This window comes from Elgaria multicarinata, chromosome 9 (genome assembly GCF_023053635.1).
Source record: "Elgaria multicarinata webbii isolate HBS135686 ecotype San Diego chromosome 9, rElgMul1.1.pri, whole genome shotgun sequence".
NCBI lineage: Eukaryota > Metazoa > Chordata > Lepidosauria > Squamata > Anguidae > Elgaria > Elgaria multicarinata.
This window is the reverse complement of record NC_086179.1, coordinates 28,277,252-28,533,789: the sequence shown is the minus strand read 5'-3', so window position 1 is coordinate 28,533,789 and position 256,538 is coordinate 28,277,252. Positions and strand designations below refer to the sequence as shown.

Below are 256,538 nucleotides of genomic sequence, written 5' to 3'. Positions count from 1 at the left end.
CGTAGTATACACTGTTAAAAAACATCCTAAAAGCATGTCAGTGGAGCAGTGAGTCCAGTCTGAGTTTGTCAGAACCAGTTAGAACTCTAAAGGAGCAATCCAATGTCAGTCAGGTGGTGAATCCCCCTTGGGTTTCAGCCAGAACCAGTTAGAACTCTAAAGGAGCTATCCGATGTCAGTGGGGTGGTGAATCCACTCTGAATTTCAGTGAGAACTCTAAAGGAACTATCTGATGCCAGTGGGGCAGTCAGACCTCTACAGGATCCAGCTCCTTTAGAGTTCTGACTGAAATCCCAAGTCTCACTGACATCAGAATCACCAGTCTCGGGTGAGGAGTATCCAACCCCAAACAAAAGGCAGCACAGCAAAAGGACCTCTTTCTCAAGACTTATATCCTGGGGAGGGAAGTATTGGACCTAACTCATAACATGCTGCCAAATGCCTGAGAGGATGAGGTGTTGATGGACTGCAACTCTCATAATCCCCGACCTGATGGGAGGTAGCATCCAACATCTTCTGAGGGGTGGTATACAGGACCGCAGGCTTCTTCAAGCTCGTTAGCTTTTCCGCCAATCAAAGCACCACTCTCTCATCACTAAACCCGCCGCTCCGCTCCATGCGTGTTTCCTAGAGGAGAGGGAAGCAGGACATTTTTGCATATGCAGGTTAGCACCATAGATATAGCAAATTGTAGAGTCACACATCTCGGCAGTCTGTATTAGCACTTCCAGTCGAAATTTGAACTAGCACTTTCCTCTCCCAATGTGAAATACAGAGTGATTTCGCCATCGCGATGTTGCAGTCTAGAACGATGCCGCTCTACGCAACAGGCAATGTCGACTTTCAAATTCTGTCAGAAGAAGTTGAACTATGTATCACTCTGTAATTTTTTATATATCTATAATACTTTCGCGTTCTTGGAGTTGGCGTGGGCAAGACGTCCTAGTCCTCTGACACGTGTTCTTGAGAGCTGCGCATGCGTTCTCATCTTCTGCCATCTCTATTGGTTCCTTGTCTGGCCAAAGAGAATCTTTTTCGCTTGTCCTTGAGTCGATCTGTCTTTTCCAGTATAGAACCAGCATTTAGTACTGCGTTATCGGAAGCTGATGCAAGTAAGTGGGCAGCAGCAGCTGTGGCTGACGTTAGCAACCGGTCTAGCTTTGTGGAAGAAAAGTGTGCTTGCTTTTTATGTAGGGAGGAAGCATTTTGATTCCCTTCTGGAGTTCTGTAAAGGACACACGTGTCTATTGGGCAAGATATGTGTTTATCATATTGGATTAGTTCAATTCACATTGTCTTGTATGATCTCGGTGTGGGGGAATCTCAGCCTCATTTGTTTAGGAACAGGTGAGAAGTAAGTTCGGGAATTCAGTGTTTCTCAAGCCAACGGAGGCTGGTGACTCAGATTTCCACTCTGGGTTTCAGTCAGAATCAGCCAGAACTCTAAAGGAGCTATATAGGGTGTTGGATCTATTTGGGAGGATAGGGGTACCTTGGATAGCTCCTTTAGAGTTTTGTTTGGCTCTGAGTGAAACCCAGAATGGATTTACAGCCCCACCAAAAATGGAGCCACCAGACTCCACCGCCTCAAGCTCAGGGGCAAGCAACCTGGTGTCTTCTAGGTGTTTTGGACTGCTCCTTCCTGGGCCATGCTGGCTGGAGTTTATGAGAGTTGTAATCCAAAACATCTGGAGGCCACTAGGTTGCCTACCCCTGCTCAAGCTTCTACTCCTGCTCCAAAGGTATTTTCCCACCTGATCCTAACCATGCATACTCAGAAATATCTCCCAGTAATTTCAAGTTCTAAGCAAGGAGGTATAAGATGAAAAAATAGGTTTCCTGGATTGTGGTCTTACATTTCTTGGTTCTCTGCATGCTAGTCTGCTGCAGCATAAACAAGGAGTTGGGTAGCATCTTAAAGACAAACACAATTTTTGTGGCAGGAGCTTTCCTGGGCTAGCTTACTCCGTCAGATTGGAGAGTCTACTGATTCAGCATCTAAGTTTTTCTACCATCAAAAGATTCCATATCTCAGCATCTCCACCTCTGTGGTGCGGATTCCCTCTGTGACTTTGAGCAAGTTGTTCTGGCTTGGTCTACCTTCTTTAAAACTTTCCATGACTAATGCAGTAAGGATTATAATAAAACACTTTAAGATTATTCTTTGTTCTTTTTAAATTTCTTAGACACCCTTCTTGATAAAAAATAATAATTCAAGGCAACTCACAATAGAATTGAAACATACAAAATTTAAAATAGCTACAATAAATTATCCATTAAAATAACCTTTTAATGCATATTAGGTGTGCTTGCCAAAATCCATCATTGCCTTGCCTTCACTTTCACTCCCTATTCTATGTGTGTGGTTTAGGCAGCCAGAATACCAGATCTCTGCATTTCCTCCTACGGTGCTCTTCTATTTCCTTTCCAATCTGGAAGGTCAGATTCCCTGCTATGGAAAAACATTTCTTAACTAAGAGGTCCATGTCTTTCTCTCTGATTTTTCTTCCAGCTGCTGGCTCGTGTTGGCCATGCCTGCAGGAGTACCTTGGCCTCGCTACCTGAAAATGCTGAGTGCGAGTATGTTGGCCATGTTTGCTGGTGCAGAAACTGTCCACAGATATTACAGGCCTGATCTTGTAAGTGCCCCCACACTTGCTTTTTTGACATATTTTATTTATTTATTACATTTTTATACTGCCCAATAGCCGAAGCTCTCTGGGCTGTTCACAAAAATTAAAACCATAATAAAACAACCAATAGTCTAAAAACACAAATACAAAATACAGTATAAAAAGCACAACCAGGATAAAACCACGCAGCAGAAATTGATATAAGATTAAAATACAGAATTAGAACAGTAAAATTTACATTTAGGTTAAAATTAAGTGTTAAAATACTGAGAGAATAAAAAGGTCTTCAGCTGGCGACGAAAGGAGTACAGTATAGGCGGCAGGCGGACCTCTCTGGGGAGCTCATTCCACAGCCGGGGTGCCACAGCGGAGAAAGCCCTCCTCCTAGTAGCCACCTGCCTCACTTCCTTTGGCATTTATTTTCTACACCACCTTCCACTTCAGACATACAATGCAGTAATGTTTCAACTGCTTCAGCCCCTTTTGACACATGGCATAGCTCTGGGGTAGCATATCTTCCATTCCTTCCAGGACTGCACACCTTTTCCCTGCGCAAGGGCAGAAAGGGAGGAGCCATGTTCAGCTCTCTGCCTCGGATGAGCTGTTGAGCAATGGCAGGTTAAATTATCTGTTGCCTGAATGTCTGGCTCATTCCTTACTCCTTTCTCCCTGGGAAGCTAGAACTTTTTGTTATCCAAAGACAGAGAATGAAGACATATAGTTTTACTCAGCATATGGAGAAAGTCCTACAAAACTGAAAGGGATTTACTTCCAGCTTTTTAATGGTGTGTGTAGGTACATGGTACCTCAAAAATCCTATTATTAAGGGATGACAGTAGATAGTTTACATGAAAACGTCAGTTCAATAAATTCTTGTTTTGGCCCTTAATTACATATTTCACATTAGGAGAGGTAGCTAGCCTAGGTATGTTCCTCTACCTGGAAGAATTTTCAGTAAGTACATAGAATTGTATGTCAAGATGATGGATTTGTGTCTGTGTTTTTTGTAGTCAATACCTGAAGTTCCTCCCAAGCCCGGAGAACTCAGAACAGAACTCTTGGGCCTCAAAGAAAGAAATCAGCAAGTTGAGCCTTCACAACAATGACCATGCAAGGAATCTTGTTGCATCCCTCTATAAACTGTTCTTTAATATTTATAATTCAACCTGTACAACTGGATGTTTTCTGGATACAAGGGATATTAAATTCCTAGCTGTTGTATGCCTGTTTTCTGAAGAGTCCAAATAGTGCCACTTCTACAGCCTGCTCTTTTTGCCCATCACAAAGGCAACCTCCTGCTCAGCTCTGTCATATTTGCCTCTACACACACCTGCTGCGATGGTTCTCAGGATGTGGCATGAGACAGCAGCCCATGCCTACTTCCACTCTATTTCCTTAAAAAAGTTACTTGCAGGCTGTCATGATGTGCGCAGGGCTGGTAGAGATCAGAGTGACTTTTGCTGTTAACTCCTGGTTGGGCTGGATGCCTCCTCATACAGTTAGGGTGCCAGCCCTGCTGGCTGAATGCTAGAGGGTTTTTTTTTTGTCTGAACATGCATAGGATTGCACTCTCAGTACATTAATTTCAATCTTTAAAAGTTGCAATTTTTTCCACATTTTTCCTGTAGATAAACTTTTGTAAGAGGAGCCAATTGAACATACTTCTGGATGCCCAGAAGTGCTTTGTTACAGCAAACTGCAGTTTTCTGCAGAGGAGGGATCTGTTATCATTCCTTCCTTAGCAACCTTACAGATGAACAAAATACATTTTATCTATGGCTGACCTTGCAGATGGTTCTGAATTAATAGCGGATGTGAAATGTAGCAGTTTGAGTTGTCATGTGAAAACACTCAACATTTCTGCTCTAATGCTCAGTTGTTGTGCTAATTACTAGTGAGTACATGAGAATTGTACTTATTTTATCCAAATATACTGTCAAATGAACATTACCTGATATCGTTTTAGACATATAGTATAGAATCTGCCTAGCCTATAGTTTCACTTTATTTTAACCTAGGAAGAACTCAGCAGTCCATCAGAGCTAAAATCCAGAAGTTCCCACCTTTGCCCATAAAGAGCTACTAAGATTTTGCACCCATTTATGGAAAAGTATCTGGAATAAGGCTTTAAGCCCCAAGAACTGCTTAGAACGTCTACTTGCATCTCATGGCAATTAGTCACACATTTTTTTATATTGGGTTATACTCTATTGTCCTTCTGCAGTTTTAATTCCCAATCTGCTCCAGAGGGTTGGGGTAGTGGAAAGGAATCTCTTCTGTTAGTGGGAGTCCACATGTATAATGGCTGTAACCCACTGTCCCAAACATCAGCTAGCAGAGTCCTGTTAAATGAAGGCCCTTCATTAACCCCTTAATTTTTGTGAACCGCCCAGAGAGCTTCGGCTATTGGGCGGTATAAAAATGTAATAAATAAATAAGGCAACAGGATGTTAGATCTGCATCTATTTTCACGCAGGAGACGAAGTGCAGTAATGGTACCCCCTTAATTTAACCTTCTGCATAAAGCTTATTAGAAAGAATACAGAATCCGGCAATGAAATTTTAATGTTTGCTCCTGGAATATAGAACTGCAGAAACTCTTGCTATTAACATTTCAAGTAGTCAAGTTTCATTTATTTGTAAGCCAAATAGCAAGGTGTCCACCATGTAAGTGATCCTTTCACACAAAAGCATTGCACAAGCAGCAATAGTAGAGATGTGAAGTCTTTTCCAAAGACTTTTTTGTCCGTCCATCCATCCATCCCCCCTCCAAATTGAAACAACGGATTCCGGGATGTTTTATTTTAGCATGATGAATAAAATGTTTAAGACAAGGTGTTACTTCTCCAAATGATTTCTAAAAATTACGTACAGTATTAGATTATTACAATTACTGTGCACCAAGGACAAGCAAGTCCTAGGTTGCAAACTGAGACTACAAACTCTCAAATGCAAGAGCAAGATGCATTTCTGCCTCTAGGGGGCATTGCCACTGAAGCAGAGACTGAAACTAATAGGGATAGCTATAGCTCAGAAAATGAGTCTGATTAAATTTCATGCATATTCATTGAATCTTTGTCCCCCCTTCTTTCTTCAGTTCTTTTTATGGGAATGGCTGCTTTATGTCTTGACACTGGAGGTCTAGCAGAGACATAATTTTCTTTATGTTGGTGGTTTCTTCTGTTTTTTGCCTGCTTCTCATAAACTGGCAGAACCAAAGATTTCTTACAGTTCAGGAGCTTGTAGCGAAATTTGTTACAATTTTTTTTTAAAAAAAATTAAAGTAAATTAAATTTGTAATAATTGTTTGAATACACTGTACTTTTAATGAACCAAATGTTATAATTTTATGCCAAACTAACTTGGACATAATACCATTTTATGTTCCTAAAGTAACAGTGACTTTCAATCTAAAAAGTGGTAATATTGCATTATTACAATTTTTCTGAAACTTTCCGTTTCCCCCCCCCATGGCTTCAAAATTTCCGGAAATTTTACATCTCTAAGCAGGAGTGCCAAACAAGGAAGTGAAACTAAATGTAAAGATACTGCTGGTTTTAGAGGAAGCATGAGAATTGGTATAGGACTTGCCCACAATGGCAGTGTGCAAATGCCAGTTATTGCACAAGCATCTGCAGGACAGCACCACTTAATTTTTCTTCCCTCCCCCGTCTTTTAATATTTGATCTGTGCCCTTTCTTGAAGATATGCAGGATGGCAGATACTTTTCACCCGTCCCGAAATCCCAACCTTCCAACAAGCTTAAGTGGTTTAGGCTGAGGGAAAGAAACTGCTCTACAATTTGCCACGGAAACATGGTTGCATGCAGATTTGAATCCAGGTCTTTCCAGTTCTCCATTTTCAATTCAGAATCTTTAGATTAGTGGAACGTGCTACCAGCAAGGCAAGGTAGACAAGCTATTATACATGCACTTTTCTCCCTGAAATACAGGGCAATGTGTTTAGATATTTGCAGCTAGGGCTGGTATGTGAGAAGAATCGTATGGCTCAGGTTGCTACTTATTCTTCTGAACTCTCAATTCAGCTTAATTTACCACAGTAGTTCAGCTACTGCTTTTTGTTAACTATGCCAACAGCACCCATGATATGAAGGGAAATTGCCATTAGGTCAGTGTTAAACTTAGTTCTGCTTCTACTAAATCCAAAAATGTGTCTTGGGGGATTTGTATACACAGGGGAAAAAAAGTAAGCCATTCAATGATCTATTAGGGGGTAGGGCAGACTAAGGCCTGCTGTGAAAGCCCTGCCTATATCAGTTCCCCCGCACAAGGCATGTGAGCAGAGCCATCCCCACTTGCCCAATTTCACAGCAGATTGCCCACCCCAGTATTACATAAATTAGAAACAAAGAATAATACTCATTCTTAGCAAGCATATTCCCACTCTCAGGCACATTTAAAAATATATATCCTACTTTTAGAGTTGTAGTGGCTAATGCAAGATATTGCAACTGTAAGCAACAATGCAAATATTTCACAGCTTTCCATTCCTGAATACTTTTTTTTCTTTTGAGGAGGACCCGAGATTTTAGCCAGCTAGGAACTTTAAATACAAACATGACTCAGCCAAACAGAGACTGATATGGGTAGAAGAGTGGGCTATAAATTAAGGCCAGCAGCTTTACAGCTCTTTTAAAGTAATTCCTATCCTAAGACTTTTCCCATATGGCTTCCGTGCAGAAGATACTGCACTAGCAGACTGACTTTGATTAATTCCAAGCAAGTAAGTACTTCAGTGCCCCAAACAGCAATTGGTGTGAACATTTTAATTTTGTACACATGACAAGATTTTACACCAAGTAGTCAGTTAAATAGTACAAATTTACATTGTGAGGAATGTTTAAAAAATGCAACTTAAAAAAATCCTCTTCAGCCCATAACCCTAAGCCTCCCTCCCCAACATTTTACAGTGAAAAAAAACACAAATTGAGTTCACATTCCTGCTTCATCCCAGACACAGGATACTATTTGTGAGTGCATTTTACAATTCATCTTTTACATCTGTGGACTCCTGCAAGAGACAAAGGAAGAATTACTTAAAATGTTTCAAGACATTTCACTTGCTGTTTACAAAGGAATGCTGGGCAGAACTCCCAGTAAAATGTAATTTCTATGCTTGCTACTTAACTGACCCAGAATAGATGGATATTGTATGTAATCTGTTTTTATGCTTTTAAATTTTGTATATTTGTTTTTAATGTTCCATGTTCTAATCTTTGTAAACTGCCCAGAGAGCTTCAGCTGTGGGGTGGGGTGGGCTGGGTTATACAAATGTAATAAATAGGGAGGCACACTATGCCATGTTTAGATTTCTCTTCTCACTTGCTGGAGCAGTGTAATGGGTAGAACTTAAACTAGCCAAATACAAGCATATTAGAATTCCATCTTTATTGGTATTAAGATTGTGTTCAAAAGAAACAAAAATACTTATGTGCCACTGTAGAACCTACGTCTTGCTTTAACAGTTCTCCAAATCAATGAAAATGCTGAATCAATGATTGTAAAATCCCAGTTCTATTCAGGTTTCCCAAGTAATTTATATAAGGGGCAAGCCTCTACAACAAAGCCTTCCACAACCTGGTACTATTCAGATGCTTTGGACTTCAACTCCCATCAGCTCTTGCTAGCATAGGTAATGGTCAGGAGTGCTGTGAACTGTAGTCCAAAACATCTAAAGGACATCAGCGCCGGGGAAGCTTTTGCCAACAATTTCAGATCATATGAGAAATCTAGTAGATAACTTGAAGTCCCCAATATGCCTTCAGCCCACATACTGGAAGTACACAAGAGACCTTAGTTCATTTCAATCGAGGCCAATTGAGTTTAGCTAGGTTTAAATCCTGGTTTTCCAAGTCACCTGAGCTGTGGCAAAACATGGTGACTGACAGAGTTGGTGCTATAAGAGACAACATGATAAGCAACTTTCCCCCTCATTCTACCTAACTGTACTAACCTTTTTCTCTGTTTCACTATCTTCAGCATCTTCATCAGCTTCAACTTCCTCCTCTTGTTCTACCTCTTCAGCAGCTTCTTCTGGTTCTTCAGGCTCTTCTTCCACCTTTCAGAAACCATTTTTTTTTTACTGAATGGAAGACTTCCACACCAATATACTTTATTATCACATAATAGTAACCTTTCATCAATATGAGGTGCAATAATTTGAGACATTTTGGATAATGCAGGATTAGTCAGTAAGACTTCATTCTGAGGAACCTGTATCGAATTTAAGCACTGGCTCCAATGGCCAAATTTTTAGGGCACTAGGCAACTAGGATTTTTCAAAGGCCATTTATTTTCCCGCTCATTAGGTTTTACTAGATTGGGTCTTTGTTAAAGCAACTATGCCATAAAAGCACTGTAGGTTAATTGTTTTCCAGGAAAAGGAACAGTTAGGAATAGCAAGTATAGGCAATATTTAACTGGACTAGAAAAATATTTCTGGTTCAGAGGTGCCAAACAGCTTAGAATTTCTAACAGGTAACAGCTTAGAACATCTTCAGCTTTACTTTTAAGTAAGAATGCTAGTTATAGCACTTGAGGACTGTGTATATAGCATTTCATTAGATTTAGCATTTGACAAAATTAACTTATGTTCCAATGATCCTTGAACTTTCCTGCAGCCAAGTTCCTGTAATGTATCAAGTACCGTAAATGCTTTGAGATGGGGACCTAATTAAGTCATGAACACAAACACCAGTTTAAGAGACGATACCACCATCATACACTTGCCTGACATTTTGACTAACCTTTTCCTCTGGGTCAATATTCAGACTTAGACGAAGCATTCTTTGTATCCTTTGTTCATATTCCTTTGTATCTGCAAGCAGATATCCTGATCTAAGGGTAGCAGTCTCAAGTAAAACCACAGCAAGATCTGCAACTGTTTGATCATCTTCATTTTCCTGATTAAAGGAAGACACAGGAGTTAATAGAACAAAAAAACAGTTATCAATTTCCTAGGTTCCTACTGGACAGGTAATACAAGTAGTCCAACAAGTTCTAGCAATGAGTTATCCCAGCATTCGGCATTGTGGAAGAACCAAGTTCCTTTAACACAGTTTAACAGGTTTTTTTGCTTGAAGAATGCAAGAGTAGGACTCAACTCCAGCAGACTTCAAATACCTTGGAATTTTCTTACCTGTACACGTCTGAGCATGTCTTTTATGAGAGGATGTCTGGGGTTGATTTCAAATGTCTTCTTTTGGCTTGCATAATAACTAAAAGGGAAAATTGAGTATTTAAGGGCAACTAAATATATTTTATTATTATGTTACACTATTTTGGGATGAGACTTCCAAATTCTAGAAACTTGCTAAACAGTAATATTAATTTTGCAGTACTAAATCAAGGAAGGACAAATCAAGGAAGCATTTCTTTATTTTGATACCAAGTACTTAATGGAACAATTTCTACTTCCAATTTTGGGATTCTTCCTAACAGGTAAATAATTACTTCAAGTTTGACCTTCTAGTAGATCTACTAGAAGTTAAGGAAAGTGCAAGACAACTTTATGTTTGTATGATTCAGACTTAATGCTTAGCTAGGTAAGTCTGCCTAGAAGTTCTAGAGTAGAAGTAGGCTGAAGATAGGTTTAGATCTACTGGTAGAACCCTAAGTGTTATGCAGTAGATCAGCCAGCATTTTTACCCCCAATTATTTAAAAACAGCAGCACCAAAATGACCCCCCATTCTAAATTATATTGTTGAAATTAAGAAAGGTTGGGGTATTCCTAGGCTCAGAATTTTTGAATTTTGAATGTATGACTTTTGCACCAGACTCCAGTTGGTGGATCCTCAGGCCCTAGTAAAAAAATAGGCCCAACAACCCTGAAGCTTGCCCACATTGTTCTAGTGATAGGAAGTATTTCTCTTGAAGACTACTGGCATGTATAGAATTAATTAGCTATTAGTGGATATTGTCTAGAAGGCACTTGTAAAGAATTGATGTCTTACTTTGTAGAGATGTCTTTGCCAGTCTGGTAAGCCTGAGCCTTCATGATTCTTTCCATGTTGCCAGACCATCCATACTGACTAGCCACAAGAGCACATGGGGACTGAGTTAACCGCTGTGATAACACTGCTTTTTCGATCTAAAAGAGAAAAATGCTATTGTGAAGTTAAACCATAGCAACGAACATTTCTGTAAGAACACTAAAATCCTCAATAAGTGCATACCTTATCCTTTAGAGCTTTATCTTTCATCCAAGTTAGAAGGGGTTCATATTCTTTTTCTAAAGCTTCACGGGCCTCCTTCGATTTTTCACTTTCATCAAACTTCACTCCTTCCTTAGCAACATTCTGGAACCTTTTGTTATCAAACTCTGGGAGAGCCTGGATGCAATATTCATCTACAGGCTCTGTCAAATAGATTACTTCGTAGCCTTTTTTCAGAAGTCGTTCTACAAATGGCGAAGATTCAGCCTACAAAGCAAGTTCAAACATGAGTACAACACAGTATTACAGGATTTCAAATCACACATTTATTCAGCATCAACAAATCGCTAGTCTTAGTTATATAAACAGTTTTGTTAGTATTTCCGTGTAACAGATACTGACAACAATAGAAAGATTCACTAATGGATCACTACGAGTTACATTTTACCTCCTTTCTGGTTGAGCCAGCCATGAAATAGATTTTGTCCTGTTTCTCCTTCATTCTTTCTACATATTGGTCTAGACTAGTAAGGTTGGTCTCATGGTGAGAAGTCTGGAAACGAAGCAGTTTAGCTAGACGAGTACGATTTGAATGATCCTCAATTACTCCAAGCTTGATGTTTGTGCCAAATTCTTTCCAGAATGTGTCATTGTATTGTTCTTCAGCGATCTTTTTAATCATATCAAGTGTTTTGCGTACAAGTTTCTTTCTGATAACCTAAAAATGCATGGAGATAAACGTAAGCAAGGACAAACGCAAGAAAGGACAATGGCATTTAACAACTTTCAGAATATCAGGAGTTTTGAGAAAAAATTTTAAAAGTTAACAAGAGTGTAAGTTACGATACGTCATAATGGTATATTCCCATGCATGCTCTCACAAACATCTGCAAGAGACCTTAAGTATCTACATTCTTTCCTTCATCCCCAATCACACACTGCCAGAACTGGGAAGAACTTGGTAGCTGGACTATGGTGAGGAAGATTCCTACCCTGTTCTTTTTGCTAAGACACATCTGTCTATGGGCTGATAATAGCTTCACCCCTCAGATAGAGCAAGCAAACTCTGACCTTGCCTTTAGACAAAAAGGAATGGTTTCAGATTCCATCTAATTTTTAGGTATTATCTGTTCTACAACCCATGCTATACAGCCATATTAAGATAATCCCAAAAAGACCTAGTTAAAATTGAGCCTGAACAATAAACAATATACCTTTAGCAGTTTGTGCTGCTGGAGTGTCTCACGAGATACATTTAGAGGAAGATCATCTGAATCTACCTACAGTTAAAAGAAAAACATTTAGAGATGCTTATTTTTTAAAAGTGGGATTTAAACTGGCCACTACAAAATATCCCTGAAGATACTTACAACACCCTTCACAAAGTTCAGGTATTTGGGCATCATGTCATGGAAGTCATCTGTGATGAATACTCTCCGGACATATAGCTGCAAGACAACAAAATTGTTCATATTGTTTCTGTAACTCTCCTGACTTAAAGAAAAGAAAAAGAGTTTGTATCTTATTTTTACCTTTATAAAGTCACTCTTTTTGGATCCATATTCATCAAATAAGCCACGTGGAGCAGTGGTTGGGACAAACAAGATGGACTTGAATGTCACCTCTCCCTCAGCAGTAAAATGAATGTAAGTCATAGGATCATCAGACTCCTGCAGAAAGATTGGCAATCAGTTTTCACTTCCGCAAAGGAAGAAGCTGGCTTCAAATGCATGGCATTGGTGCTTCTCTCACTCCAACCAGGATCCAATGTCTTAAAGGTGCACCACATACTAGCACCCAGCATGTAGACTATCAGAGAAGTATCAAGATTAAAGCATACCATATTTAATCTATTTATCTACCGAGAAGATTAGCTTGCAAGTTTCATCTGTTCACATCTCCTTCCCAACCCTGTTACTACTATGGACTTGACTGCACTGTATCTATTCTTGTCCCATGATGAAAGAGCATGCACACCTTAGAAAAGGATTTGTAGAAAGCTTTGTATTCTTCTTCTTCCACTTCTTTAGATGGTCTCTGCCAAATTGGCTTGATGTCATTCATAAGCTCCCAATCCCAGACAGTTTTCTCAACCTGAAAAATATTTCCAGAATCATTTCCAGAATTCCTGGCAAGTACTTTTGTATTTAATACATTCAAGCAACTAACTGGTAGAAGCTCCTACGTTTACCAATGAAACACTACATCTTTAGCTACCATGTCTCATAACTGCATACTAGTTCATTACATTTATAGCCCCTTATTCCATGATGGAACTCAAGTCAGGAGGCATAGAATTCCTAGGTGGTTGGTTGCCTATCTAGAAACTGACCACAGCCAGACCCGCTTAGCTTCAAAGTTGATACATTATGCACCTTCCAAATCAACTTATCATGCAGAGGAATCTCTTTTCTGCTATAACCGTAATCAAGCAAATTCAATGCGACAATACAAGCAAGCATGAATGTGGAGATCATGACAACAGGAAAATAATAGACATGTATTGTTCTGCTTGTAGAGACACATGCCACTGTCACAACTTAGTAAATGGTACATTTTGGCTATGTAAGAACTAGTGCTCAGCAAACTGATATCACTCTTCATATAAGATGACCTATGCATCTAGAGATATACAATCTGATATACACTATTTTCATCTGCATAGATTACTGATTCACCCAAGTCTAATTGGCAGCTGTTTTGAAGTTAAACTGTAACTATTCAAGCCACTTTAAAATGTGAAGAAATCTTGCCATTTTAGTTTTTGGCTTTTTCTCTTCGTCTTCTTCTTCCACTGCAGCTTCCTCATCTGTCTCATCTTTGTCTTTTACTTCTTCATCCTCAATAGGTTCTTGTACAGTTTCAGTCTGCAGATAACAATCCCAGTTGAATACACATATTTTGTCAGAAGAATCCAGTTAAATATATACTTATTTCCACGAAGTTATAAAAACATTAATGGGACTGGAGCTAATCTGAACTTGTCATGCTGCATTTAAACAAGTATGGCTGTAAACGTTGTACAGATATCCATTACAAGCTTCACATGTTAATTCATGCTGTTCACAATTACAGGCAAGTGAAGTGTGTTACTACTAAACCCTAGTTTCTAATCAGGAAAGCACAATATTGAAAGTTAACAGCACTTCATCTTCAGAATTGCTTAGGGTTAGTAAATATCTTATAGACACTGCTGTATAAAAGTGATCCAAGAAAGGTCTCTGAGGACTTGACTTTGTCTTCTGGGTAGGGGACTGAAAAGATCATATCCATTAAGCACATTTCAAGTCTTAGCTTAGAAAGAGACTCACCAAGTAAGATGAACTCCTACAAGTTGCTTTTGCAATCTCATTTGTTTAAACAGACTGCTGTTTTTCAAGTCAAACGTCCACAGGTAGTTTGTCCTTGTACTCCACCACAGCACATTCTCATTAAAAAGCACATAAACCTTTACTTCTACAAACTGACTTCAACGCTAATATAATCTAGATTAGATATTTTACAAGTTATCAATATTAGGAATGTTTACCTTGCTACTCCATACATATATAGGGAAGTTTATGAACTGTGAGTATTTCTTGACCAAGTTTTTAATTGTATCCAGCTCAAGATAGTCTGAAGCTTCTTCCTTCAAAACAAGGCTGAGAAATAGAATAAGCCATTTATCACTGCATTGGTTCATAGCAACAATTTTTTATATTAAATACCCTTTTCAGTTGAAAATCAGGACGGTTTTTTCTATATCTGCCTAGATTTTTTAATTAAGCTATCCAAATTGAAGTATCAATAAAAATACTATAATGCAAGTTTTTACTATGCAAGACACAATTGGTAAATGTTATTATCATGTTGGCAGCCCAACCTGGATACTTCAAGCAAACACAACCCTAGCACTTCAAGTACTGTTATATTCCTTTTATCAAGTGTTTTTCTTGTTATCAGTACCACTTAACTCTTTAATGATAATTTGAGAAAGCAATTACGCATTAGTGGTTGCTAATGAGAACTTCTTAAGAGTAGAGAGCAATACAGCACAGCATCCGGTGCTTCCCTTTACATCTCACCCAAAAATGAATATGCAAGATTGATTATACTGTCACAAAGAATGTAATTTTAAGTCAAGTGTACTATTGATACTTCATGTGACCATGATGTGATTTTTTTTGTAGGATTGCTCTCTTTCTCTCTCTCTCTCTCTATATATTTGATAATATGTTCTAAAGACTAGTAAAAATAAAGTTACAGAATAGAATACACTTAATGGATAACTTTGCTGTTTACTTAAAATATTAATCAAGTTATTCTTGAAGAAACATAGTATTTACACTTTTAAAAAAATCATAGATTTCAATCTATTTTTATGCACCCTCAAATTACAACTATACACTATTTCACTGCACTAAGGATGCTTTCTAAGTAAATCATGCACTTTTCTATTTTCCAGCAACAGACATCTTCAGCAAATACTAATGGTGTCCCATACTTAACAAGTGCTTAACCCTACTCACACCCCAGAGAGTGAAAACAGTGCTGGCTGAGGGATCAAAACATAGCTATATCTGAAGACCTTCTGCTGCCCAAACGGAACAGCTGTGACATTGTAATCCTGAAGACAAGTAGTAGATCCAGCCAGAAGTATCACAGCAGTGGAGGGACTTTTAACACTAATCCTAGGCACCTGGAAGTACTACACCCCTTGGTTAGGGATATTTGTGCTTTACTTTCAGGCTTCATCTTTAGAATCTGCTGACAAGGTCTAAAACAATGCACAGTACTCAGCAGAAGCCAAACGTATCTGCCTTCATTAATGAGTAATGTACTTAGAATATTTGCAATACTCACGTTATAGTAGACCCTCGTCCTAAGGTGTCTCCTCGAGGATCATCAATTACAGAGAACTCATTTGAGTTAGATTCCCAGATGTGTTGAGTGTCATTGTTGTGCTTTGATGTGACAATAACCCTGTCTGCTACAAGGAAAGCAGAGTAGAACCCAACACCAAACTGACCAATCAACTCAGAAGTTGACTGGTTCTCTTCACTCATTTCAGTTATCTTGTTTAGAAATTCACTTGTACCAGACTTAGCAATGGTACCCAAGTTTTTGATCAGCTCTTCTTTGGTCATGCCAATGCCAGTGTCTGTAACATGAAGCATATTCTTCTCTTTATCACACTGCAAAAGACAAAAAAAAAAAAAAAAAAAACCAGAACTCATTCAGTGTTTTATCTATTCAAGCCATCATTGCAAATACAACAATTTAAACACGACTTTGTAAAAATTTCTAATGCAAAGCAGTAACCATTCACCATTCTATTTCATATAGTCAGTATCTTCCTTCACATGCAGTAAGAAAACAGCAAGTCACCTAATTTATGGATATATACCCTACCTCTTAAAAAGACTTCACTAAGTGGTTTGCAAAATTTGGTAATAAAATTTGGTAATAATAAAAATACGTATGTACAAGAAAACCTGTCCTCCAAGACTGCAGCAAGAGGAACAGAAGGGGCATCTTACCTTAATTTTTATTGTGAGTTCCTCATTACGAGAAAGAGCGTTTTCATCAGTTAGTGATATCAATCGTATTTTATCTAGAGCATCAGATGCATTTGAAATCAATTCCCTCAGGAAGATCTAGAGTAAAATTTTAAAGACAGTCAGGCACATATATGCATAAAGAAATATTTGTGCCTGTATCGACCTGCGATTAAAATATAGCTTACCTCTTTATTTTTGTAAAGAGAGTTGATAATAAGTTTCATCATTCTGTTAACTTCAGCCTGGAATGCAAATTTTTCTGACTTCTCTCTAATTTGTTTTATCTGGGATGCATTTAAGCCATCCAACTGAATCGACTCCTCTTCCCTGTAGACAGAAAATACCAGATACCACTCAATAAACCAAGTTTTCCAGGTGGTGATTATGTACTGAGTTAATTTTTGAGCACTAGAAAATTAAGCTTTCGTTCCTTGCTACAACTGGATGACCCCTGTCTAAAATCCAAACCTTCAGAGGCAATGAGATTTCCGAACTTTCTAGAATTTGCCTTTTACTGTGCTGGAATGCCAGGCCCTATGAGAATGTAAAATTTCATGCCTCAAATTTTTAGCTAGGCGTAAGATGTCCCCACCTTTCAAATTTAACTAGTAATCTGAGTGCCTTGGACAATATATGTGCCAGATTTCAGCTTTTTGGGTGACCAGGAAGTACCATAACCACTTGGAAGTACACTTGAACTCCCTTGTTTACAGGGAGAGAAGTACAAGTGACATGTTTTCAGATTTTTCTGACCTTGGATTACAAATTTTAGGGATCTACCTCATAGGGAGTTATTATAGCAATTTTAATACCTCCAATATTGTGTGATGTCAGAACATCTTGATGCACAAAATTCTAGGAAGTTAGAGGATTTATCAAGACAATTCAGTGTTACAGAGAACAGAGCTCTTAGATAACATGTCACATTCTATAAATAGCATGTTACAAAGCTTTATCAGCAATTCATAAACAAAAGGGGTCACAGAGAAAATTCTTATCTCATCTATCAGCAGGGAGGCTCAAGAATCAACGAGCTAATCCCTCCTAGCATCTTGCTGCTAGGTAAATGAGATTTATTACTATGTAAGTTATAAGGCGATCTGATTGCTTGCCTCATATTATCACTTGTTCTCCGATCATAAAACCAGGCTCCCCATTCACAACCTTCCCTCATTGTGGCTGTGCTGAATACTGCAAAATAAGCACTTGACAGAACCTCCAACCATGCTCCCCATTATCAGTTTGAATTTTAGCTACACTCCATTTTCTAAAGTAAGAATTCCAAGGAGTGTTTCTGATTACTGTTTGATTCTCGTCCTCACGGAATCTCCAGCTTTAGGAGCCCCAATACAGCTATACAAAGTAAACCTTTGCTTCTCAAGCTCCATGCAATTGTAGGTATCATTGCAAGCAAGTTATTCAGTATAAAAAAAGTATGCAATGCCTTGTAGAAATCAGACCTCTTTAGGAAAACTAAACAATCTTATTAGCCTAGGGCTTCATTATAACAATAGCATATCTAACAAAGCATTCATGTTACAATTAGATCATGTCCTAGAACACTTTGTACAAGTGACTTTATTGTGTTTGATAAGTTTCTACTTGGGTAGGGTTTTTCCAACCCTGTGGGGAAAATGGAAAACATTCTACAGAACAAACTGACTATCATTATAGTCTGACTATAAGCCACAAGTATGGAACCTAATTAATTGTTATTTTAAAACAAGATATTATGGAGGAATATCTCATTTAAGCCAATTTGGAAAGCATGTGTGTAGAGTGTACATTTTTATCAGCTTTATATTTCCAAAACAAACCTCTGAACAACTTCATCATCTGTTCGAGATCCTTCCCTGCTTTTTCCCATGTCATCTTCCACAGTGCCATCCACATCGAGCTCATCAGCCTGGGCTGAGGCTGCAAAAAGGGTAATTTTTGGACAGTTTAGTATCAGAGCAAGGCAGATGATCCCTGTACTCATGCATGCAAGATAGAGGAGCAGGACAACACTTTATGATCATGGAATTTTTCAAAGTAGGAACTGGGCCCCCCTGAGCATTCCACTCCTTCTATCAGATAGACTTACACTACTTTAGTCAGGGGTGGGGAACCTAGTTGGTGTTCGCTGGGCCACCTTAGTGGTGTCTCTCCCAATTAAGCCTGATATATTCTATATAGAAAGAAAATACGATTTGCATAAATGCAAAGTTTATGAAGCAATATTTTAAGCCACACCCCATCGTGGTGAGAAATTGGCTAAAAGAGCCAACTGAATGGCACAAAACTGTGGGATGGCTAGAAAGTTCTCTCAGGTTCCAAGCACATGGTAAAAAGAGACTATAGCACAAGTACACAGTAAATGGGTGCTCCCAAGAGGAGATGATGAAGTCATCCACTTGCTCAGCACTCCTAGCTTTGCACTGTCAAGAAGGGGAGCACTGTGACCAACGTGCACTCCAAAGGGCTAATACACACAGCTGGCCCAGTTCAATGTCCAAAGCCAACACTGTCCATTAGCCGCTTCTGCTTAAATGGACTCACACCTGCCCTGATGAATCTCGCAGTTTTCTTGAAGCATTCGAATGAAATACTTACACATACCCTAAATCCAGAGGACTTCCCCCCCCCCCCGTCACACGCTCAAAAACAGGCCCTTTATTTCGAAGCTCCCTCCCAGAGCCATCCATTCGTCTGAACCAAATACCCTGGTGACAAAGCCCACCTTTTCTTCCCTAAATCTCAGACGTGCAGCCCGCACGCCTTCTGGACGAACATTTACTCACAAGTAAGCCCCACCGTGCCCAAAGGGGCAAACTCTCGAGTTCAGCGAGCATAGGGTTGAAGGTTGAGGGCACCCCTTAAAAATATGATGCTAACCAGGTTTTACTCTGAGGTAAGCATATATCACCGTTTTATAAAGTCCGTGACTACCACCCAATACCGCCCCCGGAACACATTTTAATCCGCACACGCATTTGAAAAGAGTAGGGGGGTGCCTAAATTCTTCTACCCCACCCCCACCCCCGAGAAAAAGGAGAATTTTAAAGGGCATTGAGAAGTTGGCCTGAGGTAATAATTGGCAAGGACGCTCAATTAAAAGGGCTTCCCCCCTCAACCGCCGCCCGCGGAATGTTCCAGAAACCCCTCCCCCACCGACACTCACCGGTCAGGAAGAGAAGGCAGAAGAGGCCGAGTCCCCACAACGGCTTCATCTCGGGGGTGCCAGGAGCGGACTGAGGTAAGAACAACTCTGGACAGCACCTACCTCCCACGCGCGCCAAAGGGCAGGGACCTGGAACCGTCAGGAAAAAAGGAGGATTTTAAAAAACTACCCTCCCCAACTCTCTGCACGCGCCTTAAGGACTAAAGCCACTAACCAAAACCACCCGCCCCCCAAAGCTTATCACTAGCAAACGCCTTGGGGTGGGGGGAAAAAAACCTCCCGGCCGCGCCAATCGGAGCGCACCACGCCAAACACGGGGCCAATCGGAAGACTAGAAGGGAGGGGCGGAGCTCTCGTCCCACCAATCGTCGCCTTCCAGGTGAGATTTCCCGGCGCCAGAGCGTGGCTGGGCTCGATTGGCTGTTGCTATGCTAACTGACCAATCAGTGTCAAAGGCGGGAGTAATAGGCCTTGGTTTGCGTCCCTCCTCCCCACAGCATTTATTCAATTATTTATTGAAGTTGAATGTGTCGCTGAGGGCCTCTGAGAACGAAACCTGAAACTGTTTTTTTTATTTGAAAAAATGTGCATATACACGTTTAACATCTCCACGAGTACTTCCGGGGCAAAAGGACACGTCTCTATGACAACCTTCACTCCCGGTTTTGTGCCTAATAACATGCGGAGAAAGTAGATCAGAGGGAACATCTGTCTTCCACACAAGTTTTCCCTTTCTGTTGAGCCAGAAATACATTTGCCGACCTGCGGCGTCCACATTTTGAAGAATTCCTTTTAAATAAAGTCTGTAAAACCGTTCCCAGCTTGCAATGCTTCATAGGCTCGCAAGCGCAGGTGCTCGCCCTGCATTGGTGTCCTCCATGCTGACGTCCATACTGCTCTGCATGCTGGGAAGCGCCTTCTTACGTTGCATGATGGGAGTTGTAGTCCCATCATGAAGAATCATCGGCTATACTGCTTAAGCTATTCAAACAGTGCTTTCAAGGAGGCAGTTCTGTGCCACCATAACGGGTGGGATCTCGACTTTAAAAAACACGCATATACCAACCTTTGATCACGCTGCGTAGCAAACCAATTAAAAGATTTCCCCGTGTTTCAAAAACAGCAACCAATACCCTGCCGGTGGATGCTAATTGGGAAAACACATCAAAATCCCCGTTGATTGTGTTTTCAGAGCATCAACACAGATTTAGAGCATTAGCAGCTTCCGCGGTACTAGATGAAAAGGAGAAATAGAGCACCATATCATCCGCATATTTGTGGCAACACACTCCAAAAACTCAGACAATTTCTCCATGTGGTTCCATGTATGTGTTATGAGGAAGAAAATCAAACCCTGAGAACAGCATACAACAATGGCTCAAGGGATCAAACAAGAGACCCCAACGTCAACTTCTGAAACCAATCCCTAAGGAAGGACCAGCACCATCATAAAACAGTACCTCCCAAGCCCATCCCAGGCAGGTGGTCCTGAAGGATACCATTGTTAAGTCTATGCGTATCCCATTGATAATGCCTGACACAACATTATAGTAACTTCTCTACTGGGCAGAAATGTTGCTTGCTTTGTTCTGTACTGATTTACAAAGAGACAGCAGAAGCTCCCTAGAGACTTGACATCGGACGTCTGTACACAACAACTATGGACAGTGAGAGGTCCAGGAGAACCAATAGGGGGCATACTCCTGGCTTAGATAATCTAAAACAGGTAGGCAGAAGGTAGATCTCCAGATGTTTTGGACCAAGAAGCTGGCCAATGGGCAGGAATGCTGGGAACTGTAGTCCAAAAGATCTAGAGATCTACTTTCTGCTCAGCCCAATCTATTAGGGCAATCAAATCTGTCTCGATCCCAAACCCAGGCCTGAAGCCAGATTGAAATGAGACTAGATAAGGATATAGAAAATATATATTTATTCTTTAACTTTGTAGCTTATCACAGCATATATGGCAACCTTTCTTTCATTCCTGAGGTATAAAGTTGACTTGTACTGTCAGACTATGGCTCTATCTACTCCAATATAGTCTACCTTGACTGACAGCAGTCAATATTTTAGGTAGAGATCTTTCCTACTCTTCTGAAAAAAGATCCTTTTAACTACAGGTGCCAAGAAATGAACCTGGGATCATGTGCATGTCAAGTATATACTCTACCATAGAACTATGTATTGTTTAAAATCAATTGCAGAGCACTAATCACACATGCGCAAAGTTAAAGCTGCAGGAGCTATACTAGAGTAACCAGATACAAAAGAGGGCAGGGCTCCTGCAGCTTTAACTATTGTGATGAAGAGGGAATTTCACCAGGTGCTGAATGCATACAAATGACACCTGCTGAAATTCCCTTTTCAATGCAGCTGTTAAAGATATAGGAGCCCTGTCCTTCTTTTCATATTGTTGCCCTAGGTTTGAGGTCATCCTTCACAAGAACTTCCAAAAGGAACTACTTGTTTGTTTTCTCACAGGCCTGGTGAGCAACAGCCCCAAATCTACCTATACATTTCAGGACCTGAGCATTTACCTGCTGTGGTATGTGGGCAAGGTTCTTGCAGCAACTTGCGAAACAGGCCATATCTATTCCTGAATTCCAAGGGTCATATAGTGAGCATAAAGATGAATTAGGATTTTAATTGAGGTGCAAGTATAGAATTCCATTCTTGAGATCAGGTCTATGTCTTGATATGAGAAATGCCCATATTTAATATGAAAATGTACATATGGCTATTCCATCCATATTTGCTTTCTCATTATAAAAGTCTAGCTTACTAAGCCTCAGAGCCTTACCCTGATGTCTATTTTTTAGCCTCATTAGATATTGCTTAAAGGTAGGAAATTTCTTTATTTCATTGCAAAAGGTTTAGTCTGAGGAGTTCTGATAAAGTGCGGTGGGGGATGAAATACAAACAGCTAGATCCTGAATCACTTGTATCCAATGTTGTATCTAATGTTTGTCCTTCTTAGAGTAGACTCATTGAATGAATGAGACTTAATTTAGACTAATGTTGGATATAACCCAATATCCACAAGCCGGCATTTAGTTATCATGGAAATGCTGGCATTCAGTCTAGTAAGTACTTGTTCCTTCATGTAGATTGGATTATTTACCATTCCATTTCATGCCCTATAGCATGTATCAAGTACTGATAAGACTACTAAAACCCTTTGATATGCTGCAAAGAAAGAAGCTTAACAAAGCTTTCAAACTGTTTTGCAACACAATTAACCTGCAAGTGTTCCATGGATTATAGAACATTAGTGTCCTTTTGTTCTCAGAAACCACAGTAGAACATTTACTGATGAGAGTATCCATGTTTTCCAGCTTTGTATACATGGATAGCTTGCCATCCAGTGAAATAGATACCTACATTGTGTCTTTCATGACTTCATGTTGACCTTTTTCTGGTATGTATCTTTTTCTATTATTTTTATCCCTTGGGCATTTGTAAAAGGATAGTGTGAATTGAAGGTCGTCTCTTTTACACTACTTTGACTATAAAAGTGCTGGGACAGCAGAAGCAACACAACCTTTTATAAATTTAACTCCTTTCAGCGAGTATTGAATCATGTCCATGTTTTCCTACTTCCAAGATAATTTAAAATCAAATGTATCTTAGGGCTAAAAGTGGATCACAGGTCTGAAAAAGTTGAAGATTGCGGATTCATGCAAATGGACTATGTGCATCTGTGAATAATTCACTATTTGGATTATAACAGCAGCAACAAAACTGAAATTCTCAGAATACTAGGGGACAGCTGCAGTCCTAGCTGGGGGTAAGTTTCATTAAACTCAATTGAACTTTCTTCTGAGTAGATATGGATAGGATTGCCCTGCAGGTACCATATTCTTTGCCAAAGGAGAATCATTGTTACATGAAATCACGGAAGAACAAAACTATATCTACCAAATGTGTAACAAAGACAGTCCTGTAACAACTTCTCCACAGACATAACATGAAGACCTATATGGAGGCCAATTTAGAGGTAGCATTGTGTATTTTTTTCCCCATGCTGTGGTTACTTGAGGGGAAGCTAACGTCATTTGACAGGGAGATCCAATTTATGTAGAACAGTCAGCTCAGAGCAGGTGAGGTTGTGTTAGGTAGGTAATGTCCAGTCAAGGTAAGTGCATCAGGTACAGTAAGCGAAGTAAAAGGGCAGCTTTTACCCTTGAGTAAAGGGCAGCTGCAACAGATAGCTCATAGTGAGCTTTGCAGGATCTCTCCTATTAGAAAGATAGGAGAATGTTGTCTCAGCATCAAGTAGAGCCGCAATCTGTAGTGTGGTTAGCTTCACCTACTCTGGAGGAGCTCCCTGGACTGTTAAAGGGTCCTCGCTTCATTATGTTGTCTCAGACTTCTTTGATGCAGGAGAGATGGAGGTTCTGCTGGGCATTGGTCCTCTGATTCAGAGCAGGTCTTCAGGCCAAGGGGCCCCTGAATATGGGATTGCCTGTTCTTTCCCTGGAAGAGCAGTCTGATCCTTGCCTTCATCAGAGTCTTCTCCTGTACCTGAGAAGGCCTAGCGTTGGGAGATCTGACAATATTAAGAAAAGCCAATAGCTGCTTTTTCCGTAGGAACACAGAAATATTCCACTTTACTAGCTCTGAAGTGTTCATTAGATTGCAGTGCACGTTAGTCAAATACAAGTTTGCTTTTCCTGAGAAAAATAAGGATTTTTAAAAAAAATTTTTTTACTGAGTGTTCTATTAAATTGCAAAATAGGCACAATTGTTATAACAGTCCTTAATATGAAAGATTTCTTTACAATTTGTTTTCACTTGCTTTAATAACACACCTCCAAAAGAAGGGCATAAATAATTGTATTTTAATATTTCAGCTTTCTTACAAAAGATACCCAAGGCTGCTAACAAGAATAGAAATAATAACAACAAGGCATACTATAAAATAGGGTGACCATATGAAAAGGAGGACAGGGCTCCTGTATCTTTAACAGTTGCATAGAAAAGGGAATTTCAGCAGGTGTCATTTGTATATATGGAGAACCTGGTGAAATTCCCTCTTCATCACAACAGTTAAAGCTGCAGGAGCTATACTAGAGTGACCAGATTTAAAAGAGGGCAGGGCACCTGCAGTTTTAACTGGTGTGATGAAGAGGAAATTTCACCAGGTTCTCCGTATATACAAATGACAGCTGCTGAAATTCCCTTTTCTATGCAACTGTTAAAGTTACAGGAGCCCTGTCCTCCTTTTCATATGGTCAGCCTACTATAAAAGAATCAACAACTGGAAAAAGAAGCCACAATAGCAGAAACATCAGCAGTAATTTTAAAGTGTGATTTACTTCTCAGTAAACATGCATAGGATTGTGCTGCCACTCTCTGGTAATAATTAGCTATCACAGAAGGTTGATGCAAACAGAAATATTTCCAGATGCCATCAGCTGAATTGCTTTGATTGTAAGGAAGACCATGGCAGGTACCTGCTTCAGATACAATGATAAGACAAAATTAGGAGTCTTCAGACACAGTATACAATGGTACTCCTACATATAGTAGATCAAAATAAATGGTCCGAGTCTCTTCACAGGAGTCTCTTCACAGATAATGATAATACTCCTAAATCATCACCAAATGTGGTGGGCACATTTGGAATTCTGAGAGTGTCAAGGCTGCTCTCACAAAATGGCTGCTATGAGGGGTTGCCCATTCATAAAATGGCTGCCCTGGTGGTCATGGCCAGTCAAAAAAACACTCCTTATTCAGAAGGCATATGGTAAAAGTAAACGAAAAGTAACCTTTTCAAGAAGGTAAGTATGAAGCAGAGATGGGGCCTCAATGCCAAACAAAAATACTATTTTGAACCAAAATAAGGATGGTGCTGCAGGGTGCCACATTGCTCTATAGTATGCCATTGCCAATATCCTAAGAAATAAAATAAAAATGAGGAGAAGCTTGATGGGTGCTAAAAGAGGTGTCTGCGGCCATATTGGGCACCTGGTTGGAGAGGAAGTTTTTCCAGATGTCCAGCCGGAATCTGGCTTCCTGTAACTTGAGCCCATTATTCTGTGTCTTGCACTCTGAGATGATCAAGAAGAGATCCTGGCCCTCCTCTGTGTGACAACCTTTTAAGTATTTGAAGAGTGCTATCATGTCCCTCCTCAGTCTTCTAAAGGCTAAACATTCCCAGTTCCTTCTGTCTCTTTTCATAGGGCTTTGTTTCCCAAAAATATTTTCATGCTATAGATCATGTACTGTGGGATTGATTGTATTAAGTAGTAGCGAATGGAGTCAGGTTTGCACAGCCTTTATATTGATATAGCGAAGGCTGCAAGCAAATCTGTGCAGCTGTCAGAGTTGGACACATTGTGCCCGCGCTGTCTGAGTGAAGCCATGTGTCCCTAAGCATCAGCATGGTTCCTGCCAAGGTGCACTCCCATAGCCCCCTTAGGGAGAGGTCTTCCCACTCTATTACCCTGAGAGGTGTATGCCGCACAGCAGGGGCCAGCCATATAATTCTGTCCCTCAGCCTACTAATCTCCTCTGGCTTCAAACCAGCATAGATGCCAAAGCTATGTGCTGGTCCAGATCTACACCAAGCAGGATCTAACACTTTGAAACCAGTTTGAAAACGGTATATGGAATGTGCAAGGCCGGTGCCAGACTATTTCGCGCCCTAGGCAGGTGAGCTGCTTTCACCCACCCACCCACCTGGGCGCAGGACGCCATCTCGCTCACCCAGCCAAAGCGAAGCCAAGATGCTTGGGTGGGGTGGGTGGGTGTGGTTTCACTTCGGCTGAGTGAGCGCCCAGCAGAAACAAAGCTAGGACGCTGGGGCAGGTGTGGCTTCACTTCGGCTGGATGGGTACCCAGCCGAAGCGAAGCCAGGACGCTGGGGCAGGCAGGCAGCTTTGGAACGGCGCGCCCGGAAGCCGCCCTCTCAGAGCTGTTGTGGGAGAGCCGCTTCCAGGTGTGGCGTTCGGCGCCCCCCTTACCTTGGCGCTCTAGGTGGCTGCCTGAGTGGCCTCTATGGTAGCACCAGCTCTGGGAATGTGTCATGGTCCCCAACAGTTGTCAATGCACTTCAATACTGTTATAAAGCAGAAGTGTATTATTTATTTTATTTAAAACATTTGTATCCTGCCCTATATCATTAAGATCTCAGGGCGGCGTACAGATAAAAGCATACAGTATTAAACAATAAAACAAAATCATCTGATTCAATATCTGGCTTATCAGTAACCCAAAACCGACGTCTTAAATTGAGAGGTGACTTGCTTCTCAACGACAGGCAGGGGAATGTGTTGGCCACTTGAAAGAGCTGGGCATTACAGTGCCAAGATCAGATGGTGGTGTTGCTTGGTCAAGGGAGAAAATGGGGCTGAGTTATTGCAGATCTTCTATGGGTTTTTGAACGACTACTGCAGGCCAAGAAAATGGGATAGAATTGTTATAGATCCTGGAGCTGTGATTCCTTCCTTGTCCAGTAGGCGGCAGCACTAGAACCTAGTTACCTCTGACTATCTGCTATGCGTTTAAACTAGGGATGTACAAGAATTTAGTTTCTTACTATAGTCAATTGGGGGTAAGTATGTGGTTTGAAAAATATGCATAGTAATGTGTACTTTTCCCATTCGAATAAGCTAAAAAAAACAGGTCAAAAATAAAACAGGAGTGAGTTGAAATGAGCTTCAAAGTGAGCTTGCAAATATCTGGCTCTCCCATCCTTAGATTAAAACTGCAGCAGCCTCCATTTAGAAGCACCCCTTCTGTCAAAAATTAGGTTTTAAGCTCTCCAGGGCAGGTAGCTGTCTTTTTGCTTATGTTATTCTGCACAAAAGAATATAATGCTTTGTGTGAATAAGATAATAACAAGCGGGGCCTGAAGCAAAATGTTCTACTATGGAGTCTTCAGTGTTCCAGCCAGCCATGCCCTCCTCCAGGATACTCCATTCCCTCCCCCCTCCTTTTTCCATAGCTCATCTGTGAACACTCAGTCAGCTTTCTGCAGCCACTGTGCATACAAAGGCCTAATCTACCCTAAGCAGGATATTGCCCTATGAAAGCGGCATGTGTCATTGGGCCCCAACAGTTGTCAGTGCACTTCAGTACCACTATAAAGCAATAGTGTGGCTCCTGCCTTTTATATACCACGTTCATACCACTTTTATAGTGCAATATCCTGCTTAGGAAGATAGATGCTTTTGAACTGTGGTGTTGGAGGAAAATTCTGAGAGTGCCTTGGACTGCAAGAAGATCAAACCAGTCCATACTCCAGGAAATAAAGCCAGACTGCTCACTTGAGGGAATGGTATTAAAGGCAAAACTGAAGTACTTTGGCCACATAATGAGAAGACAGGATACCCTGGAGAAGAGGCTTATGCTGGGGAAAGTGGAAGGCAAAAGGAAGAGGGGCCGACCAAGGGCAAGATGGATGGATGATATTCTGGAGGTGACAGACTTGACCTTGGGGGAGCTAGGGGTGGCGACAGCCGACAGAAAGCTCTGGCGTGGGCTGGTCCATGAAGTCACGAAGAGTCGGAAACGACTGAATGAATAAACAACAACATCGTGCTTAGTGTAGATTAGGCCTCAGTTCGATTGGGCTGTTTCTAAGGGTTTTTTTAAACTCATCTTTTGCAAATCCTCAGGCCTGATGATACTTCCCCTTGTATGCGGATTGTGTATTTTGGCTGCCTAAGGCTCCACACTGAGAAAATGAGTTTGCTACTAGTTTATAGGATATCCTGGTCCTTGCATGGTCCCACTGTGCTGTCCCTCGTCCTGCTGCAGCATCAGATGGTTCCCAATTACGTGGTGCTGGTGCAGGGGCAATTAGGCATTAATCTTCCCCAATCTGCATCTGAGGAATGGGTCTGAGCAGTTATTTTTACATAGGCATTTGCGTATCTTTCCTCTTGCTTGGTTTTTTTAAGCTATGTTGATCACACCATGAACAGGCTGTTCTAAACGCTTGTATCTTTGTTAGAACTTGCACAATGTCCCAGAGCCATTTACTTTGTGCAACGGAAGAACAATGGGCAATTTAGACTGGTTGCCAGTGAAGTTAAAAGAGAACTAGAGCCAACTTTAAAAGAAAAAGGAAGGGAGACATTTTCTGCAATAATTTTGAGGATTCATGACTCTAGAAAATGATCACTGTAACATCTGATTAGATATCTTTCTTTTGTTATTGTTGGATTTGTTTATTTCAGTATTTAAAATATGGTTGGTTATTATCTCCCCCACCCCCCCATGCATTTGTTTCCTTGACAAGTGGGAGAGAAGTGGCCTAGGGGAGGATCTGCAGAAGATATGAAGTGGTGTGAGAAGGGTTAAACCCAGTTTGCTGCTTTCCCACTGCACATGTCTCTTTCCTGTTTTGCACATTGGCAGCAAATATTGTGTTTTGATGCCAAATCTCTAGCTTCACACTTTTGTCAGTTACACTGAACTTGCCCCCCACCCCACCCCTATCTTACCTTTTACGGGGAGAAAAGCAGCTTGATAGGAGTGATTTCAGGAGGAAAACTGCTGGTATGATAAGGGTGAAGCAGCTCTTCCTCAGTATCTATTAGCCCACTCTTGATAAGATTCTCAGAGAAAAGCTGCATTTTAAAGACGGTAACAGGATACGCAAAGCAATAATGTTGTGAGTATGTAAGTATATCAGGGATGGGGAACATGTGGCCCTCGAGATGCTGTTGGACTATAATTCCCATGGTCCTTCACCCTTGGCTATACCAAGAAAATAAGAAGAGACATGCTGGATGAGACAAAGCGTCCATCTAGTCCAGCATGCTGTTTGCAACCAGCTGTCAACAGGAATCCCACAAGCAAGGCATGAGTGCAACAGCACCCTCCTGCCATGTTCCCCAGGAACTGGTGTACATAGGCACACTGCCTCTGATACTGGAGAAAGCATATAGCCATCAGGCAAGGGCTGATAGCAGTTGCAGTCCAAAACATCTGGAGAGCCACACATCTCTGATACTAGGAATAAAAGCCCTACTGAGAGTGAGATAATTAACAGGAGTTTGTAGAATTGGGGCCAGATATCATATTGGGATTGTTATGTTCCTTTGATGTGAGTAGGTAGTCTTAAGGCCTGCAAATCTGTTGGCATGATACTTTGTGTTCCTAGAATGGCTCCACAGGAGGTCTTTTTGTAGTGAAAGTGAGCGATTGCCTCACATTACGGCCCTTTACTCTTTTCCACTGAGTTGTTATAAAAGAAACTGGGCAAATATATACTGAAGACTGTAACGGATTAACCAACTACTAAGCCCCATTGAACACAGTGGGGCTTACATCTGAGTAACACACATAACAATGCTTCTGCATGTCTAGTTGTAAAAACGTTGCAAGGGTAGATACACAGTTTGTCTCGGGGCTGTCTTCCCTGTGCTGGGTTGGTGCCACTTCCCTCCTCAACCCCACACTTTCCCTCTCTTGGCTGTCTGCACATGGGGAAAGCCGCACAGTAGCTGTGGATCTGGGCACCGTGGGTTAGATGACACAGCTTCTGAGCCTGGTGGAAGGTTACCTGATGCTGCCCTGAGAGAGGGAAAGCACAGGGTTGAAGAGGGAGGCAGTGCCAACCCGGTGCTGTGAAGACAGTCCCGGGGCGGCGTCAGGTAATCCCAACACCCTGGAGCGACTTACACGGCAGAAGCACCATGTTGACATCACTCCTTTTGTAAATCCCCAAATTTTCAAATCAGAGCATCGTGGGGAAACCCCACGGTGGCTGTGAAGCTGGGTCTGCATCATCTATCCGACAGGGCGCAGATCCACAGCCACCGTGGCGCTTTCCCTGTGTGTAGACACCCCCCAATTTCTGCTTATTTGCAATAGAAGAATTTTGATACTGCTGTAACAGTGTCTATGGGAATGTGAACTGTCTCAGTTACATATTGGCTCAAGTAGCAGGGGCACCAGTAAAATGCCATGCTATTTCAAAGGTGTGTCCCAGCATTCATTGCTCTGCAAAGGGTATGTCTCTCCTATAATGCAGCGCAGCTTCTTGGAGCAGCAAAATGCTTCCATTTCATCTCGCACATTTATTTATTACATATTTATACCACCCAACAGCCAAGGCTTTTTTCAACAGTTTGCAATTAAAACCACAATATACAATATATGTATATATCAAGATTTAAAATGTTAAAACTTTTTAAATGTCATATAAAACCAGAATAAGTTATAGTCCAAGGAACGCTTGCCTAAAAAGATAGGAGGCGTTTGAAGGATGGTACATCTTCCATCTCCCGAACCAATAAATAAGACGACGATGGTGAAGAAGAAGCGCTGGGGAGGGAAGAGGAAAACGGGCAGAGGCAGGTATCACTTCTGACGTCTCCTCGAGCGTGCGCCCTCCCCTGAGGAAGGGGGCGGAGTTTACGCGTAGACACGCGCCGCCGCCGCCTCTGCGTCCTGCCCCCTAGTTCCCCTCCAAGAGGCAGACAAGCAGCAGGGAGGCGTGGCCTGAGGAAGTGACTTCAGCCGGCGACGGCGGCTGTTGGACAAGCAGAAGAGCCCGGGCCGGCGAGGAGGTGCTGCTGCTGCTGCCAGGGCGGGCGCGCTCGCTCGCTTGCTTTTCCTCCTTCCTTCCTTCAATCTTCCTTGCAGGGATTTCTGGGGAGTCGCCAAAAGCTGCTGCTGCACCACCAGTCATGGCAGCCACGGCGGCGTCTGCCGCGAGGGTCTTGCTCGGGGCAGCGGGGAACGCTGTGGCGGCTCCTGTTTCTTCTTCTTCTGCCGCCGCCGCCTCAGCTCGGCTTTGCGCCTGCTGCTGCAGCGGCGGCGGCGGCTTAAAGGCAAATCCCTACTGCACGCTGGCCCCGCGGCAGCAACAGCAGCCCTCTGCTCCGCCTCCCGACATGAAGAACTACCTGTGGAAGCGCTATAACGAGGCCAAAAAAGTGACGAAAGGTGAGGGGTTTGTTTTTTAAGGAGGGGGCGGGCGGGATCTTCCCGGCAGCAGGGCGCCTTTCCCTCCCCCCCACCTTCTGCACCGTTAGGGTGGCCTCAGCTGTGGAGCTGGAGGGAGATCGCGCCTTCGCCTGCTCCCCTTAGACTACATGCGACAAGTTTTTCTTTCTTCTCTTCCCCCCCCCCCCTTTTTTTCTCTCTTTCATTCGGATCCTTGTGTGGCAGCTCTGCAATCAGGGTGACTCCGCCGCCGCTCTCTTAAAAGTGCTGGGTGTGTGTTCTGGGATGATACCTTTTTCCAGCTTCTAAATGTGGGACAGGAACTCTCCGTGGCCAAGGTCACAGGGTCACGGTCACGGTAGCGGGTTGAACCCAGAGCCAGCGTGGTCTAAGGCAGAGAGCGAGCCAGACTTCAGCCCTGCAGGATGTGTGGTGCATTTACCCGAATCCCGAGATCCACCAACCTGGTGCCAAAAAAAGAAAAAAGAAAAGAAAAGGAGCGGGGGGAGACATAGAATTAAAGGATTTTGAACCCAGACATTTTCTTTGAGTACCATAATTGAAGGGAGCTTACAGCCTTTCCGCACACAAATCCACTCCTGCTTAGCCCAAGCTTTCTTCATTTTGGCAGTATGATTTAGGGCAAGAGACAATCATTTTGTTCCTGGTATTAGATAATTGAGAGTCAGGAATCCTTGCTGATCTACTGAAAATCACCTACACTCTGTGTTCAAATTGCTGCATGGCTATGAAGCTCATGTAGATGACTTTGGCACTCAGCCTAAGCCTACACAGGGCTGCTGTGTGAAGAATCAATTGATGGGATAACCCCTGTATGCTGCCTTGAGCTCCCCCTAGGAGGCAAAATGTGTGAAACTGGCAAAAAGACTGGCCTGCCCAGGCGGTAGCTGCCATGTGGTGCAGGTGTTGGCTGTCAGTCTGTGGTGTGGTTTAAAATGGGAGAATGTGGTGGTGTACCAAAAGCCAATTCCTGTGCTTGGAGCTAGCACATTTTCTTAGGTTTTATCCCATGCCATAGTTGTGTGAATAGGCTGCCAGGACACCTGGGCATAGACCAAAGGCCAAAACAGATATGATGTGGAAGATACGTAATGAGATCGCTTAACTTCTCGCCAGTCTTTGTATTTCTTTCAGAGTAGGACTAATAGTAGCTCTTTGTGAGTGTGGTGGCAATTTAGATCAGGAAATGTGTGTGTGGCGGGAAGTGGGGGAAAAACTATTAAACTGGGGGAGAAACTATTAAACATCTTTCTCTCGTAATTCTCCTGTTCCAGTAAAAATCAGAGGTCTAGTGGCTACTTTAAAATGGTCTTTATTAAAACAAACAAACAACTCAGCAACAAAATTGGGATATGGATCCATTGCATCTGTTTTGGTCCTCAGGTATCTTTTCTGTTGTTTAGCAGGCAACGTAACATTTTTGTAGTAAGCATTAAGCATGACTGCAAGCAAATCCAGATGAACAGAAGAGGGATTCTGCTAAAAAGGGGCAAAACTATTCAAGTTGGAGGCAACATGAGTGAGAGGTATTGGAGAAAGTGATGACAGATGACTTTATTTACTTCATGTAGAAATAGAGAAAGTTGTAAGACTTTTGCAGAGCTTTTTTTAAATTAAAAAATACAAGAGAGACTGTTTTAGATGCAAACAACCTGGCAACATGGGGTGACTTTATGTATTGCTGTTCCTGGAATGCACCTGAAAAAGATGAGGCCTGAATGAGTTACATTATATAGGTATACTTGTCAGGGTGATGGGATTGATTGTTGCTCCTGTTGAGGGTACTCTTGGTGGCAAACCTGGGCTTGCTGATGTAACGTGTAAAATAGCCCTTGGAGGGTGATCACTGAAATGTGAAAGTAATCATAGTATATTCCTTAAGAATAAATTATTAACTGGCTTATTGTATGAATATGCAGTAATTATTCTGTGTTTTCTAGTCAGAATTGAGGAGCCTACAGAATGTTGGAGAATAGCTTGGGTGTGAAGGTCCTTCCTACACTCCTGGTTTGGTACACTAGTGCCATATCAGAAGTCTAGAAAGCACTCTCAAAAAGAAGGCATTGTGTCTGTTCAGACAACAATGCCATGGTTTGGCCACTAACCCTTTTGAAGCAAATGAGCATGTTGAAACTGTGGTTATGTAGCTATCGTGGTAAAGAATGGTTCACACGATGCTTTAAGCCATGGTTCACACGACACGCTAAGCCATAATGTTTAGCTCAAAATACTTAAACCACCGTGGCATAGCATGTCATCTGAATAGGGTCATTATGTTGTGAGATGATGCTTATCAAAAAGAAAGGGCTTCCAAGCAATATTACCCACAGTGGCCCCAAGTTTGTCATCCTCTGTGATGAGAAATGTTATGGTCAACGTGTGTGAAATACCGTGTGGCTTATGCGTTCTGAGCAGTTGGAGCCCAGACACATACACCTCTATAGAAAAAGTGAACAGAAAGACATGAGAGGCCTCCACTCACCTCTTAAGGCAGGAATGGTCAACTGTTCTGACCTGGGGGACGGATTGCCTCCTGGGACACCCTTGGGGGGCTGGATTCTCTCTCTTCTGAGCACTCCTCCCTGGCACCATTAGAGTCCCTTTCTAAAAGGCATGGAGAAGATCTCTCTATTCCTCTCTGCACAGAGAAAATTTCTTTGTGTCTCTCTCCGCTGAAAAAAGGCACTAGAGAAAGGTAGCCTTTCTTCATTGAGCGTGTAGTAATAAATGGGAAGCTGGTCTCTTACCTCTATCAGTTGGCATTGAATGCTGGCTGGTAGAGGAGGGGGAGAATGGAATGAAGTATCCAGAAAAAGTGCATGCCTGGCTTGAACCTTCAACAGAGCATTCTATACTGCAACATTTTGTTGGAGACCCCTACTGGTGCATAGTTGAGTACTAGGTTAAGGCCCTAAAGAAATTGACAAGTGCTCATAATGTGCAGAACTGTATACAATGGTGGCGGCACACATTCACTAGTTAGTCATTGCAATTTTACGGTTAACAAAGCAATCAATATTTAAATCATAAGTGATAACTTTAAAAGGAAGAACTGTAGTGAGTGCTTGTTTGATGTTGAAATAGTAATTGGGAGACATAGGTTATTGACATGGGCCGCTCAGGTTAGTTTCCATTGTGGTTGGGAAGCTAAGTCACATAGATGCTGCCAGGATTGGAAGTTCTGCCAGGATTGGAAGTTGTGGCTAGAGGAAGCCAAGGTAATCTAAGACTCCTAGCATGAAGGTGATGTTTCTAGCAATCTTGGCTCTTCTAGAAAGTTTGGGGGTGTACTAGGAAATGGAGACCATTAGGTTCTTATTCATGCTTCTTGATTGCTTCTGAGAAGCTGTTTTGCTACCAGCTCTCAGTTTAATTGTAAACACAAGACCCTCGGTAGTAAATGAATGTTAATCATTAGTAATTCTTGTTTCCATTAAGTGATTTATGTATTGGCTGTCTGTCCACTTCAGTGAATTGTTGGCAGCATTGGAGAACGTGCTTCTTTCTGGAATTCAGTTGCCGGAGCTATGAGGAAATGTTCTTTATTTTTCTTTTTAAAAATGGGATGGAAGAGACATGGCATTGTTCAATCACGTTAATATTGAGCCTCCCCAAGTGAATCACTGAGGATGGGTTTGTAGTGATAGCTAAGTCTAGTTGAACACAAGGGAATATATTCACAGGTGATACTTCCTGCCTTTTTGTCACCCTACGTCTAACAAAGGGCTTGCCCACCAGACCCTGAAGTTTGCCCAGTGACACTTTTTTTCCTTTCACAAGATGCTCCCTTTTAGTCTAGTTGCAGTTTATCCCTGTTGGTGAATTTCACAAAGTTCTGGAGTTTGTTACTGTCTTGAACTTATTGTTGGCAATTACCTTGTCTTATCTAGAGCAGTCAAAGGAAACTGGCAAGGCTGTTGGTGTGTTTTGTTTCGTTTCATTTTACCTTTTGCCTTTTAAGGAAGAAATGCCAGTATTTTCTAATCTAAATAAAGGCTTGGGACACAGGGCGTTGCTGGAGGCTAGGTGGCCATATGAGAGAGTCGTACTGTAATGGAGAAACCAGCCTCTAAAGATCTGTGTGTAAATTATAATTTATCTACTGTATATTTATCCAGATTTTCAGCAATGATTGTCTCCCAAAGTGGCTCACATCAATAAGAGAGAGACAGATCCTTTAATCAGGCTTACAACCTAAAATGACAAGGTGGTGAATTATAAGAATGCACTTCTCCCTTGGTTTGATATTATTCCTGGGAAGTAGAGGGTGCAGCCTGCCAGTGTCCTAGGTCGCCTGGCTGACGGCAGAAGCCAGATTATCATTCTCTTTTGCTCTCTAGTCCTAGTGCATAATAACACAGTTGCCCCACTAGGTTCCTGTGACATGCAGTTCCATCTTATAATAAATTATATTGTTAGAGCTGGAAAAATTGCAGAAAAGGGCAACTAAAATGCTCAAGGGGCTGGAACATCTCTCCTATGAGGGAAAGTTACAACAGCTGGGGTTGTTTAGCTTGGAAAAAAGGAGTCTAAGGGGGTACCTGATAGAGGCGTACAAAATTTTGCAAAATTATGTGGAAAATGTGAATAGGGAGACATTTTTCTTCTTCTCTGATAATACTAGAACCGGGGTCATCCCATGAAACTGATTGGTGGGAGATTCAGGACAAATAAAAGGAGGTACTTCTTCACACAGTGCAAAGTTAAACTACGGAATTCACTACAAGATGTAGTGGTGGCTTGGAAAAAAGGAGGCTAAGGGGAGACATGATAGAGGTGTACAAAATTATGCATGGTGTGGAGAATGTGGATAGGGAGACATTATTCTCCCAATCCCATAATACTAGAACTCGGGGTCATCCCATGAAGCTGAGAGATTCAGGACAGATAAAAGGAAGTACTTTTTCACAAAGTACATAGTTAAGCTATGGAATTCACTATCACAAGATATAGTGATGGCCACCAATTTGGATGGCTTTAAAAGGGGTTAGATACATTCTTGGAGGAGAAGGCTATCAATGGCTACTAGTCCTGATGGCTGTGTGCCACCTCCAGTATCAGAAGCAGTAAGCCTATATACACCAGTTGATGGGGAACATGGGTGGGAGGGTGTTGTTGCACCATGTCCTGCTTTGTTGGTCCTCGGTCATCACCTGGTTGACTACTGTGTAAACAGAGTGCTGGACTAGATGGACCAGCATGGGTCTTTTTATGTTCTTATGTAGTTGTGTTGGCCATGAGAAGAATGATAACATCCATATTAGGGGAATGCCTTTTATTAAGCCAACTTAAAGGTAACAAAAATAGTGTGTAAGGGTTTGAGTTCTCCAGAACTCTTCATCAAACAAAGCAGAAGAGTAAGGGGAAGGAGAAGGAAGAAAAACAGTGACAGATGTTGAAGCAATGAAGTCTGCATTTGGTCAGTTGAAAGATGGAATGTGGACGGAGGTTGTAGTAGACATTCAAATTAGCCTCTTCCAGGTGCTGTAATCGTTTCAGGTTGCAAGTGTAGAAGAAATGCCTGTACTAACTAGGGTGGTGTGGAAAGTTTTGGGGAAGAAAATATTGTTGTTTAATGCTGGGAAAATTCAGTTTGCTGAAACAGACGTGCTGGGACAAAGATATCCAACAACTGTGAGTTCCTTGTACAATAAAGCCTTCCAACTCTACTATTCTGTGATTCTATAGCTAGATGCCTTGCAGAAAAGATCTATGATATTCATTGCTACAGAATGTTGTGATCAGCAAAATGTGTGGAGGAGAGTCTGATGAGGCCTAGCCATTTTGTGATATTTTCCAGGGCCTTATTTTAAATATGTCTGCAGTAGTTATATATTCATTACGCTTTTCTATTATTCCCGCCAGTGCTAAAGGGGGGAGGGGAGAATTGATCAAGAAATACTGCTTTTATGACCTTGTAGATGCTAAATATTTGCCCAAATATAAAGTTTGTTTAGGTGTATAATTCTAACAACAGCTTTAAATCTGTTGCTTTATCATTCTAGTTTGGATTCAAAGGTTTCCTTCCTCTGAAGAAAGTGTTCCTTGAATAGAAGGAGGGAACCTTTGGACCCAATCCATTATAATTTATTTGTTAACCTTTCATGATGATAAGTTGGGATATATATTACATATTACTTTTGAGGTCACAGCTGCTTCCAAACTACTGGCATACATGTTTCTATATCATGAAGGTGAAAGCTTCAATGCAGGCCTGTCTCTAGTGGTGTTACTCAATTTGAATATCTTTTGATAAGGATTATTTCATCTTCAGGCAAACTGTTGAATTCTGTTTTTATAATCAGCTTTGATGTTCTGATCTATTCTGTACAATAGTACATTTAAACTAGTTAAAACTATCAGGCACTTAAAATAGTGAAAGAATATTGGGAATCCATTTTCCAAAGTAACGGCACTTTAATTTGTTTTCAGATGTGAGTCATTCTAAATAATTGGCTTTGAGAGAGAGAGAGAGAGAGAGAATATAAAGTCAGGAAAAACCCAATCAAGATCTGAAATTGTGTATATGTGAGACATCTCCAGAAGAAAACCAAAATAGATAATTAAGTTTTTACTTTCTTCCATATAGCTTATTTTGCTCAGTGCCTGTGTTCATGCTCTGGAGATCTATCTTCAAGAGTTCAGCTAACCTTGAGAATATCTCATTGGAGGTTTCTTCTAGCTGATAAACTAGCCTGGGGTACTAGAATAAGAGAACTGAAGATGTATCCAATAATTATATCTTTGCATAACAATTGAAACATTAAATCAGTTGTGAAGCTAAAGGCCATTTTACAGCTGCAGTTTGGCAGGGTTTAAAAACAAATTGTATAAAATAAAGATTGATAGTGATTTACAACTCTTTCATCTTTCAGCTACATGGCCTACACAAAACTATACTGCCACTACAGACATAATCCTGAAATTGCCTGCCCTAAAAAGGTTGTTTTGTATTACCCCTGTATTTTTGCCATACACAGGGTTGGTGTCCTCTCTGGAATTGGATCATGTTAAGTATCTTGAGACTAACTCTGTGCTGAAGTATAGCCCCTCTTGGGATTTTATTTAATTAACATTCTGTACTGGGGTTGAGAAGAACCCGTACTTCGGAAACTTGTATTTCAGAAATTTTGGAGGAAGGTCAGGATGGTGTTAAGATGGCTGAGAGAGACACATGTGTGTGGTCATATGGAATGATGATGAGAGATGAAGGGCTCACCAAGAATAGTCTGGAACTTGACTTCTATGAAAGTACTTGGCCTTGATGTATGTGAAATAAGAAGAGTGCCGCTAAGCATATACAGAGTGCATTCTGTCACAAACTTTTGTTCCATGACTAGTTTTATTGGAAGGCTGCTTGGAACTGGAGATGGAAAGGGGCTCTGGGCCCCCTGTCCTCTAACTCAAAGTGAACTACCAGCCAGTCTCATGTTAACTTCCTCCACCGACTTCTTTTTGCTGATGGTATGGAACTGGAGAAGTGATCCCATATCTCCATTTTCAACCCAATAGCAAGAGATGGTACCTTATGGGGGCCACCAATTACTGACCAGTTCCGTCAGATTACAGATTGGTAGTTTACAATAATGCTTGAGCAGGCTAGGGGTTTTCGGGTGTATTTCGATGTTTAGCTAAAAGCTTATTCTAGTTGTTTGGTTCAGTTGACACATAAAGCAGACTTCAGATTGTCTCTCAAAAAAGAGAATATTCTGTGTTCCACATCTTCCTGGAAGCTGGGGGAGAGAGAGAGAGAAATTTCAGATATTTTATAAACAAGCCATGGTCACTTGTTATGAGCTGCAGTGTGGGTGCCATTTACCTAATCACCTATGTTAGTATGACTTGTGTCATCTGAACCTAGGCGGCATGGCTTGTTGGAAAGGGAAACAACCCACAAATAACTCATGGGTTGTTGTTGGGTTATTTGATGGTTGTTTCCTCTTTCAATAAACCATACTGCCCAAGTTTGGATGACACAACAGACTGTGCCTTGCAGATGGTTAGGCAAATGGCTCCCAGCATGTGATGCAGCATAAGCAACCTATTCTGGCTTATTTAGCCCATGATGATCGTGCAAACCAGCCCATTATGTATGAATTGGGATTTGGAAATTTTATCACACAAACTGTGTAATCAGGATTTTATACAATGTTCATGTTAGCTGTTCTTCGGTGGTTACAATTTTAAGAATATGTCAAGCCTTCTAATGGCTCTGTGCTCCATTTGCAGCCAGAAGTATACATCTTGTTCTTACTTTGTCTAAGTGAGACAGATGCATAGCATTCCTGTTCTAAGTTATGGTTCTTTCAAAACACTGCCTCTCTGGTATGCATTTTTTGTTTTGGCAGATTACCTTATGCAGCTTCAGGTTTTGGGTGCTATTTTAAAATATATTCTTCCTTCTACCTAATTAGGTAAGGATTTTCGAGCAATGGCTTTGTTTGACCTACACTATTGCAAGACTCAGTTAAGAAACTATTTACTTTGGAAGAAAAGATATGAGAGGTAGTATAGTGTCAAGCTGAGCTATGTATCTGAAAGTTTGTTTATTAAAAACATTTGTGTGCTGCCCCGTAACAACATTTTCTGGATGGCTTGTAAGTTAAAAATTATTTAAATGCAAAATAAGAGTTTTTATCTTATTTAATATATTTCTATACCACCTTTTTGCCAAGTTGGTTTGTACTTTTTAAATACTAAAACAAACAAACTTTACCAAAATCACCCCTAACAGACTGCAAAGGTTCCCCATCTGGCTCACAGGGGCTTGGACCCTGGGCCCTGTCCACTGGTCTAGAGGCTATCAGGGACATGGGGAGAGGATAGGGTAGAGGAATTCCATTGTTACTTCTGACCTGTGACCCATCTTTGCTCCACGGAGGCTTTCCCCGGATGGGAAACTTGTTCACAGTGAAACCAAGTCCCTGACCAAAGCACCTGGCTGGTGAATGGATAATGTCAGGTGGATGGCTCCATGCTCTGATGTCTTCTGGCCTGTGGAAGTCTCAATGGAGGTCATCCACTCCCCATGGATACAGTTCAGTATTCCTTCTGAGTACTGGCCCTTAGATAGGCCAAACAGCACCATCAGCGCAGAGAAGGTAGGTATCAGCAAGGTTGGAGGAACCCCAAGGTTTGCAGAAGTACAACAATTTTTTTTGAAAAACTCTTAACGGGGAAACTTCCAGAACAGTTCTGTGTATGAGAACTGAGAATGCTCAACGGCCACTGAATGTCCAGGGTAGGGAATTAAATGGAATATCCTGGAAAAAGGCATTGCTGACTGAAACTTTGAACATGAGCTCTCTACACTGCAAAATCCTTACTTCTGCAGGTCTTGCTTTGAGGTAGTGATGGTGACTGTTCTAACTTTAAGGTAGAAGAATCTTTTGAATTTAGCCTATTGACTGTTTTACTGGTCATCTTTAGCCTTTGTAAGAGACTGAAGCAAAGTGTTTCTTGTTGTATTTATTATCTTAAAAACCATTATGGATTTCTTTTCTAAACATAAAATCCAAACACTTTTTAGTATTTATATAACAACCAAGCTATTGTATACCTATGTACTAGCTTTACGGTTTACTTTAAATGTTGGTTTAGTTTCTCCTTGCTGTATGCTGTAAACAGAGTAAGTTATTCTTCCAATTAAGTTTATTCAGAAATAGTTATGGGTCAGAAGCAGAGACAGGAAAGAAAAGAAGTAAACATTTTAATTCCTTAAGTTAGAAGGAACAGAAAACAACAAGTGATGGCTATATCATGAACGGAATATTTCATTAAGGGTAAAAAATATCTTAACAGCTAAGTAAAAGTTAATTATAGGTTACTTTTGTTATTCAGCTTGTATTTTGATTGATATCCCAGTTTAAAGCCACAGTACAATATAAAACCATGCATTTAATAAATGCAAGAAAAAATCAAAAGCAGAGACCATAGATGAGCAACACTTACAAAATCATATACTCACTTAGCTCAGAGTAAGTCCCATTAAACTCAGTGGAGTTTACTTCAGATTGGACATGTATAAGAATGTACTGTAATCAGGCAACCCCTGCTGGGATAGAAATGTATTCACCACCTAGCAAAATACATTCTGAAATGTGACCATCCACACTTCATGAGGCAAGGAATTCCATAATATTGATGCAAAACTGAGATTTAAAACTGGGTTTCTGGTTGAAGTCCATCCCTGAATATTCTTTTTTTAAAAATGTCTACTGTTTTTAACTTTTGTAAACCACCCAGAGACGTTCAGCTATGGGGCGGTATATAAATTTAATAAATAAATAAATTCTATTGACTACATCCTCTCTTCCTTTTGTAAGTTCAAAGTTTGTAATATTTCAACAAGGTACTGAATCTTATTTTAGCAATGTATAACGGCATAAAACTCGCTCCGTTTTCTGTCAGTGCATTCCATTAACTTTTGTAAACCGCCCAGAGAGCTTTGGCTATGGGGCGGTATATAAATGTAATAAAATAAATAAATAAATAAATTTTAGAGTGCACTGTCTGTATGTTGGAATGATCGACATTTATTATTATTCCTGTAACCTCTGGAATCTCCCCCCCCCTCTTTTGGTGTGTGTCTTTTCCACAGACTTGGTCCCTTCAATCATGAGTAACTTGCTGAATCCAGATGCTATCTTTTCCAACAATGAAATGAGTCTCTCAGACATAGAAATCTATGGCTTTGATTATGACTACACGTTGGTCTTCTATTCCAAGCATTTGCACACATTGATCTTTAATGCTGCCCGGGATCTTTTGATCAATGAACATCGGGTAAGCTGTGGGTTTTGTATTTGTTTTAAATGTACAGGGAATTCTAAGATGCTTAGAGCTAGTTCTAATTACATTTTTTCTCTAGGGAAGAATATCCCTGGAGGAAAGGCATATGAAAAAAAACCTATATTGCAGCAGCTGCAACAATTATCTACCAGGCTCCGCAAGATAATTGTTGCAGGAACCTACTAATTGTCCTTCATGTGTGTTCTTCAGTTGGTAGTAGAGTTGTGCAAGGGTTGTTTAACCCTCGAATAACCCACAGTGGCTGGGTTCGGACAATATATCGCAACTGCATTGGGGGTTGCACATTCATAATGGTGGCCTCATGTGCCATGGCCCATTGTGGGTTAAATAACCCACAGTAAGCTCAACGTGTTGTGTGAATCAGCCCACAGTTTTGATGTCTATACTAGTACCAGGTAACCTTAAGGTTTGATTGTCTGATGCCTTTATTTCATGGTACTGCTTATTGGTATGGATTGACTGAAATCAAGAATCCCATCTCTAAAATTCATTCATTTCTTGGGCAAGCATTCACATGAACTGGTTGCTATAACAACTAAAATGGTATTGGTTTACAGCTAAATGGGATTTCTATGCAACCTAGGAGCATAATCCAAAACCTTTGATCATGGAGCTCACCTGCCTTTTTGTATAATTAGACATAAATATAGATTTAGATCTTTTAGATCTTTGCTTGGTTCTCTGTGTCTCTGCATACAATCATCTACTTGGAAGGCTAAGGCTGCAATTGTATGTCCACTTATTTGAACGCAAGTCCCATTGAACCAAGTGGGATTTGCTTCTGAGTAACATGCATAGGACTGGGCTGAAGTTTTCATAAGCAAGGGTTAATAGTTACAGGGCAAAATAGTGTTTCTCAATGAGATGGAACATACATATCCATGATATTAAAAAATCATAATTTGGAAACTGAACACACTGCAGTGCTCTGCTAGTTGGAGGTCATAAAATGGGAGTACAAGAAGCATCTCTTAGTAGATTTTGCAATAGATAGGATCCTAGATATGGGCTCTGGTAATAATCCTGATGTGATATAAAATAAAACCTTTGGGATTCTAGCATCTCTGGCAGTTTGGTAGTACCTGGGTCCAGTAGGAACCTGACATTAATAAATGTAGTACAGTGATGTATATCACTTTCCGCAGAAATCAAACTTGTTTCTATATGGTTCTCTTTTACAAGAAAAAGAGTACTTGTTCAGTCAGTAGTTTAGATTCTTCATGGTCTCTAATTATGTTCTTGTTCTAGTCTTGGACCTCTGCAGAATTATTGAAAATCCTGTCTCGTTACTCTTATTGAAATAGAAGGCTGCAGAAGATAAAAGAGAAAGTCAGCCTTTAATATAATGTGTTTGATAAAATACTTTTGATTCAGTCTTGTGAGATTGTGCCTTCTTTAGCATGATTGTATTAAATTCAGATTTCCTTTTAAATTGAATGATTCCTAGCCAGAAAAACTAACTGTAGAACTGTTTAATCCATAAAAATGATTTCTACTCATTGTGCTTCTTGACCAGTAGTTGAGTAATATTGCTCCAGTGACGGTCAAAATTCAGCTAGTTGACACTAGAACGAAAAGTCTTGCTTGATAAAGGCAGATATTCTTTTTGAAGGTATCTTTCTAGCTAAAATGCTGTTGAGGCCAAAAGACCTCTACAGCACTGGTAGAAATACAGATATTAACCCCCTCTGTGCTGCTTCATCTGGAATATTTCTTTCCACTATCTGAATTGAGTTCCCAATGCTGTATATTCCAATGCTACATTTCTGTCCAAATGTCAAGGGCTATATATACACATGTCTATAAATACCTCTACAGTAGTAAATAAATATCTCTGCAGAAGTAAATTGGAAATTAGATCTTTACACATAATTGAATGTATTCTCCAAAATATTGGTGCTAATGTTTCGTTTAGGAGTGGAACAAAACTAGTCCTATTTCTGTATCCTGTTTATTGAACTTGGGGTTTCTGTGTGGACTCCTTTTTGGGGTACAGACCATAGCAAATTACAAAAGCAAGTAGCTGTGGTTTTGTCCTTTGCCTCCCCTGGTTAACAAAGGCTGATCTGCAGTGTAATGGAATGTTCATAATTCTAAATTTTTGAGGGTAAACTGTCTTGAAGGAAACTAGTATAGAGAATTTCTTGTATCTACTTGTATTCTACTTTCTGGGACTACCATAGTAATATGCTTAGAGGTTATGATGTACTTTTCCAGATAAAATAGTAAACAAGTGAGGAATTCGTCTGTTGCCATTCTTTGAATATCCACTTTCATTGGAGTATGATGCATGGGTCTTAGCTACATATGAGTACTGCCATAAGCTTTTGTTGTAACCTTTGCAAAAATGGCATTCATGCATGGCCTTAGAAGACTTTCTCCACTCCCATAGAGCCATAGTGGATAAATAACATCAACTAAGAGGAATAGCTGGTCTTCTTATCTGGACAAGCTCTTAAGATATATTTCATATGACTTGAGTTGTCTGTTAAAACATTTTTTAAAAAATCTTATTCTGCCAGTATCCTGCAGAAATCCGGAAGTATGACTATGATCCAAATTTTGCAATAAGAGGTCTACATTATGATGTACATCGGGTAAGTATACATGATTTCATTTGAAAGTCATTGTGTGTAATATGTTGTCAGCCTTTCCTAATGCTTGATCAGATCTGTCAGTATTTGTGAGTAGTTTAAAATAAGTGCAAGTTACCTTAAAGTAGTTATGTTGCCTGATTTGGAAAAGAACATCTATTATTTATTTGGAGTAGTTATAATTGCCTAATAACCAAAGTTCTCAAGGTGGTTTACGATATATTTTAAATATAACAAAATAGATGAGAGTTACCTGGGGCAGCGGGACTGGGGCGGGGGGAGAGTTCCCCCAAATGTTCTAGTTGCTATTTTGTTTCTGAATCTCTGGGCTCTGACAGATCTCAGAGGAAAAGTACTTCAGCAAACAAGCATAAATAAAAATAGTAAGCTTTGAAATTCACTGTCACAAAATGTGGTGAGAGCCACCAATTTATGTGGCTTTGATTGTCACATTGACAGATAAGTCATGCAACTCTGCTGATCTTGTGGTTTGCCTCCAAATTCAGACAAGATTGTTTACCAACTGTGATTTTAATCTCATTGCATACAACTTAATATGTAAATTGCCAACACTAGGCACGTATTTTCTTAACAAATTACTTTTGAGTTTGCAAAGCTGTTAGAAAGCTATTCTCAGATAAGCAACAGAACTACGAGACACATCAGTAGTAGTAGCAGCCTGGGTAAAGAAACCCCACCCTATAAGGAACTAACATGTGGCTGCTTTAATAACAATTTTCACGCTGAGTTCTCCTCCCAAGACCTGCTGTGGCCCTGAGATTCAGAACCAGAGTAGCTGTCTGCTTGTGAACAACTTTGCACTGTGCCTCTTGTGTCTGCTACTAGCAGCCAAAGCTGTGAGAGATCAGCAGCAGTCTGGGTGAGGAAACCTTGCCCTGTGAAGGACTAACATCAGGCTGCTACCACTGCCATTTTTTGTCTGTCTCAAATCAGCTACCAATCAATTACTGTTGAAAGCAGAGTTCCCCCCCCCTCTCCCCTGTCTTTCTGCACACTGTGCATCGTTTTATAAACCTTCATAAATTCCATTTCAGTGTTGGGGACCCTTCAGAATGGGACTGGAGGGGGAGTTTGAGAGGGCACCTGGTGAAGGTGCCTGAACACAAAGGCAGGGCACGTGTTAATTCAGCCAAAAGTAACCAGAAGCTTTCAGGGTTCCAGTATTGCTAATGATCTGTGGCCTGTATATTGCCTACTGTGGAGTGTTGATCCGATTAGGCTGCTCTTCTAATAAAGCTTTATTTATTTATTTAAACATTTGTATCACGCCCTATATCACTGGGATCTCAGGGTGGCATGCAGATAAAATCATACTTCTGTTTGGAATCTTTAGCTGGAGATACTAATTAAAGGGGGTTGCCTGAAATTTCATCAAAACTGTTTTGTGTGGATTATAAGTTTCACCTGAAACCTTTTCTTGGTTTTAAGGCATTATTGATGAAGATAGATGCTTTTCATTATATTCAGTTAGGAACCGTATACAGGTGAGTCTTAATTTGCTTAGTTTGCACTAAATTGTTGTGTGTGTGTGTGTTTTAAGTGTGGGCTCTGAATGTTCAGAATCCACAGTGGTAGCAATATAACACAGTGGAATGAGCCCCTGGCTGTGTTAAGATGGCATACATCCCCTTTCTTCCCTTTACGTGAGCAACAAAACAAACCAGGAAGCTGCTATTAACCATAGTTTCCCATTACATCCATATTGGAATTGGAAACTATGGTTAATGGCTTCCAAACAAGCTAAGATATAGAAGCAAACTTTAAACCATGGTTTAAAACCTGGCTGGTACAAAGGGAGGAGCAAAGGAGCTATGTGTGAGTATATGAAGTTCATGCTTATACTGGCTAATTAACTCTCATTTATAGCTTATTAACTGTGTAGCATAGTTCTCTGCTGGAATGTCTACCTAAGTGAAAGAATAGTGCTTTTATTGTCTGGACTAGTCAGATCTGTTCGCTAGCTTGTGTGGTCGGAGGAGAGTTGGCTGGCCATGTGGTACTGACTAATGTTCTTGCTTCCAGCTGCTAAATTGCACTAGAAGACTGCTAAAAATACTTCAGTGTTGGTAACTGATCTTTATAAAAAGCTACACAGGCAGTAGCTTTTAAATCTATTTCAATGTGGTACTTACCATTTTAAAAGCCCCCATCCCATTTATGGTTGATTAAATGTAGTGGCGAATACCATGTTAATTCTGCAAGCAATCTTGATAGCATTTCACTCTGTTCAAGTCAGGTCTTTAATTACATCTGTCTGGAAAAATAAATCTTCTCCTAAAATTGCATTCCTCCTTTTTTACCAGGATAGGAAAGTTGGTCGCCCTTTTGATGGTCAGTTCCCAAAATCCTAAATACTCTTTGGTGCACATTACTTTACTGAATAAAAATAAGTGGATCTTATACATTAGATATATTTTTATAATTAAAACAGCTAATGCCCAGAATCTACAGTATTTTAACTGTTTCCTAGCACATCAAGGCTGCAATCCTGTACCCACTTACCTGACTAGGCATGCCTTTGGAATGCAGTGCATGTAGGCTTCTAGTGGCGATTCCTCCACTCTGCGAGGTCTTCAATGTAGGAAAGCAATAAAACAGATTCCCAAGATACCTTATTGGGAACTTGAACCCAATTCTGCTTTGCACCCTGCAAATCAAGATTATAATTGAATTTGACCTTTCTGTATTCTGCTCAATCCTTCAGTTGGGAGTAGATGCACGTTATAGGTTCACGTGCCTCCAACTTAACTACCTGGTTCTAACTCACAGTTTATTTAACCCAGGGGCTGTTGACTTCTGGGTTGTTGTGATGCGAGAATCCACCTCAGCTAGTAAACCATGATTTGTTAACTATGAACAACCCAGAAAGAGTACCCATGGTTTGTTGTTGAACTGTGAACTCTGGGTTGTTTAAACCATGGGTTGTTGTTATGTGTGAATCCAGAACTGTGGATTGCTTGTGGATTGTTTTGCCAAGCTACATAGGTGGTGGACAAGAGTAGTTAAAAATCCCAGCCACTCTGCATGCCGTGAGTACAGTGCTGCAAAGGCATTTGGGATACAGAGAGGGAGTGTGTAACGAAGGATGGAAACAAACAATGCAGGGATTGAGAAGACAAACCATGGTTTGTTCGATTATCTGCCAGGCAAACACTGAATAGGACAACAAACTATGGGTTACATAAACTATAGATTAATATTATGTGTGAAACAGGTCACTGCATACCACTGCTAAGCAGAAGAAAGGTCAATATGAACTCTTTTTTGTATCATTATTATTATTATTATTATTATTATTATTTATTTATATAGCACCATCAATGTACATGGTGCTGTACAGATTATACAGATTATCCAAAAGGTTGCCTAGGAAAGGAAGGAAAGACAAAGCAAACCCTGTTATATAGTTAACTTATGGCATGTGTCTTTTGTGTCTGCTTTCTGCTGTTGGTACTGCTTGTACTGTGGCAGCCTCTAATCCCGATGATACAGTGTTAGTAAATCTGTACTGTACTTTAAAGTCATTGAGGCTGAACTTCATGAAAGTTGAAAAGGAATTGGCTGTTATGCGGCCATAACTATTTGCTCATCTGTGCTTCATGAAATAATATTTAAAAGGGTGGGAGACTTGCTCTCTATTGAAGATCTGAATGCTTTTAATTACTCAGTTTTGCCCCCAAGCAGACGCTAATTTATTTTGAGGATAGGAATGAGAGCATTAAGATCCACAGTCTGTTCCTTATGTGTTGGTATGATAGAACTTGGCTTGCTTTGCTGACTTAAGACTTTCAGTCTGTCTCAGTTGGCAGTCCACAGTGTTCCTTGCAGAATGTGTGATGTCAAATCATGGCTAAAGTATTCTGAATAGTTAAGGCTGGTCTTTTGCTTGTGTAAGACTAGAGAATCTAGGGTTTTTGTATGTAAAATCTCCATATTGCTATGTGAAGAACTGCTTCTCTTTGGCACTGAAGCTGCTTTTGCTTTTGCCAGAGGACTCAGTGTTGTTCCAGATGAAGAAGTCATTGCCATGTATGATGGGTCCCATGTCCCCTTGGAACAAATGAGCGACTTCTACGGGAAGGTAAGTGTATGAGCCACGCTATGTGTATATGAACTAACATTCAGACAAGACAACTTGATTGGATTTATGTTCTTTTCTTGCTCTATGGTAGCTTATAGTGACCCTGAATTGTATCCAATATTGTATCCTACTTAAGTAGACCATTGAAATGAATGGGACTTAAGTTAGAGTAACATTGGATACGATCAGCTGTCTTGGTAGTTCAGTTATATGAATGGTAGTCCCATTAAAAGAACAGGTTGTTTAATGGCTCATAAATAGCTCACTGAAGTCATGGAAAAATGAACGTTTATGGAAAAGATGGCTGCCTCTTTCCAATGGCATTGGTGCTCATTTGTTGGTTTCAATAATAATAATAATAATAATAATAATAATAATAATGTAGAAGAAGAAGAAGAAACAGTCTTACAAAAGTCTATTAGATCAGAAAGAAACGTGCATAAGGTTTATCTATTCTGAAATGTATCATTTATGGTATACAGTAGGGGTGTGCACGGACCCCCCACTCCGCTTCACTTTAAGATCTGCCATTTTCGGATCGGCCCGCTCCGCCCCGCTCCCACTCCGCCTGTGCCCACTCCGCTCTGCTCGGAGCTCCGGATCCGGATTGGAGCTCCGGTCCCCCCCATTGGGGGGGTTACCGGGCCCTGCCGCCATCGCCGCCCATGCGGCGACGGCGGCAGAGCCCGGTAAGAAGGACGGGGGCCTTACCTGCCTCCGTCCGTGGTCCGTCGCCGTCTTCAGTTGAGCCCGTGGTTCCACCAGGAAGTCTGGGCCGTGCGGCCCAGACTTCCTGCTGGAACCACGGGCTCAATTGGAGACACTGACGGACCGCGGACGGAGGCAGGTAAGGGAGAGGAGGGCGGGGGGGGGGGTTACCGGGCCCTGCCGCCCATGCGGCGACGGCGGCAGAGCCCGGTAAGGGACCAAGGGGTAGGGGGGCCTTACCTGCCTCCGTCCGTGGTCCGTCACCGTCTTCAATTGAGCCCGTGGTTCCACCAGGAAGTCTGGGCCGCAAGTGCGGCCCAGACTTCCTGCTGGAACCACGGGCTCAATTGGAGACGCTGGCTCAATTGAAGACGGTGACGGACCACGGACGGAGGCAGGTAAGGCCCCCCTCCCCCTTGGTCCCTTACCGGGCTCTGCCGCCGTCGCCGCATGGGCAGCAGGGCCCGGTAACGCCCCCCGCCCTCCTCTCCCTTACCTGCCTCCGTCCGCGGTCCGTCGCCGTCTTCAATTGAGCCCGCGGTTCCACCAGGAAGTCTGGGCCGCAAGTGCGGCCCAGACTTCCTGCTGGAACCACGGGCTCAATTGGAGACGCTGACGGACCGTGGACGGAGACAGGTAAGGGAGAGGAGGGCGGGGGGCGTTACCGGGCCCTGCTGCTGTCGCCGCATGGGCGACAGCGACAGTGGCAGGGCCCGGTAAACCCCACTTACCTTTCCGGCGGAGCTCCGGATCGAGGCGAAGGATCCGCCTTCACCTCGATCCTCTTCGCCACGCTCCGCCACCCCCCCAATCCTCTTCGCCTCTGCCTTAAGGGCAGGCGAAGCCCCCCGCTCTGCTACTGCTTCTCCGGTCTGATTAGAAGCGGAGCACATCCCTAGTATACAGACACATGGTAAGAACCACAACCTACTTTAACAAATTAGCAGTTCCATTTACCAGTGGAAAATGAAAGAATAGAAAATTAAGTGAAGTACCGAAGATTTGGGATAGCACATTTCTTTTATAATTTATTGTTATTAAGTTTGTTATTAATTAATAAATATGTACTTATTTATTGCCCATTATTTACCAGACCAGGGCTAGGCAACCTGTAGCCTACATAGCTTTTCTCCTCCAGTCTTTTCTGGCTGTGTCTGTAGAATGTAGTTCTGTGAAGGATAAACCAAGTTAATGAGGCGAAAACTAAAAATAATGGAGATACATATTCTGATTGACCATGAGTTTTAAGGCATCTGAAATCCTTTTTGTATTGAACTTCCCTTCTTATGGATATTTACACTCCACGCACATAAAAGGTTTTTGTCTGCCTGTATCTTCCAAATGATGAACAAGTTACTGTGTGTTTTTCTATACATGAAAAGGACCTTTAATTGTAAACTTTCTAGGCATGTCGTCACCAAGCTGACACTGGGCCTGTTCAGACAACATGCTAAGCCATGGTTAGGCTGCTAACTTTTTTGCAGCAAATGGTTAGTAAGCGTGTTTAAACTGAGGTTATGTAGCTGTGACACAGCATGCTAAGTCATGGCTTAGCATGTTGTCTGACCGGGGTAATTGTTTATGGGAAAAGAACGAGCTTACTGTTACTGAACAGATTTTATTTATTTATTTATTTATTACATTTCTATACCGCCCAATAGCCGGAGCTCTCTGGGCGGTTCACAAAGATTTTCTGTTTGTTTGGAGTCACATAAGCTGTAACCACAAGAGTTACTTGAATGTACATTTTTTGCATGTTATAAAGCATTCTCTAATAATTTATTTGCTTATTAACAATATTTCAATGCCCCTTTTCAGGATAAAAAGCCCTCCTGAGGTGGCTCACATACAAAATTTAAACATCCAATGCAATTAAAAATCAACTCATTGTGAAATAAAAACTGCAATCTAAAATGCTTTCCAGACCAGCACACTTATCCACTGAAGCAATGGTGTGGAACCTGTGGTGTTCCGGATGTTATTGTCTCCCCAACACCCAGCATTCCTAATTATTGGCTATGCTGGCTGGTGTTTGGCAGGATTTGGAGTCCAACAACATCTGAAAAGCCACAAGTTCCCCATCCTTGGATTATAACAATTTAAAACAGAGGCATTAGCATTGGAAACTATTAAAAATCCATACCAGCATCTTTAACTAATATGAAACAAAAGCGTTCTGAAAGCCTGTCTGAAAGGCAGCAAAGAAGAAGCTACCTGTATATCCCTTGGAAGTTGTAGAAACATGGGGCCACCACCAGAAAGGCCTACCAATCTGATTCAGTCTCAAGTGGCTAACTTCAAATAAGAGTCATTCTGTTTTCTATATATTTATAATGCAAGTAATAAAAAGTAAAGCTTTACAAAACTTTTCTGATGGCATATCTTTGAATTACATGTGGTTGTTTGCAGAGTTCACAAGGTAACACTATGAAGCAGTTCATGGATATCTTCTCCTTGCCTGAGATGACACTCCTCTCTTGCGTAAATGAATATTTCCTGAAAAACAACATAGACTATGAGCCGGTTCATCTCTACAAAGATGTGAAGGTATTGAGCTGTCCTGCTATAATAGCAGTCCATGTATCTTTTGCACTTCTCTTGTAGAATATGAAGCTATTTTTTCTTACTTTCTGGATGCATATTCCAACATGCTGATTTCCTTTGTTGCTACCTACGATATTCTTACAGTTCTGAAACAGAAAATACATTGCAACAAGGATTGTAACACACGCTATGCTAAAATATTATGGCCTAGATAACAACTTATAGCTCTTACCAAGTTGTGGCTACGAAAAGGATTTTCTTTTAGTTTGGGTGTGAAGGAAAATGGGATATACTTTTTTCCAGGTAGAAAAATATACGTTACTAAAAACATGTGCGTCTTGGCAAACCATGTATCTAGCTTTTATATCTATAAAGATGGGCTCAAAAGTGTGTGAATACATAGTTAAGACCTTAGAGGGGAGGTTGTAAGTGGGATTTCTATTGATCACTGTGAGGGTTGTGGTGCCCTGCATAGCTCCTTGATTGCTCTCTGATTAGCAGAAGTGAAATCATTCAAAGAAAGCAACTCTATATATGTTCTTACCTTACAGTAGTGTATACTGCAGAATTTCAGCTACTCTGGATCATCTTAGAACAAAAGTACACTTAACAAAAAGAAATGAAAGATTTGGGATATACAACCCAAATAATGGCCTTTGAGTCAGGCTTCTCAGCAGTATTAAACAAAATTTCTCCATTTGTTGACATGAGTCTCACTTTTTTCCCATGTGGATGTTTGAGCAAATTTACTTTGCAGTATATTGCTTTTTAACTTTCATCTCGTGTTGTCTTGCTCTGAGTGTAGAAATGTTTTCCAACCTGAGCAAAGCAGAGCCAGAGTGGTGTAGTGGCTAAGGTTTTGGACTGGGAGTCGGGAGATCTGGGTTCTAGTCCCCACTCGGACATGGAAACCCATTGGGTGACTTTGGGCCAGTCACAGACTCTCAGCCCAACCTATCTCACAGGGTTGTTGTTGTGAGGATAAAATGGAGAGGAGGAGGAGGAGAATGTATGCCGCTTTGGGGTTCGTTGGAAGAAAAAAAGGCAGGATATAAATGCAAAAATAAATAAATATGGAACTTTAAAAAAAAATCAGATGCACAAATCCTGCAGAAAAATGCATGGGATCTTTTTCCTATTTGAAGAAGCCATTGAGTGGAATCTTATTTTCTTGATCCCCTCCCCAATCTCTAGCAGTTTTGTTTACTTGTGCCTTGTATTGCAGTGCTGCCTGCCATCCATTCTAGGCAGTCTAGTAGCCTGCCATAATACTCCTAGAAATCATGGCATAGGTTGGGTGTGGAAGGTGTCCCTCTTGCTAATACTTGAGTTTTGATCCAATGAATTTCAACATGGAGAGAATTTTCAACTATAACTTTTGCATTAATATCCCTGACAGGACTCAATCAGAGATGTCCACATCAAAGGAATAATGTATCGTGCAATTGAAGCGGATATTGGTAAGCATTATTGAAGTTTTGTGAAGAGAGCTCATTTTCCATGTTTAATGTTTTACAATTGTTAGTTCTAGCTGGTGGTGTCTCTGTGTTATTGCAACATGATTGCTGAAATGGTGTAGTGAAAAATCCTCCCCGTGCACTTTGATCATTCCTTTGTCAATCAAAGGTCACAACAATAGCTCTATCTGAACCTGAATTGCAACAGGTGTGTTGGGGAGGAAACTTCAGTGTGGTAGATGGTTTCATATGCTGAGGAATTAGTCTTTTTAAAACATTGGGCATGGCTAGACAGGGCGAAATCCTGGGGATTGTCCTGGATTGTCCCTCACATGATGCATAGGGCATCCCATGAGCAGGGAGGGACGATCCCTCCCTTGGCCCTGGATATCGCCCTACCCTTTCATTCAGATTTTTTCCCGTGGTCTCGGGATGATCCCGAAACCATGGGATGTGTGGCCCACCATTGCGGTTTTGTCCCGGCTCCTCGTGAGTAACTGCGGGGAACCGGGCACGCGGCACGGAGCCCCTCCGGGGGTGGGGTGGGCAGAGTGCAAGGTTTTTTTTTTTAAAAAAAAACCTTACAATTTTGATCGAGCGCTCGTGCTCTCATTTTCCTTTAAAAAAAATAATCCAAAATGGCGGCTGCGACGTCCTCTTCCTCATAAAATTGCAAGATCATCCCCCTCAACCCCCCCTTGTCTAGCCATGCCCAATGTGGCTTCTAAGTGCTCGTTTAGATGTTCGTTTAGATAATTACAAAGTGAGAAGTTGTACAGCTCCCTCATGAGGAGGAGTGCAAGTCCCAGATGGACCCCTGACTTCTGTATCTTCCCTCTGAGGGAGATATGTGAGTTGCCACTTCGGATGTTGCATTAGAGATATAGAGGTATAGTGCACATTGCTCTTGCACTCCCTTTTGCTACTTTGGTAACATCTGAAACTGTCCTCAGCTAGTCCATCCATCACAGTTTATAATGGCTAAGGGAAATAGGCTGGTGTAAGTGGCCAAGCCTTAAATTTGTATTGGCTGAATCTCTGCTAATGGCTCTGTTTTCTGCACCTTCCTAACATAGATAATTCATAGGTCCATTGGTGTTTGAACTGCCATGTTTTCCTCAAAGTTAGGGCTTACTCAGTCTTCAGCAGTGGTCTCGTTGCCTAATATGCCTTGGTGTGATGGTATATCCTACCAATGAGATTTGAGAAAGCACTTAGCCAACAATATATAATGCTTTTTGCCACTAGCATGCAGTAATTCACATTCGAACAGGAATGGGTTCTTCAGAAAGACTTTCGGGGCTGAATTTGGAGAACCTTTTCCTCCACAAATCTATTATGAGTATTGCGGACTGTCTATACACACTCAAAGCCCCGCAGTGGTTGCGAATCTGTGCTGCGTCAGTTATATGACACAGTTGGAGATTCGCAGCCACTGTGGCGCTTTGCCATGAAGCTGCGCAGTAAAAATGTTGGAGACTTAACCCGACTTTTTCTGTGGGAGCGAGGTCACCCTGGCTCTTCTGTTGTCTGACCTTGCACTGTGGGTAATCCTAGGGGTGGTCCTGGCAGACGGTGACTGACAATTGGTTGCTGGAAGCCAGGAAGAAGGTGGGAGGGGGCAGCTCCAGTACCCGGATGCCCGCCAGAAACCCTGCACTCCCTCCTTGGCGTGGGGATTACCCAACGCCACCCCAGGTAAGCGAAACTGCGGGGTTTAGGAGGAACATGGTGCCAACTTGGCGCTGTGAAGACAGCGCCTTGGATTTGGTGAGCTAGATTACCTGAAGTCTTCTGATTGTGGATTCACTGGCTACATATTCTTTTAGCAAACCAGTTCTTGCTGTCTGTCCAGAGCATGCTGGCTACAGGCTCTGTTGCATCCAGAGTTGCAACTCATTTCTATAAGAGTGCCTTCGCTTGGCAGTTGAAGGTAGTTGTATAAATCCACACTGAGTTCCGATTTTATGATAAAATTCCCTTTCCTGCCATTAAGATAAAAATGTCACCAACCAGAGGTCTGGTGAATCACCTTGAAGTTAGCTTGCAAGTGTATTATGTTTATTAATAATGAAGATTCTTCAGATGCTTTAGAATTTTAATGTCTTGGAACGTAAGATGTTTTTTAGAATGTTTAGACAATTCAGAAATGCCACGAACCATAAAAAGGCTTCAAAATGCCAGGGTGTCTACAGAGAGTCTGGATTTGCATTCTGTTGTAGTTATAAGCTTTTCATTTCCAAGAACAACTCCTCTTAATGTTTTCCAAGCTTACTTTTAGGCAGAGCTGAAGTTCCGAGTCAGGGCTTTGTACTGGATCCGGTTTTCTATGCTAAATCAAAGCCTTGGGACTTTGAGTGCCTTCCGAAAGCACTCGTGTGTAGAACATCTTTCAGGAATGATTAATTACAGTGCATACACTAGTCTATCACCCTCTATCTGGGATCGTGGATGGTGTTTTCACACAGGCTTAAGCCCCAGTTTCTCTCTCAACAATGGGTGTCTGCTTTTAGGAACGGAATTGAAAATTCAGAGGATTAGGATCAAATAAAATGTGATGCCTTCTGCATGCAGGGATGGCACCTTCCACAAAAAAATAATCTTATCTTCCTGCTCTGGCCCATGTGCCTGCTGCGTCTGCATCTGGGCTATATAGTGCTGGCATCCAACTGATATCTATCTATCTATCTCAGTTGGATTCCAGCAGAATGTAGGCTAGATGGGCCAATGCATGAGCTAAAGTCTTTAGTGTTAACGGCAGCAATGTGGCCACTGCATATAAGGCTTTACTTGACTAAACTGGCCCTTAGTAACATTTGGATAAGTATTTAGCTGGCTATTCTTTTCATTGTGAATCTTTCTATGCAGTTTTAAGGCTACTTTAAATCTACTGATCATATTGTAATTAGGATGACATGACTCTGACTGGATTCACACAACATGCTAACTCAGAATAGTTTATTTTCTAGAACAACCAATGATGGACTTGTGTTTTGTCTGAGGGATTTCCTCCCCCTCTTCCCATGGTGGGTTATTTCCCCAAATGAGCCACCTGAGAACCTGCAGTTTGCAGTAAGGGTTATTTTACCTATGTTGGGTTAGTGTGTTGTCTGTCACTACAGCATGGGTTACAGAGATCGCCTACAGAGCTCTTCAGGAAGAGTGGCCAAATATGTTGTTGCTGTTGCTCTGCTCCTCTCGAGCAATATCTCTTCTTGCCACAAAGGAAGCTGAGATACCTGCCTGGGTAGACAGGAGGACACAGGAGGAGGAGGAGGAGTGGTGAAATAAACTACTCTGTGTAGCTTGTTTGCCCGATCGTCTGACGGGAACACAGTAAATTGACGTGATTGCATGTCAACCTACCCACCTTGCCACCCACCATGGGTTAGTGTGATGTGTGAACCCAGCCTCTGACGTAGAACTACAAAAACCTGAAAGCATATTCCTTTGCTGTATTCAGTAATACAGTCGAGAGTGTTTGTAACTAGCTTTTCCTCCTCTCCTTTCAGAGAAATATATTTGCTATGCTGAGCAGACGCGTGCTGTGCTAGCAAAGTTGGCAAATCATGGCAAGAAGATGTTCCTCATTACGAACAGTCCTAGCAGCTTTGTGTAGGTGGCTTGGTTTGTACATACAAAAAACAACAACACCCCAGTGTCAAGTTGTCAGTTTAAAAATAAAGCAGATTAGTTATTAAAAGTTGGTCTGCTTTTTGCAGGGATAGAGGTATGAAGTTTATTGTTGGAAAAGACTGGAGGGATCTCTTTGATGTGGTCATTGTCCAGGCTGACAAGCCAAACTTTTTCAATGATAAGAGAAGGTGAGTACCTTACCCTATTTATTATTTATTATTTTTTGTTATTATGTTTATATCCCATCTTTCTTCTTACAAGGAACCCAAGGTAGCTTAAACAATCCTCCTCCTCTCCATTTTATCCTCACAATAGCAGTGTGAGGTAGGTTAAGCTGTGAATCAGTGACCGGCCCAAAATTACCCAGTGAGCTTCATGGCTTAGCTTCCAAATCTCCTGAATCCCAGTCCAATGCTCTAACCACTACATTACACTGGCTCTCTAACCATTATCCATGCACAGGTTCATATGGGTAACAAACAGCAGAATAGGTGTCTCAAATTGCCAAGGCAATGGGCATGAGTACTGGTCAGGAGTACTTGAAACTTGTGGATTTAGGTATGGTCTACAGTCTACCTTGACTGCCTCTCCAGCACTGTGTTGCTGCCTAACCCTCAAAATGGTAAATTAAAGACAAAACTAGGCAAAGACATGGGAGGGGGAGGAGGCATAATCCTTCCTACTGTGTAGGAGAGGCAATCTTTGAAAACAACCAGTCAAAGTAGACTGTATACCTATATCCATTAAATCAGATCTACTTTAACCTTCTCTTTTGCAGCATTGATTTAAAAAACAAACAGGTTTGTGGGAGGGGAACTCTACAGAAAAGAGTTTCATTCTGTCCTCATCTCATAAATATTCTGGTGGCACCTGCTTCCACTTGGTGGTGGCATTGGGTCTTTTGCATGATTGATCTTTGCTCTGTTTCTTCCTTCCTTTTTTTAGACCTTTCCGCAAAGTGAATGAAAGAGGGGTTTTACTTTGGGACAAAATTCATGAACTGCGGAAAGGACATATCTACAAACAGGTATCTTTCAGTTTTTAAAATTTTAAAAACATATCTCATCTTCCTGTTTCAAGCAAGAGCTACAAGGCAGCTAACAATCATGGTAAAACAGCAACAATTAAAACAGGAAATCAAAGAACCTTAGCACATCAGCATTCAAAACTGTGTGCATTTAATGTTTTTATATGGATTTTTTTTAATTAAATTGTTTTGTTACTCCATATTGTAACAAAAAGCATAGGTATGACTATAGGTAGGACAGATACTAGTTTTCTTGTAAAACGTTTTTTAATGCTTTATGTGTGTATGTTTTGTGTTTTAGAATTTTACATTTTGTATACTCTTTTTAATCTTAATTTTAGAATTTCTGTAAACCGCCCAGAGAGCCCTGGCTATGGGAGCGGTATATAAGTGCATTAAATAAATAAATAAATGTTTAGCTTAGAGATGAGTCTAAGAGATAAGGGGCTAGTGTTTGAGAACTGGACCTGGGATATTTACGTTCAAATGTCCTGAGCCATGAACATTTGGGGTGACTTTGGGTAACACTTCAACTGGGTTCAAACAGCACAATAACTGACAGTGGTTTAAATAGTTAATAGTGGGTTATTGTGTTTTGTGGATGAATTTTTTTTTAATCAGCGGTTGGTTATTTGGCTGAAATAACCTACGCAAAGAACCAACACTGTGCAGAGTTGGCTATTTAAACCACCGTTAGTTATTGTGTTGTGTGGAAGGCACCATTGGTTATTTTCTCAGCCACTGTCGGTTATTTTGTCAGCCGCAGAATCGCAAGGCAAGAGCGGCCAAAATGGTGGCGGCCTCTCTAGCCCAGCCGGTAGGATAGTTTTTTGGCAGCATTGGCTGAAGGGATACTAGCAGGAGGACTAAGGAGGAAGAGATGGCGGGGGATGAATGAGTCAACAGTGAAGTCTAATAGTCAACTCAACGCTGATCCTAATCCACAACACAGTTGATAATTATCATGTTGTGTGGAGAGACCCTGTTGATAACTTTTGAGTTGATTATTATGCCATCGTTGACTATCATGTTGCCTGAATGCAGCCTTTGCCTCAGTTCCTTATCTGTAAAATTAGACTTTCCTCACTGGTCCTAATTTAGATGTGGACTTCTATGTCTGAAGGACTTGTCTCCCAATTTTTTAAAATTGTAAAATGATCAGTAGGCAACTCAGAAAATTATGGTGGAGGTAGAGAGATAGAGCCACGTGCTTGGCATACGAAAGGTCCCTGATTCAGTCCCTGACAAAGACTGAAACCCTGGAGAGTTGCTACCAGTAGACAATGTTGAGCTAGATGAGTCATTGGCCTGACTCAGCATAAGGCAGCTGCCTATGCTCCACCTTGAACTCTGATAGGATTGGTTGCGCATTGAAAGAAAATAACTGCAGCATCAGAGATGCTTGAAGAAAAGTGAGTGTGACTCAAAGTTATGGTAACAGAAGTTTTAAAAGTGTTTAGCTTTTTGTGTTCTTGAAGGGTACATAGGGCTTGTTCAGACGACACGCTAAGCTATGGCTAGCCCCTAACCCTTTTTGCAGCAAATGGTTCGTGAGTGTGTTTAAGCCATGGGTATGTAGCCACCATGGTTAGGAATGGTTCACACGACATGCTAAGCCATAATGTTTCGCTCAAAACACTTAACCACCGTGGCTGAGCATGCCGTCTGAAAGGTTGTGGTAAAGCACATGGTCTTTATGTACAAGTCACAGGTTCAATCTGTGGGCTTCGGCTCTTGGGCGGTATAGAAATATAATAAATAAATGTGAGTGCTGCTGTTGCTGTTTTCGTTGTTGATTTTATTGCCATTTTACTGTGTTTATGTTTGATCGCTTTTAACATTTTAGCTTTTCTATATATTTTATTGCTGCAAGCTGCGTTGGGAGGGCTTTTGCTCTGAGAGGCGGCCAAGAAATATTTTAAATAAAAATAAATAAATGAAATCTCTTGACAGTACTGGTTTACCTGGACCTGTGGGCTAACGTGGTATAAAGCATTTCTTAGATTTTATATTAATATGAATTGGGCAGTATTGCATATACTAGACAGGTTCTCATGAACAGGACACACAACTCAAACCAGCACAGAATTCCAGCCCTTATTGGTCTAGCATGTAGCTCCACTTCTCTCCTCTCTCTCCTCTCCCCCAAAGCAATGTTTGATTCAATATATATTATTTTTTATTAATAATGAAGATGATTATGATAATATTTATATCCTGCCTTTTTTCCTCTTGCAAAGAACCCACAGTGGCTTACCTCTTTTCCATTTTATCCTCACAACAACCCTGTGAGGTTGGTTAGGCTGAGAATCAGTGACTGACTCAAAGTCACCCAGTGAGCTTCATGGCCAATCAGGGACTAACACCCAGCACTTCCAAGTCCCAGCCCAACACTCTAACCCTTACACTGGCTCTCTTAATAACATTTGATCCTAAAAAGAGTGAAGCACAACTATCTCTGGCATAGACAACAGCAAAGGGCATGCAAACAAATGGTACATGAGACTAAGGAACATTTTATATGAGTGCGAAAACTGTAATCTGCTTTCCAAGTGAAAAGCAAAGCTTTATTCCTCCCCCATCACCAAATTTTGTATATGTCTCATAACGTTTATTCCCCCCTCCCCTTGTTTTGTAGGGTAACTTGTATGAATTTCTGAAACTGACTGGCTGGAGGGGTTCTAAAGTGTTGTATTTTGGTGATCATATTTACAGTGATCTAGCAGTAAGTAGCTTGTTCCCTGTTTGTTTCATAAAGGCTGGTAATGTCTACAGGAATGGACTATATATTGTGAAATTAGTTTTTAAAGCAAAGAGATTTATAAAATTGAGAGAATTGCCATGTTTCTGCCATAAGAAGTGGGAAAATCACTGATGGGATTATTTTTCTGTTCAGATAAATGTAAGCCTCTTATTCCACTTGCCATGTCGTTTTGAGTTTAGTGCTTCTTAAGAACACAGTTGTAGGGCGCATGAGTCTCTCTGGTCTGTATAAAAGGCTATATGTGGGTGGCCTAAAATAGGAATAATTGTGGGTCAAATGGCATTTACTGCCTAATTTTATAAATACTTAAAAAGAAAATAGTAATCCTTTTGAGTAATTTGTTGTGTAGTATAAATTCATGGTGAACTGCTTTCTCTTTCTAGCCAGGCTGCCTTGGGGCTTATGTTCTCTGTGTGCATTCTTCCTCTTTGGCATAATTCTGTGAGACTTAAATGCTGCAAGACAATGTATTTCCATATCTATGCATGTAAGCCGGGTGAAGAATGAACTCAATGTAGCCGGCTAAGGAGGCTGGAGATAACATACAGACAAAAAATCGTCGTCATCATCATCATCACCAATTTATTAATATTATTTATGTATTTAGTTCAGTGGCAGTTAGATTAAGGCTCAGGGATGTTGCCACCTTTCAGAATTTCTCCAAATTTTAGGCAAGTGATAATGTGCAGTATGTCTAGTCCCTACACTTTTACGTTCAATACTCTGTTGGCATTTTTCATTTGTGTGCAATTTTAAAAATTCCTCAACAACTTAGCCAAGTAGTCAAGGGATGTACATCAGCTTTCCGCAACTTGGTGGCCTCCAGATGTGTTGGACTACAACTCCCAGCAGCCCCCAGCCAGGTGCAGCACATCTGGAGGGCACCAGGTTTGGAAAGGCAAATGTACAGAGGAGTAGTTTCATGGTGAAGTCCTTGTACAGCATGCAGCTCGGCTGTTGTCAGGAGCTGCCCCATTTCAGCATGTAACTCCTTTGCTGAGAGAACTACACTGGCTGCCTATTTGCTACTGAGCCAGGTTTAGGGTTTTGGTACTAGTGTACAAAGCCCTAAACAACTTGGGACCAGGATATCTGAGAGAGAGAGCCTTCTCCCTTATCAACCAGAGATCATTAGAGGGCATGTTCCTGGTGTTTCAACATGGGCCTATGTCCCGACTGGAGAAGGGCCTTCAGTGTGGTGGTCCCTTTTCTTTGGAATTCCCTAGCCCTGGAAGTCAGGCAGGTGGCAACACTGTGTTGCTTCCAGCACCTCCTGAAAACAGCTCTTTTCCAAGAAGCATCCATTAACTGATCAAATAATGTTTTTTTATTGGTATTCTATTTTAAATCTTTTAATCTTTTTACTTTTTTTTTAATGTTGACCACTCCGGAATCTATTTTAAATATGAAGCGCTATATAAATATCTAAAATTAAATACATAAATATTGCGATACAAGTGGAGGTGCAATTCTGGTGAACAGACTCCTGCTATGATTTATGCTGAGGATTGGTTTAATTGAGACACCCTATGATGGCTGACTTCAAAGACTACATTGGTGCACCTTGCCTCCACACTCACAAAAGTTGGAAAAAAAAACAGAGCAACTTTACTTAATGACTCTCGTGTGGATCATGTCACATTTGAAATAGGCTGTATTGCCTGGAAGATCCCTCTGGCCAGCAGTTGCCAGGAATGTGCCCAATGACTGGTGGAAACCATGAAATGAATTTCTGGTCCATGTAGTGTGCTGCGCTAGATGTTTATAAAGCTAGATGTTTAGTGTAAACTAAACTCATGGAGAAATCGAAATAACCAAGGGCCATCCTAATTCTGAAGATTTCCTTCTAATGTGGATGCCATTGCACAGATGCTAGTAAGGACATTGCTTAGCAAGCCCTCAGTGGTTCCCCTGTTTAATTATTGGAGGCACCTTTTCAATATACAGTAGAGATGCTTATTGCATCAGGGCGGATCCAAAATGTATACAGTGCTGAAAGAATTAAGGATATTTCAGAATAACTTTAAGATACAGTGGTTTACTCTAATTTTTCTTTTATTAGAGATTGTTTTGTAATTGCTTATAAAAAGAAACTGATAATACAATATAGTCTAGTTTCACTGTAATACACACCCGCCCCACACATAGTGGCTATAAAAGAGCCTTTGTGGCACCTTGGATGGGGCAGAGAAATAAAAATGTAATCAAATTTGCCATTGTTTGGGAAAAGGTATTTCCTGTGGTTTATATTCACCGGGGGGGGGGGCTCTCCAACAGCTATTTATTCACTTCAACAGAAATCTCTTTTTTTACTGCAATTCTATAAAGTGAGAATAAATTAATTTACATTGGGTTGGATACACAAACTCGCTTTGAACTTGGAAGGGCACTTTCTACTGATTGGTGGGCCATTTTACACTTTGCACTACAGCCATGAATCAGGAAGTGGGAGAACATCCTGATATTTTCTTCTACTTACAAGTCAAATATGATAAATCTCAAACCTATCTATTATAGCACTGTGTGGGCACATCTGCTAGCACTTCCACAAGATTTTATGGAACAGCTCTAGCAGATATTTCTCTTCAGAATTCTTCTGGAAGCAGTCCAAGGCAATTTTTTTAAAAAAAGAATATGGTGTTGAACTTTGCAGTGAGGATTAGTCGAATTCTGTTGGCATACTTTACCAATGCCTCGTTAAAGTTGCTGAACAACATACAGCATAATCTTCTGCATGTTTACTCAGTGGGTTTTACTCCCAGGTAAATGTGAATAAGATTGTAGTCAGTCTTTGTCTTCAAACTCCTTGTTACAACAAGAAAAAAAAATTCAGCTCTGATTAAGTAATTTAGTAGAGGTCCTGTTAATGTTCTACTATTTCTAATGTTACAATCATTTCCTTAATTGTATACCTTTGTATTCTTTGGACAAAAATACCTTTCCTGATTAGCTATTATATATATATATATATATATATATATATATATATATATATATATCCCATGGTTCTTGGATCTGATTGCTCGGCTTTAGAACAGATTTTTTTTTAGCTTGTCCTTTTAATTATTTGCATGATGGCATAGCAGAACCACTTAATTTAATAGCTGCTTATGTATTAGTAGGAATATCTTACACATGGTCTTTAGGGTGAAAGAATAGAAAGTATGCTTTAAATTGTCGTAATGCTAATTCTTTAATGTTTTGCAATCCTGGTTGGAAAAATAGGATTTGACCTTAAAGCATGGCTGGCGAACAGGTGCAATTATTCCAGAGTTACGAACAGAGATTAAGATCATGAACACAGAACAGTATATTCAGACCATGACCTGGCTGCAAACCCTCACCGGATTACTGGAACACATGCAGGTTTGTTCTTCCCATCTTTTCAACCCTCCCCTCTCTAAATTCCTCCAGGGCTTCTGTTGCAAATGTAATTTTTAAACTAGGCTGAATACAGACCATCAGAACTGATGCCTCTAAACTACAATTATAATAGAAATTAGATTCAAACCAGTTTCTTTCCCTGCGCCCCCCTTATAGCTGCATGTACCTCTTCATAAAATGTTCTTGCATTGAAGTAAACCAGTAATAGTGCAGTTAAAACGAATCCATGAAATTATAGTGGCAGCATTCGAAGAAAGAAATAATTTTAAACAGAGCTCCTTCATACTGCATTCACTCTGCGCAGTTGAGTAAAAAACAAACAAACCCCTCTCTACTCACTGTTCACTCCACATTTCTTCATTTGTCATATTTCTGATGCTGTGCAAATGCTGTGTGTAGACTGTAACCCGGTTCAAACCATTATGGTGGCCTGTTTAAGCCACAGCACATGCTTGCTTATGCTACGTGCCATTTGCCTGATTACCTGCCTTGCTATGTCATCTGAACCTGGGTGGCATGGCTTGCTGGAGGGGAAACAACCCGCAAGTAACGCATAGGCTGTTGTTGGGTTAAATAAGCCACAGTGGCTTGTTTACGCTGCAGTGATCATGCAAGCCGGACCATAGTCACATGAAGATATACTCATGTCCTTTTCCTGTTAAGGGACTCTATTAAAAACTTGCAAAGTTACATGTCCTCATTGCTGTCCTTTCAGGTTCACGGGGATCCTGACTCTCAGCTGATTTTGCATGAGTGGAAAAGGGAAAGAAAGGAAATGAGGTAAGCATAAAAATTGGGGAGTTGTTTCAAGTTTCAATCCTAGGTACATCCCTCCCTCCGTACCTCTATTAAATAGTAGGAGATAACTGTAGCAGGGAATTTAATTCCATTGGATTCCAAATCTATTACATTATTTTTTGAATTGCTTAGGGTTGCTTTTTGTATTTTGTCTGTCTTTCAAAATTGAATCAGGAATATTTTTTTATCAGATTATGAAATGGAGGGATGGATTCATTGCATACAGTAATGTTTTAACTGTTGGACGTGTAAAAAACATAATTGCCCATGATCTTGCTTATTTACACCTCTCCTTCACTTGAAGTATGCATTCTGTCTTACAAGCCCACACAAAGAGGCGTTCCCATATCTCTTCCCACGCTTCACCCCTTTGTTAGAGCAGTGGAAGCATAATGTTCTCCCCAGTCCTAGAAAATATGAAGAGAGCTTAAACTTTCCTTATGCCCAAGGTAGGGTGACCATATGAGAAAGGAGGAAAGGGCTTCTGCATTTTTAACAAATGTATTGAAAAGGGAATTTCAGAAGGTGTCATTTGTATGCATGCAGCACCTGGTGAAAATCCCCTCTTATCACAACAGTTAAAGCTGCAGGAGTTATACTAGAGTGACCAGATACAAACCAAGTTTATTTAAAAACCAGATCATGGGGGAAATGCACCTGGTGTATGTTACATTTTTTTATAGACACTGGTGCAAAGACTGTGATCCCCCTCCCCAGTTTTCTAGATCCTCTTTGTTTTGTTTTGTTTTTCATCTCCACTTTCCTTTAACTTTTCGTTCCCTCTCAGAAACTAGCCAACCACTACTAGTAAAAAGCAAAATAAAACCCTGATCTAAATATTGCCATGGATGCTCTCTTATTTTAAAGGATTAGTCATCCCCCTGGAACTTCACGGTTTGAGAAATAATTATTTCCTATATGTTTACAGAGGCACAGCTCTTGAAACTTTTGAATTTTTAAAGAAATCTGGCAGCACTTAAACTGGCACTATTTGAAACCCCACCATGGGCTGATACTGTCAACAGAGATTAATAATAATAATAATAATAATAATAATAATAATAATAATAATTTATTTGTTACCTGCCTCTCCCACTGGATCGAGGCAGGGTACAACACAAATGAAAACACCATAAAATACATATAACTAATTAAAACATTTTAAACAAACTACATTATTAAAAGCAGCATATTATTAAAAAAAGGCATCTTAAAATTCAACTGGGGAGTAGGAGTAGGGTGGGAGTAGGGTGAAGGGAACAAAGGAACCTAGTAGTATGGGTCAGATACTCTGTTCACGAGTTTCCTGGGGTGTGTGTGTGTGTTGAAGATCTTAGTATGAATTGATGGACTTCAACTTTGGATTTTTCTTTTCCATCCTGGTTGGGTATAGTTTGGCCCCTAAAATAACTCCCAGCCTTGTGTAGTTTGTCCCTGATCTTTATTAGATATTATTGTTTTTAACTTTTGTAAACTGCCCAGAGAGCTTCAGCTATGGGGTGGTATGTAAATGTAATAAATAAATATAAATAAATAAATTTTCTTTTACAAATGCATCCATGGAGGCTACATGAAGGAAAATCATTTTCATGGTGGTGGGGAGACTTTAACACTTGGAGGGAAAACTGCAGAGGGGAGAGAGTTAATAAGGGTTTCTCCCATACTTTTTTTTTTTGCTTTGGATTGCAGCCTCTACAGCTGCAATTTGAAATGAACAAAATGCCACCCAACTCAAAATATAAGCAATTCAGCATTGTGTATAGTTTAGCTCTGGGTCAAGCTGTGCTTGCTGCCTATCCAAAGGCATTGTAGATGGTCGTAGAAGTTGGGATGAAACTGAAGCAACCCAAAAGCTTCTTATTCCCCCCTCCCCCTTGGCGCTGTCTTTCCTCCAGTTGACAACAGAGGGTGGTGTCCTTTTCAGCATGTAAATGAACTCGTTTTAAATACACTAGGAGAGGCTCTCTGGTGAACTGATGAAGGGTAAACAAACCTCGCAAAGTACTTCATGGGCTGACCGTTCTAATAATGCCTTTTCCCACCTCCAGAGAAATGACCAGGAACTTCTTCAACTCTCAGTTTGGAAGCTTATTCAGGACTGACCAGAACCCAACTTATTTCTTAAGACGCTTGTCTCGCTTCGCTGATATTTACATGGCGTCGTTGAGTTGTCTTTTGAACTATGAACATGATTACACATTTTATCCAAGGAGGACTCCTTTGCAGCATGAACTCCCAACGTGGTCAGACCAGCTGTGCACTGGTACATTCAGAATACCATTTCTGCAAGAGATGATTCAGATCAAATAAGTTCCCCTTCCACCCTACTTTTTATAATGTCAATCATTCACCATTTTCCTCCCAACCCCTGGGGCTCCGCAGAGTAAAGTATATGTATTGTAGCATGAATGTATCTTTAAAAACAACTATCTCTTCAGCTATAGCTGTAACAATTCTTATTGTACATGGCTGTAGAGCAAATATGTCCATTTTAGCTGGTCTCTTCTTGTCTCTAGTGAGAATTGATGGGACTTGTGATTGCACTGAGAGAAAATGGATTTCTCCCGTCAACTGAATATTTGCTGGAAGGGAAGATTGTTTGCTCACAAATCAATACTTTAAATATTTCTAAACATATATGTCTTACAAAGTCTGATATATTTATCTTGTGTAATCTAACCAGGAGATCATTGCTTTAGATTTTTGGTACGTCTTAAATCCTGATTTATTTAGCTCCAGAGTGTAACTCGTTTTCTGCTAGGTGGAGTAGGAGAGGTAAAACTTACAAAAGTTTTAAAGCCATGGGGGTCAGGGGGAAAGTTATATTTACTTTTGCTCTTCCCGCGCCTCGTCTGGGGTGGTGGTGGTGGTGAGAACCAAATTTGAGAGGAAAATGTAACTATATGCAATACTTATAAAAATCAAATTTTATTTACTAAATGAATTTTGAAGGCATTTCCTCCAGACAGCAGGGAAGATTTGCATGCAGATGTTCACCAGAATGGGTCGCATTGACCTTGGCTGGGTGTATCTTGATGCAGATGGGCTGTATATGTCCATTTGGTACCAGTAGTTGCTGTGCAACTAATTGAGCACAAGCTGGATTGGGGTCAAAATATGTTACTTCGCAATATAGTGTTTTATACATTTAGGAAATAACACTCACGTTTAGGTTGTATTCAAGCAACAGTTGCAAGTATAAGCAGTGTTGGAAAGGGAGTTGCAATCTGCTGTACTTGGAGGTACATAAGCATAATCGTTTGCCAGTTAGCAAAAAAGAAAAAGGTAAAAAAAATAGACATGTTAGTATATAAAAAGGAAGGTCATATTCGCTGGGCTTAGAAATAGTGGGTTGGATGTAGGATTTGCCTTCTGTGAATGGAAGGGCTCTGCTGACGGAAGGTGCCTCTGCCCAGTTTTCAGGGACCCCCTCTCCCCTCCACCCCACAGATCACCCCAACTCTAACATTTTCAGGGAATGGAGGGGCTACTATGTGGAGGGGCTGGGGAAGTCTGCTTGTGGTAACCCAATTGCATTCTCCTAAATCTGGATCCAATCCATTATGTAGACAACAAACATGCAAAAAACAATAACTATATCTGTCTAATTATGAACTTGCAGTACATATGGATGTTTAGCAAAACCTTATAGCACTGGGCACTTTACTAGTATAATCATAGTAAATCAGGGGCTCTAATGCACAGTGGAATTATGTCTGTGGCATACAGAAAATGTAGTTGCTTAATACTCATTCTGCTTCTGATTAGACATGTATAGGATTGCAGTATGAATGTTCTTAAAGTGCCTTCATATTAAATACTTACCAGGAAGGGCAAGGTCACAAAATTAAAACAAACTTTAGGAAGTATTTCATTTTGGAAGAGAAAATAAGATTTAAAAGTCCCGTCCCCCCCAAATTGAAACATCTGGTCTCAATCCCACACTTATTTCTGATCTCCCACCCACCCACCATGCGGTCTGTACACTCCTAATATGTATTGGTAAATGCTGGCATAGCTCAACCCTATATATTTTAACTTTGAAATAAGGTCCATTATATTCAGTGGGGCTTATTATAGCGTAAGGTTGTTTAGAATGTAGCAAGACCCATTAACTTCTTTTCTTGATGGTGCCCATTATATTTACTTGTTATATGCAGTAGGTTGAACATACTACGTTCCCTTCCCAATAATTTGAACCTATTGCATCCCTGTCCCTTCTTTACCAGTTTTTTGGTCCATGTGTACAAGATGGCTTTTATTAAGTAAATATTTTTAAATTCCACAACATTTCTATGCTTAATGTGAAACTTCATACAGTGATGGCTTTGATCCAAAGATGCACACACACACACACCGGCAAGCGAAAAGTAACCCAGGCAAAGTCTTCTGTTTCATGCAGGACTTCACACAAACTTTTTCTTCAGATTATTTTACTGGCCCTTGAGAGTATATATGCTACAGCCTGCATCTTTCTTGTCCACCATATTTTTCTTACTGTAACAACCAGATGCCTTGTGAACACTGCGCTGAGACGTTTTCTGCTAGTTTGTGTGCAAGAATTCTCTCAATAGCAGTAGTTAACATAAGAAGAGGCCTGCTAAATCAGACCAAAGACCTATGTAGGAATACTGCTTCTGACAGTGGCCAAACAGATGCCTATGGCAAGTCCACAGGCAGGACAGGAGTGCAATAGCAGACTTCCACTTTGTGTGTTCACTAGCAACTGGTATTTAGAGGCATATTGCTTCTGAACCTGGTGGTAGCATATAGCCATCATGACTAGTAGCTATTGATGGCCTTATTCTCCATGATTTTGTCTAATCCCTTTAAAACAGCCCTTTGCAACCTGATGCCCTACAGATATTTTGGGTTACAGTTCCCAGTATTCCTTACCATTGGCCATGCCAGCCAGGGCTGATGTTTGGATCTAAGCAATTGTATGGCCCAATTTGGATGTAACAGTAGTGTCTAGTGGCATTTAGTGGGTTAAGTAATTGACTCACAAATTGCAGCGACACACACAGTTCTTGTTCTTGGGTTATCGTGGGGTTGTTTAACCTACAAACAACCCTGAATTCCTGGATTTGAATGTCATGGTAACATGTTACTGGAAACAGGAAGTGGCTCAGGCATGGTGCTAGTCTCTGCAATCCATAGGTTAATTAATTAACCCAAGAATTGCCTTTGGACGCCACCGTTACATCCAAACAGTGTCTATATGTATATAGGGCTACAATTGAGAATAAAAATGCTAGTACCATACTGCCTTTATACAAATCTATGGGGCGACCACACTTAGAATACTGTGTACAGGTCTGGTCACCACTCCTAAAAAAGGATACTATAGAGCTGGGAAAAGTGCAGAAAAGGGCTGGTTGGTAAAAGGAAGTACTTCTTCACACAGCGCATAGTTAAATTATGGAACTCATTACCACAAGATGTAGTGATGGCCACCAATTTGGATGGCTTTAAAAGGGGGTTGGCTAAATTCCTGGAGGAGAAGGCTATCAATGGCTACTAGCCCTGATGGTTGTGTGCCACCTCCAGTATCAGAGGCTGTAAGCCTATATACACCAATTGCTGGGGAACATGGGTGGGAGGGTGCTGTTGTACCATGTCCTGCTTTGTTGGTCCCTGGTCGACAGCTGGTTGGCCACTATGTGAACGCAGTGCTGGACTAGATGGACCCTTGGTCTGATCCAGCGCGGCACTTCTGATGTTCTTATTTAAAATATCCTTAAAGAAAAGCATTCATGTGTTTTAGGCAAGTTCAATTCAGTTCTACATCTGTGCAAGCTTTTTGTTGTTGTTGATGAATTGGCGTTTGTATCGAAGGGTTGCATGGTAGATTGCACTTCCAATTAATAGCCTTCCTCCATTATTTGTTGAAAATGGGAGCAGGGGGATTAGTAAACCAATGGAGTGGTATAACAACTCATGCTTATTTTAATGGAGTAATAACCCATATCCTAAAACTGTATTTTGGAATGCCAGTTCCCTCTAAGAAGGAAGGGCTGCTGCAGTAAATGCATTTAAAATGAGTATGTTGAATTTTTTAAGATGCTTAAACTAAAGGACCATAAGATTTTCAACAGGGACATCCCAATCCAGCTACCATGGTGGCCTAGAAATATCACATTCCTTAAAACGTTTCCTAAAAATCTTGTATGTTGTTCGCTGAAGGTATTAAAAACACAGCAAGAATTACTCTCATTTTATTTTTAGGAAATAATTTGGTCCCCCAAATCCTGGGCAGGTAAATGTTTATTGCTGTGTGTTACACGTCTGTAAGCATTTCTCTGTATGTGAGAGTTTGCAGTTGCATTGATATATTTCTGAGTTGTACGTTGCATAATTTTTAAGAACAACTTGCTGGCATGACTTTATGTTGCCCCAGATTTCAGTTATTTGAAACAAGACTTCGAAGTAGGGCTGAGATGAAATTTCTCCTGGTTCTCTTTCTGCTTTGGAGGCTGTGACTTCAGGGGTTAAACCCCATGAAATCCTTAATCAAGCCACTGATGCTTCTCCCACCTCCCTGCTATTCCCCCCATCCCCCTTTTCATTCACCCTTGAGTGATCCCAACCAGGGATCATGCAGTGAATGTGATTTTGCAAGTACAAAGTAACCCGTTGGATTAATCTTTGTACTGATATCATGAAGAGCAAATAAAGCTATTTAGGTTGAGGGCAGTGCTTTCTATACTGGTCATATGGGCAATCCTAGCCAGTCATTCTAATACATTTTTTTTGCATCCCTTTCATAGTGGCCACCCCCACAAAGAACACAGAAAGGAACTCCCCTTTTGACACTAAAGGTCTTCATGGAATGTGTCCCCCACTTTTGACTCAGCCCTTCTTCTGAATTCTCTGAAATGCTGATCACCCTATTGCCTAATGGTGATCTTGTATGCTTGAGAGGCTTGAGCTTGTATTTCAGTGTTGCTGGGATGTTAAGTATTTTATGCCTCTGCATATTACACTTGACACGCAATGCATGGTTTCCACTGACTGTTTTAATGCTCTTTGCTAGAGAGAATAAGACCCCGTCAAGTCATTGGCCAAGATGTGTCAAAAACACATCTTACCTCTGTTTTGTTGCCTACTTTTAAAACAACACAACACTCAAAAATGAGCAATTCAGAGGACAGGACTGATGGCTAATAAAGGTTAAAACAGGGGTCAGTATTACTTGAAACGCATCTAGCACTCCTCATAGCCCTTTTAAAGACTGTTCAAGATGTTAAATGATATATATTCTGAAAATAATAATATAAAATAGTCAAAAGGTTTTCCAGAACTCTTAGCCTACATTATCCAGTGTTGTGAATTTAGTTAAATGTGGTGTGTTTCTCCTCCACACACTGACAGTTTTGAGAACTGTTTTGTAGAAAGGCTCTTCTGTTGCAGAATAAAAACGTGATTTTTCTTTGTATAAAGTATGTTATCTGGTGCTGATTGATGCTACATATTTTTCTGCATACTATATTGTAAAATGTTTTGCATGAGAAGTGATTGGGGGACACCATTGCACAAACAGCTTCATACTAATTTGTAAGAAAACTTTCAGACTATTATTTGTTGTTCTTGGTGTTACTAGTGCTGATATATATTTTAATGTAGTCCCTTCTAAGTTATGAAATGTAACACGTGTAATTTCCTTGATATTGTGCCATGTGGACTTCTGTCAGTATATCTGAACACCAAAAACCAGACAAGCGGTTCATTTCTCAAAAAGCTGGAAGGCCAAAACAAAATAATCTCATTCTTGAGATGGAGCTTCTGATCAGGTCAACTTTTTTTTTTTTTTTTGTATCTGAAAAGATGAATCTTTTATTGTTAACTTACTTACCAATAAATGTCTTGTCCCATTTGTTAACGTTTTTGATTAGCGTGAAAACCATATATGAAAATAAATCCTTCAGTGGAAAAGAAATGGTGAAAATACAGAAAAGAAATTCTCTATTCGTAGAGAAATGGTGGAGAATACATAAACCAAGATTAAAGTTGGTGGCTTCAGTATAGGATCGGTTTCAAACGAAATTCAGGGATGAGATGGGGAAGAAAGGACAACAATGCTAAATATTGGTTGATAGTTTCTTTGGGAGGCATTAGGCTAAAAGAGAAACACTCTACAAATAATTTGAGTGCATTCATTATACCTCTGGATTGGAGACATTTATTCTGAAATACAGGATATTACAAAAACAAGAAAACATGTTCCTGTTTCTCATCCACATTCAGTGTTTTACTGCTGTAGCACTGTTTTTTATTAGCCCTAGCTAGTTGTTAGTTTGATCATGATGGACCCTAGGAATTCCTTAAAGCTTTAGAAGAAAGCTTCTTAGTTTAGCATGAGTTCACTTAATGCCTGGTAGAATACCCAGCTGATTGTTTAGTGGTAGTGTCTGTAGCTAAGCTTTGGATTTACTGTGCGAGAACCATGTAAATAACCCAGTTCAAATCCCTCATTGTACAGTCTTGGAAATAGATATATACAAGACACTAACTTACATACACCCCAAACCTTGCTAGTCATTTGCTTGGACATGCTGATATTGCAATTTAATTGGAAAATGGTAATGCCCTCTTATTTCATCTGCTCAAAAATACAAAAAACGTAAGTGTTTTAAAAGAGCAGAAAATTGGTGTAGGACCCCCAACAATGCCAGTCTTGAATCAAGCCAAGTAGCACTTACGTGTTCATTTTATATTAAGCAATATTTTGTTACAAGTGTGTAACAGCAGTTTCTGCAGCACATGAGAACTTGAGAAAGAACTCCCCCCCACACAAATTATGAGGTAAGAAAGGAAAACAGCAAATCCTGAAGAAAGATAGAGTTGTGCTGAATCAGACCTAAGAATTATCTAGTCCAGAACTCTGTTCCCATAATGGCCAACCAGATGCCCCAATGTGAAGCCCACAAGCAGGACATGACTGCAATTTGAACTTGGGAAAGCAGAAACTACAACAAAGTGGGAAAACAGTTATAAGTAAGCTAAGCCAAGCGACCTCCCACTTTATAGAAAATTCTGTCCTCAGAGGCTCCTTCCTAAAATCTTGAATCTTCATATTACATTTCAGTTGCAAAAGTGTTTCTTTGATGGCCTCAGAATGCTTTCTGGTCACTGCTGCTCACCAGTTGTTGTTCATCAGAAGCCTGTAAAATACAGTTCATTCTCAATATTTTTACACAGCTTTTCAGTATTCATTTACAAAGCAGCTGACAATATAAAATTTAAAATAATAAACTCAAGTCAAGTAACCAAACTGCTCTCTTCATCCTAAAATGGCAGTTTTAAAACAGTGTTCTCAAATCTTAATAAAACAGTTACATTCTTGTCCACCTTCAAAAGGAAGCCAGAGATTGGGCTAAGTACACTTACAGGGGTGGGCACCAACATTATGGGGCAACTACTCAGAAGTCCCTGCTCTTAGTAGATCGCTAAGCTTATATACTACAAGAGCCAAATCTGAACAAGGGAGAGTGAAATGGCCACCCCAAGTGGCAGGTGCTGATTAGGGGACCTAAGAACAGAATTCCGTAACTACAAATCTGATTCGTAACTGGAGACATTTCAACTCTCCTGCACATAGTCTCTTGGATTAACAGTTGGTTCCACTAGAACAAACAAAGACCCGGATATGCTTGACAAAAGGGTAAATTTCTGGATCTGTACACTGAGAACACTTAGTCCAAATGGCCTTAATCTGGAGGACAATTCATAAGCATTATACAAATCATACCTCTGATTTTATTTTCTCCTAAGGAACTTTCATCTCCAGGTATTCCAAGCTGCCACTCCTGATACTCCTTTAACAGCACAGCTACTGACAAGGGCGGGTGCCAAAACATTTAGCTTAAACTATATCTTTTAATACTCTGTTGTTAGTCTTTCTATGGGGAGCATCATGATGAGCGGCTGCACTACAAAAAATTACCACTGCAACACTGGATACTGTTCATTCGTTAAAACAGCCTGACTAAAACCTTTAACTTGGGCCTTAGCTAGACCTATCTGTTAGTCCGCGATGGAGGGGTGAAGATCTCGCGATGGTTTTATCGTGAGATCCCCCCTCTGTTTACATGCGGTGCGCGACGTCCTCAGAGGGAGAGATGTTATGCCTGCCATTTTAATTTTTTTTTAAAGGGACAGCAGCGTACGAACGCTCATGTGCAAAAGGTAGTTTTTTTTTTAAAAAAATTACTTTCCCTGCTCCCCCCACCCCATCCCTGATGAGCGCAGTGCTCCTGAGGTGCTCTGCACCCCATGTGCAGGTCCCGGCTCCTCGCAAGGAACCACGAGGAGCAGGGACAAACCGCAGCGCCCAGCCACACGTTCCGCAGTCTCGGGCTCAGCTGAGACCGTGGATAAACCGGGCCTAAAGGGGAGGGCGAGATCCCAGGGCAAGAGAGGGATCATCCCTCCGGGATCCTGAGATCCCCTCTGCCTCACGTGAATGCACAGGGACGATCCCGGAGATCGCCCCATCTAGCTATGGCCTTGGTTGATAATTCTACTAGCAAGGGAAGTTAAAATAAATTCTGAAAAAAAACTTGTCCACCCTCAAGTTGTCTCCTAAACAGGTGCTACAGCTGATTGCACACTTCTTTTTGGCACCTAAACATGTAAGTTCGAACAGTGGATGTACTTTAAAGGCAATCCTCTCAAATCAAAATAAGAACTTACAGAAAATGGATCATAAGGGGGATCTGGTGGAGTGTCTGTTGAGCTTTCATAGTTGGGGTTTGAGATGTTAGAAGACTGTGTCTTGTCCAATGTAGTTTCATCAACGTCATCTTTTTCCTGCATGTGTGCGGTTTTTTTTAGGAAGAGAAAAAAGTATTTTTTATGGTTCACAGATTTATTGCAAAGAATTCAGAAGTTATAAAGTATCAGATGCCACGGACAAACCATGGCTCATGACTGGGCTGCAGGCTCATGTTCCAGTTCCCGTCCTTCTCTTCCTGACATCATGTCAAAATATGCTTTTCACATACCATAGCTTGCTTCCGAAACCAGAACCAGAAACTTAGTTCGAACCAAATGTGGTTTCCAATTTTAGGGTTGATTCCAGATTTAGTTATAGTTAGAGCAGACTAATTGAAATCCACAGGACTTCAGTTATGTAAAGCATGGATAGGTTGATTCGTTACATGAGGAGTTCCACTGCATTGCTCTAACCCATTTTCTCCCAGGTTGGCTCCGATATCAGATAGCTACGCTAGGAGAAGATGGCTCAGAGCAAAGGAACTCTGCAGGGCAGGAGAGGGAGGGGTGTGGATCGCTCTGTTCCTCTTTACATGCTCCTTTTCATGTATTTGTAAAGATTCCCTCCCCACAATCTATGCCGTGTGTGTAAAAGGGATGACCCCATTACGTCTTGTTTGGCCTTGATTCTCTTGAGCGATCAAACCAACAGAATTGACAGCACTGAGAACATTTCCTACCTTGAAATGCTGGAAGCGAATGGTTCCTTGTTTAATCCTGAAGTATGAATACCCGGCAAGAGCAACAATTCCAATGACCAGAAGGACCGCAAAGAATATTCCTGTTCCAGCTCCAGCATGGAGAGAAGCCTGAGTGGAGACAGTCCAGGCAGATGAGTGTATTAGGAAGCACAATTTGATTATTTTCCAAGAAATTCGAAAGGCGGGGTTGGCCCACCTATGATGCAGGGTGAGATGCCTGCCTGAAGCTGTGGAGCTAGAGCAGCACATTGGCTGCACTTGAGACTTGTACCCAGAGGAGAATTTCCTACTGAATAGGGTTAGGGAGAACTACTGAATAGGCTTCCAAGTGATTAAATGTGACCTTTGCTTCCTGAAAATGCAAGTGTACCATTTCAGCTGATATCTTTAGGCTGCATACAGGTATGCTTGTGGAAGCATAAGTGGGCAATGGCTCCCTCCCTTATTTTGTTTTTATTTGCTCAGGATAAATTCAGCTCACCGCATCTTGCAGATACACAAGAATTTCGTTTCATTTTGCAAATCATCAGAAATTGCTGTATTCACAGCTCCTTCTACGAATGGGAATTCATGGTTCGGAAAAAAGGTTGCACATTCCCAAACTTGCAATCACGTTAGAAAAAAATGCACATTTTCAGACTTTACTCAACGGGGGAAAGTGTGCGCTTTTGGAAAACGCACACTTTCCCCATTCGAAATGCGCACATTTCCCATTAGAATGAAAAGAAAAAGAAGTTGCAAACAAAAACAGGAGTGAGCTTCTGCATCCCTGATTCTCCCATCCTTACCCCACCTTCGCTCTTCGCACATACCTGTTCTGAAAGAGGAATGCAGTTTCTCATCATCCCTACCCTGCTTCAAGCAGGCTGTCTGCTGGTTTCATTTGGTTTTTCAAGCACCTGAACAGGTCTCAAGGAGTTTTCTGGACACTTTTTTTTTTTTTTTACAGTTTTACACTGAAACATCTGTTCCAAGAAGAGGGGAAAGTGACTTCATGACTGACACAAAGGCCAGCCGATCAGTGTTATTCACACCCCTACTTTAAAAGGAGGGAAATAGATTTGGGATTGTGGCTGACACAACGGCCAGCAAAACACCATAGTGCAAATCCAGCTTCTGCTGCAAACTGGAAAAACAGCTTTCCCGTGTGCTGGATTTGAGAGAGACGATGGGATGTGTGCCCAAAATGCAGCAAGTGCTGCATTTCTATAGCAGGATGCACATCTGTATCATGGGTGCAGAACTTCAGGCTGGGGGTGGAGAATGTGGCGCTCTGCAGGCCTCCAGAAGGCCATACACCCTTTCACCTAACTCTGCCACTTTCACCTGGCTCTGCCCCTTGCCTCCAACCAACAATTGTTGGATGGTTTGCTGTTTTTTGTGCAGTCCCCCCATTCTTAAATGCCACTCCTAAGGCTTGGTTACTGGCAATAATAGCTTTAAGCAAACAAAAATGCTGATTTTGGGGGGGTATTTTGGCTCCGCCCCTTTGCCTCTGGCCCCATCCACCACTGGAATGTAGCTCCTGAGATCTTCTCTGTAATACAATTCAGTCCTTGGACTGAAAGAGTTTCTGCACCTTTGATTTATATGGACCTTTAGCCAACCTCAGCAGAACTATTATTTGCAGTTTCTGGAGGGTCAGCAAGTAAAAACAACAATAGTAATTTTGACATGTACCAGACTTACAGGGGGTAGAGGAGGCGCCTTCAGAGGAGCTGCGATGGTATGGATGACCCCGTTGGACGCAATTATGTCCCACAAAAGGATAGCTTTTCCATCCACATACTTTGTTTTCACCTACAAAGAAAAACCAAATAGAGCCAGAACTTGGTGAATACCTCATATGACCTTCCTATGTTACTCCTTGGAACAGAGCTGGAGTTTATTTTTCAGCGCTTAGATCCTGCTCATATGATTCCACTCTTGGCCAAAGAACTCACCCTTTTTGTACTGTTGGACATCAGCCCAAGAAAGATTCAGTTTTTCCTTGGCTGGGGGAGCTGGAAGTATCTGGCTGGAGCAGGAATGTAGTCTCTCAGACAAGTACATTTACTTCAGCTACATTTTAGTTTTAGACAGATATTATCACCTGTTGAGCTAAGATTACATTCTTTCCATCTCATTCAGAAATTTTACTTGTTCGATCCAGATACGGGAAGTGACCTTTCACTAGATTTGTAAATTGCTGGAATTGCAGTATGTAATCTGTGTATTTAGTCAAGCTACAGTTATTAGGATGTGGTTGTGTAGTTCTAAGGAATGTGTGTGCACTTTCGGGAGATCTACTCTATACTGGATGCTGCTGAAGAATGAGGTCACTGGGTTCTAACTAGTTTTATATACATTTCCATGTGAAACAATATATCCGAAATAATATTCTGTTCCTAATGAATAGCAAATGAATGACAATGTCAGTGGTAGTCAAGGAGACATTCGAAATGTGATGCTAAGAAACCTTCTTTAATATAACCTGCCTTGCGTATAACAGGACACAGGCCTGGCACTGGGTTATAAAGTGCCCCTTGGCTTGGGGCCAGTGATGGGCCCTACCCAGCATCCACCCTACCCAGCATCCTCCCAGGCTACTGGTGCAGCTGCTAGCTGCTGCTGCCGCTAGAGAGTCGCCACACATCCTCCTCCTCATGGATGTGTTTTACCTGGTGACAGTGGTGCTAAGCTCCTTTCTACAGTGCGTGGCCAGCCCTACCATGAGCTGCCATTTGACTCAGGTGGCAGACTGGGAGGATCAGTGGATCATACCCCCATCTGCTGCTGCCCTCACCAGCCGCACCGCCCTCAGCTGCTTCCCCCGCTGCAAGGGTCCTTCCTCTGAGCAAGGCACTGTGGGTGATGTAGTTTCCATAACAAGTGCCACCAGCAGGTCATATATGTCTATGGGGAGGAGGGGGGAGAGGTGAACGAGTGGTGGTGACACATAGTGGTGGAGGAAACAACAGGCCCTTCTGAGCAGCAGGGCCCTCGGCAGGTGCCCAGTCACGCCAAACTCTTATGAAAGCCCTGATAGGAGGCATCTCACTGAATAAAATTCTGTAGCTGCTGTTCCTTCAAAACAGACTCTAAAGCAGTGGAAGCCACAGGGTGCAAAGATGGCGGCGGTGGTGGACGGTGGAGTAGGTATGGGGGAAAGGGGGGGCTTACCTGGTGCCTCCACCATCTGCGGTGGCAGTCGGCGGAGGCACCAGGCAAGAGGGGACAGTTTTCTGGGTGCTGGCTGCACAGCCCGACTGCACAGCTGGCACCCAGAAAACTCCCAAGTTGCCTCGGACGGTCTGAATTTCACCTTGGCTTCGGCGCCAAGGTGGGCTGGGAACCCCTGAGGCAGCCCTGAGGCAGATCAGGGCTGCTTTGGGGGCTCAGGATCGGCCTCCGAGGCAGCTCGGGGGGTACCTGCATAGCCCTACTATCAATGTGCTACCTCCAGTATCAGAGGCAATAAGCCTATGCACACCACTTGCTGGTGAACATGAGCGGAAAGGTACTGTTGCACCCATGTATTATTTGCGGGTTTCCCACAGGCAGCTGGCTGGCCACTGTGTGAACAGAATACTGACAACATGGACACTCGGTTTGATCCAGTGTGGCTCTTCTTGCATTCTTATTTAAAACTTGCAAGAGGTAACAAATGGTGACCCCTTGACTCTGCCTCTAGTTGTCCCCCGGTACACAGAAGAGGAGCAACACATGTCCCTTTTCTCTACCATGCAGATAACAACCATCCTGAAACAGCTGCTCCCCATGAACACCTGATTCAGCAAAGTCTGGTTGACATGATCTCTACTCTTCTTTCTTTGAGAGCAAAGAGTAATGTGAACCAGGCATTTATCTGGGGTGGTGTATTTATATTAGGAGTTATCTGTGTGTAATGGAGAAGCTTCTACACTATACCAACTGAGCGCCAACCCTGGGAAATGGATGAACCAGGCATGGGCTATAGACATGCAAATTGGTCAACAAATCACCCACCTTTTCAACTGGAGAACTCTGATAGTTCTGGTTTTCACCTTGAATAATTAGCAGTCTTTTCCCTATTCTGGTTTGAAGGGTAGTTCCATTAGTCAAATCTTGATAATATGATGTGCCGGTATTGGATAAATGATACTCAATATCTCTTCCTGAAAGTGTCTGGAGGAAGGAAACAACAGACAGCAATGTCACCTCACAAAATGACCATGTGCTGGGGCATGTCTATACGTCTTCATTACAGCGACATAGCTGCGCATTTTCGCGTTTAACGATACACAATGCAGCTGTCCATTTGCCTCAGCACTGGGTTTTAACTGCAATAATGCACATATTTGCATTCACGATTCACCGCGACTTTTAGATTGGGTCCACGTTTGCACCGCATTATGGCTATGTGTCTTTGGGGGAATTATGTCAGATTTTGACATGTGGGCGGAGGTTTGATGGTAGATTAACGTGATTGGACCATTTCCCGATTTTGCACCAATCCGCTGCCTCCTTCGTTTGTGCCAATTTTAGTTTGAAGTCTCTCTGTGGAGCTCCGCAGAGAAAGCTTCTTAAAACAAATGTATTAGCATTTCTGTACTGCCCAATATGCGAAGCTCTTCTATTGAATGTACAGCAGTATGAAAATGCTCAAGGTGGTGGTGGTGTAACCTTAAGAGATGTCATCCCCTTTCCTAAAGAAAATAAAAGCTTACTCAGGAAACTAGCATTCCCATTCCTGAACCTTTCCATCATGCTCATGGGTGTTGTGTGAAGCAGGGCAGCCTTTCCCTGTGAGAGGCAGGGATACCCAGTGTCAAGGAAGGCAGGCAGGTTTTGCCCTCCCATAAATCTGTCCCTAAGTGCAGAATGAGTTTTCCCACAGGAACATCAGTGAATGAATATCGGGGAATAGAAACAAAGGCCAGATCTACACCAAGCAGGATATTGCACTATGAAAGCAGTATATAAGAGGCAGGAGCTACACTACTGCTCTATAGCAGTATTGAAGTGCACTGACAACTATTGGGGCCCATTGACACATGCCATAGGCTGCTTTCATAGTGCTATATCCTACTTGGTGTAGATCTGGCCAAGATCAAGAATCGCAAATGCAGATTAGAAAGGCTGGTAAATAGTCAAGGTAAGGCAGATGGTAATTCAAGGCAAAGGAGTCCATATGGTGGGTTTGGGGAATGCTTTTCAGCCTAAGGGCTGAATTCCCTGCAGAAGGGTAACCTTCTAGAGGCTTCATAACCATTGGTGTACAGGGCTACTATGTGCGTGCACACGCACACACGCACACAAACACACACTCTCTTTCTCATCTGCACACCCATTCATACACATTTATATAAGGCTGGCCAGACTTCTGGTCCAATTGTGTGATGAACTGCGGTACCCTTCTCTTAGGGTGACCATATGAAAAGGAGGACAGGGCTCCTGTATCTTTAACACTTGCATAGAAAAGGGAATTTCAGCAGGTGTCATTTGTATATATGGAGAACCTGGTGAAATTCCCTCTTCATCACAACAGTTAAAGCTGCAGGAGCTATACTAGAATGACCAGATTTAAAAGAGGGCAGGGCACCTGCAGCTTTAACTGTTGTGATGAGGAGGAAATTTCACCAGGTTCCCCATATATACAAATGACACGTGCTGAAATTTCCTTTTCAATACAACTGTTAAAGATACAGGAGCCCTGTCCTCCTTTTCATATGGTCACCCTACCTTCTCTGGCTGTTGCAGAGGTGGCGCTGCAGCGTAGCATGGCTGCCTTTTTCACTGCACCACAGCGTGGAGTGCTTATATCGAATCAGCTGCTGATCAGAGCTAAAACTTTGTCCTTACTGGGAGAAGGAGCCTGGCTTGGAGAGGAAGTTAGTGGGATGGACAAGGAACCTGTTCAGGCTGGATCTTCCTGCAAACTGGAAGTCTCCCACTTCTGGACCAGGGCTTCAAGTTAAAAATAAAGTAGATTCTAATGGCTAAGCACAGGGATACCTGGGACATTTTTGTGACGTGATGGCCAAAGAGTTAGGAGAAGAGAGAGCAGCAGTGGAGGCTGGTGGCTCCAGGGTTCAGTCAGAACTCTCAAGGAGCTATTGAAAGTTCAGTTCTCACAGAAAGCTAGATTCATTGCCCCACTGACATTGCAGCCACCAGTTTCCATTGGAGAGCAGAAGATTAAAATCACTTTCCTGGATTAAACTATAATGGTACTTAATCTCCAAGTGTTGGCAAGAAAGAGCACTAAATCAGTTCTTTACCTCATTTGCCTTCAGCCCATCATTGTTTGGTACAAATAGGGTTGCATTAATGGACAAATTCTTGAGATATTTCAGGAACTCTTGACCTTTCCTTGAGGTATTTGAGTAAGTCAGTACCTCCTGCGAAAAGACAGAATTTATTGTGGTGAGAAGATATGCTGAAATGGATTCTTTTCTTCCTCTTTCTTTCTTTCACAGATGTTCGTCAAACATATACAAGGTATATACACATTTTATAACATAAGTCTTCCTTTATACATCCAACTATCTGAGAGAATGCGCTAATAATGAAAGAAGGACATGAGGACGTCGGAAGGAATGGATGATTCTTGTTCAATAGTTGATTTCATAAGAAACAAAATGCCTCATCGTTCTTTTGTTTGGAGGAATAAAAACATAAGGGGAAGGTAGATAAATGAAAGTGGGGCACAAGTGGTGGTCTAAACATTTGTGTGAAACCCAGATACTCTCGCTGTATTCCTAAGAGCCAAATTACATACGGTATTTGTTAATCACACATTTAAACAAGCGTGGTTAACTAGGTTGCTTTTGTCATGGAGAAAAAGTAGCTGCCTGCTGGGCCCCAATCCAGAACATGCTTCTGATCCAGATGGGGACCCCATGCTGAAACCTGAGGCCCTTCAGATGTTGTATACTACAACCCCCATCATACCAAAGCCACCAGCCATACCGGCTGGTGCTGATGGTTGTTGGAGTCAAAAGTCCTCCATCCCCAATGTAAACTATGTGGAGGTTAGCTAGCACATTTTTGTGCTGCCAATTAGGGGCAGAAGCAGAAAAAGTCACCTAGGACAGTCTCCTGTTATCAAAAAGTACCCCCTTCAATATTTTATTTATTTATTATTTATTTATTACATTTCTATACCGCCCAATAGCCGGAGCTCTCAATAGCTAAATATTCATAAAAGATCAGCTCCTACGTAGTTTACATCAATCCACAAACACAGAAGGAATTAAGCCTATCATGCATAAAGCACCTGAATACATTTTTTTGTTAGTTGTTTAAAGATATCTATTTCAGACCCAGGAGATTATAATAACTATTGCCCATTGCTGAGGAACCTGGGCAGGAGGGCACTGTTGCATTATGTCCTGCTTGTGGGTCTCTGGTCAACAGCTGGTTGGCCACTGTGTGAACAGACTGCTGGACAAGATGGACCCTTGGTCTGATCCACCATGGGTCTTATGTTCTTAAGTGGATTACCTGTGACAGCTATAACATTTTAAAGTCCGTTAACAGAATGTTTTAGATGCTCTTTATTTCTCTCTTTTATCCTAATAATACCAATGGATACAAAATGTGAAAAGTTCGATATGAAGACATTTTTTTTTGGTTCATCTATGAAGTTCTGAAGCATGTTTCTCTCATTTCACTCTTATGGACAAAAGAGTCTGTTCTGTTACCTACCGAGACAAAGTTTGTAAATTCTGAGGATGAAACAAGGACTTGAAGCAAGTTTCCGTTACATAAAAATCCATCACCCACATAACCAGGTTTACAGCTGCACTTGATATCTATAAAACACCAAACAAAAGGGATTTTAGACAGCAAACTGAGGAGGGACATCAGTCCCTATAAAACCATCTGCAACAACACATGAAAAAATATTTCAAAAATACCTGGGCAGGGCCTGTAGCCCAATGATGGGCCCCTAGTACCCAATCTCTGAATGACAATCATTCATAGCTCTCTTGGTGCCTCCAGGTTCCCTGGCCCTCCTGATTTTTGTTTTATTTCTTAAGACTTTTAAAGCACAGTGCTGCCCTCCAGAGCCATCTTTATTTGGGCTCCAAAGGGTGCATTGTTGTACACTTCAGCCTTCTACTTAAGTTCTTGGTCAAGTTGTTTTTCTTTTAGTCTCACCAGTTTGTCTTCTGGGAAATGAGTGCTTTGTAACCAGCCATGTCCACCATGACAGCCTTTTTATGAATGGTCAAGCCCCTCCCATGGCAGCCATTGTGAGAGCGGCCATTCTCTCAAAATTCCAAATGTGCCCACCAATGTAAAAAAGGTTGGGATCTCCTGACCTAATTCCTATCCACTCACTCATTCATATTTATATGCCACCTTATTTGCTAAAAAGCCATCAAGGCAGTATACCAACAATCTAAAACAATAAACACAACAATGTTTTTAAGAACCATCAAAAACAATAATGTTTTTGAGAAGATTAAAAACAGTAAAACATGAGTTGTACTATGACAACCCAAGATTACTAGCTTTTCTGGAAATTCATTGTAGTTTTGTTAAACAACATTGGAGAAAGGCATTTTTACCTTTGACTCTGTAACAGAAGACATCCCAGGTTTCACTCAGGTTGACTCGGATCCCATAATCGATAATCCCAACAACTCCCCTGCCACATTTTGGGGCAGAAAAGGCAGTTGGATATGCTACTCTTCCAGTATCCAACCAGCCAGCCGCACATAGATGGAACTTTGCCTGTCATTAGTATATAAGTAATCCAATCATGAAACAAAGGAAAATGAGTAGTGAGCTTAGGCTAGTTCAATGAGGGGTTTTACCCAATGTAAATCCCACTGAAGTTTTGCTTTGAAGGTTTTAACGTAGGGCAATTTGTGGGCAATTTGTGGCCCTCCAGATGCCTACATCCCCCATGATCCCTCACCATTGGCTATGTTTGTTAGGGCTGATGGAAGTTGTAGGCCAAAATACCTGGAGGGCCTCTAATTTAAGGAAAGCATTGGCCTTTTACTAGTTCAGTCTTGTAGGCCCTGATTAGATAACCTGGCATTCTGCTGCCAAGGAACAAGGGGCTAGGTGAGCTTAAATCATTTTTCTGTTGGAACTGGTGACCTTGAGCCAGCCCCAGCATAGCAGCCCACCACCGCTTCACTACGCAGTCTCCTGCTCCAGATGTGGCACTGTGTAGATCCATAAAGGAACTTGCTGTCTAGCACAGGGCCCTATGGCTTTCTAGAATCCTACAGGCATCCTTTTTGCCTGAGTTGGAAGGAAGAAGCCATAAGGTGATGGACAGGCCTAGAGGTGAACCTGCATAACTCTATCTCATTTGTCAAGCAAAGTGTCCTCTGCCAAGTGTGACGGAACAACCCATTCCTTGCACAATGACAGCCACTGTTGATCAACAAGGGGAGGCTGTCTGGGTGTTTCCAAACATCCACCTGCAGAATGGTTCAGACTCGTTGAGGGGCTGCCTTGATGGCGCCAGTGTGTCCCCACTTTCAGAAAAACCCTGCATTTTTGCTGTCGTGGGGTGGTGTCAGATAATCCCAATGCAGGAGGCAGTGTGGCTTTGCAGTGGCCATTCATCTTGCTGGGGGGCATTGTCCTGGCTTTCGGTGACCAATGGGAGCTCACCTTCCACCTGGGAACACCCTGGCATGGTGGTGAAGCGAGGACAGACAGCGGAAAAGCTGTACTGACCCAGGGCTGGTGCCAGGCTTTTTTGCACCCTAGGCAAGGTGAGCTGCTTTTATCCCCCCACCATACCCCCCACCACCCCAGGTAGGCGGAGACAGGCAGGGATGAGGCCACGTTACCTATCCCTCGCCCGTGGGCGGGCGGGCAGGCAGCTCCACGTTTTGACTTCCGGCGTGCCCGGAAGTCAGAACGTGGAGCTGTCCATTCCCCCCCACATACACCGTCCCAGCTTGGCTTTGGCTGGGAGCGCCCAGCCGAAGCCAAGCCGGGAAGCTGGGGGAGGGCGGTCAGACGGCTCCATGTTCTGATGTCCGGCGCGTGCCGGAAGTCAGAATGTGGAGCTGTCCACCTGCCCCCGCCCCCCAGTACCCCAGGTTGGCTTCGGCTGCTGGGTGGGTGCCCAGCTGAAGCCAAGCCAGGGATGCTGGGGGCGGGGGCAGAAGGCTTCGGAACGGCGCATCCAGAAGCTGCTCTCACTCTGCCAGAGCGGCTCTGGGAGTGGGAGGGTGACTTCTGGGCATGCCGTTCAGCGCCCCCTTACCTTGGCGCTCTAGGCGGCTGCCTAACTGGCCTGTATGGCAGCGCCGGCCCTGTACTGACCTCAGTCCAGCAGGAAAAGTCGGGGTATGTCCCCAACTTTTCTTCTGCGCAGCTTCACAGGAAAGCCCCACAGCGGCTGCGAGGTGACTGCTTTATTGTATAACTGATGCAGTGCCACAACGCAGCCACCGTGAGTGTTTTAACCCATACAGACATCTCCATGTCTGCAATCTGAAAGGGCTAAGGAACTAATGCAGTCGGTACTGATGATTTAGTGCTGATCTGGATTGGTGAAAGCACAGTATACATATTGCATCATTGACTTGGATCTGCACTGGACACTCCATTTGGTGTTGAAATGGAGATGTCAAAATACACAAGGGAGCATGTAGGAATTGGTCCCTCGTGCCTTTATAACATGTTATACTATCAGAAAATGGACATATATTGCATTTGGATGTTTTACTAGGGACTTTTTCTTTTCTTTTTCCAGATCAAGTGTTCCTGATAGCACTTGTCCTTTAAAATTTATCTTTCAGTGCTAAGTTCCATTTCTTGTTTATGCAGGAATATTAATTTCAATGTAGGAGAGCTGCCTTCTATGCAAAGGAAAAGAAGCACCGTTACCATCTGAGCATATAAGAGTTGAGTATATGTAGCTATCGTTGCTCCTTCATCCACACAGGTCTTATTTGCTTTGTCGTATGTCAGTTTATATTGTCCCTTTGGAGAGCGTACATGAAAAACTCCAACAGTAGAGTCTGCAAGGAAGAAAGGGGGGGGAGATTAGGCGTTTCTAATAACATTTTTTTAAAAGGAAGAAACTTGGGGAAAGAAACCCAGTTTTAAGTGAAATTGCTTTGTAAAGAAAAGAAGAGCAAGCTTTTCCATTGTGCAACTTTATAGTTAACATTCCCACTTCACAGTGTATCCTGAAGCCAGGATTAGATAAAGTTTTCACTGTCTTGGATACCTCAAAGATCCAAATATTATTGTCTCAAGGGTCATGTAGCCCAGGCATGGCCAAGCTGGTTGTGGCCCCAAACACCGTCCTACTGAGAATGTTTTCAATTGTTTCATTTCTCTTTTAGATATTGTATGCAATAACTCCATATTTGCATGTGTACAATGCTGCCAGTAGTCTGGGAGGTTTGAGCTGACTATTCAAGCCTCCCAGACCACTGTCCAGAGATGAGAACTGCCCTGGAGATTACAGAAATTGGTCATTCCTCACGTAGCCAATTTTTCTTGTAAGTTGTTTTGGATGAGTACAGCATGACTTCACCGAGGACTATGCAATTCTAAGACATCTGAACACTTGACTTTCATGGGAAGATCTTAGCTTTTAGCTATTCAGAAACACTATGATTGGAGCACTGACCCTGGAAATGGAGATCAGCACAGTTAGCATCAGGATGGCACTGTCCGTTGTCTTGCAAACATCTGTCCACTGGTAGCTGTTTCACTTCACAATTAATTCCATCACCAATGTAGTTGTCTTTGCACGCACACTTACGCTCATCCTGGAACGGAAATTTTCAATGCAAATAAATATCTAAAGTAAACAAGCATTTAGATATCAAGTTGCAATTCACTAGAACTCAAAAGATCTATAATTTAAAAGGAAACATATTTCTAGCGCTCATGGTTATTGAGCTATCCTAATAATATGACTATCCTAGGTACGTCCTAAGCACTCTTTATCTATCAGTAAGCATATCCTCCTGCTATGAGTCAAGTTGGCTGGATGGGCACTGAGACTAAGTAGAGATGTATTGTTCAAGCTATCTGCAGGAGCAGTCAATAGAACAAAAGCTATGCAATGGGGCTCTCCTACTTGTGCATTGGTGGCCACATAAAATATAGGAGGGGATACCCATAGAGGTGTGAAGAAGCTATGAAGAAACAGACACTACATAAATAGTTTACATATTCCAGCACTTCAGTTCAATTCAATTTCAATTCTTTATTGTTTGTAGCCAATGGCCATCACAACATCATAACATACAGCACTTATTATCAATGGCATTTGGTCAATTTAAGCAGATGGAGAAAATGTGTGGGTATGTCATTTTACATCTGCCACCTTCTGTGTGTGCAAAGAATTTGTAGGAGGAAGCTGAGCAATGTTCAACAGCAGCCTCACCCTGCCTGGTGCCTTCCAGATATCCCGGATGACAACTCCCAAGCTGTCCTGGAATTATGGGAGTTGTAGAGGCAGAAACTGAACCTATGCTTTCCAGATCCAGGCAACCACACAGCAATCTTCTAGCCGAAACAGACTTAAAGGCAAAGATCTAGGCTCCAGCACTTCCAATTCCTGCAGCACACACATATGCTTATGATGCTTCCATCAACAGTGCTCAGTCTCCTGTCCCTGTTTCTGTCCTGCTATTAGTGAATTAGGCTCAGCACTAGGGCTAATTATGGGGCAATCCAAAGGGCAAGGCAAAAAGCAGGCCAAGCACAAATATTTCATTCCAGTATGGGATGAGGCTAAGGCAGAAGTGGCCAATGCCCTGTGTTGTTTATCAGAGAGCTCAGCTGCAAGTGTGGGCAGATGCCATGTGAACAAGCCCTTTAATATCAGTGGGAGAAATGGCCTTTCTGACAAAGCAAACAATTTTAACACTTACAGGCCCACTCATTGTGCAAAGAGCATGCTCATCACATCCACCATTGAACCCGTCTGCACAAGGGTTGATGGCAATGCAGGCGTAGCCATCGCCTTGGTATCCTTCTTGACACGTGCAATTGACTTTCACGCCGGTTTGTACACATTTTGCATTCTTATGACAACCACCATTGGTTTTCTTACAAAGGTCCTCAGCTGGAAAGTGAAAACAGAACCGAAATAAATAATGTTTACCATCCATATGCCCTTCACAAGAAAACCTTACATTCTTTAAGTACAAATTGAATACAAAATGATACATTAAAAGGATCGATCCAGAGAATTGTGGGACTAGATTAGCACATGCAATGGGGTTTCAGTCAGATTGGTAGCTATGTCATACTTGAAGCCACCCCTTCTAGGAAAGGTTGCTTGGCACCCCTATTGTTGTCCTTTTAAGTCAGGTGAAAACCTCCCAGGCCTTTTAAGCCCTTGCTGTTTTAGCCTCTGCGACATTTGATATTGGTTTTTTACTCCTGCAATTTTGATTGTATTTTAATGTGTATTTGGGTTTTATGCTGGGCTGGAATTACATAATGTTGTTTTATTCATTTTGGACAATGCCTAAAGAACTTGTTTATAAGACGTCTAATAAATATAATAATCAATACATTAGCTGTTATTGCCAGCCATTAGTAGACCAGGGCCTTTTCAGTGGCTGCTCTAGTGCTCTGGAACTCCCTTCCCAGGGAAGCTAGACTGGCTCCCTCCTTGCTAAGCTTCCAGAGGCAGGCAAAAACATCTTTGTTCTGGACCTCTGTTTATGCATTGGATTTTTAAAATTGTTATTTGTTTTTAAATGTTTTAATATTAATAATATTTTTAACTGTTGTATATTTCTATTTATATATTTTAATTGTATATGTTTTAACTTTTGTAAAGCCGCCTTGAGCCAGTATTGGGAAAAAAGCAGGATACAAATAAACAAACAAATAAATAAATAAAAAAGATCAAACTTCCATGAGTTAATCTAACCCTTTTTATCATTCAAATGAGATTTTTTTGGCCCACAGAGAAAAAACTAAATATATATTTTATTTTTTTTAAAAGCTCAGAGCACTTCAGGCAGAACCTGAAACTGGAGATACCCCTGAGCTATATGCATACACAATACACAACAGTACAAATAGCTGTAGCATTACAGATCAGTACTGATACGTTAGACTTGAAGTAGGCATGAAACAGAAGGCATGAAACTGTGCCTACGTTTTGTAGGCACAGAAATGTTAGGCATGAAGTAGGCAGGAATTATGCTTGCAATCCTGAGAGCAAATCCCTGGATTTCACCTTCTTAGAGGGAGAAACAAATGCTCAGTCTCTCTCTCCCCACCCCAACTTTTAGGTTAGCTTCTTCTCTCCTTCTATACAGCAAAGGGGAAACTCTGCTCCTGCTGGCCTCTGGATTTGGGGATTTCCCCTCCTCTTACTGGACCAGCTTTGGAATGGGAAGAGCTTTAGTGATCCCATGCCTCTGAAAGCTAAAGGCTACAATGGAAAGGTCAGAGCTAAAACAGACATCAGGACTTGGCTCAATTTGCTGAGCTAATTAGCACATCAAAGCTTGCAGCCATTGCAACAACAAGAAAGGAAAGGAGAACCCCTTCAAATACAACAGCAGTTGTATTTGAGAGCCACAGCAGCCGGCTGGTCTGAACTTCTGCTCGATGGGTGTCTCCCTTTCGATCCTGCTTTCCACTGCCAAATAGCTTTAGGGCTGTCAGATTTGACACTGGTGATCATCGCTGGTGGTTAGGTAATCCATGCTTCTGAGCTCATTGAGCTTTTCTACACAAGGTTGTTAATCCGCTGTATCTACTTTCAGTTTCATTGCAGAACTGCGATGTGAACGCTACACAAAGAGCTTTTCCTTTCCTGTTTTTTTTACTATATAATCTCTAGATGGCACTGTGCTATAGTGAAATATCGCAATTTCAGAAGTAGAAAAATACATTTTCTTTCACTTTCACAAATAGTACTCCATTTCCCTCGCTCTAAAAGAACCTGGGAAAGTGCTCTTAAAAAAACAGAAATGAAACTGGAGGGTCACAAAGTCATCTGAAGAACCCTTAAACAACCATGAGCAAGGAATGATGAGTGAATAATGAATGCCTTTTGTAGAAAAGCTCATTATCTGATTTGTGGTTCAGATGAAGATAGTTCCACCGCCTCTATTGCATTCACACGATAGGAGGTCTATAAGCAGAACCTGATGTTTTGGCTTGTGGGTTCTCCTTGCAAGACTATTATATGCAATTGTGCTGCTAAAGAAAATACAGAATTTTTCTATATAAGGCTTTTAATTTGCTGTTTTTACTTTCAGTTTCCTCACAGAATTGAGATCCAGGTTCTACACAAAGAGCTTTTCCTTTCCTGCTTTTCTGCAACATAACTTCTAAATGGTGCTGTGTTATAGCAGAATAACACAATTACACAAGTAGGAAAAATGTTTTCTTACGCTTTCAGAAATAATGCTCAATTTCCCACAACCTAAAAACAACAATGAAAGTGCTCTTAAAAACAGAATCAAAACTGGAGGGTCACAACAATAGCTAAAGAACTCACAACCAATTTTTAAAAAAGAACAATGCATGCACAATAAATGCCTCATGTAGAAAAGCTCCTAGGGTCACTGTGAATAATTTATTTAAAGTGCAAAATGTGGGCTTCTTTTGTGCACAGTGAATCCAGCCCTGTTTATAACCTTACTGATATCAACACTAAAATATATCATTGTGTGACAAACACAACTTCCATATTTTATCATGCCGCATAAGAACTGTATGAGGGGTGAGGAAAAGATGAAGGGTTTGGAATACAAGTGTATGTATAAAGTTTGGGAGCAAAATGCATTCTGTGAATTGTATTGACAGTTGATTTTTCCAGTGTCTCTAAGGTGACTTTACCTGTACATTTGATTCCATCTCCGGTATAATATGGCTTACACTGGCAGGTATTGTGATCCCTGCATACAGCATTAATGGAACAGCTGGGTGAACACACTGGAGACAAAGCTGTGGAAAAAAAGACGTATCTATTGTCAAGCATTTATAATAATCTCAAGGCTATATAAACAAAATAAATAAAATTATAGAAAACTGAGGGCATGACATGAATTGCATCCCTACATACTGAATCAAATATAAATCACTCAAATGCACCTGTAATAGGCTGTTTTACTCCTATTTTAACCCTTGCTTTATGCATTGTGATGACTGGTAATGGTTAAACAATAAACTTCAGGTGTTGCATCCTGATGTAGTCATACCTAGAATAGACCCAGTGAAATCAATGGGATTTGAGTTAGTCATGACCAATTTATGTCCCACTGAATGGCATGGATCTACTCTAAGTATGGCCAAATTGGGATCTGAGCCAAGTTGCCAATAATATAGTTCTGACTCTTACTTTTGGTATGATGAATCAATCTTACAATCTGATCCTACGGCTGCTTCAGAAGCACAGAATGGGCAATAACCATTCTTCTAGCGCAACATCACATCTGCCCAAACATGGCATAGCTTTATAGCAGCTGGAGGGTGTGGTGGTACCATGCCAGCAGTAGCCACCATTGCCTGCAGTGCTGTTACTCAGGGGCATTGGGTAGGGCTGATAATGGGTAGTATCCAGTTGTGTTCCAGTGCTACCACTAATGTTGCACTATGACAAAACAATACTTGTGCAATGTAACTAGAGCTTACTAGGGCAGTAGGAAAAAGTGGCCATTTGCTGCCAAAATTTCGCAGCACCACTAAATTTAGGTGTTTCCAATTGTGCTAGCAACTGATAGTTATATTGTGTAAGCATTGGTTTACACTAATGCAATGTCATTAGTGCTGGGGCACAATTAGGTAGTACCCAATAGAGTGCCTGTTCAGATGACATTTCAGGCTCTGTGGTTAGTGAAACTGTGGTTCTCTGGGGTTAGCACTAACCACAAGCTGTGCTGTTGCACACAACACTTTAAGCCATGGTTAGAGCCGCTAAACCTGCAGCAGATGGTCTGACTACTGGGCAGAATCTACACTACTGCTTATAATGGTTTATAATGGTTATGACAACTGTTCAGGTCCAGGACACATTACATATACAGTTTTCATACCATTTTTAAAGTGTTATATCCTGCTTGGTGTAGATTGGCCCCTGGTTAGTGAGCTAGCAGGGTTTAGCAAAACGCATCGTACAAGACACCTTAAATGCTGCTGCTTAACCAACAGCCTTAACCAGCAGGGTTTAAGGTGTCTTCTGAACAGGCCTACAGTTTAGTTAATGGAAAAGGGTAGAGAAAAGGAGATCACAACTTTAAAAAGCTCCCAAAATAAGCAAAATATGAATAGAAATGGAATCAGTGGGCAGTACCCAATAGTGTCATCCCTCTAGTTCAAATAATGGTAGCGGAGCTGTGCTGACTCTTTCAGTTGTCCAAACAGTTACCCATTACACTTGTGCAACTGGTTGTGCAAACAGTGGTATAAATGATTGCATAACAAGTTGAACAAGTGGAATGTGCAAGTGGTTGCACAACAGCTTCCAGAAGTGTGATTCACAATGCCTTGCTCAACTGCATTTCTGGAAATGTAACTTCAGTTGGATTCTCCTCTTAGGCATAGTTCAGAACCAAGTTTCTGCAAGTCCAACATCATTTGTGCTAACAGAACGACACAGCTGGATACTGCCCAGAACATTAAATGAAACCTTCTGCTACCCCTTTAAAACCGCAGATTTAAAATGAAAACACTTTGGTTTTGAGTGTTCTGATAGATGAGGGAAGAGAACAAGAGTCATGCTCTTAAGACACTAATGACATTTATTGTTTAGATAGCAGTTTTAGTTTATGTATTTGCTTTACAGCCTTCTTTGTGTTTGCTTTGCCCTCTCAGCAAACCACTGAGATAGATAATTAAAACTAATGAAGGTTTATAGTACCGAAATATCCAAAGTTGTTGATAAGGAGTAATTCTTTATCTTATTTAAATTTTGGCTACCTGATTCATAGTACCACAGTATGAATAAGAATAGGAGAAGAACATTGATTTCTGTGAGTGAACCAGTTATAAGCAAGAAAACTATATAGGTGAAATATGATTTAATTAGCTGACAGTACTACAAAAAAACATTGGTGAAATCTGCCCTGCAGGCTGCAACTCATTCCTACTGTTAAATAGCCACACCAAGTTTGGATTCACAGAGCTGTCCTGTCCATCCAGTTTCACAGAAGCACTGCCCCGATCCAGAAATTCCTTCATCACACTGTCCATGTTCAGTGCATTCACAAGCTGCAGACAGAATGCCATGGGATTATTAGGAGAATGTTCATAAGGAAGAGTTTTATGTAACTCAAAAGCTTGCATGCTGCATCATGATCATGGTTGGTTTTAGCAAAGGAATTTCCCTTCCTGATAATTAGCAATGTGAGTTGAAGCCCCTGAATATGGTTTGTGTAAAGGGGGAACTATATTATTGTTCAGGACTAATATAGATCAATGACTATGTACTGCAGTCTCTGTGATGCTATGCATATGAGTATAGGAAGTTACCTTATACTGAGTCACACCATTGGTCCATTTAGCTCAGTACTGTCTACTCTGAGAAGCAGTGGCTCTGCAGGGTCTTTTCCGGCACTCCAATCTGAAGGCCAAACTCTCATAGGGCCTGTTCAGACAACACTAAGCCATGGTTAAGCTGCTAACCCTTTTGCAGCAAATAGTGAGTGAGTGTGTTTAAACCGTGGTTATGCAGCATGCCAAGTCATGGTTCATGGGGTATACTAAACCATAATGTTTAGCTCAAATTGCTTAACCACTGTGGCTTAGCATCAGTGTGTTATCTGAACAGAGTCATAGTTTGACCTTAAGTAGCTAATTTAAAAAGAAACAAACAAATAGAAGGGTTATGGGTCTTTGAGTTGGATTGGACCATGAAGTGGGGAAGAGGTATGTGTTAATCCTTTGCCCCCACCGTGGTTCTTATCAGAACTGCTCCCAACCCCCACATATATGAGTTGCAATGGGAGAAGAACTCCCATTGGCAAGAAGGGTGTTTTCTTCCAATTGTGAATATCAGCCATGGGAGGCCCTGATTCTGATTGGCACTATACTAGGGGCAAATGGTTAAAGCAGGGGTGGGGAATTTCAGAAGGGTAGGGGGCTGGATTACCCCTGACATCTCCACGGGCCGAATAATGTGGGAGGATGGGGCCACGCCACTTGATGTCATCAGTGGAGGCCGGTGGCTCTGATGTCAGTGTGGTGGTGACTCCACTCTGGGGGCCTTGCTAGACCTAACGTTTATCCCTGGATCATCTAGGGGTCAAACCTGTTCAACTAGGTGACACACAGGGGATCCAGTGCTCAGGCAGGGGCGAACCCTGGATGATCTCAGGATAAACCTTAGGTCTAGCTGTGGCCTGGGTTTCAGTCAAAACCAGTCAGAACTCTAAAAGATCTATGCAAGGTGCTTCTTCACCTTGGATAGCTCCTTTAGAGTTGACTGAAACTAGGAGCAGATTCACTGCCCACTGAGATTGGAGCCACCAGCCTCAACTGGATATATTCAGCTTTGGTGCATGGGGCCCATGGACGGAGTCCAAGCCTCCAGGTCTGAATGTGTGGAAGGGGGGAAATTCTATGGGTGAGACATTTCCCATCCCTGGGATATAGTTTCTCCCATGCCCTGGTCCCAATTCATCTTGGGCTACCCATGCCAGCTCTTTGTTGTGTGTGTTTTTTTAAAAAAATCAGCCATGCCAAGCCAAAGCATTCAACCCTCCGACCCTTTTTAACTGGAGTTGTCAGAGCCTGAGCCTGGGTGTTATACGCAATGGATGCATTATGGAGCATCACCAAAGGGGAAGCCCTGCCCTGTTTTGCTGGTGAAACAGCAATTACCCAAGCTCATAACCTGGCCTGTGGTTGGCCACAAGGCATACAGACAACTCACCTAGGTTAATGAAGGGTCTTATCTAGGATTAAAAGAGAGTCTGGGGCAAAAATTCCCATAAACATATCGGTGTCTTAAAATGCAAATTAGGTTGTCAGTATGCAAAGTGCTTTACAATCTTTTTCATGTTAACCCTTACAAAGATCCATTCCAAATCATTAGCCCAGCTAACAAATATGGAAAGGAGGTAGAGAGACTCTGACTCTCTTAAGTCTACCTAGTGCGTTCATTATTTCTTTCATTTATAGCCCTCCTATCTTCATTTATAGCCCTCCCTTCTAAGGCGGCATACATAGGGTTGCCAGCCAAACTTCCTTCCAGGCACTGAGCATCTCCATCCCCATCCTGTGTTTCTGGACATGCCCTGGGACTATACTTCATGCTGGAGCTAGAAGGTTTGCAGTCGGATCTCTCCTGGGATTCAATAAACCCTGCTAGCTATCCTATTCTGATCCAGAGGTCACAGGACTACAATCACCTAATAGGACGACAACCCTATACTGAATATATATCTGTATAAGCTGAATATATCCAGTTTTATCTGGTTGAGCTTTTATATTGTATTTTATATTACGGTTTTATACTGTTGTTTTATACTTTGAATGGTTTTAATTTTTGTGAACTGCCCAGAGAGCTCCGGCTATTGGGCGGTATAGAAATGTAATAAATAAATAAATAAATAAACCCCATGAAACCTACATTTGCAATCCGTGCCATATTTTCCTGGCAGACAGAGCTCACATGCAGTCCCATTGAAGCCACCATGGCATGTACATTGTCCTGTGCCAGCGTATCCTTCATCACAGGAACCACGGTCATTACATGGAGCTTCTGGCCCTCCTGGGCAGCCTAGAAAGTAATAAGTGGCAGTGAACAGATCTTTGCAAGGATCACCTGCAAGGTTTGTTGAAACGAATGCTAGTTAAATGGCTAACGTGCATAAAAATCAGCCATTGTGCACATTCAGCATGCTCCATGGAGAATGTGCATATAATCTGCTCATGAAGAGTTAATTGTGCACATTCTCTGGCCATTAGGCATAATCTCCAACAGGCATTGAAGAATGTACATATTTTTGCTGCATTTTTCACACTTGCCAGCTATCATTCATAATCTCCAACAGGGCTACAAAACTACATTTTGTACATTTACACTCAGCACCATGACAATAATTTCCATGACACAGGATTCAAACTACAGTTAATCGCTATCATGCACAGATCCAGAAACTCAGGATTGTACCTGAGGTGCCTTTCCCTCTCTCCTGCTGTATTTCCATGTATTAAACTTAGAGCATCACAGAACTGTAGTGAAGTTCTGTGGTACAGCAATGTGCATTAGTAAGAACAAGTGCGACCTGCAACAAAATGTTGCAGCGTGGCTTGCTTCCTATTCAGGGCTCCAGTCAGCCAGCCATGGCATCTTCCAGAACACTTTTTGCTATCCCCCTCCCCCCACACATCTATTTTCTTTTTTCCTCTCAACAGTCAGTCAGCATTATGTAGACACTAAGAATGCCCAGTCCTTATTCGGACCCCCCACTTAATGTTTTAAAAAGTTTTTTTTTGAACTTCCACAAACCCTGGAATTCCCCCTGATCCTGCTGATCCCTCCCTCTTGTACATGGGTGGTGCCATTTTGGTAACAAAAAGTGTTCAGAGAAGGAGTTTGCTATTAGTCTATACAATACACTATATCTTTGGACTTATGTTAGGTGGTTCAAGGGAAGTTAATTATGTGCTGGAGCTTCTCCCTATTTCTGTAAGCAGCATATGAAATGCCTACCAGAAACTACCAGCCAGCGTGATCTGTAAGAAAATTCTTTTTTTTTAATCTAAATGATAGCAATTAATGTAGTTAATTGCTATCATTTAGATAAAAAAATGATACAACTTTTATCCTTTCAGCTTCTTCAAAGAATAAACATAGAATCACCACAGAGTTGGAAGGGACCAGATGATCTTGTCTTAACACAAGGACCATCCCTCCCATAATCTAAGCCAGGGGATGATGGGATTTATAGTCCAACACTTATGGATGGCACCAGGTTGGGGAAGGCTGGTCTAAGCAATCCAACCACGGTGTGCCAGAAGTAGAGAACAGGAAAGAATCTGCCCCCAAACACTCCAGGTATTTTCTAAGCAAGATATGCTAATGCTGGGGACATAGAGCCACCAGCCTCCCCAGAAGCCCCTCTAAAATTGGTTCACAAGAGCTGATAATGGGAAACTTATACCAAGAGCAACAGCTTCCCATATAACACCCTAATTGGGGGTGTGTGTGTCTATAATCTATCTCCATATTATGCCAACCCTCCTATTTACAGCTGAAACCAGACATTGTGGAAAATCTGTCACCAGATCTGTCTGTTTTGTTATTTTAAACAACCGTGGAAGGATGTAATTTTGACTGGAGCAGTGGACCCTGTTTCTCTCTGTGCCGTTTTCTAGATCTGAATTTCTCTCCCTCCCAAAGCTGCTATTATTCCTACTGAGGGTGGTGCGGGGTGGGGGGATTACTGCTATCCCTTGCCAGAGGCTTCTCAAATGCTTAGTACTGGAAAGCCTTACCTTGACATTCATTCCCAAAGTAGCCCTTACAACACTGTGGTATCCTGACCATAAGTGAGCAATCCTTCTGACAGCCTTTCAGAATCCTGTGATTCAGAGTGTACACGCACTGCTTCAACTCTCCCTTATGATTTCATATTTGAAGATGGACAAACCAAAAACAAGCAAGAAAACAAAGCAGGAAATTAACAATCTTTAAATGCCCCCATGTTCAACTTGATCCTTTGCATGCAATCCAAGAAAGTGTGCTGCTCATAACATCCATGGGTGCTTGAGTGTTCACTGCTGCCCACATCCCCCAGATCCCCCGTCCCAAGTACCCAGAGCAAGAGAAGTGCTCTGTTGTTCAATATGTTCTGGTGGGGGTTGCACTCCCCTTAAAGGATCAGGTTCAGAGTTGGGCCCCCCGCTTTGGATTCAGAATGGTCACTTGAGGAACAGGTGGACTTGGTGGCACAGCGTCCCTTTTATCAGCTTCTTTATCTGAAATAGATAGCCTAGCACTGGTACCTTCTCATCTGAATTATTGAAATTCAGGGGCTGCCTTTGAAAATGTTTCAGAAACGTCAGCTGGTCAGAAGAGGGACTGACCAACATGATCATATTATGCCAGCCTTTTTCCATCTGCACTGGCTGCCAGTCCATGTCCAGGCACAATTCAAAATGTTTGTATTAACTTTCAAAGCTTGGGACTAGGTTAGCTGAAGCATCATCTTCTCCCATGTACACTCGCCTGGACCCTAAAATTAACTTCAGTAGTCCTTCGCTAGGAGCCTCTGCCAAAGGAAGTGAGGTGTGTGGCTACTAAGAGGAGGGCCTTCTCTGTTGTGCCACCCGGTTGGGGAAAGAGCTTCCCAGAGAGTCTCGCCTGGCACCTACGTTGTAGTCTTTCTTGTGCCAGGTGAAGACTTCCTTATTTTCCCAAGGCATTTTAGTCTTCCAGTTTCTGATCTGTTACTATTTTTTAAATCTTTGTATTGCTGCTATGATTTATTTTGGCTTTTACTTTTATTTTATATTGCGGCTTTAGACTTTCAAACTTCTATTGAGCATCTTATAATGTTTTTTACATTTTAATTGTTGTGAACCGCCCAGAGAGCTTCAGCTATTCGGCAGTATAGAAATGTAATAAATAAATAAATAAATAAATGGTGGGTCCAGCTTCTTGCTGGGTTGAGCAGGGCTTCAATCAATCTGAACAGGGAAGTTTGTATTTACCAATTCCTTATCATCATCATCATTATTATTTATTTATTTATCATACTTATACCCCGCTCCTCAGCCAAAAAAGGCTCTCAGAGCGGCTTACAATTAGTTAGCAAAAAAGACAGTCCCTGCCCTCAGGCTTACAGTCTAATAAAAACATGACACACAAGGAAAAGGAGTCCAGGAAGGAAGAGGGGGAGATGTCATATTACTCATGATATCTTGCTGTTAAGGAAGTATAGAAGACACAAACAAACAGTTTGGCAATCAGATGTGTAGGTAAGGGACAGATGAATCTGTCAGTTTTGCTTTCTTCCATATTTGCTTTTTTTTGGGTGTGTGTGTGTTAAATCTCAAGTTCTTTCCATAAGGTTTATGATGAAATGTGTGAATTTTGGTAAGTTGTTATCAGAAACAAATGGAACAAAATTCTCCATGCATCTGCACCAGCCAAATTCATTTGGTCTGGCTATGAACACCAGTAGCATATCCACTCTATAAATTTATAATTAAAGTTATATAATTTTTTAAAACAAATTTCTAAAAAGTGAAATGTTTCAGTAGAAAACACCAGGTTCAGACACTGTTGTTTTATATGGAAACATTTCACATTATAAAAATCTCTGTATACAAAACTAAAGATCTTTATGGTTTGGCTTTGCCTCTGAAGTTTTTAATATTACAGGATTGTATCCAATGTTAGTCCTACTTAGAGTAGGACCATTCAAATTAATGTGACTTAAGTTAGCCCCATTCATTTCAATGGATTTACTGTAATTAGGATTAACACTGGATGCAACTCACATTTTATTATTTAAAATTTGAGTCAGGAGTACACAACCATAATTACCACCACTTTACTTCCAGAAGGGCACTGAAAAGTTCTGTAACAAGCAATGCAGTCTCCCTGTAGAAAAAGAGAGAGGCATGTGTTTTAAATCAGGAGTTCCCCACCTCCCAAATGAACTTTTAAAACCATACCATAAAAAAAATCAGTTTATTATCAAAATCATAATAAAAATGCAAAATACATGGCCAATTCATCACTATAACCAAATACTGTAGATATCATTTTCCATATTTTAAAAAAAACCATTCTCTTTCCAAAGATATATTTCCTCATTTCAAAGGTATATCATGATTTCATTCATACGTACACACACATGCACACACACAACTTCTTATTATCAGATTTCCCATATGACAAATACTTCTTGTTCTTACAAACAGGATACTGTGTGTGGCCAAAATATTGATAGTAGGTCCCAGACCAGATGGGTTCCATGCATGCAGTCACATGAGCTGCTGTACAGAGCCTATGTTCATACAACTTGCACATGTGAAGGCAGCTATGCAAGGACAAGGGCAAACTATATGATAAATGTCATATCTATCTACTTTGGCATTAAGCCAAAGTATGATTGTCCAAATGCAGCTAGAGTGACCTTCCCATACATGTTCATAGTTTGAATGAATGAATAGGGAGGAAGTTTTCAGTGTTCATCAGGTATGATTTCTCCCAATACTCAACATTGATCAACACTCTAATTCTTTGAAAACCTTAGTGATATAAAAGAGACGTCACTGGAGCAAATGGAGAGCTGAAATATATTCTAATGGATTCCCCCCTCACCATACATGCAATAAAATGGATGTACAGAGGAAAAATATGTATTAAGAACACACCTATTGCTTGTTATTCTTAATCAAAGAGAATTTCTAAAGAGATTACAATGGCAAAATAACAAATGCATTATATTATCTAATTTAGGCAAAATGAAAAAGCAAGCAATTAGGAGGAGATTTATCCAGGAATGAATACCCTTGAACTCAATGGAACTTATTTCTCAACAGACATGTATAGATATTGTGCTGCAAATCCATTTAATTTAATTGGACTAAATCCAATTGAAATCAGTAGAACTTACTTCTTAGTACATATGCACAGGATTGCATTGTTAGAGTGGCCCCATTCAGAAGACACCTTAAACCATGGCTTTAACCACAGCAAATAAGGCTTTTTGCCTTAGTCACTGTGGTTAAACTCTTGGTTCAAGGTGTCTTCAGAACATGACCTGGCATTCTAGCTTAACCACCATGGTTAAAGCCATGGTTTAATGTGTCTTCTGAATGGGGCTGCTCTGATCTAGAGTTTCATATACATTCCAGTGGATAAAAAGAAGTCCTACATGTGCAGGATTCCTTGCACATGCAGGAACTCTGAGTCCATATTGGAGCACTCCCTTATATAAGATGCACTAGATTAGTATGAAGTTCAGAAGGGTAAAAAAATTCCATAGGAGGACTGACCGGAATAGTAGAACTGATAAATGTGTCACAACGACCTCCTAGGACAGGATCTGTCAACATGCAGTCAATACCATAAGCGATGCCACCATCAAACTCCAGTTGCCTTTGTATTATTTTACACCTTCTTTCATTGAGGAACAATTCACCCTGAAGGTGAAAGTATATAAAGTTATATCTGGTTCAGCTCACTGATTATGAGAAAATAGGAAGCAGAAATATAATGACTGGGCGACAGCTTGGTTGTTTTCTTTTTGGGGAAAAAAGATAAGATCTAACTAAAACTAATATTTCTCATGCAATATTTGAATATTTCCTCAAGATTTTACTAGAGATGGGCAAATCTGTCAATTTAACTTTTGTTCAGTTTCTCATTTTTCAAACCTTAAATTAATTTCATCCTGTTTCTGTATCAGTTTTTTATTTGTTTTTAAAATCCACATGAAAATTCATATGCATTTTTATACACATTTCTCCTAATATATGCATTATAATAATGTATTTTTGTAACTTATTTTCTGTAATATTTTTGGATGGGTATTTTGACTGTAGAACTGCATTGCAAATGCAAACACGGAAGTACAGCTGTGTTTCAGTTTTTATTTTGTTTGGGAAGTGTAAATTAAGTATGTTTGCAGTGATCCAAATGAATTTCTCCTGCATTCCTTTGTATAGTCTTCCTTCTACAGAGATTCCCTTTATAGGAAAAATGTAATATGTGGCCTGTAGTCTTTCAAAGGTAAAACCTGCCATACTTTGATGGTAATCAATAGGCTGGTAAAAATACACTGTTTCTTATTTCTTGTCTTAGAATTTTGAAAAATGTGCTGTGAAATGGTCCTTGGGCAGTATCCAATGCGATATAAGCACTAACGTTGCTCTCACATCAGGAACCTCTACCACAACAACATTAGCATCAGCTGCTGCAATGGGATTCTCTGGAAAATCCATCACTCCCGCTCATGCTATTAGCATTGCGCTAGAGTTCTCTTACACTAGCGAAACACAATTTACATTAGCACTCATGTCACACTGGATACTGCCCATCTCTATTTGAATCTGGGGCATCTATTTATGATGCTATAATAGGGTTGAAATGGTAAAAAAAAATATGTATGGATTAGCTAATGCAAAAGACATGAGATACTCACTATGTTGCTGTCATCATTTCCACATTTCACAGTGATATCAGAACCTTGAAGTGTCTTCAGTGTTTCAGAGAGTGGGAGAGCATAGGCTAAAACCTGTGGAACATATTGGGAAAGCAGAGCGAGAGCAAGAGTGAGGGTGAGAGAGAGAGAGAGAGATTCATATTTAAAAAACAGGAAGATTCCAATGCTTCTGTTCTGTGTTTTTTTTAATCCAGAAATGTCGAACTGAAAACTCCCACCTTAGTATTTCCAATAATATGGTATTTCAAGTACTGCAGCAGTTTTTCCTTGTTTGACATTTTAAATAGCATATCTTGCTCGTCTTTTGGGAGAGCTCTGATGACTTTGTCTGTGGGCCAGAACAAGGTGATTGGTTGATGAAGAGGATCATTAATCAGGCTAATCAGTCCTGAACTCTGAAATAAAATAGAAGGGGAACTCATTTTCTCAATCAAAATAGCTACTAAGGAAAACAAGTCAGTATACAGGAGTAAGGGTGAGCTGCCCTTTTCTGTATAGCACTTGCAGTCACATCCACAATACAGACTACAGATGAATTTAAGTTGAATGGTGGACCTGAATGGTATGCTAACACATAATAATAATAATAATAATAATAATAATAATAATAATAATAATAAATTTCTTACCCGCCTCTCCCTTTGGATTGAGGTGGGGAACAACATTAGTACAACAAATTAACACATCTTAAAAATTCTTGGTTTCACATTCATCTTGGTAAGCCTGCCAAAAAAGGCTTTAAAGCTGTCTTAAATTCAGAGAGAGAGAGAGAGTTAAGTTTATGAATCTCCTCCGGCATGCCATTCCATAGTCTGGGGGCGACAGAAGAAAATGTCCTCTGGGTAATAGTTGTCAGCCTAGTTTTGGCTGACTGAAGTAAGTTCTCCCCAGAGGACCTGAGTGTGCAGGGCGGACTGTGTGGGAGAAGGTGATCCCGCAGGTAACCTGGACCCAAACCATGTAGTCTTACCTCTATCAAGTTGTAGAACATGATGTACCCATTTTGTGCTGCAACCATTTTGAGGGTTTCCTAGGAAGAGAAATCGTTTGCTAAGTTTATTTGCCTGTTTTGGAAACATAACACTAAGGTATTTTCACAAAGTAACAACATATGAGTTCTTACATGCTATAATATGGCTGTTGCTTTCAGAAACATATCTAATATTTCTATACTACCTTTCTGAAACCAACCAAGGTGGTTTATAAAAAGTCCAGAAAATTAAAAAAAAAACACCCATAATCAAATAAAAACATAGTAAAACCTTTAAAACAACCTCAAAAACTGTAACAATTAAAAACGTTAAGTTCAAAAGATGTGGCTCCCCCCCTCCATGGCTATGGGAAGGGTCTACATCATTTGGGACTATTTAATAATCCTTGTAACCACTGTGAGCATGAGCAGGAAGATGTGGAATCTTAAACCCATAGTCTCATCTACAGCTGCTGTTGAATCAATAGTCTGTTATATGTTTCTAGTGCTGGGATGGCAGGTGAAGATATGACCAATTTGGGACTAGTGGAAAAAGATATTGGGTTGGATCCAGATTTAGACATACCTAGGTAGACCTAATGAAATCAATGGGACTTATGTCTCATTGATTTCAATGTGTCTACTCTAAGTATGACTAATTCTGGATCCAACCCATAATATATTAACATCCATTAAACTTCACAAGTTTGTCATTTTTTTAATTAAAGGGCCAGCAGCACATGAACGCTTGTGTGCAAAAGGTAAGTGATTTTTAAAATTTAAAATCTACCCCCGATGGGCACAGTGCCCTGTGTGTGGCTCTCGGCTCCTCACGAGGAATTGCATGGAGACGGGTCAACCCACGGTGCCAGGCCACACGTTCAGCGGTCTTGGGCTCAGCTCGAGACCATGGAAAAACCAGGGCTAAGGGGGAAGGCGAGATTCTGGGGCAAGGGAGGGATCATCCCTCCCTGATCATGGGATCCCCTGTGCGTCATGTGGATGATCCTGGGGATCGCCCCAGGATTTCGCCCCATCTAGCTATGGCCTGGGTTAACTTGGGCCAGTCATTCTCTGTTGGCCTTCAGATTATTGCAAAAATCTTCTGGGCACCAGGTTGGGGAAGGCTGCTGTAGAACACTGCTCAATTCCCTCTTACAAGCTCCTTGCACTGCGATTTAGACAACACTCACAAAAAGTGACAGATATAAAATTGCCTACAAAGTAGTAAAGCATGATGAAACTACTGTCAATAAGTTGACAATCCCAAAGCAAATGGTACACACCTTTACAGGTGTTGATTGTCCAGGTGAGAACTCCTGAATCTTCTGTGGAACCAGGACCTTGTCTATGATATGCATTACCCCATTTGAGGTGATTACATCACTAGTTAAAATCTTAGCTTTGCCATTCAAAAAAACAGAATTCTGAAAACATAAACACACAAGACGAGGCAACATTATTTTAATGGACCTAGGATGCTTTAAAATAAGAAAATAAAACAAGAGAAACAGAACTGCACCTCGCCTAGCAATAAAAAGACAAAAATACACAATCATGTGTATAACAATATTAAGGATGTTTATTTAGATTAAGGATAAGTATGCCTATGATTACAACTTTAGTAACTTAAATAAAAGCATTAGATGAGTGAGTAAGTATTGCTTCAGGGATGTAGTCTGTAAGGAAGGCTACATAAATCCCAAGGACAGTGTAGGTGTCTTTGGGATTTATGTTGTATAAGATGCTGGGGTGGGTCTCTGATCAGGGCCTCTAATAACCAGTTAACAGCATTCAAGTACTTCAGAAGGCCAGGCAGATTGGGCTTTATAGATAGGGTGACCATATGGAAAGGAGGACAGGGCTCCAGTATCTTTAACAGTTGAATAGAAAAGGGAATTTCAGCAGGTGTCATTTGTATGCCTGCAGCACCTGGTGAAATTCCCTCTTCATCACAACAGTTAAAGCTATAGGAGCCCTGCCCTCTTTTGTATAGCTAGAGAGACCAGATACAACTCCTTGTATCTGTGTTGGGGAGAATATAAGAGCATCGTGTCCTTCCCTTGATTGTGTTTCAGCTACAACGATGAAAATTTGTACAACTGTAGTTTATGCTGATTCATATGACTTGTGTAGGAGAAGAAAACTGAATGGTAGAAAGGCACCTGAGGCGATAAGAACTGCCAACCGGATCAGACAATATCCATTCCAGTAGTATGTCTCTACTAATAGCTAATCTTGCATGTTTTAGAGACAGCATAAAACACTCCAGGGAATTAAGCAACAAAGTATTATTCCTCATACTTCTGCCAACTGAAATTTCATGAGAACTTATATGGCACTTCCCCCAATCTGGTGCCTCCCAGATGTTTTTGACTACAACTCCCAGCATTCCTAGATATTGGCTATGATGGCTGGGGCTGATGGGAGTCCAAACATCTCAGAGAGCACCACATTGGGGAAGTCTCATTTAGTATATGCTGATTTTGTTACCCTGGCACCAGATGCTAACAATGTCCTACACACAAGGCTGCCCTGAAAAAACACTGGACAACTGATGGATGATTCCTGTTGGTTTCTAATCATCAATGCTGAATAGCCTTCTTTTGAGCACCAATTCTTGGGTTTTTCTACATGAGGCTTTTAACCCATAATTTTACCAAGCCTTCTGCTTCTGGATTCTTTGCGGGATTAAGATCAGGTCATTACATGCGTTTTTCCCCCTGGGTTTTTTCTTTCTCTGCCTTTCTATAGTTCCATTACACAACCACTAGGTGGTGCTGTAACATAGCAGAATTGTGCAATTACATGAGGCTTCTATAATACCATTGAGAAAAACACCAGACTTTACTCATTAGGAATAAAACTGAGATAATAGTTGTAAAGCACAGAGAGGCCCTGGAGGATGATAACATCATGTTAAGGACCTGCAAAGTATCATGAATGAGCAATCATAAGCGTACAATAAAAGCCTTACCTAGAAAGGCTCATAATGTTATCCATCACCACATCCTATAGCTGCTTTCCCCAACCTGGTGCCCTCCATCATGTCCACTGGAGTTGGGGATGATGGCAGTTGCAGTCAAACACATCTGCAGGGCACCAGGTTGGGGAAGCCTGTCTTATAGTATTGCATCTCTCTTTTCTAAGAAGACAATGGAAGAAGGTATAATTATATATGGTCCCCAAAGCTGATTTACCTGTGAGAATGTGAACTTGAGCTGATCTCCCTGAAGTGTGGTGACAGTTTTTTCTGTTGTCATATCATTATAGAGCAGTCCCGTACAGGCTACTATATGGTAGCGAAGAATCTGGGGCATCACACCTCTTGATATCCAGTCCTTAAGCTTGAAAGCAAATCAGAAAACATAACAAGTGATGTAGGGGAAACTGCATATAGTGTGCACCACAAATATTGTTGCGTTTTTGCTGTCTGATTACTGTGAGTAGGACTAAAGCGACTCCCAAGAATGGTGAAGTGTAAACCTATGCATGTTTACTTAGAAGGCAGTCCACTTCCTAGAGCAGCCTTCCCCAATGTGGCACCATCCAGATGGTTTGAACTACAACTCCCATCATGCTCGAGGAAGATGAGATTAGTAGTCCAACCCATGGAGGGGGAAGGCTGGGGGATGCAGAGAGTTGTAGAGCCTTTTTCTGTCTAAACATGCATAGGATTGTGGCCTTAATGTCCTTCTGTGGCTGTCCTCCTGAATGGCCAAGGGTCAGTGTAGAAGTTAGAGGGCTAGACGAGACCTCACAGGGTGACGTTGATGCAGTCACAACCTCTCAGCCAAGCCTACCTCGTAAGATAGTTGTGAAAATAAATTGGGGGGGGCTGGGAGGGAAGAACCATATATGCTACTTCAGCTCCCTGGAAGAAAGGTGGCAAATAAACATAAACCGCTGTACTTCTGTATTACTGCTTCTGCAATGACTTTGCAAAGGTTGTTACGAATTCTGCTACCTTGTCTATTGAAGGAAATTGCTGTTGTTTAATTGAATTGCATTTTAATTAAATGGTTTGGCATGAATTTTGATAGGTAAACTATACTGTGATATTGTTTTGATATGAATTTGGCATGGCTATTGAGTTATTTTCTATTTATTGTTTGATATATTGTTTTTATATTGGATGATGATGATCCTTCCTTTTCTCTTGCAGGAGCCCAAGGTGGCTTTCATGGTCCTTCTCCTCTCCATTTTATCTTCACTACAACCCTGTAAGGTAGGTTAGGCTGAGTCACCCATTCAGCTTCATGGCTGACTGGGGAATAGAACCCAGGTCTCCCCAGTCCCAGTCCAGTACACTACACTGGCTCTTCCTGCTATCTGCTTTGGCTTTCTTTCAGGTAAGAAAAGAAGGTTACAAAATGAAATGAAATGAGTGGGTTGAAGATGGATCAAGCTTGGGGTGCATTCTCTCCCTCCAGCCCACTGCCAGGATCTAATGCAGGGTACTGGATTTGCTGCCTAGTAGGTGTGCCTGTTTACCTCCATTTATGCTCTATTGCATATTTCCAAATAAAGATTCCCTATGATTCCAGTGCTTTCTTATCGAAAAGGAAACTAAAAACTCAGTATACCTGTCCCTGAAGCTGCACTCCACTCGGGGAAGTGAGGAGTAACTAACAACGTATCGTTCAGCATAAAGAGTCTTTTGCTTGCTTACTTTTAATTCAGTTGTAAATGCTTCTCTGTTCGGTGCAAAAACAGTGAAAGGACCCATCCCTGAAATATCTCTGACACCTGCATCCTACAAAGAAGGAATGCAAAAAAAGTTAACATTTGAGTTAATGCCATTGTCAGGCAGTGGCACGTTCCAGACCTGCAGTGGGCTGCTGGATCGGAACAGCATTTTCCTTTGCAAAATTTTCAGAACATGTGTCTGAGCGCCCATCTAGATCAAGACTTGGGAAGTCATTCTTTCTACCACTAGATCATGATTCTTCTTACCATTAGAAATCCATTAAATCGAGTAGTGTTGAAATCCTTTGAGAGCTCCTATAAATAACAAAAACAGGCATTAGTAACCTCGAGACTGGATTACTACAATGAGCTCTATATGGGGCTAACCTTAAGGCTGCTCTTGAAGCTGGAGCTAGTGCAGAACGCAGCAGCTCAGCTGTTGTCGGGAGCTGCCTCTTTTCAGCACATAACTCCTTTGCTGCTCATTAGCTACCGGGCCAGGTTTAAGTTTCGGTACTAGTGTACAAAGCCCTAAATGGGTTGGGACCAGGATACTTGAGAGAGTGGCTTCTCCCTTACCAACCTGCCTGGTCACTGAGGTCATTGGAGGGCATGTTCCTTGTGGTTCCACATGGGCAGGATCTACACTATTCATTACACCGTTGTTTAAGTGCATTGTTGCGTCCTCCCTTGCTACGTTACAAAATGCAACTTGAGCCCAGTCAATCAAAATACCTTTTCTTCTATCGTTTTACCCCGGCACACTCTTCTTTAGAACGTTCTTCATTATGCTCATACCGGCTCTGAAGTAAACCTCCTTCTTCCAGTGACTCTGAGCTAGACCTGCCGGGATAAGCCGGCAGGGAGGCGGGGCGACGCGTAGGGAGGAGGGAAGCCCTGCAGCGTCTTAAAGGGGCCACGTGCGCCCCGAAAGATAAGCGTTTTTTTAAAAAAATTAAGCCGCTGTCCCCTCTTTCACCGCCCTCCCTCCCCCTCCCCCTCCCCCTCGTCGCGTTGTGCCAGCTCTCCCTCCCCTAGAAAAGCCCTCACTTGTCCTAATCAGGAAGCAAAGACCATGGTCACGAGACATGACTTTGAAAGACGGCATTGAATACAACGAAAGGTTGGGGCACATTGTTAGTTTTAAAATGATTTTAACAGAAAGTGGAACGGTTTTAAAAGTCAGAAGAAATGTAACAACAACAGCATCATGTGACTGCTGACGTCATCTCTGCCAACTTGTTACGTTTCATCTAGACAAGTGTAGACGGGCTCGTGGACCTTTGGCCCGAGTGGAGTCCACCAGGAGAAGAGCCTTTAGTGTGGTGGCCCCTTCTCTTTGGAACTCCCTGCCCTGGAGGTCAGGCAGGCACCAACACTAGGCTGGTGCCTCCTGAAACAACCTTTTCCGGGAAGCCTTCCTCAACTGACCTGCAACTGTTTTATTGGTCCTGTCTTTTAAACTGAACAATTTTAATTTAACTGTTTTTATATTCTTTCTTTTTACTGTTTTTTCCTATGTGCACTGCTATGGAATCTATTTTAGATATGAACCAGTATATAAATATTGTAAACAAACAAATAAACAACAACTACTAATGGAAATCATTGAAGGCAAAATGTAAATGTATGCAATCCTTGCAGAAATAATAGCCCATGTGGGTTGGCAAGAAATGCTGAGATCTAGGGCCTTAGCTAGATGGGGCGAAATCCCGGGGCGATCCCCAGGATCATCCCTGTGTGTCCACATGACACAGGGGATCCTGGGATCAGGGAGGGATGATCCCCCCCTTGCCCCAGAATCTCACCCTACACTTTAGCCTCACTTTTTCCACGTTTTCAGACTGAGCCCAAGACTGCAGAATGTGTGTGTGTGGCGGTTTGTCCCGGTTCTTCACGGTTCTTCGCGGTTCCTCACGAGGCGCTGGGACCTGCGTATGGGGTGCAGAACTCCTCAAGAGCACTGCGCCCATCAGGGGTGGGGTCAGGGGAGTGGGGATTTTTTTTAAAAAAAAACACCTTACCTTTGGTGCACGAACACTTGTGCGCATCTTCTTCTTTAAGAAAAAACAAAATAGCGGGCATGACGCCTCTCCCTATGAGGTCGTCGTATGCCATGTGTGAACAGAGGGGGAGATCTCGCGATTAAAATATTGCGGGATCTTCACCCCTCTGTTGCGCTAGACCGCTAGGTCTAGCTAAGGCTCTGAAGACACTTCAAGCTGTGAGTATCCCCGGCCCAGCAGCTGATGATGTTGCAAAGCTATCTAAAGGGATACAGCTACCCAGAAGCTTGTTGTGTATGAAGCAGGATATCACAGTATATGAGCAGCTGCTAATCTGCTATTTTGTGATGATTGGGTTGTTTCTCGAGCAGGGCCAGCATCAAGGGTAGGTATAGTGTGGGGTGCCTGCCAAGGACCCACACCCCAGCTGGGGCCCAGTGACAAGAGCCCCCTGAAGTTGCTCCTTCTCTTCAGTATTGCCACCTCCTCATTCACCTGGCTCTCACTCTGGCCCAGGCAGCATCAGTGATGGGAAAGAGAAGCAGCAGTAGATGCCACTGCCTGCTAGGTCATTGGCTGTCTGCCTGTCAAGCAAGCAGGCGGTAGCAATGACGAGAAAGAGGAAATGAAGCAATAGTACTTGGTGACAATGGCGGTGAGAAGGTCGCCTCACTGAGGGAGATGCCCATTGAGGGAGTCTTGCTCAAGGGCTCTCAAAAGCCTGGAGCCCACACTGCTTATCTCCTACTGCAAATCCCCACCCCCACCCCAGTGTCATTTTCTTTGGTGTAATTTGTTCAGTTGCTGCCAAGCATAGAGTTGTCTGGTAAGCATTCAATAAATAAAAAGAATGTTTCACCCAGGTGATGCTTCCTCTGCAAGTCAATCCATCTCCAACAAAACCGGGTCTACATCTACAGGTTCTTTCTGACTTTTCGGTATCGTTGCAGAGTGCGTTTTGTCCACAGCCACCATTATTCTGTTGGAAGGGAATGAGGATTAGACAAAACCTCCCCTGCAGAGCTGCATCTCAGCGCTACTTTAAAAGAGACAATCAAGTGGGGGGCTGAGGTGGGGAGGCAGAAGTTGGCCAAAGTGAAGCATCTCTAAGTTTCACTGATTCCAATGTGATGTGCCTGTTCCATAGCCACCGCTGCTTGTTCGTTCACTTAGGATGCAATCCTATGCCTCTTTAGACACAGAAAAAAGCCCTACAACTCCCAGCGCTTCCCAACCAGCGTAGTTATTTTTGCTGGGAGTTGTAGGACTTTCCCCCTGTCTAAATAAGCACTGGATTATTTCACCCTTACTCACTAGGCATGGGGATTCCTCTTGCAGCACCATAGAGCAGAGGTAACCAACACAGGAGGCCCAAAGACAACTTTTTTTTCTGGGCTACAGCTGCTAGCTGGCTATCACAGCAATTATTTGTTCTAGCCTTTCCCAACCTGGTGCCATCCAGATGTATTGGACTACAACACCCATCAGCCCCAGTCAGCATGGCCAATGATAAGGGATTATGGGTGTTGCCATAGAGGAAGGATCAAACTCTGTACAACTTCCAGGGTCCCCTCTTGCGCTGCAAGAAGGACCCGCACAAGGATGGCATGGTGGTTGAATATAGAACAACCCAGTCTTCCCCAATTTGGTGCCCTCCAGATGTGTTGGGCTACAATGCCCAGCATGCCCCAGCCAGCATGGGCAACAACTGGGAGTGCTGGGAACTGTAGTCCAAAACATATGGAGGGCACCATGTTGGTGAAGTTCCCAGCTAGCAGCTTTTGGATAGAAAAAAGGTTGCCTTTAGGCCTCCTGTGAACTGGGCCCCTGCCACACCTGCCATTACATTCCATACAGCCTTCCAAACTTCAATTGTCCCACCAGCTGGGAAAGAATGGCATTTTCTCTTATTGCTGCTTGAGTTTTGGGAAAATGCAGAACCTTTGAAACAGAAGTGCTTCCTTGAGTCATGTATGGATCCCAGAAGCAACTGATGCACGGCAAATGTACATGAGCTTTGCTACAAACTGATTATCTGGAAAGGCCTCTGAATGCAGGAGGCAGACACAATTGCAGGAAAATGTAAAATCTTTGCATGTAACAAATGCAGAAAGTGCTATATTATCTCCTTATCTGTTGTAGAACTTTGCTACAAAACGTAAGGAGAGAGAAAAAATCAGTGGTGCCCAGGTAACCAGTAGGAGTGGCAGAAGGTGGCATTTCTGAAAGCAGGGCCTTGACACTTGATCTCAAGGTCTTGATTTGTGTATGATTTATTCCAGTAGATAGAGATGAAAGCCTTTCCGTGAAGCCTTTCCCAGGGATTGGCTGGGTCACAGGCAGATGGCACGCTGCATGACAGTAATACAAGATGAGCTGTAAAATCATGTCCTAAAACCACTTTTGAAGCCAGAAATACACTTGCAAAATGAAGCCCACGCCCAGGAATTCAAGAACGCAGCTCTCCCCGCCTTCGAGTCCATTTCAGTTGTAGTTGCAGTTTGGGATTCAAGGGTCAAGCAGCTCCATCCTTATACCAGGCACAAAGGGCCCCATCACTCTTCGATTATGCCTGTACCAGAGCTGCTCTGCAAGAGCTCTTTTCACCATTTTGTTTTGTCTGTTCTTTTTCCCGTTTGCACGCAAAGAACAACACTGGAGCGAGGATGGACCAAAGGCAATATCAAAAGGGAAATCAAAGCACTTGACTCGTGAGGAAGCATCTCCACTTGCTTCTTGAAAAAGCAAGCTGGCATGCCTCCTTGCAAACACATTTACTCATGGATATGTGCTCCAGTTTGCCATTCAAACAGAAAGGACAGCAGAGCATAAGACAAGCTGTGCTGGATCAGATCTAAGGCCTATATAGCCTAGCATTCTCTTTTGCACAGTGGCAACCAGATGCCCCGGTGGGAAGCCCCAAAGCAGCCTTGAGGACAATCACTCTCACCTACTGTTGGTCTCAAGAAAGTGGTATTCAGAGATGTACTGCTTCTGATACTAGAGGTAACGTAGAGCCATCGTGACTAGTAAACACTGATAGTCCAATCCTCCATGAATTTGTCCTGTTACAGCCATCTAAGCCCATGGCCATCAACATATATTTGGAGTGGACAGTCTCTCTCGGAGGACTCATCTTTACCAGGTAAGCTGTAGTTCCTTGAGAAGGGCAGGAAAGGGTCTTTCCTCAAAAGCAAGGAGGGCTTGATGGAACCCCCCTTCTCCTTCGCTCAGTCACTGCCTCACCTATCTGCAGTATGAAGAAGTATTTCTTTCGTGTGCACAGAATTTCCCACCATTCTACTTCATTGGATGACTCTAAGGTCTAATCTACACCAAGCAGGATATTGCACTATGAAAGCGGTATGTGTCAATGGGCCATACAGTTGTCAGTGCACTTCAATACTGCTATAAAGCAATATTGTGGCTTCTGCCTTTTATATACCACTTTCATATCGCTTTCATAGTGCATTATCCTGCTTGGTGTAGATTAGGCCTAACTCTCCTGTACAACTTGAGGCCACAAACACATGCTTTGCAGAGAAGAGGCAGGAGAGAAGGGTACTTCATCCTTCCCCTGGCTGATCCCTTTCTGTCACTAGTTGTTCTTCTTTCAGACAAGTGGAAACAAGTTGTTTCAGACAAGTTGTTGTTCTTTCAGACACTGATGGTGCTATATAAATAATAATAATAATTTCAGACAAGTGGAAATGCAAGGGAAACACAGGCCTGGAGGTTGGGCATGGAATATGAGCTTGTCCAAAGCAAAGCAGAGAGAGCGCCTTCTCCCTTACCAACTGACTGGTCACTGAGGTAATCTGAGGACATGTTCCTGGTGGCTGTATATTGACCTATGGTCTGATTGGAGTTCACCAGGAGCAGAGCCTTTCAGTGGGGTGGCCCCTGCCCTTGGAGGTCAGGCATGCGCCAATGTTGTGTTGCCTTTGACACTTCCTGAAATCGTAATTGTTTCAGGAAGCTTTCCATGAGTGACTGGCTGTGGTTATACCAGAACTCAGGAATTATCAGAATTCTGTTCTTTTAAAGATAGTAATTTTAATAAAGTGTTTTTATTCTTTTATTCTGTCTGTTGTTCACCACTCTGAAATGTTTTGAATGTAGAGTGGTATATAAATATTGTAAATAAAATAAATAAATAAAAGCAGTGTGTAGGAGGGGCGTTTGCAAGAAAATCAACACATTGATCGTGCTCCTGCCCAAACCTTCTCCACTGTAAATTGTGCTCTCTTGTGGCACAGGTTTGCACAGGAGAAGTATGTTGCGTGTTTTGGACTCAGTGGGGTGCTTAGCACTGTATGACTGCAAGGTGGATGCTATAGAACAGGATGTCAAAAACATTTTTAGCCCAAGACCGGCATTCAATTTTGGGGAATCTCTCAGGGGCCATATTCTGGGGTAATGCCCCAAATACCATGACATTTTAGGTTAAAGGTCTTGCTGCCAGCAACTAAGTCTTAGGAGGGGCATTTCAGTCTTTTAGAAAGGAGGGGGAATTACACAAAAGCTGGGAAACCACCAAACAATTGGCAGTAAGGGGGAAGAGGAGTGGCCATCTAGGGAGTCCCAGAAGGCCAGATTGGGAGCTGCAGAACATGGGCCTGTGGTCCAACACTCTTAAGAAGATAAGACCAGCCATGTTGGATCAGGCCAAGGATCCATCTAGTCCAGCACTCTGTTCACACAGTGGCCAACCAGCTGTTGACCAGGAATCCACAAGCAGGACATGGTGCAACAGTACAGTCCCACCCATGTTCCCCAGTAACTGGTGTATATAGGCTTCCTGCTTCTGATACTGGAGGTAGCACATAGCCATCAGAACTCCAGAAATTTATCCAATCACCTTTTAAAGCGAACCAAATTGTGGCCATCGCTACATCTTGTAGTAATGAATTCCATAGTTTAACTCTGTGCTGCATGAAGAAATCCTGCTGTAGGTTAATTTCAAAGAAGAGATGCTCAGGACTCAATCCTTCCTTGAGAATCTTCAAACCAGAAAGTCATTTTCCCTGATCTCTGTGGCATGGCTGCAGGCACTCAGTGGAGACTGGTGGCTCTGATATCACTGGGGAGGAGAATCTGCTCCGGGTTTCAGTCAGGACCAGTCCGCACCTTGGATGGCTCCTTTAGAATTCTGACAGGTTCTGATTGAAACCTGGAACGGATTCACTGCCCCATTGACATTGGCGCCACCAGCCTCCACTGGGTGAAAGAAATGCACCAAGCTGATCCTGGTAAGCCCTTGTTCAAATTAAATCTTGAGCAATTTCAGAAAGTTGGCTGCACATCCATGCACAGCTGGTATACAAGTGAATGGCAGACAGGTGCAAGGCTAATATGTGAGTTAATAGCTCTTTCAGAATGCAGGAGTTCCACATCAATGCATAAGAGATGTTAAAAAGTGCCTGTCAGGAAATTATTATTATTATTATTATTATTATTATTATTATTATTATTATTATTATTTATTTATTTATATAGCACCATCAATGTACATGGTGCTGTACAGAGTAAAACAGTAAATAGCAAGACCCTGCCGCATAGGCTTACAATCTAATAAAATCATAGTAAACAATAAGGAGGGGAAGAGAATGCAAACAGGTACAGGGTAGGGTAAGCAGGCACAGGGTAGGGAAAAACTAACAGTAGAAAGTAACAGTAGAAGTCTGCACAACATCAAGTTTTAAAAGCTTTAGGAAAAAGAAAAGTTTTTAGTTGAGCTTTAAAAGCTGTGGTTGAACTTGTAGTTCTCAAATGTTCTGGAAGAGCGTTCCAGGCGTAAGGGGCAGCAGGCGAAAATGGACGAAGCCGAGCAAGGGAAGTAGAGGCCCTTGGGCAGGCGAGAAACATGGCATCAGAGGAGCGAAGAGCACGAGCGGGGCAATAGTGTGAGATGAGAGAGGAGAGATAGGAAGGAGCTAGACCGTGAAAAGCTTTGAAGGTTAACAGGAGAAGTTTATATTGGATTCTGAAGTGAATTGGAAGCCAATGAAGAGATTTCAGAAGCGGAGTAACATGGTTGGAGCGGCGTGCTAAGAAGATGATCTTTGCGGCAGAGTGGTGAACAGAAACCAACGGGCTGATGTGAGAAGAAGGAAGGCCAGAGAGAAGAAGGTTGCAGTAGTCCAACCGTGAAATAACCAGTGCATGAACAAGCGTCTTGGCAGAAGAGACAGACAAAAATGATCGAATCCTGGCAATATTATACAGGAAAAATCGACAAGATTTAGCTACTGCCTCAATATGAGGAATAAAAGAGAGCGAGGAGTCGAAGATAAAGCCAAGGCTACGAGCTTCCTTGACCGGAGTAAGCGTAACATCATTGACAGTAAGAGAGAATGAGAGATGAGGAGAAGGTTTAGGAGGAAAAACAAGCAATTCAGTCTTTGCCATGTTAAGCTTCAAGCGACGATGAAGCAGCCAAGCTGAGATATCTGAAAGACATGCCGAGAGACGATCGTGAACATCAGGAGAAAGTTCCGGAGATGACAGATATAGTTGTGTATCATCGGCGTACAGATGATATTGGAGACCATGAGATTGAATAAGCTTGCCCAAGGGCAACATGTATAAGGAAAACAACAACGGGCCAAGCACCGAGCCTTGCGGAACCCCTACTGAAAGGGGAAAGGAGGAAGACGAGCTGCCATTAGTCAACACGCTGAAAGAGCGACCCGCTAGATAGGAGGCAAACCAGTTATAGACAGAGCCACAAAATCCAAGGTCATGAAGGGAATCTAAGAGAAGATCATGATCAACCGTGTCAAAGGCTGCAGTTAGATCAAGGAGAATAAGAGGAGATCAAGGAGATCAAGGAGATCAAGGAGAATAAGAAATGACTTGGATCTCTGCTGAAGAAGTATGAGACACACATCAACAGCACTGTCAATCAAAAACTGGACTGATATGAATGTACTCACAATTAAACATCGACTGATGTAGCTGCATGTTTTGCCATCACCAGAATATCCGTTTAAACAATTACACGCTGCCTGCCAGGGTAAGGAAACAACCCATGTCAAAATATTACTTAAGTCCTTTCAAGCAATTCATATAATTGGCTATGCTTATGTGTACAGAAAATAAATAGGACACAGAACAATCATTCTAGCCTCTTCAGAGATGACATCTAATTTATACCTTTGCTTTTCTCATCTGCAAAGCACAAAATCTAACTATATTTCTCCTTGTTTCTAAGTGCCAGTGCATTTAATCAAGCTGAAAGAGCTGAGATCCCACAGACTTTCTCAGTCTTATTATTTATTTATTTTTATAGAAAATGTTGTGATAACAACCTTCCAGGTTTGAGGTCTTTACTTGTCACTGCAATTTACCTTATATAGCTCAGTATGAATACAAATACTCAAGAGACCTGGTTACCCAGGCAACTTACTTTTATTTAGGCTATGAAGGCATGTCTTAGAATCCTCAAAACATGAGCTTTGATTTCGTTTTTACTGTATTTTGGACTTTATAATATGATATGTCTTTTATGTCTGTATTTATTTAATAAAAGTATTTTATCCCATTCCTCATCCAAAAAGCTCCTGGAGTGGTTTATATATAATCATAATAACTCCCCCGCCCCCTGTCTTTGGAGATCATACTGTGTAATGAGATCCTTCACTATGTTCTAAGTATAATTAAATAAAACAAGATCAACCTTCCTGGTGCCCTCTTTAAGTGTTGGGTTGCAACTCCCATAAGAACAGCCATGCTGGATCAGACCAAGGGTCCATCCAGCACTCTGTTCACACAGTGAGCAACCAGCTGTTGACCAGGGACCCACAAGCAGGATATGAATGCAAAACCACCGTCACACACATGTTCCCCAGCAACTGGTGTACATAAGGCATACTGCCTCTGATACTGAAGGAAGCACTTAGCCATCAAGGCTAGTAGCCATTGATAGACTCCTCCTCCAGGACTTTATATAACCCCCTTTCAAAGCCATCCAAATTGGTGACCATCAATACATCTTTTGGTAATGAATTCCATAGTTTAACTCTGCACTGTGTGAAGAAACACTTCCTTTCATCTGTCCTTAATCTTCCACCAATCAGCTTCATGGAATGACCCTGGGTTCTAATATTATGGAAGAGGGAGAAAATTGTCTCCCAACCCATGCTGGCTGGGAATGATGGGATTTGCAGTCTGACACATGTGGAGGACACTTTCTTGGGACAAGCTATTCTAAAGTTGATGATTCATCACTAATTATTGCTTGCTATGTGCATTAATATGCGATGGAGACATTGCTCACCTGATTGGGCCCAGTATGAGTGCACTCCGCATTTTTATCACATCCACCATTATTCTGCAAGCAGGGGTTGATTTCTATATGTGACCAAACAATGACAGGAGAAAAAGGGTGAATACTGTAGCAGAAACATTTGTAAACTGCCCAGAGAGCTTCAGCTATGGGGCGGTATATAAATGCAATAAATAAATAAATAAATAAATAAATAAAAATATATGCTGTCAATTAAATGTACTTTTTTCCAGTCATTCTTTCTGGGTTTTTTTTAACCTAATAATAATCCCTCTAAAGAACTTTGCTTTGGTTTGGCCAGAAGTGCAAAATAGGAGGATGATATTTGAAGTAGCTCATAATGGGAGCATTCTACATTTTCCTTGAAGGAAAGCTACAACATAATCCAAAGCCAATTCAAATCTTTTCCCTGATGAATAAGCTTTTCAGACACTTTGAGTTTTTGACATGGAGGCACTTTGAGACAAACCATATGAAATATGAAATGGTGAATTGTGAAATGGTTCCAACCTGTCATACTTCCTTGTTCTGAACATGTCAACCACCCCTAAAAACAGATCATGACTGTGTAATGGTGGGCCTGTTCAGAAAACACGCTAAGCCATGGTTAGGCCACAAACTCTTTTGCAGCAAATGGTTAGTGAATGTGTTTAAAACATGGTTATGTAGCCACCATGGTTAGGAATGGTTCACATGATAGGCTATGTCATGGTCCAAATGACACGCTGAATCATGTTTAGTTTAAAATGCTTAACCACCATAGCTTAGCATGTCATCTGGCCAGGGTCAATATTGTCTATGGCTAAGGTCCTGATTCTTGGGGTCAAGTCAGAAAATCAGCAGTCCCTGCTCAGTTGCAACCTGATTGTAGCCCCATGTATTCCTGCAGGCAATCAAAACAGGGCCATGTGAGTGTCTGGACAATCCCTAATCTTGGGAGTAGCTAATATGTGTCTCTTTAAAAGAAATTAGCCATGGTTTATATCACAATGTATTAATACACACAATACATGCAATATGTAGACCAGCCTTGTCCAACCTGGTACCCTTCAGATGTGTTTGACGACATCGCCCAGCATTCCTGGCCATTGGCCATGCTAGCCAAGGCTGATGGGAGTTGTGGTCCAATACATCTGATTGGGGAAGGATGACAAAGAATCAACATTGCTGGCTATTTCTCAATTTCATACAGTCTGTAGGCATATAGTGAGCACTTACGTAAGCAGACTATGCCATCTCCAGTGTAACCTGCTTTGCAAACACATACTCTGTTTCCTGGAGTGGTACGTCTACATTCTGCATTGGCAGAGCAACCTCCATTGCTGATTTCGCATGCATTGATAGCTGTAAAAACACATAAAATATAAGCAATGGTTGCAATCCTCAAACCACTAAGAGCAATTTCACATTGTCTATGCAGTAGCAAACACAGGTTTGCCAAAATACACTTGATAGAAAAATGCAGCCCAAGTTCTCTGGCAAGCTTACCTATATACATTTGCAAACATGGATTTGTGTACCTTTAAAACACTGTGTATTAACAGCCCAATACTACTTGGGATGTGAAAGACTACAATGTCCCATATGATCCTGCCAAGGTTTTAGATCTTTGGAGGAGGCCCTTCTCTTGGTTCTGCTGCTATTGGAGACATGTCTGGTGGAGACATGAGAGAGGATCTTCTTGGTGGCTGCTCCCAGAGTAGACCCATTGAAATGAATGGGACTTAAGTTAGAGACTAACTTAAGTCCCATTCATTTCAAAGGGTGTAATCTAAGTAGGATTTTACCCATTGGACAATTTGTTTGGTCCCTATGCTCTGTCCAAGGTCCTGAAAGTTCTGCTACAAATTTATCTTGTCTTCAAGCAACCAAACCTTGATCAAACTCTACCTGTCTGTTCTCTCCTTCCACTCCAGCATGGCATGCCAGAGTTGTACTTTTCTAACTCCTGAGCTTTTCATTGCCGGGACAGGACAAATCATGCAGCATATTCCAGTTGTCAAAGATATCTACTGTTTCTTTTACCCAAATCTGTATTTACTTAAAAAAAAACACCCAACTTCATTTTAAATGAATTGGGAATGATTCCTGTTCTCAAATGATCACATGAAAATGATCCCACCTCCTACCACAACAACTCCCTTGTGAATAATAGAGAACAACTGTTATTGGGAAGATTAAAATATAATAAATAATTACATAATGCATACATAAAATAAAGATTTCTGACCCAGCTAACATGATCTTTTCAATGGAAAAGAATGAAGTTCACTTGCCTGTACAATATGTCCCATTCCCTTTAAACCCAGCTGCACAGTGGCAATACACTGCACTGTTGAGATTGCGAAAGCAGCTAAGATGGAAAAAAAGAAGGAGTTTATAACACACCAAAACTAAATCCAATTCCATAGCATCACTACTGCTCTTTCAAACCATATTCCTAAACAGTTAGTGAACCCCCGAATAACAAAAAGTTAGTAAACTCCCATGTAGTTCAAGAGGCAGAAAAACCTGGTATACTTTAGATGCCTCCAGAAAATGCATTTGTTCACCTTGGCTTCCTCTGGCTTAAAATTTATTAACTGCAATTGATCATATGTTGCTTTATCTTTTATTGTTACTGTAGTTGAAATGTGATTTTTAATATTTATATGTAAACTGCTTCAAGATTTTATTATATTAAGCAGTAGATGTTATCAATCAATCAATCAATCAATGCATCAATAAAAAGAGAGAAATAATGCAACAAAATGTTACAGTGTGGAGTGTTGCTGTTCAGGAGTCCAGCCACTCCATTCTATCTCCTTTTCTATCCTCCCCACAATGATCAGAATTCAGTGGTCGTTAACCATGCTCAGTAGGGAGGTACACACGGCTATAGCAGCAGCAACAAGAATAAAAACAAAGTTTGGAACCAGTTCAGATTTGAGGAGGAGACTCGTGTCAGTTAATTCACTATTTTGAACTGGTTTGTGTATGGCTTAAAAAACACCACCACCTATAATCTGATTTAAATAATTTTATGCCAATTTATTTGATTTGGGGTTAAAAATTGTATTATATGTACTTTTACTATGTAAACTGCCTTGTGAAAACTATGTCCTAAAATGTGGCATACAAACAAGTTAAATTAATAATGAAATTAGATCTAATCTTTATATCCACCCTCCCCACTGCACACTCCCTTCAAATTTATTGCTCTAGTCTCTGGGGAAAGGTTCTCTCTGAATGTATGCTAGCTCTTATTAATTAGTTGGATGTAATACATACTTGGCACTGGTGTGGCAGGTACCATTGCATTCATCATCATTGATTGCTGGGGGGCCAAAAAATAGAAAGAAGGAAAATGCCTTTTGTTAGCGAACAGTCTGCAATCATAAATTGATAGCCTTCCCTTTCCCCTTTCTCCTGCCTATCCAAGATCTCATCTAAGTATACAAATTTTCCTGAGTTCTACCACTTCAGACTTGAGATGGGAGATCACAAGTCTCAATGCTTCTCCATCCCTGCATTAGAATAGAGAAGAAATGGCACTCTTCTCCTGTATATGAGCTTTTTATATTTGTACGGGAGCATAATTGAATTCACTTGATATATGACTGTACTGCACATGTAAAAATGCTGTTATTTAGATTGTAGTGATTTCACCGTTATGACACCGAACACACTGGTGGCGCTCAATAAAAATTACATAGTAGTACCAGTTAATATGTCTTTTAATTGATTGCTCTAGAAAAGTTGCTGTCCACTCCAAGGGTGCTTCTAAGCAGGGATGGCCCAAGACATTTTGCTGCCTGAAGCAATGAACAAGATGGCATCTCTCAAATTCCATGCAGAAAAGTCAACTGGATGCATCTGTCTTCAACAGTAGTGTTGGGACAGCATCCTCCACTGCACTTGGAGACATCAAGCTAACTAACTTAGGTGGTGCTGAGCAGGCTTCATGGCTCACAGGTTTTCCCTCCAACTCACCTTACTGCCACCCCCCAGCATTTGCTGCCTGAGGCAACTTCTTCACTCTGCCTAATGATAGGGCTGGCCCTGCATTCATCCCCAGCCCCAGGTGTTAGTCATCCCATACATGAAACTAAGGGTGGGCAGTATGATTTTTTGTTCTGATCCGTGTAAATCCAACCAGCAGGCAACAGGATGGGTCAGCTTTCTTCGCCTTGTGAGCTTGGTTCCCTCAGACATCTTGACTACAATTCTAAACATACCCATCCAGTAAGGAGGGCACCAGGTTAGGGAAGGCTGCCATAGGTCATGTAGTCTAATTCGCATTGCAGGAGAATTGCTGGGAATACTTTCAATCTCTGTTTTGACTGATAGCAGTGTAGTGATGGCCACCAATTTGGATGGCTTTGAAAGGGGGTTAGATAAATTCCTGGAGGAGAAGGCGTTCAGTGGCTACTAGTCCTGACGGCTATGTAGTACCTCCAGTATGAGAGGCGGTATGCCTGTGTACACCAGTTGCTGGGGAACATGGGCAGGAAACTGCTGTTGCACTCATGTCCTGTTTGTGGGATTCCCACAGGAAGCTGCTTGGTGACTGTGTGAACAGAATGCTGGATTAGATGGACCCTTAGTCTGATCTAGCATAGTTCTTCTTATGTTTTTAACCAGCGAGCCAGTGTGGTGTAGTGGCTAAAGTGTTGGACTGGGAGTCCGGAGATCTGGGTTCTAGTCCCCACTCGGCCATGGAAACCCACTAGGTGACTTTGGGCCAGTCACAGACTCTCAGCCCAACCTACCTCACAGGTATAAAATGGAGAAGAGTATTATGTATGCTTTGGATTCCTTGGAGGAAAAACATTGGGATATAAATGCAATAATAAAATAATAAATAATAATAAATGCTGGAAGCTCTTCTTTCAATGAGCACTAAGTCCCTGAATGTCTTAATTACATTTACACTTCTCATGACTGTCCTTTTGCCCTGTCATCTTTCTGAACCTGTTTGTAGTCTTGTTGCTTAATTGTGATGTGGAAACTACTTGCTCTCCATGAACTGTTGGCTAGAATGGTGAATGCACAGGTCATATCAACATGCTCTCTTGCTTCTCTCTGCCATCAGGACCCATGATAAGCTCACTCTCAGGAACTACACATGCCTCATTAGTAGAAATAGGAGATGTGTGTAGGTATGACTTTGTGTGTGGGTACATCTTGGTGTTTGTGCGCACGCACATATGTGAGCATCTTTGTCTCTGTGTCAGTTTCAGTAGAAGACACGATCATTTCCAAGGCAGGAGGGCAGGCAATATTTGGAGGGCTATGGCTAAGGGGAAAACAAGTGTCCAGAAAGAATGTAGGCAAAATGAGCATGAGATCTGAATGAGTTGAAGGCCTAATTTCAGAGGCACATTCAGTGGCTAACTGAAGGCAGAGAGGGCTCCTTTTTTGGGTTATCTTATGGATATTTAGTTGGACACATGGATGCAGGGGCATGTCATTCAGAGAATGAAGCCTTTAGAACTCGGAGCTCTACTCAGAGCTCTGAGTTCTAAACTTGCAATCTCAAATACTGATTCAGAGAAATGGACAGCAGTCATACTTACCACTGTCACATTGCACACCTCTCCAACCAACATCACATTCACAAGTTCCATCTCCTTCAATGCCACTGTTGCATTTCCCATGGATGCAGGGGCATTCTAAATGCAAAGAGGTGATTTAAAACATCACACTATACTAACAGAAACAATTTAATGGTAGGGCCTTAACATGTTCTTGCTCAACACACTGAAATGGTTTTATTTCATTGAAAGGTTGGCTCGCATATTATATTTTACAGATGCAGGAATCATATTCATGTCTATATTAACTGGAAAACATGATTACCCAAATTACAGCATTTACGTATATCACAGACAAAGGACTTCATGTGGGCAGAGGCTGCCTCTTTCTCTTCAAAGTCACAGTAACTTTCAAAATCTGAATTAAGTAAATGAGTCATCTCTCAATAGTCTGGAACCTGAAGTACCTTGATCGCAGTTGGTGCCGTATTTGCCTAGGATACACCTATTACAGGCCAGTCCTTGGAATCCTGGTTCACACTCACAAGAACCTGTGCCATTGATGCCATCCAAGCAAATTCCATTTCCAAAGCAAGTATTTCCAGCAAAACCTGGACAAGGCTCACATTGTGGGCCATAGAAGCCTGCACAACATTCTCTGGTCTAAAAAGAAATAAATGAGGTAAGGCAAACCAGAATTACAGGGAAGGGAATAAAACTAGAGTGAGGATGTATCAGGAAAACCCTGTGGATTAAGAATGGAACTTGTAACCTCCCAATCAACAGTACACTGCACACAAATCTCTGTGTAGTTAGCTGTAATACAATTTTTCAACATAAGAAGGACCATGCTGGATCAGACCAAGGGTCCATCTAGTCCAGCATTCTGTTCACATAGTGGCCAACCAGCTGTCGACCAGGGATGCACAAGCAGGACATGAGAGCAAAAGCACTCTCCCACCCATTTCCTCCGGAAATGGGTGTTTTAGGTTTACTGCCTCTTTCTCTTTATTACAATCTGTGAAAACCTCAGTCCTGTGGGGAAAATCTGGCCTGCCTGGGTTCACAATCCATCCCTACAGGTTTTCACAGATGGCCACAACCCCTTCCCTGGCCCCACCCCCTTTCCCCATCAGCCAATTGCTTGTGATTTCATGGCATTTGTGTGGTTCACTCCCCACCCCATTCCCAAAGGTTGAAATGCCTCTCCTAATGCCTTGTTGTTACTGGCTGTAAGAGCTTTAAAATAAAATAAGCCAATACTTTGATTATTTTTGGCCTCAGCCTGACCCACCATGGAAATGTGGCCCTGGGAACTGTTCTAATGTTGAATTCAGGCCTTAGGTGGAATGAGGATAAACAGCCCTGCTCTAGCAGCATTGTACTAGCGTGGCAGAGGTACAGAAGTTAAGAGAACTGGGAAAAATACTCACAATTATGCTTTTAGCACATTTAGGTCGGCATCCGGGGCGAAGGGCTAGCCTAAAGGAGTGGAGATAAAAGCAGCCCTCTCTCTTGTCTGGCTGTACAAAATAAGATCAGAACTTTATCAGAAAAGTAGTTTTGAATTTCAAATATTGCATCAAATTCAGGGCAGCTTTTCTGTGAAACGTTCAGTTAGTGAAAATCCTATGTAACATTTTCCAATGAAATATTTAGATTTTTCCATTGGGTATCTTTCCAAATCATCTTCAGACTTAATGACTCATTAGCGCAGTATTAATTCAGACAAAATATTCTGTATAATGATAGGGCACATTTGTCAAATGTCTAACAACTCCTTGAAATTATTTCTGTTGACATAAAATGTTTTGTGGGATTATTTCCCTCATTTATCCCCAATGGGTTTTATATTCAGAATTTCCAAATGAGCTTAAAATTAAAAATAAAAACTGTGCACCAAGCCCGCCCAAATCCCTTCCCATGAAAAGCTAAATTCCTGTTTGAGGTTTAATAATTATATTTGCTGCTTTGCACAGCTTATTCTGCTTTTCTTAGTAATGGCACGTGTACTGGTCATTTGTCACCTTGACTACTGCAGCCTCTTCTTTCTGGTGCTGACTCTGACCATATGATACCCGTCCTTAAATCCCTACACTGGCTTCCTGTCCATTCCTGGTTCCTGCACAAGTTCCACATCCTCACCTCTAACCCAACACCCCTTCTTTTGCCTTGCTTTCCCTTGTCTCCCCATTCATATATTCATCCCTTCCTTTGAATTTCACTCATCAAAGCTCCACCATCTTCAGCCATCTCCTGCTGCTCCCTGAAATGGCTCCACCCTTTCTCGCTTGCTGCCTCTTATGCCTGGAACTGCCTCCATAAGACCCCACCCTCTTTACTTCCTTCAAGTTCCGCCTCACCTTTTCCAGGAAGCCTTTGGAACAAGACTCTTGTAACTAAGCCAAAGTACATGTCATTGAAATGATCAGATATTCTTCCCTTGTTTACCTCTGCCTCCAACTTCTTTCTTTTGTTATTTCCCCATGTCTATTTTTAAATTGTAAGTGCCTTGGGATAGGGCCCCATCAACCCTGTTCTTTGTAAAGCACCATGCACATGGCTGCTGCTAAATAAATAAAATAATAAGTAATGGAGATGGGCAGATGTTATGCAGCGTCCTATCGTGTAAAAATAGCTCACCAGTTATAGTTGCAGTAAACAAACGTCTATTGATAATCAAGTAGTTGCACAATGAAAGAAAAGGATTGAATCCAATGTTAGTCTAACTTAAGTCAATTCATTTCAATAGGTCTACTTTAAGTAGGATGAACATTGCATACAACCCAAAGTTCCTGAAGGGAGAGAAATCCTGCAAGATTCTGTTTCTCTCGCCAGATCTCTTTATACCATAAAATCTTTCTAGAATGACATGGTAACAAAGTTATGCCCAACCCTCTTTCTAAACACAGAAAACTCTACCTAGCCTTTCCTGAGATTTCACTGACACTGCCCACTTGCTTCCAAGCCTAACTTTGCAGCCATAAAACTTAGAAACCTGGGACACAACCCAGTCCCACCTGTGTATGCAGACTCCACATGGGTCATAACGAAGCCCTTCTTTTTCCTTTCCCTACTGGCCCTTGGCTGAATTCACTCTGTGGCAGGAGCAGTACAGCATGCCTGGCCATTAAGTGCTATGGAAAGTCTGTACCTGCCATGCACAGCTGAGTACATCAGTCTTGCTCCTTTTCAGGGCCACTTGCACAGGCTAGGAATGCTCAGAATATAAGTAGCTAGACTATCAGGGGTCTTGGGAGCTTCAGCGCTAGGAGATACACACATGGGAGGTTATCTGAAAGAACACCTCCTCCCATATGTATCTGCCCAGACCCTAGATCTTCTTCAAGGAGTCCTTCTCCATGAGCCCCCAACAAAGGACGTGAGGCAGGTGGCTACCAGAAGGACTGCCTTCTCTGCTGTGGCACCCCAGCTGTGGAATAAGTTCCCTAGAGAGGTTTGCCTGGCATGTTATACTCTTTTCCACACCAGGTGAAGACATTTTTATTTCCCCAGTAGTTTAACAGTTTATCAGTTTAGTCTTTTAACTTTGCTGTTTTAAAACTGTATTTTAAATCTGTATAGATTTCTGCATTGCTGCGCAGTTTTATCCTGGTTATGCTTTTATATTATACTATTATATTGTGTTTTTATACTGTTGTTTGTTTTATACTTTGAATTGTATTGATGGTTTTAACTTTTGTGAACTGCCCAGAGAGCTTCAGCTACTGGGTGGTATACAAATGCAATACATTAATAAATTAATAAATGGGAGGTGTGTAGAGGCCTGAGAACAGGAGGGCATAGATGGTGCCCCTGATTTCTCTTCCCCCTTAAATTTGAGAACACACAAAGCCAAGTATTGTATGGCCATGGTGGGCAGAAGATAGATGTTTGGGATGTCAACTCCTAGAAGCCACTGCCAACATGGCCAATGGTCAGGAATGCTGACAGTTGAAGTCCCAAACACTTGAAGATCTACTTTTGATCCCAACCCTGAGTGTATAGCAGTAGGGCCTCAATGGAACTCCTAGGCAACCATATATCAGTAGTAGTAGTAGTATTTCCATTTCTATACTGCCCAATAGCTGAAGCTCTCTGGTCAATTTGCAACATATAGAATATATACATAAAAAACCATAATTGATATTAATTTACAACAATTTCATTCTAAGATGCTTACCACTGGTGTTGTTCCATGAGGGCAACTGGGTGCATTTAAGCAGGACAAACAATCCCCCTTAAAAATAAAATGAACACACATTTGCATAACAGAGGACCACAGTGTACACTTTTGTGCAAACATCACAAATGCCTTGCAAGTACAGAAGGTGGCATTATGTAGACCATTCTCCTGATCAGCCAATTCTCTCTCCCACAATTGTTTCCAATAGTTGCTTCATCTTGCTTTAATAAGTCTGCAACTTTTCTTTTCTTTTCTTTTCTTTTTTTAAAAAAGTAAAAACAAGAAAATGAACTTCTGTAACCCTGTACATGCCTGGCTGGTTGCCCCATGACTATAAAATGTGTCTAAAAAAATAAGGATGCCACAGTGACCAGTGTCATCCCTGCAAGGCCCCCAGCATGCCCAATTTTGCTTCCAAATTGTGAAGTCAAAATGTATTCCCCCACAGGACCTTTTGGCCCCATTCAGAAGACACCTTCAGCCACGGCTTTAACCATGGTGGTTAAGCCAGAAAGCCAGACTGTGTTCAGAAGACACTTTAAACCACTGCTTTAACCATGGTGACTAAGGTAAAAAGCCTTATTCACCATGGTTAAGGCCATGGTTTAAGTTGTCTTCTGAACACGGTCCAGCTTTCTGGCTTAACCATCATGGTTAAAGCCGTGGTTTAAGGTGTCTTCTGAATGGGGCCATTGTCTTAATGCTAACATTATGGGTTGGATCTAGACTTAGAATATACTCATTGAAATAATGGAATGAATAAGTTATGACTAGCTTAAGTCCTGTTGATTTCAATTGCTCTACTAGGTTTGACTCCAACCTTATATATTTTAAATATACATTAATTATATTTTTTAAAAAATTAAAACACATGCAATGTATACACAGAAGGGCACAACTTACCGTTACAATTTCAGTATCATTAATATCACATCTGTTCTTCTGGATTTCCATTACTCTTCCCAGTCCATGGATTATTCCTTTGTCGGTTGCAACATTGGGATAATTTACTGGTGCCTCATTTATATAGAGCTATGTATGAAACGTTAACAGTTTAGAAGACATCAAGGGGACACATTTAAATGAATATTTATTTATTTAATCATTTATTTAGAAAATTTATATACCGCTCCCCACTGAAAAATTTCGGAGCAGTGTACAAGATAAAATGAAAATAAAAACAGAATAAAACACTTAAAACAGATTTTAAAAGAAGCAAAAACAGAACAAATACTGATAGTACAACTTTTACAGAGCAAACATAACCTGCTCTGTTGGTAACTAATTAAAAAGAGATCGAGCAAGAAAGGATTGAATTGAAAATCTGCAGTAGCAGAAAGTATACATTACTTAAAACTTTGTATTTCCCAAAGAATTTTAGACCATGCTTATCTTCAAGTATATAACTAAACTTATTGCAAGACTTGGCCCAGTTAATTGGGAGACTGAACATCCTAATATTACTCCTTTCCCCGATTTTTCTTTCTCCAGACTAAGAGCTCCATCAGGCGAGCGTTTTATGGCATGCTTGTTACTGGGCACTCACGGATTTTTGCAGGTCCCTCTCACGACGATGTCTGCCTCCTGCATGCCTCCCACCTCTTCTAGCCTTCTTTGCACATCAAAAAAACACACTGCCGCTATATCCTGCTGTGTGCAGGAGAAGCAGTGCGATCAAAACAACCCACTGAATGGGCCATGTGCGTGTTGTTTACTTCCTCTTTCAAACAAGGAAGTAATGAGGGACAAACGCATGGGTAGAGAAGAGATGGTAAGCAAACGTGATTTCCCCCCTTGTGATGATGCTCAAAGACAATGATTGATCCTGATGTGTTTACAGGTATCTATTCAACTTTTGTTCTCTTCACCTTAAAGATGTTTTGTCTAGACAAGTGTTAGACAAGCTGATGCTCTCTGGATGACTTGCACTAACTCCCATCGTGTCCAGCCAACAGTCAAGGGGTATGGGAACTACAGTCCCCAAATATCTGGAGGGTGTCCAGTTACCTAGCCCTAGACTATCCAGGAAAAATCACCATCCCAGTCAAAAATGCAAGAAGACCTTAAAATAGATAACCTCTAGTTAAGGCCAGCAGTTAATGTTGATTCATTCATTTGCAGTCCAACTTTCTGAATTCTCACTCAGGTTCTTAGTTCAGCACTTAATGCACATGTTTAATGTTTACACATGGTGACTGGCCTCATTAGCTGGGAGTGTAAATACACTTATACCAATGAAGTCCCTGCCTGACCCTGACTTAAGTTCTTGCTCATTGAACCCTTCCCCAATTCATTCAGTTAAGCAAATACAAATCTTTTCCCAGATCAGGCATTTAGACAAGTAAGCTACAGCAAAAGCTATCATAATTATCATTTGGTTTTATACATCGCACCTGGGCATCATGAATGAAGAATCCCACTCTAAATGACAGTCCAAGCATGGTCTCTCTGAATATCCCATTACGCATCTCATTCTTCAAGAGCTTTTCCTCCAGAATAACATGGTATCTGACTTGATCTTCATCCTGCAGATTAAATTAATGCATGTTAAACATTTTACCATGGTGTAGATTCCCAAACTTACTATGACAAAAATGATTATCAGCAACACTCCATATCCAAATGGCTTTATTATCAATTATTCTTAGGCATGAGACAGATAATATATATATATATATATATATATATATATATATATATATATATATATTTGAGAGACTGTTAAGGGTAGCATGAAAAAGATATCTTTGCTCATCCTGTCCCTGTCTGGGAAAAATGGGTTGTGATGTTTCCTAAGCCTGCAAACCCTAATTTACCAAAGGCAACAATGAAATCCCATGAAGCTGATTGGTGGGAGGTTCAGGACAAATAAAAGGAAGTACTTCCTCACACAGCATGTAGTTCAACTATGGAATTCACTACCACAAGATGTTGTGATGGCCACTAATTTGGATGGCTTTAAAAGGGGGTTGGATAGATTCTTGGAGGAGAAGGCTATGAATTGCTACTAGCCCTGATGGCTATGTGCTACCTCCACTATCTGAGGCAGTAAGTCTATTTGCACCAGTTGCTGGGGGACATGGGTGAGAGGGTGCTGTTGCACTGTGTCCTGCTTTATTGGTCGCTGGCCAAAAGCTGGTTGGCCACTGTGTGAGCAGAGTGCTGGACTAGATGGACCTTTGGTCTGATCCAGCGTGGCTCTTCTCATGATCTTACATTCTTAAATGAGTGTGTCAGGTCAAGAAGGCAGGGCCCTGCAGCTTTAACTGTTGTGATGAAGAGGGAATTTCACCAGCTGCTACATGCATACAAATGACACCTGCTGAAATTCCCTTTTCTAGACAACTGTTACAGGAGCCCTGTCCTCCTTCTCATATAGTCACCCTACCTGTGGGACACAGAAACTCCACATGCTGCAGGTATTTGGGATTGATGCTGTGCAGTGCAAGGGAGAAAGGAGGGTTTGAGCTACAAATCGTATTACATTTCCGGTTCCGTTCTGAAACACCAAACAGGCAGCGAGCAAAGAGTTCTATTGCAGACTAGTCCTAACAAAAGGTTCAATGACCAATACATACCAGAGAAGTCAACTGCTTATTCTTGAGAAAATTTTCAATGGCCTCATTGTTTGGGGCAAAAATGGTGTAAGCGCTGGCTGCTTCTATTTCACTTGCGAGTTTATATTGCTGATGTAAAAAGATAAATGCGTAATTTAAACAAGTGCAGTTCCAGGTCTAATAATGCTTGGCAATTCAAATAGAAGTGTGAATACTTACAATAATATAGCCCCTGAAAATGGAGTAATCCGGCATCTGTTCCAAGCGTGGAAGCAGCTTTGGCAATGCGCCACTTACTCCTCTGAGGGGTGTCAGAACCTGCAAACAAAAACACATGGACAATTTCAATCAATTTGCACTGCTGCTAATGTGGTGGACTTGGAGCAAATAGAAAAACTGCAGTACATTGATATGTTGAAAATGCGCAGTTTCAGGGGGGGAGGAAAGCCCGATGTGAGTGCGAGTTGGCAGCTGCATCATATAAACAATGTGGCCCCGTTGTGCAGCCACTACAAGGTTAATAGAGTGTATTTACATATTCCAAATATCACTGTACAGTAAGCAAGCTTTCAAGTTCTCCAGAATTCTTCATTAGGCTGGACGTTAAGCAAAGCTACCTTGATATTTGAAAAAGAATAAGATGTGTTTCATCCTAGCTTCCTAACCATTTATAAGAGGGCTATCAAACTTGTTTCAGCCTGAGGACCTAATTCAATTTAAGAGAAGCTCTCTGGAGCCACATCCCAGTGGTAGATGTGTCTGGGGAAATCACTAAATGATAAGTGGTTGGGGAAAGGGGTGTGGACATCTGAAGAATCCAGGAGGTCTGGGCTGGGACACCTGCAGGCCTGAAATTCAACCCTCTGATTTATAATAAGGATGCAAATACCTTATCAATTACATGTATAATCCCATTGGTTGCTGCAATATCACCAGCTACAATCTTTGCTCCTCCAATAGAAAGGTCCTGGAAAGAAGGGGACAAAGAGATGGTATAGTTTGATGTAAGAATTTTACCACCCTTCTAATTGCAGCTGACTGGACAGGAGGCTGCCTTATACTAAGTCAGACTACTGGACCATCTGGCTCAGTATGGTCTACATCAAAGGTTTGCTTGGCCTGTTTTTGGAAACTCCCCTTCCCACCCTGGCTGGTGTTAGCCAGTAGGGCTTTGAAAGCGGTGGATCATCCACCACTTTACTCCCACCCCACAATAGGATTGCTCTGTAAGCACATAAGTAAGTTCAGGCCCATCCTAAGGAGTTAAAAGAGTCATGATTCACTTGGTTCATAACACGGATGGAACTTCTTCTCCCTTATGTACCTGCCCTGATAGTAAGGTTGGGTGGAGCTGCCCTCTCGATGGTGCTGTGTTTGCCTGGAGTTTGATAAATGGCAACCTGAGAGAAGGCATTCTTGATACAGGCACCCTAACTGTGGAACTCCTCCCCCTTATTTATTTATTACATTTCTATACCGCCCAATAGCTGAAGCTCTCTTCAAATACAGTCAGTGCTGAGTCTTACAAGCTTTTGGCACCAACTAAAGACGTATTTATGTTCACCCAGGTTTTTGATTTAATTTGGTTTGCTGCATTGTGCATTTTGTCAAGAACATAAGAAGAGCAATGCTGGATCAGACCAAGGTCCATCTAGTCCAGCATTCTGTTCACACAGTGTCCAGCAACATGCCCCAATAGGAAGCCCACAAACAGGACATGAGCACAAATAGCACCCTCCCATCCATGTTCCCCAGTGTACTGCCTCTGATATTGGAGGTAGCATATAGCTATCAGGATCAGTAGCCATTGATAACCTTAACCTCCATGTATTTGTCTAATTCCCTTTTAAAGCCATCACTATATCTTGTAGTAGGGAATTCCATAGTTTTATTATGTCCTATGTGAAGACATAATCCTTTTATCTGTCCTGAACCTCGCACCAATCAGCTTCATGGAGCATGATATTTATCTGTGTTACTGTTCTCCACCATTTGATTGTTTCTGGGTCAATGTTGTATGATTTTATTGTGTTTTTATTGGTTGAACCCTGCTTTGGAATTATTTTATAATGAAAAGTGGGTAATAAATTTCATAAATAAATAAAATGAAATAAATAAACAATGGAAGGATATTTAAATACAAGAGGATATCAAGCTAGTGCATTTCTCTTAGCACATAGGATATGGCTAGCCTGACAGTGAAGGCATATTGAGTAATAGTAAACTTACATCACTTCCTTTGGACAATGACACATAATTGCCATACAAAGACTTCGGCAGCCCATCAGAGGAAGACAGGTTCTGGAGGTCAGCCACTGTGTACACTCCCTCTAATACATGACTCCTAATGGAAACACAGCTATGTTTAGATGATGCGAAAGATGCAGCTCTTTATTTTTACTCACATACAGAGAGATGTGTGCATCTGGTTGAAACACCATCTCACCAGCAAGCAATTCATACATCACCACCAGCCTCATAAGAGCTGCTTTCATTTCCTACACAGCTGTTGGCCAGTTGTATTGTGGAACTATTTGAGTGTGGCCAATGATAGGGTTCCACGCCAACTGAACATCATCTCCCATGACAGCTGGGTGATGATCTCAAGCAAGCTGGCGGTAGCAAGGATGAGGAAGTCAATGATGGTAAGAAGATAGGCTCCCTAAAGGAAAGGAGGGCGATAGAGGGTGCCTTGCCCAAGAGCCCTCCAAAACCTATAGCTAGTCTATGCATCAGGGTGTGGAACCTCAGGCTTGGGGCCAAATCTGGTCTTCCATGGGTCTCTAATGTCCTGTCCCCTTTCTTCGACCCCACCCCTTTCCTCCAACCACCCACCATTTGGTGGTTTCCAGCTTCTGTGCAGTCCCCCCCCCCCCAATTCTAAAAGGCTGTCATGCCTCTCCTAAGGCTCAGTTACTGGGATTAAGAGCTTTAAGTGAAAATACCTTGGTATTTTTGACCCTGCCCCCTTGTCCCAACCCACTACTGGTATGCAGCCCATGAGAGCTTCTTCAGAATAGAATTTGCCCCTCAGGCAAAAAGAGGGTCCCCATCCCTGATATTAATGATAACGGCAGCGGCATGGGAGAAGCTGCGGGGAGGAGGCTTCCATGCTGCTGGTGCCAGTCTATGAATTGCTTCTCAGATTTCACTGGATTACAGTAGTGCATTGCTGGAAATTTTTTTGCAAAGCCTGTGTGGATTGACCAATGTCTGAGCTTCATTAAGTCTTGGAAACACAACTCTAATCCAGAGGAAATGTAATGAATTAAGGAGCAGGAGGCCTGATGAGTTTAGCTGCATTCACAGGACAATGTTTTTTCACAAGACTAGAGTAAATTCATCTGAATCTGAAATGAACATAGCAGTCATCCCATGGCCAGAAGATGTATGACAACTGCATTGTCACTGAGGATATAAAAGGAGCCGAGTTCTGGGTTCAAATCAACCTACTACAGAAAACTCATTCAATAAAGGAGGCACTCCCTCCCCACAAAACAGTGACAGAAAATAATCCAGTAGATTTCAAAGCAAGGGCGGTAGAAAGTTGGTGCAGGTGAGCTGTGAGGACATTGTGGCTAATTTTCATAGGTGAGTCAATATTTTTTAAATCTTTAGCTCCTCATGTTTAAGCTGCAACTCTGTGAATGTCTTGGGCAAGATCTACACCTTGTGTCAAATCATTACAAATGTGGAATAAAAAGCAGGATATAACACTATGAAAGTGGTATATGGAATGTGAATTGTGCTCCAACAGTTATCAGTGCACTTTAATACTGCTATAAAGCAGTAGTGTACATCTAGCCTTGGTTAACAAGGCAGTTATAAAAATTAAGGACAACATTGGGTAACATCCAATGTATCATGCGCTAGTGCTAATGATGTTGCACTAGTGTACAACAATACAAGCTTGATGTCTTTGGCGCCTGCCAAAGGGAAAAAGTGGTGATTCACTGCTGAATTTTGGTGATGCAGTTTGCCACTGAAATTTAGCAGCATGGTTTGCTTCTGAATTTCAGCAGCAAATCACCACTTTTCCCCCTTTGTTGAGCAAGTGCTAATAATTTATTTATTTATTTATTATTTATTTATTTATTTATTACATTTTTATACCGCCCAATAGCCGAAGCTCTCTGGGCGGTTCACAAAAATTAAAATCATCATAAAACAACCAACAAGTTAAAAATACAAATACAAAATACAATATAAAAAGCACAACCAGGATAAAACCACGCAGCAAAATTGATATAAGGTTAAAATACAGAGTTAAAACAGTATAATTTAAATTTAAGTTAAAATTAAGTGTTAAAATACTGAGTGAATAAAAAGGTCTTCAGCTGGCGACGAAAGGAGTACAGTGTAGGCGCCAGGCGGACCTCTCTGGGGAGCTCATTCCACAACCGGGGTGCCACAGCGGAGAAAGCTGTTGCGCTAGCATTGCGCTAGCATTGCGCTAGCATTGGTTTAGGCTAGTGCCATCTGTCAGGGATGCTTTAGGGTGGATTCCTGCATTGAGCAGGGGGTTGGACTAGATGGCCTTGTAGGCCCCTTCCAACTCTGCTATTCTATGATTCTATGTGACAGCTTTGGATACTGCCCAATTTGTACTTTACAAAACTGTGTACATTACAAATGGAATAATGACAACAGCAATGCATAAATAAATAAATACTCAACATACTTTGTTAGCATGAGGATGTTGTTTTTTGACATCCAAAAAGCTCTCTCATCTTCATTCACGTTTTGAATTGCTTGGCGAGAAGGCACTAGGATGGTTAGATTTGTCATACCTCCCAGGAGTGTCCTTATTGCAGCTGTCTGGATGAATCACAGGATAAAATGTATTGCCATTAATACGTTTATACTGTAAGTTCTCCTACAGGCCAGCACTAGAGTTGGGAGGCTTCCATCAGTGGAAGGGCTTCCATAGCTGAAAAGAAGACTAGTTATCAAAGGCTCTTTCTACACCATGAACTTTTCCTTAGGTTGTCCCTGGGTCATCCCTGTGCATCCAAATGATGCACAGGGGATCCCAGGAGCAGGCAGGGATGACACCTTCATTTTCCTGGGATAACTGCTTCCATGCTTATCCTGATTTTACCCACAGTCCTGAGGCCCATGGGCGGTGTAGGCGCCTGTCCTGGCTTCTTCCCTCTTCCCTGTGAGTACCGGAGTCAGCAGAGGGAAGGTGCTGGGCCAGGGGGCGTTCAGGGACATCAAGGGTGGAGGGGAGCTGGGTCGGGCCTTTTTTGTTTTTATTAACTTACTTTTCTCCTGCCTCTTTTTAAAAAAAAGGTGGGTGTGATGACCCTCTTCCTTTCGAGGATATTGTGCTTCCGTTTGGATGACCAGGGAGGATCGTGGAAGCAGGTAAGTCCGCAACCCCCCCTCGCTCTACAACTTTAGGTGTAGAAAGGGCCAAAAACTAAGAATTCTCTACTAAAGGAAGCATGCTTGGCCAACTCACCAATCACATTCTTTCCACCCAGAGAGCTTCAGCTGTGGGGCGGTATATAAATGTAATAAAATAAATAAATAAATAAATAAATAAAATAAATAAATTTCAGGAAAAACTGGCTGCTTTGCTCTGCTGCTCATATTTTCTAATGCTGAATTTTTATTCAGGCTGCTTTTATCATTTTGCCTTCCAACAGTTTTAATGTTGCATTTTAAACATTAATATACTGTTCCATTTTAATGCATTTTAGGGACTATTTCAATTGTTTATTTGTGCTACTCCTTATTGGTTATATTTAGGTTTTTAGGTGAATTAGTATTTTAATTTTAAATGGTTTTGTGTGGAGAGACAACTCTTAAACAAACAAACATTTAGTGACTTACTGTATATTTTTAATAATAGATACTCACATCAACCCATTCATTAAATCCAGCTGCTTCTGACAGAGAAGACAATTCCTGATCAGAGAGATAAAAGTAAATTATTATTAGGGAGACTCCATAATTTGGAGGATAAGCCTATACTTTCAATGTAGATGGTTCCAATTTCAGTCTCTGATGCCTCCAGGGTTAAAATAAAAGAATCTCAGCCAGCAACATTTGCATCTCATTTGTACAAACATATTAAAGATGAGAATTGGTATATAAATGATGCTTCATCGGATTCCTCAATCAATCCCTTTATTTGTATATGGCTTTTCCATATAGTATGCTCAAAGAGGTACCCGACAAAGCATTATGGAAAAAATACATTCCTGTACATACTAAAAAAAAGTTCTTAATCTTTACTGTGAATTATTATGAGCCATACCTCAAAATATGCAATCATATTTTGACAGGAATTAGAAGAACCCTATTAATGTATACCAGTTTCTGCAAATTTGTTTCAGACTATATGTGAAATACACAATAACTATTAAAGGTATCTATGACTGTTGCAGTACATGATGCATTCATATACTCTTATATATCACCTTTCTTCCAAGGAGCTCAAGGTAATGTACAAGGCTCTTACAACAGCCCTGTAAGATAGATTAGGCTGAGTGATAGGCAGGATGTACACTACTGCTTTATGATGGCATTGAAGTGCACGGACAACTGCTGGGACCCATGACCCATTCCATATGCCATTTTCAAACTGCTTTCATAGTGCTTGGTGCAGATCTGGCCATAGTGACACGCCCAGGGTTACCCAATGAATTTTACAGATGAATGAGAATTTTAATTCTACTATCCTAATCCAACAGTTGAAACTCAACACCATTCTGGCTGTTATAGGATGGATTTATAGGAAGTCTTTGATACCTCTGCTTTGCGTTTGGATCGGTTTTCATTTTTGTCAAATGGCAATATTTATTTTGCTTTTCTTATTTTAATCTGGATGCTTCCCCTTTTTTGTTATCATCGATAGTCAAACAGATACATCTGAGCTGAACTGGCAACTAGCATCACATACTAACAATGCTCACATACATTTCAGAAGCATCATGTGCACTCCAGAAATGCTTTATAGACTCAATCTGGATTCTTTTGGTGCTATTTGCACAAAATTCTGAACTGGGCTCTAGAATGGCTGTTAATCCTCATCCAGCAGGTTCAGAGGTCCCTAGCATGTCCCCAAATTGATGAAACTGATGCACTAACACACCAGAGATTTCACACATGTGCAGGGCAGCCATGTCTAGCCTGAGATGTTCCCAGTCTGCACTAGGCTTCACTTTGACATGTTGCAATGACCTTTTCCCTGCCTGCACCAGGCAGTCCCAATGCTGGGTTTTTGAGGGGCAAGACCCCCTCAATGGGCCTCCTCCGTCAGTGAATCTACCTTCGCACCCCCATTATTGCTGGCTGCTATTGCTCTTTGTCCTCTTTTGCATTGTTGCTGCCAATTGCTCGCTTGTGAAGCCTAGAGCAGCCTATAACGTCTTGACCAGTAATTCCCATTCCCAGAAATAATAGGGCTTCATCATTAACATGTGTGTTATATAACCTCTGGTGCTAAATTTCTGTAAGAAACTATGCATCGCTGAAAAAGGAAACACATCTCCCAAAAAGAAGGCAAAAGAGGGCACAAAATTGAATATATTTGTGTAGTAGATGCAAATTTAAAAATCATTACTATAATTTAAATAGAAAAGTAATGGAAAAATAAATTAGAGGATAAAATGGAGGGAAGGAGAGCCATGGAAGCCATCTGGAGTTCCTTGCAAGAGGAAAAAAGGTGGGATATAAATGTAATGATGATGCACCTACCATAGTGGAGAAAACTATGACTAAATGGCCTGTATTCCAGCTTGGTCTGCTGTCCACCTGCTAACTGTTGATGATGGGTTACTTCAAGGTCCCTGCTGGCTCTCTCCTCTTAGGGTTCTGGGTCTTTAAACAGGAATTTGACTGGAAATTCCTTCAAATAGAGCAGGGATGGGCAACCTCTGATGCTCCAGCTATTTTGGCCTACAACTCCCATCATCCCCACTATTGGCTAGATTGGCTAAGGCTGATGGGAGTTGTAGGCCAAAACAGCAGGAAAGTCACTTGTTTCCCACCCCTGAAACAGAGGATGACTTCAAACAGAGGATTGTCCTTCGACAACAGATGGCTTTCCTTTTAAAACTCATGAGCTCCTTAGAATGTGGGGTAAGTGCGTGTGATTCCTGCTGGCATTGTGTCAAGTAAATGTTGAAGGTTCTGTTCCTTTGGGCTGTATACATTGGAATACTTGCCAGAATCATTGAAGCAAGTGATCATTGAGGCAAGATCATTTAGGATGTTCCTACTAACCTCCACTGCATTCCCATAGCATATGCTGCCATCTCCCTCATAGCCCTCGGAACATACACATTCCCAGAAGCCAGAAGATGTGAGCTGACAAAACGCCTGTGAAAAGAGAAAGATGTTCAGACATCTAGGGCCTCTCTGCATTTCTCCTGGTGCAATGTGATAAGCGGTATAAAAAACTGCAGTGTTCCTATACAGAAAAACCTTTCTGGTGGGTCTCTGATCGATAGACACATTGCAATTCAAGGAAAACTTTAAGAGCACTTTGCTGAAGGGCCAAGGAAATCCCCTAACTTATTATGTGAGGGTACCGTTAACCGCATGGTTTTTCTGACTCAAAGCAATTGCAAGGCAAATCCATTTAATTCAACTACATTAATTAATGTATTAGTTGCAGGGATTAGTCAGATCATATTTAAATCCCTATTACAAGCCTTTTTAGGAACAATCAGCTGCTTCTGTGAAAACCACTATTCTGTCCTGTATCAATAGGGTTTGCACAAAGGAAGTACTCAGAGAATTAGGGTTATTTCAGTTTGCAAATCTGATGTTTGTCCTACATGGCAAAAACAATCTTTGGAGAACAGTTGTTCATTCCAGGCTGCTGCAGATCTAATGTTAGCCCTACATGGCTAAAACCACTGTACAAAAGGTGTTAGAAGAGAAGGAGGCCGCTCCTGAATATCATAAGAGGTAGTGATGGACACCAATTTGGATGGCTTTAAAGGGAGATTAGACAAATTCATGGAGATGAAGGTTATCAAGGCTATATGCTACCCGATCGCTATACGCTACCTCCAGTATCAGAGGCAGCCATACCTATTGCATCAATTGTTGGGAAACATGGGTGGGAGGGTGCTGTTGCACTCAGGTCCTGCTTGTGGGTTTCCTGTGGGCAGCTGTTTGGTCACTGTGTGAACAGAAAGCTGGACTTTTTCCAAATTTGCATATATAGATATAAATGCCAATTTATATCTACATATGCAAATTTATAAATAATTATGATGATTTATTTAAATCTCACAGGATGCAAAGCCAGCCAATTAATTTCTCAAACAAATAATCTCAAATAATTGAAGAATTTTTTTTTATTTGCACCCTACCCCAGTTAATCTCAAACCAATGGAAAATATTTCCCCCCTAAACTTAATTGCTATGCAGGGAGAGGTTGTGTGTGTGTGTGTGTGTGTGTTTGTGTGTCATACAATGAAGGGGTACCAGATAGCTTGGACATTCCAAACATTGATCGTAAAAGGATATTCATTTCCCTAGCCACGAGAGAAAGTTTATTTTAATATATTTCAATTTTTTAAAAAGCCACATAGTTGGGGATATTTTGTAAACTGATCCAGGCTAACAACTCACCAGTGGATGGCACTTCTCATTTCGTTCCAAACAAGAGTTTATTAGTTCACATTCATATCCGTTGCCCCGAAATCCTTCCTTACATTCACAGTCATTCTACATTGTACGGAAAATATGGAATAAATCAATTAGTTTGAAACACATCTGCTCACTCCTATGAGTTTCTGAGTCCTAGCAATACACGTTTAGGATGAAGTATAGTGTCTGCTCAATGGATCAGGGGTGAGCAGAAGGTAGATCTTCAGATGGTTTGGACTTCAGCTTCCAAAAGCCCCTATCAACATGGCCAGTGGTTATGACTCTAACTTCACTGTTATACCAGCTTCACTGCCTTTTGGCCTGCTTCTAAGGCCAATTCAAATTTTAGGACCAGGCTACCTGAAAGACCCTTTCATTTTACATGTGCCTGTCTCCTCAATCAATACCATCAGGGTAGGCCTTCTTTTTGTCTAGCCACTATTAAGAGTCCAGTTTGGAGAGGGTACATGGGAGAAAGCCTTCTCTGAAGTAACACCCTGATTCTGAAACATCCATCTGCTCCCATCCTTCAATGAAGGAAGCTTTGAGAAACAAAAATTAAGAATAATTATTGTGAGTCCCCACCCATGAGACTGCATGCCAGTATTATTATTGCATAAACCAAATTGTAGATTAGTGAATTCCATTGACTAGCACCTTTTCTATTACAATTCAAAGTGCTGGTTATGACCTATAAAACCCTATATGGCTCGGGTCCAGGTCATCTGAAAGACCGTATTCTCCCTTATGAACCTGCCATGCTTTGAGATCTTCTGGAGGAGCCCTTCTTTCAGTCCCAACATCTTCAGGGGCACGCTTGGTGGGAACATGGGGGAGGGCCTTCTCGCTGGCTGCTCCAGTGCTTTGGAACTCTCTTCCCAGGAAAGCTAGACTGGCTCCCTCCTTGATGTGCTTTCAGAAGCAGGCAAAAACTTGTTTGTTCCAACAGGCCTTTGGAGCATAATCTGGTCCTCCATCTATGTTAAGGTCTTGTAAAATTGTCATGTTTTAAATGTTTAATGTTTTAATATTGTATTTTTTTTAATTTTAATTTTAATTTTTGTAATTTCTTTTCCTAGGTTTAAAATGTGTGTGTTTTAAATTTTGTAAGGCCTCCTTGAAGCCCAGAATTGGGCAAAAGGTGGGATACAAATAAATATAATAATATTTATAATGCTTTATTGCTAGAGAGAGACTACAGAAGATTCAAATGGAGCAGAAGTTAAGGAAGAGGCAGAATGAACTTACCTGACCTGGACCTATATAGAGGCAGGTAGCATTATTATGGCAACCTCCAACACTTGGCAGCCAGCAGTTGTTAATTTCTGAGCAGTCTCTTCCATTCCCTGTCCATCCTGCTTGGCACACACACTCATGGGTTCCAGGGCCAGTTTTCATACATTCTGCCTGTAGGCATGTTAAGAGTACACTGATTATTACAGTCAGTCATGACAAGTTGGGAAGGAGAAAAGAGAAACTAACATAGAACAACTTGGAGTTTAAATGGGAGTCAGACAACTCAATTTCAGCCATGATTGCTCTGGGATAAATGGAATTGGAGTAAATGTAAAAACTTCATCATCACCATTTCATATCATGATTTTGAACACTGTGAGGCTAACTTAGTTTCCAAGTGTGACTAATCTATTCCCAGAGAATTAACATCAGGAATTCCCACATTTGATCATTCTGGGTCCTTTTTCATAACAACGGGAAGTACTTATAAATTCGATAGTAAATACCTTGTTAGTAACCTGCATTGAATTCAAATTAAGCCCCTTAAATGGGATATCTTTATTTCTTAATCACTTGAGATCTCCAGACCGTCAGAATTAAATAGTTTCTTTCTCCTAATCCTATGCATGTTTAGACAGAAAAAAACCTACAACTCCCAGCATTCCCCAGTCAGACATGCTGGCTATTATCACCAATCTGTGATCAGAAATAACAGGGGGAACCCCCACCCACCCTGCTCACTCACTCCAATGTGGAGGGTGAGTGGTGTGCAGGGGTATTCCCCCTTGTTATCTACAATCACAGATTGGTGATAATCGTGGGGAAAAGGGACCTGAAGCTGGGACTGGATCAATGCTGGGAAAACCACCTTCTCCTAGTGCTAGGGTGACCAACTGTAGGGTGACCATTTGAAAAGGAGGACAGGGCTCCTGTATCTTGAACAGTTGTATAGAAAAGGGAATTTTAGCAGGTGTCATTGGAATGCATGCAGCACCTGGTGAAATTCCCTCTTCAACACAACAGTTAAGGCTGCAGGAGCAATGCTGGAGTGACCAGATACAAAAGAGGGCAGGGCTCCTGCAGCTTTAACGTGGCAGGGGGAATGATATGCTTTCCGGAGGCCCCAGAAAGCTGCTTTCCCACTCCCTACACTGGGGGGGGGGGTTCCCACTTTTTTGGTTTCCCAAATATTGTTACCCTACCTAGTGCTGTCTGAGTCTTCCTTTGGGTACCTTTCACCTCCTCCAATGGAGCCACACCCACTGACATCATCTGACTTCTGTAGGGTCTGGGGGAGGCAATTCAGTACCCACCTTAAAGCAGCTTCCCATCCCTGATTAATGGTAAAACCTTAAAGCTCTCTCCCCCCTCCCAATTTTTTGGCGGCATCATTAAAAACGGCTTGGGGCCAGGCTATCTGAAGGAACGCCTCCTCCTGGTTGTGCTTTTATATTACATTTTATCCAGGTCAGTCTGACATTTCTAGAAGAGTTATGGACCATCTGTTGATAAGGTATAATGAAGAAGTTTTCTTTGATCTGTCTTTGTTTTGCTTTAGAATTTTGCCAACTGCTAATTGGTTAAGATGTTACTGTATATAAATATAGCTGCTTTTCACACTGCTAGAGGAGAAGTTCTTTGTCTGTAGGACTCTCTCCATACAGCTGTATCATGCTCAATAAAATAGAATTGCCTTACAGCCAAAGTAGATTTTTTAAAATCTTTTTTTTATCTTACCATCCAGCTAGGGCTCTGTGGAGTGGGAGGGAAGGAGCCTGGGGAAGGATGGGGATAGCTCATATTCCTGCTGCTCCAGTCCTCTCCCCTACCCCCCCCCCCCACAGAACCACCCCTTTCCATTGTCTTCAAAGCTGTTTTTGCGAACTTGGACAAGAAGTTGGCATGGTTCTCTCTCCACAGTATCTGTGAGGGGGACGGAGCAGGGAGCGCAGACTCCTAGATCCAAGGTCAGAGCGCAGACTCCAACCTCAGATTGACGATTCTGAAGTATCTTTTGGCCCCCAAGATGCTCTCTCCAGAACTTCAAGTTAAGCCTATTTTGGACCCATGAGTGTATATTTCTGTTCATGACCATTTTAACCGGCAAATAATTTTCATTATGAAAGTGATCAACTTGGAGAATTCAATTTGGAATTTAAGTATGTTGATATATCTGTTTCTCTGTTATAAATATATAAAGGAGCTGCATACTTACGTTAGCATGGCAACCATGTGGAATTAGATTAGCACAAGGATCTATCTCACTGCAAATTACTCCATCTCCCTCGTATCCAGGTTTGCAAACACAGCTAAAAATTTGCATCAAAGTGTGTGAAATTAATGGGCATGACAAGTATAAAATGAAGCTAAATATTATTTTTTCCACCCAGCCAGTTGGAGATGGTGGCGTAGTTAGATCATTCCTGCTTTGCTCCTGATTATCTGCTCTTAAAAGCCTTCAGATTGCCTTGTTATCTAGCTATTTAACCTGTGTCCCCCCTCCCCCCGGACTTCATTTTGCTTCTAGTCTTCGTATAATTGTTATATTCTGGCTCCATCAAAAACTAAAAAAGCTGTAGGAATGCCATCCCCCACCCCACCCCACCCGGAATCCCCCGTGACTAAATCTGCCAAGACTTCTCAGACAACAAGTGAAGGAGAGGACGTGATTGCTTCAATGAAAAATATATTACTACATCTGTCTTAGCAGTCAAAACAACGGGCACGTTTGGACCAAATGGAGCAACAATTGGCACTCTTGGACCAGCTGGACCGGACTGTATCGATACTCATCTTCTGCAGATGGAATCTAAAGTCAACAACCTGGAGGATCGGTCACAAAACTGCAAAAACTGCATCGCATAACGTGCTATCTTCTAGAACTGTGCAGCTGGAAAATCACTATTGCAGATCTAATGTGTGTGTCCTTGGAATTCCTGAGCAGCCTTCACAGACAAGACTAGCAGATTTTATGGAGAAGTTTCTATGTGAGCTGTTAGCACTCCCAGAGGACCTTCAACTGGATATAGAAAGAGCTTATTGCCTATCTGGTGGTCCAATGCATAGATCCAGAGGGGGCCCTGTTGTTATTCAGTTTCTACAAACATTGACTAAATAATTTCTTCTTCGTACATCCCATCAAAAGGGAGATTTGCAGTGGGGACCAAACAAGACAAAAATAGTGCTCTATCCTGATTATTCAAAAGCAGTGTCTGATCAGAGAAGGAAATTCACTAAAGCAAGAGTTCTTTGCCAGGAGGAATGTTTACAATACTACCTACGCTTCCCCGCCATTCTCTGTATTGATTATGAAGGCCAAATTAAGAAATTTCACACTCCTGAATCAGCAGAATCATTCTTAATTGGTTCCAAAGCCACATTGATAGTATAACACATGAATGCATCTTCTTCTTAGCCTTAAGAAGAGAAGACTGGGTGGGGGGGGGGGGGAGAAGGGAAAGTGATACTTTTCAAGTACTTAAAAGGTTGTCACATGGAAGAGGGCCATAACTTATCATCCAAGATTGAAGGACACAAAGCAATGGGCTTAAGTTACAGGAAGTTTGATTTCAGCTGAATATCAGGAAAAACCTAACTGTCAGAGCTGTCAGACAATGGAAACAACTACTTATGAAAATGATGGGCTCTTCAGCACTGGAGGTATTCAGGCAGAGACTGGGCAGCCATCTGTCAGGGCTGCTTTAAACTGGATTCTTCCACTGGGCAGGGGGGTGGATTTGAGGACCTAAATTGCCTTTCCAACTCTATGCTCACAAAGGGTAACATCTGGGGAGCTTATAATTCAACAAAGCTTATAATTTACAGGTAAACCACATAAGTAGCCCAAAAGATGATCATATGCACATGATGCACCTACCTCATGGCACCATTGCGAAACAGGCAATCAGCATGCACGTGGCAGAACTGAAGAAAATCCCCACATGGGAACATCTGCGTGTCACAGAATTTCCCAGCGTATCCACTTTTACATGAACCAGCAAGGCAAATCCCATCACTGTCTATTTGGTTGTCACATATTCCATAAACACAAGGACATTCTGTGGCAGGATGGGGAAAATAAATATCAATGAGATAAGCAAAAGAGGCATTACTTTCAGACTATGCTAGAAGAAGAAGAAGAAGAAGAAGAAGAAGAAGAAGAAGAAGAAGAAGAAGAAGAAGAAGAAGAAGAAGCAGCAGCAGCAGCAACAGCTTTGGTGTATTTATGAAATGTATAATTTTATTTCAAATGAAGTATTTGGTAGGTTTTTGGATACCTTCTAAAGTTTGGATACTATCAAAAGCAGTGGCTCTGGAATATTTGTTAGGGAGTACTCTGTTCACAGCTGCTTTTTATGCATAATTCATGGTGTACATTATTTTTTATTTGGTTTAAATTCTACCTGCCTCTCCCACCAACATATATTTTGATATTACGTTGAAGGTTAAGGCTCTGCAATGAAGGCCTGTGGAGTCAGTTGGAGAAATAACCTGTTTCAGGATAGAGATGCTTGAAGAGTTCGTTTGATTTGCCCTTTTAAGCAAACACACCTGATTGGCACTTCCTGGATTAATATGTGGACTGGAATGCAGTCATCTTTTAGTTTTTGCATGTCTCTGAATTTTGTATTCTTTGCTCAAAAAAAGGTAACACAATATGGATAAAATGTGCACAAATGCATATTTTGTAAAAAAAGTAAGAAAGAATGCATATTATATTTAAGTGTTAATTTTCATGCTATAAAAATATTGCAGATTGATGCAGAAATGAGATAGATTGGACTTGAATGAATACATGTGAAACTGACATGACCAGAAATAGAAGGGTCTGTACATGCTCACTTCAGGATAACTTTGTCCGCTATATACTGGTGTAGTAGTTAGAAACAAAAACCCAGGATCATTAGCTAGCTTTTAGACAAAGGCATGCATGCAGATCTATGCAACTTTTAGTTTTATTTATGAATGTTGCATTGCCAAGAATATGTTTGCCAACAGACATGAGGTGACTATAGAGATGGGTATGACCAATCACTTTAAGCTGACTGGTAACCATCACTATGTCTTGTTGTAGCAAATTCCATAGTTTGACTATGTGCTGTGTGAAGAAGTGCTGCCTTTTCACCATTCAGCTTCATGGGATGACCCCAGGTATTAATATTATGAAAGAGGGGGAAAAATGTCTCCATAGCCACATTCTCCACACCATGCATAATTTTGTACACTTCTATCATGGCTCTCCTTATTCGCCTTTTTTCCAAACTAAACAATCCCAGCTGTTGTAACCTTTCCTCGTAGGGGAGTTGCTCCAGCTCCTTGCTCATTTCAGTTGCTCTTTTCTGAACTTTTTTTTCCAGCTCTAAAAGAACTTATTTTACATGTGGTGACCAGAACTGTACACAGTATTCTAAGTGTGGTCGCACCATAGATTTATATAAGGGCATCAATGGCTACTAGTACTCATGTCTCTATGTGCCATCTCCAGTATCATAGGCGGTACAACTATGTACGTGAGTTGCTGGGGAACATGGGCAGGAGGGTGCTGTTGCACCCATGTCCTGCTTGTAGGCTTCCTGTGGGTATCTATTTGGCCACTGTGTGAACAGAATGCTGGACTAGATGGACCATTGGTCTGATCCAGCAGGCTCCTCTTATGTTCTTATGAGAAGTCCCCCAAAGGAAAAGCTTTTTGGGGGCAGGGACACCAAGGGGTTGTAGAGTGAGAAAGCTGTGGAAAAGCCCCACTACACAAACAGAGCCAAGCCAATGTCTTCCCACTTCCAAATTTGGATCCATAACTTTTCAAAGTCACTGGAAAGAAGAGCTTTTGCATATTATAAAAGAACTCCCCACCCCTGTGAAAGCTGATCAAATGACAATGTGCCAAAGTATAAATGTGTCTAAGCCTTAAAATATTCAGTGAAGGAGGGAGGTTCAGTGCTTACTTTTGTCACACTGTGGTCCATATTTATTGTGGTCGGAGCAGAACTGGCAGTGCGATCCTTCAAATCTACTATTGCAAACACAGGTTCCATTTCCTTTCATCCCATCCATACACTGCAACATGAAAGAAACAGATTTGGAATGTGTGCATTGAGATTCACAATAATAGGGTGCTTCTCCTTGGGGAAATACTGCTGAGACAATTCTACAAGATGAGAGTCCCCTCTCTGAATACAAGACAGAAATCCGGAAAGAATTGGTAAAGAATATTCTAACAAATACTTTCCCAAGCCTTTGGGTTCTTCCAGGGGCTTCATTTGTCCCCCATTACCCAAGGAATAAAAAAGACAAGACTGTTACATCTTTCCGCTCCCTGATGCTCCATGCATCAACAGGACTGAACTATTTCTGCTCCACACCCACCCACCCACCCAGTGGTGTAGTAGTAAGTTTTGAACTCATGGACACATGGCCACCAACTTAAATGGCTTAAAAGGGGGGTTAGGCAAATGAATAGAAGATAAGTCTATCATGACTACTAGTCATGATGGCTGTCTTTTTACGCCAGGATCAGAGTCAGCATGCCACTGAATTCCAGCTGAAGGGGAGCATCAACAGAAGAGAGCCATTGTCTTCTTGTGGACTTCCAAGAGGCATTTGATTGTCAGTAGTGTACAGATGCAACTTTTGAAGTGCAGGCGCTCGTCATGACAGTCTCCATTGCTACACCCTCAAGAAGAGTCCAAAAACTCCAGGCAGCTGTGTTGATCCATATCAACAAACCAGTTCTAGCATTTTTTCATATCTACCAGGAGCACATCTTTTGCAAAGCTAGTGGCTTTTAATTGTCCATACGAGACAACCCCCCCCCCCCAATACTTTTCATTACAACAGGGAACCATATATATCGCTGCTGGGAAAATTCATTTCTCTGAGCTACTGTTATACAGCTAAGTTCAGAAGGAGGAGGGAAGTCTGAGGAAGGGGGCAGATGACATTGGTGTCCCTGCTAATAAAAATGTGCTGATGCTGTGTCCCTACTCTACCACTGTTACCCCCTCAAATTGTAATATGTCATTTTGAACAGTGGTCCAGACCCATAACTTTCTCTCACCCATGATGCTAGGACTGAGAGCCAATTCACATAGCCCTCTGCTTTGAATGAAATGTTAATTGACTTTGGTGTATGGCACACAGACTGAAGCTTTCTTCAGTTGGCTCTACTGTGCCTTCAGGATACCTTATTGTATAATGTTTTTTTTTATTTCATATTCTTTCAACGCATCATGCATCCAAGGGAAGCTGAGTCTGTGAGCAATCAAGCAGTCATGCTGGACATGTCAAAGTCAACTGACATCTCTGAAGAACCAAAGGGTTTATGTCAACCAGGTCTAACTTTCTACAGTTCCACAGATGAAATGGACCCCAGCTAGCACTAAATAGATTTACTTCATTTACCTGACCATTTCCTGAGCAGGGTTTGGAAAAACCACTAGGGCACTGGTTACAGTCTGGGCCGAAGAAACCTTTGCAACACTTTGGCTCCTGTGAAACAAGCAAACACTTCCTTATGACAAAGCAAAATAAGCAACAGTCAGATTTGTTTATTTATTTATTGCTACCATATACACTCATAGCTTTTGAGTTTGTTTGTATGCACAGTGTGTGTTTTATTTTATGTGCTTTGTTGCATATGTCCTCAAGAAATCAATACCAAAGATGGAAGTGATGTTGTTATTTTTGCTGAGACAACAGATAATGTAGGTCACTGATGCAGCTGTTCCAAGTAGTTACTGGTAGCACTACAGAGGATAATGAAGAATGTTAGAAATACACAAGTGGGGCCACAATCGTATGCATGTTAAGAGAGAAATAAGTTGTACAACTCTCAGCATTCCCCAGTCAGCCATACTGGCTGGGGAATGCTGGGAGTTGTAGGACTTTATGTCTCTCTAAACACACATAGATTGCACCCTTAAGTTAGTAGTTTTAGAGGAAATGACCAACCAAAAGATTCTTTGCATCTCTCACCTTTCTTGTTACATTACAATGCCTAGCACAGCCATATCTTAGATAGGTCTGATCCTGGTAAAGGCATCTACTCCTTCTGTAAGCCTAGAGAATCAAATAAATAAATAAATAAATCCCATTCAAATAAACCACATATAACTATCAGAGTTAATCAGTGCTATATTGAAAGCAAACAACAGAACAGTGTTAATTTTGATGAATGACAGATCACATTCATAATATGCTGCTTGTATTTATTCTTTTTATAATGATACAAGTGCTATTTTGAATTTTACTTAAAGTATCTTGTTTCTTGATTTATTTGATCATTGTTAGGACAATCCATTTACTTACAAAAGGTTTTGAATCTTCTGGGCAACCATGACTTTGCATTTTCCAAAAATCTACTTCGCATTCTCCACAGGTACCCTAAAACAAGCAATAATACAAATGATAGACTAAGAAAGCATTGCTCTGCCTATTGAACATATTTTCAGGCAGACTGACAGCTGTAATTTCTAAAGTATTCTTTTTGCCCTGATATAGGTTTTCATGTGCATTCCAATGATCACAGGGGGCTCCTATGTTTGCAGAGAGAGCTGAATTGTAAGCACACAGGAATGTGAATTTGCTCACTCTATTTGCATGGGTTCGGAATCCCTTGTCTGCAGAGGAATGCTGTACGTGCACTGTAGCTATTCATCAAGGATCTATTGGATACAGCCTTTTACCTTGAGTTTCTCAAATACCTTACCATTATAATCTCTGTTTTCTCTTCATCACATCTCTGTGGCAGAATTGGGATAATGGAGGGAGGGACAAGAACTCCAGAAAGTAGGTGAATTCGGCCATTTTTTGCAACAATGTCTGTTTCTTTTATCAGTTGACCATTGACCAGAATTTGTCCCTGCAACAGCAACAACAATAATAACAACAATAGTAATATGCTGAAATTTTCTTTTGGAATTACCCACCAGTCTTTATTACTGTGTATATAGTGAGACAGTTTTCATTGGGGGAGCAGAGACAAACCTTGGGGAGGTGGGGGGTGGGGGATAATTCATTATAAAGGAGGATTCTGGGGGGGGGAGTTGTGTTAGGTAGATGACAAAAATAAACCCCAATTGATATATTTTAATTACGAACCATAACTCAGGATATTTATAAGAAAGCAATTACATCTCATATTTACATTACCCAACAAATAGTCATAACCACTAGAGAATATGCGCTAAACCACAAATTATACAACAACATACAAATACGTTACTGTTATTTTTTGCATAGCACTTTCAGTGTAAAAGGTGCTTTATATCCCCCCCCTCCATTTTATTGGTAACATGGGGCTCATCTACACCAAGCTCAGTACTGCACTATGAAAGCGGTATATAAAAGGCAGGGGCCTCATTACTGCTTTATTGCGCTATTGAAGTGCATTGACAACTGCTGGGGCCCATTGAGACATACCATGTACTGCTTTCATACCACTTTCATAGTGTTATATCCTGCTTGGTGAATATGTGTCATGGGCTCCAACAGTTGTCAGTGCACTTCAGTACCACTATAAAGCAGTCGTATAGATCCTGCAGTGCACTCCAATACCGCTATAAAGCGGTAGTGTGGCTCCTGCCTTTTATATACCACTTTCATAGTGGAAAATCCTGCTTGGTTGGACTGCAAAACTCACATGCTCTGATAAAGAGAGATCCATATATTGAGCAAGAACTTATTACGTGCATAAGGAATATGTAGTAGTGATAGTAGTAGTAAAGCTTTATTGTTTCAACCAATGGTTACAACAAGCATAATAAAAACAATGCTAAAACAAATGTAGTTTATGTCTTCTCCCATTAATTCTGTTTACCCCCTTTCAGAAAACAGGAACAGCCTGCTGGAGCAGTCTATCTCGTCTTGCATTCTCTTGACCCCTGTCTTGTCTTGTTGTCATAAGTATGCTGAAGGGGAGGCTAATACTGTTTAACAAGACACCCAACCACCATCACCAAGGCATCCACAACAATAGCTGGTGTGGCGGCTGCAGTAGTTTGACTCAGCAATTTACACATTTTTGGCTAGTCTTTCTTTCTTCCTTGGGATACTGAAACAAGATAATGCTAACTAGCACACAACTGCTAGAAAATCTAAATAATATCAGAAAAACTGGGGTAAACAATCTTTTGATATAACATCATAATTATAATGTACAACATCACATATCAAGCATATGTGTATATGATACCAATAGAGAGTATACATGAGCAGAATGTACATTTACAGTAACTGAATAAGTTGTTTACAGTAACTGAGCAAAGTTATTTACAATAACTTTGCAAAATACAGGCCTCCGGTTTCTTTTAACATGTTTCACTGACGCTTCATCAGAGTATCACAACTGATTACACCATCACAATGCTTATGCCATGGGAAAAGGGGAGGACTTATTTGAATTCGTTCCTCAGTTCCAAAGAAACGTTTTGCCCTCCAAAAAAGGATTGGCTGAGATCCCTGGCTGGAAAATGCAGAGCTTCACGAACCGGAGGCCTGTATTTTACTCAGAGTAATTTAACTGGTTAAAATGAAAGAGCAAAATTAATAATTAAGAATTTCGTTTTCTTTGACTCACACTATCAGTGATGTTAAAATAGATGAATTGTTCAGCCATAGTCTTGATGTGATCTATTAAAGTAAAACTAGCAACTTCCAGCTGTAAGGAAGAAGAGAGAATTAAATACGTTTACAAAGCTAAATATTATAATGAGAGGCACTTCTACTGAACAGAAGATCATTAGTGAATAACATTTAAAAAAGTACATTGGTGACTAAAGTGTGCAGCAAATCTGCCTCTGCTCCAGATCATTATTGGAGACACACATGCCTAGCCTCGTTTGTGGTAGTAGAACATAAAGCTTCCATAAAGGTATTTGGTAAGTATAGAGGCATTTCAGATTTCAGCAGTGTCAAGGGAGAAATTCAGCACAGGTTTCAAAAGAATGTTCTTGGCTATATATGGTGGATACCCCCTCCCAGGGCCGTAGACACTGATTTGACCTCTGGAGGGGAATCTGAGCCATTCTCTGCAGTGGCTGCTCTTGCGAGGTTGCAACAGCCACATTGGAAGAGTCCAGGGAGAAGGAAAATGGGCAGTAGAAGCTGGTGGCTCTGACTTGATTGGGGTTGTGAATCCATTCTGGGGGCTTGTCTACAACTAAGGGTGTAGAGGGAGGGAGGGGGGAGGATCATGGACACGTGTTTCTGCGATCCTCCTCCAGCGTCCAAATGGCAGTGTGACATCCCAGAAAGAAAGAGGGATGTTGCAGACGCCATTTTTTTTCCTCCAGGAGGAGCCATGTGCACGCGTGGCAAAAGATAAGTTGCTCTTTAAAAAAAACAACACCTGTGCCCATGCATCCCCACTGCCATCTCTGGGATGGCGAAATTGCTGCCCCCCACATGGGTATGGAGCCACCCCATGTGGCTTCTTGCCTGTTTCAGGCCCCGGGAGTGTGCGGCAAACCAGCCGCAGTCCTCAGGATGGTCTTGGGACCACGGGGAAAATTGGGATAACTGGGCAACCGGTTATCCTGGGAAAATGGATGGGTCATCCCTGCCTGCCCCCAGGATCCCCTGTGCATCATTTGGATGCACAGGGTCGATCCAGGAATGACCCCGGAAAAAAACCCAGGTTGTAGACACGCCCTGGGTTTCAGTTAGAACCAGCCAGAACTCTGAGCTCTCCAAGGTGCTTAACCTCGGCTACATATAGGGGTCAGCACTTTGGATAGCTCCTTTAGAGTTGTGGCTGGTTCTGACTGAAACCCAGAATGGATTCACAGGGCCACCCAAATTAGAGCCACCAGCCTCCACAGAAGATGAGTCTTGACAGTGGGCAGGCAGGAGGAGAGGCCAGGATCCACAGGATCCTAAAGCCTCTCCTTCACTATCTTCTCCCACCGCTAGGTAAGTCTGCTAGATGGGTTGAGAGGCCTGTTTAGCTGAAAATGTTTGAAATGGAGGAATGGGAGGCTATAAGAGATAGAGCAACTTCTGTTTTTAAAAATATATCAGGTTTTCTGGGTTTTTTTTTTTGTGGCACGAGGAAGGCCAGAAGCGCTGGGAGGTGCGCGGGCAACAGATGATGTCATGAGAGGGGCCTACTAAAATCCATGAGTGCCCAGCAACAAGTGTGCAATAAAACATTCATCTGATGGAGCTCAACAACAGAAGTCCATTAGTTGTGGTAACAGTTTATACTTCACACTAATTATGACAATGTCATAATTATACAATAACAATGACAATAATAATAATAATAATAATAATAATAATAATAATAATAACAACAACAACAACAACAACAACAATGACAATGTTGCATGCATGCCCCTTTAAAGCTAAGGGATAATTCATAGGCTTCTTTAATCATTTCTAAGAATAGTGGCTCAGAGCATATCTATATCACTGGCTTAAATAGATTTAGGGCACAATCCTACGCTTGTTTAGACAGAAAAAAAGTCCTACAACTCCCAGCATTCCCCAGCTAGTGATGCTAGCTGTGGACTGCTAGGAGTTGTAGGACTACTTTTTTCTATCTAAACGTGCATAGGATTGCACCCTTAAACTGGGAACTGTTAAGTGGACATCTATTCCTATATGAACCTGCCCCCTCCTTTGAGATCACCCTTCAAAGGGCCAAACTGCATGTTACATTACACACATAAGGGTTATATCCAATGGTGCCCTTCTGCTGACGCAAGGATCTTTGATCTAACAGAGGCTTCCATCGGCAGACTGGAGAGGGAGGTGATTTTCACCAGTTCCCTTCTTCCTTGCAAGTCCCTCCATTCTATTTCTCATCCTCCTCGAAAGGGCCTCCCAATATTCTGGAGCAGATTTGGGGGGGGGGACACAGGGGAAAAGAGGAAATCACTTAAAATTGCCTCCCTCTCTGTTCTGCTGATAGAAATCTCCATGGGATCAAAGTCTTTCATCAGTGGAGGGACATCATGGGATGCAACTCCCTGTTTGTAGCCGTGTAAATCTTTTAAAATCTGTAAATAGCAGCTGTGGGGGTGGGTGGGAATAAAGATGGGGACCATGGGGCATGGAGAGGGGGGGACTTAACCCTTTCTTCCCACTTTGTAACTCCACTGAAGCTGCGGTTTGGCATGGGAGAGAAGCTGCCAATGGATCCCCAGGGCTAGGAAGAAAACCCAATTAATTTAGTTTTGCCCCAAGGTTTATGGATGCTTGGTGACATTTTTTACTTTTTTTTCTTTCAACATAAGGTATATGCCACCTCCCATACTGCTGTCAAAACTCTGCGAGTTCTAAATGTTGTTTGCCATGCAGCGTAGTCTGCTGGTCTTCAAGAAAAACAAGTTAACATTCCTCATCTCTTGGCTCTTTGTGTCTTTCGTTTATTGGGAACAGCATGCCAGCAATACATTTCACAATAATATGAATACATTGAATGAAGCACAGAAGTCAGTTGCACTAACCTGGGTGTGAAAAACAATGTGATATCGAACTAGCTCGCGAAGCTTTTGTGAACCCTGTACAAATAAAGAATGAGCCTCTTTTATGTAAACAGGCATAATGTAAAATTTCCCACTCCCTGGATATCAACTTGTAATGGCTACACTACACACTGTGTTAAATGCATAGTGTGGAGACGATTCTAACTTTCTAAAAACCTCTAATATAAGGACCTGGGCCCCCGGGCTGGATGGGGAGAACCGTGTGTGGTTGGGGATACCCCCACCTCTCCCGAGGGCCTCTACCCTGATGACTCCACAAAAACCTGGCATTGAATCCATACTAGATCATCCAGCAGCATATCAATCCAAGAACATTCACAAACGTTAAAGGGTCCTTATTAAGAACAAAAACTACATGCTTTGCTGGAAAGATAAAATTGCTTTTTGAAAACTGCTGCTGCTACTTCTGCAAGAAAAGCCCATATATAGGCTTCTATAAAAATAATATAGATGATTGCTTTCTAGAAAACCACAGTAGGCCCCTGGTACCACATCACCATGGCTTCGCTTGTGTTTTTTTAGCCTCTTTACTCCAGCTTTCATCCTTATAGCCGCACTCATGACAGCTACATAGGAGCTGACTTACATATGTGCTAAATCAGCCTTCCCTAACTGGGCACCTTGTGGATGCTAACCAATCTTGGGATTATGGGAGTTGCCATCCAACACATCCAGAAGACACCAGGTTGGATAAGTCTGGCTTAAATTATCCCTAGAAGACTGAGCTGCTATTAACGACTTGATATAACCAATGTTTGTGTGTGGTCACATGCATACATGCATGCATAAGGCAATTTTATATAACCACTTAGCCATATGGGAACCCAATTCTTTACTAGGTATGCCAACTTGGGGCAGACAAATTATACCAGTGATAAGGGAAGCCCAGATGTGGACTGAATGATGCCATGCAAATGGCCAATTGTAGTATAAGTCCATTGGGAAGGCAACTCATACATTTCCTTTATCCAAAATGGCCATTGACTACTCCTGTGTATTCCGTTGCTGCATAAGGTTGAATGCTGATATGCATTATTTTAAAGACTTATACCTTACTTGACAACAGGTAGTCCAGAGCTCCATCTTTCAAGTTTTCCAAAGCATCATTGGTTGGAACGAAAATTGTATTAGGTCCAGCATGTATATCTAACACAGCTTCCATGTCAGTGTTCTATTTTAAAAAGAATGGGGGTGGGGGTGAGGAAAGAAGAACACACAGTAGTTTAAACACACCTTTTCAAAACATTATCTGTAAATTTGTTTTTTGTTTAAGCCTTACCTCTACTAGGGATCTGAATCTGCTGAATTGTCCTTTGTTTTGAAGCATTGCCATTACAGATATCTAAGAAGACACAAATAGATCTATGTTTTACTTTGAATAGTAAAAGCCACAGAGATAATAATATATCTAAGTATATTAGTGTGTACTCTACAAGTGCATGTAGAGACCTTTGTATGGCTTCTAATGAAGTTCACTGGTGGGAGATTCAGGAAAGAAATATTTCTATACACAGTGCATAGTTAAATCACTGGTTTTCCATTCCTTTTGAAGCACCACTTGGGATTATGGAAAGCCTACTAATGATGAAAGCTGAATAAGGCCTGCAGACATGACCAAGCACTGTAGGCAAGCCATTATTTATTTATTTATTTATTTACTTATTTATTTATCACTTAGCCTGAGCTCCCAAGAGATAATAATATTGGCCTAAGTTATTCTAAGTATTACTGAGATTATGAGATGACCTGAACATTTATGGAAGTGATATATAATTATTCTCTTCCTTTCTTGCACAGTAGTAAGCATCTATCACAAGAAGTATTTAAACTCATTCAAAGCTATAGTTTTGAACCCTGAAGTCATTTGGCTATATTTGACCTCACCTCTTTATCACTTGCAAAGGTGGGTTCCATGTTGTCCAGGGCTTTGTCAATAATGTGCACAATTCCATTGGAGGCAACAATATCCCCTTGTAATATTTTTCCTTTCTTCTTACCTTCCTGTAGTCTAATTCTTAACAGATTATCCTAAAAGGACCCAGAGAATAAACATGGAATATTTAATTGAATAGTACATGTATATTTTCATCATCATCATCATCAAAAATGAACTGTTATATAAATATTTGGCACCCAGTCTCATTTGATAACATATAGAAGTACAATCTGTAGTCAATATACTGTTTGCAATACCCATCAAAGCCACTAAGGGAGACTATTATTTTAGTACTGTAAAATGTGACATTATTCACATAGTTTGCCCTTGCCCGAGGTGCAATTTCCCCCTTCCCCCTGGAATAGCTAGCATAGTGTGGAAAGGTGCAACACTGGATCAGGACTGTGGTATGGGGTATATGTACAGAAAGTCTCTACTGAAATGAATGGGAGCTCCCCTTAATGCAAATAGCAGGCATTGGGTTGTGGGGGGGGGGGGAGTTAATCCAGATTGGGACTGCAGTGGAGGGCAGAGAGTTAAATTCCCATGCCATGGTCCCAACTCAGCTCAACTTTCTTCCTTAGATATTTATGAAAAATAATAGATAGATAGATAGATAGATAGATAGATAGATAGATAGATAGCATTTTTATACCACCCAATAGCTGAAGCTCTCTGCATTCCAAATCAAACCATATTGTTCTGCCCTTACAAATATCTACAAATTATTTTAGACCCTGCATGGCCTTAGGTCTCATCTGTTGTACATGAACATTGAAGTCTGGCAGTCCAATCCAAAAAGGACCATGAAGGGTTTGATGCTGTACATGGATTGGCACCCGCACAGGCTAATTGGTGCATCCTTCTCCCAGTCAACTGCCCACCTCCCCTGGGGTCTGTTTTCCTCTGGACGTTGCAACCTGTGGGTTTTGATCTAAAGCTGAAAAACATTATCTTACCTTTTCATCATTTAATACTTCTGCTGGCTTGCCAGTCAGAGTATAAACTGTACTTGTATGATTCAGTCCATTCAGATCTAGCTGTCCTGCAAATACGTGGAGCTTCACAAAATATTGGGCATTCTCTTTATCAGAAAGAAGGTCTTTAATCTGGAAGGTTAGCGAAATGATGCAAGTAGGATATTGTGTTGCAGCAGACTTTTAATGCAGAAAATTCTCAGTAATGGGGAAAAGGTACCATCAAAAAGCTGAGTGGGAGGGAAAAGAGGCTGCATTTGTAGAACCAGTGATTTTTTTTAGGGTTGGGGAGAGAATGCTACTTGAATACCTCTTTCCTTAGGAATTGTAGTGTGGGAAAGCATAGTAAAATAGGCAGAGTAAGCCAGGAATATTAAAAAAGTAATATGTTCCACCAAATAGTGGAACTGGCAGAAGAGGAGACCCAAGAAAGCATCTTTGGAGGCATTCATCCTTTCATGATGTCTGCCAAGTCTCATATTCAAAACGCAAACAAATTGTATTAGTGCTCCTGCTTAAGTGGTAGAGGAAGACGTACTCAGTTCTACAATAGTAAAAGTTAGAACTGTTTTTTTTTCTTTAGAAAAAAAAATCAAAATATTGGAGGGATTGGGTGGGAAGAAATATATTGCAGGTGAGCTGTGATATCATTGACACTTATCAATAAGTATCTGTGATGCTTGCATACCTCTAGTGCATACCACAACTGCAGGACTTACAGAATGTTAATCTAGATAGAAAACTGTGTTTCCCCAACAACAAAATATTGTTGCTGCTACTGAGTAAATGATCATAATGGATTATTTATTTATATGAAAATGCATATCCTTCCCTTATTGTGTGTGCACAACAGTTAAACTCAACCATCAAATACAATAAAATCCACCCTATCCCAAACAGAAGCATAAAATAAAAATCTTTTCTATCTGATTGTTTATAGGAAGGTTTTTGCTGTACAGCAGGGATTCCCAACCTTTTGGGGTTGGGTATGTGTGTTTGGAGTTTTGAGAGAGGGTCTTGGGCACTCTCACAAAATGCCTGCCATGGGGGCTTACCCATTCATGAAATGGCTGGTCACAAATCCCTCTTTTCCCAGAAGGCATACTGGTGAAACTAGACAATAAGTAACATGTCCCAAACCCTAAGTACAAGGCAGAAGTGGGGGTTTGAGCTCCAAAACACACAACCACTCTTTTGTGAACACTTACATTGATTCCTTTGAACCCATTATTTGTTGGAATAAGAACTGTAAATGGTCCCAAACGGTTCAGTGGCCAGTTGTAGGCGCTTTCTTAAAAGGAAAGGAAGGAAAAGGGAACAAAAGAGAAATATGAATACTATGAAAGAGTTTTTAAAAAGAAGCATACACTGAGACAGCTTTAACTAATGTATCATTAGTAATACATGTCAAGCGTTCTATGGGTTCATGAATTCTCTATCTTACTTCCACCATCCGTGTGAAGATATTTGTTTTATTTATTTATTACACTTATATACTGCTCCCATAGCCAGGGCTCTCTGGGCGGTTTACAGAAATTCTAAAATTGAGGTAAAAACAAGTATACAAAATTTAAAACTCTGAAACACAGAACATACACACATAAAGCATTAAAAACCGATTAAAAATGAAACATGTGGGTAATTAGGATGTGCCGCCATATGCCTGGGCTAAGAGGAAAGTCTTAACCTGGCGCTGGAAAGATAGCAGCGTTGGTGCCAGGCGAGCCTCATCAGGGAGATCATTCCACAGTCTGGGGGCCACCACCGAAAAGGCCCTGTCCCTTGTTGCCACACTCCGAGCCTCTCTCGGAGTAGGCACCCGGAGGAGGACCTTAGATGTTGAACGTAGTGACCGGGTATATTCACGTCGGGAGAGGCGTTCCGTCAGGTATTGTGGTCCCAAGCCATGTAAGGCTTTATAGGTCAAAACCAGCACCTTGAATTGGGCTCAGAAACATACAGGCAGCCAGTGCAAGCGGACCAGAGCAGGTGTTATATGGTCAAACCTTCTGGTTCCCGAAATCAATCTGGCCGCTGCATTTTGCACGAGCTGCAGCTTCCGAACCGTCTTCAAAGGCAGCCCTACATAGAGCGCATTGCAGTAATCTAACTTGGAGGTTACCAGCGCATGGACAACTGAAGCCAGGTTATCCCTGTCCAGATAGAGGCATAGCTGGGCCACCAACCGGAGTTTGTAGAAGGCACTCCGTGCCACTGAGGATCTTTGACCATTTTTTCCACTGTTCACAATGTGCTTTAAAGACGTGTATAGGAAAAAGAAACATCATGGCTGTTCCTTGAGAATGAATGGTTTGTTAGTACAATGAGCATTGCTTGTGCTCTCTCCAGTTCTCTGAATGTTAAGAATTTCCAGAAGTTCACTGCTTCCCCATAGCAGGATCTACACTACTGCTTTATAATGGTATTGAAGTGCACTGGCAACTGTTGGGGCCCCTGACACATTTCATAAACCATTTTCAAACCGCTTTCATAGTGTTATATATCCTGCTTGGTGCAAATCTGGCTCTTGCAAAGAAGTCCCTGGAAGCTTATTGGTGTCTTTTAAAATTTGTGTCTATTTACAGATATTCAGGCTAAGCATAGATGGATATTATGTTGGGTTATTGTGCCAGAACTTTTCTCTCTCTGGAACTCTGTTTGTGCTCAGAAACAAACACACATCACACAGGTCTTACACAGCAGAGCTGGTTTATTTCCTTCAGGCTTCTGTGCAGTTCAATTCAGATCAGTTCAGATCAGCACACTGAGGCATGCACAGAGAGCAGTGATCATAGAGCAGTGATCAGTAAGCAGTGATCATATTCCATTTTACACAAGTGAGAAACTATATACACATCTTACACAATTCTTATCTACATTACATACAGCTGTGATGAGGCTAACTTAGAATCTTGGCAAGGTTCCCAGAACAGCCTCTATCTCAAGGTAATTGCCCACAGATAGACTTTCTCTGTTTAACCCTGAGATAGCCATACACACACAATTTTAATGACTAAGCAAGTATTTCTTTTCATATACTTAACAGTCCTCCTCTTGCGCATGTTGTTTAAATTGTGTTACAATCTGAGACCCAGCTTTAAAAGCATCTCTTTGTGTTTTACCATTGAACGTTCCACCTGTCCTTCCTCATTTTGTTTTACTTTGAATACCCATTTACTGTTAATGGCTTTACGACCTTCAGGTAAAGGTACTAGCTCCCACGTTTCATTTTTTTCCATTGCTCTGATTTCCTCTGACATTGCTTCATGCCAGCCCTGAGCTTCTGTAGGTTCCATTTCCTGAATTTCCTCAAATGAAGTAGGTTCATAGGCTATTAGTAAAGCTCTATGAGAAACCTGTTTACTTTGGTATTCATCTGAATAACGAATTGGAGCTTTGCGTTCCCTTTCTGATCGTCTTGGCATAGTTACAGGCATAGTTTCCTCCTCTACAGTTTCTTCCCCATCCCTCTCTTGCTGAGATTGTTCAGGAATTTTTTCTGTTTCTACAGCTTTCTGTTCTACAGGCAAACTTACATACTGTTTTGTTTCCTGCATTTGTTCATGAAAAACTACATCTCTGCTCACAATTACACTTTTGTGATATGGAGACCACAAACGATAGCCTTTTGTTTGTGTATCATATCCCAACAGTTTACATTCCAAACCTCTTTGAGCTAGTTTTCCTGGTCTGTTTTCTTTCTGAATATGAGCAAAACATTTACTTCCAAAAACCCTTATATGTGACACTCTAGGTTTTCTTTTGTAAAACATTTCATATGGAGTTTTTTCATGTACAGAGTGGTAAAGCCTGTTTAACAAATAATTTGAGGTGGACAAAGCTTCTGCCCAGAACAGATTAGACAATCCTGACTCTTTCAATAGAGCTCTTAACATGTTCTGCAAGGTTCTGTTTTTCCTTTCTGCAACTCCATTTTGAAATGGTGAATATGGAGCAGTAAGGTCATGTTGTATACCCTCATCACTGAGGAATTTTTTAAATTGGTTGCTGAGAAATTCACCTCCCCGGTCCGTTCTTAGATTAGCTATAGGTTCTTTAAATCTATTTTTACTCCACTTAACAAAGGCTTTAAACTTTCCAAAAGTTTCACTCTTCTGTTTTAACACATACACAAATCCAAATCTACTGTAATCATCAACAATAGACAAGAAAAATCTGTTTCCTCCTTGACTTGTCTCAAAAGGACCTGCAAGATCTGCATGAATTAATTCAAAAATTCTTTTTGTTGTTCTCTCACTATGTTTTGGAATGTTTGACTTATGACACTTGGTTTCACTGCATACATTACATTCTACATAGTTAGAACATGGTTTGATTTTCACCCCTTCACACAATTCTGGAATCTTAGAAATTGTTTTATAGTTAGCGTGACCAAACCTTTTATGAGTTAAATGGATGCACTCTTGGTGTGGTTTGCAATTGGCTATTGTTTTTGTTGTGACTTTGCTGGCTACAACTTCATTTTCTGTACAAGTATTAATCACATACAAAGATTCTTTCATTATTCCCTGCACACACACCTTGTTTCCCTGTTTTATAGTACAATTTTCTTCAGTAAAACAAACCTCATACCCCATTTCTGTTAACTGAAACACACTTAGAAGGTTTGTTTCTAATTCTGGTACATATAAAACACTTTGTAGTTCAACTCCCAGACAATCAAAATATACATTACCCACACCACAAATCTGGATTTTTGTTCCATTTGCAAGGGTAACACACTTTTGCTTTGAAGTAGAAGTTTCCAAGGTTACAAATGAAAGTTTGTCTTTTGCCATACTTATTGAAGCCCCAGAGTCCAAAAACCAAGGATTCATTGTTTCTTTGACTCTTGCTAGAAGACACTTCTTTGTTGATTCAGCTTCATTCATGTTGTTTTCTTCTCTCCACTTTGCTGTCAACAGCTTTTTCTTCTTCTTGTTGCAATCCCGCCTTAAGTGTTCTGTGGAACCACAATTAAAGCATTTCCTTGCCTTTAATGCAGCCACCACATCAGAAGATTTATGGCTTTGTTGAAATTCAGCCACAGGATGTTTAAAACTCTGTTGTTTTGAAGCTTGTCTTCTTTCATAGGTTTCCAGTAGTTTTCCAGCTACATACTCGAGGGTTAAATTTTTTCTCCTCTTGACTTTCCATCATGGTGACAACCGCGTCGTATGATGAATCAAGACTTGACAAAATCACATAGACTTGGTGTATAGTTGTAAACGCCATCCCTCGTGCCCTGAGTTGATTGAAGATTTCTCTCATGCTTTTCAAATGGTTTGACATAGACTCCCCTGGTTTTAGCTTCATTCCATACAGTTTCCGGGTTAGAATTATTTTACTGCCTGCTGTTTCTCTTTGATATACAGCTTGTAGTGCATTCCAGCACTCTTTTGATGTATTCAAAAACTGAATGAAGGAAATTTGAGAGTCTTCCACAGCTAATGCAATAACTGCCATTGCTTTTGCATCGTCCTTAAACCATTTAGCATTCTGTGGATCTGCTCTATCTGGTGGATCCTCTGTGACTACATACCACAGTTCAGCCTGAATCAGATACATTTGCACTTTGTAAGACCATAATGCATAGTTAGAGTCATTCAGCTTTTCTAACAATTGATGTAAACCAGACATATTAGCTCCTGCCATTTCCTCTGCTTTAGGAATTGGTATCTCACCGTCCTCCTGCTCAGAGTCCTCCTCAGAGTCAGCCGACTGAGATTTTTCCTCACTTTGCAGCACTGGCTTTAGCTTGATGTCTTCCTTCATCAACAGTTTTCTGTTTTAGCAGACTCCTGGTTCTGATTCTGATACTGCACCGTTCCCATCAAGTTCTGGTTCTTCTGCCTGGGTTAGGCTGGCGTAGGCTTCCTGGACTGGACTGGGCCCATAACCTTTGTTGGGTTATTGTGCCAGAACTTTTCTCTCTCTGGAACTCTGTTTGTGCTCAGAAACAAACACACATCACACAGGTCTTACACAGCAGAGCTGGTTTATTTCCTTCAGGCTTCTGTGCAGTTCAATTCAGATCAGTTCAGATCAGCACACTGAGGCATGCACAGAGAGCAGTGATCATAGAGCAGTGATCAGTAAGCAGTGATCATATTCCATTTTACACAAGTGAGAAACTATATACACATCTTACACAATTCTTATCTACATTACATACAGCTGTGATGAGGCTAACTTAGAATCTTGGCAAGGTTCCCAGAACAGCCTCTATCTCAAGGTAATTGCCCACAGATAGACTTTCTCTGTTTAACCCTGAGATAGCCATACACACACAATTTTAATGACTAAGCAAGTATTTCTTTTCATATACTTAACATATTATACACAGCTTATACTAGGGAAGTTAAACCTATTTCAGCCTGAGGGTGAAATTCCATTTTGGTTAAGCTCTCACAGTTGGGGGTGGTGGTCAGGGGCTGCATTCCAGTGATGAAAGCAAAAGGGGGCAAGGCCAAAAGTATTGGCATAGTTTAGCTTAAAAGCTCTTACTGCCAGTAACTAAGCTATAGATAGGCTGACCATATAGAAAGGAGGACAGGGCTCCTGTATCTTTAACAGTTGTTTAGAAAGGGGAATTTCAGCAGGTGTCATTTGTATACAGGCAGCCGCTGGTGAAATTCCCTCTTCATTACAACAGTTAAAGCTGCAGGAGCCCTGCCTTCTTTTGTATCTGGTCAAGAGGTCTGGGGGTATTCCTTGAACCAGCTCTTTTCCTGGAAGACATGCCCTTGGATTTAGACAAGGAGCTGCTTAGGCATATGTCCATACTTATAGAATGCAATCTTTATTTACTAGTATCATACACACACACACACACACACACACACACTTTGCTCAAGAGGGATTGTGTGTTTGCTTGTGTTTCTTTTTTACTCTGAAAGAGCTAAACCATTTACTTTGACCATCTGAATTTTGAAGGGGTTGATATTACCAGTTCTAGAAACTGCAAATATAAAAGCTAATTACAGGGGGCAGATCCCTTGCTATCTCCCATCACCAGCTTCCTCCATCCTCCTCATTCATCCTGTTTCCTCCACAAGCAAACAAACCTCTTCCCTTCCTCCCATTCCACATGTAGCAAAAAATGTCTGAATCAATAAAAGAGGCAAGTTAATATTAATTTCCCACAGCAATGTGTAACACTGCCCAGTAGAATGGACCAAAAAAGAAAGAAAGAAAAATAAACCTTGCTAAGTCTAGCTTAATTGGATGGTTTTAATTGGGAAGACTAATAATAATCAATGAAGATTCCCAGGTTTTTACTCACAGATAAAACCTGAACCTTTAAAAACTCCCAGCAGCTGGAGGATGCAGACTCTGAGGTTTCTGCTACTTTCTTTCCTCTTTGCTTACAGGCAATTCCTCCTTCTCTCAAAGACAGTAAAGTATGGTTAGGAATGGATGGGCCCCTTTTTTGTGTCAATTTCAGATATCTTTAATCATAAGACTGTTCCATCACATTTTCTACTATTTTTAAAATCACATGAAACCTTTCATTTCAGTTGTACTATCTCCCCCATACACTTTTTAAACACGTGTTTTCTCCAAAATACACCTTTTTGTACGCATTTGTGAGCCAGGAACTGCATTGCAAAATTTGAAGGACTGTGCATTCCAAAGACTCATGAAATTTCAGCTCACATATTGTCAATAAACTTATTTTGCATCCCAAAAATATGTCTCTCTCCTTTGTGACCTGGTTTGGATGCTTACCTCCTTCTGTTTTTGTTGCTGTTTTGTTGTTGTTGTTACAAATGCAGCCCAAATGAATTTCTCCAGGATGCCTAAGTATGGTGCTTCAGTGCTAAGCCCCTCTCTTGGGCACATGCTCTCATTTTGAGGCAGACTGTGCTCTGGATTGCACAGGTTGCTTTGAAGAGGGGCTAATGGGTAGCAAAAGCTGCTTAGGGCCTTGATGGGCCTTTTGATCTATCTCAACTCTGTTGTTGTTGTTTATTCGTTCAGTCATTTCCGACTCTTTGTGACTTCATGGACCAGCCCACGCCAGAGCTTTCTGTCGGCCGTTGCCACCCCTAGCTCCCCCAAGGTCAAGTCTGTCACCTCCAGAATATCATCCATCCATCAGAGATAATATCTTAAGGATAAGATCATATCCTTACATTACAGTCACAAAGGTCTAAATTGCTTATCTCTAGTTAATAAGTGTTCTGCCAGAAAGAAGCAACTTAGTGGAACTCTTCAAGATCATCCTTCTATTGGGCAGTATTCAATGATGTCATTGCGCTAACACAAATTATGCACTAGTGTATGTGTCCGCTAGCACAGTGCCAATAGCTTGTGGAATGGGATTCCCCAGAAAACCCATCATGCCAACTAACACTACGGACACTGTTAGATGTCTCTTACACTAGAGCAACATAATTTGTGTTAGTGCAGCGATATTGTTGGTTACTGCCCATTATACGTAATGAAACAGCTGAACTCATCTGGGTCTAGACAGTTGCAATATATTTTGAAACTAGTTAATCTTCCGATTGTACCTACATGTTTGAGCATATCTACATACCAAAGAGTTCTATAGCAGACATTAGTTTTCCTTGCCATGGTCCTCCAGGTTTGGTGTTCATTTCTCTAATTTGGTCCATGATGTTTCCATAGCATATAAATCCATCGCCTACATAGCCCTTCTGGCAGGTGCATCTGTGCAAAATAAACCAAACCCCCCACATGTATTGCAGTTTAGCTGAAGAATACAGAGAACTGATGATGATGATGATGATTTTAACTAAATAATGCCAGATGGATAAGTTGCATACGGATGCTCATGACCCAAAGAGCTATTTTAGGCTATCCCAAGGGCTTGCACACTCCAAATGAACAGATGAAGGAAAATTCTGCAAAGAATTGGTGCAATCAGACCAAGGTGCCTAGATTTGGAAATGCATATACTGAGTGTTTCTCCACTTTTTGCACAAGGCCTCATTTTGCTGAGTTTCTATTTTTATAGACTATAGAGCATACAACTTTCAGAAAGATGTCAGAAGATAAATTACTTACAGAGTTTGTCCTGGTGCAGCCATTATGCAGTTAGCATATTTATGGCAGGGGTTCTTAGTTGCACAGAGATCGGTCATACTGCATCCTATTCCAGGTGCAAAGTTTCTGAAATGTTCTTTGCATTCACAGTGAGACTTAAATTGGGAGGAAAAAAGAAGATGTTTTCTATCTCTTTTGGAAATGGCATTTTGCATTTGCTTATATTGATCTCCTGTGGCTCCAATTTCAGTGGGGCTGCGAATCCATTCTGGGTTTCACTGACAACCAGCCAGAACTTTAAAGGAGCTCTCTAAAATGCTACAGCTATTTGTGGGATAGGGTTCAGAACCTCAGATAGCCCTTTAGTGTTCTGTCTGTTTTAACAGAAACCCAGAACAGATTCGCAGTCCCACCAAAATCAGAACCACCAGCCTCCACTGGATAATGCTGTATTAAACAGCAATGATTAACTTGCAAATGTCAGTCTTTACTCATTAAATTATAATAAGTAATAAGCTCAGAGGATGGCAACAAGGGAGAGGGCTTTTTCAGTGGTGCCCCCCCATTATGGAATGATCTCCCCGATGAGGCTCGCCTGGCACCAACATTGTTATCTTTTCGGCGCCAGGTCAACACTTTTCTCTTCTCCCAAGCATTTAACAACATATGCTAAGTGTTTTTTTTTAAAATGGACCCCAGAACTGTTGTTGTTGAAATGGATACTGTTGTTTTATATTTTTGATGGTTTTAAATTTTGTATACTTTTAATGTTCACTGTTTTTAACTTTTGCAAACCACCCAGAGAGCTTCAGCTATGGGGCGGTATATAAATTTAATAAATAAATAAATAAACATCCCTTCCTAATTAAAAAAAAAACTCCTTGAAAACAGAAATCTAGCACACCAGGGAGATATCAACATGTAACCATGTTCCAATTAAAAATAATAATGAAAAGCAGTCATAAAAGACTGCATGCCAGTTTGAATAGAGGAATAGAGCAATTGGGATGTGTCTGTTCTTGTCCCTTCCCCCTCCAATTCTGTCAGCATTTGCTTCAGCTGCACACTTACCTTTCCAGGGCCATCGTATTTGCAGACTGTGGACTTCATAGGACAATTCCCAAATTTTGTTTGGCAAGGGTCTATCGGCATGCAAACTTGGCCATCTCCTTCGTAGCCATATTGGCATGTACATTTATGACGATTGGGTCCGAGGTAGAGGCAATCAGCATGAGGATCACAAATCTTTTTTGAGCATGGGTTGATGGCTTGAGTGGGGGGGGGGAAGAGTGAAGTAAATAAACGCTGGAGTGAACTAAGAAGCAAATACTAATTGTGCTCATTTATCCACATCAACCAAGGATATCTGTCATCTGTTTCATTTTGCCAAGTGATGCTGAGAATCTCACCATATTTTTGCAGCTAATCAGAAATCTCAAGAAGCAAGATTTTCTTTGCTACTTGGCAGCATCTGTCAGATTATTATTATTATTATTATTATTATTATTATTATTATTATTATTATTATTTTGCCCCATAGCCAAAGCTCTCTGGGCAGTTTACATAAGATTAAAACACTTAAAAACAATATACAGAATTTAAAACTACAAAAACATACAACATACACAGAAAAATACATTTAAAACAACTATAAGCAGCCTTAAAAACAAACCTACGATCAATAAAGCTCATCACATATAGCTGAATGCTTGGGAAAAGAGAAAAAATTAACCTGGCGCCGAAAAGATAACATCGTTGGCGCCAGGCAGGCCTTGTTGGGAAATCATTCCAAAATTGGGTGGCCACCACAAAAAGGCCATCTCCCTTGTTGCTGTCCTCTGAGCTTCCCTCGTAGTAGGCACTCAGAGAAGGACCTTAGATGTTGAACTTAGTGTATGGGTAGGTCCATGTTGGGAAAGGCGTTCCATCAAGTATTGTGGTCCTGAGCTGTGTAAGGCTTTATAGGTTAAATCCAGCACCTTGAATTGGGCTCAGAAATGTACATACAGCCAATGCAAGTGGGCCAGAGTTGGTCTTATATGTTCGAACCTTCTGGTCCCCGGTATCAATCTGGCAACCATATTTTGCACAAGCTGCAGTTTCTGAACTGTCTTCAAAAGAAGCCCCATGTAGAACGCATAGTAGTAAGGTTACTAGAGCATAGACAACTGAAGCCAGGTTATCCCTGTCCAGATAGGGGCATAGCTGGGCCACCAACCAAAGTTGGTAGAAAGCACTCCATACCACCAAGGCCACCTGAGCCTTAAGTGACAGAGATTGTTCTAGGAGAACCCCCAAGCTATGAACATCAGCACATCCACAGCCTCACCTGAAGAAAAGGAGAAATAGAGCTGTGTGTCATCAGCATACAGATGACAATGCACTCCAAAACACTGGATGACCACACTCAACTGTTTCATGTAGAACAGCACAGGGATCAAAACTGACCCCTGCACAACCCCATACTGGAGAATCCACGGGACCGAGCAATGTTCCCAAGCACCACCTTCTGGAGCCAACCCACCAAATAGGAGTGGAACCACTGCAATGCAGTACCTCCCACTCCCAACTCGGTCAGTTGTCCCAGAGGGATACCATGGTCAATGGTATTGAAAGCTGCTGATTCTTCTAAGTGAATATATGTGATGGTGGCCATTAAAGCTGTTCACTGGTGGCCACTGCTGAAGGGACATTTGACTTTTGCCACCAGGGCTGGCCCAAGATATTTTGCTGCCTGAGATGAAGGAAAAGATGGCACCCTCACATTGTCTAATGTTAGGGCCAGTACTGCTTGCCACCATCAGGAGTTTGTGATGGAGCTGTCTCATTCAGCACTAGGAGAGCAAGCTACTGTTGACTGGTTAGCAGCCCCTACTGATATAAGTCCATGTTGCAGTCTGCTATTCAGTCAATAATGACTTACATCATTTTGATTGAGATGCCCCCTGCCCCCATTATTGTCTCCCATTAAGGTGGTGGAGGAGAGCTTTCTCCTTTCCCCTTAGCCTCAGAGCGTGGTTGCCATCAGTGAATCACCTCATTGGCCAATGCACAAGGTCATAAGTTACCACTTGGTAAATAACCATTCATATCCAGTCTCTTCAAATTATGCAAGGGGTAGCTGATTCATCAATCCTGTGAAGCAATGTACATTACTAGAGTGTATGAAAACAATGTTTTATATGTGCTGAAATTAAATTGCACCACTTCACTATCTAAAAATTAAAAACAAAAAGCCAACAGGCTGCCGAATTACTTACGTTCACATTGTTTGCCATCTCCCTCATAGTTGGGAAGGCATTTGCATTCTAGTTGGGTTCCATCTGCACTGGATAAAGAGCATCTTGAGTTTTCCGGGCACTGCAAAGCCTGACATTCAGGTATTGCTAAGACCAAAAGAAGTCCAATAGTTATAATATGGAGTCATGTACTGCTGCACTAACCTACCTGAGCAAACCAATCAACAAAATCTACCCAAGTGTTAACTATGCTATAAGAAAGGCAGACTGCTGGATTTGAAAATGCTCACACTTCTGCTGAGTTCAGGATAAATAAATTAGAAGGATCTTCTTTTCAATGGCCTTAATGTTATAGTGGCCATTTATGGATTGTGAAAAAAAGGAAATGCATCACCAAAAAGAGGATAATAGAGGATACCAATCTGCATAATATTTGTGTATTCAAATGTATAGGTAATAGGTGCAAATTTAGAAAGAATAACCATAATTTAAATAGAACCTCTCACCATAGTGGAGAAGACTGATCAGATATCCTGTGGGCCTGCTCAGTCGGCTTTCCAAGTGCCATCTGTGGATGGGCAACTTCTAAGTCCTCTACTGACTCTCCCTTCTCTCTCTCTCTTCCCCCCTCCCTTTAAACCAGACTTGGACTGGAGAGACCATCAAACGAAGGACAACTTCAACAGAGGACTGTCTTCTGCTAGCTCTCCAAAATAGAGGAACATCTTCTGTAAAGTAGGACACCTGGCCACCCTAGTTAATAAACTTGGAAACAGCAAGAAACCTCAAAAGTAGGAGTATTAATCCTTTAAAATGTCTGTTGAACCAAGCATAGCCATGACAGACAGACAATTGTGTGTTAAACAAGCACAAGTAGGGGAAGAAAACCAACCAACAGGTTCCAGCACAGGATGGGGAGCAGGAATTAGGAAATTCCATGGGATGGGTTGGTGCATACTCACCCAGTCTAAAAAAGCACACAAAACACAGTAGCTAACAATGTAATTCATTTACATAGGCAAACTTGCATCAGCCTTTTTAATTTCATTCCTTACTCTTCATTGTCTTGGCATTTACTGTTGACTGTTACCTGTACATATGCAGTTTTCAAAAGATGGGACAATGCACAGTGGATATGCCCACTACCACCACCCTGTGCAAAAGAATGGAGCAATTTCTCCATGTACTTGCACAGGGGAAAAAATCCTGCCCTCCATTTATTTTCACAGGGGGTGGGGATGACTGGAGTGGGGAGAAGCCTCTCCACCACCAAAGATTCTTGGGCTAACAATGTCCTTACTGGCAGATGGGCTACTCCTTCCCCTCCATCCATTCTACAGTTGTCCAGGCATTTCACCAGCCTATTCAAGTGGGGGCAAGAATCACTCCATTCACTTGAATAGGGAGGGGAAAAGCCTGCCTTGCCCCCAAATAACTGGAGGGCAGCAGAAACCCATCCACCACCACAGACCCTTGGTAGACGTTTAATGTGATTTAAAAAAAGAAAAGAAAGTAGAGCAAAACCTTAAAATTAGCTGACGGAATGGGTGGATGGATGTCCTTGCAACCTTCCCCTGCTAAAAAGCTTTAAAGAAGAAAAAAGAAGAATGGCTCTGATATTAGAAAAGGGTAACGCAATCACTAGGAAGTGAGACATCATGACTTCTGCTCAGATTAATCCCAGGAAAGCTCATGTCAGGTGACAAAACAGGAACTAGAGCATTAATCACTGATATAAGATGGGATGAGGTGCATCATGCAGTACTTCTCCTTACTTCACCATTGTGCTACATGCAGTACCAGTGGCAGATTTTGTGAAGAACTGCTTGTCTGCATGGACCTTTGAGAATACAATCCACACTATTCCAAAAGCTCACAACACACCAGTTGCAACCTGACCTTTTGAATGGCCCATCATTCAATAGCACTAAATGATGAGTAGTCTATTAACCAGGGTCCCTCCAGCTGCCTTAAAGGAACTGCTGTGTATGCCCAGGAACAGAAACATTTTACTTACGTTGGTCACAGCTAGGACCTTTGTATCCAGACAAACACGTGCATTTCCCATCTCCATTGATCCCACTGTTGCATATTCCATGAACACAGCTGCATTCTACAAACAAGAATTCATTGTTTTAGCAAAATATTTAGTTCTAACAATATTTCAACATGGAAGATATTTGAACCTAAGTGTAATATGATCGTGGATCTCCATGTGGAAGAAGAAGCAATTCATATGACCATAGTAGTATATGGCCAGCCAGTCCCTCTAACTAGCTGGACTACAATTTGCTCATGGTACAGCGGTTGTGATGGAAGGTCCATCATAGCTAGGGATGTATGAGAAATTTGTTTCAGTTTGCTGTTGTTCCAGATTTACCTAGCTTGCACCTTCCAGACTGAACATGATCTGTGGTTGAACTCTGTGCATTTCTGAGCTTTGCAATTTGATTCACAGATGAAAAAGATATGTGCTTGACAGCAAGTGTACATTTGAAAAATCCTCATGAAAAAAATGTGCTCTTTTGAAAACTGTGCACAAATATGCTTTAATCAATCAGAGAAGAATGAGAAAAGAAAAAATAAAGTGTACAATCTGATACAGACTCGAGTCAGAATGAGCTTCAAGATAGAATTTGGAGGACTTGAGTTCTGCTGATTCGCATGTCACTGGTTAAATTCACTGGTTAAATACACAAAAATATTGTGATAATATACCCATAGCAGCCAATAGCAGTCAGGGCTTCCAGAAAAACAAATCAAGGCATATCCTTAACTATATTAATTGCAACTGGTACTTCAACAGCGTTCATTGTTATTCATCATTTTGGCCTTATTACCTTCGCACAATACAATGCATCACTTATCCTAGGCTTAGATCAACCATGAAACTAGATTGAATTTACAATTGGAGATATGGAACTATAGCTGTTTGACCAGGTCTGCTTGGCTGAAGTGGGAGCTTGATAAAGGTCTCCTAATTAAAAATTGAGCATTTTATCTTCTGGCCTGTAATAGTTTCCATATATCTGTTTTCTAGTTAAGACATAGTTCACAAAATAATTCAGCTGCACTGCATAGAAAATAATAGCAGGAAATGCTCTCAATACATTCTCAGCATGTCAGCATCCACTATCCTATATCATGATTACCACAGTTTCCCTCTATACTTAGAACCAAGACAGTGTGCAGGAAACATTCCAATATGCAAAGATCTGAGAAAAGTCTTGTATCTATTCAAGAAGGCAGGGCTCCAGAAACTTTAACTGTTGTGATGAAGAGGAAATTTCACCAGGTGCTGCATGAATACAAATAACACCTGCTGAAATTCCCCTTTCTATACAACTGTAAAAGATACAGGAGCCCTGTCCTCCTTTTCATATGGTCACCCTATTAGTGGTAGAGCATATGCTTTGCACACAGAAGGTCCCACATCCAATGCCAGGCAACTCTAGTTAAATGGCCAGGTAGTAGGTGATGGAAATGATCTCCATCCGGGACCCTGGAGAGCCACTGCTTGTCCATTGAGATCCGAGATGCAGAACCTCAGGCCCAGGGGTCAAATCCGGCCCTTGTGGAATTCCACTCCGGCCCTCTGGGGTTTCCCAGATGGCCACACCCCCTCCCTCTAGCTCCACCCGTTCTCCATAACCATTATCTGGTGCTTTCTCAGCTTTTGTGCAGTTTTTTCAAAGGTTGACATACCTCTTGTACGGCTTAGTTACTGGCAGTAAGAGATTTAAGCCAAAATATGCTAGCATTTTGTTGTTTAAGAACACAGGAACATAAGAAGAGCTGTGCTGGACCAGATGAAGGGTCCAACTAGTCTGGCATTCTGTTCACACAGGAGCCAACCAGCTGCCCACGGGAAACCCACAAGCAGGACATGAGTGTAACAGCACCCTCCTGCCCATGGTCCCCAGCAACTCATGTACATAGGCATACTGCCTCTGATTCTGAAGGTAGCATACAGTCATCAGAATTAGCCTCATGCCACACAGGTATCATGCCACACAGGACATTATCTACTGAGGGGGTCGGAGTAGTACAGCTTTCATTTGGGACTGGTTACTAGGCATATCAAAGAAATCTGTAATGGAATCAAACAAGTTTGCAGTTCTATGAATCTGAACCACAGATTGCAAAATGGACAGGCTTTTCCTGAGTTGCACAGATTCTGTACTCCTGCAGATTTTTTTTTAATTTCCAGAATTTTACACAAATTTAGTTGTAGAATAAATGGGGGGGGGAAACAGCTGAAAATGTACATTTCCCCAACGGGTTAAAACATGAAAATGTGTATTTTGGGAGGATTTATGCATTGTGGGGTGGGAAATTTGCATACATTGGGGAGATTTGCCTATTTTTGCAAGTGCGAATTTGTGCAAACAGAATTTGTGCAAATTTGGCTCATTGAAAATAAATCCAATTCTGCCAATGAGTGGATAATGGAGCCAAAAGCACCTGACAATTTGTGAAATGCAGACGGAATGGCTGTTACTAAATCCATACATCCTTACTTGTTACATCTCCCACCCTCCACCTCCCAAAATGAGCTCAAATCAATAAATACCTGAAGTGCAGTTAGGTCCATAAAGATGGTCTTCTCCTGCACATTCTTCACAGGCAGTTCCACCAAACCCTTTCTGCAAAAGCAACATTTAAAAATAAGTGTGGTTGTGAAGAGATAACATGACTAAGGGCACAATCCTATGCATGTGTAGACAGAAATACAAAGTCTTACAACTCCCAGCATTCTCTAGCCAGCCATGCTAAACACTGAACAATTTTTCTAGGGAATATATCTCACATAAACTCAGTAAGAGTTCTTTTCCAATTCTATGAGTCTAGTGGATTTTCTGCATTGGCACAGGACTTCAACCAAATGACCACTGCAGTCCCTTCAAACTCCATGTTTCTAGTTTTGTGTTAATATGCCCTCTACTGCACTATTAACTACCAATGCTGAAGGATGCAACTTTTACCAGGACCAGAACAACCACAAAACATATCTACAGAATTTTCTTCTTCCATTCCCCAGTCTTTATATATTTTAAACATTTATGTTGCATTTTTGACTTTAAAATCTTCAAGTTTCAGCTTACAATGTTAAAACAATAAACCGAAAAAGCAATACATTCTAATTTAGAATATGTTGCTTCAGGAAGCAGCAGAATAAACATAGCCTAAAAATAATAGCACCAGATAGAAGGATTGTATCCAGTGTTAGTCTAACTTAAGTCCCATCATTTCAATGGGTCTACTCTAAATACACAATTAACTATTGTAAAAATAAAGCATAGCTGCCCCTTGTGAATGAACTTTTCATAAACAACAACAAGAATGAAACAGCGCGTTACAACACATCCAATTCATGTGGACTAACCCTAAGGCTCCTCAGGACTTCCTTTGACATATGGGTTTTAGCGGCATAGCTCTGAAGATTAAGTGTGAGGCATCAAAATAAGATTCATGTTCAATGATCATTACTAGCACTTTGCAAGTATTTGGCTCATTGCAAGTATTCCAATCACTCTTACAGCAACCTTGTAAAGCAGGCCAGTATTACATTGCCCTCACATTACAGATGTAGAGCTGAGGCTGATAAAGAGAACAGTTTGTCTAAGGTTGAAACTTCATATTAGTTGCCAGTGTGTTCGTTACTTTCCACCAGTGTTTCACTTAATGAAAAGCAGCTATTGGAGGCTGTAGTCTTGAGCAGTCTCATGAAGACGGAGGGCATGTCTAGATGAAGTGATATCCTAGGGATCGCCCTGGGATCATCCCTGTGCATCCACATGACGCACAGGGAATTCTGGAGGCAGGGAGGGATGATCCCTCCCTTGCCCCGGGATAGCTGGGATGGCTTTAATCCTGGCTTTTCTCGTGGTCTTGGGATTCTTCCCGGCTTCTTGCTTTTTTTTTTTTTTTACTTACTTTTTCACTGTAGTACTCGTGTGCTCCAGCTCCTGTGTTGTTGTTTTTAAAGAATGGCGGGTGCGACGTGGGACGTCACGTGCTGCATGTAGACTGAGGGGGAGGATCTCGCGATCATCGTATCACGAGATCCTCCCCCTCCACCGCCCTGGTCTAGTCAACCCCTTAGGCCCTTTCTACACCTAAGGGTTATCCCAGGAAAATGGAGGGATCATCCCTGCCTGCTCCTGGGATCCCCTGTGTGGCATTTGGACACACAGGAATGATCCAGGGATGAACCAGGGGGAAAAGGCAGATGTAGAAACTGCCTTAGAGGATGCAGGAGACAGGAAGCAAGGTGAGAACTTTATCATCTCTCCTAAGCAAGAACAGAACAGCCAATGGGGAGTTCATTGTTCAGTCTCTTAGGGTGCAATTCTATGCATGTTTAGACAGACAAGTCCTACAACTCCCAGCATCCCCCAGCCTGCCATTGTGGCTGGGCAATGCTAGGAATTGTAGGACTTTTGTCTGTCTAAACATGGACAGGATTGCTCATTTAACCACAATGCTATTGTAGATTTGGCTATAGGCTGGTATAAAAATGTAATAAACAAACAAACCACATTGGGGATTTGAATAGGGCCAAATGGCAGACTAGGGCAGGATCTGCACTACTGCTTTATAATAGACAACTGTTTGGGCCCAGGACACGTTCCATATACAGTTTTCAAACTGTTTTCAGAGTGTTATATCCTGCTTGGTATAGATCTGGCCTAGAAAGGTGTTTTTTTAAAGGTGTTTTTTTTTAAAACAAACTCCCCATAAAATAAATCACTGGTGTTACTCCTTGCAATATACCACTATGCTTTTAAAAAAAGTAACGTGGGAAACAACTCAAAGGACCACTTCATGTATTATCATTGTAATATTCTCAGTATAGGAAATGGTGCATGTCCTTACTTTGAGAATGTTTTTATGGTGAGAACAATGACTAGGCGCCCATGCATATGTTGGACAAACATAATACATGTAATAGCCATGGGGAAGAATTAATCAAAGGGAGGGGCTCTAGAATCAAATTGTCATTTGCCATTATTAAAGGACAGAAGAGTGATACATAAGGATGCAAGAACAGCTATGTAGGATCAGACCAAGGGTCCATCTTGTCCAGCACTCTTTTTACACAATGGCCAACCTGCTATCAACTGGGAACCCAAAATCAGGACACACGTGCAAGAGCATGTTCCTGCCCATGTTCCCCAGCAACTGATGTAGATAGGCTTACTTCTACTGATATTGAAGGTAACAGTCTTGTGCAACAAAGGTATGATTAGCCTAATAATTGTACTTTGCTATTGGGAATGTCTTTCCCCCGTCTTTAAAAAAAATCAGATCAATTCAGAAACTCTACTATAGGTATTGTCTATTTATCTGTGCAATTTCTTCATTGTGATAATGCAGGGCCAGGGAATCTATGGTCCTCAAGATATTGTTGAACAGCCAACTCCCATTGGTTGGACTGGCTGAAGCTCATGTGAATAGGAGTCCAACCACTCCAGAATCCAATACAAACTTCTCCTGTTGACCTTCAAAGCTTTTCACTGCCTAGCTCCTGCCTATCTCTCCTCTCTCATCTCACACTATTGCCCCGCTCGTGCTCTCCGCTCCTCTGATGCCATGCTTCTCGCCTGCCCAAGGACCTCTACTTCCCTTACTCGGCTTCGTCCTTTTTCTTCTGCTGCCCCTTACGCCTGGAACGCTCTTCCAGAACACTTGAGAACTACAAACTCAATCACAGCTTTCAAAACTCAGCTAAAAACCTTTCTGTTCCCTATAGCTTTTAAATATTGAGTTTGTTCTGACTCTATACTGTTTAGCTTCACCCTACCCAGTGCCTGTTTACACTTCCCTGTGCCTGTTTGCATTCTCTTTCCCTCCTTATTGTTTACTACAACTTTATTAGATTGTAAGCCTATGCGGCAGGGTCTTGCTATTTACTGTGTAATCTGTACAGCACCATGTACATTGATGGTGCTATATAAATAAATAAATAAATAAATAAATAATAATAATAATAATAATAATAACATCTGCAGGGCCACAACTTATCATGTCTCCTTCCTCATGATAATGCAATATTGTTTAGATAAAAATAATTTTAAAAAACTACATACCTGGCAGGTGCAACTTCCATTCCCAATCACACCCTGAAAACAATGTCCCTTGTTATTACAGGGTGATATTGCTCCACCTGGACATTCTGAAAATAAACAACCAACAAAATGAGCAGTCAACAAAGAGGACTGGGACTTTGTGATCTGGGTTCTAGTCTCCACTTGCCCGTGAGGTTCCCTGGTTAACTTTGGGCCAAATGCTGACTCTCAGCATAACTTAGCCCCACAGGGTTAAAATGGAGAGAAGGAGGAAGACCATGTAAGCTGACTTGGGATAATTTCAAATGGAAATAAGGTCGGGCATACATGTAATAATAATAAAAAAGAAACTCATTTTATTAATAATTTTTTATTGCAGTTTTAACAAAACAAAACAAATTGTAGAAAAAGAAAAAGAAAGATGAAGAAAAACATGCATAAAAATATTAGTATTCTATTAAGTACAACTTTCTGCAACAGCTAGAAGATTATGCATAAGCTTCAACAAAAGCAGAACAAATGTCCATGTATTTGTCCATTCACGAGTGGCACCTACATATCACCTGTTCAAATGCTGATAGTATTCTTAGGTCAGTTTAATGCTGTTGAGTTTCACAACAGGCAACTTAGTTTGTACAAATCTGTTCAGAACAAGCTGGGCATTTTGAAAGCATGGATAAAACACCAGCTTGGACCATGTTTGTTTGTTTGTTTATTTATTTATTTATTTATTTATGCATTTGGGCGAGTTGCCAAAAATGCAAGGGGCAAAGCTATCTTTTCCAAGGTGTACCCCTTAGATTAATGGACAGATGGACTCTGATTTTGGCCCCACAAGGATCCGCCTCCAGCTCCACTCCTTAGACCCCAGGCCATACTCAGGTATCAAAGTTTTGGATTTCAAGACTCATCAACTCTCTAATGGAAACATGTTTATTTTCCTGATTATATGATCAGAGATTGGACGAGGGTAGGACTTCCCTGCACAGAGCTGCCAGGAGACGGTACAAGCTCGCGGAAGAATCTCATGGGCTGGATGGGGAAGCTCTGCAAGCCAGAACTGCCCTGTGGGCCAACGGCTCCTCATCCCTGAGGTATACATAGGGTGACCATATGGAAAGGAGTACAGGGCTCCTGTAACTTTAACGGTTGTATAGAAAAGAGAATTTCAGCAGGTGTCATTTGTATGCTGGCAGCACCTGGTGAAATTCCCTCTTCATCACAACAGTTAAAACTGCAGGAGCCCTGCCCTCTTGACCAGATACAAAAGAAGGCAGGGCTCCTGCAGTGTTAACTGTTTGGCTGCCTAGCTGGGGGCTGTGGAGCAGGAGGAGGAGGCTGTATGGCACTTACGGAGCTGTCTAAACCAGCTTCCACAGTCTCCTCCTCTCCCTGCCCCCGGGGCTGCCCCCCTTTTTGCCCCCTCTGCACTCAGTTTACCAGGCATGAGGAGGCAGCCACTGTGGTTCACTCTGCGCAGGCTGCGAAGGAGAGGAACACGGTTTCCTGGCTCCCAGCTTGGAACGCTGCCTATGAGCTTGGAGCCAGAAAATCGAAAAATCCTATTCCCCCTTAGATGCTGTCTAGAGGACATAGCATTGCACCCTAAGTGATAGAAGAACATCAGTAGTCTGTACGTGTCTACTTAGAAGTAAGTCCCACTGCGTTTGACGGGGCTTACACATAGGTAAGAGGCTATAGGATTACACCCTAACCAACTAGCATTAAAATTCAGGGGACCTGAACCTGAGAAGCTGCTGAATCTCATGCACAAACTGCTGACAATTTTATTCCGTTTCCCCTTTGTCTATTGTTTTGAAATTACAATAGAGAGACAACTAGTCCTCTATCAGTTCACATTATTGCATTATTATCATATTGTTTTGCAGTTGTACCTTGGCCAACAAAGCACTTCCTCTCATTCTTTACATTTCACAGATCTCTAGATGTTGCTCTTCCCACTGTGAAACTAACAGTGAATCCTATACATCTCTACCCAGAGGTAAGTGCCATTGAATTCAATGGGACTTACTCCCAGGTAAGTGTGTGCAGGATTGTAAACTAAGGCTGCAATCCTAAGCATTAATTCCCTGGGAGTAAGTTCCAATTGCACTGTAAAATTTTTATAACACTGCAAAGGGACAGATACTTTAGAGGGGCATTTTCCGTTGGGGGATTGTTTATTAATTGCAGTGCCATATTTAATGTGGACATAGGAAAGTATTCGTGCAGTCAGATCCCAATATAGTATAGCATTGATGGGAATTCTAAATTGGCCTATGGGTGCACAGTGAAGCTCTCAGGCAGCTGCTTCACCACTCTGGGGACCATGGGAAATGGTGGACAGGGCTCCGCTACCTTTAATAGTTTTCCAGGAAAAAAATGGCACACACTCTTTTTATATGTTGTAGAACTTTTTTTCTTTCATTAGGAATTGAGCTCCTACTTGTGTCATTTAATTGTAAATCTTCTATAAAAATAGTTATAGACTAATATTTAATGGATTGAGGATGAGGGTTAATGGAATTGTCTTAATGTGGGTTGAGGGTTTTTAATGCAATTGTTTTATATGTGATTGTAAAGCACCACGATGCCAGAAATGGTGAGGTGGTGCTGTAAAAATGTTTTGAATAAATAAAAAATAAAATAAAATTATAATTAGTGGATTTATTTGTTTCTTTAGTAACAGTTAAAGCTGCATGTGCCCTGCCCTCTTTTAAATCTGGTCACTCTAGTATAGCTCTTGCAGCTTTAAATGTTGTGATGAAGAGGGAATTTCACCAGGTTCTGCATATATATAAATGACATCTGCTGAAATTCTCTTTTCTATGCAACTGTTAAAGATACAGGAGCCCTGTCCTCCTTTTCATATGGTCACCCTATTTACACCTCTATCATGTCTCCCCTTATATGCCTTTCCCCCAAGCTAAACAATCCCAACTGCTGTAACCTTCCCTCAAAGGGAAGTTGTTCCAGCTCCTTGATCAGTTTATTTGCCATTTTTCTGCACTTTTTCTAGCTCTATAATATTGTTCTTTAGGTGTGGTGACCAGAATCATACACAGGGCAAGATTGGGATGCCAGTTGAGACAGCCCTGAGCTTCTGCACCCTGTTTTAGAAAGTGTTGTGTCACTGGGCTTCCTGTTGATAGATATCTGAGCACTCTGAACAAGAGATGACTAGTATTTTTGAATCGATGACATACAGGACATTCAAAAAATGTTCAGAAATGGTTTTCTGAAAGAATACACCCCACCTCCACCCACCCATTGTCATATGCCACAAGAATGGATGACAAGAAAGTTCTTTTACCTAAGCAGTCTCGCCCCCAATAGCCCGGACAACACTGAGATTGCTGAAATTCCCGCAGACATTTATGTCGACATCCTTTGAGAGAGTGAGTAAAACTCCTGATTTCAAGGTAATATCTGTAAGAAAAGGAGATAGGGCTCAGCTGAAGTGCATAATGCCTTTACATTCACCTCCACACAATTTGATAATAAGAGCATACGAACATAAGAAGAGCCATGCTGGATCAAATCAAGGGTCCATTTACTCCAGCACACAGTGGCCCAACAACTGCTGACAAGCAGGCCTTGAAGCTTCCCATCACCGGTGAACACCTGGCCAGCATTCTGTTCATACAGTGGCCAATCAGCTGCTCATGGGACACCCACGAACAGGACATGGGTACAACATCACCCTCCCACCTATGTTTCCCAGCAACTGGTGTATATAGGCTTACTGCTTCTGATACTGGAGGTAGCACATAGCCACCAGAACTAGTAGTCATTGATTGCCTTCTCCTCCAGGAATTTGTCTGACCTGCTTTTAAAGCCATCCAAATTGGTGGCTATCACATCTTGTGGTAGCAAGTTCCATAGCTTAACTATGTGCTGTGTGAAGAAGTCCTTCCTTTTATTTATCCTGATTTTCCCACCAATCAGCTACGTGGGATGACCCGGGGTTCTAGTATAATGCATGGAGGGAGGGTGAGGGTTGTGAGTGCTTACCACATCCCATCACCCCTTGTTCTCATCAGCTGCAGCCTCACACCTTCATTTGCTGAGTGGAAGGTCTGAAGGGAGAAATCTTTCTGTGTTCAGCCCAATTCACTTGAAATCTTTCACACAGCCAGGAATAGACACATGTTTAGAATGAGAACATTGGGGTTGGGCTAGCACTCCCTTCTCGACATTCTCAGTTAATGCCTATATATGTACACGTCTTTACTACTGATTGAAATGAGAGAATCTGAAAAATACTATTCCATATATATATATATATATATATATATATGGCATGCACTGTTCACAAGATTTAATTGAGACCCCGATTTGGCAATTTGGAAAACAGTCCAATTCGGAGGCTGCCCATTTCAGGTCCGATTCCAAATGTCAGTTTGGAAACCCAAATCTTCATGCCTCCCTATTGACATTGACTGGAAATCAACCAATGGTTATAATTCTTTTCTTTTTCTTTTTGTCAGAATTGGATGAAATTTGCCACCATAGTAGTTCCTTATGTGGGAATTGCACCTGCTGAGTGTGTGTGTGTGTGTGTGTGTGTGTGTGTGTGTGTGTGTGTGTGTTATTCACCTGTAAATTATGACTTTTCAGGACAGGGAATTGTTAATAACTTCTTTTATTTCTTGGCAGAATTGGATGAAATTTGCAGGGATGGTTGCCCCTTTTGACAGGAGCTTTGTGCAAGCAGGTGCAATTTTTCCCAACACTGCAATACCCTGGTGGGAGAAATTGCTCCTGTGGCACTTACACCCTCCTCCTCCTCCGAGCTCCTCAGAGCGCTAATGGGCTGAGGAAGCCATGCTCATTTGGGAAAATAGTCACTCTCTGGGTGCCCTGTGAAGAGTATTGATGATCCTGTGTATGTATCGATATCTATACATGACAAACTGTTGCAATATTAGTAATGGCCACAAATTGTTCACTCTAAAAAGGGCATTCAAAATTCGCTTTGGCTCTGTCGATGCAAGTGCCGTTGAAATGAGTGTGTGAATGAAGGAGGGTGAGAGGAGCTTGTCTACTTACTCCATCTCAGTGGACGCAGGTGGCTCCAATCTCAGTGGGGTGGTGAATCCGGTCTGGGTTTCAGTCAGAACCAGTCGGAATGATAAAGGAGCTATCCAAGGTGCTCTGCCTCACTGACGTTGGAGCCATAACCTTCTAGTTGCCTCGGCACACTTTTTTTTTTTAAAAGGGACCCTGATCACATATACACAGACTAATGTTCATATTGTTCCCTAGCTCTTTACCAACGTTTAGTATGCATGCAGTGACCATGCATGAGGCAGGGTGGTTGGCTCAGACCCTCAAAACAGATGTTTCATTGTGGTATTCTAAAAGACTGTTCCTCTATGCATGGGTGTACATGTGGATGGCTCTTCTCCACATGTTCTGGAATCTGGGAAAAACAGGGTTTCCAATGGAAAGAGGAACTGACTTCATAGTTGTAGGTGTGGGGATTCTTTCAGTTCATACAATGAAACGGGGGATGTCAGGGGGCAGAAACTGCCATTCATGATACCCCGACTAGTCACTACACATGTTCATTGTATGTATGTGTATAAAAACGGAGGAAAGTGACACCACTCCCTCCCTCCATGTTCATATCCACAGATATGTTGCACAAATAGGGCTCATGCTGATTGAAAACATCCATTTCGGAGTCAAAAATATCTACAAGCAATCAACAAAAGAATTACCTGCAGTCACGGATCCCAGAATTATTGGTAACTTTGGTATACCCTTCAGGACACTGGATTTCAAAATTGATAGAACAAGCTCTGCATTTGGTTTTTGTGGCGACAAGGACCTTCTCATCACATCTGTTCTTCTGCTAAAGGGCAGTGGTGGGAGGTGGGATGGGGAGAAATAAATTGAAGAAATAACAAGCATTTAATTCGGCTTTTCAACTAGCGTTTCTAACAGGGATGGGGAACATTTGGGCCTCCAGATGCTGGCAGATTACAGTTCTTATCAGCCCTAGCCAGCATACTCAATGGTGAGAGAAGAAGTTGCAGTCCAATAACATCTGGAGGGTCTCTGTGTTATAACCATGTCTTTAACAGCAGTTTGCCAAACAGACATTTTAAACATTTTAACATGTTTTATCCTGTGTTCAAAGGATTCTCCCTCTCCCTCTCCCTCCCCCTCCCTCCCTCCCTCCCTCCCTCCCTCCCTCTCTCTCTCTCTCTCTCTCTCTCTCATATTTTATGGTTGGTTTTTATTGTTGAATCTGCCCTGAGTGGTGTGTAAGCACCAGAAAGCTAGAAAATAAATGTTTGTATCAAATAAATAAATAAATAAATAAAATCAAGTACTATTTTTAGCCATAGCAGCTTCCCTCCTGGGGCAATTAGCAGCCACCGGATAAATATTTGTCTTCCAGTTCACCTTACTTCTCAGGGGGTGTCACAAATTGATATCTTCCAGCTAGATTTACAGCCCAATACTATGCATGCTTACTCAGAAGTAAGTCCTATTATCTTAGTATTCATTCCAAAGTCCTGAGACTATTTTTCTCTGTACTTGATGGCTTGCTAAAGGGAAAAGAATACTTGGTGGTGGGCTTTGTGTGTACAGAACCTATACATGTACAAGCCTTACTCATCAGCTCTGTATGTGTAAGCAAACTGTGCAAAATGTAGGGCCCCCCCAATTGCCTGGAGAGTCTATGCATAAACTGCTTAAGGTAAACACAAAGGTTGAGGATGAGGTAGGGAAAGTGGGAGCGATCCCATTATCCCCTTTATGTGTTGAGTATACATGGATTTCAAATGACTGAATAGGTCTACTGCCTGTGACCAAACTTATCCTGTGTTTAAAGGATAACTGCATTCCTAGATTAATCTTCATCTACAGGTGTGTCCTGTTTCGGCATAGGTAATCAGTATGGATCCTAATGTAAGCCTCTGCTGCTATATCACTACATTCAACAAAACACACTTCTTACCTGCTCAGTGATTTCCTTTAAACTGAAGGTATTTGCAATCAAAGATGATATCAGGAATAAAACAGGCAAGTGCTTCCTCATGATGAAAAAAATGTTGGTCATGAATTTTGACATTACGGCAGCAAAAAGTTTCCAAAATCCCGCTATGCACAGTTCATCCACATTATTAGACAAATACTAGTGTCGTTCACAGAATAGCCCCTTCTTTTTGCCTTCTCCTGAATCAAGCAAAGAACGGAGAGCATGTGAAACCTGACCTTAGGCAGGAAAGGGTACCCAAAGTGCTTACACCAAACTTAATTTAACACTTCCTAACTGGCTTCCTGCCAGACTTTGCTGTGTGAACTCTCCTCCCTATAGCGACCCCACCCCCAATTTCTAGAGTTGTTGACAGCACACTTCCAAGGACACAGAGCCCTGGTGGCAGAATATAATGTTCTGGATATGAGTGACCTGAGTTCCGAAAGTAGCTGTTTCACAGTATGCTATCCTCTAATCTTTCTTAAATGAAGTCAATCAGAATTGTGTCCTTCTTGTGGGTTCTTGGTCAACAGCTGGTTGGCCACTGTGTGAGCAGAATGTTGCACTAGATGGACCCTTGGTCTGATCCAACATGGCTCTTCTTATGGTCTTATGAAGTGAAGCTGGGACTTTCTGTGGGCAAAGCATGCGCTCTAACACTGTGCTATGCCCCCTCTATGATAAGGGATCACAAAAGGTGAGCAGTGGAGGAAGCGCTTTGCACTAGATGGACACTTGGTCTGATCCAGCATGGTTCTTCTTATGTTCTTAAGTGGCATCAATGATTATAAAAGAGGATGTCTGTTTGCACCTTAGCACCAAGGCATGTAACCTAGACGCCTAAAACTTGGTGTACATACTAGGGATGTGAACTCCAGTTTTCTAAAAAATTGCATAAATTAATTCTAATTAATTTATTTAATTTAAATATGTCCATGTGGCTGAAGCCAGATTCTGGCTGGACATCAGGAAAAACTTCCTGACTATTAGAGCAGTAGGACAATGAAACCAATGACCTAGGGAGGTCATGGGCGCTCCCACACTAGAGGCCTTCAAGAGGCAGCTGGACAACCATCTGTCAGGGACGCTTAAGGTGGATTCCTGCATTGAGCAGGGGGTTGGACTCGATGGCCTTATAGGCCCCTTCCAACTCTACTATTCTATGATTTCCCTAACAAGCACATCACTTTGTGGCCCATACAGCTTGAAGCCAGGGGAGATTGGTAGGATGACAAATGGAGTTATACACCTGCCTCTCCTTCCTGCTTTGGGGCAGCCCCTCCACCACCCTAGTCAATGCCTGTTTCTCTCCATTTCCCCAATATTAAGTTTGGTTCATCTTGAACATTGAGAATTTCTCCAGTCTTCAGTTCACTTCATCCTGAAAATTAAGAACTTAAGAAAAAAAAAAGTTGGCATGGAAATTTGTAACATGAACATTTCTCCTAACACATGCATTTTTGCCTACCATTTTTTGCCTCCTTTTTTTGGCAAACATTTTTTGCCACCATTTTTTGAACATTATTTTCATTAATTTGGAAGCATCCCCCCCCCGATTTAATGATTTTTATTGTTTCAGTTATCACAGATATACATACCACAAAATAGTTACATAAAATACAAACAGAAATACAAATATAAAATACACATGGAAATACAATAAAAAACATCTAAGGTTAAGGTGTACTTTCGGCTTTCTTCATATCAGAAATGCGAACTATCTTCTCTCATTCCTTAATTACATTTAACACAATAATCAAATTCATTTCTTTCTTCTTTCTTAACTATATCTCATACATTGAATCCACAGACAAATACTTCATTTGGAAGCATTTTTGATTGGAGAACTCCAATTGCAAAATTTGGAGAAGTGCAAAGATTTTGGTTTGCCTTTTGCTTCGAGGGAAATTAGATAGATTTGCATTAAAATGTGAACTAAACAAATTTCTCCCCCATCTGTATTCATGATTGCCTAGAAGAATATCTCTCCCAATTTTCAGTGCTTGTAACATGAAAGGAACAGTTCTTACATCTGATTCACAACAGGGGGAGACAGATGGTGCCGCCTCCCCTCAGGTACATTCACCAGCTCCTTTCAGTTTGCCTAATTTTGATACCAATGTTTCGTTTTCTCCTCCCACACTGTGAAACATCTACTGCTAGTCAGCCTCCCTCTAGTGGCCATATGTGTGCATTGCACATCTTCCTAATAGTTCACATTGGTTATGGAGATAAGGTTTTCCTTAGCACTTAAGAGTATTCTCACACTTGACTATTAACTAACCGTTGAGCCCCCTACACTCTCATGTTAGAAGTTGATCAATGTGGAGGAAATAGCAGCAAAGAGGCATTTGTAATGTGAACGGGGGATGTAGGTTTTACAGTCATATCACAAACCAGTTGAAGCAAGAATGTCTTTAAATCTCATATTTGAAAATGCCTTTAGAGTCAGATTTAAGCCAGAATCTATATACAGTGGAGGCTGCTGGCTCCAATGTCAGTGAGGGCAGTGAATCCACTACAGCTTTCAATCAGAATCAGTCAGAACTCTAAAGGTGATATCCAAGGTGGAAGTGAATTGCAAAAAAGAAAAGAAAGGGAAAGAAAGACAGATATGTATATATGCATGTTTAGAAATAACTGCTAAATCAAAATGTCTCACTGGAATGAGAAGGAAGTGACCAGGTGACCTGTGGGCCCACTTGCTCAGTGTGCTGTTCAGGTTCTAATGAATGATGGGCAGCTTTAGGGCCTCTGCTTTCCCTTCTTCTGGTTCTTAAGCTTTCAACTGGGGGCTGCCTCCCTCCAAAACCCTGCGGCTTCCCTCTCCTGGGGTGGAGTTGGGTAATCCCGATGCCAAGAAAGGAGTGTGGGGCTTGTGACTGCCATCCGGGTACTGGAGCTGTCCCCCCCTCTTCCTGGTGGAAGGAGACCAATCGCTGGTTGACTTCCACAAGGGACCATCCCTGGATTGGCCCTGGATTGGCCACAGAGCAACATCAGATGGTGGAAGAGCTGTAGTGATGTCTCTCCCATTGAAAAAGTTGGGGTCAGTCCCTGACTTTTTCAATGCTCAGCTTTGCGGGAAGGTCCTGCGGTGGCTGCAAAGCTGCGTCTGCATCATATAGGCAGCCCCACTGGAGTACAACTAGTGAGCCCTTCAAACAGAACATAGAAGATTGTAGGGCTGTGCATGGACCCCCCAAACTGCTTCGTGGTCTGATCCGCAACTTTTGGATCTGGCCAATCCACTTCGCATCAATCTGACCCTCCCCTGCTCCGCTCTGCGGAGCAAGATCCAGAGGGGCGGGTCATGATTTTGACCCCCTTCCCTACTTACTTGCTTCCGTGGAGGATGGCGGAGGCAGGTAAGTGGGGTAGGGGGGGCAAAACAGGGGCCAAATAAGCCCCCCTCCTCCCTGCCCCCTTCCCTGGCTCTGCCACCATCGCCGCATGGACTGCAGCGGCAGAACCAGGTAAGCCCCCTCCCCCTGCCCCTTACCTGGTGCCGTTGCCAGGTGAGCCCCCTCCCCCCATTTACTTGCATTCAGAGCTCCGGATGGAGGTGAACCACTTCACCTCGATCCGCAGCTCCCCTGACCTGATTCGGATCCACCTTTGGTGGAGGCGGATTGGGTTGCTCTGCTCCGGATTCGTGATCTGAATTGGAGTGGAGCAGAGCCCGAGAAGATTGTTGTCTATAAAGTAGGACACGGGACCACCCTAGCCCTATGAGACCTGACTTTTGCAGGGCCAGTGCAACTTCAGCCCCCCTGCCACATCTTATCCCACCCCCTGCCATATCTCCCCCACTGCATTTCCCCCGTGACACATCTATCTCCCCCCCCAACTGCCACTGCATCTCCCAGCCACCCCTAATCACGTCCTCCCATGTCAGTACTATTTTAACTCAGTTGTAGGCTTTGAATAGACTTTATCTGGTTGGGAAACATTAAAGACAAGCAATAAACTAATCAGCCTCCAAATGCAATCCTGTCAGCATGACCCTGTATTGTTCTTTTTGAATGTGTTGAGTTAAAAAAACGATTTAAAAATTCTCAAACTTATACATAGGAAGCAGCAAGGCAGAGAAGTTTCCTGCATACTCATCAGATCCATTATGTGGCAGGGGAAGTACATAATTTCTCCTGAGTTTACAATGTATAAATTCCAGTGATCTGTGTATACTGAAAGCCTGTGCAACCGAGTCATCCTGTGGGTCATTGTTTTAGCGTTGCTTCCAACAAATCCACCCCCACACTTTGACTTTTGTGTACTGTATGTGATTCATAGGTGCCCTGATCTCATGAGGAAGGCTGCTGCATGGAGATGCATATGTGTAGCAAGCATGCACAACTCACTCATTTGCTCTTGCAGCTTCTGGGATTCTCCGATCCCAACTGGGGTTTTGTAACAGCTCCAGTGCAGATTCAAAGTTTCATCCCATTTTAAAAACAATATATAAAAGTGGGTTCTGCAACAAAATATTGCAGCATATCTTCACTTCCTAGCAGGAAGGCTGCTGTTAAGATGGACAGCCATGTGCTTCCTGGGGGTACTATAAGCAGGCATTTCATCCTCCTACCTCTTCCTGGTCTTTCATTAACCCCCTCTCAAATGGCACTCAACATTCTGGGGCCTTTAAGGGTGGAATCATCTCAAGATAAAAAATGCACAAAGTGGGCACAATTTTTTAAAAATTCACCCCGCCACCAAGATTACCTATTAAAATAAATAAAAATAACAACAACACACGTACCAGTAAAAAACCCACAAAAATGCCCAAACTTAAAGGAAGGCCAGTGAAAACAAGTAGATCTTCAGAACTTTCCTGAATACCTGCAAACAACAGGACAGACTAAACTCTGACAGAAGTTGATTCCAGAGGTGGAGTGCCACTACTGGGAATGCCCTGTCCCTCGTAACCATAAGCCTAACAACCCTTGGTCACAGGCAAGTGAGACTATGCTACTGAGCATGGTCAGTCCTCTTTGGACTGTTTTGGGAGGGGGTACCCCTTAGGTTATGGGTGCCTAAACACTTTTGACCCAAGGGCCCATTGGGTAGCACCAGGGGGACAGGAGCAAGCGTGCATACATGCACACATGTACACACACACACACACACACACACACACACACACACACACACACACAGAGAGAGAGAGAGAGAGAGAGAGAGAGAGAGAGAGAGAGAGAGAGAGAGAGAGCACAAGAACATAAGAAGAGCCATGCTGGATCAGACCAAGGGTCCATCTAGTCCAGCACTCTGTTCACACAGTGGCCAACCAGCTGCCCATGGGAAACCAAGAAGCAGGACATCATGCAACATTACCCTCCCACCCATGTTCCCCAACAACTAGTGTATACTGGAGGTTGCACTTAGCCATTAGGACTCGTAGCCATTGATAGCCTCCTCCTGGAATTTATCTAACCCCCTTTTAAAGCCATCCAAATTAACGTCCATCACCACATCTTGTGTTAGTGAATTCCATAGTTTAACTTTGTGCTGTGTGAAGGACTAATTCCTTTTACCTGTCCTGAATCTCCCACCCATCAGCTTCATGGGATAACCCCACTGGGTTCTTGTATTATGGGAGAGGGAGAAAAATGTCTCCCTATCCACATTCTCCACACCATTATAATTTTGTACACCTCTACACACACAACCACACATGGCTGAGGTTTAATTCAAAAGATGCTTTTGCAGTTAAGGTTCTCCACAAACATGCTCATTCTGACTCCTTATCGCCCAGGGGCCCTGTTTTAGCTTCACCAGCTGAGTCTGCTATTAGAGAGAGTGACACACTGGTGTCAAAGGCCGAAGGGATTGGCCCCTGAAAGATCCAGATATTCTATATCCCTTCATAGGACTTCATTAAAATATTGGTCGTTGGGGTATACTTAAATTAGGAGCGGAGGGCAGATTGATGAGTACAGACAGCCTTGGGAACCAACAGATAAGTACAGGGACATGAAAATGTGAGAACCAAAGGTCTTCTTCTTCTTCTTCTTCTTCTTCTTCTTCTTCTTCTTCTTCTTCTTCTTCTTCTTCTTCTTCTTCTTCTTCCTCTTCTTCTTCCTTAAACGACTGTTAGCTTTAGATTTCCCAACTTGTGCTACAAGAAAAGGAAAGAAAGGGAAAGCTGAGGAACTTGCGTTACAGAAAATTTGTTTGTTTTTCTTGTTGCTGTGTTCCTGTTTCAGGACTCACAGCACTTCGGGGTCATTGTGGCTTCTTTCCTGTTATCCTGTGTCAACCAGAGAGGCTAGAATCCAGGCGTTTCCCTTTCCTGCAGGACGATCAAGACAAAAACCAAACATTCATCACTCTCAATCCATCATTAGGATGTGGCGAGCGGGGGTGGATGGAGTGGAAGCCCTCTTCCCTTCACAGAAGACTAGATGTTCTAATCCCCCCCCAAATGCTTGCAAACACTAGAGTACAAATGAACAGAGATTTCTTCTTCTTCTTCTTCATCATCATCATCATCATCATCATCATATTTATTTATGTCCTGCCTTTTTCCCAGTACTGGGACTCAAAGCAGTTTACATGATTAAAACATGTACAATTTAAAATATAAATTTACAAAAGTAAAATAGAATTAAACCTGCAGTAAAATTAAAAACATGTTAATTTTTTTTTAAAAAAAGTAATGGATTAAAAGGGGGAAAATATATTTTGTTGTCTGCTGCCTGAGATAGAGTAGTAAATGGTGTCTCCGTCACCCCAAGTCATGGTGTGTAGTACCAAAACCCAACCATGTTATTTCTACACCTGAAACAGAACGTCCCCGCTCCCTGATAGTAAAAATCCAATAATAATAAATCAGTAACTAACCTTTCGCAGCCTTTTCAATCATGACAACAAAAATCTGCTGCTTGGGGCAACAGCCTCAGTCTACCTATTGGTAGGGCCTGCCCTGGTCTTAGGGGTATTCGGTCAGCATGGCAGATGCAGAAAATGATGGGTTATGCATGGACACCATAAACAATTGGGGCAGGGGGTGGAGAGCTGAAGATTTTCAGTATAAGGATTATTTCCAGCAGGCCCAGAGTCAGTATGCAGCACCCTCTGGCAGGTGTTGGGGGGGGGGGACAGTGCTCCCTCAGGGCCCATAGCAGGATGTCTGCCCCCCCCCCTTTATATTTCCACCCTGGCATTCTAATCAGTGTTGAGTAGCTGGCTCTGGGAGCTGCCATTTGAAATTTTTATTTATTTATTTATTTATTTATTTATTTATTAAATTTATATACTGCCCCATAGCCGAAGCTCTCTGGCTGGTTTACAAAAGTTAAAACAGTGAACATTAAAAAGTATACAAATTTAAAACCATTTGTTGTTTATTCGTTCAGTCGCTTCCGACTCTTCATGACTTCATGGACCAGCCCACGCCAGAGCTTTCTGTCGGCTGTCGCCACCCCTAGCTCCCCCAAGGTCAAGTCTGTCTCCTCCAGAATATCATCCATCCATCTTGCCCTTGGTCGGCCCCTCTTCCTTTTGCCTTCCACTTTCCCTAGCATCAGCCTCTTCTCCAGGGTATCCTGTCTTCTCATTATGTGGCCAAAGTACTTCAGTTTTGCCTTTAATACCATTCCCTCAAGTGAGCAGTCTGGCTTTATTTCCTGGAGTATGGACTGGTTTGATCTTCTTGCGGTCCATTACAAAATATAAAAATAACAGTGTAAAACAGTATCCATTTTAAACAACGACAGTTCTGGAGTCCATTAAAAAACAAATAAACTTAGCATTTGTTGTTAAATGCTGTTAAAATGGCATTATAGGTTAAAACCAGCACCTTGAATTGGGCTTGGAAACGTATAGGCAGTCAATGCAAGCAGGCCAGAATCAGTGTTATATGCTGTTATATACTTAAGTTCATGGAATGACGCTACATTGGGAGCATTGTGGGAAATTAAAATGGCAGCTCCCAGCTGCCCAGCACAGATTACAGTACTGCTTAGAGTGATCAGGTATCCTCCTCCACAGAGCACAGTCTTCTATTTGAAGAGCTGTCAGTGGACACTCCGGTATTTAAGGCAGGGGCAGTGCTAGGTACCTAAAAGATCTGGGACATGCCCCCCCCATTGCACAAATTTGCATATGCTAATGTACATATGGAAATATATATGCCTAATTAGAAATAATGACTGTTCTTGTTGCCATGCGAATTGGGTAATCTTGCATAAAAATGCAAACGCAACAGATTTCTCCACCACCCTTATGCACTGTTAGCATTGCTCCTAGGAGTCCATATCTTTTCCGACAGCTCCCCTATCTGGACTGCAGCGAAAGGGAAAGAAGGACTTTCACAACAAGAGTGGATTTCGCAACAAGAGTGCAGCTGAGCAAAATAATCTGTGGAAGACTTCGTGGAAAACTTAAGTATGAGTTGCATGACCCCGATTGGAAACACTTGCAGAAGCTGCGTAATTTCAAATCCCGGTGTCGGACATAATGGCAGCCAGTGTGTGTATGTGTGTGTGTGTGTGTGAGAGAGAGAGAGAGAGAGAACAAATGAATTCTGAAAAGCCTATTGGAAGCTGCAGATGGTATGCCAAGGAATGCTGTGTGTCTGTTGGAGCCCATTGCTTTTCATCAGCGTTAATGAGGGAGAAGGCAAAGACAAAATGTGTTCATGGGGCCTACAGCTGATGACGGCGCGCACTGTCAATCAGTGGGTGATCTTATCCACAGATTAGATCCTTCCAGCAGCCTTTCCAGCTTGCTTGCTCCCTTTGTTCTTAAAAGACTCTCTCAGCTGGTGAAATTGCAAACAAAAGGCAGCTCTGTCTGAGGCAATAGTGCAGAAGGCTTTGCGGGGGAGAAACATTAAGAGAAGCTGTATCAGCAAGGCAAGCAACGCTTAGACAATGCAGAGGACCACGGGCTGCGTTGCATGAGACCTCAAGAGAGTCTGGTAATTACTTTTCGAGGCCCCATCCTTTCCCTCTGGCTTAAGGGCCGTGGAGGGGGTGGGGGAAAGAAGGCACTGTTCACACATGCATGCCCACCGCTCGAAGACTGTGGCACCAAGTGATGACTTGCAGGTGTGAAAGGGTCATCACCAATTGGATGTTTCATATCACATAATGCACGACACTTTCCACTGGAGACAGCCATTGCCATATATTTATCCTGCCCCATCCTAAAAGGAGTGCCTCTCCAATCTCCATTTTATGCTCAGAACAACTCTGCAAGGTAGGTTAGGCTAAGGGATAGTGAGTGGCCCAAGGTGACCCAGTGAGCTTCATGGCTGTATGGGGATTTGAACCTGGGTCTCCCAGCCCCTAGCCACTATGCCACATTAGCTTTCTTTACTTTACATCGGACCCATTTAGAAGACACCTTAAACCATGGCTTTAACCATGGTGGTCAAGCCAGAAAGCCAGGCCATAGTCAGAAGGCACCTTAAACCATGGCTTTAACTATGGTGAATAAGGCCTTTTGCTTTATGCACCATTGTTAAAGCCATGGTTTAAGGTGTCTTCTGAACACAGCCTAACTTTCTGTCTTAACCACTGTGGTTAAAGCCTTAGTTTAAGGTGTCTTCTGAATGGGGCCATCTTCAGTTCATACCTTCATCTGTGATGAAGGTCAGTGCTCATATGATGGCAGTAAGAGAGGGGGCCTTGAATGAAATCCACGAACTCTGACCGTGACTCTCCTCAATTTTAGCTAAATCTCCCCTCCCTAGGGCAGACTTCCCAAAATGGAAGCCAAGGGGGGTGACTGAAATGGTATGAGGTCAGTGTTCCCACTGCCGCTCCTGTAATTTGAATGCTGAACTAGATTAGGGGTGGACAGAAAGTAGGTTGCGATCTCCTAGTACTGAGAGATTTGCAGCACTGTTTCCTTCCTTTCCATGCCCCAATGCTTCTTTCTCCTCTCTACTGGGTCATTTGGTCTCCCACTCTGCAGGTGCGATTCTTGTTGGCCAATGGATGAGCCAGGGGTCATGCAGCCACCACCTCTGATGCTGATCAATCAGGTAGTGCTAAGTTTTAAAGTCCAAGCGCTCAGCATGTGGATAGGGGGACATTTTTCTCCCTCTCGCAAAATACTAGAACCCAGGGTCATCCCATGAAGCTGATTGGTGAAGAAATCTCACTGCGACAAGATGTACTGATGGCCACCAATTTGGATGGCTTTAAAAGGGGGTTGGATAAATTCCTGGAGGAGAAGGCTATCAATGGCTACTAGCCGTGATAGTTATGTGCTGCCTCCAGTATCCAAGGAGAAGCCTGTGTGCACCAGTTGCTGGGGAACATGGGCGGAAGGGTGCTGTTGCACAATGTCCTGCTTTGTTGGTCCAGCACTCTGTTCACACTCTGTTCCCTCAACATCTACTGCTGCCTCAGCCAGTTGCCTAACTCTGCCTAAAGGTAGCACCGGCTCTGAGTGTGGCGCTGGAAGCTTTAGAAGGGCTGAGGCACAGAGCTGCTGATGCAAGCAAGCTAGAAGAATGGCAAGACAGGGAACTGGATTGTGCTTCAGGGAAGGTTCAGCAAGCTGACCATCAGTTTCTGAAGAGGCGGCAGCAGAAGCTGGGTGAGAAAGAAGACAACGAAGGCCAGACAACCTGGACCTTGTTTGGGAGTGGATTGTGAGAGTGCTTTTCCCCAGGAAGTTTATCTATTCAATCTTCCTTTTACCCATCCTTGTGGTCTACTCATTCTTCTTTCTACACACTCCTGCAGAGTCTAGCTCACATCCAGTGATAACTCAATGCTTTTGAGGGCCCTTGGGTAAGACACTTTGAATGGGCCTTCTTCCTCAGTGAGTCTATTTTCTCACCACCATTTTCACCAGGTGCTCTTGCTCCTCCTCCTCATAATTGCTACCACTTTCCTTGCTTGACAGGCTGAGAACCTGTGAGCACCTAGGCAATGGCATCTACTGCTCCTCTTCCTTCTCACCACCACTGTTGTCTGGGCCTGAGCAAGAGGCCGATGAACAAGCAGGTTGCAGAGATCAAAAAGTGAGCAAATCTAGCACCCCCCTCACCAGTTAGCCCCTGCTGGGATGTGGGCCCTCAGCAGTTGTCCAACATACCCTTGACTATGGCCCTGCTCATGTCCCATATTCCCTTGCTTCCTGTGTTGTCCTCGGTGGAAGAAAGAGAATTGGGAGCACCTTCCGCCACTGCGACAGTGAACAGGAAGGGTCGTCGTTGCTGCAGTAGCAAAGCCGCTATAGTTAGGAAGAATCTAGGGCTTAGTGGGAGCAATGACCAAGAGGTCCTTCTGTGACTATTAAGCCTTCAAGCCTACTATGGGAAAACAACGAATTGCAGGGGAGGGGAAGGCATAAGGGTATCCTCTCTCCCTCTGCACTGCCTGTTCTCCATGTGTTCCCTTCCTGGTCCCCATGTATATAGTGATGGGCAAAAGAAGGAAAGGACCACCTCCTTCCATCCCCTTTTCCAACTCTCCCCACCACCCCACGTATGAAGTGTGAGTGGGTGCCCACTCATGCCAGAGTGCATGTGTGTGAGTTTGGGACTCAGCATGGACAAGCTCTAACCCCCACCCCTGGTGTGTATGAGAAAAGGCTATTATCCCTTTCTTTATCATGAAGTGTGGTAGTTAAATTGCTCTGTGGGAGACACCAAGATCTAAGGGTCATTTTAGGAGAACAGCTAGTTTGTGGTCGAGGGATCTGGAGGCCTAGAAATGTTCTTTGGCTCTTATTTGCATGTACTGTTGTTCAAAGCAAAAACTTATGATATTGCCACCAGGTGGCAGCAGAATAAAAGCAATTGCACTCGATTACAGCGGAAAGAGAGAACTTTACCATGTCAAAATTCTTTATCTATTTTTTGCCTCCTCCTCCTCCTCTGCTACTGTTCTGGAATCAGTGGCTAACAGACACATTCACACCGTATTTCCTTTCTACAATGTAGTGGAGTAGAATCATAAAAATTAGTAGAGTTGGAAGGGTCCTATAAGGCCATAGAGTCCAACTCCCTCTTCAATGCAGAAATTCACCTTAAAGCATACCTTGCAGATGGCTGTCCAGCTGCATCTTGAATGCCTCTAGTGTGGGAAAGCCTATTACCTCCCTAGGTAATTGGTTCTATTGTCGTACATTCCCCAGAATTGCATGTTAAAATTCGTAAAAGATAATGTGTTTGTTTTACAATACTTTTAACATACATTTATATTAAAAAAAATCTTTAGATTCTCTGTCATGTTGGATCTGGACAAAGAAAAACAGAACATTTGGGAAAACCCTTCCTCCCTTGTAGCCTAATAAGCAATAATAGGAAACTCTAGGGAAAAACTGAAACTATGAAATCTCTGACTACAAAGATCTGAAATTTTTGCTGCTTTCCCCTTGCTACTTTCCCCCCCTGGAAGCCTGAAATTGTAGATAAGGGATCTATCCCATTCCCAATCCTCTTCCACTGCTCCCCTTCCTTTGTGTCTTGGCACTTTGACCAATTATCTGAATGCTCAGTAAAATTGACACTGAATTTCAGAGTGTGTGGGGACCCCACCGGATTTCAGCAGGAAACTAGCAGCTTTGCCCATATCACAACTGTGTTAGAGTTGCCTTTGGACTTACCAGAATCCAACAGGATCTGTCATATACTTCATATTTTTAGTAACAAGCCTAGTTCATATGAACAGGGCCTCTTACACTAATGCACTGAGATGCCATCATTATGCCATTGCAGTGTGGGAGGCCTCTTAGGGTGGTCACTTCTGATTCAACAAAAGATGCACTGTCCTGCTATGAGAGAATGCAGTAGAGATAGCCCACCCAGGTAGACTGTAAGTGATCCTGCCTCCTACCTGTGGTTGCTCCAGGAAGACCTTCTGGGTCAGTGAATGCTGTCTCTTTGCAGTATCAGAGCCCTGATGCTACACCCTCTCCAAGAGGTTTTCTGCATCAGCTTCCTGTGGCTGGTGCATAAGAAGGAGCAATGACGGCGGTGGGCCCACTATTGAAGGGGCGGCATGAAAATGGGTCACCCTTTTCGGGGAGCCACTTCAAGGGAGAACATGGGCCATCCTGTTGGTTGGACAGAGGGAAGGAGGGGAGAGATTGCTTGTACATCTGCCTGGTTGTTGTATACGTGGTGTTTTAGTCTGATAATTATTGCCCGCTGGCAGGAGAGCTGTGTTTTTAAAAGACACAGAGAGAAGGAAGGGTACAGAGAGCAGCCATTGAAAGAGTAGAGAGAAGAGGTCGATATGGCAGTGGGATGCAGCTTAGGGTGACCATATGAAAAGGAGGACAGGGCTCCTGTATCTTTAACAGTTACAGAGAAAAGGGAATTTCAGCAGGTGTCATTTGCATATACGGCGAACCTGGTGAAATTCCCTCTTCAACACAACAGTTAAAGCTGCAGGAGCTATACTAGAGTGACCATTTTAAAAGAGGGCAGGGCACCTGCAGCTTTAATTGTTGTGATGAAGAGGAAATTTCACCAGGTTCTCCATATGTACAAATGACACCTGCAGAAATTCCCTTTTCAATACAACTGTTAAAAATACAGGAGCCCTGTCCTCCTTTTCATATGGTCACCCTAATGCAGCTGAGTCATTATGGAGGTGGGGAGTGCAACAGGATGTGGGTTGCTCCCATGTTGTCTTACATGTCAGAAAGCCTGAGTAGCCCTGGGCTGAAGGTACCGCTGCTGAATGCCAGGGCGGTGAATGGGAAAACCGTAGCCATCCTGAATGAGCATGCTGACCTGGCCTGTATCATGGAGACCTGGTGGGTGAGACTGGGGGAGTCCATCTGGGTTCTCCATGCTGCTGCAGGCAAGACCTGGGGTGGGTGGGGAGTGGAGTCACAGTGGTCTATTGTGATTCTGTCTCCTTGTCCTGGTGCCTCATCCTGCAATCTTCCAGTTTTGAATCTATTTATCTGAAGGTGGGTTTTCAGAACAGAATACAGACTCTATTGATGTACCACCCACACTGCTATTCAATTGGAATGAAGTCTCCCTTCCTGAGCTAGCCTGGGTGTTCTTGGGGATGGTGCTGGAGTCTTCTCAGCTTGTTGTGCCAGGAGACTTCAAAATACATGCTGAAGCCACCTTGTCAGGACTGGCTCGGGATTTCATGGCCTCCATGGCAACCATAGGTTTGTCCCATTTAGCATCTGGCACCACTCATTCAGCAGGGCACTCTATGGATCTGGTTTTCTACATGTGGTGGAATGATAGTGATCTAAGGATGGAGGGACTTTCTATGGACAGTTCACTAGCTGGTGGATCTTAGACTTGCTGTGGCTGAAGCTTGATAATGATGATGATTATCGTATTTCTTCGATTGTAAGATGCACACTAATTTCAGTACCACCAACAGAAAAAAAAATCTAAGACACACCCGTGATTCTAAGATGCACACCGTTTTTAGAGATGTTTATATGGGGAAAAAGTGTGTCTTAGAATTGAAGAAATACGGTATTATTATTATTATTATTATTATTATTATTATTATTATTATTTATTGCATTCTTATACCGCCCAATAGCCAAAGCTCCCTGGGCGGTTCACAAAGATGGTCTGCCCAAAGAGACCAATGGATCTGGATGGTTTTCTGATGGCTCTTGGGGATTTTCTTGTCACCTTGGCAGGTGATTCTGTCAAAGCCTTGGTTGATATCTGGAATGGAGAAATGGCCTAAGAGGTCCTTCTTTCTTGGGCTACTTCCAGTGTCTCAGCAGACAGCCATCTTGCCTTCTTGGTTTTCTTTTTCTTTGGGACGTTTTTTGTTGCCACCTCTTGGACAATGTTGCGAACTTCTGTCCATAGTTCTTCCGGGACCCTATCTACTAAATCTAGTCCTTTAAATCTATTCTTCACTTCCACTGCATATTCATTAGGAATATTAGTGAGCTCATATCTAACTGATCTGTGGGTCTTCCCTATTCTCTTTAGTTTGATTCTAAATTGTGCAATAAGAAGTTCGTGATCTAAACTATAGTCAGCTCCAGGTCTTGTTTTTACCGTCTGTATAGATGTCCGCCACCTTTGGCTGCAAAGGATGTAGTCAATCTGATTTCGGTGTCGGCCATCTGGTGAAGTCCATGTGTAAAGCCGTCTTTTTGGTTGTTGGAAGAGAGTGTTTGTTATGCACAGTGAGTTGCCCTGGCAGAATTCTATCAGCCTATGTCCCGCTTCATTTTGTTCTCCTAGACCATGCTTACCTGTAATTCCAGATGTCATTTGACTGCCCACCTTAGCGTTCCAGTCTCCTGTAATGAAAATAACATCTCTTTTTGGTGTATTATCCAGTAGGTGCTGCAGATCCTCATAGAACTGATCTACTTCTACTTCTTCAGCATCTGTGGTTGGGGCATATATTTGGATCACTGTGATGTTAAGTGGCTTACCCTGACTTTGAATTGAGATCATTCTATCATTTTTTGGATTGTATCCAAGCACTGCTTTAGCCACTTAATTATTAATTATGAAGGCTACTCCATTTCTTCTGTGATCCTCTTGTCCACAGTAGTAGATCTGGTGGTGATCTGATGTGAAGTGGCCCATTCCAGTCCATTTCAGTTCACTGACACCCAATATATCTATATTTAATCTTGACATCTCACCAATAGCCACACCAATTTGCCCTGGCTCATAGATCTTACATTCCAGGTTCCTATGGTGTGTTGATCTTTAGAACATCGGATTCGTCGTTCACCACCAGCACCGTTGGCCGCTAGCCGTCCTTTCGGCTTTGAGCTAGCTGCGTCATCACATCTGGGGCTAGTTGAACTTATCCTCTGTTCCTCCCCAGTAGCATTTTGACCATCTTCCGACCAGGGGTCCCATCTTCCGATGGTATACTGACATATCTCTGGTTGTACTGATCCATTTAGTTTTCATGGTAAGAATACTGGGGTGGGTTGCCATTACCTTCCCCAGGGATCGTATTTAGTCTGACCTCTCTACCATGACCTTCCCATCTTGGGTGTCCCTTCACAGTTTAGCTCATGGCATCCTTGAGGTGCTCAAGCTCCAGCACCACGACAAGGTAACGATCTCCTTTGCTGGAGATGCATTGTTTTACTATTGTTTTAATCAATTTGTATTTATGATTGTAAGTCATTGATGTGCCTTGAGTGCCATTTTTCTTAGTAGAAAGGTGGGATACAAACCAAATTAATCAATAAATTCTTGAAGCTCACAGACCAGTCAATGTCTCTTACCTAATCTACCTCATAGTGATGATGTGAGGATAAAGGGCGGTGGGGGAGAAGAGAACCACATACACTACTCTGAGCTCCTCAGAGGAAAGCCAGGTTACAAATGGAATAAATAAATAATCCACTGGTTTATTTAAGCCTGTAGAAGTAATCTGAGGAGTTTTCTAAGGAACTGTCTGTTGTCCTCTGACACAAATGGATGGAGAGGAACCATCTCTTGTCAAACCTAATGATTGAACTGAGCTATGAACTTTTTTTTGACTGGCATTAGTTCCAGTCCTGCCAGCTGAAACAAAATTCCCCTTTGTATGGAGTGTGTTCTTTCACCTTGCCTGTGGGGTGAAAGAATTTTGATGTGACCTCTTTGAAGGCCAAAGAATGTGCCTCTGTACCCCTAGATCTACACCCTGTCATAACGGAAAGCTGATGAATGTTGATGACTTGAATGATCGTGGCCGTTGTCCTAATCTTTACTCTATTTCTGGCTTGCAGCTAGCAGGTCAGATGTTCTAAGAGCAACTTAATTAGTGTATTGTTTTCTGTGGTAAATGATGCCATCAACATTTGATGTATTTCAGGCTCTGTGCCACACTGTGGCAATAAATGAGAGAAATTGAAAACCTGGTCAAGATATGCAAAAGCTTTATAGCTGCAATCAAGCTGAGTAAAGTAGCATAATTAAATATCTCTTATTTCAGTGCCTGCAGTTTCTGTTGTAATACCTAAAATTGACTTCTAGTGCCTGATAATGCTTCCCAAGGGATAGTTTGGCAGGTAGTCAGTCTAGCCATACTTTTCTATGTCATCCCCAAATCTGGTTAAGTACCACTGATCTAGGGATGTATGGTTTTAGTTATATCTGCTCCATCTTATGTTTGTGCCAGGCGTCTTCCATTCTGTCATCTTTCATTCTGTTGACGGAATCAGAATTTTTGTATGAGAATTTTGTTCATATGCAAATATGCATTTGTGCATGTGCGCGTGAGCTACAAATGCACATTTGCAAACAAATGAAATTGTGCAACTCTTTCTCAAAAGTTAAAGAAAATGGTTTGCAAATCTGCAGGACTTGGAAAACGCTGGGCTGCTTTTGCATTCATAAAAATCCAAACTCATTTGAATCCCTTGTGGATTTCTTTGACATCCAAAACCTGTGGAGATTATGCAAACTCTGACTGCAATTTTGTACAAAATATGCAAATTACAGCTGAAAATTGCATAAATTATGTACGTTGCACCTATAATTTGTGCAAATTTCTGTTTATGCAAATAACCCCGCCCCAGATACTCAGTACTTACTTGCCACTTCCCAGTTTGAGGGGGAATGTTTTTAATTAGTGATTTCAAATTCAAATTTGAAATCACTAATTTTGAAAAAAGGCAGGAAATTTGAATTCAAAATATTCCCATTCAAACTGGGGTGGTGGTGAGTGAGTGCTGTGTACCTTCATGATTGTACTAGTAGGGGTATTACTGTACAAGGAGGCAGAGACTTTATGTATGCTTTCAGCTAAGCAAGCATTATTTAAGATTTGTGTACAATTGTAGGAGACGTGTGTAAGGTCGAATAAAGAGGCATGAGTAATTCCACTGTTGAGATCGTGATCTCCAGTGGAGGCGAGTGACTCTGGTGCCAGTGGGGCAGTGAATCCCCTCCAGGTTTCAGTCAGAGACAATCAGAACTCTAAAGGAGCTATCCAACATGCTCCTGATTGGTTCTGAGCAGATCTACCACTCCATTGATGTTGGAGTCATCAGCTTCCATGGATGTAGTCCTTCCCCTTTAGGCAGGTATTTAACCTTTAATCTGTTGCTGTATTAATTTTACCATGGCTTCTCAATGTTTTTAATATTTTAAAAATGTTAATGTTTGATATTGTATTATTTGGATACTTGTATGGTTGTATTTATTTATACAATCATAGAATCATAGTAGAATTGGAAGAGGCCTATAAGGCCAACGTGTCCAACCCCCTGCTCAATGCAGGAATCCACCTTAAAGCATCCCTGACAGATGGCAGTCCAGTTGCCTCTTGAATTCTTAGTCTTAATTATTCTTAGTCTTAATTATTTATTTTGGAGGGGTATTTTGTTATAGTTGTTGTTTGCTTTTAGGATTGTAGATTGTCCCGAGGGTGTTTTCCAGTTGGGTGGTATGCAAATCTAATAAATAGATAGATAAATAAATAAACAAATGAATGAATGAATTCAAACACTGCACACTGCAACATTTTGTTGCTGCTTCCTCCTGTTTGTATATGGTCACACTCCTTAAAAATTCACTGCCTGTAAATAATTCATTGTTGTTCTTGCTTTAAAAAAAAATGCTGACAAAAATAATAATACAGGTATAGATGACATCTAGATTTCTTTCCAAGTCAAGAGCTTAAAAGTGCTGCCAAGTTCCTCAACATGAGCTGTGTTGGGTTCTTGCCCTATGCCAATGTAAAGACAAAAACAAAAACAAAAAAGGCTCAAGTCCACTGAAAAGAAAGTGGGGCAGCACGTGGCACTTACCCACTCTCACAACTGATGGCTGCTGTGCTTGTTAACCTTTCCTAGGGCTCAAGTGGTGAATGCTGTAGAGCAAGGGAGATATTTCAATAGAATGAAAGGCTCGCATGACTCAGAACTCCCAAATGGCACAGACAAATGGTGTCTTCCTTAAAAGCAACACAGTGCTCTTTCGGAGAACATTAGGTCCATCTTCCTGTGGTTCATGTGGTGTTGGCAGTTCAGTATTCCAAACTATGAACAGATCTATGCCATGGGTGATCCAAGGGCCTTCAGAATAGACAGTTTCAAGAAATGGTAATCCAGAGGGATTCGTAAATATTAGAGCTGTGCACTGCCTTGTGCTGAATCCCCGAATCTGAGCTGAGGCAGGCCCACCTCAGCCCAGATTCGAGGTGGTCAGCCCAAGGTGCCCCAAGGGGGGGGAAGGGGCTGCAAGTGGGGAGTGGGGAGCCCCATGGACTCCCAGTCACCCTTGTACTTGGCTTTCCTTGGTAACAGCCACACAGCTGGCAAGCAGGAGCCCGCAAGGCCAACCTGCTTTGGGTGTGTGTGAATCTTGCTCTGGTGCCGAGGTGAGTGGGGCACCCCCTGAAGCACCCCGAGTTGAATCGAGCCATTTTGAATGCTCCAAAATCGCCTCCAAGGTGAGTGGGGGTGCGCGGGCTGTCCACAGCCCTACTAAGTATAGAAAAACAGCTTGGCTGCACATTCAGGGCTTTCTCAAGACATTTTGCTGCCTAAGGTAAAGCAGCAAATGGTGCTCTCCCCACATGTAATGATATATAGTACCTAAAGCTGGCCTGGTTATTTTGGCAACTGAGGCAGAAAATCCAAGAAATGCCTCTACAATTATAATAAATTTAAAAAAGTAACAATTCACTGGCCTTTCATGACACTGGAAGCAGCTGACCTAGGTTGACAGATCAGGAAAGCCTACTTGTGAATCCAAGATGCACTCAAGCTTGTCAGTTCCCTGCTCTTCCTTGCAAGCTCACTCCCTCGCTCACCCACAATTGTCTCCAACTCCTCCTTTGACTCCAGCTGGAGAAGGTTGACATAGGACTCTATGGCTGGGTGCCTGAGATGAGAGGCCCATTTGACAACATCCATCTTAGGCACTTTAGAACTTACCCTAACTGGAGGTGGAGAAAGCGAGTGGGAGATATAAGGCTTGAACCAGTATTGGATTCACTGGTTGCTTGACTAAAAAAGGTCAGCCTTTTGATATGAATTGCATCTGTCTTTAGCCTTAGAGCAGGGGTGCACAACCTGTGGCATGGATAATGGTGCAATTAGCTAATTTTAGACCCTTGACCTAAGACACAATCCTACGCATGTTTAGACAGAAAGAAGTCCTACAACTCCCAGCATCACATAACATAATAACATAGGAAGAGCCCTGCTGGATCAGACCAAAGGTCCATCTAGTCCAGCATTCTGTTCACACAGTGGCCAACCAGCTATCGGCCAGGGACCCACAAGCAGGACATGAGTGCAAAAGCACCCTCCCACCCATGTGTATAACTAGGGTACATAGGCATACTTCCTCTGATACAGGAGATAGCTTATAGCCATCAGGACTTCTCCTCCAGGAATTTGACTAACCCCCTTTCAAAGCCATTCAAATTGGTGGCCGTCACTATGTCTTGTGGTAGTGGATTCCATAATTTAACTATGTGCTGTGTGAAGAAGCGCTTCCTAAAGGAGCTATCTAATTCTAAAGGAGCTATTTTGGGATAGGGTCCAGGACTTTGGGTAGTTCCTTTAGAGTTCTGGGTGGTTCTGACTGAAACCCAGAATAAAGTCATGCCCCACCAAAATCTGAGCCACAGGCCTCCACTGCTTGTGGTTTTCTGCCTGCCTTTATAGCAGTGCGCACTGTTCAGAGCTGTCCAGCACCAGCCTCATAACAGTGTCAATGTCCCAGTGTAACTGAAGTCAGCTTGACTGTGAGTTGCAAGGTTACATAAACAGGAAAGCATCTTAATGCATCTCTTACTCAGTGCCACTGCCGGACATTCGGTGGTGAGTAGGCTTAACTTGGCAGGGGATCATTGCAGAAGTGCAGGAAGATAAATGCAGGTTATTTGTTGTATATCTAGTTAAATGTTTATCACATTTTAAATTTTAAAATATAAGTACATGGCAGCCCAACAGTGGCTCAACTCTCCCTCTAATCAGTGCTATCAATTAGTGAGTGTGAAAAAGGTGATGAATCCTCAAACACTTGGTGGGCCCCAATTCACAGCTAGTGAGCTATGTATTGGTGGTAGGGCGACACCACCAAAAAGAGGACAAAAGACGATACCAATTTGCATAACATTTGCAAATGCTAATTTATAGGTATGGATGCAAACTGATAAATAACTATAATTGATACAAAAATACAATACAATTGAGCATTAGCATGGAGGGAGGGGGAATGCACAATTTTGGAACACGCCAGAAATCATGTTTCCCTCCCCCCTAGGCCAATGGGAGCCTTAAAGGCCCTCTTAATGCAAGAGCTCCCTTGTGTTAACAGCACCTTTAAGGCTCCCAATGGTGCAAGTGGGGGGGGATGGCATGAGCTTTCTGAAGCCTCCGGAAAGTGTGCAATTCCCCCCGGCATGCTAATGGTGGCCACTGTTAGCATGCCTGGGGGAAATGCACACTTTTTGGAGGCTCTGGAAACTGCACTTTCTCAGAGTGCACCCACACCTGAGCATTTACGGATGCTCCTTAGTGCTTGGACACGGTTCCACCCTCACGCTGGGCGTATCCAGCTGCACGCTCACACCAACCCTACTTGTCACCTCTTTTTTTCTGGACAGGAGCCTCATCTTTAACAATTATATGGCAGGCAGGTACAATATGGTCCTGTCCATCCTGAAAATAGATGTGCCTTTTGAATTTGGCTGCTGCAGATGAGTGAAAAATTAAGTTCATTTTTTAAAAATAAGCATTTACCAACCTTTGCAAATTTGGTATGAAAATAACTCTCCCTCTCTTTCTCTCTTTCTCTGTGTGTGTGTGTGTGTATGATCAAATGTGGGAGAAAGTGAAACTGACAGGTCCATCCATCTCTAGGAAAGGAAGAATATAAATGCTTATATTAACATTCAGTGAGGGGGCCTGGAATGACCCTGAGGAGGACAGCCCCCCACAACAGGCTCTTGTGTGGGTACATCTCCATCTTATGGAGATGTTCCCATTCTGCTGAAATGCTATAGTAAAAGCTTCATCATTTCGGACCCCATCAAGAATAGTTGAAGTTACACTGGACAAGCTGCATATCCATCAGTTCATCCTATATCCAATCTTTGGCATGAAACATAAATAACACATCTCGCTCTTGCTTCTGCATGCGCATGCATGGACACACACACACATGCATGCATGCACATGCATACACGCATGCTTTTGCTAATTAAAGAGTGAATTTGATTGATGATGAAATGCGCTTGATGTGAATACTGCCCTGCATTAGTTTACATGCTGTATTGCTTGTGTGAAAATTGTCCAGACGCATTGCCTTTTTAATGTCTAAAAGCACAGTTAAAAAAAGAAAGGGCTCTCATATTAAAATGATATCTCCTCCTGGCAGTTGACATGTTTTGACAGCGTCTCGGGAAATAGCAATGATTAACGGGAAGCCATGCTTTGTATTTCACTGATGCATGGCAGATGCCGCTTAAAGTTCTGCGCTTGGCACCATCATGCTTAAGCTGAGCTTCAGTGCACTGGAAAGCAGAACAGCATCCAGCACTACCACTTAATTATCCTTCTGTGTATTCAGAAAAGGGCTCTTTTCCTTCTCCTGGTTCATGCCAAAGAGTTCTGTTTACCTGTGTTGACAGATCGTTCTGTCTGAGACAAATTTATTTTGCAAACTCTTTGCTTGATTCATGGAAGTTGATTCAGCATTTGAGATTGCTTTTGGATAGTAAACAAGCTATGCTATTTGCTAGGGGTGTGCACGGACCCCCCGCTCCGCTTCACTTGCAGATCCGCCATTTTCCGGATCGGGCTGCTCCGCCCCGCCCCTGCTCCGCCCACTTCCGCTCCGCTCCGCCCGGAGCTCCGGATCCGGATCCGGAGCTCCGTTTCCCCCCCCATAGGCTTGCATTGAAAGCTAAAAAATTATACAACTTTTTTTCTGTTCAAGTTAGAAACCTCATGTTTGGCACCATGACACCTCATGGGGATATACACACGCACGCCAAGTTTCAAAGCAATCCCATCATCCCCTGATTTTTGGCGAATTTTTGAAAATCGGGCACCCCACACACAACATCCCTGCGAGGTGGGCAGGGGAGGAGGGAGGGAAGGCAGGCAGGCATGCAGCTGGCATTTCTGGGGGCATAAGGAAGTGAGCCAAGGATAAGCCAGTAATGCATATAAAATGGAATAAATCAATAAATAAACAAAGGAGGGGTGGAATTAAAAGCAGCAGTGTTGCTCAATAAACAGCAAGAATAATTTTTAAAAAAAGGCTATATCTGTCTTTTACCAGCAATAGGGGGACGTGCCCGGGGGAGGGGGAAGTAGCTGCCAGTTCAAGACAGCCACCGACAGCTCTGAGAAGAAGTAAAACGCTCACTTCAACTCATGATAGGCATTGCTCCACCGTTTTACTCTCTTTGGAAGGCTCTAATGGCCTTCCAGTGCAGGAGAGAGTGGGGGCACGTCCACGATGAGATGCCCTAGGGGAGCTCATCCCCTTGCACCACATCTATTCAGTTGTTCACCAAGGTTAGGGTGGGGAGCAGTGCTGTGTTTCTATCTCTTATTCTTGGCTTAGTATATGATTTCAGGTTGTGTTTGTGCATTTGGTAGGGCTACTGTTTTAAAAAACACTGGGAAAAGCCCGTTCAGATGAAGAAAGAGAAGTTTCCCAGAATCCCAAGTTACCCATTTTGCCTATCCCCTCCTCTAACTTTGGGATCATGTGATCATGACCGGGAGCTGACTCTGCCCCTCAGCCCTTTGAATAAGGTATTTTTCCCGCCGATTTTTAAAAAACTTCTAGCGCGCGACCCGGACAACGCAGAAAGTTGAGAGTAGTCTCAAAATGACCCGCATCCACGACTCTCTGTGCACAAGAATTTTCAGAACGATAGCTTAAAAACCAACCCAGTTATGCCCGAGTCTTTCCCTCAATGCAATCCTATGGGCGAAAAGCCGAAAACGCCGTTTGAGCCGCGCGGTTGACCCGATTTTCACAAAAATATAGCCCGCGACCCAGACAACGCAGAGAGGTGAGAGTGGTCTCAAAATGACCCCCATCCACGACTCTCTGAGCACAAGAATTTCTAGAACGATAGCTTCAAAAAGAACGTAGTTATGCGCGATTATTTGCCGCAATGCAATCCTATGGTGAAATGTTTTCAAGATGGCGACCGGAGCGCTCCGCCTGAACTAGGAGCTCCGAAAAATGGCCGCTTCTCTTCGCCTTGCTTCTAGAGGGTCCGCGGTCCGCTCCTACTCCGCCTCTGGGTAAGGCGGAGCAGGCCAATCCGCTACTGCTTCTACGCTCCTAATCGGAGCGGATCACACCCCTACTATTTGCTTCCAGAAAAGCATAAATGTCTTTGCAATCATAAGAAGAGTTTTGGCGTACCTGGCTTTAGTTATTTTTTTATGCAATTTGAACTTACCATTTATTCTTTCTATAGCAGTAATTGCTTTTATTTGAAGGGCATTTTGCAAAGTTTAAGAGGACAGTTGCTGCCCTTGACGAGTTTACAATCTGTAAGTGGATACAGAGCAGAAAACAGAGAAAATGCAGAGAGGTGAAATAGTGTCATTGGTGTATGTGCTGCTTTATGGAGTGGCAACATGACAAAACAATGCCCTGTCCTTAAGAGCTTACAATGTTGACAAAAAGGGAGCTATCATAGGAAAAGGAAAGAAGTGGGAAAGTAAAAGAGAGGGCTATATGCAGATGCAGTTATACATGCTCAGGCTTAATTTGGGATTCAGGTACAGCTGAGTGAAATCTCTTTCCCTCTACAATTCTCTGACCCATTTGTTGGTGGGAATTTGAAGGTGGCATTTTAGCAATCTGACTCCTGTTGCCTCCTTGGTCCCTGTTGCATGATCTTTGCTGAGAGAAAGAGAGGTGTGTGTGTGTCTGTGTGTGTGTGAGATGCAACCTTGATGGTTCTCTTGGACTTCTCTGTGGCTTTGGATACCATTGACCATGGTACCCTCCTAGATAGTCTGTCTGTATTGGGGCTTGGAGGTACTGTATTTCTATGGTTCTGCTCCTATTTGGATGGCCAATTCCAGAAGGTAGTGCTGCACTATTGCCCTACCCTGCTGTGGGGTTCCACAAGGCTCTATATTCATCCCTCATGCTGTTTAACATTTACATGAAACTGTTGGGGGAGGTCATATGGAGATGTGGACTGAGGTGTCACCAATATGTGGATCACATGGCTTGGGACCTACAATACCTGATGGAACGCCTCTCCCGACATGAACCTACCCGTACACTGCGCTCAACATCTAAGGTCCTCCTCCGAGTGCCTACTCCAAGGGAAGCTCGGAGGATGGCAACAAGGGAGAGGGCCTTTTCAGTGGTGGCCCCCCGACTGTGGAATGATCTCCCCGATGAGGCTCGCCTGGCGCCAACATTGTTATCTTTTCGGCGCCAGGTCAAGACTTTTCTCTTCTCCCAGGCATTTTTAACAGCATTTTAACAGCATTTAACAACGTTAAGTTTGTTTTTAATGGACCCCACAATTGTTGTTTTTAAATGGATACTGTTGTTTTTATACTGTTTTTATATGTGTGTGTGTGTGTGTGTGTGTTTAAATTGTATACTTTTAATGTTTACTATTTTTAAATGTTGTAAACCGCCCAGAGAGCTTCGGCTGTGGGGCGGTATATAAATGTAATTAAATAAATAAATAGATAAATCACACCAGGCTCTATTCCTCCTTTTCATCTAATCTAGGTGAGGCACTAGGTATTCTGAACTAATGCCTAGGTGCAATAATTTACAGAAAGAGGGTTATAAGTGGGTGGGATGTCTGCCTAGCTGCGATGCATTCCACTTATTTTGGACGAAGTTGCACTCCTCCTAGCAGATTAGTTTAGTATTTTGGGAGTGATCATGGATCCAGCATCATCACTGGAGGGGGCAAAACTGGCCTCCATAGCTAACAGTGCTTTTTATCAGTTCAGGCTGATAAGAACATAAGAACTGCCATGCTGGATTAGACCAAGGGTCCATCTAATCCAGCATTCTGTTCACCCAGTGGCCAACCAGCTGTTGACCAGGGACCAACAAAGCAGGACATGGTGCAACAGCACCCTCCTACTCATATTCCCCATCAACTGGTGCACACAGGCTTCTTCCTTGAATACTGGAGATAGCACACAACCATCAGGGCTAGTAGCCATTGATAGCCTTCTCCTCCAGGAATTTATCCAACCCCCTTTTAAAGCCATCCAAATTGGTGGCCATCACTACAGCTTATGGTAGTGAGTTCCAAAATTTAACTATGCACTGTGTGAAGAAGTACTTCCTTTTATTTGTCCTGAATCTCCCACCAACTGCAACCCTATCTGAACAGAGATAGCCTTGCTATAGCTATCCATGCTCTGGAAATGTCATGGTTGGATCACTGCAATGTGTTTTATGTGGGTCTGCCTTTCAAAATGTTCTGGAAAATTTAGCTGGTCCAAGATAGGACTGGCAGATGAATCTTTCTCCTACACTGATGAAGCTAGTTTAGCGCCTACACATGGGATCCAGTTCTCTCCTCCATCATCTTGCACCTCCCAGCATCTGCTGCCTGATGTAATTGCCCCACTCTGCCTAATGGTAGGGATGGCCCTGACTAGAAACTGGGGCGAACCAATGAAGCTGAATGGTGGAAGATTCAGGACAGATAAAAGGAAGTACTTTAGACAGCACATAGTAAAACTGTAGAATTTGTTACCCAAAAATGTAGTGGTGGCCACCAACTTGGATGCTTTTAAAAGAGTATTAGACAAATCACAGAAGAAAAAAGTTATCAATGGCTACTAGTCATGATGACTGTATATTACCTTCACTCTCAGATGCAGCAGGCCACTCAATACTAATTTATGGAGAATGCAAGTGGGAAGGTACCATTGCACTCATTGTGGGAACAGAACACTAGAGTAGATAGGCAGGCCTTTGGACTGATTCCTCGTGGCTCTTCTCATGGTCTTATATACTTTGATTTTATTCTGTATCTGTTTTGTTTTCAAATTTACATTGCTTTAATATATTTATGTATTTTATGGCTTGTACCTTTATTTTGGATCCTTGGCTATTGGAAGGTATTGAAAGACACTAACTCGGTAAATAAATAAAGACTCTGCAGCCTGTGCCTACCTTCAGTTGGAATGGTTTTTGTTTTGTTTCAAAGCAAATAGACGTAGGTGTGGCAATTCATCTCGTCACACTATTTCCACTGGAAAAAAAAGTAAGAAAACCCAGTGACAATCTTTATTTTTAATTTGAAATATGATATCTTCCATAAAATATGCAAAAAAATGATTGATTCAGTGACTAAGTGAAGGGCTGGATGGTGAAATTAAAGGCAACTGCATTTTGTTCAATGCGAGGAATAGGATGCATGTGCCAGAGGTTTATTGTCATGCCATGAAAAAAAATCTTCACAGGAAGACATAAATAGAGATTTGTGAGGGATCACTTCTGTAGGCTGGCTGATCTTCATCAGTAGCAACAGTGGATTAAGTGCCAGGACCCCAGCATTTACAGCAGGCTTCTCCAATTTGGTGCCCTCCATACTGGCTGGGGGTGATGGAAGTTGTAGTCTGGAAGGCACCACATTGGGGAAGGCACCATAGCATAGCCCCTGTTTTGTGTGCAGAAGGTCCCGGGTTGATTCCCGGCTTCTTCAGGTAGGGTGAGGAAAAAATCCTGTCTAAAGCCCTTGAGAGCCACTGCCAGTCAGTGCCGACAATATTGGCCTAGATGGACCAATGGTCTGACTCAGTATATGTTGAACCAAAACACACGAAGGCTGCAATTGAAAATAACCAATGATAAGGAATGGCAACAGGCACACAACTGTGTATCAGTTTTAACAATTAAATCAGACAAGAATAGTATCAAGAGTCAAAATAATGACTTCTATTTTTTATAGTTATATCAATTTTAAATAGTTCAATCAAACAAAAATTGTATCAAGAGTCAGAATAATGACTTCTAAACTGTTATATGGATGACAGAAACATAAGGCAAATGCTTGCTTTTTTGGTATCTTAACAACAAAATTATAACAACAGACTGAATTATATTTTTGATGTACTGAATTATTAGTTGATAAAACAGGAATTCGGTTATGTGTCCCATTTCTTCATTATTTCAGACTTTCTCATATGTACAGTCTTTAAAGTCGCCACATGCGAGCAAAATCTGTGGGGGTGTAGACAGAAGATAATAATTCCAAAATTACTTCCAGTTTACAGACGGAGCTCTTCAAGGGAAATTCTTTCTTTTGCCCCGGCTGAGAATTCATTAGCTTCCAAACAACGAAAAAACAAGTCCATCAGGTAACTAATAATTAGTATATTTTAATTGTTAAAATTGATATGCAGTTGTGTGCCTGTTGGCATTCCTTATCACTGACTCTGTATAAGGCAGATTCCTATTTTCCTATGTTCCTCAGAGCTCAAGTTGCAGGGCCAAGGCAACTCTGCACAGGCCGTGTCACAACATATTATACAACTAAATACAACCAGCAACGGAATACAATTTAGTTAAATAGGTTTGTCGCAGAGTTTGCGGACACAACACTTTTTTATTCTGACATTCTCAGATTCTTACTGTCTAATCTAAATATATTTACTTAGAAGGCAGTCTCACTGAGTTTGATGAGACTTAAAAAAGTAATTACATTTTTTATTTTTATTTTTTAAAAGAAAAGCAGAATCATCAGATCCTCATCCAATACCTCCTATGCACCCTTCCTTGGGAGTAAATCCCATTGAACGCAGGAAGACGGAATTCTGAAAAAACATGCATTTTTTTCAGAAGTGGTGAGTGTACATTTTTCTTAGCTCCTTCATAGTTCAGACTCTCCATTTAGTATTTTGTAAAAAATAAATAAATCTTGATTTGTTTAACCAGGGATACATCTTTTTCTGAATAAGAAAAAAAAAAACCACTCATATGTTTTATAGCGTCCGAGGGACCCATGGCAGGAGTTCAGGACTTGGCAAAAGGAACCACGAATATCTGAAAGCGTGAAATGTGGTTCCTTTTGTTAAGCGATTTGCCCCCCAGCCCCTGCGCCACCCAAACCAGGCCCGTGGAGCAACACAATTTTGACTATATGTTTATTGTGATTGTGCCATAGTAGGCCCTTTCTTCTCCCCTCCCCTCAGGAGGAGAAATCGTTTAGCATTTCGGCAGAAGCTATGCAAGGGGTGTGGTTGACCCTTGGCAGCAACTCTGAGAAATGCGAGTGACGGAGACATTCCTCACAACCACCGCTGGCCCTGCGGCCTGGCGGCCTTTATGAGAAGACATGAGTAAGAGTCCACCCGGCTTTTGCTTCCAGAGGAGCCCGGCCCTCTCCCTTCGGCCTTCGGGCCTGCTCTCTCCCCTCCCCCCATCTTCTCCGGCGCAGTGTGAGGGAACAAAACAGGCTCCCCTCCCTGGCCGCAAAAGCTCCCTCACGCTCCTTAATCCCTCCACCCACCGGTTGCCCGGACAACAAGCTAGACAAGCAGGTGATCCATTGACAGGGAGCAGATGGTCTCCCGCCGAGGTAAGCGAGGCCCAACAAAGAAACCATATTGATCATATTGCTCCTTTTCTAGTCTTTTGATGCAGCGTCAGGCTTTCGGTTTTCTCACTTGAGCTCCCACCTCCCTCCGCTCCTCCTGGCTGCCTGCCCTGCCCACATCACACAGCTTGTTCGCCTCCTCTCGCTTATCCCAATGGAGAATTGCAAGAAGGGACGATAAAGGAGGAACTTGGAAAGATCTTTTCGCCAGTGGAGGCTGATGGCTCCTTGTGGAGCACCTTGGATAGCTCCTGTGGAGTTCTGACTGGTTCTCACTGAACCGCGGAGCGGATTCATCTTCCCAATGATATCAGAGCTGCCAGCCTCCACTGCTCTCCGCACTGCTCCATAAAGAACCAGTTTTGAAACCGGAGGAAAGACACCAGGGCTGGCCTTTTGCAGCATGAGCCAGAGCAGAAAATGCTCCCCCCTTCAGACCCGCTGCAACCAGTCAAGGGACATAGTGCCCAGCATGAAGAGAAACAGTTACAGCAAGTATTCAACGAGACATACACAAAAGTAGGGAGAAGGAATGCTGCACGTTCAGGGCCAGACCAAGATATATTGCAACCTGAGACAGAGCAGCAAATGGCACTCAAGCCTCGCCAAATTATTTTGGCACCCGAGGCAGAAAATCCTACATGCACCTCTCCTCCTCCCTGACACATAATAATGCAACAATAATAAATTAAATAGGTAACAATTTGCTGTCTTTTCAGGACACCCCAAAATCTGCTGCCAGAAGCAGCCACTTCACTCTTTGAGAATTTTGTTTTAAACCTTCGCATGAACATTCCTAAGCATTTTTGTGCATGAAGCAAAAGTGCAAAGTTAGTGAACAAATTTTGACCCCCATCCATTACACCAAAGGAACACTCTTTCCTTTAGGCCTGCTGGGGGTTCCTGGATCCTGGTTCTGCCTATGGCACCTTCTGATGATCCGTTGAGAGAGCATTTTGCATCAGAAAAGGAATAAGAGGGAAGGAATAAGTACTTAATTTGCCCTCTGCCAGCTGCTTTCCCTCTGAGCAAACTTTTATTCCCCCCTGGCATTCCAAGATACTTTTATCCCTACTGGCAAACTAGATACTTTTACTGCTATTGGCATACCAGACTCATGTTTGAAAGACCTTAACTGTGTAGGGAGGGAAAAACCCACCCAGCAATGTATCTTTAGATTTATTTATTTTTAGAGTTGAAAGGTATACTTCTGGAGGAACCACATTTATCATTGGGAAGAGCTATAGCTTGGTGGTAAAGTGCATGCTTTGCATGCAGAAGGTCCCAGGTTCAATCCCTCACATCTCCAGGTAGGCCAGGAAAAATACTGCCTGAAATCCCAGAGAGCTGCTGCCAGTCAGTGTTGACAATTCTGGGCTAGATGGACAGCATCCTAGGTACCTATGACCTGTAGTCAAATCAATGGAAAATAAAAGAGGGTTTCAAAAAAAGCATCCCATTGTTGAGTGAATTTGCTGCCATTTCTACCTCCATTGATTTCTATAACTAAAGTCACACTAAACGCCACAGCCAATCAGATGCCGTGTAGCAAATGGGATGATATTGGGCTCTGATACAGGACTTTAAATTAACTTATGTGGGTCAACATAGCCAATCAAAGCCATGCAGCAAACAGGATGCCATTCCGTACTGGGATGGGACTCGATGACATCATAGAGTGTGAATGAAATACCCTGCGATGGTCAAACAGTGGGCAAAAATGTTGATAATTTTTGGAAAACTGGCTCACAAAAGTGATTAAGATAATGACATGAATTAGCCCTCCCTTGTTAAAAGCTGAAGATAGAATTGAAAATGCATGTATGTCTAATCCCTAATCTGGACTGAAGCTTTTTTTTTTTTTTTTTTTGCTGCTCAGGATATTCTCAAAACCAGGGCCAAAGTAGATGTGATGCAAAGACAGAGATGCATGAACACAATTCTTCTCCCTTTAAAATGTTGGAAATATCAGCCATGGGCACCAACAGAGAGGGGGACTGACCCATACTGGGACCATGGTATAGTGGAACTGGGTTTATCCTTTTCCTCTGTGTGCCATTTTCCCAATAAAATTCTCTCCCACCTGCTGTTTGCCTTGTTGGGGGGAAAAAGAAAGACCCAGGGGCATTACTAGGTCTGGGTCCACGGGACCCTGTTGCTGAATTTATTTCCCAGGAACCCAGATCTATTCTACAGAGCCTTGAGTATCCGTTGCTGCCAATGGATTTTTTTTTGTCTCAGCTTAACTGCCATGCAGATGTCCACTTTCAAGGGAGATTGCAGCTCAGCAGGGAAGGTATAACTCTCCATTTCCCACATGCTACAACCCTCCCTGCACGGCAATTAATCTTAGAAAAAATGTTTCCTGTTGGTTTGGGACGATCTGGGTCAGGATGTCAACTCACTGAAGAATTCATTTTATTTGAGATGATTTCGATAGGAAATTAATTGGTGGGTTTGCATTCAGTGAAATTTAAATAAATCCTAGTAATCATTTCTGAATTTGCATACAGAGATAAATTAGCATATGCAGATTTGTGTCCTATGGGACTGAACCCCAAATCTTTCAAGTGCTTAGCAATGCCCTATTATGTACAAATACCAGTCTGGATTCATTGGGGAAAGGGCATGGCAAAATAGGCATAGGCATGGCAGAACAGGAACTATGCAATTCACTATGCAAGATGTAGTGATGGCCACCAAATTGGATGGCTTTAAAATGTGGTTGGATAAATTCCTGGAGGAGAAGGCTATCAATGGCTACTGGTCCTGATAGCTATGTGCTACCTCCAGCACCCGTAAACCTATATATACCAGTTGCTGGGGAACATGGGTAGTAGGATCCTTGTAGCATTGTGTCCTGCTTGTAGTTCCATGGTTAACAGCCGGGTGGGCATTGTGTGAACAGAGTACAGGACTAGATGGACCCTTGGTCTGATCCATCATGGCTTTTCTTATGCTCTTAGGTTAAGCACTCTTCTCTGAACCATGGTACTAATCTGGATTGGGCTCCCTAATGGCTTCTATTTGAAAAAGTCTAGAGAGTGATGATTCTTTTGCACATCACTGTCTCTTGTAGTTTGGCCCTCAAATGCATGGTCTAACACCCTCCATTCAACCAAAGACTCCTTTGTTAAACCACAGCCTCCCAGAGATATGAGAAAGGCAAGGAAAGGAGCCCTTCAAGGTTGGATTTGGGCGTTTTGTTTTTTCATCACTTTCTTCCACTCTAAACACTTATAGCCTAGGAAATTAGGGAAATTTGGCCATACAGTCTTTCTCTCTCCTTCCCACCCATTCATCCATCAGGTCTGGCTTGGTATTCACCACTGTGTGGCAAATTACGACTCTACCAATGGGGGAGTCTTGAAAACGATTTACTCTTATTCACAATTTGCATCGTACCTCCATAGCTGTCACATAAATTCATTGCCAGCCTTGGTGCCAATAAAAGAGAGGGAGAAATCTAAAAAGAAGCATCCTCTACAACATTATCCACAACAAAACCCGAGGGGCACCATTTGCTCTGGTATCCACACTTGTTTGCAGGTGGTTCTGGAAACCATAACTACAGTAACCGCTTTGTGTTTTGTTTTGTGTTTTGCATGCTGTTCGCTGCATAGCTTTTAAGATCAATTTACCCTACCCTTCCCCCAGTCTATTTTTTTTTACAGTAGATAAAAATGCCCCCAAGCTCTTTTATTCCCCTAAAAGGGGTGAAATGTGTGCACACACAAATGCGTGCAAGAAAGAAATGAAAAGAAACAGGTTCTGTGAATGAAGGCCAGACAAATCAGGGTCACGAAGCTGTCTCAACCAATGTCATAGTAGAGTTGTGGGGCCAGCATACAGAGGGCTACTTGTTCCTTGATTTTTATGGTGATCGGTGTAACGCATGTGACACTTTGTGAGTAGTTTTAGGGCAAGTGGGAAAGTGGGGGGTGGGAGAGAAACCCTTTCTTTCACATTAAACTCTTTTCTGATGCACTTGGAGCATTGTGTGCTTCTAAACACCTGTGTGGTTGACAAAGAAGGAGCTGGGTGAGACCAACATAAATAAATAAATAGAAGGAGCAAGTGACTGATTTGGCATATGCACAGCCTCTCTTGGCTCAGCACCGCAGAGCTCTTTCAGTGTTAAGTTAGCGTTTTATGAAGTTCAAGAATGGGACGGCAGCAGGAGAAGGAGAGCTTCATTCAAAGTTAGAGCGAAAGTCTTGTTCGGCAAAGGGTATTTCAAAAGATAGGATCTTTTCATGCCAGCTGAGAACGTTTTCTAGGTTGTGTTTCATTTTATTATTTACAACTCATCTGAGTGCCAAGGGCCCGGCAGCCTTTGTAGGCTAAAAGGCATTGCAGCATAAACCACAAATGCAAACCACAGGGAATCTTGATTTTTTTTTCAAATAATAAATATAGATTCATATATTTGCAGTGCAATCCTAAATCCTAAATCCATTAAGTAGGAAGGGGCTTACTTCTCTGAGCAAAGATGCATAGGACTGCACTGTTAGTCATCAGTTCTGTCAACACACTTATCTAGAAGTATATTCGGTTGACGAATTAGAAAGGCTCACTTCTCAAAGTAATCATGGTTAAGACTGGAGCATAAATATAATGACGATAGTTTAGTGTAGCTAAAATAAACACTTTTTGGAGAGTTAAAATAAGGAATCCAGGAGATCCACATTCAAATGGGTGTAAATTGGCACAGTTCTGTAAAAGAAATAGCACGGCCAGAATTCTGATGGCTGCCAGCTAAAAACTTTTCTTTTTTCTAAAGCTTTTAAAACTTGATTTTGTTCTGACTTTTATACTGTTAGTTTTACTCTACCCTGTGCCTGTTTGGTGCATTCTCTTCCCCTTCTTATTGTTTTATTATGATTTTATTAGAACGTAAGCCTATGCAGTAGGGTTTTGCTATTTTATTGTTTTACTCTGTACAGCACCATGTACATTGATGGTGCTATATAAATAAATAAATAAATAAATAAATAAATAAATAAATAATAATAATAATACCCAGTCCCTAAAATGGCTTTTCTACTCTCAGGTGCTGCCAATTATTTCTTCAAAAGCTCTTCTTCACATTGATTGCACGACACTAAACCTTGGGTTAACTCAACTACTGGGGAGCAATAATGAATTTATAAGTAAACCAAAGCGGAGACCATATATGACAGAAAAGCTCTGCTTCCCCCAATACTGGAGCCTTTGTTAGATGTTGCAGCTCCTCTCCTCTTCTTCAAGGACCTTCACATGTAGCAGCTGATTGCTTATTTCTTTATTCAGAAGACTAACAAATCGACCCAGCTTTGCACAGACTGGAATTGCTTTAGGTTGATACAGAGATGCCTTCAAGCAAACTTGCACAACTGTCACATTGTGCCCACCCTAACTGAGTGAAGGCATGCCTGCTGGCACCCCTGGGCACAGCGGCTGCCATAGTCCAGTGTTATATCCCCTTGGGGGAGAAGTCTGTCCTTTCCATCCCCCTTAGATGGAGCTGCCCCACAGTACAGGAGAGGGGGCAGGCCTGTAACTAGCCCTACAAAAGCTGGCTGGGGAGTGCTGAAGTTGTAGGACTTTTTTCTGTCTAAACATGCATAGGATTGTGCCCTCAGTTTTCTAAAGAATTGGGATGCATTCAACAATGTATTCTTCCCCCTTCTTCCCTGCCCTGTTGTAGTTCTTGTGTACATGTGTACACTCTCTTTCTTTCTCTTTCTTTGCCTACCCCCCTTTAAAGTCCATAGAGCAGCTTTCCCAAAACTGGAGGATTGCCATATCGAGGAAGGTTCTCATATTGGACTTTTCTGCTCCGCCTGGTGAGACAATAAGGGTGAGAAGCAATCATTCAACTCACAATGACTTGGGCAGCACAAATAGTACAGACGTGACGTGCTTTACCACTGAAGTTTATAAAGCAGATGAGAAGGATGGGGCCGTATAGTCAGTTGCAAAGCACATGTGTCACATGTAGTGCTGGCTCAAGATATTTTCCTGCCTTAAGTAGAGCCTAACTAGTGTCTCCCATTCTGATAGGGCCAAGAACTTTAGAAGCCTTGCTGCACTATTCAGTCATCAGTTCCTGACTTCGTCTATCGCACCATCTCCACTTATTCATGATTTGCCTGAAGCAGGTTGCCTGGCAGAAGTTCCCAGGCATGTGGGTGGTAGTGGGGCTCAGAAAAGCCTCCAACTAATTCCAGAAATAGTCACTACCAGACACTGCGTAGAATAGGGGAGGGGAGAGAACCTCTGGCCCTTGTTCTTGGATTACATCTCCCATCATCCCTGATTATTGGCTGTGCTGGCTGGGGCTGATGAGAGTTAGAGTCCAACAATATGTGGAGGGCCGCCTTGGCTCTAGACCAGGAATGGGGAAACACTTTCAGTGTGAGGACCAAATTCAATTTTGGTGAAGCCCTCTGGGACTGCATTCCAGGGAATGAAGGCAAAAGGGACATTTCAAAAGACAAAAAAAGGAAAGGAAAGGAACCTCTCGTGCAAGCACTTGAGTCATTGCTGACTCCTAGAGGGACGCCTGCTTTCGCTGATGTTTTCTTGGCAGACTTTGTAGTGGGGTGGTTTGCCATTGCCTTCCCCAGTCTGAAGGCAAAAGGGGGTCAAAATACCAGCATATCATAGCTAAAAACTCTTACTGCCAATAACTATGCCTTTGGAGAGCATTTTGACCTTTTAAAATGGGGAAAACTGCACAAAAGTTGGGAAATCATCAAACAAGTAGTGCGTGGGGAAATGTACTGGGGTAAGAGGACGGTTGTGTGACTAACTGGGGAACCCTGGAAGGGCTAAATTTGGCCTCTGGGCCTGAGCTTTCTCCACTCTTGCTCTAGACGTATAATAGGTTGAGCTTCATGTGCAACATTTTAGTAACCTATTATCATTTCAAAAGTAGGCATAAATATCAGCTCTCCCTGTAACCATTCCATGTCTTTCAAAATAAATTATTAGATTGTGGAGAAACTGTTGTGTAATCGTGATAAAGAAATGCAATTTGATGCTGTTTATATATAACCATTCAGGAAATGCACACATAATCTTCTTTTCAATTCATACAGCCAGAACGACTTCCCCTGAGATCTGATTTGTTTTCATCCTTACAGGGCAGGTTTTATTTTTGTCCATATCATATCCTTGAGGTCACTGATATCAGAAATAAAGTGTGGAAATAAAGGGAAATTATTTAGTATGGAAACTGATGTTGTAATTTAGCTTGGTATGGGGCCTAGCTAGGACTAATGCATAGGTTTTTAAAGCTGTGGTTTACGGCACTGGTTCCCAGCATAAAAAATCCTGCTGTTTTAGGATTGTCTTGAAGGAGAATCTTCAGTTTATGAAGGTCATAATGGAGGGGATTATACAGATAGGTTTTCACAAAAGATCTGATCAGAAGCTCATTGAAATCAGCAGGAGTCTATTCTCCAGCTTTAAATACATAGTGAATTGTATTATTATATAATTTGGAAATATTCATAATAAATTTCACTGTTCTCAATCAGACATTTAGTAAATTAAACCTTTTAACCAGGGGGGCATCTTCTCAAGGTCATTCAAAATTTCAGGAAATGTTAAATAATGTTTACTTGAGATTCCAACGAGGAATCTAGTGAATTCTGAACAAGAGATTGAGAGATGCTCATTTTAATTGTAAATTTAAGACTTAATCCCCATAAAACTTACTAGGGAACCTTGTGCTAAGACAGTTGCCCCCAGCCTGGTGCCTTGAACTACAGTTCCCAGTATGCATCACCCTTATCCATGCTGGCTGAGGCTTATGGGAGTTAGAGTCCAGAACATATGGAGGGCACTAAGTTAGAGAAGCTAGTCTAAGATTTTAGAAAAGAGAATTTTAACTGTCTCCCTTATTCTTGAAATTTTAATATGGGCCACATTGGTACTGAGTGAAATTAGGAATCAGGACCCCAAATTGCCAGCTGCTTTATTTAAGCCAGCCTTTCCCAAAGTTTGGTCCCCAGGTGTAGTTGAACTATAAGTCCCATTATCCCCAGTCCACATGGCCAATAGTTGGTGATGATGGAGAGTTGTAGTACAACATCTGGGAATCCAAGGCTGGGAAAGGTTAATTTTAACTACAGGTTGTGAAGTCTGCACAGAAAGAGCTGGATTGGGACCCCAGGCAGCTGGATTTGGCCACCAAGCCCAAGGTCCTGCATTCCTGCACATATGCAAGTAAATGGATTCATAAGAACATAAGAAGAGCCCTGCTGGATCCGACCAAGGGTCCATCTAGTCCAGCACTCTGCTCACACAGTGGCCAACCAGCCATCGGCCAGGGATGAACAAGCAGGGCATGGTGCAAGAGCACCCTCCCACCCATGTTCCCTAGCATCTTTTTTTGTACTGTGCATCCACAGAAATCCATGCACATGGCTGCTAAGGCACTATGGAGTGCACAACCTGCTGTAGTTCAGTGGTAGATTTAAGGCCAGGTTGAACATTCAGCCATGGTGGATTTCAGAGGTTTAGGGGTCTGAGGTGGCAAAAACCATTCTGAAGATTGGGAGGAGGGCCAAGATTCCATGGGGGGGGGATTCCAGGAGTGGGGGGGGAACCTACAGTTATATGAGGTGGTGAGGGTTGTTCCCTTCTCTTCATTAACAGCCAAACCATGTTGCTGTAAGCAGTGGGTTGGCCCAGCTGCCATTTCATTTGAAAATGAAGCTGAGTGAAGAAGAGGGAAAGGAAGTATACAACATGGTTCCCTTCCCATGGCCTCTTGGCTCTGTTTTCAAATGGTAGACACTTGTCTGAAACCCTGGAGAACGGCTGCCGGTCATTGTAGACCAGGGGTGGAAGACCTCAGACCATGGGCCCAAATCCAATTCCTTGGGCCGCAGGAGTTCCCCAGATGGCCACATTCACTTCCCCAGCCTCACCCCTCTCCCCTGACCACCAATTATTTGATGGTTTCCTGGCATTTGTGCAGTTCTTCACAGTGGAGGCTGGTGGGGCTGCAAATCCATTCCGGGTTTCAGTCAGAAACAGTCAGAACCCTAGAGCATCTATCTAAGGTGCTGAACCCATTTTGGGGATAGGGTTTAGCACCTTGGATAGCTTCTTTAGAGTTCTGGCTGAAACCCAGAGAGGATTCATGGGTCCCACTGACATCGGAGCCACCACCTCCCACTGGTCCCCTCTCCCCACCCCATTATGAAAGGATAAAATGCTTCTCCTAAGACTTCATTAGAACTTTAAGCTAAAGTATGTTGGGGTTTTAGGTTTGTGGCCTTGCCCCTTTTGCCTTCAGCCCTGCCCACTAATAGTGTGTGGTTCCTGAGAGCTTTTCTGAAATAGAATTCAGCCCTCTGGCAAAGAAACGTTCAGCATCTCTGGTGTAGACAATCCTGAGTGAGATGAACCAATGGCCTGACTCAATCTAGGGCAGATTTTTATGTTCCACGTTGCAGCTGTGGGGTTATCTTTTGAATTAGGGTTGTTCAGGGACATCATTAACCAAGAGACTATACACGTCTTTGCTGTTAAATCCATGTAGATCAGAAGATCACAGAGCAAACTGAATAACAGCCTACTGCATGTGGTAGAAACACACTTTTATCCATGTGAGGTAGGAGTGCTGGTGTGAGAATCGGGGGCGTTACAGGCACAGCCTTATTCCTCCACCCACCCCCATGAATGTTGGAGGGTTTATGCATTCATATCCCAACCCAGAATCTGCAGCCGACATTTTTGACGGCTGGTTCCATGAGAGGAAAAACCCACTGGCATCCCATCTCCCTGCCTCTAATTTGACAAGCCAGCAAACAAACATTTCATATCTCTCAGAATGCCCGTGTCGTCGCATGTGGGATGGTTTTCCGCTCCCTCGTGTTTCCCCTCAGTTACTTAGCAATGTCTAATCAAGATATGTGCACACCATATTGTTTTACGTGTTTGACTAGGACCCTGACAGATTAATAGGAAGGGTAAATACCAGGCCTTTCCGTGGCGGCTCAGTATGGGCTGGCAGGATTGACTGCTGCCAGACTTTGTTGTAGCTGCACAGAGGAAGCTGTAGCAAAAGCCTGCTGGAGCAAAGTGACCTGGGTCATGGGTATTTGTTTCTCATCTCTATAGAAAACAATCGTCCCCTCAATGGAAGACGGCTTTCTGAAATGATGTGGTTCCACAGGAGAGGAAGCGAGTTCGCTTCCAGAGGCATCTAAAGACACGGACACACACAAAAGCTTTCTGAACTACTGAATTAGCATGCAGAAGAGTTTAAAGTTTGGAGATGGTGGTGTGGGGAAACTACTTTGGACTCTCTTTTTGTCAAAGTAGCAGAGGGTGTCGTGATTAACACCGTAGGACTAAGGTAGCCACTTAAACACCACTAAAAACAAAAAGACAACAAAAGAGGACACCAATTTGCACAACATTTGTCTCTACTAATTTTTATGTATAGATGCAAAGTTAGAACTCATAACTATGAGGTACCTCTCAGCTTGCGATCCAGGTGCTAACTGTTGAAGATGGACAACTTCTGGGTCTTTGCTGGCTCTCCCTTTTTAGGGGTTCTTGATCTTTCAACTGGACTGGACACCTCTTCAAATGGAGGATGCCTTCAAAACTGAGGACACTCTTCTGACAGCCTTTCAAACAGATTGCTGTGCTCTGCCAAGTAGGACCTAGCCACCCTATATGAGAGTTTCACTGCAGGATTTCTGAAAAAGGCCTTCTTCCTTATTTTGAACATGCATTATTTTTCCTCTTCACTTGTAGACCTGTTTGCAATCCGCCTCCCCCAACCCCCGCCAGTCCCTTTGTTCTGTACATATTCCTCTAATGTCGGCCAACATCATATTCTGCAATAGTGTCCTCCTGGCTAATGTCCCTGGCAAAATTAAGCATGTTAACATAGAAATAACACATAAGGTCTGGTCACTTGTTCATCCATATTTCATGTATTTATTTATTTATTTATTAAAACATTCGTATCCCGCCCTATATTACTGGGATCTCAGGGCAGTGTACAGATAAAATCAATTCAAGCAATATAACAATATTGTCTGTGCCAGTCGGGCCTCGAAGCGCAGGGCATTCCACAACTGGGTTGCCACAACAGAGAGGGCCCTCTCCCATGTTCCACCATGAGTGTGTGTGTGTGTGTGTGTGTGTATGTGTATGTGTATGTGTATGTGTATGTATGTGTATGCATGTGCATGTGGAGGATCAGGACAGACTCAAGATACTTTGCATTCTAGTCAAGTATGGCCAAATTATCCCACACGCGGCACAATTCATTCTGCCTGACTGCTTGAGGGGTGCATATACCTCCATATATTAACTTGAACCAATATCATGGGAGTTGCTGCTGCTTGCTTGAGTATCCAGATTACTGACACCCTTTTCTGGTAATTTTGTTACCCTGTGTGTTGAGGAACAATTAGGCACAGAGTAAAACAGACATATACTTGCTGAACCCTCAGTACAGCCTGCCAATGCATCTCAGCACACAGTGCCAATATATCCTCAGAACCTTTCCCTCAGTCACATGGACTGGGAACTTGATTTTCTTTTTAAGAAATGAACAGTGAAGCTTCATATGCAGTACAGGTGTACAACATTGAAAAGAAGGGTAATAAACGCTTTTAGAGGCACAATACTAATGGATAGGAAGGAGGACCCATGCGTTCAGAGGCCAAAAGGATCATTCATCCATGCATGATCATTTCTTGATGACTGCATTGTCAAGCATTGACCTGCATGTGTGAATGAGCCATCACAGATATATAACACTACAGGCAGAACATGGGTACCATCCAATGTCATAGAGCCAATAAAGGCTTGAAGACCATGTTGCAAATAATCTAGTAGCCTAACCAGCCTTGCTAGAAATGTCACCTCTTTTACTAGCTGTGAGTATGGCTGGAGGCCACATGACAGACACTTGTTGGATTTATTAGCAATGGGACTCTTCTGCAGGACATGTGCTTTCATCTGACAAGCAGCTGGAAAGAAGTGTTTTGCCCTATTGATTAACTAATTCCTATGATTTCCAGGCTTCTGCAATCAGCTACTGCCACCGTCTTAATGCAGTGGTGCAGCAGAAACTTACATGATTGCAATCCTGGACTATATTTCTTCTGCTTTGTTTTGACCTTGTGGCTCTTAGCCATTCAAGGCCTTCATATCCCAGCTTCTGTTTTTCCTTGGCTATTAATCCTGGCTAGGACCTTAACTTTAGTGCAAGACCCAACATCCGTATCACACTTATCATTCTGGTGGTTGATTTCAAGAATGGAAAAGTATCAGTATCATACTCCTCAACATTTCACATGCAAAAAAATTAGGATCACTCCTATGTATTAGTGGGTAGGGCTAGAGGCAGTGTTTAGCATCCCTGCATCATGACCTGAGTGACAATGGTTGGCCAATGCAATCTAGATTCAGATGGGGCATAGCTAGCAAGCAGGAGCTAAAAGTGCATGCAAGCAGGTGAGATAAGCATGGAGGCAAACCACACACCACAGAGCCAGCCAAATGCACAGTATACACCTGGATGCTCTATATGTTGTATTGATGCCAATTTAATATACATCAGTCCCATTTTATGGCTGAGAAACAGTACACACAGCAATTAATGTTGACAATGGCCATAGCTAGACCTAAGGTTTATCCCTGGATCATCCAGGGGTCAAACCTGTTCATCTAGGTGACACACACGGGATCCAGTGCTCAGGCAGGGGCAAACCCTGGATGATCCCAGGTTAAACCTTAGGTCTAGCTGTGGACTAGCTCATGGTCAGTCAGTGAATAGAGGACACAGTATTCTTAGGCAGAAATAAAGCTAAGTGATGATAGAGCACCTCTGGGCATATGCAAAAAGTTTCCCCCTCACCATTGGCCAACTTCAACAACCACCCCTTCTCACACACTTACAGAGTGATGGCATGTCTCCCCCACACATTAATGACCCAAGATCTGTCTTTTTAGAAATGAAAAAGAGAGTAAACTACAAGTAAACCAGAGAAAGGAAGGAAAGGAACCTCTCGTGCAAAGCACTTGAGTAATTGCTGACTCCTAGAGGGACGCCTGCTTTCGCTGATGTTTTCTTGGCAGACTTTGTAGCGGGTTGGTTTGCCATTGCCTTCCCCAGTGTTCTTCCCCAGAGAACACATCCATTATGTTCCATTCCTGAAGTGTCAGCAACACTTCATAAAAAAGTTTTTTTAAAAACAACAACCCAATACCCTCTATTTTTCTTGTTATAGTCAAACTGTCCTTATCTCCTCCTTCCTGAAAATGATTTGTGCCAAGACTTTACTAGTCTCAGCTTAAGATTCTGTTTTCAACACCAGAGCTAAGCCATAGAATATGAAGAAAGCATCTTCGACCAAAGGCAGAGTGCCTTTCCCTCCCAAAAGGGAGCCATATTCACATAACACTCATGTTAAAGCACATGAATGCCCTAAACCATTGCACCCCCACTCTCTGATGTCCATATTTTGGACTAGCACACCCCTCCAATGTCCATGTGTTGAGAGTGGTCATCTGTAGGGATGTCAAAGAAATCTGTAATGTAACCAAATGAGTTCGAATTTTTATGAACCATAGCAACCTGGTCTCTACCCTGTTGGGCAGATTCTGCAGGGTTGTGGAACTTTATTTATTTATTTATTTATTTATTTATTTATTTATTTATTTATTTATTACATTTCTATACTGCCCAATAGCCTCTCTGGGTGGTTCACAAAAATTAAAACCATTCAAAGTAGAGGGAGAAAGGGAGAAAGGGACAAAGCAGGTGTAGATTAGGCCCTTGTCACCATCTCCCTCCTGTAGCCACCCTTCCCATAGTCAGCCAGGATTCCCCCAGGTGACAGCCCTCATTGCTCCCACATGGCTGGCTGGAGAACAGAGAAGGCTTTGTCCCTTTCTCCCTTCCTTCTCCCACCCTGAGACAGCAGGATGGCTGGAGAAGGAGAAGGCTTTCTCCTTTCTCAGCCATCCAGCCTCACTAAGACAGCCTGGATTCCTCCCATCCCCATGAAAATCTAGATTGCTCAACCAGTGATCACAACCTGCTGGCTCAAGGTACAAACATATTTTAGTATAAATAATTTAGCAACCCATTCCTTTGCTGGTCCCAAGCACTCCGTCATCCCATCTGGATTTGGCCCTGAAAGGCCAAGGAAAAGTTTGGGTATGTGGAAGGTAAACTATATGCAAGCACAATTTGTGACATTGCACAACATCACCTCTGATCACGAGGCATGTCAGTTAAAACATTAGCCTTAGCTTCCAGTTTCCTTCATTTCTGGAGTTTAATCCAAATGAGATAGCCTTAACTCTCGTCTTCTAAACCACCATGTATTTTGTTTTGTTTTTATCATTACAGATCACATCTTCTGCCTACCAGGCACACAGACAAATAAACAAAAACTAAGCAAGAAACATCTACAGCATCACCACCACCACAAACACAAGTATAAAAAACATTCAATATAATGAAGTTATATTTATTTAAATTTATTTGTTTAATAGATCAATAGTTGTATAGTTGTTGTTTTCATCAACATAACCCTTTGGGTTCACACTACATATGCCAGCTTGCTAGCCATTGTCTTTTTTATCATCTATGCTTAGTTTTCTTTTAGCTCCTATAGGGAAGGAAGGAAGGAAGGAAGGAAGAAAAGAAAGAAAGAAAACGAGAAGAAAACAACAGAAAGGGAAATGTAGCAGGTCATTTATAGAGGGTATTATCTGGATGGGGCTCAGAAAAATGTGGTGACCTAGCTGAAACAGGATAGTTGGGAGAACAAGATGCTTCCTAATTTCTCCATAGATGGGACAACATAGATGTTTGTCGTTGAAAGTTTTCAATCTTTTATAATATTCTGGCTTCTGTGTGGCTTTTTAGAATGAATAACAAAGTAACCAGTTTAATTTCTTACATGCATGAGTTTCAGTGAACAGAAATGTGAAGAAAATGTATGGACCCAAGGAGGAGAAAAAGTTATATCAACCCTTCCAGAGCGCTCTGCAAATTTCTCATCTGCTCTGAGCGAGATGCAAGCCAAACGCTTTATTTTAAAGATTCATGATTGGAGCGCCTGATAGAATCTGCCGTCTCCATAGAGCCGGAGCCTAGATTCCCCTTTAATGTAATTAAGCCTCAAGATTTATGAATACAAGAGGCCAGAACTTGATCCATGTTCATTTTCAATTACTGCACTGAAAGGCCTCCATCCAGATGTCTCTATTTACAGCATTCAAACAGACGGGACCAGGAGGCCTTAGGGGGAGGGATCGCAAATTGTCACACTTGTTAATTCTTCACTGAGGATACTCAGCAGAGGTCTTGGCTTTGACCCAGTTACAAAAGACAGGGGTCTGCTGGAGCAAGTGCATCAATGATTAGAGGACTGACCTCATAACCTCTGAGGTCCCCTCCCTCTGCTTTGTAGGTATTTGTGTAATAATGGGGAGGGGGGCTTCATTCCTTACTTTTTATTTCTGTTACAGTTCTAGGGTACAGAAAGAAAGCAGCTAGCTCTGATGTGAAAGACAAACATACATAATGAGAAGATCAACCCTCCCTTGGCAACAGTAACTACTATGAAATGCTACAGGGGAAATACACTGGACGTGGTGACCCAGATAATCCGGCCTATTTTAGTAACATTGTTTTAAAGGGGTTTCTCCCCCCCCACACACACACACCGTCCGCTCCCTACCCCCATGTTCCCAGAATCTGTAATTCTGCTTGGAATAGTTGGAACATAGTATCTTTTCTTTGTGGCCTGATACAACTCAGGGTTTTAAGTATAATTTTAATCACCCAGACATGGATTTGTCATGGAATAAATAGTATAATCTTGGTGCTTTTATTGTCTGCTATTCTTCCTCATTTCCCTCCCCACTGTCCCACATGCTAAATACAGGTTAAGAATTTCCTTCATCAAAATATTCTCTCTCTCTCTCTCTCTCTCTCTCTCTCTCTCTCTCTCTCTCTCTCTCTCTCTCTCTCTCTCGCATACATTTACCAAAATGAAATGAAATGTCATAATTGGTTATAAATAGCTTGTTGTGTTCCTGTCTTTAATTAACAATGCTAAAATGCTAGGAGAACATCGTGTGTTTCTTAAAAATATTGCCTTTGCCATCTTCTTATAGCTCAGGAGATGTAAATGCTATTTGCCTGTCATATGCCATCAATATGGTTCTGTTAAATAGTCTTAGCTATTTCTGTTAAGTAGGGTTTTAATTTTCCTTTAAAGCCCCTTAAATAATTATGGGAAGAGGTTATTCCACCCCACTCTTTTCAGTTTTTTTTTGGAGACAGTTTACATGCCCAAACTGGCATTCTGAGCATGCATATTCAGCAGTTCTGCGTAGAGTTTTTGCAATAGCGTCCTGCGATTGCTCTTGATACAGCCAATTGCCATAAAACCTGCATTGACCCTCTTATGGTAAAGCTGTGGCAACTGAGGCCTAATTCTCACAAGCATCAGGCCTGGTGATATACTACTTCACATTGCATGCGATGGCTCACATAATTAAAACATCTGCCCTGCATAAATGAAATGAAATGAAATCCTACAAATAGAAAACTACAAATAGAATCCCACAAAGAAAAGAAAAGGCTAGGCTAAAACTCTTCCCCCTGAGATCGAGTTTTCTACATGTATACAATTGTTTTCTAAGGAGGAATATGCATTTTTGTGAGCACCCCACCCCCACCCCCGGCCACACTCTGAAGTAGTACATTCCAGAAACACATTCTCTCCCTTGTTTTCTCCTTGTAAGAAATAGGCCAATATGATGCTGTACATGCAGGGTGTGTTGCATGACCTGGGTGTTTGGTTGCTTTCGGGACAGATGGATTTGACAATTTGTCCCAAGCTTTGAGAATTTTCCTGTTCTTAAATTCAGTTAATCCTGAACTTTGATTCATTTTAAAACAGCAAAACCCGCAACTTTGCATGAAAATGCATATGCATTTTGGGATACATTTCCCCTATGCATGCTTTTTTTTGGTATGCAATTTTATGCAATGTACACATTTTTGCAAACAATTCTCCTAATATTATGCATTTTAATGTTATTTTCACTATTATATGGATTTTTATTAGTACTTTCCCCTAATACATGCATTTCTGTAAGCATTTTTGACAGGAGAACTTCATTACAAAATTTGAAGTGCAAATTTCAAAGGATAGATGACTTCCATTTCACATATTGGTTTGAAAGTGCAAAATTAGGGAAGTTTGCATTAAAATGCAAATTAAACCAATTTCTTCCCATCCCTAGGTTGCTTCTTTAACAGAGGTACCATTGCATGACAGGTGTAGCCTTCCCACAGCAACTTGGTCCTGTCCTGTAGGGCTGCGCACTCCTCGTATCTCGTCTCGGCTTTGGTGTCTAGGTGAGGCGGGCAAGCTCTGAGGTGGCCTAAATCAAATTGGGGCCATTTTGGAGCCTCCAAAATGGCCTATGAGGTGAGTCTGGGGGAGGGGGCTGTGCACAGCCATACTATCCAGATGTTTTGAACTGCAATTCCCATAAGTCCCAACAAGCATGGCCAACGGTCAGGAATTATTTGGGTTGTAGTCCAAAAGGAACCAGGTAGCCTACGTCTGAAGTAGAATTAACTATCCATGTACATTCATATGAGAACTCTGATGAGTCCATGGTTCCCACTTGCACGGACACTGGTGCTTTAATATGTGTGTGACGTTGCTATGTTATGTGTTTCCTTTGGAAACACTGACATAGTATTGCTATTTCCTGCAGCAAGTGGAGTTTATAGAGTTATCTTCTGTCTCAAATGTTTTTAGCCATCTTGCTATTTGTTCTTGCTTGTTGTGACCTCTTTCTAAAGCTGTACATTCCTCCTGCAGTTTATCATTTACAGAATGATCTCACACTCTTGTTAGAAATACCTCAGAAATATCTCTTGGCTACCATAGAGACCATGTGAACCAATATTGAGACTAGGCTGCTCTTTCCCTGAGTATCTTTACACTTTGGTTCCAGAATTTCAGAATTCTGCTTCTCTCTTGACCAAAATTTGGTGACAAAGGCCATGGCTATACCAGGGCTATATCCTGGGGTTGTCCCGTGATCATCCCTGTGCACCCAAATGACACACAGGGGATCCCGGGAGCAGGCAGGGACAACCCCTCCATTTGCCTGGGATGGATAATCCTTAAGTCTAGCTAAGGCCAAATATGGATTGCCCTAATTGATAAGAAGGACATATGAAAGAAGCAAATATGCAATCCTTTGAAACAATGGGAAAGATACTTGCCTTCCTTTCACCCAGAAGTCTATCTAGTCAACCGACTACAAAATGTCTGAAGGTTTTCCTTCAGAGTCAAATGGCAGTTTATTCTCCTGGTGGCTAGAAAACTATAAAATATAATAGGCTGGGTAGGCAGAAGACAAAGCTGCTACCTACCCAGAAAAAAAAAATATTGTGCCAATCAAGTGAAAGAATTCTACTTTGCATAAGGTGAATATGAAGACTACTATGCTTGTCTTGCAGAGTTGAAGAATTCAGATGCAGAGCTAGAAATTGACTACAACAAGACGCCTGTAGAGTTCTTTAAAGGTTGTGAAAACCAGTGTGGTGTTGAGTTCAATTTTTAAAAAAATGCAGTTTATTTAAAATTTTAGTCATGTGTATTATATTGATCTGGTTTACTGGTGAACATTCATTCTGATTCTAGACAGTAGCTGTTAATGATTTGTTTCCTATATACATGAAATCAATTATATATAAATATTTATCATGTATCTAATATATATTGGCCAATATCCAAAGAAGCTTGTCATCTTAAAGTCCCTTAAAATTAATGGGACATACATTAGTCACAACTAACTTTATATATTTATTGATGTATTATTGAAAATAATTTTCAAGCTCCATTGGTCTGGAGAATTTTAGGGTGATATACAAAAGGATGAATAACACTAGTCACACAAACATATACATACTATGGGCCTGTTCAGACAACATTCTAAGCCATGGTTAGGCCGCTAACCCTTTTGCAGCAAATAGTGAGTGTGTTTAAAATGTGGTTATGTAGCCATCATGGTTAGGAATGGTTCACCTGACAAGCCAAGCCATGGTTCACACAACATGCTATGCTATAACGTTTAGCTCAAAATGCTTAAACACTGTGCCTTAACGTGTTGATTGAACAGGGACCATATAATAAAAACAACCAATAAGCTTATCAGAATACGACATTACAATTAAACAGAATAAAAAGTACATGCAATCTATGCGCACTTGCCTGAGAATATGTTTCGTGGAATTCAATGGGATTTCTTCTGAGTAGTAATGCCCTGGCAAATAGGGAAGTTTTAAGCTGGTGCCAAAAATATTTTAGCATCCTGAGCTTGACTTAATTTGTCTGGATTTGGTCCATTGTGCAGCATATATTGAGTTTATATATACACTGTGGCTTCTTTGTGTGACCATCTTTGCTATAGTTACTGTTGTGCTTTTCCTCTATGTGTTGGTCTTTCCAAATGTGGCTGTGAGTCCTGCTGTACCCCTATATCTTTAGTTGTTCAGATACATCAGTGATGGGCAACCTCTTTCAGCCCAAGGGCTGAATTCATTTTCAAAGAAGTTGTCAGGGGCTGCATTCCAGTGGTGGGTGGAGCTGAAGGCAAAGGGGGAGGGGCCAAAACCAAAGGGGGTGGGGCCAAAATACACAGAAACACTAGCATGTTGTAGTTTAAAACTCTTAGTAACTAAGCATTAGGATAGGCATTTTGATTTCTTAGAATGGGAGAAAAACTACACAAAAGACAGGAAACTAACAGATGATTGGTAGTTGCAGGAGAAAAGGGTGGAGCCAAGGAAAGGAAAGCCAAAATGGCCAGAGTAGGGCCCCCAGGAGGGCTGGATTTGGCCCCTGAGCTGGAAGTTCCCAACTCCTGAGATACATGAATAAACAAGCTCACACATGCACATTCACCATGCTACGTCTACGAGAACAAATGATAGCTTGCTTGTACAGATCAGTGATCTTTTAGTATTAATTAAAACGAAGACAAGCCCTTCTCAGTTTGTTCACATTGCAGTAAAGAGTCAGTAGCTTACGCCTTTCATTGCACTTTTAAATGGCACATTTTGGCTCCAGGGGCTACATTGTTTGCTGCCAACGCAACACATAGAGAGGTGGGGATGTGGTTTCCTGAATAATGTGGAACAAGTTGAGAGTGGACACAGTCAAATGCTGCCTGTATCCCAGCATGTAACCAGGGAAAAAGAAATAATGTGCTTCTTCATGCCATTTACTTTGGCTAGAAGTGAAACTAGAAGCATGGCATTTAGATACATACTGAGAGACTGTATAACGGCCTTTCTTCTTAGTTCACCTAAGATTATCTAGCTTTGGAAAGCAATTGCTCTTCGTATTGATTGCACTTTCATTGGTGGGGTGGGGTGTGGGGGGTACAAACAGAAATACAAGTTTGGCTGCAAAATATAGAGATGCTGTTTTCCATGCAGGCTCAATCCCTGGCTTCTCCAGGTAGGGCAAAGGAAGAATCCTGTCTGAAATCTTGGAGAGCCGCTGCCGTTCCGTGTCGACAATATTGGGCCCATTCAGAAGACACCTTAAACCATAGTTTTAACCATGGTGGTTAAGCCAGAAAGCTAGGCTGTGTTCAGAAGACACCTTAAACCATGGCTTTAACCACAGTGAATAAGGCTTTTTGCTTTATTCACCATGGTTAAAGCAGTGATTTAAGGTGTCTTCTGAACACAGCCTGGCTTTCTAGCTTAACCATGTTCAAAAAACTTTCAACCAAACTTGTACAATGCTCAATGTTTTGGATCTGGAGATCCTTCATCAGGAGCTGTAAAACGAAATGAATTACTTTTTGTACATTCGAAAACTTATAGATATTTTTTACAAGACTGCAATTGTGTTTGTTCTGTCTCCATCAGCAGTCAAACTGTTCTGACGGAGACAGAACGAACACGACTGTGGTCCTGTAAAAAATATCTATAAGATTTCAAATTTACAATTACTTCAAAAAGTAATTCATTTCGTTGTACAGCTCCTGACGAAGGATCTCCAGATCTGAAACATTGAGCATTGTACAAGTTTGGTTGAAAGTTTTTTTGAACATTTTTATATTTCAGATAAGAAAAATAAAGAAACCTCTTTTGACGTTTCATAGCACCAGAGCTAGTCGCCTCTTTTTCTCATAGCCCTTTCATGGTGCTTTTTCCCTTTTCCCCCACAACTTTCTAGCTTAACCACCATGGTTAAAGCCATGGTTAAAGGTGTCTTCTGAACGGGGTCATTGACCAATGACCTGACTCAGTATAAGGCAGCTTTCTAGGATCCGGCATTCCTGATGAGCAGGACTAATATGTTGCTGAAGGGAGTCATGGCAACATGGCAGGGGATGGGTTAGGGTAAGGGAGGAGTTGTAGCTTAGTGGTAGAGCCTGTGCTTTGCATGCAGAAGGTCCCAGGTGTGATCTCTGGCATCTTCAGGTAGGGCTAAGAAAGCTCTTGCCTGAAGTTCTGGAGAGCTGCTGCCAGTCAGTGCCAACAACACTGGGCTAGATGGGCTAAGGCTCTGGTTCAGTATAAGGCAGCTTCCTAGATTCCTGTGTACTTATTATTAAGATGTATGTTGTTGCTGTTATTCTTTCATGATCTGCTGTATATTTTCCTGTCCTTTGAAAGGAAGGAGTTCTAGTCTACCTAGGGATGTCGCGAGTGCCTGGCTGAGTCCAGGAAACTTACAGACTCCCTTGCATCCAGTCCCCTGGACCCAGTTGGGTGAACCCGCACTCAAGTGCTTGTGAGGCCCTCTTTGAGTGCTTAGCAGCCATCCACCCTTGTTGCCAAAGATTGCACACTCCCCCTGCTGTGTTAATGGTTGCCATAAAGGCCCCATTTCTTCTTCTTGTTGTTGTTGTTATCATTATTATTATCATTATAATTTATTGCATTTATGACCCGCCTTTTTTCCAACAAGGAACCCAAGGTGGAGTACACAATCCCCCTTCTCTCCATTTTATCCTCACAACAACAACAACCCTATGAAGTAGGTTGGGCTGAGAGTCTGACTGGCCCAAAGTCACCCAGTGGGTTTCCGTGGCCGAGTGGGGACTAGAACCTGGATCTCCCGACTCCCAGTCTGACACCTTAGCCACTACACCACACTGGCTCTTAAACATAAAGGTGCACAATGGAGGCTCTGGAAATTGCACACTTCCCCCGCTGTGGCAACGGCAGCCATAAAGGCCCCCTTTACACAAGAGTAAAGGCATGGATGGAGCGTTTGCACCTTTACCCTTGTGTGGGGGGAAGTGCACAATTTCAGCAGCAGGGGCAGGTGGCTGCTGAATGCTCATGGTGTTGAGCTAAGCCTCAAAAGGAGCTTGCAAGGCCCGATGAGCAGGGGCAGATGGCGGAGGCGATGGGATGACCATCTGACAAGTTGGACAGGGGGTGAGTTCACCCACCCCTAAGTCCAACACATCTGGAAGGCACCTGATTGGGGAAGGCTGCACTAAGGTACCTAGTTCCTTCTTTATAGTGAGGAGTGGCATGTTCCGAACGCCTAGCCTCCAAAAGCATCCGGGTACCTGCATTTTGAACTGGCGACAGCTTCCACAAAGGCAGCCCCATGTTGAATGCCTAGTGCTATTCTAGCCTGAAGTGACTTGGGCAGGATCTACACTACTTCTTTATAATGGTTCAAAAATGGTATTGACAACTGTGGGGGCCTATGACACATTCCATACACAATTTTCAAACCGTTTTCAAAGTGTTAGATCCTGCATGGTGTAGATCTGTCCCTGGATATGAATCACTGCGGCATGGTCTGCCCTATCTAAACAGGTTCACAGCTGACATACCAGCTAAGACTGGGGTTGTTGAACTTCTTTCAGCCTGAAGGCCAAATTCAATTTCAGAGCAGCTCTTCGGTGACACATTCCAGTGGTGGGTGGAGCTGAGGGCTCTACTGACTGAGTTCAGCCTGCCAGAAAGTGAGGGAACCACCATGACATCATGCCTCCCAGTCCCAATCTGGCCAGATGGCCTAGAAGGACACCATGATTGATGGTATCAAAGGCCACTTAGAGTTCCAGGAGGACTAACAGAGTCACCCTCCCCTTTCCATGCATAGATTCATAGAGTTGGAAGGGGCCATTTAGGCCATTGAGTCCAACCCCCTGCACAGTGTAGGAATCTAGTTTTAAAGTATCCCCAACAGATGGCTGACCTGTTTTTGCTTGAATACCTCCAGAGAAAGAGAGCCCACTGCCTCCCTAAGCAATTGCTTCCTTTGTTTGATTGCTCTGACCATTAGGATTTTTTCCTGATGTTCAACTGAAATCTGCCCTCTTCGAACGCAAGCCTGTTATTTCTTGTGTACTTTGTATACAACCCCCCTCCCCAAAATGCCAGCATGTTTTAGGTGGTGGGACTTAGGGGAGGTGGCATGGCTGTCTGAGGAACCCAGAGGGCCAGACTGGAACTCTGGAAGGGCTGGATTTGGCCCCTAGGCCTGAAGTACAGCATTTGCAGCCAAAGCTGGGGGACAGACATCAGCATAGTGCCAGAGAGGCGTGATGGGGTGCAATCGTAGGTGCCTCTACTTGGAAGTAAGTCCCATTGCACTGTGAAACTGCAAATCAATGCACACTTTCCTGGGTGTAAGCCTCATTGAATACCATGGGATTTACTCAGGAGTAAACATGCATTGGATTGCACAGTAACTTTGATATTACCATATTACTTCGATTCTAAGACGCCATCGATTGTAAGACGCACACTAATTTCAGTACCACCAACAGAAAAAAAGCTTTGATTCTAAGAAATAATAACAAGCACACCTGCGGTTCTAAGATGCACCCCATTTTTAGAGATGTTTATATGGGGGGGGGAAGTGCATCTTAGAATCAAAGAAATACAGTAGTTTAGAAATTGGGTAGTATCCAATGTGAGTCCCAATGATTTCAATGGGTTTACTCTAATATTGGATACTGTCCACTGTTTAGAATGAACCATCAGGGTGAGACTGGATTCCCTAAACTAGGAAAGGGGGTAAATTTTCTTCATTTCTCATTTTAATAAAAAGTTGCCAAATTTTCACTTCCTGACTCAATATGCAAACTGGGATGCAATTAACCTTAGGTGTTTGCATGTCTCAGGATTTTGTGATGCAGTTCTCCATACACAAAAATGTGTACAAAATGTGTATATTAAAAAAAAATGTAGACAAATATTTATATATTCATGGGGAAATTTTTAAAAGCATTAGGTAAGGAGAAACTGCTTGTGTGTATTAAGCAAAATTGTACATTAAAACACATAGAAATTTTCAAGTCACAAACTGATTCAGGAATGGGATGGGACAAATTAAAACTGATTTATCCATCCCTACCCTAAACTCATTCCACTCCTATCAACAATCTCCAAGCTGTGATTTTTCCTGCAACCCTCTGCGTTATATGTTCCTTGGCTTACATACCAGAGCAATGTTTGATTTCGGTGAATAAATGTGCAAGCCATACTTATGATCTTTATAACAGACTTTTCTTTTAATAAATAAATAAATAAATAAATAAATAAATAAATAAATGCAAACTGCATCAATGGGCCCTTTAAATAATATGTGCACCATGCATTTTGTTACACCTCAGTGTAGAAATGCAAACTTTTTATTTTTTTAAAAAATGTAAAAACAGAGTCCTGCACATGGAGACAACCCAGAAGGAAACTCCTAAATTTCAAATTGTGCACATCTGTCAGCTTTTGACAACAATGAATCTTAAGTAGATTTGCGAGTTATTTATGGGTATCAAAGTGATGTCCCCATTGTAGATGGAAAGTCATGGGGTTCCTCCCTTGTTTTCTGACTCCCCTCTTGCCGTGCTGTAAATCTAACTTCTGCCCATCCCATTGTTAGAAGAAAAGCAGCCGTATTGTCCTGATTGCTATTAAATTAAAGCCGAAAGGGCGAGAAACAAACGGGGAAGCCCATCTTACCAGCAGGGGTGCTGCTACCTTTTCTTCGGCCTTTTGGAGGTCACAAAGTCATTGCGGGGATCTGACCTCCGATAACCTCCTTTGCTGGAAGAGCATGCAGTTTCTTTCTGGAAGAACTTAATTAAACACAATTGAATTTCCTTGCTAACATTTGTAGCTGAAAAGCTTGTCCTTTGATTGCTGGGTGTTTGCTGGTTAGGAGAAAACCAAGATGCAGCTTTTGTTCCTAGAAGAAAAGTTAGCGTATGTTAGTTCAGGATTTATGGTTTTCTTTAGCTGTGTTTGCGGTTTCTTTTAAATTTTGTATGCAGTTCTCTTACACCACAAGGAGAGGAAAATATTGCAAAGTAAAGAAGGTGGCATACAAAGAAGGATTCAGGGTGATAACCAGAAAACGATGATGAATTCAGATATTTGGAGAAAGTGTGTGTCTAGCTGTTGTTGCATTGAAACAATTACCTAAAAAACTGGGACCATGCCTTTGGGGGCATCCACTCTTTAGTATGTGTTCTTATGCCCCCCCCACAAAACCATTGTTTCAGAACAGATTTTAATGTAGGCAATGAATAAACATATTGGTAAATATAAAGGTATGAAGGCTTTGGAAAAGGTGGCTTTGCCTGCATATTTTGGGGGCTAATTCCTGTCTGCATAGTGGCCCAATTCAGGCATAGCATACATTTACATTGCAACCCTATACAAGTAAGTCTCATTGTTTTCAGTAGAGCTTACTGTCAGATGAGTGTGTATAGGTGTCTAGACTTAATCATGTTTATTTGTAGTAATACATTTCTCAATATTTCACCAGCACACACAGGGCATGGGAGAGGCAGAACCACAGCTCAGGTGACATGAATAAACCCCACCATGAATGTTTGAAAGCCATGGAATAAATTCTCTACATGCTTATCCAAAAGTCTCACTTAGTTCAATGTGGTGGAGTAGCCAGTGCAGGAATGGGCAAAATTGTCACTTTTACTTACTAAAATCTGGACTTTCTCTCCCAAATAGGAAGAACTTTGAGAATTTTGGCAAATTCTTACCAAAACCAAACTGAATCAATATTCTCACCAATTTGCACCAAACAAATTATGTAAGTATAGCTATTCCCAACACAGAGAGGACTCTGATGTACCTGCCTGCCATATAGGTATTAACGATGAGGAGCCTGCCAGAAAAAAAGTTGACAACCCTAAATAAGCAGCTAGGGGGCGCTCTTGGATCCGTTGCTCCAAATGACAGTTCAGATAGATGCGACGGCCAGGAGTGCCTACTATCAGCTTCAGCTGATATGCCAGCTGCACCCCTTCCTAGAGTTGGAAGACCTAAAGACGGTAGTGCATGTGCTGGTAACTTCGAGGCTTGACTTCTGCAATGTGCTATACATAGGGCTACCTTTGTGCCTAGTCCGGAAACTTCAACTAGTGCAAAATATGGCAGACAGGTTTGTCACCACTACACCTAGTGGTGACCATATTACACCAATTTTAAAATCACTTCACTGGCTGCCAATTAGTTTTCAGGCAAAGTATAAAGTGTTGGTTATTACCTTTAAAGCCCTACACAGTTTGGGTCCAGGTTACCTCAAAGATAACTCCGGAGAGTTGCGGGGAACCACCAGAGTGAATTTTGGGTCCCCTGGATGCTGTACGGGGTGGAAAAGAGGGAAAAGTCCATTGTGCAAGCTGATGTCTGCTCATGCACCCTTGGATTTCACCTTAAGTGTGTAATACTGTTTAGGATTGTACAGCCTTAGAGTTTTCCCCATTGTGTAGAGTAATTAAGGGATTATCCTGTAAGGGATTCCATGGCAGTAGAGTAATTTTGTTAATCTGAAGCAGTTCAAGAGAATACAAAATGTTGGAGTCAAGTTGGTTTATTGTGATGCAAACCTTGCAAACAACAGCTGCTTCCCTCAATTGCATGGATAGGACCAAGAAGTTGGTAGACAGCTATACACATTTAACCTGAGGTACAATGGAAGGCAATCCATGTAAACAATCAAATTGTCACCTTGTTAGCTTGGTTTATCCTCCATTATACCTGAACCCATACATTGCCTTTCCAATCTACTGGCCCAAAACAGAACCTTCTTTGAAAGTTTTCAAACCTTAAAATCATTTCCCCTGATCCCTATACCTGGTGGCTTTGATGTCAGTGGGATGGGGAATCTGCTTCAGGTTTCAGTCAGAACTAGTCTGCACTTTAATAGCTCCTTTAGAGTTGCAAACCCTGCAGCCGCACTGGCACAGGCTGACAGCCCTGCCTTTGGCCAGGGTTAGATGACCTTCTGTCCCATCTGAGATCACAATTCTGAACAGAATCCCTTTTCGTCCAATAAACTGATGTGCTTGTAGCAGCCCTTAAAAACGTAGGCCCATTCGGTGTCCTACAGGGCTTGATGCACATGTTTGGTGGAAGCAATGACTACCCGTCCACCCCCCCTCCACGCCCAACCCCAAGAGAGATCATGTTACCAGCTCATTAGGGAGAATGCATCCTGATCACTGTAAAACGAGCCTCACCCATTTCATCCCTCCCCCATTTTGCACATTTAATTTGCTAGGTGGTTTCATTTATTAGGCTAGATTCAAGCAGGCGGACTCTTGTGCTGGGCCTTTTTGATGAAACAAAAACATTAACCCTCTAGTACACCACCTGTTGGCACTCCATTCTTAACTCAAAGGTTACTTTTTTCTTTCTTTTTTTGAATGGCCGGAGTTGTTTAGCTATTTTTTCATTAGCTTGGTTCTTTATTAACACACAGGCTGGAACCCCATTCCCTTTAAAACAACCCCCCCCCCCAGAAATGTACCCCTTTTGCCATTAATACCATACTTGTGTCTGCCTTTCTCCGTATTCAAAATGGACACAAAGCTCTTTGTATTCTTTTTAGGGCTATGTACCTTTAGATTTTTTGCTTCACTCCCTGTGCTTTTCCCAAACGTACTTGATTAGGTGACAATATGTAATTACTGGCAAACTAGTTAAATTGCTTTATAAGTGTCCGAAATTCCCTCATTTCATTGCTTTCATTTGTCAGGCCCTATTGTACGGCCACAGTCCCATATAAACACAAATGATTGTTAATGAATGCCTAATGCCATATTCATTAGAAAATTGGGTTAATGGTTAGCAATGAATATCTGAAGTCCTTGGTAGCTTCAAGTATGTTTTCCCCCTTTGCTGATTACAATACCTTATTTTCGTTAGGGTGATTTACCTGTCTCTTATCCTCTGTCAGCCTGACTTAAAAACTGGAAAATTTAGCCTTTGTTCCAACCCTGCAATTGCTTTCCCACTGCAGGTGCTTAAGAAGAAGAAGAAGAGCATTCATATTACAGTGTATAAGAGGTGTCATTTATGATTAGTGGATACTTTGCAGGAAAAGTGTGTGGTTAATATTTAATGTCCTTATTTTTAGGAAACGTTTTTATATAAGGAATCAAAAACCACTACCAAGACTAGGCAATAGGCTAAAGAGATAGGGATGGGAAATTTTTACGCACCTGCTTTTCATACTTTTAAATGAAATCCCATGTAATTAAACTATAAATTTAAGAGAACACTCTCTGGTGTCACCTGTTGGTGATAGAGAGAATGAAGGCAATTTCTGCTAAAACATGTATATTCCTGTATATTTGGGTGTTCGCTGGTGTAGGTAGAAGCATGCATATACACTAGTGTACAGTGCCATGCGTGAAGATCACACAAGCGTCTAAGGGCTTTGCACATTACAAAGAGGCAAGCCCACAAATTCATGGAGGACAATTGCATTAATGTAAAGGCTGATGATAAAAAACACATGGACAAAGATGACACTGGTGACATTTGCTTTATTAAATCTGCACATAAAAGCAAAGAATTTCATATGAAAATCACACTGAAATCATTGGAATGACATCTTAGGCTAAATAGCCTCTCTGTGTGTATATTTTATAGTTGTTCCTATTACCCCTACTATTTTTTTTTAAAAAATACAAACAAAAATCACCTTTTCCAGTGTACTTGTTCCATCCTTCTTTAAATCCTTTGCCCTTGCCTTACCCTCCATGCCTGCTGTTATTGTGAGTGTGTGCATGTGTCTATTTAAAGTCTAGTTCCACTACCCTCCTCACTAACAAAATCTTTAAAAATACAACAACAACAACAACAACAACAACCCTTTATGAGTTCTGTGTTGTGTTCTACCGTTTGACTGTCAGTGTTTTGTTGTGTATGTCTCTGTGCTGTGTGTTAGTTGTTGCACAAGCAGCACACATTTACATTTTCACACAAATTAATAAAAGCTTGCCCCATACTGCTGTTAACGGGGCTGAATGCTAGCTGTTTTTTAATTCTTTTATTTCAATTTTTTAAAAAACTTTTGTATGATTGTCACAAGTTTCTCTAACGTTAGGGTAGGGTGACCATATGAAATGGAGTTCAGGGCTTCTGTATCTTTAACAGTGGTATTGAAAAGGGAATTTCAGCACGTGATGTTTTTATACATGCAGCACCAGGTGAAATTCCCTCTTCATCACAACAGTTAAAGCTACAGGAACCCTGTCCTCTTCTCCAGATACAAAAGTGGGCAGGGCTCCTGCAGCTTTAACTGTTGTGATGAAGAGGGAATTCCACCAGGTGCTGCATGCATACAAATGACTCCTGGTGAAATTCATACAAATGACACCTGGTGAAATTCCCTTTTAAATACAACTGTTGAAGATACAGGAGTTTTGTCCTCCTTTTCATATGGTCACCCTACATTAGGGCGGGTGTTGCAGGCGGCTACTTTGCTCATTCACACTTCTCAATTATATACATTAGCTTCTCAAGGCTTGTGCATTTGCACCACCTCGCACATCCAGACTTTGAACTCCTGTCTACTTCCTGCACAGGAACCCCACTGCTGTCAGCAGTGGTGGATGGGTGGAAAACCAAGGATCCACCAGGATAAAAACCCTGCCAAAGCTCTCCCTCCAACCCCACCGCCATTTCATGACCTGGCCAGCATGAACTGGCAGGACTGGGCAGATATTTATTTATTTATTTATTTATTACATTTCTATACCGCCCAATAGCTGGAGCTCTCTGGGCGGTTCACAAAAATTAATATGTCTCATTGCTGTCTCCATTCAGGTATCTCCTCACTTTAATGAAACCTGAAGATTAAACGTCTCATTTGTTTATTGTTTGGAAGTGGATGAGAATGAGAGTTGAATCCTGATTTTCTTCAGTTCAAGAAAAAATGAGATACAAATCCTCTTGGCATGGCTATAATCAAAACCTGGGCCAGATCTATACCAAGCAGGATATAACACTTTGAAAACAGTACATCGGGTATGTCCTGGGCCCCAACAGTTGTCAATACATTTATAAACGGTTTTAAAGCACCAGTGTAGATCCTGCCCTAAACACAAAATGTTTGGCAAGTCTTGTCTCGTCACTTTCACCGACCTACTGCAGTGGTTTGGCTAAAAATATATATACTGAACAGGAGGGAAAGCAAATGATTTGAGGGTGGGGAACCCAATCCTCCAACCATTGATTTATGGACTGGGAAATGAGTCTCTCCAAGGCATAAAATACATACCTGCTAAAGAAATAAAATGAGAGAAAATTGTGTTACAGGATTAAGGGAGGTTACTTCATATCATATGATTCAAGGGAAATTGGCTCCAGGGAATGAGATACAAGGGGAAAATAGGGCATAATTTTCCCGCCAGGTATAAGTGCATGAAATTCACTTATATAACAGAAAGATACTGTGAAGTGCTTCCTTTCCCCAAATCAGCCTCATAGAAAGCATCTTCATGTCAGCCAGGAAGTCAGTAAGGCAGTGACTCCTCTCTTTGGGGAAGTTATGAAGTTCGGGGCTTTTTAGATTAGAAAAAGGAAACAACTAAGAGATGGGTGGGACAGAAGAGCGATTTACCAAATTATGTCTGGTGTGGAGAAAATGGATAGGGAGATGTTTTTCTCCATCTCTCATAATACTAGAACCTGGTGTCATCCAGTGAAACTGAATGGTGGGAGATTCAGGATAGATAAAAGAACTACTTCTTCACACAGCGCATAGTCGAACTATGGGATTCACTACCATAAAATGGAATGACAGCCACCACCATAGAAGTCTTCTGAAGGGGGTTAGAACATTCATGGATGGCCATTGTTAATGGCTATCAATTATTGGCTACTCATCTTGATGACTGTATTTCACTTGCAAAATCAGAGGCAGTATACTTCTCAGTACAAATTGAGAAGTGGGAAGGTGCTATTGCCTTCATGTCCTGCTTGTAGGTTTCAATTAGCATCTGGTTGTCCACTGTGGGAACAGAATGCTGAACTAGAGAGGCCTTTGGTCTAACCCAGCAGAGTTCTTCTTACATTCATTGTTTTTACAGGGTTAGAAAAAGCAATATGAACTGCTCTGATATTTTAGTCTGCACCTGAGACATCTTCATAGCTTTTACAGGATACTTATAACATTCTTCTCTCCAACACTCTTCAAAGCATAAGCTTTGTTTTCCAGACAGGTAAACTGTTGGTTTGCTTCCCCCCTGCTTTTCTCTCTCTATAATTATGTATCCAGTGCTTCTTGGTGTAAAGGGTTCCTTTACACTACATCACATAAATCTCTTCCCATCACGGAGGTCACACAATAGGAGGATTAGCTCTGGGTTAGATTATTTGTTGTATTTAATTTAAGAGACTTATATATTGTTCTTTATAATATTTAACCCGGGGTGTTTTGCAATGTAATTTAAAACAAAGCAATAACAAAATATATGAACCAATTAAAAGTAATAAGCAACATAATAAGCACTATATAAAAATAGCAAAATTAACCACACTTTCACAAATGTTAAAAAATAGCATCCTCCCAATACTAATTTAATATGCAAACCAATAAAATGTCTTAACCTGATGCCTGAAAGATAACTAAGTGGGCTCTAAGTGATCCTTTAAATTGTGTTGGCTTTCTATGCCATTTAGAACACGGCATAATCAGGGTTCCAAATTGTATTGGTTTCCTACGCAATTAAGAACTTGGCGCAATCAGGGTTCTAAATAGCGCCAAGAGCATTTACAGTAGAGTAGGCTCTCTGCTACAGAAATTCAGCCCTGGGGGTAATCCCCCAGGGGCAGGCCATCAGGAATGGGATGGAGCAGGCAGGGCCAATGAGCGTGTTCCCACTCTCCTCTCACAGTGGAGAACATGTAGAATGGGGAAAATGAATGAACAGGGTTCAAGAAGTGGACCTTAAGAATCATCTTCTTTCATATCGACCCTTTCATCTGGCAGGTGAAATCTGGTAACGTAAGAGTGTGGCCCTCTTGGTTGTGGTCCCCATTTTATGAAATAATGTTCCCGCATGCTTATGAAGCCCCATAATTGTGCTTTTACCAGACATTAAACTTGTTCCCTGCTTTCAAAGGCTTATTACCTTTATTGTGCCAGTGCTGCCTTATTTGGATTTATGTTATTTTATAGTGCTGTGTTTTTATAATATTTGTATGCTATTTTGAAGGGTTTTACTTCATTACTTATTGAGTGGAATGTATTATTGAAGCGCCTTGGGCATTTTGGGGAAAGCATAAAAACTTTGTTCTAGATAGATATATTTATTCAAACCTTTAAGAATCCTAGTATTGATCTTTTGATCATGGTAGCTTTGAAGGTGGGAAATGATTGCATGGTACAGAACAGCCTGTAAATGCATTAGTCAATTACCTCTAGTAGATTATTCTAAAACACACATGCACACCAACTTTGTAATTAAACATGATATCTTAAATTTCCTTGTATACAATGTGCATGAGAGTTTCTACTCTTAATCAAATTTGGTTTTATTGCACACAAAATTAATCTGATTCTTAGACTGTGATCAGCTCATGAGACTTGGTGGATTGCAATACATTATTTTTCTGTCTAAAACTGCTCTGCAATCAGCCAGCAGGTGTCACTCATTTGTAGTTCCATGGACTTTAGTGTCACCTGCAAAATTAGCTGACCAATTCTGCAATATGTTGGTTCTTGCAAAGGAGACTTAATGGGCCACCAACTTAGAACTTTGCACAAAAAATCACAGGAAACAAAGTGCATCCATAAAAACCTCCAAAGCAAACTGAAATCACCCCAATTTGAATATATATGAGTAGCAAACTTCAAGATGATCCTTATGGACATATTTATCACGGAGAACTGCTGCTCTTACAAGAAAATTTTATTGTATAAAATAGTTCAGTGGTAGACCATATCCTTAGTTTGCAGAAGGTCCCAGGTTTGCTCCTGGTATCCCATGTTAAAGGGATTAAGCAACAGGTAATGAGATATGACCTTTGGCTGAGACCCTTGAGCAGGGAAGGATGTATTTGTCAGTTTCACGTTCTCCCACAGTTGCATCTCAAGTTCTTCCTATCCTGTTTAAGTCAAAATTTCCAATGTTTTGTAAGTTCTTATCAAAAAAGGAAACAAATGAAATTAGCACTCATCTCGAACCCCGGAGACTTGCTACTGCCAGTCAGAGTAGATTATATTAGATTAGATGGACCACTGTCTGACCTGATATAACACTGCTTCCTGTGTTACTATGAAAGGATTATCAATGAGCACAGATCGTATTGCTTTGTCAGTACCCATAATGGGAGGCAATGTCTGCATCAGCTGCCTGTGAACTGGTGGCTCCAATGCTAATGTTCGATAATAAAATGAGAGCCAGTGTGGTGTAGTGGCTAAAGTGTTGGACTGGGAGTCGGGAGATCCAGGTTCTAGTCCCCACTTGGCTATCGAACCACCCTGGGTGACTTTAGGCCAGTCACAGACTCTCAGCCCAACCTACCTCACAGGGTTGTTGTTGTGAGGATAAAAAAGAGAGGAGGAGGATTATGTATGCTGCCTTGGGTTTCTTGGAGGAAAAAAAAGGTGGGATATAAATGCAACAAATAAATAAATAAATAAATACAAGCAATAAGAAGTCACAATGTGGTTACCTTGCTGAAAGGAAGCAGGCCTTGGGTCGTTCACATTGGTCAGGGCCTGGATGGGAGACTGCCGGTGGTGTAGTAGTAAATTTTGAAGAGCAGACACTCATCATGACAGTCTCTGTAGCCATGCCCTCAAGAAGAGTCTAGAATTGCAGTCAGCTGTTACCCATCTCAACAAACTAGTTCTAGGGATAGATGGCCTTACCTGCACACAGATTTGTTAGGTGTTTGCCAGGATGCTGCCACCTGCCCTTGCTCATGGTGCTGTGTGAGCTTCTGGCTGACCCAATGAGCACCCAACAAAGCTGCAGGGCCATCTGTCTTCTTTGCAAGCCACCCTTTTCTGCAACAATGGTGGCTCGGGCTTCTCTGGGAGGGTAGTGTTACATAAATGGCAGCCATAAAGGGGCCATTTACTCAACATTGCAGGTGTGAATGCTTCATGTCTCTGTGTCCCCCTGAATGCAAAATCATTAGAATCAGTCTGCTTTGGAGCAGCCCTGGTTAGGCTCAGGATTCAAGATTTGGCCAAATCTGAAACACACACTTACTTTGTTATCATTCTTGACATTGGGCAGTGGGTGGCTTTAAAGCTAGAAGCTGCAATAGCTGCACAAGCACGGCAGAACTAAGTCATAGGGGGAGTCCACACCAGCCATTTATTGCAGGACTGTAACAAAGTCACCACTAATGGGCCACATGATGTTCACGTGCGCCTGCGTTGATCTCAGCTCCACTGCTCAGTTTTCCCGGAATATCCCTGACTGCTTTTGTTGCAGTTTTTCTGGCTGTCCTGCTTCCATTCCAAGGAACGTTTGTAGTGTGTCCCCCTTTCTGAGGTCGTTGCTGTTCACTGTGAGTGCTGGGCTCAGCGAACAGCTAATCTGCTGTGAGGGGCGTGTGCATGAGTATCAGAGGTATGTGGGAGTGGACCTGTCTGCTATTTTCACCACATGTTTTGGATGCTTATCGGCATGTTTTACTGTTGAGTGTGCTTTTTTTTTTTAATACAACCATCTCTGTGCAAGAGCGCATATTCGACAAAGTTCATATCCCCCCATGTGTTGCTGCATGTCGCATGTGCCCCGTGTGTGCCAATCGCTGAAGTGGGAAAATTTGGAAGCAGCCCTCTCTTGTAGTGAAAGGGCTGCAGGTGTAGATTAGCCCACAGTCTAGGAAGACATATGTGTGTTTGTGTCCGTGTGTCCATGTGTGGGAGGGGTGAGAGAGACACCTTTGCCAAAGTTCTTGGGTTACCCAGCACTTACTCACACCATGACAGATGACTTGAAGCATTTCGGTTAAATTTATATTCCCTCTCCAAAGGAAAAGCCAGATATCCTGCGACTCACTTGTGACTTTAACACAAATACTTTTCGAGACAGATTACAGTATTTTGGATGCATTACTCATCAGTAAGCATAATTAACCGATGAAAAGGAGCAGGTGTTCAAACATGCAGAGAAAGTAGCTGGGACACAGCATTTATTTCTCCTTATTTGTACATTTACAGATCTTGATTGAAGAAGTGCAAACAATAAACCATATAACAATAGTAAGTGTTTGATAAAAATGTATGGGGGCATTATTGCTCCTTCTTTGTTTTTTTTTAAAAAAGGATCAAGGTTCTTTTTTTGTTGTATTACTAAGTTAAGTTGGTTTTATTCAGAAAGCTAATGTTCTTTGTTTGGTAATGTTCTAGCCTTCTCAGAGGCAGTAAGCCTATATACACCAGTTGCTGGGGAACATGGGTGGGGGTTCTGTTGCACTTTGGAGTAGATGTGGGTCACAGGTTGATGGCTGGTTGGCCTCTGTATGAATAGAGTACTGGACTAAATGGATCCTTGGTCTGATCCAGCAGGGCTCTTCTTATGTTCTTAAGTCCTCAACATTTGCTTAAAGTAGCCTTCCCCAACTTGTGCCCTCCAGAAATGTTGAACTACAGCTCCGATCATCTCTTGCCAACATGGCCATTGGCCATTGTTGGCTCAGGGTGAAGTGAGTTGTAGTCCAAAACATCTAGAGAATAGCAGGCTGGGGAAGGCTTGCTTAAAGGAGTAAGCATTATTTCTACTACTGTCAGTCATCCCAGAAACAAATGTTCTCATAAGTCTTATCCAGACCTTTTCCATGCATACACCAAGCTCATGGAGATGGAGGGAATCAGACTGTGCTGCTGACCTTGCCCTTGACATAGCATTCTATGTCATTGAGCATTCTTCCTTGGAGTTGTACTGAAGATGCATGCATCTGCGGGGGTGCCTGGCAGCATACAACTCTACACACAAGCCATAGGCCTGAATGAATCTGTTCATGTGACATGCTAAGCCATGGTGGCTAAGCATTTTGAGCTAAGCATTATGGCTTAGTGTGTCGTTTGAACCATGACTTAAGCATGCCGTGTGAACCATTCCTAACCATAACCACAGTTTAAACTCCCTCACTAACCATTAGCTTCAAAAGGGTTAGTGGCCTAACCATGCCTTAGTGTGTTGTCTGGACAGGCCCACTGTGTGAATCATGTTCTGATTGTGTGGAGCACCAGTGGTTGTACAGTTGTATGTGACCATTTACAGACATTGCATTGAATGCCTGTAGGTTGAACGAGCAGAGTCAGCAGTAAGTGCAGTGTTGAGGGGGGTTGTCCAGCACGTGGGTCAGCACCCTTTCTCCATATGATTTAGGGATGCATGAAGAATTCATTTCAGTTCATTCTTTATCATTATTTTACCCAGTTTGCACCTTCCAAACTGAAAACAGACTCGGACGCAATCTGCTATCATAGTCTGTACATTTTTGAGCTTTCAATGCTATTCATAGGCTTAAAAAGAAAGCATTCGACAGCATGCATACATTTTAAAATGTGCACAATTGATGTGTACATTTGGAAATATACACACAAAAATAAACACAGATTTTAATGAGAGAAGAAAAAAAAAAGCTCACAATCTGATACAAATTCAAGGTGAGATCTACACAAAGCAGGATATGACACTTTGGAAATGGTTTGAAAACAGTATATGGGGTGTGTCTTGAGCCTCAACAGTTGTCAATACCGTTATAAACCGTTATAAAACAGTAGTGTAGATTCTGACCAAGTCAGAAGTAGATTTGAAATGGAATTTAGAGAATTTCAGTAAGCTCAGGTTTTGATGATTCACATATCTCTATGTTTAGAATCCCTGTGGAGAAGGTTCAAAGAAAGCTATAGAGATAAGAAATATGTAGAGTGACTTAAAACGTTTTCTTGAGATTGAATGTCCTCATTCTTTTAGACCCTACATTTTTTCCTTCCATGGGGCAGAAGTAAGAGCAGACCATAGGAAAAAAATAAATAAGGATTCCCCTCTTTTGTATCTGGCCACTCTAGTATAGCTCCTGCAGCTTTAACTGTTGTGACGAAAAGGGAATTTCACCAGGTGCTGCATGCATACAAATGACACCTGCTGAAATTCCCTTTCAGTACAACTGATAAAGGTACAGCCCTGTCCTCCTTTCCATATGGTCACCCTATCTTCTTCCATTCACCTAGTTGTTCTGGGCAGCCATGTGGCTTTTTTCAAAGCTTAAAAAAGAGGGGGGACCATGGTCACCCTGTATAATAAAGTTAAGCCAAGCCCTTTCTGTGAAAACTTTGTGGAAAGTTGGCCATCCCCAAAACTTTGAGGGCATTTTCATTTCATCCCCTCACCTGAATTGCTGAGGGAAAAAAAAGCTGATCCCAAACCTTCAGCCTCTCTGTAGTAGAAACAGCAGGAAAACAGAGTTTGGCAAAATGTTATGTGAAACGTCCTAAGAGTAAGAGCGATGTGATGGCAGGACAGACTGCCATGGGAGGCAATAAACATTCCTTTATTGTAAGAATGTAAGCAGAGGTTGGGCAGTTCTCTATCAAGGATTCTGTAGTTGTAAGATTCCTGCATTGGACAAGGGGGTTGGAGTAGATGACCTCTCAAGATCCCTTCCAACTCTAAAATCTTTTGATTCCATGATTCTCTATGATTTAGCAATAATGGCTAAGGACGTATTATTCTCCATGAGCCAAAGATACAGACAAGCGGATGATTAATGATATTTTGCTGATGTTACTAAAATTACTATTAGGTACTAAGCATAATGAAGTCAATGGGGGATGAAAAGCAGTTCAACATCATACTGAATTTTCCCTCTGAATTTTCCTTCTGCTCAGCTGCAGTTATCCTTTTAGACCAATAAGAGTTTTATTGTTCAAGTCTGTGTTTTAAGACTGGCTTCAGAGGATAGCTTTTGTGCACTGACAAAAAATACAGCTTGGGATATCTTGCATGTGAACTTGACATGTTTAACTTCTTGGCCTTTTTCGAAATTATACGTTGACATGAAGTTTTACTTTTTTCTGGCTAATGAAATTATCAGAAGGGAACAACCCCATGTAAATAGCAAATCCCATAATTCTTCTTTGGCCATTGTGTTCTTTTTACTATTCATAGTGTTGAGGACCATAGATACTAGATACACTTACGTAAGACTTAACGAACAGTAATTATCTTTTGGCTAAAGAGAAAGCCCAAACAAATGCTAAACTGCATTATCGTTTGGCTTCTGACATGAGCTGATAATCAGATTTTCTTGCTTAAATCCATGGTGCTTGAACAATGCTACCCACTGTCTGTCCTTCCCGATATTACCCTTAATTAGAAAGAACAGAAACACAAATCTGAATTATTTCAAAATCTGGTTTCCATGGTCAGTGGTTTGATGGGCTTAACTTTATTACAAATAAACCTGGTTTTATAGGCTAATGAAATCTGAAATGCTAGAGAAGGGAGAGAAGCAAGTGTACCAATATGGTGTTTACATACTGAACAATCTGGCCTGGGCATTGCATTTTGTAATAAATAATGAAATATCTGTTTTATGATGACTTAACCCAGGTCTTACATAAACAGAAGAATACACGGATAAACAGAAAATACAAAATGAGGCCACCTTACACTAAATTCCACTTCAAAAGTAATAGCATGTTATAAAAATTGCTGTTATTTCTTTATTTATTAAATTTATATACCGCCCCATAGCTGAAGCTCTCTGTTATGCAGTGGTAAGTTTTTAAATTAATTTTAAGGCACTGCCAGAGGGTGTAAGTATTTTATGCACATCCATGATGCTTCTATGATATTTACTTCCCCCAGCATTCCATTTGTGTGTGTGTGTGTGATTTTAGATATTTACATTTTTCTAGTTCCTGGTTACATAGGGAGACTGGTTCTTACAAACCACAAGGCAAAAAAAAAAAAAAAAAAAAAATCTATTGTAAGTGTTGGTAGGCTTAATGTTTTTAGGCCAGAGTGAAAATAGGCTCCCAAAATTATACATCAAAATGCAAAATTGTGTGTGTGTGTGTGGGGGGGGGGTTAGTTTAACATTCTCCAGATGGGAGGCAGGATTCTTGAATAGTTTTGGTGTGTATGTGTGTGTG

The 256,538-nt window shown here is 41.8% G+C and overlaps 4 protein-coding genes across 7 annotated transcripts; 2 read left to right on the top strand and 2 right to left on the bottom strand.

The window, feature by feature from the left end:
* The first annotated feature begins 981 nt into the window (after positions 1 to 981).
* Positions 982 to 5,708, top strand: LOC134404013 (ubiquinol-cytochrome-c reductase complex assembly factor 6). Its single transcript, XM_063134565.1, has 3 exons — positions 982 to 1,112; positions 2,513 to 2,639; positions 3,644 to 5,708. Exons 2-3 carry the CDS (start codon positions 2,532 to 2,534, stop codon positions 3,737 to 3,739), a joined length of 204 nt encoding a protein of 67 aa, XP_062990635.1. The 5' UTR covers positions 982 to 1,112; positions 2,513 to 2,531; the 3' UTR covers positions 3,740 to 5,708.
* Positions 5,709 to 7,404: 1,696 nt separating this feature from the next.
* Positions 7,405 to 19,705, bottom strand: HSP90B1 (heat shock protein 90 beta family member 1). The gene is made up of 18 exons (XM_063133386.1): positions 19,511 to 19,705; positions 18,165 to 18,264; positions 16,533 to 16,674; positions 16,327 to 16,443; positions 15,650 to 15,981; positions 14,337 to 14,448; positions 13,561 to 13,674; positions 12,785 to 12,901; positions 12,340 to 12,477; positions 12,178 to 12,255; positions 12,022 to 12,087; positions 11,256 to 11,525; positions 10,829 to 11,074; positions 10,607 to 10,743; positions 9,792 to 9,870; positions 9,400 to 9,555; positions 8,607 to 8,711; positions 7,405 to 7,664 (listed from the first exon to the last, which is right to left on the bottom strand). The coding sequence occupies exons 1-18, from the start codon at positions 19,557 to 19,559 to the stop codon at positions 7,635 to 7,637; spliced, it is 2,388 nt and encodes a 795-aa protein (XP_062989456.1). The 5' UTR covers positions 19,560 to 19,705; the 3' UTR covers positions 7,405 to 7,634.
* An 11,438-nt stretch (positions 19,706 to 31,143) lies between these two features.
* NT5DC3 (5'-nucleotidase domain containing 3) lies at positions 31,144 to 87,547 on the top strand. Of its 3 annotated transcripts, XM_063133397.1 has the most exons (16): positions 31,309 to 31,417; positions 42,039 to 42,223; positions 44,773 to 44,847; positions 46,294 to 46,349; positions 48,856 to 48,946; positions 52,064 to 52,201; positions 53,598 to 53,658; positions 57,168 to 57,270; positions 57,378 to 57,479; positions 58,237 to 58,318; positions 60,957 to 61,043; positions 64,308 to 64,448; positions 65,182 to 65,246; positions 67,313 to 67,527; positions 71,493 to 71,523; positions 87,444 to 87,547. In XM_063133397.1, the coding sequence occupies exons 1-16, from the start codon at positions 31,366 to 31,368 to the stop codon at positions 87,493 to 87,495; spliced, it is 1,536 nt and encodes a 511-aa protein (XP_062989467.1). In that variant the 5' UTR covers positions 31,309 to 31,365; the 3' UTR covers positions 87,496 to 87,547. The 3 variants fall into 3 exon arrangements, 2 of the variants coding, with proteins under 2 accessions (XP_062989467.1, XP_062989468.1); XR_010025798.1 differs by lacking the exon at positions 87,444 to 87,547 and having other exon boundaries at positions 31,144 to 31,417; positions 67,313 to 67,652; positions 71,493 to 73,140; XM_063133398.1 differs by lacking the exon at positions 87,444 to 87,547 and having other exon boundaries at positions 71,493 to 73,140.
* On the bottom strand, positions 73,438 to 187,815 carry STAB2 (stabilin 2). Of its 2 annotated transcripts, XM_063133394.1 has the most exons (69): positions 187,589 to 187,815; positions 186,339 to 186,472; positions 183,926 to 184,041; positions 180,634 to 180,719; positions 177,114 to 177,186; positions 174,558 to 174,653; positions 172,562 to 172,687; positions 170,373 to 170,569; positions 169,323 to 169,456; positions 168,832 to 168,965; positions 161,495 to 161,577; positions 160,269 to 160,418; positions 159,258 to 159,401; positions 158,653 to 158,715; positions 158,425 to 158,544; positions 157,335 to 157,388; positions 154,460 to 154,540; positions 152,591 to 152,743; positions 152,191 to 152,265; positions 151,858 to 151,941; positions 151,285 to 151,371; positions 149,829 to 149,940; positions 147,761 to 147,941; positions 146,099 to 146,192; positions 143,896 to 144,054; positions 142,630 to 142,725; positions 141,268 to 141,363; positions 138,898 to 138,945; positions 137,711 to 137,847; positions 135,259 to 135,373; positions 133,919 to 133,996; positions 133,249 to 133,347; positions 133,051 to 133,158; positions 131,866 to 131,997; positions 130,376 to 130,504; positions 129,470 to 129,526; positions 126,720 to 126,809; positions 125,754 to 125,949; positions 125,329 to 125,424; positions 123,041 to 123,086; positions 122,047 to 122,123; positions 120,989 to 121,114; positions 119,762 to 119,835; positions 118,419 to 118,490; positions 112,340 to 112,459; positions 109,742 to 109,789; positions 109,458 to 109,541; positions 107,986 to 108,132; positions 106,072 to 106,212; positions 104,786 to 104,845; positions 104,034 to 104,210; positions 103,795 to 103,887; positions 102,647 to 102,793; positions 101,187 to 101,243; positions 99,131 to 99,254; positions 97,260 to 97,409; positions 94,793 to 94,897; positions 92,528 to 92,635; positions 89,587 to 89,780; positions 88,332 to 88,473; positions 87,578 to 87,711; positions 85,282 to 85,447; positions 84,413 to 84,519; positions 82,984 to 83,103; positions 80,729 to 80,887; positions 78,431 to 78,541; positions 76,721 to 76,849; positions 75,960 to 76,076; positions 73,438 to 74,428 (listed from the first exon to the last, which is right to left on the bottom strand). In XM_063133394.1, exons 1-69 carry the CDS (start codon positions 187,700 to 187,702, stop codon positions 74,378 to 74,380), a joined length of 7,713 nt encoding a protein of 2,570 aa, XP_062989464.1. In that variant the 5' UTR covers positions 187,703 to 187,815; the 3' UTR covers positions 73,438 to 74,377. The 2 variants fall into 2 exon arrangements, with proteins under 2 accessions (XP_062989464.1, XP_062989466.1); XM_063133396.1 differs by lacking the exons at positions 73,438 to 74,428; positions 75,960 to 76,076; positions 76,721 to 76,849; ... (6 more) ...; positions 88,332 to 88,473; positions 89,587 to 89,780 and having other exon boundaries at positions 92,576 to 92,635; positions 94,777 to 94,897.
* Between the last annotated feature and the right edge of the window lie 68,723 nt (positions 187,816 to 256,538).

Coding starts and splice junctions, on each gene's coding strand:
- LOC134404013 (XM_063134565.1), top strand. CDS start 2,532: ATGCCTGCAGGAGTACCTTGGCCTCGCTACCTGAAAATGCTGAGTGCG. Junction 2,640..3,643: donor GATATTACAGGCCTGATCTT/GTAAGTGCCCCC, acceptor TGTTTTTTGTAG/TCAATACCTGAAGTTCCTCC.
- HSP90B1 (XM_063133386.1), bottom strand. CDS start 19,559: ATGAAGCCGTTGTGGGGACTCGGCCTCTTCTGCCTTCTCTTCCTGACC. Junction 16,444..16,532: donor CTCTTTACAAAAATAAAGAG/GTAAGCTATATT, acceptor ATTTTACTCTAG/ATCTTCCTGAGGGAATTGAT. Junction 11,526..12,021: donor AGCAGCACAAACTGCTAAAG/GTATATTGTTTA, acceptor ATGCATTTTTAG/GTTATCAGAAAGAAACTTGT.
- NT5DC3 (XM_063133397.1), top strand. CDS start 31,366: ATGAAGAACTACCTGTGGAAGCGCTATAACGAGGCCAAAAAAGTGACG. Junction 46,350..48,855: donor CAGTTAGGAACCGTATACAG/GTGAGTCTTAAT, acceptor TGCTTTTGCCAG/AGGACTCAGTGTTGTTCCAG. Junction 65,247..67,312: donor AGGGAAAGAAAGGAAATGAG/GTAAGCATAAAA, acceptor TCCCACCTCCAG/AGAAATGACCAGGAACTTCT.
- STAB2 (XM_063133394.1), bottom strand. CDS start 187,702: ATGTCAAAATTCATGACCAACATTTTTTTCATCATGAGGAAGCACTTG. Junction 160,419..161,494: donor ATGGGTTCAAAGGAATCAAT/GTAAGTGTTCAC, acceptor CTAACCTTCCAG/ATTAAAGACCTTCTTTCTGA. Junction 149,941..151,284: donor CCTGCTCAGGAAATGGTCAG/GTAAATGAAGTA, acceptor TTCATGTTGCAG/TGTATGGATGGGATGAAAGG.